The 288,358-nt window shown below is 38.1% G+C and overlaps 1 protein-coding gene and 1 pseudogene across 4 annotated transcripts; one reads left to right on the top strand and one right to left on the bottom strand.

Moving 5' to 3' along the window:
- The first annotated feature begins 59,970 nt into the window (after positions 1 to 59,970).
- Positions 59,971 to 183,214, top strand: LOC149815377 (uncharacterized). Of its 4 annotated transcripts, XM_089990611.1 has the most exons (15): positions 59,971 to 60,219; positions 62,730 to 62,857; positions 104,813 to 104,884; positions 104,972 to 105,085; positions 119,556 to 119,624; positions 119,702 to 119,758; positions 121,314 to 121,367; positions 121,446 to 121,508; positions 121,668 to 121,730; positions 143,509 to 143,673; positions 143,772 to 143,927; positions 180,738 to 180,818; positions 180,915 to 180,976; positions 181,096 to 181,182; positions 182,925 to 183,214. In XM_089990611.1, exons 1-14 carry the CDS (start codon positions 60,015 to 60,017, stop codon positions 181,169 to 181,171), a joined length of 1,365 nt encoding a protein of 454 aa, XP_089846737.1. In that variant the 5' UTR covers positions 59,971 to 60,014; the 3' UTR covers positions 181,172 to 181,182; positions 182,925 to 183,214. The 4 variants fall into 4 exon arrangements, 2 of the variants coding, with proteins under 2 accessions (XP_089846737.1, XP_089846738.1); XR_016428131.1 differs by lacking the exon at positions 180,915 to 180,976 and having other exon boundaries at positions 59,973 to 60,219; positions 182,925 to 182,975; XR_016428130.1 differs by lacking the exon at positions 182,925 to 183,214 and having other exon boundaries at positions 59,973 to 60,219; positions 143,772 to 144,000.
- Positions 183,215 to 254,758: 71,544 nt separating this feature from the next.
- Positions 254,759 to 258,434, bottom strand: LOC149815376 (NAC domain-containing protein 100 pseudogene; annotated as a pseudogene).
- Positions 258,435 to 288,358: the final 29,924 nt, after the last annotated feature.

The raw sequence follows: 288,358 nt of genomic DNA, 5'->3' as shown, positions 1-288,358 counted from the left end.
CCCAGAGAGCCAAAAGAGTGCAGAAAGATTATCAAGAGAGAAGCTCTCAGGATATCAAACTGTCAGATCTATCAAGAATCCTCTTTAATCTTGTGAAATTCTACTATCAATACTCTTTCATCAATTGCTTTCATAATATCAAATTCTCTTTTTTGCTCATATCAAGGAAATTGATAGCTTCCTTGAAGAAGGTCAATCACAAGCAATTTGGATTTCCAATCTCGATTCCACGAAGTAAACCCTGTTTGGAGGTAATGCTTTGGGTAGAAAAGAAAAAATATCTTTGCAAAAATGTGCAACATTTTCAAATATTTTGAATCAACAGCAAAATTTCCAACATTTTGACAATATTTTCTAGCTATCCTGACATGAAGTGAGAGCCTGATGTCCGTCCTCAATACATCCAGACACCAATTTTAAATCCCTCTTAAGGACTTGATTCCTTCCCTTCTTTGAGAGCATGAACTCTCAAATTTGCACACTTCCCTGTGTCCCCACTGTCCCACCATAGACAGTCCCATTTCGGTTCGAGGTCGAACCACCAATCATTTCCGGCAAAAGGCAATTTCAAAAGCTGATTTTAGTCTCAGCGATGAGACGCCCAAAACCAATCCCTTTTCAAGCTTTAGGGACCCCATTTTCCTTCCTTTTGCAAAAACCCTGTCGGATTTATTGTGCAAAATCCGAAAGTTCCATCATGGTCTCTTCCTTCGAGGATTCCATTCCATTTTCCGCCCAATCAGGATAAGGGTACAAACCTGAGCCTCATTCAAAGAGGTATTCCATTTTCCACCCGATCAGGATAAGGGTACAAACCTGAGCCTCAATCAAAGAGGTATTCCATTTTCCACCCGATCAGGATAAGGGTACAAACCTGAGCCTCAATCAAAGAGGTATTCCATTCTCCGCCCAATCAGGTTAAGGGTATAAACCTGAGCCTCATCCGAAGAGGTATTTCATTTTCCGCCCGATCAGGATAAGGGTATAAACCTGAGCCTCATCCAATGAGGTATTTCATTTTCCACCCGATCAGGATAAGGGTACAAACTTGAGCCTCACTCAAAGAGGTATTTCATTTTCCGCCCGATCAGGATAAGGGCACAAACCTGAGCCTCATTCAAAGAGGTATTTCATTTTCCGCCCGATCAGGATAAGGGTACAAACCTGAGCCTCGATCAAAGAGGTATTTCGTCTTCCGCCCGATCAGGATAAGGGTACAAACCTGAGCCTCAATCAAAGAGGTATTCCATTTTCCGCCCGATCAGGTTAAGGGTACAAACCTGAGTCTCATTTCGATGAGATATTCCATTCCCCAATCAGGTCAAGGGTCAAAACCTGAGCTTTGTTCCATGCGAGGTATTTCTGTCCCATCAGGTTAAGGGTCAAACCTGAGCTTCGTTCCATGCGAGGTATTTATGTCCCATCCAGGTTAAGGGCATAAACCTGAACTTCACTCTCATAGAGTGAATCTTTTCTCTCCATTCTTCGCTTCATATCTACCATCTTCCTCGGGCTAATTTCTTCACACCCAGTCAGATCCTTCTAACTGGGGCATTATTTTTATGTATAGCCCAAATTTGGTGTGTTTTTCTTTGCCACTAAGCTCGGCCATGAGCCGGCTTAGTAGCAAAGAGGGGCATCTGTAAACACCCCAAATTTTCACTCACCTCCCCGACAGTCCACCAAGCATCATCATCCAGCCTCTGAAATCGCTGGAGGGCAAAATGGTCATTTTCTGAGCCCGGACCTTGCAAAAGTCTAAATTTCATCTGTAACTCTCAAAATTTCTCTATTTTGTCTCAGATAGTCAAAATCTTACTCCTGACAGAAGACAGGAATCCTCAAGTCTTGGTTCAAGATTCTATTGCATAAGAAATGACATTACATATCATTGCATGAGCATTTCAAATCACTGCACTGCACAGCATGCCATTTCGAGGTCCAGAACTCTTGATTTCAAAATTTTCAATCCAGATTAGAATTTCAACTCTTTTCAAAATCGATTTCAAAACCCTGGGTCTTCAAAATTATCAATTTTTCCCATTTTACCCCCAGGACTCTGAATTTCAAAATATTTCCTCAGGAAAACCATCTGGATAGTTTTCAATATGGATTTGAGTCACTTCACCTCAGATTTTGCCCTTTTTGACAATTTCAAATATCTTTCTTTTACAAAATCGCCCTACAAGGGCCAACTCTTTCCAAAATTCCTGTTTTGCCCATTAGTCCAGATTTTATGAAAATTCCAAAAAGAAGTTGTGGTTTTATCCTTATTTCAATAAAGAAGCAATGTGGGACCCACACTGAGGTGGTGTCACACAAGCTTTCCTTTTGAAAATTTGAATTTTGAAAAACCCAAAAATATAGGAGCCTTATCCCCTGGATTGGTGCCACTTGTCTTTTCTCTCTCCTCCCATTTCCATGCCAAGTGTCAGTGTGGGGCTACCTTCAGAAGCCGCCACATGTCATCCTAATTATCTGCCATATGTCACCCTATCCATCCTGCGCCATGTGTCATTTCAAAGACTACCAGAAGATGCCAAGTGTCATAGGTTGTCCTGTCTAGAAAAAGTGGAGTTTGTCTCCTCTGAGGTGGCGCCACTTGAAGTGTGTCTCCTGCAAGGGACACGTGTCAACCCCTCCTTCCTTCTAGAAAAGCAGCCTGACACATGTCTCTCCCTACTTTTCTCAGAAAAGTAGGAGACATGTGTCACCCCTAAATTCCTACAGAAAAGGTAGGCTTGTCTCCTCTGAGGTGGCGCCATCTGGAGTGTCTCCTGCAGAGGACACATGGCAAGCTCTCATTTCCTCAGAAAAAGCAAGTGCCATGTGTCATTTCCTGCTTTCTTCAGAAAAACTAGAATTCAAAAGTTCAAAACTCCTCATAGGTGGCGAAAATCCTGAACTTCTACCTTTTCATCCTGCCTGAGATGGCGCCACATGTCCCTTTCCCTCTTTTCCTCCCTCTTGCCACATGGCAGTGTAGGAGCCACCCTGAGGTGGCGCCACATGTCCATCCTCCATTCCTCCAGGGCCAACCTCCATTTGAATTTCAAACTTCCCCCTGAGGTGGCGCCATTTGAGAAAGCCTCTCCAGACATCTGACACTTGTCCGCCACATGTCCAGATCTCCTTTCTCCAGAAAAGGTAGAATTCAAATTCCTCTGAGGTGGCGCCTTCTGAGCCCACTGCTCTGACCTTCTAACATGTGTCAAACACCTTTTGAGGTGGCACCATTCCAGGACTCCACTTGGCTCCATTTTTATTTTTTATTTTATTTTTAATAAAGGTAGCCCACCATGAGGTGGCGCCACCTGAGGACTCCCTACAAAAGGTGAGTTTGAATTTCAAATTCCAAGAGAGCACCCTCTGAGGTGGCGCCTTCTGGGAGCTCTCTGCAGAGAGAATCAAGCTAACTTTTGAAAAATTCCAAATTCCCCTGCTGAGGTGTCTCACCCACAAAATTTCTATTTTTTTATTTTTCTCAAAAAATCAAAAGAGCCTCTTGAGGTGGCGCCACCTGAGGGCTCCCTGCAGAAGACAAATTCGAATTTTAAACCCCTCAGATGACACCCCCTGAGATGGCACCACATGGAGGGCTCAGATCCAGCCTGTTTGAATTTCAAATTTCTTCAGAAAATTTATAAAAACAAGGCTCCACGCCCAAGAGAAGGATCCTTTTTTTTGGAGATCATTTTTTTTAGCTCTTGTGAACTTGGAAAATCTGACCTAGCCTTCCTAACATCTGATTTTGAGCCTTGGAAATCGTGCCCCTTTGGCGCATTGAAGAAGGTGGAGTAAAGTTCGTGCCGGAGCCAATCCGATTCCAACAGAGCTCGATTTTAGTGAACCATCCGAAGCTCGGAGCGAAGGACGAAGGAAGCTCGTGATAGCTGCCACTTTCAAGAGCTCCTACGCTGCGTAACGAAGCAAGGTGCACTTCTTTTCCCCTTGATGTGATTCTATAATCCGAATCGGGAGTCGTTTGAAGAAAGAGCTCATCCGAGGGATGGATTGAGCTATTCTCATAAAACGACATATATAAAAATGTTTTGTTATGCTTCTTTGATGATTTTTAACAATCATATAGTTAGCTAGGTTTAATTTGCATTTTATTTCATTCATTTAGCATATTTCATGAATTAATTAGGATTAATTTAGCCTTTATTTCAATTCTGCTTATTTTCAGTAGGTCTCTGTTTTTGTCAGTCAGTACACACGTCATTTCATGCATTTGTTTTTTATTAAAAATCGTAAAAAAATCACGGAATCCGCCCTTAGGTGTCCCTAAAATTTTGCCAAAAATTCGGATCCATTTGGATTTGTTTACTGCGGTAAACATTCAAAATGGCAAGTCGGGTTTTGTTACCCGGGATACATTTTGAAAATCATTTGCCGACTTGTAAAATCTAGATATCCCTCATGGGAGATCCGATTTTAAATACGAAAGCTGTTCTGAACTTGTGAGAATGTCTAGTTTTAAATATGATTTTCTCAGATTTTTATGATTTTTTTTTATGTCTGACAAAAATCCGAGATGTCGGTACACGTGTCAGAGCCTAATTTGGGCCTCTGAGATCTTGGATCTACTTAGGGCTATGGTTTCTCTTTGTGTGTTGCTCCAAATCCGAAACGGTAAAAAGTGAAAGTGGTGTCCCAGATGTTCTCTGTTTGCATCTGAAATCCTGTAATTTTTAGAATAGTGTTGACCCCTGCGTCGGATTTTTCTTGTCAGCCCCCTGTGTTGCTACATTTGTCTGTTCTGTTAGTTTAGGCAGGAATAGTTATATTTTTATCTGTGTTTCCGTTGATCAAATGCCAAAGTCATAAACATGAACGTTGTTCATGTCGATGTCGTGCATAACTCTGATTAATTTCATAAATTTACATGGCCGTTTTGTATTTATTTAGCATTTTTTATCAGATTAGTGTGATTTTTACCTCTGTCCGAACTAAATCTCTGTTATTGAACTCACCATGGCTCAAATCCCGAGGCTATAAAAACCAAAAATGTTTAATTTCGGGTCTTTTAGCAGTCTGAAAAATATCAGAAGTTTTCATGGTGTAAATCTTGCATTATCATATTAGGCATTGCATTTGGTTCGGATCCATAGGCAAAATCCAGCATTTTTAGGACTTTCCTTGAATTTTAGCATTTAAATCATATTATTTCGTGATTTTTAGCATTCTAGGTTGTTTATCAAAGTGTTTAGATGCTTCATACCGAATTTGGTGCAATTTGGAATCCATTTGAGCTTCGGATCATCCATAATACCAAAACAGGGTCCCGCAGGACCCCGATCCAAGCGAAATTCGTTATTTTTGATAAATTGCAAAATACCAAATTCTGATTTTACAGTCTTAATGTGTCTAGCAGCATGTCATCATATCTCTTACTGCATTTCATCATCATTTGATTCAATTTGAACTTCAAAATCTCAATTTTACCAAGTTTTCCTTCAAAAAACCCTGATTTTAAAGGTATAACTTTATAATTAGGGGTATTTTGGTCATTTTGACCACCAATTCCGATATTCAAACTGTTTTCCACTGAATTCCCTGCATTTACATCATTTCAAAACATCAAGAAAGCATGATCATAGGGTTTATATCCAATTAAATCCAATAATTTCATAATATTATTGGAAAATCTTGGAAAAACCCACATATTTGAGCTAACTTTATTTCAAGCTTGGCAGGGACATTCCAAAGAAGGAGCTGAAGTCTGCCAATTTCTTTTATTTCCTTTATTTAGTGATGTAATAATGTAAACTTTGGAATAAGAGATTTAATTTCCTGCTTAGACTAGGATGCATATCATATAGTTTGAATTTATGCAATATCCTGTTTCTATGATTCATGCATTTTATTTCAAAAGCACTATGGATGTTCACGAATGGCACGTGCACCAACTCTTAGGGAGTTGATGGACTCGGTGGGATCCATATTTACGGCCCTAGTCAGAATATGGACGAGACCCAGATCCATCATCTTTCTACTAGTCACATTGAGCCTACACTCTTAGGCTATCTTAAAATGCACATCATATTTCCAAAGTTTTCAAAATCATGTGCATCAAATCAACTAAATTCTGAACATAATCATGGCCACAGTCAGGATATGTGAAGGATTTATCTTGACTTAATGCATATTTTTTCAACAAATCTCTTAGAAAATCTTTTCAAAGTGCATTCATTCACTTATGTCATTTGCATCATAAAATCATTGATTTTCTCAAGAAAACTTCATTCTCAAGAAATCGATTTCTCAAGAAATTCTAAGGATTTTTCAAAATCGGTTTTCCAAAGACAAGTTTTTCCACAGTTTTCCCAGGAAAATGATACTTTCTTAAGATATTCAAAAGAGTTTTCCAATCTTTCTTCAAGATCCAAAATCGATTTCCAAGTATTTCAAAAGGTAAAATTCCCAGGATTTCGATTCCCCAAGTTTTGAATTTCCTTCTCCAATGAGTTTTCCTATAAATTTTCCATCATTTTCCTAAGAAAACTCTCAAAGTCCAAGTTTTCCTAAGAAGTGTTTCCCTTTTCAAATGTTCACCCTTTTCTCAAGAATCACTTCCTTTTTCCCAGGATTTTCAACCATTCATAATTTTCCCAAGTCTTTATGAACTTTCCTGAGATTTCAAATCTTTTCCATCTGAGTTTCCTGAGAGAATCTTTTTAACTCCAAATATTTTCCAAGCATACATCATGTTTTCCCAAGCTGCATTTTCCAAAATCTCATAGCACATGCCTGAATTCTCTGTGCATCTAGGATAGAACATAACTTTGATAATTTCGCTAAGTCAAGCACAATTTTGGTCCTTGGTTCGATTACCCCTGTTAAAGGCGGCAGGAACGGTCGAACCTCGTACCGACAGGTCGAGCCCCATCCCATGGATTTTCCCGCAATTTTTAAAACGGAGGCGAGTAATTTCAAAACAATTTCCAAAATCCGGTCAAAGTTTGAAGCGCGAAAGCGTTTCCTCTTTTTCTCTTCCGCAAGGAAGGGAAGACGAGGGAAAAATTTCACGACGATAACAGCGCCATTTGAGAAAACTTCTCCAGACAGCTGACACTTGTCTGCCACATGTCCAGACCTCCCTGCATCAGAAAAAGTAGAAAAGCTCCCGACTGAGGTGGCGCATTTTGCTTCTTCCATTCATGTTCTCCTACCACATGGCATTGTAGGAGCCACCCTGAGGTGGCGCCACATGTCAGCCTCTCCTTTTCTGCAGAAAAGTAGAATTTGAATTCCTCTGAGGTGGCACAATCTGCTTCTTCCAGTCCTGTTCTTCTGACACATGGCAAGAGCCTCCAGAGATGGCGCCACATGGCATGCTCCTATTGTTTCCAGCTTTACACCTCAAATCTCCTTTTGAGGTGGCGCCAATCCAGAGCCCCACTTGGCTTTAATTTTTATTTTTATTTTATTTAAAATAAAAGTAGCCCACCATGAGGTGGCGCCACCTGAGGGCTCCCTACAAAAGGCAAATTTGAATTTCAAACTCCAAGAGAGCACCCTCTGAGGTGGCGCAATCAAGAAGCTTCCTGTAGAGAAAATCAAGCAGACCCAAATTTTGAAAAATTGCAAATCCTTCTGAGGTGTCTCACCCACAAATTTCCTATTTTATTTTCTCAAAAAAATCAAAATAGCACCCCCAAGATGGCGCCACATGGAGGGCTCAGATTGAGCCTGTTTGAAATTCAAATTTTTTAGAAAAATTCTATAAAAACAAGGGCTCACGCCCAACCTAGGGGAGACCATTTTTTGAGAGCTTCTTTTGGACTTTGAAATTCGACCTAGCCTTTCTTCAGAACCCGATTTTTGAACTTTGGAATTCACGCCCCCCCTTGAGCTCAGTGGAGAAGGTGCAGTGGGTCGATCTTGGTGAATCATCCGAAGCCCAGAGCGAAGGATGAACCAAGCCCTTGGTAGCAGTCCCTTTCAAGAGTTTCAAAGCTGTGTAACGAGCAAGGTGCACCTCTTTTCCTCTTGATTTCATATCACGATTTGATTCGGGAGTCGTTTGAAGAAAGAGCTTATTCGAGGGATGGATTGAGCTATTCTCATAAAACGACAAATATAAAAATACATGATTATGCTTCCTTGATGACTTTTAACATTCATGCATTTAGCTAGATTTTATTTGCATTTTATTTAGTTAATTTAGCATGTTTCATGAGTTAATTAGGATTAATTTAGCATTTTTTTCAATTCTGCTCAGTTTCAGTAGTTCTCTGTTTTTGTCAGTCAGTCCACACATCATTTCATGTGTGTAATTTTTGTTAAAAAATCCAAAAAAATCATGGAATGCGCCCTTAGGTGTCCCTAAAAATGTGCCAAAAATTCGGAAGCATTTGGATTCGTTTACTGTGGTAAACGTTCAAAAAAGGTGAGTCGGGTTTTACTACCCGGGATGCATTTTAAATTTTTATTTTCGACTTGTAAAATCACGATCTCTCTCATGGAAGATCCGATTTTCGATCCGAAAGATGTTCTGAACTTGGAAGGCTGTCTCGTTTTTAACCTGCGTTTTTCGTATTTTTCTGATTTTTTTTTAAAGTCTGACAAAAATTCGAGAGTGCGGGACATGTGTTAGAGCCTGATTTGGGCCTCTGAGACTTTGGATCGACTTAGGTCGATGGGTTCTCTTTGGGTGTTGCTCCAAATCCAAATCTGTAAAAAGTGAATGTCATTCTCGGGATGTCCTCTGTTTGAATCTGAAATTTTGTGATTTTTAGAGCAGTTGTGATATCTGCTTCGGATTTTTCTTGCCAGTCACCTGTTTGGTCACATTTGTCTATTCTGTCGATTTAGGAAAGAAGAGTTATATTTTTATCTATGTTTATGTTGATCAAATGCTAAAGTCATGAACATGGAAGTTGTCCCCGTGGGTAACGTGAGTATCTCTGTTAAATATCAGAAATTTTCATGGCTGTTTTTTATTTTGTTAGTATTTTATATTAGATTAGGTTAATTTTACCTCTGTCAGAACCAAATCCCTGTTACCGAATTCACCATGGCTCAAATCCCAAAGCTGTAAAAACCAAAAATGTTCCATTTTGGGTCCCTTAGCAGTCTGAAAAATATCAGAAGTTTTCATGGTGTAAATTTTGCATTATCATGTTAATCATTGCATTTGGTTTGGGTCCGTGGGCGAAATCCACCATTTTTAGGACTTTCTTAAAATTTTAGTATTCAAATCATATCATTTCGTAAATTTTAGCATTTTAGGCTATTTATCAGAGTATGTAGATGCTTCATACCGAATTTGGTGTAATTTGTAATCCATTTGAGGTTCGGTTTAGCCATATCATCAAAACAGGGCCCCGCGGGACCCAGATCCAAGCGAAAAACAAGCGAAATTCGTTATTTTGGATAAATTGTAAAATATCAAATTCTGATTGTACAGTCCTAATGTGTTTAGAAGCATGTCATCATATCTCATTATGCATTTCATCATCATTTGATTCAATTTGAATTTCGAAATCTCAATTTTACCAAGTTTTCCTTCAAAAAACCTTGATTTTAAAGGTATACCTTTATAATTAGGGGTATTTTGGTCATTTTGACCACCATTTCGAATTTCAAACTATTTTCTACTGTATTTCTTGCATTTTCATTATTTCAAATATCAAGGAAGTATGAGAATAGGGTTTATATCCAAATAAATCCAATCATTTCATAATATTATTGGAAAATCTTGGAAAAACCCACATATTTGAACTAACCCTATTTCAAGTTTGACAGGGACATTCAAAAAAATGAGTTGAAGTCTGAAATTCTCTTTATTTCATTTATTTAGTGATGTAATAATATAAACTTTGGAATAAGAGATTTAATTTCCTGCTTAGATTAGGATGCATATCATATAGTTTAAATTTATGCAATATCCTGTTTATGTGATGCATGCATTTTATTTCAAAAGCACTATGGATGTACACGAATGGCACGTGCATCAAGTCTTAGGGAGTTGATGAACTCGGTGGAATCCATATTTACGGCCCTAGTCGGAATATGGACGAGACCCAGATCCATCATCTTTCTACTAGTCATATTGAGCCTACACTCTTAGGCTATCTTAAAATGCACATCATATTTCTAATATTTTCAAAGTATTGTGCATTAAATCAATTAAACTCTGAACATATTCATGGCCACAGTCAGGATATGCGAAGGATTTATTTTGACTTAATGCACATTTTTCCAACAAATTTCTTACAAAATCTTTCAAAGTGCATTCATTCACTCATATCATTTGCATCATGAAATCCTTGGTTTTTCCATGATTTTCTTAAGAAAACTTCATTCTCAAAGAAATCGATTTCTCAAGAAACTCTAAGTGTTTTCCAAAATCGGTTTTTCCAAGTCAAGTTTTCACAGTTTTCCATGGAAACCAGTCTCTCAAGAAACTTCTAAGTTGGATTTCCAAGATCAAAGTTTCCCACAGTTTTCCTTGGAAATGTTATTTTCTTAAGATTTTCAAAAAAGGGTTTTCCAATCTTCCTCAAAGATCAAAATCAATTTCCAAGTATTTCAAGGGTAAGATTCCCAGGATTTCAATTTCCCAAGTTCATTTTTTCTTCTCCAATGAGTTTTCCTATAAATTTTCCATCATTTTCTTTAAAAAAAAAAGTTCTCAAAGTCTGAGTTTTCCTGACAAGCAATTTTCCTTCAAATGTTCACATTTTCTCAAGAATCACTTCTATTTTCCTAGGATTTTCAACCATTCATGATTTTCCCACATCCTTATGAACTTTCTCGGGATTTCAAAACCTCTTTCACATGAGTTTTCCTGAGAAATGGATTTCCATCATTTACCTTAGAACTATTTCCAACTCCAAAACCTTTTTCTGAGCATACATCATATTTTTCCAACTTCCATTTTCCAAAATCTCATAGCACATGCCTGAATTCTCTGTGCATTTAGGATAGAACACGATTTTGATGATTTAACTAAGTCAAGCACAATTTTGGTCCTTGGTTCGATTACCCCTGTTAAAGGCGGCAGGAACGGTCGAACCTCGTACCGATAGGTCGAGCCCCATCCCATGGATTTTCCCGCAAATTTTCAAAACGGAGGCGAGTATTTCAAAAACAGTTTCCAAAATCTGGTCAAGTTTGAAGCACGAAAGCGTTTCCCTTTCTCTCTTCCACAAGGAAGAGAAGACGGGAAGAATTTCGCGACGAGAACACGTTTGGCGACCGTGATGGGACCTGTCCTTGTCTGGTCAAAATTGTGCTTGACTTAGTTCAATTATCAAAACTATGTTCACAAAATGTCAGCTCTTTTACTTTCAATATCATGTGAACCTAGGAGCCTAGATTCCGACCTAGCTGACATTGACTGCATATAGCTCAGGCATGGTTTGGTAGGACCAGATTGAGGAGATATTTTCATGCTCACATAGACTTAGGTCTAAACACAACTCTCCTCAATTTAGGATCTGAATACAAACAATGTATGCTTCTTCAAAAGATTTTCAAAAGTCTATCTCTCTAGGATTTAGAGCCCTCTATTTCTTGCATGTGATCATTTTTTAAAATCTCCCTTACCTATCATTACCCGGTCTTCACGTTGCTGGGCTCTCTTCCAGAACCCTAGTTCGGGACAGAGCCTCACAACTGGTCCAACTATTTGGGTTAACACCCCCCTACCATGTACCGCGGGCCACAGTCTGAAGTATATCGGTAGGCGCTCAAGGATGTTGGGAAACCTTACCTTAGAACCAGAGTTAAAATTATATGCCACGTACCTCGAATTTCGATTCGGGTATATCGGCATAACTGGATTGGACAAAGATGATCTGAACCTAGAGTTAGGATTAGGGTCCTACAACTGTTTTCAAAATGATGCATCTAAAGTCAGCCTTTTAGGGAGTGTTGAATGTGCATAAATGTTTATGCAGGATGTGATTGTATATTATTTCCTCAATTCTTTATATTTCCCAATGATTTCCAACTCATTAGGCCTTTTTTCAAAATATCCTTATTTTCCACAAGGTCTTTTTCTCAAACCCTTGATGATTTTCTCAAATATCAAATTTCTTTCAAAACTCCAGGTGATTTTTCATTCCCTCGTTCTACTGGATCTCGGATTTCCAGCTTTATTCTGATCCTTCCTGCAAATTTTTGAAATTTCAAATTTTGCTCATGTCTTCAAAAACTTTTTTTTCGGTATATCTTCCAAATTTTATCCAAAATTTTGTTTGTCATTTCCTTTCAAGATTGCCGGATCCCATCATTTGTTTTTCTCTCAAGATTGTTGCTTTCAAAATTCTTTTTTTTCCATCATGCTAAACATCCCATGTGGTTCTGCAGAGGGCATTGGCATAGTTGTGTGATCCTGACAAGATCAAAGACCGCGTTACTTCAGCACATTAGTTACAGACAGTGAGGGAGAAATGGATTCCATAAAGTCTGTCAAAGAGGGAGCTCAGACCATCAAGGAGAAGATTGATCCCGCTATATATCGGTTGTTTAAAAGAATGATGATTGAGATATTATCCGAGCAAGCTGAAGCCAATTTCGGAAAAGTTCCTGTTAGAGAAGAGGCATCCATCACCATCCCTATGAGCATCATTGGAGACCACAACAGTGCAGCCAATGCTAAACCCAGCAACAACAAAAACAAAGGCAGTCAAAGCAGTAAGTTAGAAGAGTCTAAAGATCTGAAAGAAAGGTATTCTAGAATCCAGAATAGACCTTTTCAATCCAGCCCTCAGCAAAAGGAAAAAAAATCAAGGAAAACCAAAGCGCGGAAACTGGAGCGGCGATTGAGATTTCACTCCTATAGACGAGCCACTCGACAAAGTCCTTGAATACATGTTGGTTAAGGGATTAGTCAGGCTGCCAAAAGTCACGGATTCTCCCCCCATCATGGGAAGATTCTTGAACCAGTTTTGCAAATTCCATCGGGCAGTAGGGCATGACACTGATCGATGTTTTGTCTTCAAAAACATTGTGCAAGACTATATTGATAAAAACCTTTTTAAAAGCAGAGAAGAAGAACATCCAGTAGCCCTAACCAAGCAAGTTCAGTCCAATTCCCAGAAAGAAGTCAAAAAAGTCAACATTCAACAGAAATCCAGCAATCCGAAGAAGATAAAGCATGATGGTTGGAGTTATGATCACGAGTTTACTCCTTTAGGTCAGCCAATCGAAGAAATTCTTGGATATCTGCTCGCGAAGAATATGATCAAACTTCCAAGGATTGTGGATCCTCCCGTCACCATGGGGAAATGGAAAGATTGTTTCTGCAAGTTCCATCGGGCAATGGGGCACGATACTGAACGTTGCTTCATTCTCAAAAATATCGTACAAGACTACATTGATAAAAAGCTTTTGGTGCTGGAAGACAGAGAGGGACGAGTTGCAGTCCCGACCAAGCCTTTCCCAGATCACTCGGAAGAATGACAATGACAATGACAATGCCAATGCCTTCTCATTTTGTCATATTTATTTTTGATAGGACGATATAAGTCCTAGTTGTTTTCCTTTTTCAAGTTGTCATCCCTTTTAAGGCATCAATAAAATCATCAACTTTTCTCATTTAATTATGACATTCTTCTTTTGGTTGTTCTGTTTTTTTTTATATTATTCTCTCTTCCCCATTACACTGCGGCATCTTTTTGAAAATTTATTTTCAAACATTCTGTATGCAGGCAGGGTCAAATAAAATCTCTGGCCATTCATTTGCACTTTATTTGCATTTCAGGTGCATGTGCATTGCATTTGCATTAACTATGCACCCAATTCCAGTTCTCATTCAGGATAAGGGATAAATCCTGAGACTATGAAGGATTTCTCATCCTAATCATCAATCTCTTGTTACGACAATGAAGCCATACATGGTACTTCAAGTACAAGGTTTTGATGATGAGCAAGTGAAATCAACTGTATTTCAGCTAAGGCTATGAAGAAATTGAAGAATTCGGTGAAGAATCCTTGAAGACTAGTGTGCAAATGTTTAATTCATTAAAAGTCTTAGATTCTTGTAAGAGCCTTACTTAGAGTGCATATTTAGGTTGCATTTCACCTTAAACGTCTTTAGAAAAACTTTTCTAAAAGAAACTCTTTTGAAAATCTTTTTAGAAAACTCTTTTCTTAAATTTTCATGTTTATTAGTCGACCAATAGACTTATCAGTCGACTAATCCTTTCGCGCCATATTTTCTAAAAAGTCATTTTTGTCAAATTAGTCGACCGAAGGTTTTATCAGTCGACTGGACAGAATGTATGTTTTCTGGAATATTAGTAATAGTCGACTAATGGTTTTTCAGTCGACTGAACAGAACATGTGTTTTCTGAAAAAATTTAGCAGCAGTCGACTAATGCTTTTTATCAGTCGACTGAACAGAATGTTTGTTTTTCAGAAGTTTTTAGCAGCAGTCGACTAAAAGGTTTTTCAGTCTACTGATGATATTATCAGTCGACTAACTTTTCTCAAGTCGACTAAGTTTCAAAAGTTCAGATTTTCAAACGGCTCGATTAACAGATCAGTCGACCGACGATAACTGTCAGTCTACTAATAACTAACTATTAGTCGACTAACTGATGTTTCAGTCGACTAATTTTGCTGTTTTCTTGAAACTTCAAAAAGGTGTGTCTTTTCATTTTTCAAACATTTTGATCGTTCAAAATGGACAGTTTTGACACCCTTTCATACTCTCAACGTATGAAATATTTTAACTATAAATATGAGTGCATTCTACACTCAAAAACATCAAATTCAATAGAATTACCTTGAATTACTTCTTGCTTTTCACTCCTATTCATTCAAGTATTTGTTTTCTCACTCACGTGATATTTTCACTTCAGTTTTTCACTCAAATCACTTTGAGAGATAGTGAATTCGTGAGTAGAGTATTTCAACAACCTCAATAGCCAATTGCATTTCATTTGCATTCAAAAGGAAGGCTCATAGGTTGTATTGTAAGTTGTTATTTCTTTTGTGTAAAAAGGACTCCTTGGTGTAAAGGAGTTGTTTGCTTTCAGTAGGGTTGTTACTTAAAGTGGGACCGGTTATGGTCTGTGTGATCTTGTAGTTTACAAGGTTGATAGTGGAAAATCTCAAGCTGGTTTTTGCTTGGGGACTGGATGTAGGTCGGGTTTGACCAAACCAGGATAAAATCTTGTGTTCTTTATGTGTTTGCTTTGAGATTTGCAAAATCATTCAATATTCCGCAGAAATTTTTAAAAGCACTATTCACCCCCCTCTAGTGCTCGTTGCCTCGATCCTAGTGCACTTTCATTTGGTATCAGAGCACAGGTTTGCTATTACTTTGATTTGACCATCATCTAGCATGGCAACTACAACATCTCAGCACAAAGAAGGAAGCTCCTCTGTTCGTCCTCCTCTCTTCGACGGAACAAACTATGGATACTGGAAAGTAAGAATGACAATATTCCTGCAATCCATGGATCTCGATATCTGGAGAGTTGTTTCAGAAAAGTACCAAACTCCATCAACTGATTTCAGTCGATGGACCGATGATGAAAAGAAGACTGCTTCACTGAATGCCAAAGCTATGAATGCGCTGTATTGTGGCGTTGACAAGGTAGAGTTCAATCGCATCTCTCAATGCTCTACAGCTAATGAAATCTGGCATACTCTTCTCGTGACACACGAAGGTACGTCAAAGGTAAAGGAATCTAAAATTGCTTCTTTAGTTCATAAATTTGAATTGTTCAAAATGAAGCAAAATGAATCTATATCGGACATGGTAACTAGAATGACCGATATAACTAACACTTTGAAATCCCTTGGAAAAGAATATTCACAAGTGGATTTAGTCAGAAAGATTCTAAGGTGTTTAACTCCTGAATGGGAAAGAAAAACCACTGCTATTGAAGAAGCAAATGATCTCAATACTGTCACTCTTGAAGACTTAGTTGGTAACCTAATGGCATATGAGGTCCAACTTCAAGACAGACAAGAAGAAGAGCCTAAAAAGAAGTCTCTTGCTTTTAAGGCTACTTCTGACTCAGAAAATTCAGAAGAAGATGAAGATGAAGATATTGCCCTCATCACAAGGCAATTCAGAAGATTCATCAAAAAGGGAAGATTTCAAAGAAAGGCAAAGAAAGTAGATTCTTCCATTCTCAATGAAGTAAAGTGCTTTAACTGCAAAAAGGCAGGACATATCAAGAAAGATTGTCCTATTCTCAAAATCAAGCCCAAGGACCAATTCAAGAAGAAAAAGGCATTTCAAGCCTGTTGGGATGATAGTGACTCCTCTTTCGATGAAGAATCAAATGAAGAAGTCGTCAACATGTGTTTTGTAGCACAAGAAGATTCGGTAAGTCAATTTGACTATGATGAGTTATTTAAAGCATTTAATGTTTTATATGCTAAATTTAAGAGTCTTAGTTCTAAAAATAAAGAGTTAAAAACTGAAAATTTAACTCTTGACTCTCAAAATAAAGTATTACTTCAAGAAATAGAAGATCTCAAGAAGGAAAATTCTTGCCAAGCACTTGAGATAAAAGAAATTGGAGTTAGAACGAATCTCTTACAAAATGAAATATTTAGTCTTAAAGAAAAGTCAAAAGATCTTCTTTCTGTAGTGACCAAATTCACAAATGGTCAAGAGAATCTAGAAAAACTTCTTGGTTCTCAAAGATGCTTGGTTAATAAAACCGGATTGGGATATAGCTTCTTTGATACTCAAAATAGACCAAACCTTGTGGTGAAAAATCAAAGACATTATTCTCAACCATTTGTTCATAGAACTAAACTTTCTAGTTCTAATAGAAATACATCTAGATATGATTGTTCTAGACATGTTTATTCTAAATACTTTTATTGAAAGAATACTTATTATCAAAGGAAACCAAAATCCAAATGGATATGGGTTCCTAAGACTAACTCTCATGGACCCGAAAATAGAAAGGGGTCAAATGCTCTGTTGTCTGATTTTGTTGTAGGTACACAACATAAGGAGCAAATGGATATTGGACAGCGGTTGTTCCAAACATATGACGGGAAGGCCGGAGTTATTTTCCACCCTCCAAAATAAGGATGGAGGAACCGTCACCTTTGGTGACAATAACAAGGGAAAAGTGATAGGTATTGGTAATCCAAAATTTCCCTTGATAGAAAATGTTCTTTTAGTGGATGGTTTAATGCATAATTTAATATCTATTAGTCAATTATGTGATAAAGGTTTTCATGTTTCTTTTGAAAATGATTTATGCTTAATTTCTGATTTTCAATCTAAAAAGATCATTTTTAAAGGTAAAAGAAGAAACAATATGTATAAACTATATCTAGATGAATTACCCTCTTTTAATGAAAAATGTCTTATTGTTTCAAATGAGATTCAATGGTTATGGCACAAGAGACTTGGACATGTTAATTTTAAAATTATTTCAAAATTATCCAAGAATGATCTTGTAAGAGGCCTACCTAGAATACCATATAAAAAGGATCACTTATGTGATGCTTGTCAAAGGGGTAAACAAATAAAGAGTTTTTTTAAAGCTAAAGATATAGTTTCAACAAAACGTACTCTTGAACTTTTACATTTAGATCTATTTGGACCATCTAGAATTCAAAGTTTGAATGGTAGCAAGTATGCTTTTGTTATAGTAGATGATTATTCTCGGTTTACATGGGTGATTTTTCTAAAAAGCAAAAATGATGCTTTTTCAGAATTTTCTAAACTTTGTAGAAGAATTACAAATGAAAAATCTACATCTATTATTAAAATTCGTAGTGATCATGGTGGTGAATTTGAAAATGAATTTTTTCTAAAGTTTTGTGATTTACATGGTATATCTCACAACTTTGCTTTTCCTAGAGCGGCTCCACAAAATGGAGTTGTTGAAAGAAAGAATAGAACTTTGCAAGAATGTGCTAGAACCATGCTTCAAGATAAAAATTTACCACAATATTTTTGGGCTGAAGCAATTAATACAGCATGTTATGTCTTAAATCATGTTCTTATTCGACCAATTTTACATAAAACATGTTTTGAATTGTATTATGATCGTATACCAAAGATCTCATATTTCAAAATTTTTGGTAGTAAATGTTTCTTGTTAAATACCAAAGATAATCTTGATAAGTTTGATTCAAAATCAGATGAATCAATATTTCTTGGATATTCTTCTAGAAGTAAAGCATATCGTATTTTCAATAAAAGAACATCTTGTATTGAAGAATCTCTACATATTGCATTTGATGAGAATTGTGAGCAGGTTATACCTCTAAGCGAAGAAGAAGAAGCAATACTTCAAGAAGAACCCTTGATAGAGAGTACTTCTCAAGAAAATATTCCTCTTCAACCGATTTGGAAAGAAGTTCTTAATCATCCACATGAACAAGTTATTGGTGAAATAAAGAGTGGTGTGCTAACTAGAAGGCAGTTAGAAAAATATATTGCAAATGTTGCTTTCATATCTAAATTAGAACCAAAGAATATCAATGAGGCATGTGATGATGAATTTTGGCTTTTAGCCATGTCTGAAGAACTTAACCAATTTACTAGGAATGATGTTTGGGATCTAGTTGATAGACCAAAGGATCATCCAGTAATTGGAACAAGATGGGTCTTCCGAAATAAGCTGGATGAAAATGGTGAAGTCGTTCGTAACAAAGCAAGGCTAGTGGCACAAGGCTATAATCAAGAAGAAGGCATAGATTTTGATGAAACCTATGCACCAGTGGCTCGATTAGAGTCAATTCGTATGATGCTTGCTTTTGCTAGTTACATGAACTTCAAGTTATATCAAATTGAGGTTAAGAGTGAATTCTTAAATGGACACATCAATAAAGAAGTTTATGTAGAGCAACCTCCAGGCTTTGAAAATGAGAAATATCCAGAAAAAGTCTACAAATTGAAAAGAGCTTTGTATGGACTCAAACAAGCACCAAGAGCGTGGTATGAAAGACTACAAAATTTTCTAGAACAATCTGGTTTTTCCAATGGTCGGGTAGACTCCACTTTATTTATTAAACATTTTAATTCAGATATTCTTATTGTGCAAATTTATGTTGATGACATAATATTTGGTTCTACTAATGATTCTCTTTGTAAAGAATTTGCTAAGGCTATGCAGGAAGAGTTTGAAATGAGTTTGATGGGTGAATTAAACTACTTCCTTGGACTTCAAATAAAGCAAACTGGAGAAGGAATCTTCATCAATCAGGCTAAGTATACAAAAGAACTTCTCAAGAGATTTGGGATGGACTCATCGAAATCAAGAAGGAATCCTATGAGTACAACTACTTCTCTTGATAAAGATGAAAATGGTAAAAGTGTAGATACTAAGCTCTACAGAGGTATGATCGGATCTCTATTATAATTAACTGTTAGTCAACCTGATATTATGTTTAGTGTTTGTATGTGTGCAAGATTTTAAGCTAATCCAAAGGAATCTCATTTAACTGCAGTAAAACAAATTCTTCGTTATTTCAAAGATACTTCAGATTTCGGTTTGTTTTACCCAAAATCATCTTCCTTTGATTTAGTTTCATATAGTGAGGCAGATTTTGCAGGAAGTAAATCCGATCGCAAGAGTACTAGTGGAACTTGTCATTTCTTGGAAAATTCCTTAGTCTCTTGGTTTAGTAAAAAGCAAACTTCAGTATCACTCTCAACAACTGAAGCTTAATATATAGCGGCTAGTTTAGCATGTTCACAAGTACTTTGGATGAAATAGACCTTAAAAGATTTTGGTTTAAACTACTCCACAACAACTATTTATTGTGATAACACTAGTGCTATAAATCTTTCGAAAAATCCTATTCAGCACTCAAGAACTAAGCATATTGAAGTTAGACATCATTTTTTAAGAGATCATGTGTTAAAAAGAGATATTTCGTTAAATTTTATTTCCACTAAAGAACAACATGCTGATATCTTCACTAAACCTCTTAAAAATGAAGATTTTATGAAAATTAGGAGAGAACTAGGTATTTGCTCGTTTTTGGATTTATAAAAATGCTGATTTTTGAACAAAATCTCAAAATCGCACTATTTTAGTCGACCGATATAGTTATAGTCGACTGATGATATTTTTAGAATAAGTCGCACTTTTTTAGTCGACCGATAAAATTTTAGTCGACTAAATTTTTTTTTAAAAAAAATTAAGTGAAGGGACCCGACACCCCTTGGATTTGTTTTTTAAAACCCGTTTTAAAAAAAAAAAAAGGCATCGTTTCACTTCGTACCTTTTCGTTTTTTTTTTAAACAAAACCCTTAGACCGAAAACCCCTCTTTCTTTTTTGCCTCGTACGAAGTCTGCATCTGCAAAAGGTTCAGGTTCTCCTCCTCCTACACCTACTTCAAGACATGGTTTTTCACTAAGATTACTTCGCAATCCTCTTCTCTATGACACTTTTGGATCAATTTCTGCACTACCTATTTTACCAGGCCGAAATGTTCTATTTCACTTGTTTTCTCGTTACAAAATAAGAGAATTATTTCCTGATATTTCACATCTTTTTGATGCTTGTGCAGATACCCTTCACTATCCTTTTCTTATTCACTTGTTTTACACGAATTTACAAATGAATCATGAAACTGGAGTTTTGTCTTCTCTTGTTCGTGATGTTGAAATCGAGTTTGATTCGAAATTACTTGGAGAAATTCTTGAAATTCCACCTTCAGACACTCTTTTCAACACTATTGAATTGAATGATGAAAGAGTTTTTGAACAAATTCTTCTTCCAGAAGCACCTCACTGCCCTCCTTTCCAAAATACTAATCTTCAAACTCGTGCACGCATTGCTGGACGAATCCTTGCCCACAATGTTCTACCCAAAACTGGTTCTTTTGATTATTATTCCACAGATCTATCTACGGCTCTTTATGTTTTATTTGGAAATATTTCTGTCAACTGGGCCAATGTATATTTTACAAACTTGTGGAAACAAAAACCATTTCTTCCTTATGGTTGTCTTTTAACCCGTATTTTTAGACATTTCAAAGTTCCTTTAACAAATGAAAAATACATTGAGCAAAAAGAGTTCTTTGATCAAACAATTTTTAAAAGAATGAAAATTAAATATCTGCCTCCCTTAAATGTTGACCAAACTGAACCATCTGATCCTAATGAACCATCTATTTTTGAACCTTCACCTTCTGCGACACCTTCATCTCATGCAAAAAGAAAGAAATTTTCGACAAATCAAGACCATGATGAAGTTATGGAGAGACTGGAAGCTTTGGAGCTGCATCAACACACCTTTCGTAAAGATGTGACTCAACAACTTGCTTCAATTCAGAAGGATGTAACTGCCATTAAGGATTTGCTAAACTCTCTTTTGTGATCTTTGATCTTTGAAAAACTTACTTTATGGGTTGTAATATTTTTAAACTTGTATCTCTATTTTGCTTATGCTATTTTTGCCCTTACTCTTTTTTATTCTGACAAAGGGGGAGAAAAAGATAAAGATAAATAAAGATAGCATTACATTGAGATCTTGAGAAAAAGATGATAGCAATTACATTACAGGAGATCTTGCATGAGAAATGCAAAATTAAGAGAAAAAGAAAGCTTTAAATGAATATATTTCTAAATGCATGAAGAAAAGATGGATGGAAATGCAAATCAATCAATATGTGATATATGTGCTTTAAATATGCTAACTTTTAATGTTTTGCAGCATATTGATAGGGGGAGTAAAATCTCCATCTATGCATCTAAATGCTTCATCTTTGATTAAGTTTGTCATCATGAACAAGGGGGAGATTGTTACGACAATGAAGCCATACATGGTACTTCAAGTACAAGGTTTTGATGATGAGCAAGTGGAATCAACTGTATTTCAGCTAAGGCTATGAAGAAATTGAAGAATTCGGTGAAGAATCCTTGAAGACTAGTGTGCAAATGTTTAATTCATTAAAAGTCTTAGATTCTTGTAAGAGCCTTACTTAGAGTGCATATTTAGGTTGCATTTCACCTTAAAAGTCTTTAGAAAAACTTTTCTAAAAGAAACTCTTTTGAAAATCTTTTTAGAAAACTCTTTTCTTAAATTTTCATGTTTATTAGTCGACCAATAGACTTATCAGTCGACTAATCCTTTCGCGCCATATTTTCTAAAAAGTCATTTTTGTCAAATTAGTCGACCGAAGGTTTTATCAGTCGACTGGACAGAATGTATGTTTTCTGGAATATTAGCAGCAGTCGACTAATGGTTTTTCAGTCGACTGAACAGAACATGTGTTTTCTGAAAAAATTTAGCAGCAGTCGACTAATGCCTTTTATCAGTCGACTGAACAGAATGTTTGTTTTTCAGAAGTTTTTAGCAGCAGTCGACTAAAAGGTTTTTCAGTCTACTGATGATATTATCAGTCGACTAACTTTTCTCAAGTCGACTAAGTTTCAAAAGTTCAGATTTTTAAGCCGCTCGATTAACAGATCAGTCGACCGACGATAACTGTCAGTCTACTAATAACTAACTATTAGTCGACTAACTGATGTTTCAGTCGACTAATTTTGTCGTTTTCCTGAAACTTCAAAAAGGCGTGTTTTTTCATTTTTCAAACATTTTGATTGTTCAAAATGGACAGTTTTGACACCCTTTCATACTCTCAACGTATGGAATATTTTAACTATAAAGGCGTGTTCTTTGTATGTTTGCTTTGAGATTTGCAAAATCATTCAATATTCCGCAGAAATTTTTAAAAGCACTATTCAGCCCCCCTCTAGTGCTCGTTGCCTCGATCCTAGTGCACTTTCATCTCTGACTCCAGTTTACAATCTCTGTTGATTTCTCCTCAAAATTTTGCGGATAGAATCCTCTTTTCAAAATCCAGTTCCTGCACTAACAATTTGCAAAATTTTGATCTCGTAACCGGGTTCTCCTCTGAAGATCTGAATTCTGATCCAACTTTCAAGTTGGTCCATATTTTTTCTTTAAAAAACCGAGTTCCGACTCGGGTTTTCTTTCAAATTATTTTTGAAAAACCGAGTTCCGACTCAGATTTTCCTTCAAATTATATTTTCTTTGAAAAACCGAGTTTCGACTCGGATTTTCCTTCAAATTATATTTTCTTCGAAAAAACGAGTTCCGACTCGGATTTTCCTTCAAATTATATTTTTTTTTTTTGAAAAACCGAGTTCCGACTCGGATTTTCCTTCAATTATATTTTTTTTGAAAAACCGAGTTCCGACTCGGATTTTCCTTCAATTATATTTTCTTTGAAAAACCGAGTTCCGACTCGGATTTTCCTTCAATTATATTTTCTTTGAAAAACCGAGTTCCGACTCGGATTTTTCTTCAAATTATATTTTCTTTGAAAAACCGAGTTCCGACTCGGATTTTCCTTCAAATTATATTTTCTTTGAAAAAACGAGTTCAGACTTGGATTTTCCTTCAAATTATATTTTCTTTGAAAAACCGAGTTCCGACTCGGATTTTCCTTCAAATTATATTTTCTTTGAAAAACCGAGTTCCGACTCGGATTTTCCTTCAATTATATTTTCTTTGAAAAACCTAGTTCTGACTCGGATTTTGCTTTAAATTATATTTTCTTTGAAAAATCGAGTTCCGACTCGGATTTTCCTTCAAATTATATTTTCTTTGAAAAATCGAGTTCTGACTCGGATTTTCCTTCAAATTATATTTTCTTTGAAAAACCGAGTTCCGACTCGGATTTTCCTTCAAATTATTTTTTCTTTGAAAAACCGAGTTCCGACTCGGATTTTCCTTCAAATTATATTTTCTTTAAAAAACCGAATTCCGACTCGGATTTTCCTTCAAATTATATTTTATTTGAAAAACCGAGTTCCGACTCAGGTTTTCTTGTAAATCATTTTTCTTTTGTTGACTCGGGTTCCGACTCGAGATCTCTTTATTCATTCGAGCTCAGATTCGAGCTCTTTATTTTCTTTTGTTGATCTGGGTTCCGATTCGAGATCTCTTTATTCATTCGAGCTCGGATTCGAGCTCTTTATTTTCTTTTGTTGATCCGGGTTCTGACTCGAGATCTCTCTATTCATTCGAGCTCAGATTCGAGCTCTTTATTTTCTTTTGTTGATCCGGGTTCCGACTCGAGATCTCACTATTCATTTGAGCTCAGATGCGAGCTCTTCATTTTCTTTTATTGATCCGGGTTCCGACTCGAGATCTCTTTATTCATTCGAGCTCAGATTCGAGCTCTTCATTTTCTTTTGTTGATCTGGGTTCCGACTCGAGATCTCTTTATTCGAGCTCAGATTCGAGCTCTTTATTTTCTTTTGTTGATCCGGGTTCCGACTCGAGATCTCTTTATTCATTCGAGCTCAGATTCGAGCTCTTCATTTTCTTTTGTTGATCCGGGTTTCGACTCGAGATCTCTTTATTCGAGCTCAGATTCAAGCTCTTCACTTTTCTCTGTTGATCCGGGTTCCGACTCGAGATCTCTTTATCTTAACCAAGCACTAATTCAAGCACTTCATTTTCTTTTGTTGATCCGGGTTCTGACTCGTAATCTCATTACCTCATTCGAGCTCTGATTCAAGCTCTTCATTTTCTTTTGTTGATCCGAGTTCTGACTCGTGATCTCATTATCTTATTCAAGCTCACATTCGAGCTCTTCATTTTCTCTATTGATCCGAGTTCTGACTCATGATCTCAATTACCTTACTCGAGCCTTGACTCGAGCTCTTTATTTTCTTCTGTTGATCCAGGTTCTGACTCGTGATCTCTGTATTTTATTCGAGCTCTGACTCGAACTCATCATTCTCCTTTGATTGATCCAAGTCATTTCAATCATCAGGGTCGGTCAATTGCTCAAATTTGATATTTTGCCCTCCAAATTCCAATTTAAATCTTCGAATAAGGCAATTCTTCAACTTTGACCTTCGGGTCACCCAAACTCCAATTCTCAATTTCAATTACCAATTTCCAATTTTCGACCTTCGGGTCAATCAATTTCCAATTTTTGACCTTCGGGTCAATCAATTTCCAATTTTCGACCTTCGGGTCACCCAATTTCCAAATTTCGACCTTCAGGTCACTCAATTCTCAATTTCGACTTTCGAGTCACACAATTTTGACCTTTTAGTCAACCAATTCTCAATTTCGACCGTCAAGTCATCCAATTTTGACCTTCAGGTCATTCAATTTCCAACACCCAATTTTCCAATTTCCAATTTGGACCTCTGGGTCAATCAATCTCAAATATCCAATTTCAATCATTTTCTCTTGCGAGAGACCCTTTTTAGGGAGAGTTCGAGGGAGCTCGTTCTTTTCGCATGCTATCCAATTCGTTCACTTAGCCCCTTTTCAGGGAGAGTTTGAAGGGACTCGCGTCTTTGTGAACCGTTTGCAAAATAATTTCCAATTTCACACAAGAAACCCTTTGATAGGGAGAGGTTCGACGGAGACTCGTTTTTCTTGTGACCCCCCAATTTCATACTAGGCCATTTTCGTCATGAAGGACCCTCTTTTTAGAGAGAATGTGATGGACTCGTTCCTTTCATGACCCAATTTTCAGACCTCACTATTATCGGCCCCCTTTCCATAAGAGAAGCCTAATATTAGGGAGCTTTGACGAAAGCTCGATTTCTCTTTGAAAGTTCGTTTTGCAAACACCTCCTCTTAAAGGAAGAGAGGAGTATTTCCCATTTCCCATTCAGGTAAGGGCTAAGCCTGAGTCTCTCTTTTTGGGGAAAAAGAGAGGAGAATTTTTGTCACGGATGTGTTGAGCCGGATTTCAAATACTCACTTTCACCAAGGATTTCAAGAAAATTTTATCAATCTGTCAATCAATTAATTGTTGACTTCAGAATCTTTATCGCACAAATCTTTATTTCAGTTTACCTTCAGCATTACTTTCAAAAGAGTGAAGCTTGTGCGAAAAGAGATTCGAAATTCAAATTCTTTCCATTGGCCAACCAAAAGGATGAAGGATAAATCCTCAATATGGCTAGAAATAAAGATTCAATGTTATTGCAAAGCCACAACTGATTGATATTGATCGCAGTCAATGACGCATCTTTAAAGACTATTCTTGTAAGGACGAGGCAGTGGAAATATCCTGTGTGCTAGAACAGAGAGCATTTACCCAAGCCCTGTCTCCTCAAAACCACCTAAGCTGCAATTAAATATCTGCAAAAGGGATCTCTCACTTGTCGTCAAGATGAAGGCGAATTAGGCGAGTAGACCCCCGGGGCCAAAGAAGATTCGAAACATCTCCAAGATGACGGAGTTTGTGACGGATCCTTCCAGGGAAAGTCCAAAGCACTGTCGAGATGAAGGCAGATGCGATGAACCTCTCGACAATCCCTAAAAAGATATTTAATTTCAGCTATCATCCAAAAAATCTCTAACCCATGAGCCAATATCGTCAAAGAAGGATCGAAACATCTCCAAGATGAAGGAGCTTGTGACGTACCCTACCAAAAGAGAGAAAGAGAGAAAAAAGAAAGAGAGAAAAAGTCGGAACATCTCCAAAATGAAGGAGAATGTAGCCAAAACCCCAGAGAGCCAAAAGAGTGCAGAAAGATTATCATGAGAGAAGCTCTCAGGATATCAAACTACCAGATCTATCAAGAATCCTCTTTAATCTTGTGAAATTCTATTATCAATACTCTTTCATCAATTGCTTTCATAATATCAAATTCTCTTTCCTGTTCATATCAAGGAAACTGATAGCTTCCTTGAAGAAGGGCAATGGCAAGTAATTTGGATCTCAATCTCGATTCTACGAAGTGAATCTTGTTTTGAGGTAATGCTTTAGGTAGAAAAGAAAGAATATCTTTGCAAAGATGTGCAACATTTTCAAAAGTTTTGAATTAACAGTAAAATTTCCAACATTTTGACAATATTTTCTAGCTATCCTGACGTGAAGTGAGAGCTTGATGTTCGTTTTCGATGCATCCTGACACCAATTTTAAATCCCTCCTAAGGACTTGATTCCTTCCCTTCTTTGAGAGCATGAACTCTCAGATTTGCACACTTCCCTGTGTCCCCACTGTCCCACCATAGACAGTTCCATTTCGGTTCGAGGTCGAACCACCAATCATTTTCTCGCGAAAGGCAATTTCAAAAGCTGATTTTAGTCTCAGCAATGAGGCGCCCAAAACCAATCCCTTTTCGAGCTTTAGGGACCCCATTTTCCTTCCTTTTGCAAAACCCCTGTCGGATTTATTGTGCAAAATCCGAAGGTTCCATCATGGTCTCTTCCTTCGAGGATTCCATTCCATTTTCCACCCGATCAGGATAAGGGTATAAACCTGAGCCTCATTCAAAGAGGTATTTCATTTTCCGCCCGATCAGGATAAGGGTACAAACCTGAGCCTCCGTCAAAGAGGTATTTCATCTTCTGCCCAATCAGGTTAAGGGTACAAACCTGAGCCTCATTCAAAGAGGTATTCCATCTTCCGCCCGATCAGGTTAAGGGTACAAACCTGAGTCTCATTTCAATGAGATATTCCACTCCCCAATCAGGTTAAGGGCCAAACCTGAGCTTTGTTCCATGCGAAGTATTTCTGTCCCATCCAGGTTAAGGGCAAAAACCAGAACTTCGCTCTCATAGAGCAAATCTTTCCTCTTCATTCTTCATTTCATATCTACCATGATAATCGGGCTAATTTCTTCACACCCAGTCAGATCCTTCTAACTGGGGCATTTTTTTTTATATATAGCCCAAATTTGGTGTGTTTTTCTTTGCCACTAAGCTCGGCCACAATCCGGCTTAGTAGCAAAGAGGGGCATCTGTAAACACCCCAAATTTTCACTCACCTCCCCAACATCTTCACCAAACATCATCATCCAGCCTCTGAAATCGCTGGAGGGCAAAATGGTCATTTTTTGAGCCCAGACCTTGAAAAACTCTAAATTTCATCTGCAACTCTCAAAATTTCTCTATTATCAGCTCAGATGTTCAAAATTTTACTCCTGACAGGAGACAGACATCTCTAAGTCTTGGTTCAAGATTCTATTGCATAAGACATGACATTGCTTATCATTGCATGAGCATCCCATATCACTGCACTGCATAGCATGTCATTTCGAGGTTCAGAACTCTTGATTTCAAAATTTTCAATCCAAATTCGAATTTCAACTATTTTCAAAATTGATTTCAAAACCCTGGGTCTTTAAAATTATCAATTCTTCCCATTTTACCCCCAGGACTCTGAATTTCAAAATATTTTCTCAGGAAAACGATCTGGATAGTTTTCAATATGGATTTCATCCACCTTATCTCAGATTTTTCCCTTTTGACAATTTCAAATATCTTCCTTTTACAAAATTGCCCTACAGGGGCCAACTCTTTTCAAAAATTTCTGTTTTATCAATTAGTCCAGATTTTATGAAAATTCCAAAAAGAAGTTTTACTGTCTTGTCCTTATGTCAATAAAGAAGCAATGTGGGACCCACACTGAGGTGGTGTCACATAGGCTTTTCTTTTGAAAAACCTGAATTTTGAAAAAAACCCAAAAATATAGGAGCCTTGTCCCCTGGATTGGCGCCACTTGTCTTTTCTCTCTCGTCCCATTTGTCTGCCAAGTGTCAGTGTGGGGCTACCTTAAGAAGCCGCCACATGTCATTAAACCCCCTCTTCATTCCATGCCATGTGTCAGCATCCACCCTGCGCCATGTGTCATTCCAAAGATCACCCTGAGATGCCAAGTGTCATGTGTTGTCCTGTCCAGAAAAAGCAAAACTTGTCTCCTCTGAGGTGGCGCCATTTGAAGTGTGTCTCCTGCAGAGGACACGTGTCAACCTCTCCCTCCTTCAGAAAAGTAGCCTGACACATGTCTCTCCCTACTTTTCTCAGAAAAGTAGGAGACATGTGTTACTCCTAGCTTCCTCTAGAAAAAGTAGGCTTGTCTCCTCTAAGGTGGCGCCATTTGAAGTTTGTCTCCTGCAGAGGACACATGGCATCCTCTACTCTTTTAAGAAAAAGCAGGTGACATGTGTCATTCTCTGCTCTTCTCAGAAAAAGTAGATGCCACGTGTCATTTCCTGCTCTCTTCAGAAAAACTGGAATTCAAATATTCAAATCTCTCCAGAGGTGGGGCAAATCATGAACTTCACCTTTTCCATTTTGTCTGAGATGGCGCCACATGGCTTGGACCTCCTTCTCTCCCCTCTGCCACGTGTCATTCTCTGCTTCTTTCAGAAAAGGCAGATGACACATGTCTCCTTCTGCTTTTCTCAGAAAAGTAGAGGACACATGTCATCTCCAGCCTCCTTTAGAAAAAGTAGAGGACACATGTCATCTCCAGCCTCCTTCAGAAAAAGTAGAGGACACATGTCATCTCCAGCCTCCTTCAGAAAAAGTAGAGGACACATGTCACTCTTGGCTTTCTTCAGAAAAAGCTATCATTCAAAAATTTTCAGACAAGAACTAGGTGGCGCAAATCCTGGATTCTGCCTGTTCTACTTTGAATAGAAGGGTGTCACATGTTCCTTGCTTTTCCCTCCTGCCACATGGCATTGTAGGAGCCACTCTGAGAAACTGCCACATGTCCATCCTCCATTCCTCTAGGGCCAACCCCCCATTTGAAATTCGAATTTCCTTCTGAGGTGGCGCCATTTGAGATAACTTCTCCAGACAACTGACACTTGTCTACCACATGTCCAGACCTCCCTGCATCAGAAAAAGTAGAAAAGCTCCCCACTGAGGTGGCGCATTCTGCTTCTTCCATTCATGTTCTCCTGCCACATGGCATTGTAGGAGCCACCCTGAGGTGGCGCCACATGTCAGCCTCTCCTTTTCTGCAGAAAAGCAGAATTTGAATTCCTCTGAGGTGGCACAATCTGCTTCTTCCACTCCTGTCCTTCTGACACATGGCAAGAGCCTCCAGAGATGGCGCCACATGGCATGCTCCTATTGTTTCCAGCTTTACACATCAAATCTCCTTTTGAGGTGGCGTCAATCCAGAGCCCCACTTGGCTTCAATTTTTATTTTTATTTTATTTAAAATAAAAGTAGCCCACCATGAGGTGGCGCCACCTGAGGGCTCCCTACAAAAGGCAAATTTGAATTTCAAACTCCAAGAGAGCACCCTCTGAGGTGGCGCAATCTGGAAGCTTCTTGCAGAGAAAATCAAGCAGACCCAAATTTTGAAAATTTTCAAATCCTTTTGAGGTGTCTCACCCACAAATTTCCTATTTTATTTTCTCAAAAAAATCAAAATAGCACCCCCGAGATGGCGCCACATGGAGGGCTCAGATTGAGCCTGTTTGAAATTCAAATTTTTTAGAAAAATTCTATAAAAACAAGGGCTCACGCCCAGCCTAGGGGAGACCATTTTTTGAGAGCTTTTTTTGGACTTTGAAATTCGACCTAGCCTTTCTTCAGAACCCGATTTTTGAACTTTGGAATTCACGCCCCCCTTGAGCTCAATGAAGAAGGTGCAGTGGGTCGATCTTGGTGAATCATCTGAAGCCCAGAGCAAAGGACGAACCAAGCCCTTGGTAGCAGTCCCTTTCAAGAGTTTCAAAGCTGCGTAACGAAGCAAGGTGCACCTCTTTTCCTCTTGATTTCATATCACGATTTGATTCGGGAGTCGTTTGAAGAAAGAGCTCATCCGAGGGATGGATTGAGCTATTCTCATAAAACGACAAATATAAAAATACATGATTGTGCTTCCTTGATGACTTTTAGCATTCATACATTTAGCTAGATTTTATTTGCATTTTATTTCATTAATTTAGCATGTTTCATGAGTTAATTCGGATTAATTTAGCATTTTTTTCAATTCTGCTCAGTTTCAGTAGTTCTCTGTTTTTGTCAGTCAGTCCACACGTCATTTCATGTGTGTAATTTTTGTTAAAAATCCAAAAAAAACATGGAATGCGCCCTTAGGTGTCCCTAAAAATGTGCCAAAAATTCGGAAGCATTTGGATTCGTTTACTATGGTAAACGTTCAAAAAGTTGAGTCGGGTTTTACTACCCGGGATGCATTTTAAATTTTTATTTCCGACTTGTAAAATCACGATCTCTCTCATGGAAGATTCGATTTTCGATCCGAAAGATGTTCTGAACTCGGGAGACTGTCTCATTTTTAACCTGCATTTTTCCTATTTTTCTGATTTTTTTTTAAAGTCTGACAAAAATTCGAGAGTGCAGGACATGTGTCAGAGCCTGATTTGGGCCTCTGAGACTTTGGATCGACTTAGGTCAATGGGTTCTCTTTGGGTGTTGCTCCAAATCCAAATCTGTAAAAAATGAATGTCATTCTAGGGATGTCCTCTGTTTGAATCTGAAAGCTTGTGATTTTTAGAACTGTTTTGATATCTGCTTTGGATTTTTCTTGTCAGTCATCTGTTTGGTCACATTTGTCTGTTCTATCGATTTAGGAACGAAGAGTTATATTTTTATCTGTGTTTATGTTGATCAAATGCTAAAGTCATGAACATGGAAGTTGTCCCCGTGGGTAACGTGAGTATCTCTGTTAAATATCAGAAATTTTCATGGCTGTTTTTTATTTTGTTAGTATTTTATATTAGATTAGGTTGATTTTACCTCTGTCAGAACCAAATCCCTGTTACCGAATTCACCATGGCTCAAATCCCAAAGCTGTAAAAACCAAAAATGTTCCATTTTGGGTCCTTTAGCAGTCTGCAAAATATCAGAAGTTTTCATGGTGTAAATTTTGCATTATCATGTTAATCATTGCATTTGGTTTGGGTCCGTGGGCGAAATCCACCATTTTTAGGACTTTCTTAAAATTTTAGTATTCAAATCATATCATTTCGTAAATTTTAGCATTTTAGGCTATTTATCAGAGTATGTAGATGCTTCATACCGAATTTGGTGTAATTTGTAATCCATTTGAGGTTCGGTTTAGCCATATCATCAAAACAGGGCCCCGCGGGACCCAGATCCAAGCGAAAAACAAGCGAAATTCGTTATTTTGGATAAATTGTAAAATGTCAAATTCTGATTGTACAGTCCTAATGTGTTTAGAAGCATGTCATCATATCTCATTATGCACTTCATCATCATTTGATTCAATTTGAATTTCGAAATCTCAATTTTACCAAGTTTTCCTTCAAAAAATCCTGATTTTAAAGGTATACCTTTCTAATTAGGGGTATTTTGGTCATTTTGACCACTATTTCGAATTTCAAACTATTTTCTACTGTATTTCTTGCATTTTCATCATTTCAAATATCAAGTAAGTATGAGAATAGGGTTTATATATAAAAAAATCCAATCATTTCATAATATTATTGGAAAATCTTGGAAAAACCCACATATTTGAACTAACCCTATTTCAAGTTTGGCAGGGACATTCAAAAGAAGGAGTTGAAGTCTAAAATTCCCTTTATTTCATTTATTTAGTGATGTAATAATATAAACTTTGGAATAAGAGATTTAATTTCCTGCTTAGATTAGGATGCATATCATATAGTTTAAATTTATGTAATATCTTGTTTATGTGATGCATGCATTTTATTTCAAAAGCACTATGGATGTACACGAATGGCACGTGCATCAACTCTTAGGGAGTTGATGAACTTGGTGGAATCCATATTTACGGCCCTAGTCGGAATATGGACGAGACCCAGATCCATCATCTTTCTACTAGTCATATTGAGCCTACACTCTTAGGCTATCTTAAAATGCACATCATATTTCTAATATTTTCAAAGTATTGTGCATTAAATCAATTAAACTCTGAACATATTCATGGCCACAGTCAGGATATGCGAAGGATTTATTTTGACTTAATGCACATTTTTCCAACAAATTTCTTACAAAATCTTTCAAAGTGCATTCATTCACTCATATCATTTGCATCATGAAATCCTTGGTTTTTCCATGATTTTCTTAAGAAAACTTCATTCTCAAAGAAATCGATTTCTCAAGAAACTCTAAGTGTTTTCCAAAATCGGTTTTTCCAAGTCAAGTTTTCACAGTTTTCCATGGAAACCAGTCTCTCAAGAAACTTCTAAGTTGGATTTCCAAGATCAAAGTTTCCCACAGTTTTCCTTGGAAATGTTATTTTCTTAAGATTTTCAAAAAGGGTTTTCCAATCTTCCTCAAAGATCAAAATCAATTTTCAAGTATTTCAAGGGTAAGATTCCCAGGATTTCAATTTCCCAAGTTCATTTTTTCTTCTCCAATGAGTTTTCCTATAAATTTTCCATCATTTTCTTTAAAAAAAAAAGTTCTCAAAGTCTGAGTTTTCCTGACAAGCAATTTTCCTTCAAATGTTCACATTTTCTCAAGAATCACTTCTATTTTCCTAGGATTTTCAACCATTCATGATTTTCCCACATCCTTATGAACTTTCTCGGGATTTCAAAACCTCTTTCACATGAGTTTTCCTGAGAAATGGATTTCCATCATTTACCTTAGAACTATTTCCAACTCCAAAACCTTTTTCTGAGCATACATCATATTTTTCCAACTTCCATTTTCCAAAATCTCATAGCACATGCCTGAATTCTCTGTGCATTTAGGATAGAACACGATTTTGATGATTTAACTAAGTCAAGCACAATTTTGGTCCTTGGTTCGATTACCCCTGTTAAAGGCGGCAGGAACGGTCGAACCTCGTACCGACAGGTCGAGCCCCATCCCATGGATTTTCCCGCAAATTTTCAAAACGGAGGCGAGTATTTCAAAAACAATTTCCAAAATCCGGTCAAGTTTGAAGCGCGAAAGCGTTTCCCTTTCTCTTTTCCGCAAGGAAGAGAAGACGGGTAGAATTTCGCGACGAGAACAATGGCAACGGTGGATTTGCAAAGAAGCTCTGATGATAATGGGTTTTAAAAAAATGGATATTGATAATCCTTGATAAGAAGTAGTAGAAGAAGCTTGAAGGAGGAATCGTTGTGTGAAGATGGATGGCCTTGAGAAGCGGTGGAGGCCTTCTCTTAAAGGAGCAATGGATTATTCCAAAGAAACCTGTTGAAGATGGAAGGTGAAGAATAGAGGGGTCGGTTTGAGATCGACGATGGTGAGGGGAGAGGGCAATGCGCGGAAGGAGTCCGTTGGAATTTTTTCTCTTTTCCAAAAAGAGGATTCCCCTTTTAAGAAAATATCTGTAAAATGGTTAAAAAGTGAGGTTTTTAGAAAAATCAACTTAAAAAGTTTCAAAACCATTTGTTTTCCTCGTAATTTTTCCAATTTTTTTGTTTTTGTGTTATTTTTCATTTTTTGTATTTTTAGAATAAAATCCCAAGATTTGCGAGGAAATAAAGATTTAAAACTGATTTTTTTTGTATTTTTGCAAAATATTTACAAAAGAGTGTTTTTCTGAGAATTCAAAGTTATTTCTCTGAAAAATTCTTCAAAAAGCGAATTTGGACCCAGAATTTGAGGTGATATCCGTGGTTTGGACTTCAAATTTGAGAGAATATAAAATAGTGGATCCAAATGGGTGCCAGATGAGCTTTTTGAGCCATTCAGAAAATATTTTTGACATTTTATAATTTTGTTTTGTAAATTGAATAATGAGGTTAAGATTTGGACCTAAAACACTAGGTTTGGCTCCGAAATCGATTTTGAATGGAATTCAAATCCAAAAAAAATGAAGAATAACCAAAATTTAGCTTTGATTTTTTCAAAAAACAGAATCAGGGGCAAAAAGGTTATTTTTGCAATTTTTTGAAAAATTTGGGGTGTTCACAAATGCCCCTCTTTGCTACTAGGCCGGTTGAAAGCCAAGCTTAGTGGCAAAGATAACACTCCAAATTTTGAAAAATGCCTCAGTCAGCAGATCTGAACTGGGTATGGAAGCATTTATTTGAAAGATGGCTTCTCTGGCTTAAAACCTTATCCTGAATGGTTTTTGGAGAGAAGAAATCCTCGAAGATGATATGATTGAGTAGAAAATGAGGAAATCATGATGGGACTTTGGGTGAAAATCCCGAAATGGTGGAAAATCAAAATTTTGATCAGGTCTCATGGGTGAGACAAGATACTCTTTTTGGAATGATTTAGGTTTAGCCCTTAACCTGGATGGGACGAAGATATAACAAAATGAATTGAATGAGGAAAGGAATACATGAGAACCTTGATGGGACATTTTTGAAAAAATACCTCGTGAGATGAAGCTCAAGTAAAATCCTTTCTTGGATCGATATATGAAGCATGAATTCCTCAATGGGAAGAGCCATGATGGGACTGAAAGAAAACATCTCGTCAAAAATGAGGAATCTCGTTGAAACGAGACTCAAGTTTAACCCAAACCTAAGAAAGGAAGATACCTCGTGACACGAGGTTCAGGCTTAACCCTTAATCTGAAAGGGAAATCTACCATACGGCTTTCTCAAATGGAGAAGCCATACTGGGACCTTCGGAGTTTAGACAAACAAATCCGAAAGGGGTTTTGCGAAAAGAAGGAAAATAGGGTTCCCTAAAGCTTTGAAAAGGGGACAAAATGGGGTGTCTCATTGCTGAGACTGAAATAGCTTTTGAAATCAATAACCTCTCGCAGAAAATACAGGTTTGACCCTTAACCTGAGTGGGTACAACCATACGAAATTCTTAAATAAAAAACCATGATGGGACAGGAAGAGGTACTTCTCCTGGAGGAGGCAACTCTTTTGGAAAATATAAACAACGCTAGGTTTCATCAAAATGGATATTGAATATTTATTTCACTCTTGGAATAGCTAGAAAATTTTGCCAATAAGATAAAATTGCAGTTGATTCAAATGCTTGAGAATGTGCACGTATGTGCAAAAGATATTCCCTCTTTTACCTAGAGTATTTCCTCCATCGAGGTTAACTCCTCAGTTTTAAGAGTCAAATTCAAAATTTTAGCGCTGATGATTTTCTTCAAGGAAGCTATCCATTTTCATGATATGAGAAGAGAAGAAATATTCTTAATTTCATAAAAACAAGTAGTGAAGAGATATTGATAAAAAGAATTTTGCCTGAGAAGAGATGACTACTAGCAATTTTGGCAGTTTGATATCTGGGTGTTCTCCCATGATGATCTTTTTGCACTCTTTTTTAGTCATTGAACTTTCTCAGGTTTTTAACATCATCCTTCATCTGGATGTGTCCTGACTTTTCTCTCTTTTTCGGGGAAGGGTACGTCACAAACTCCTTCATCTTAAAGATGCTTCGATCCTTCTTTTTCTCAGGCATTCAATTGATGATATTGGCTCAAAAGGGTCTTTAAAGGATAACAGAAATCAAATATCTTTTAGGGTTTGTTGGTAGGTTCACCGCACTCGCCTTCATCTCGACGGTGATCTGAACTTTCTTTGGAAGGATCCTTCACAAACTCCTTCATCTCGGAGATCATCCAAACCTTCTTTGGCCCCGGGGGTCTAACTCGTCTATTCATCTTCATCTTGACGACAGTTGAGAGATCTTTTTTGCAGATATTTGATTGTTGCTTAAACGGTTGAGAAGACAAGGATTGAGTGGATTCTTTTATGGCTCAAGATATTTCCACTGCCTGATTGCCAGATATTCGTCTTTAAACATGCGCCATAGCCATGATCAATATCAATTCACTTCTGGCTTTTCAATATCATTGAAGATTTCTTTCACTGATCATATCGAGGACATTTCTTACATCCTTTTGGTTGATCAACAGAAAAAGATTTGAATTTTACCTCTTTTTCGTAAAAAGTTTCACCTTTTTTGAGAGAATACTAGAGGTAATATGAGGAAATTCCTTTGTGTAGTAAGAATATTGGAATCAACAAGTGTTTTTAGCAAATTGGCATAATGTTCCAACATTCTTTTGTGAAATAATCACTCAATATGAATTTTGATGAGACCTTCAGCTGTAATTAAAAGAAAGGGTGTAAAAATCAGACTTTAGAAATCTTAACTGATGAAATACATTAGGTTTTGGAAATCCCGACCAATTATGAGAAACTTGATTTTGATAATCCCGACCAGTGAAAACACTGGATTTCAAATCCTGACCAGTTATGAAAACTGAATTTCAAATCCCGACCAGTTATAAGAAACTGGATTTCAAATCCCGACCAGTGAAAAATACTGGATTTCAAATCCCGACCAGTGAAGAACACTGGATTTCAAATCCCGACTAGTTATGAAAACTAGATTTCAAATCCCGACCAGTTATGAAAACTGGATTTCAAATCCCGACCAGTGAAAATACTAGATTTCAAATCCCGACCAGTGAAAAATACTGGATTTCAAATCCCGACCAGTGAAAAATATTGGATTTCAAATCCCGACCAGTGAAAAATACTGGATTTCAAATCCCGACCAGTTATGAAAACTGGATTTCAAATCCCGACCAGTGAAAAATACTAGATTTCAAATCCTGACCAGTGAAAAATACTGGATTTCAAATCCCGACCAGTTATGAAAATTGGATTTCAAATCCCGACCAGTGAAAATACTGGATTTTGAAAATGAAGGATTTAATCTGATGGTTTGAAAGTGATTGAATTTGGGAGATTATAACCCAAGGGTTGAGAAAATGATGAGATTTTGACGATATTGCAACCAGAGGTTGGGAAACTGATAGAATTTGAGAGATTAAATATCTTGAAGGTTTGAAAATGATAGATTTGAGAAGTCGCACTTTAAGGGTTTGATCTTTTAGAATACACGACCAGCGAGAGATGGATCCTTTGAAATACATGACCAACGAGTGTTGGATCTTTTTGGAAATACATGACCAACTGGTGTTGGATCTTTTGGAAATACATGACCAGCGAGATGCTGAATCCTTTGGAAATACATGACCAATGAGTGTTGGGTCTTTTGGAAATACATGACCAACGAGTGTTGGATCCTTTGGAAATACATGACCAACTGGTGTTGGATCTTTTGGAAATACATGACCAACGAGATGGTGGATCCTTTGGAAATACATGGCCAACGAGTGTTGGATTCTTTGGAAATACATGTCCAACGAGTGTTGGATCTTTTGGGAATATATGAAATTTTGGGAAGTTCAAGTCAGAACTTGCATTTTGTAGAAGGAAAGACTTTGATCAGAATACTGAGTTTAGAGAGTTATCAGTGCAAGGACTGGATTTTTCATATGAGCTCAATACATGATTGAAGAGTTTGAGAAATAACCAGTGCGAGAACCGGGTTTTGAAGATGAGCTAGATTTTCAATTTGAATTTAGAAGGTAAAGATTCTTGGTGAGAATTAATGGACCATCATAGCTTAATTGCATGTGGTTGGCTTTCAGGATTTATCCCCTTATCCTGAATGGGGGAAATAACAAAAAGAATACCTCATTGACAGAAGGCATCAGGTTTATCCCTTATCCTGAAAGGGTATTTTTAAAGATAAAGGTAGATAGAAAATAAGATTGATGAAAAATTGTTCACACTTTGACAAATATTGAAAATAATTTGATAAAAACTTGATTTAAGCGTGAAAATAAACCATATGAATGAAATTTATTAAAGATTACAAGATCACTTGAAAATTAGTAGAATTTGATGAAAGAATTTTGTCTAATCCTGCCTGCATATGATTAGAGGAAGATGATTATAGATCAAAAAAATAAAAATGCCTCAGTATCATGGAGAAGAATGTAAGAATTGATAGAAGATCATTGTTTTATTGAAATGGCTCTTTGAAAAGTACAGAAGACTTTAGAATGAAAATTCTAAGTATAAAATTTCTTCAGATGCAGAGCGTTGATAGGGTCTGGCATTTCTACCCCGTCTGCATTGATTAGACGATACGAATTGTGAGGCAATGCTTCCTTAACCACATAAGGGCCTTCCCAATTGGGTGACCACTTGCCCCGTGATCGATGCTTGAGATGGGTTGTCGATCTGAGCACCAAAACGTTAACCCGAAATCTTCTCTCAATGACGAACTTGGCATAGTGTCGAGTTATCCTTTATTGATAAGCTTGAGCATGCTTTGCTGCCTTGAGCCTTTTTTCATCCAATAAATCTAGCAGCACCAATCTCTGCTGTTGATACTGATCAAGTGACAATTCTATAAGGAAAGCAAATTTGAGAGCAGGTTTCTGGATATGGAGAGGTAACACCACTTCAATTCCGTAAACAAATTCTGAAGGAGTGGCATTGGTCGGAGTTTGAATGGTGGTTCGGTACGCCCAAAGTGCATCATGAATTTTCTCATGCCAATCTCGACCTGTCTTCACAGTCCTTTCCAAAATACGGATCAAGATTTTATTGGTGGCTTCTGCTTGGTCAGTCCCTTGAGGATAGTAGGGAGCTGAGAAATGATGGCAAATTCTGAATTTAGAACAAAATATTTTCATCCTCTCATTTTTTAAATGACTTCCATTGTCTGAAACAATATCATGTGGTATGCCGAAGCGGCAAAGAATGTTCTTGTTAATGAAAGAAACCACATGGCGGCCTTCTACCGTGCGTAGAGTAACAACTTCAACCCATTTGGTGAAATACTCGGTCGCAGCCAGAAAGTACTTGTGACCGTTAGAAGCAGAAGGGGTAATTGGACCTAACATAGAAAATGGCCAAGGAGAAACAACTGATTGTAAATATGTGGTCGGTGCATGAATGGAAGGTGCATGCATTTGACACTTGATGCACTTCTTCACAAATCTATGACAGTCCTGCTGCATGGTATTCCAATAGTAACATGCTCGGACGATCTGCTTGACGAGAGTTTGATAGCCGACATGGCCACCACAAATCCCTTCATGTGCCTCTTGAATAATTTCCATAGCTTCTTCTTTGTTTAAGCATCTTGAATACTCAAAACTGAACCCACGACGGTAAAGGATATTGGCAAGAATAAAATATCGGATAGACATACGCTGAATTGCACGTTGCTCCCTTTTTGGCATTTCTGGTGGAAATTCACCAGTCTCAATGAAATTTTTAATATTTTGGTACCAAGGTTTCGCCTTCTGATCGACCTGGTTTACTTGCATGGCTGAAATGAAGGCAGGTTGCTCAAGTCTGCCAACTTCGAAAGAACGACATGATTCATTGCCTTTGAAGGATAAAATGGAGCCCAGACTGGCTAAACCATCAGCTATCTGATTATGCTCTCTTCTGATGTGATCGAGTTGAAATTCTTCGAAGTTGTCCATAAGAGCTAGAACGATCTTCTGATATAGAATCAATTTGGAATCTTTCACTTGCCATTCAGTGTTAACTTGACTGACAACAAGTAGTGAATCGCCAAAGGCATGCACTCTCTTGACATCGAAACTTTGCAGAATTTTGAGGCCTTGTATTAGAGCTTCATACTCAGCCATGTTATGAGTGCATTAGAAACCAAGCATGAGAGAATAAGGGATCATTTCTTTTTCTGAAGTGATTAACAAGACTCCAATCCCTATGCCAGACATATTTTTAGAGTCATCGAAGAAAAGGTTCCAAACTGGGGGCTGTTGGATATTGCAGATGTGCTCATCAGGAAAATCATCCTCTGCTTTAATTTCTTCTATCAGGGGGAAATCTGCCAACTGATTTGTGATTGCTTGGCCTTTAATCGACTTTTGAGAAACATACTCTAAGTCATATTGCATTAGAAGGATTTTCCACTTCGCAATCCATCCAGTGAGGAATGGTTGCTCAAGAATATATCTGAGAAGATTAAGCTTCGACAGAAACTTGATTTCAGAAGCCAATAAGTAATACCTTAATTTTTGACACATCCAAACCAGAGCTAGACAAGTTTTATCCATCTGAGAATACTTCTTCTCATAAACAATGAAAGTTTTGCTCACATAGTAGATGACGTGCTCTATCAGGCTGCCTTCTTCATACTGTGCGAGGAATCCACCACAAGCATTCTGATTTACGAAAATATATAGTAAGAGAGGCTTCTCCAATTTTGGCGGCTTCAAAACTGGTAGATTAAGGAGATACTGCTTGATGCGCTTAAACGAGAGTTGTCATTCTGATTCTCATTCAAATTTAACTCCTTTTCTTAGCAAATGATTAAAAGGTTCACATCTCATAGCCAAATTGGAAATGAATCTGCGAATAGACTGAATACGCCCTTGAAGGCTTCGCAATTCTCTGAGATTAGTTGGAGGTGGCATATCAATAATGGCTTTTGCCTTGGTCGAATCCACCTCTATTCCTTTCTTACTAATAATAAAGTCGAGCAATTTGCCGGACTCCACTCCAAAAACATATTTCTGAGGATTAAGTCTTAACTTGTAGAGAATAAGTCTTTCAAAAACTTGACTAAGAGCATCGAGGTGATCATCTTCTTCTTTAAACTTAACCAGAATGTCATCCACGTATGCATTCATATTTTTGTGCATTTGATCGTGGAAAATAATGACCATTGCCCTCTGATAAGTTGCCCCGACATTTTTTAGCCCAAATGGCATGACTGTATAGCAGAAGGTTCCCCAGGGTGTAGTAAATGAAGTCTTTAACTGATCACGAACGGCCAGCTTGATCTGATTATAGCCTGAATATTTGTCCATGAAAGAAAACATGACATGACCTGCTGTGCTATCGATCAACAGGTCAATATTGGGAAGTGGATAATCATCTTTCGGGGTAGCCTTATTGAGATTCCTAAAATCAATACAAATTTGAACTTTGCCATTCTTTTTAGGGACTGCCATGATATTTGCCAACCAATCTGGATAATCAATGGCTCGGATGAAGCCTGCTTTTAACAAATCTTCAAGTCCTTCCTTGACTTGCAGCTCAATTCGAGGGTCTAACTTCCTTAGTTTCTGCTTGATTGGCCTGAAATCTGATTTCAATTTGAGGTGATGCTCAACCAGCTTGGGATCTAATCCTGGCATATCTTCATAAGTCCAGGCAAATACTTCTTGATGCTTTATAAGGAATTGGACGAGTCTTGCTTTCTCTTCTGCTTTTAGACCCGAACCAATTTTAAGAATTTTTGGATCATCTTCCGACCCAATGTTGATATCTTCAGTTGGATCTTGAACCAAAGACGAGGGTTCATCCTGCTTCTGAATGTGAGCAAATTCTGGCAATTCTTGAATAGTGGAATCAAATTCGGCTAGCTCTTTGGTCTGTTCTGCTGCCTGGCTGACCTCTGCTCTGTCTTTCATCTCAGAAAACCTTGCCAATTTTAGATACTTGGGATTGATAATGAATTTCTTCATTGATTCAGGAGTTAATGGTCCTGAAAATGTAAGAAAGGTTTTTAAGAGAAAGTACGAGCCAAAACAAATTTTTATACAAAATAAAGAAAATGGCACATACAAAGTATAAGAAAGAATGGTAGATACTCAAGTATAGAGAGAAAATTGATCTTTCATTGATTGGAAGTATGATATTTACAAGAAAAAGAAATGGGACTGTGTCGTCCCTACAAGATTAACAAAAGATAAGAAAAGAAAGCAGGAAAACTAAGGCATCATCTCTTCATTTGCTTCCTCTGACAAAAATGGTCTTTTTGCTGGAATTCTGGTCGGTGATCCCCAACCCTGAGCTGTCTGCATGCTAAACTGGAATGATAGGCTCTATTATGCCGTCCTCATTTTTTCCCATGACTTGGAATGGTTGATATCCATGTTTTATCAACAGATCGAATCCCTTTCTAGCTTTAAAAAATTATGGAAATAAAGGATGATCTTTGAAGGAGGTGTAATTGATGCGTCCTCCTAACTTGAAAAAACAAGGTCCCTGCCATTGGACCGTGGCTGCCATGTTTTCTTCTTCTATGACATCTTTCAACTTCAACATCTTTAGGCTTTCACTGAGATTGATTTTGTCCACCTCCCGGATACTTGGAATATCTGTAGTAAATGTCGGACGGGGAATCATAGGTTGTGGTAGCTTTTCTTCAGGATCTTCGCCCAAGATAGTGATAATCATTCCTCCCTTGGACCATTTTATGCACTGATGGAGGGTTGATGGAATAACATTAGCATTATGGATCCATGTTTGTCCCAACAGAAGATTGTAAGTCGGCGGCACATTGACAACATGGAATAATATTGTGTGCACTGAATAATTGATAAAGATTTCCAAAAAGATTTTGCCCTTTGCAGTCTGCCCGTGATTGTCAAAGTCGTAGATGGTAATGGGGTCAGGTACGTATTCCTCTTCTTTCAATCCCAGGGCCTTTGCTGTCATTTCTGGGCAAATGTTGAGGCTGCTGCCTCCGTCAACCAGCACGTGCGAGACAGTCATGCCCCTAGTCCTTACCACAATATATAATGCATTGTTATGGAATGAATGAGGCCTTCGCAGGTCCTTATCTGAAAAGGTGATAGGCACGTTAGTCATCGCTTGATTCACTATCTGCGCCATATCTTCTAGCGTAGTGCCCGGCTTCACTTTGATCTTTCTTAGTAAATCGTCTATTTTCTCTCGATGCTTGGAAGAATCATGAGTTAACTCGAAAATAGAAATGTTGGAGAGTGATGTAATAGGCTTCTGGAAGCTTTTGGCTCGCTCTTCTGCTGCCTCAAAGGTTTATGCTTCCTCTGTGCAGGCTTCTTTCTTAAGAAATCTTTTCGGAAAAACTTGAGTTTTTCCGCTCTCAACTGACATATTCCTTAGGTTAAAAAATGAGAGGATGTCCATCCTCTGAGATGCAGGCTGATCCTTATGTAGAACCATCATCTGATGCTGAAGACCTATGTCTTCACTGGAGCATGGACGTATATGACTCTGCGGAAGAAAAGAATGTTATGAAATGGTTGATGCTGAATGTTTTGGGAATGGGTCAACCAGCATCAACCATTTCTGGTTGAGAGAAGTTGTTGAGAATGACTTGGAAAGCATGCTCTTCAGAAATGGGATTTTTCATTTTGTTACAAACACTCCTCCATTTATGGATGAAATCCCTGGCTTTCTCATTTAGCTCTTGTTTGAGGTTGCACAAATGGTTCAGGGTGGGCAGAGCTTCTGTATTGAACAGGAAGCGTTCAACGAACATATTGAAAACTTTGTCAAAATCCCTTAGCTCAATGGGATTGACGTGCTCGACGTACCATTTAGCAGCTATTCCCTCCAAACTGTGGGGGAAACAGAGAAAGAGGGCACGGTTATCCTCACTAAACCGGGCACATTCGGCAAAAAACATTGCCAAATGGGCCTTGGGATCTTCGGATCCGTCAAACTTAATGAATTTCCGAGGGAGGTTCTCCAGATTGTTGTCCCCTTCCAAGCCGAGGTAGAAATCCTGCCTGGTGTATGACATTTTCCCTTTGTCCCGAATCTGTAAGTCCTTGACTATTTTGGTCAATGCTTGGATTGAATCCTCTGCGGAGGGGCGTACTTGGGTTTGTTTATTGACAATGGCTCTTCCATTGGCCTCTTGGATAATCGCAGATGCTTTGGAATGTAAATCAGCTGCTCTTCTTTTTCTTCAGAGACTTCTTCTGCTGACTCAGAATCCTCAGAAGTACTGTCACGCTGTACTTTCTGCTTGCTGATCTTGACAGGCTTTTTCATGGGCTTCTTCTTACCCTTGCTTTTAGAAGCTGCTTTCTTCGAACCAGACTTAGCCTGTTCGGCCATCATTTTGGACATCATCTTTTGAAAGACCCGGTACATGGCAGGATCACCATCGCTCTCATCCCCTGAGTCATGCTTCTTGGATAATTTAGGAGAATTCATCTCTTCTTGTTCGTTGTCACTGTGTCGTTGAACAGTCTGCTTACCGACCCTTGTCTGAACCATCTTCAGATGCCAAAGTTTTTTTGTAGAATATGGGAATGGTTAGAGTATGGAGAAGCTTTTTAAAAATTATAACTGTTGAGGAAAAAGAATGAAGGATTTCGGTAGACAATTTCAAGAGATTATCTCATTACCCGAGATTGGGTCATCACAAGATTTGTGATAATTGTGTTACCATTTTGATGATAACAGAGAAATGTGCCTTGTTACCTAGGCGAGGTCATCAACCATGATAAAATATAGTGAAGAAAAAGTGGAAGGAATGTCCCCTTTACCCGGGAATGGGTCGTCACAAAAATTGTGACCATTTGTGCTATAAACAAAATACAAGAAATACAATTTTGTGCCAAAAGTAATTTTTATTGATAGTTAACTTTCAAAGACAAAGAGAGGGTGGGCAGACAGTTTGCCACCACTCTTGATATTCAAACGATACATTTGGTCCAGGAAATACAGATAGAGAAACAAAGGAGTCCCAAGTATATTTGGTGACATGGTATGCCCCAGACCACTGATCCGACTGTAGGTTGAATTCTGGCATGTTGCTCGTCGAAAAGCGGGTGTTGGCACAAACCTGCCGCTGAGAAAACTGTCTAAGACATCTTTTCGGCTGATAATCAACACAAAAGAAGGGGCCAAACAATCTATAGCGCTTGCTGCGAGCATAGGTGTAACGAGGAACTGTCGCTTTTCTATCGAAGAAATCCCAAACAATCTCCTCCTGATGCAGTTTCTCGATCAAGGTTCGGCACTGAATGATTGTCTTCGGCTGCTTACTGTTGAATCTGAAAGAACTGGCCTTCGATGGAACATGTCGTAGGAACCACGATTGCAGAGCATAAGTGCATCCTTCCACCAGAATAGTCTCTCCAAGAGCGAAATGAGTCAAGCCTCTGTAAAGAAAAGCGAAGGCTGCCATAGAAACTGATAGCTGACGGGTCTGCTTGCTTCCCCATCTTCGAAAGAGTTGGGCGACTCTGATATCTATAAAATTCTGGCCATCTTGGAAGAAAGTTAATCCTACTCTACATAAGATCATGGCATGCTGAATTCTGTCTTTTGCTACTCGAGACAAAGTGTCAACCTCCTCGTAGGCCCCATACTTGCGATAGAGTCCAAACAGGTCGATGAATTAATTTCCACCAATCTTAGTGAAAGGCCAAGATCTTCTCCCGGTTGCTTTGGCCAAAGCTTCTCGAACATCTACCCCTTTTACGTTGATCAGAAACTGTTGCTCGACAGGATCATCTGGCTGACCAGCTCGTTCAGGCAATCCCATAATATCATTGAATTTGTTCATCAATATAGTCATCTCTCCCCATGGAAACCAAAATGTGCAGGTACGTGGATTCCACCGTTCTGCCATAGCCTGAATCAGAGCTCCATTGATGGTTCGCCTGCCTACTGACGACGCCATCTCCAACCCACGGTCATCCAAGTGGTCTGGGAACATACGTGAGAAGGTGGTGAACCAAGAATAATACCACCAAGGGAAGAAAGGACGAGACTGGATGACCCATTGATCTGGGGATCCATCCTGAATCTAATAGAAGACATGATCTCGGAGAAAGACAACATCGAGGGATTTGGACGCCATCAAAATGATACTGGGGCAAAGAAGAAATGAGGAGAATCAGATAGAATGCAGGACTTATGGATAGACTCTTTAAAGATACAAACCTGAAAATTTTGAAAGATCGAGGAAATTTTAATGGAATTTTCCAGGGTTTCGAAGAAAATTTGATCTAAAAAGAGAAAAGAAATGTATTTAGAGAAAAATATACACCTGGGGTTTTTGAAAGTAAGGAGAAGTTTTGAATAATACACCCAAGGTTTTTGAAAAGGGTTTGATACATATATATGAGAGAATAAGAGAAACATCACAAAAAAGCTGCACAAACAAGGATGCGCACACAACACTCCCTAAAAGCTGACTCTAAATGCAATATTTTGAAATGGCTTGTAGGACCTTAATCCTAACTCTAAGGTTCAGATCATCTTATTCCAATCAAGATATGCCGATATACCCAAGCCGAAGCTCGAAGTACGTGGCATAGAAATATTTTTTTGATTCTAAGGTAATGGCTTCCCAACATCCTTGAGCACCTACCGATATACCTCGGACTATGGCCCTTAGGTACGTGGTAGAGGGGCGCAAACCCAAATAAGTGGTTCAGTTGTGAGGCTCTCTCCCGAACTATGGTTCAGTGAGATAGCCCAGTAACGTGAAGACCGAGACAATATAAGTAGGGATGTTTTCAAAAATATGTTCAACATGCAATAAAATAAGATGTCTCTAATACAAGTCCTAAAAGAGATAGAATTAAAATGAAGAAAAGCATACACTTGCATACATTCTTTACATTCAATCCCTAGAATTGAGGAGAGTTGTATTTCAGACCTAAGTCTAATGTGAACATGGAATAATCTCCCCAATATGGTCCTATCAAACCATACTTAGATCATATATGCAATTGATGTCAGCTTAAAACAGAGTCTGGGCTTCTAAGGTTTGCATGAAAATGTAGCTGACATTTATAGAATAAAGACTTAGATAAGATTAAAGGAAAAGAAAAAGGCATTCAAATTCGATCGGACGAAGACGAGTCCCATCACGGTCGCCAAAAGTGTGATCATCGCAAAATTTTTCCTCTCATAATATTCCCTCTCTTCCTTCTCTTTTTCCTTTCTAACCTCTATTTCCTCCTTTTGGAGGGAGAAAATAAAAGACAGAAAGAAAGAGAAAAGAAAAAAGAAAAGAAAGAAGAGAAAGATGAATTCTTTTGTGGAGTCTCACTTGACCTTAATTTTGAAAATATTTAGAAAATAACTCACCTTCGTTTTGAAATATTTGCGGGAAAACTGAGAGACGAGGTTCGCTTGTCGGTACGAGATTCGACCGTTCCTGACGCCTTTACCAAGGGTAATCGAACCAAGGGTCGAATTCATGCCTTTTTGCTTTTCTAAGAAATTATCTAAGAATTTATCCTAAGTCTAAATGCACAAAGAATCATGCTTGTGCAATGCAAGGATGTATGCTTCTTTCGAAAAAAAATGATTTGAAAATCGCCAAGTATTTCTGAGATGAATAGAGTGAAGAAATGGTTTCTAACTCATAATTTTAAGATTTAAAATTCTGAGTTTTTGGAATAATCAAAGCTTGGGAAAATAATCTGGACTTTTTGAAAGGAAGGATCTTGAAATTGAGATAAAAGGAGAAGAAAGGAAACTTCAAAGTCATAAATAGACTTTGAATTAGAGTTTAGAACTTGTACAAATGTTTGGAATGTAATTGAATTCTAACTTTAAAGTTTGAAATCAGAATGAGTTCTAAGAGATCCAAATAAGATTGAGAAATGGAATTGGCTTTTGGAATTTTTAGGAATCAAGATAAACTTGGTTTTTGAAATCTAGAATGAAATGGAGTTGGATTTGAAAAATTGGAATTGTGAATGGATTTTGAATCCAAGGTCTGGATTTAAAATAGATTTGAAATCCAAGATGAAATTGAATTCTGGATTTAGAATGGAATTGGATCCAAGATCCGGAATCCAAGATAGAATTTGGATCTCAAGTCTGAGATCCAAGGTAAAATTGAATTCTGGATCCTAAAGGGATTTTGGATCTGAAGTCTAAGATCCGAGATGGAATTGGATTCTAGATCCTAAAATGGATTTTGGACTTGAGATCCAATATGGAACTGGATTCTGGATCCTAAAATGAATTTTGGATCAGAAGTCTGAGATCCAAGGTGAAATTGGGTCCTGGATCCTAAGATGGGTTTTGGATCTGAAATCTGAGATCCAAAAAGTGGAGATTGTACTTGGAAATATGGATCCAAGTTGGGATTAGGATCTAACTTTGGATTCTGAAAGTCCAAATGGGACTTTTAAAGATAGATCTGGGTTTTGAAAACCTAGATTTGAATTTTAAAATTTAAGAAGAGTCAAGTTTTGAGATTTAGAATCAATCTCAAACTTTGATTTTGAATTTTGAAGGTAAGAAGATAGAACTTGATTTTGAAATAGAAGGTGACTTCAAAGTTTAAATTAGACTTTTGAAGTTTGGATTTTGATCTGGAGATTGAAATTTGAATACAAAATGATTTTGAAATTTCAAAGTCAAATTGGACTTTGAAATTGAAATTTTGAATCTTGAAATGAGATAGAATTGAATTTGAATCTATAAATGAGATTTGACATGAGAAATGAAAAAAAAAATCACTTGGAATTTTGAAAAGAAAATTTTGAAAATATGATGCAATTCTATTTTAAATGATGAATGAATTTAAATAATTTTGAAATTGGATTTGAAAATCATATTTCATTCTTAAAATGAATGTAAATAAGATTAATGATATAATACACTCCTGACTATGGTCATTGAATGTATTATATAATAATCATATCTAAATTCAAATGAAGAATCAAACATATTTTGGTGCTTTTATAGAGTTTAGGAAGAAATTAACTCTCAGTATACCCTGACTATGGCCATTGGTATACGTATTGAATCAATTTTAAACTAAACTCTGATAAAAGAGAAAAATATTTTAAAGAAAACATGATGAATTTTGAAAAGGATCCAGTGTTGATCCAGTGTTATTTTATAAAAGATAAAAATGCTAAGTTTTGTTTACATCCTGACTATGGCCATTGATGTAAATCATCAACTTAGGATTAATTACCTCTTGCGAAAATGTGCACGTGCCATTCGTGTTTCACCATTATGAGAGTTTGAGAAATAGAGGAAAAAAGCATGAAAATAAGCAATTTATGATATTTAAATGCTTATTCATTCTATCTAAAACAGGAAATGTAAATTCTCATTAAGATCTAACTATTACAATACTTTGAATGAAAATTGAATTTACAAAAAATTTCTTAATCTCAGAGGAAAACCACACCCTTTGCCTATTTCATGCAAAATTCAAGTGTTAATATGTAGTAGAAAACACACATGGAAAAGAAAGATAATCACCTTTATATATAAAGTGTAATGAGATATATAAGACTGTATATATATACCTGAGGGAATGGACGATGGGAGTGTAAAAAGCAGTTGTAAAGGTAACGGATATGATAGTACATGCAATATAAAGAAGTGAACATAATGCGGGTAAAAATAAAGTGACAGATACAGGTGTTTGTGCACGCATTAATGAGGGGGTGAAGGTGAACTTGTAACAAGTGTGGTAGCAAGGAATGAAGGATGTACAAGTACAACAGGGGTTATGGCTGGTGACACAGTAGGATTTGGTACATGGTGGAATTTGCTGGTGATATAAAAATACATAGATACACAGGAAAAAATACACTATATATATAAAGTATATGCTAAATGGGTAGTTGGCATGTGTTGGGTAGTATTAGATGGGAATATATAACAGGCGGTTAATAGCACATAGTACACAACACAATGAAAGGATGGGATGCAGTAAGTAACTTACTGCTGTAGATTTAGGGTATTGAGGGGTTGTAGAATGAAATGCCATATAGTATGTAGGGGATGACCATGGTAGGCATATGCATCAATGACTAAAATTTTTATCATGCACCAAAATAAATTAAGCCAGCTTAGTTGGTTATCCAAGTAATCTTAACTTTTCACTCTGCCTAATAAGGAAAAGAAAGGAAATCTTAGGTAACATATTCAACAACTACTACCCATATCAATATCAGAGAATGTATGCCGTGATAGGTTATGGTGTAGCATGAGTATAGTGCAGGAAATACATATAATCATGAAATAAACATATGAGAGAGGAATGCAAGAGAGGTGGCTGAAGCGTTGGAATACATAGGTGGTTAAATGTAAAGATGAACAATGCATTCTGCAGAAAACCTGCACAGTGTAAGGTGGATATTAAGTGGGGTTAGGCAGATAAAGTACAAATGCTGGGAAGAGTGAATTGGCAGGAAGGAGCTGAGACAAGGTTACTGCCGCAACTCGAGGAGTTACTGACGATGATGTTGGAGGATTAGAGGGCACGAGACTTGGTGGAGCTGGAGTTGCTGAAGCAACTGGAGTGTACTTCCAGCAATAAGATTTGACGCAGCTCGTCCATGAGCATTGACATCTACAGATGATATAGGTGCTAGAGCTATAATGCACAACCCATAGATGGGTACTGCTCTGCTACAGTGAGTGCCAAATCGCTGTAAATGGAGCATAACATGGGTGGGGTATAGAGGCTAGCGCAGCAAGGTGTTGTTGTGGCTTGTGCTATTGAATAGTGCAGAGTTGTGAAAGGGTTGAAGCTGAAGCAGGTGTGACAGAAGGGAAATATGGAATGGATTCGACAAGGCCTCTTGTTACTACTGAAGGAGCAAAAAACGACTTTTTACACTTTGGACTACCTATGAATAAAAAATTTAGACCTCCAACATAGTTCCTCTGATTCCTAATAAATGTTTCTAAGATCCCTCAGAAACAGGTAATATTGGAGGCATTCCAGCATGTGACTGACCCAACAACTAATTTTGTTCATGCTTTTGACACATTCATCCCTGTCAGCTGAGGGTGTCCAGATCATCACCGAACACATTCCATCTGAAGCTTTGTTAGACCATCAAATTTACTCCAGGGAGCTTGCATTGTGATGTATGACCAGATCATCAATCCTTCTAATAGTTCTAAATCTTTTTTTTTATGATCATCTCGAGAGTACATTCAGAACATTTCCAAGTATATGAGACACATCATCTGGGGCATATGTAGCTTTTATGACAAGGTGTTTCAAGGAAAGAGAACCCTGATGGATAGATTCAACTAACCACACCGTTGATACAACCCTCATGTTCGTTGTAGGAATACCAATTTTATCAGTTTTTGTGCTAAGAGCTAAACACGTTACAGTCAGAAACCTTTTAGGGATTGTTGTAACAGCAGGAGCGACTGCAACCTTAAAATAATGCACTTATACTACGAATGCTTCCCATTACAATGTTAGACTCAATGAAACATAGTGATCCTAACCACAACTAACATGAATTAAAACAAAAGACTGCCATAAGATAGATAAAATTGGGTGCCTCCTCATGATCTAGATGATGCAGGATATTGATATAGACTTATTTTAAAAGTAAAAGAAATGTTGGATCTTACACAATGGGTTGAAGATTCAAAGCAAACCACAGAGGAAAAAAGAAGAAGCATTAACAGGAAGAGAAACTGGAATCACCTATGAACAATTATTGGGAATAAAAAAAATCACAAGAAGAAAACAATAAGAAGCATCATTACCATCAATCCTGAATCCTGTGGATTTATTTTCAATGTCAGTGATATTCAGTAATCGTTGATTTTGGCCACAACTCTTAATGACTTCACAGGATTTCCATTGAATGATCATGAACCAACATTTTATTAACGTCTTGTATGTCAAACTTCCCTGTATCAGAATTTTCCAACATTCGAAAATTAAGAGAAAACAGGCTTGTAGACATTCCGAAATTTGGATTTCATTGTTAAGATTTTGGTCACTCCATTAGCTTGACAGATAAACCTTCAAACATTTAGTAAGAATCCGACGCAATTCATGAATTTGAATCCGATGTTGGGATCTGATTCAAATTTTTGATCAAATCTGAATCACGGATTCTTTCCAAAATATTGCCTGATCTAAATTGATCTTTCATTCAATGGTGGACCAATATACGACTGATCATTGATGGATCAGGAACAGAAAAGCAATGCATCTTAGAGTTAAAACAACAATATCAACCCAAAGCATAAAAAAATGCAGAAATGTAAACTGATATTGGGCTAATCCTATCCCTTCTCTGTTGCACGAGTATATGTCAAGGTTGCTAAAGGCAACTCAGACACTACCCATGGTGCGTCAATCGGGGCAAGTGAACAGAAAGTAAAGATAATAGAGAGGGGATTTGAAGGGACTTCCTTTTTCTTTTTTTAGCAGGGATTTGCGAAAGAGGGAAACAAGGCTCTTGTTTTATCTTGGAAGCCTCTTGCTGCAGATACAGATAGATCTCTGATTTTGTAAGAATCCTGATGAAGTCCAAAATCAATCCCTTCCAGCAAGTTGATGAAAAGAAACAGGGAAGAAGGAACTGGGTGGAAGAGGTCGAGTGCTTCACAATGATCGATGGAGAGAATGGTTGTCAAGTGGAATGAAAATGGATGGCGACAGTGGATTTGCAGAGAAGCTCCGATGATGATGGTGTTTAAAAAAAATGGATATTGATAATCCTTGATAAGAAGAAGTAATAGAAGAAGCTTGAAGGAGGAATCACTGCGTGAAGATGGATGGCCTTGAGAAGCGGTGGAGGCCTTCTCTTAAAGGAGCAATGGATGATTCGAGAGAAACCTGTTAAAGATGGAAGGTGAAGAATAGAGGGGTCGGTTTGAGATCGACGATGGTGAGGGGAGAGGGAAATGCACAAGAGGAGTCCGTTGGAATTTTTTCTCTTTTCCAAAAAGAGGATTCCCCTTTTAAGAAAAATTCTGTATAATGGTTAAAAAGTGAGCTTTTTAGAAAAATCAACTTAAAAAGTTTCAAAACCATTTGTTTTCCTCGTAATTTTTCCATTTTTTTTGTTTTTGTGTTATTTTTCATTTTTTGTATTTTTAGAATAAAATCCCAAGATTTGCGAGGAAATAAAGATTTAAAATTGATTTTTTTATATTTTTGCAAAATATTTACAACAGAAGTTTTTTCTGAGAATTCAAAGCTATTTCTCTGAAAAATTCTTCAGAAAGCGAATTTGGACCTGAAATTTGAGGTGATATCCACGGTTTGGACTTCGAATTTGAAAGAATATAAAATAGTGGATCCAAATGGGTGCCAGATGAGCTTTTTGAGCCATTCAGAAAATATTTTTGACATTTTATAATTTTGTTTTGTAAATTGAATAACGAGGTTCAGATTTGGACCTAAAACATTGGGTTTGGCTCTGAAATCGATTTTGAATGGAATTCAAATCCAGAAAATTTGAAGAATAACCGAAATTTAGCTTTGATTTTCTCAGAAAACAGAATCAGGGGCAAAAAGGTCATTTTTGAAATTTTTTAAAAAATTTAGGGTGTTCACACCGGCCCATAGTGTATCATGGCACTCCTTAAGTAGCTCTCGGCGAAGGCTTTCTCACCGTGGCACAAAGATGTGTCCTCCTTTTATTACGAGGAGGCCATTCTGTAGCCAAAATCGCAGAGTCTTCCCTGCCTGCGCCAGATAAATAAGGTGTTGTGCGGTCAGATCCTACTGCGTACCTTCACGGATGTGGCTCAGCAATGCACCCTCCAAATGCACTTTAGAAGGCTCTGCGCGCGCAACTGCCAGTTCATCCCTACAGCTCAGAGCATCTACCACAATATTGGTCTTTCCAACCTTGTACTCCAAGGCAAAGTCGAACTCAGCCAAAAACATCTGCCATCAAGCTTGTTTAGGCGTCAGCTTCTTCTGCATCTGAAAATAGCTCGTGGCCACATTGTCCGTCTTGACGATGAACTCGGCACCCAAAAGGTACTATCGTCAGGTCCTGAGACAATACACAATGGCGATCATCTCACGTTCATGCATTGTGTAACGCCTTTCTGCATCTTTCAGCTTGGGACTCTCATATGCGATCAGATGACCATCTTGCATAATAACTCCGCCAATGGCAAAGTCTGAGGCATCCGTGTGGACTTCAAAGGGTCTCGAATGATCAGGCAGTCACAATACTGACTCCCTCACTAAGGCTTTCTTCAAGCCATCGAAGGCATCTTGGCACGCTCAAGTCCAGAGTCATACCCGATTTTTCTTTAACAAATCTATGAGGGGTGCAACAATGAGGGAATAACCTTCGATGAAACACCGATAATAGTTTGCCAAACCGAGGAATGACCACAATTCTGCCACTTTGCTTGGCGGAACCCATTCTTGGATGACCCTTATCTTCTGTCCATCCATACACAGCACACCACGCCCCACAACGTGGCCAAGGAAGCTGATCTCCTCCTGCCCGAAGAGACACTTCTATCGTTTGACACAGAAGTCATTCTTCTTCAGCACCTGAAACATTGTTCGCAAGTGCCCGACACGATCCTCCATGTTGCTGCTGTAAATCACGATATCATCCAGGTAGACTACCACGAACTTATCTAAGTAAGGGTAAAAGATCTGGTTCATTAAAGTCATGAACGCAGCTGGAGCATTTTTTAGCCTGAATGGCATTAGTAGAAATTCGTAAGCACCATAGCGGGTGACACAAGTTGTCTTCGGCTCATCACCTTCAGCAATTCTCACCTGCCACTAACCCGATCACAGATCTAACTTGAAAAAGATACAGGCACTGCCTAGCTGATCAAACAAGTCTGCTATCAATGACAATGGGTACTTGTTCTTCATTGTGACCTTGTTCAAAGCACGATAATCCACACATAACCGTTTGGAGCCATCATGATTCATCTGAAAGAGGATTGGGGCACCAAATGAGGCTTTTGATGTACGAACAATGTCTGCGTCCAACATCTCATCTAGCTGCCTGCGCAACTCCTTTAGCTCAGCTAGCCCTATACGATATGAAACCATTGCGGGAGGCTTCGCTCCCGAGATCAACTCAATCTTGTAGTCGACCTCACATCTTGGTGGAAGACGCTTTGGCAATTCCGGAGGCATCACCCCCAAAACTTCTCAAATAGTGGGGCTAGGGTCGGCGGCATTGTTGTTTCTACCTTTCCTTCTTCTGCACGCACTGCAACTAAGAATGTCTGCTCCCCATGCTTGACACCTTGCCGATAACACTGAAGACTTGCCTTTCTGCGTAAGGCACTGCACTGTGTGGGACAGGTCCCACCCCATGATCGTCAATGTGTTAAACTTTGACAGCATCATAACATTTTGGCTTCGCAGAAACTCCATACCCAGAATCACCTTGAAATCATACAGGGGCACCATAGAGAAGTTGGCTTTGCCGACCCAACTCCCCACTTGAGTAGCCACATCTCTTGCTTCACGAAGGATGGACTTGGCCTCAGAGTTTACTGTTTTGATGGTCATCTGCTTTGGCCCAGTTTTCAAGCCTAACCGCTCTGCCTCTTCCCGCGAGATAAAGTTGTGTGTGGCCCCGGAGTCTATTATTGCTGAAGTAGACTTTCCATTCATAATGACTTCTATGTACATAAGTTCCTTACTGATCTCCATGTTCTTAGCCGCGCAACTTCTAACTGCGTTAATCGATCGCATGTCCCCCATCCTTGGTTGCATGGTCTCAGTGTCACTGCATTCAGTATCGCTGCATTCTTCCTATGCAGCATTGGCTTGCCCGTCGTCCTCTACAAGGCGCTTTGGGCACTGCCTGACGATATGTCTATCGCCACAGAACCAACATGTCACAACCGCACCCTTGTTGCTGTTGTTATGCTTTGTGAAGTTCTGTTTCTTTTCGAATTGATGGAGTATCGACGCCTCACCTTTATCATTGCGCTGCTCATCCTTTTTGCCTCCGTGGTCAGGCTTCTTCCCAACTTTGGTTGATGGGGTGAAAGGCTTGCGCTGAGTGTCAACTAAGCGCTCGGCCGCCACATATGCATCTTCCAAAATACGGAGGTTGCTCCTTTTCACTTCAGACTGTGCCCATGACTGAAGTTCTATAATGAACCAATAGAACATGTCGTCTTCTGGCATGTTAGGTATCTCCAGCATAAGCTTCTGGAACGTTCTAACATAGTCTTGCAACGAACCAGTGTATTTTAGCTCACGAATCATTCAGTATGTTTGTCTATGCGCATTTCTTGGCATGAAGTAGTTGCACAACTCCATTTTGAAGTCATCAAATGTGTCTATCACACATTGACCTCTCTCCATGTCATTGTGCTTCCGCCTCCACCAAGCGATAGCATCTCCATCAAGTAAGGTAGCTACAGCCTTAATCCTCATATCTTCAAGGATCACATTTTGGATATCCAAGTAGTCTTCTACTTGGAACAAGAAGTTCTCAATGGCCTTGCTGTCACTAGAATCATTGAATTTTACGAGTCTTGGCACATCAATCCTTGATGACCTCTCACAATTTCCGTCATTTAGAGTCACCGTTCGCTGCAACGTATAATTCTTCAACTGAAGCTCCTCTACTTCAGTTTGCAAGTCGGTCATTGTAGTCGTCAATGAAGTGACCTGCCCCATTAGTAAGTTTACCTGCTCTTGCAGACTCGCCACCACATCATTCAATTCATTGAATGATTCACATGCGCGTGAAATCGCTTTCTCATGCGAAGTCACCTCTTCCACTAGCTTGTTAACAGTTGCAGCCAACTCTTCTTGGCCCTGAGGTGGACCCATCTCCTCAGCTTCGGCAACTGCCTTGCCTTTGGTGTTGCGCAAGTTTTGATAAGGCGCCACGATGTCTTGTTCACAAATCGCAACCTGTCAGCGTGTCTGTCGACACTGACTCCGGAGTCCCTTCCTCAGCACGAGAACGAGCTCTGATACCACTTGTCATAGGCATATTTCCTTCAATGGGCCAACGCGGCGCTACGGTCCTTCCTCACTGCCGCAAGCCTACTAGTTAGCTCGCTTGCTGATCGCGAAAGCTTGTAATCAAAGTGCAAGAGAGCAAGAGAGAATAAAGGGAGAGAAATTGCAATGACAAGAAGCAATCACAACGAGGGCGAACAAAAGAAAGCTCAATGCATTTACTTCATTCACAATTTTGCCCACAGACTATTACTGTTCAAGTATACAGACTGCCCCTTCAGGGTATTGATTCACCTGAACCGGGCAGCTTACATCAGACTCAACAAAAGCAAAATAGACTCTAAGCGCAACTATACACTGTAAGTCGCAAGAGAACAGAGAGAGTGCTTCACTTAAAGCTATAACCAAGCATGCACATGGCCAAATCAGGCCAATTGCTGCCTACCCAACAACCAGAATTTCCCAAGAGACCCTCCCCACTACCGCTAGGAAACTCCACTTCGGCTTTCTCCACCACCCCCAATGAGTATTCTGGCAACTCCGACCAGTTCTCCAGCCACTTTACGCCCCCTGCATCCTCCTTGCTCTGGTCGAGCTCAACGCCAACAAAAAGCTAAACATTGCATAGGTCGGAGGGTTGAGGGAAGAGAGATGGTTGGGTAGGAGATGCATTTGTTTTGCTTGGGAGGAGACCTCAGAGGGAAGCGTTTTTTGGGGATTTTGGTGGGTTTGCGCAGGGTGATGGTCGGTTTCATGATGGTGGGTTGTTGTCGTCGCCATCATCATCATCATTGGTGCTGGATAGTGAGAGAGGCGAGCTGGTGAGGGCGAACAAGCTGTTGAGGAAGGAGACGGTGAAGGAGCCGAGGAAGGAGATAGGCCTCATTACACCATCACACAGAGAGAGAGAGCTTATTGACAGGAAAGATTTCTTAACCCACAAGAAAAACTTTTTTTTTGAAATATTTTCTCTCGTTTGGAAGGTTAGAAAATTTTACTTTTTTCGTACTTCCACTTTTCCTAGTATTTTCTCACTTACAAACCTGCCCTCAAGGACGAACTTGGATGGGTATTGCTAAATTCAGCCTAATTGGATATTGGATTTATACTTGGAGTCAGATGAGAAGAGGTAACACCAAATACAGATTCGATTAGCTGATGGGATATAATTTACATGTAATCTGATATTGGATTCAACTCACATTCTGATTCCGGATCTGGATGTAACATCTGCATACCAAATCCAAATCTGATTATTAATCAGATGTCATGTACCTTACCAAATCCAACTAAATGGGTACGGATTCAGTTGAAAATCAGATTCTAATCCAATCCATTGACATGCATGCGTACGACCCTACTAGTTCCACTAGCTTCTCACCAGTCCAGACTGAGGACCCCATTGTGATTTCCTTGACGTGGGGAGCCATCTCCAATGTTGCTTAAAGCTGATGGCAGTGTACACATGAAAACTGCCAATTGTGAAATAATTCCACTTTCTGTCGTTTTATGTCAAAATATATCCTTTTAGGTACAATGCAAAAAGAGAATGTATGCTTTTCATTGATGCAACAACCAACCAAAGTAGTTGACAATAATTTGATTGTTTAAAGCAAAATATTCAAAAAGTCGCAAGGTAGGCTGAGAACTTGCCAATATAAAGGTGGAGGACCGTAGATATCACAAGTGCACTTTAATTAAAACAAGTCTACACGGGTCCCTTTGTGTGAATTGTAATTTTTAAGTACTAAAATCTAGCTAGAAGACAGCTTGGAAAGCACAAGAAGGGATCATACTTTTTTTTTTAGAAAGAGAAAGCTGGGGTTAGGCAGACCCTTACCAATTATACAACTATACCATTGAGATTAGAACTTGCAACGTCCCAACCTACCTCTCTAACAAATATAGCGAGATTTATAAAAATCTCGCCCATATATCGTGAGAAATTGCCTGAAAGTTCAAAACGGCAATTTCTCCCAAGATTTTTAAATCGTGACAAATATTGTGATATTTATATTTTTAAAAGATATTTATTGTGTAAACCTCTGAGATTTTTTTTAAATGTGTTTATTTATATTTTTTAATTTATTTTTATTTTCAAGATTTTACCAAAAAATGCAAGATTTATGAAAAATTTCAAAATCTCTTGGGTTTTTGTACTGCCGAGATTTTGCCATTTTTTTTTTTTACTTTTTGTCCCAACTAAGGGTGTCAGGTTTACCCAGACCAAACCCTATAGGGTCTGGGTACGGTGATAAATAAGAAGACCTGATTAAGACATGGGTTCAGACCCAAAAATACAATTAATATATAGATTTGGATATAGTTTGTAAAATTTTATACTAAAGCTGGCTCAACCCGAGTTTCAATTTAGACCCGCAATTTTTCAATGTAAAAATGATAATAATTATTATTTTATCAGGTATGATTCATGTAGTTTTTATCCGGTTCAAGTATGTTTTCTCTTATAATGGACCTGATTATACCTGGGTCTATACCCGATAATACCATACCAAAAAATCGAGTGGAAGTCTGATTTTATGTGATGAGTAGCACATAGGCAAACGGCAACTCCGATACTGTAATCGAGCTCTTTCACAAAAACACGTAGACACGAGAATGTGTGACGCGTGTTCGACATACAGGTTTGAATTCTTTGTTGGAAAATAGGACACGAGGACATGATTTTTTCTAAAAAAATTAATTAACAAAAACTAATTAATTTTCGACTACGGCCCACTGATTGTGGAGTTTGCTACAACGAACAGGATTAAAGCCACCGGCCAAACGGGAATTTCTACCTAAGATCCCCTCTCTCATTTCCCACGCATGATCCTTACCGCTTTCCCACGGAGAAATAATTCTGTTACGAAACCGAGATTTTTAAACACAAACTCGCTTTAATATTCCGTTACGAACACGAGATTTTTGAAAAAATATAGAGGATGTTGCTTGGTTAAAGAGGAAGGAAAAAATGGTGAACTGAAAATATCGGAGATATCCGTAGGGGTTCCGTGTTTGTCCTGGAAATAGCCACGTGTCCCGGAGATTTTACAAAAGCTCCACCTCTCCCTCCGATTTATTAAAAAAAAGCGTGGGCTTAGGAACGCAATTGAGGAGAAGCCCATCCGAAGTGGAAGCCATGGCGTCACGGAGACTCTGCTTCGTCGCCTTCTTCTTCCTCTTCTTCGCTCTCTTCGGAGTCCGAACGCTAGCGGACGCCGACGACGGCGCCCATGAGGAGGTGGTGGAGGAGATTGACGCCGCTCCGGCGGACCCTAATCCCTCGCTGGAGGAGGAGTTGGAGTTGGAGTTGGGGTTGCTGAGGTCGAAGATCGCCGTCCTAGGTTGGTCGCCCACACGATTTCTCTCACTGATCGTTCTTTTCCGTCGTCGAAGCCGCAGCGTCTCGGGCATTCTCTGATTCGCGGCATTGGATCCTGTTTTTAAGTTTGGGTTTTGTTTTGCTTTTGCAATCTGTTGGAATTGTGGGAGGTTCATAATACTGATTTCATTGAAAAGTTCTGTGTTGATCCTGGAAGGGTAATGGGTGGATTTCTTGCGGTCTTCCACGATTAGCTTATTTGATCGGTCGTTTCGATTGCTCATCGTCGTGTTTTTTGGCGTGAGGATATGTTTAGCTTGGATTGTTGGATTTGATTATGTTTTAGTTGATGATTTTACTGAATTATTAGTTTATAGGGCAATTAGTTAAGACTTAATTATCGTTTGCAGCAACTCGGATTTTAAGATTACGAATCTCTCTCTCTGTGTTTGTCCGTCTGTGCAAATTTCAAAGAAAAAACATACTAAGAGTTAGTAAATTTGCTTTAGATACCACGATGTTACATTATTTTGTTCATTGTTTGTAATCGTTATTTATTATTTAACAACGATCTAATTTTGGGGCAAGCACTTTTCCATCTAAGGAGTTAGAAAACTAAATCCAAGAAAATATTTGTACCTGTTAAAACCATAGATGGCAACAATGTGCAAGTGGATCAGTAATTATGAGATCTGCACTAGATAGACTGCAAAGTTAGAGGTGTGGGGTTCATATGGTTGCAATAAAGCATCTTCTTCTGATTGTGACAGTACAGTGTGTTCAGCTTGTATGACATGATAAATATAACAAGATTGGTGCAGAGTGATGATGCGAAGCAAACTAGTAATATATAATGCAATGAATGTCCACTACTCAGATTGTAGGGGTGCTCGTATTGCATTATGCGGTAGATCTGATACTATTGGGTGAAAAAAGAAACATCTCTTAGGCAACTGCATGTAGATGATATGCATGTCCCAAGTACCGACTTGATGGATGAAAAAGAAAGTTACTGAAAATGCATATTTGTGAGGAAGTTTAATAGCATTTCCCTTAGATAAGAAGAGTGAGAAAGGTTGTTTGAGGTGGTTTTGTATTCCGTCAAGTGACGTGGTGCCACTCTAGTGTGAACAGGTTGGATGTGCTGAAGGAGCCATAAGAAGAAATGGGTGGCATGAGCTAATCTACAACCAATTCTATCATGGATAGCTCTGCCAAGGCACAACACCTTTAAAAGACCTATCGGTGCCTCTGTAGGACTAGTCAGTCGACTAGAGACTCCAATATTTTTTTAAGAAATATGGAAAAATCATATTGGAATACTAAAACTAATGGAATACATGCATTTATGTGTCCTTGTATATAACATTTCATTTTTCCATAAAAAGTACTCAGATGAACATGATTGTGTCTAAATCCCTTAAATCCAAATCTTTCAAGGGATCAAATGTTGTTTGGGTCTGACACCAAATCCAAGCTATTCAAAAATTAAATTTCACATCTCCATTTTTTCAAACATCAGTGGTTTATTTGTTGGCCAACATATTTGCCAAACCGGATCCCTTAAGTCTGAGATACAAGGCACTAAGTGGCACCGTTGATTTTGGTTGAAATTTGTAAAGAATCATATTTTGAGCATTATACTGGTCCAAATAATTGGCCTAGCTAGATTTAAAGTAAGAATGTTCCAGTTAGTTAGTTTAGCTACATTTAAAGCATTTTCCCCTTACCCAATCTCAACAAAATGTGGTGGAAAGCCTGGGTATAGACATTTGGAGTGGCCCATCTAATAGATATTTAGGTTGTAGGTAGGTTTTCTACTGATGTAAAATATTAAAACAAATTTTTCATTAGTGATCTGGATGAAATATGTGCACATGGTAGTTTTTTTAACCCTCTCTCTCTCAACTAGTTTTTCAAATATTCTATGTGCACATTTTCACATACTCTCTTGTGTGTATCAGGCAAGGAATACACTTGTATTTCTTGGCATCACTTGACAGTGGCTTAGGTGGAAATTTAGTCAGAGTTACCATCTACGGTTGGTTCCCATAACCTGTCTGTTTGGTTTTTACTTTTCAGCCCAGCTGATAACAGGCTGATGCCAGTTGAAGGCTTGGAGTGGGACAATCTGAGCTTAAGAGTGGCGAACCACATAAATTGTGGAACATCCATCTAAAGGGCATGCTTGTACTGTTTTTTATTCAACAAAAAAAATGTTGGTAGAAGAAGTGGATCCATCCTTTATTAATGATACCAACAACACTTGCTTCTATCTGCTCGACTTCTGGAAACCAGTATCAGTGCATACATTATCAGATACACTCGGGTGTATAGTATATCATGCTCATGTTATTCACTTATCCTTCTACCTTTGTTACTTTCATCACTATCTTAACTAACATCTTCATTATTCTTTTAGAATTATCATTCAAATAGGCATTTGCCTTGTTTTTTTTGTTTTTTACTATTATTATTTTGTTATTAAACCAACATGTAGCTTACAATTGCAATTGTTTATTTATTTTTAAGAGTATAATATTGAAGAGAAAACTCAAGAGCTGAAAAATAAAGATGATAGGATCATGCAGCTTGAAAAGATCATTCAGGAGAAGTTGGAGAATCTTGCATCATTGCAGAATGAAATTGATTCCCTTCAGGTTGGTGTTGGTCTTAAATTTTAAATATAATTGAGCTGATGTTTTCATTTGCAGAACCTGGTGTTGATTACAGTTACCTTATCTAATGTAAAGAATAACTTGTCTTTTTTGTTTCTTCATCTCGATCTAGAGCTATTTTACTACCGTTTATATTTAAGTTTCTGTGGTATATTTTTATTCTTGTAGGGTGTATATATTGCTAAACTCAGCTGATAGGCTTATCAAGGTTCAACCTTGAATACTCTTAATGCCAGCCTATTGTCATCAGCGTTATTCTTAATAAATATAAAAAGGGGGACTCAACTGGTTGTTGGAATAGACAGAGTTCTAATTTAAAGAACAATTTCAAATGTTTTAAACAATGTTGTGAAAAGCGTTGAGGCGGAGCGAGGCGCTTCACCAAAAACTGAGGCGAGGCGTAAAGCGTAAGCCTCAATTTTTTTTTGAAAACTTAAAAAAAATATGAAAAACATCTAAAATTACAAATAAATAAACAAATGCTTCTTCTTCTTCTTTTTATTATTATTACTATATGATTATTATTATTACTATCACGCCTTAGGCTGGCGCCTTGAGGCGCAGAGGGCCTCGCCTCAAGGCGTGCTTTTAATAACACTGGTTTTAAAGAAACATAGTATTCATGTGACATGGATTTCTTGGACTCAGATGTTATTGCTGTCATGAAATATGCAGAAAAACAAAACAAGAGCCTCCAAGGGCTTACAAGAACATGAACACAAGGTGCACATGCACAAGTCCACTAAGGGACAATACAAAGTGCCAACATAGGCAATAGGAACATCGACTATGGGAAATACATTGCATTAAGGCATAAGAACACGAACAATCATAAAAATAATAATATTTCATTCATAATAAAACTCACAAAGGTGTTAGAATGCTTAGAAAAACAACTTTACAAGAAGGGGAATACCCCTATTTATACGCAACAAAGGCCACATAGTCCCATTGGGACTGTTCCAGACCCCCATGTTTACACCTTTTTGTTTCTGATGTATATACCTCTTTGGCACTCTCTAGTGCTGCATATGGCCTTTTGGCTTAACCCTGTGTATCGGGCCCCTCTCTTCCCCTCTTTATGTACTCTAGGTACAAGTTGTTATAAAAGAAGTTTTATGCATCCTTGCATTCTTTGCGTTTGTGCATGCGTGTACTCTTGCTTTTGCTCCTGCTCGTGTATTGTGAGTTGCTTGTATGCTTAAAAGGCTTTCTTTTGGTGTTTGTGATTACCTGAAGCTACGTCGCGGGGGCCTTCACTTATAAGCCCGTGACAAGTTGGTACCAAAGCCTTGTCGACATTGGGATTGACAATGGCGCTGAAGAGAAATGTCATAGCTCCTTCTGGTAGTATGGTTTATCTTGAAGAAGAGTTAATGACTAATGATCGTGTGTCAGCTATTGCGCGTGATGTCCGTCGAGCTGACGGGGACAGTGACCAACGTAGAGAAGTTGATTAATGGGACTTGTCCTGCTTTTACAGATCTCAACATGGAGTTCAAGACAACAAGAGAGGGGGGTGAAAGACTTTGTGAAAAGTCTTGCCACTAGATTTGGGGATTCGGTTGATGACCTTGCCACCAAATTAGATGATCTGCTCGGTCAGTTCAATATTATGGTTGTAAAAATGGATGTTGTCCGACGGAAGAATGATCAGTTGGAGCGACAATTGAGGATTGTCCCAGCTGGTGGAGCTACGACACACGTGGATAGGCCGTGTATCAAGCTACATGAGTCTGTTACGACAATGAAGCCATACATGATACTTCAAGTACAAGGTTTTGATGATGAGCAAGTAGAATCAACTGCATTTCAGCTAAGGCTATGAAGAAATTGAAGAATTCAGTGAAGAATCCTTAAAGACTAGTGTGCAAATGTTTAATTCATTAAAAGTCTTAGATTCTTGTAAGAGCCTTACTTAGAGTGCATATTTAGGTTGCATTTCACCTTAAAAATCTTTAGAAAAACTTTTCTAAAAGAAACTCTTTTGAAAATCTTTTTAGAAAACTCTTTTCTTAAATTTTCATGTTTATTAGTCGACCAATAGACTTATCAGTCGACTAATCCTTTCGCGCCATATTTTCTAAAAAATCATTCGTGTCAAATTAGTCGACCGAAGATTTTATCAGTCGACTGGACAAAATGTCTGTTTTCTGGAAAATTAGCAGCAGTCGACTAATGGTTTTTCAGTCGACTGAACAGAACATGTGTTTTCTGAAAATTTAGCAGCAGTCGACTAATGCTTTTTATCAGTCGACCGAACAGAATGTTTGTTTTTCAGAAGTTTTTAGCAGCAGTCGACTAAAAGGTTTTTCAGTCTACTGATGATATTATCAGTCGACTAACTTTTCTTAAGTCGACTAAGTTTCAAAAGTTCAGATTTTCAAACGGCTCGATTAACAGATCAGTCGACCGACGATAACTGTCAGTCTACTAATAACTAACTATTAGTCGACTAACTGATGTTTCAGTCGACTAATTTTGTCGTTTTCCTGAAACTTCAAAAAGGCGTGTCTTTTCATTTTTCAAACATTTTGATCGTTTGAAATGGACCGTTTTGACACCCTTTTATACTCTCAACGTATGAAATCTTTTAACTATAAATATAAGTGCATTTTACACTAAAAAACAACAATTCAATCGATTTGAATCTTGCTTTTCACTCTTATTCATTCAAGTATTGATTTTCTCACTCACGTGATATTTTCACTTCAGTTTTTCACTCAAATCACTTTGAGAGATAGTGAATTCGTGAGTAGAGTATTTCAACAACCTCAAAAGCCAATTGCATCTCATTTGCATTCAAAAGGAATGCTCATAGGTTGTATTGTAAGTTCTTATTTCTTTTGTGTAAAAAGAAGGACTCCTTGGTGTGAAGGAGTTGTTTGCTTTCAGTGGGATTGTTACTGAAAGTGGGACCGGTTATGGTCTGTGTGATCTTGTAGTTTACAAGGTTGATAGTGGAAAATCTCAAGCGGGTTTTGCTTGGGGACTGGATGTAGGTCGGGTTTGACCGAACCAGGATAAAATCTTGTGTTCTTTGTGTGTTTGCTTTGAGATTTGCAAAATCATTCAATATTCCGCAGAAAAGTTTTAAAAGCACTATTCACCCCCCCTCTAGTGCTCGTTGCCTCGATCCTAGTGCACTTTCATTTGGTATCAGAGCACAGGTTTGCTATTACTTTGATTTGACCATCATCTAGCATGGCAACTACAACATCTCAGCACAAAGAAGGAAGCTCCTCTGTTCGTCCTCCTCTCTTCGACGGAACAAACTATGGATACTGGAAAGTAAGAATGACAATATTCCTGCAATCCATGGATCTCGATATCTGGAGAGTTGTTTCAGAAAAGTACCAAACTCCATCAACTGATTTCAGACGATGGACCGATGATGAAAAGAAGACTGCTTCACTGAATGCCAAAGCTATGAATGCGCTGTATTGTGGCGTTGACAAGGTAGAGTTCAATCGCATCTCTCAATGCTCTACAGCTAATGAAATCTGGCATACTCTTCTCGTAACACACGAAGGTACATCAAAGGTAAAGGAATCTAAAATTGCTTCTTTAGTTCATAAATTTGAATTGTTCAAAATGAAGCAAAATGAATCTATATCGGACATGGTAACTAGAATGACCGATATAACTAACACTTTGAAATCCCTTGGAAAATAATACTCACAAGTGGATTTAGTCAGAAAAATTCTAAGATGTTTAACTCCTGAATGGGAGAGAAAAACCACTGCTATTGAAGAAGCAAATGATCTCAATACTCTCACTCTTGAAGACTTAGTTGGTAACCTAATGGCATATGAGGTCCAACTTCAAGACAGACAAGAAGAAGAGCCTAAAAAGAAATCTCTTGCTTTTAAGGCTACTTCTGACTCAGAAGATTTAGAAGAAGATGAAGATGAAGATATTGCCCTCATCAAAAGGCAATTCAGAAGATTCATCAAAAAGGGAAGATTTCAAAGAAAGGCAAAGAAAGTAGATTCTTCCATTCCCAATGAAGTAAAGTGCTTTAACTGCAAAAAGGCAGGACATATCAAGAAAGATTGTCCTTTTCTCAAATTCAAGCCCAAGGACCAATTCAAGAAGAAAAAGGCATTTCAAGCCTGTTGGGATGATAGTGACTCCTCCTCCGATGAAGAATCAAATGAAGAAGTCACCAACATGTGTTTTGTAGCACAAGAGAATTCGGTAAGTCAATTTGACTATGATGAGTTATTTGAAGCATTTAATGATTTATATGCTAAATTTAAGAATCTTAGTTCTAAAAATAAAGAGTTAAAAACTGAAAATTTAACTCTTGACTCTCAAAATAAAGTGTTACTTCAAAAAATAGAAGATCTCAAGAAGGAAAATTCTTGCCAAGCACTTAAGATAAAAGAAATTGGAGTTAGAACCAATCTCTTACAAAAAGAAATATTTAGTCTTAAAGAAAAGTCAAATGATCTTCTTTCTATAGTGACCAAATTTACAAATGGTCAAGAGAATCTAGAAAAACTTTTTGGTTCTCAAAGATGCTCGGTTAATAAAACCGGATTGGGATATAGCTTCTTTGATACTCAAAATAGACCAAACTATGTGGTGAAAAATCAAAGACATTATTCTCAACCTTTTGTTCATAAAACTAAATTTTCTAGTTCTAATAGAAATGCATCTAGAAAATGATTATTCTAGAAATGATTATAGAAAGAATATTTATTATCAAAGGAAACCAAAATCCAAATGGATATGGGTTCCTAAGACTAACTCTCATGGACCCGAAAATAGAAAGGGGTCAAATGCTCTGTTTTCTGATTTTGTTGTAGGTACACAACATAAGGAGCAAATGGATATTGGACAGCGGCTGTTCCAAACATATGACTGGAAGGCCGGAGTTATTTTCCACCCTCCAAAATAAGGATGGAGGAACCGTCACCTTTGGTGACAATAACAAGGGAAAAGTGATAGGTATTGGTAATATTGGTAATCCAAAATTTCCCTTGATAGAAAATGTTCTTTTAGTAGATGGTTTAATGCATAATTTAATATCTATTAGTCAATTATGTGATAAAGGTTTTCATGTTTCTTTTGAAAATGATTTATGCTTAGTTTCTGATTTTCAATCTAAAAAGATCATTTTTAAAGGTAAAAGAAGAAACAATGTGTATGAACTATATCTAGATGAATTACCCTCTTTTAATGAAAAATGTCTTATTGTTTCAAATGAAATTCAATGGTTATGACACAAGAGACTTGGACATGTTAATTTTAAAATTATTTCAAAATTATCCAAGAATGATCTTGTAAGAGGCCTACCTAGAATACCATATAAAAAGGATCACTTATGTGATGCTTGTCAAAGGGGTAAACAAATTAAGAGTTCTTTTAAAGCAAAAGATATAGTTTCAACAAAACGTCCTCTTGAACTTTTACATTTAGATCTATTTGGACCATCTAGAATTCAAAGTTTGAATGGTAGCAAGTATGCTTTTGTTATATTAGATGATTATTCTCGATTTACATGGGTGATTTTTCTAAAAAGCAAAAATGATGCTTTTTCATAATTTTCTAAACTTTATATAAGAATTACAAATGAAAAATCTACATCTATTATTAAAATTCGTAGTGATCATGGTGGTGAATTTGAAAATGAATCTTTTCTAAAGTTTTGTGATTTACATGGTATATCTCACAACTTTGCTTTTCCTAGAGCGGCTCCACAAAATGGAGTTGTTGAAAGAAAGAATAGAACTTTGCAAGAATGTGCTAGAACCATGCTTCAAGATAAAAATTTACCAAAATATTTTTGGGCTGAAGCAATTAATACAACATGTTATGTCTTAAATCGTGTTCTTATTCGACCAATTTTACATAAAACATGTTTTGAATTGTATTATGATCGTATACCAAAGATCTCATATTTCAAAATTTTTGGTAGTAAATGTTTCTTGTTAAATACCAAAGATAATCTTGATAAGTTTGATTCAAAATCAGATGAATCAATATTTCTTGGATATTCTTCTAGAAGTAAAGCATATCGTATTTTCAATAAAAGAACATCTTGTATTGAAGAATCTTTACATGTTGCATTTAATGAGAATTGTGAGCAGGTTATTCCTCTAAGCGAAGAAGAAGAAGCAACACTTCAAGAAGAACCCTTGACAGAGAGTACTTCTCAAGAAAATATTCCTCTTCAACCGGTTTGGAAAGAAGTTCCTAATCATCCACATGAACAAGTTATTGGTGAAATAAAGAGTGGTGTCCAAACTAGAAGGCAGTTAGAAAAATATATTGCAAATGTTGCTTTCATATCTAAATTAGAACCAAAGAATATCAATGAGGCATGTGATGATGAATTTTGGCTTTTAGCCATGTCTGAAGAACTTAACCAATTTACTAGGAATGATGTTTGGGATCTAGTTGATAGACCAAAGGATCATCCAGTAATTGGAACAAGATGGGTCTTCCGAAATAAGCTGGATGAAAATGGTGAAGTCATTCGTAACAAAGAAAGGCTAGTGGCACAAGGCTATAATCAAGAAGAAGGCATAGATTTTGATGAAACCTATGCACCAGTGGCTCGATTAGAGTCAATTCGTATGATGCTTGCTTTTGCTAGTTACATGAACTTCAAGTTATATCAAATTGATGTTAAGAGTGCATTCTTAAATGGACACATCAATGAAGAAGTTTATGTAGAGCGACCCCCAGGCTTTGAAAATGAGAAATATCCAGAAAAGGTCTATAAATTGAAAAGAGCTTTGTATGGACTCAAACAAGCACCAAGAGCGTGGTATGAAAGACTACGAAATTTTCTAGAACAATCTGGTTTTAACATTGGTCGGGTAGACTCCACTTTATTTATTAAAAATCTTAATTCAGATATTCTTCTTGTGCAAATTTATGTTGATGACATAATATTTGGTTCTACTAATGATTCTCTTTGTAAAGAATTTGCTAAAGCTATGCAGGAAGAGTTTGAAATGAGCTTGATGGGCGAATTAAACTACTTCCTTGGACTTCAAATAAAGCAAACTGAAGAAGGAATCTTCATCAATCAGGGTAAGTATACAAAAGAACTTCTCAAGAGATTTGGGATGGACTCATCGAAATCAAGAAGGAATCCTATGAGTACAACTACTTCTCTTGATAAAGATGAAAATGGTAAAAGTGTAGATACTAAGCTCTACAGAGGTATGATCAGATCTCTATTATACTTAACTGCTAGTCGACCTGATATTATGTTTAGTGTTTGTATGTGTGCAAGATTTCAAGCTAATCCAAAGGAATCTCATTTAACTGCAGTAAAACAAATTCTTCGATATTTGAAAGATACTTCAGATTTCGGTTTGTTTTACCCAAAATCATCTTCCTTTGATTTAGTTTCATATAGTGATGCAGATTTTGCAGGAAGTAAATCTGATCGCAAGAGTACTAGTGGAACTTGTCATTTCTTGGGAAATTCCTTAGTCTCTTGGTTTAGTAAAAAACAAAATTCAGTATCACTCTCAACAACTGAAGCTGAATATATAGCGGCTAGTTTAGCATGTTCACAATTACTTTGGATGAAACAGACCTTAAAAGATTTTGGTTTAAACTACTCCACAACAACTATTTATTGTGACAACACTAGTCTATAAATCTTTCGAAAAATCCTATTCAGCACTCAAGAACTAAGCATATTGAAGTTAGACATCATTTTTTAAGAGATCATGTGTTAAAAGGAGATATTTCGTTAAATTTTATTTCCACTAAAGAACAACATGCCGATATCTTCATTAAACCTCTTAAAAATGAAGATTTTATGAGAATTAGGAGAGAACTAGGTATTTGCTCGTTTTTGGATTTATAAAAATGCTGATTTTTTGAACAAAATCTCAAAATCACACTATATTAGTCGACCGATAAAATTCTAGTCGACTGATGTTTTATATTTTGGAATGTATCGCATCATATTAGTCGACCGATATATTTCTAGTCGACTGATGATATTTTTAGAATTAGTCGCATTATTAGTCGATCGATAAAGTTTTAGTCGACTAAAGTTTTTAAATCTTAAATGAAGGGACCCGACACCCCTTGGATTTGTTTTTTTTAAAACCCGTTTTTTTTTAAAAGGAAGGCATCGTTTCATTCTCGCACCTTTTCGTTTTTTTTAACGAAACCCTTAAACCAAAAACCCCTCTTTCTCTTTTGCCTCTCTCTCTCTCTATTCCGAAAAACCCTCGGAGTGCCGTTCTACTCCATCACTTCCGGAATTTTCTTACCGTAACAGGGAGACGCCGGAATCTTCTGGCCGTGATCTTTAAACGCCGGAATCCTCTTGCAGCGACTGGCGCATCTTCAAAACACTCCGGAACTCTCTTGCCGTGACAGTGCATTACCGGAATCCCCTTTTGGCCGACCTCTCCTCACCGTCAGCCACCGCATCGTCCTTTGTTTTTGAACGCCGGAAAGCTTTTTCCCTTTGCCGGACGTTGTTTGGAAGCCGACATTTTGGTAACCATGCCTCACACGAAGTCTGCATCTGCAAAAGGTTTAGGTTCTCCTCCTCCTACACCTACTTCAAGACATGGTTTTTCACTAAGATTACTTCGCAACCCTCTTCTCTATGACACTTTTGGATCAATTTCTGCACTACCTATTTTACCAGGCCGAAATGTTCTATTTCACTTGTTTTCTCGTTACAAAATAAGAGAATTATTTCCTGCTATTTCACATCTTTTTTATGCTTGTGCAGATACCCTTCACTATCCTTTTCTTATTCACTTGTTTTACACGAATTTACAAATGAATCATGAAACTGGAGTTTTGTCTTCTCTTGTTCGTGATGTTGAAATCGAGTTTGATTCAAAATTGCTTGGAGAAATTCTTGAAATTCCATCTTCAGACACTCTTTTCAACACTATTGAAATGAATGATGAAAGAGTTTTTGAACAAATTCTTCTTCCAGAAGCACCTCACTGCCCTCCTTTAAAAAATACTAATCTTCAAACTCGTGCACGCATTGCTGGACGAATCCTTACCCACAATGTTCTACCCAAAACTGGTTCTTTTGATTATTATTCCACAGATCTATCTACGACTCTTTATGTTTTATTTGGAAATATTTCTGTCAACTGGGCCAATGTGTATTTTACAAACTTGTGGAAACAAAAACCATTTCTTCCTTATGGTTGTCTTTTAACCCGTATTTTTAGACATTTTAAAGTTCCTTTAACAAATGAAAAGTACATTGAGCAAAAAGAGTTCTTTGATCAAACAATTTTTAAAAGAATGAAAATTAAATATCTGCCTCCCTTAAATGTTGATCAAACTGAACCATCTGATCCTAATGAACCATCTATTTCTGAACCTTCACCTTCTGCGACACCTTCATCTCATGCAAAAAGAAAGAGATTTTCGACAAATCAAGACCATGATGAAGTTATGCAGAGACTGGAAGCTTTGGAGCTACATCAACACACCTTTCGTGAAGATGTGACTCAACAACTTGCTTCAATTCAGAAGGATGTAACTGCCATTAAGGATTTGCTAAACTCTCTTTTTTGATCTTTGATCTTTGAAAAACATACTTTATGGGTTGTAATATTTTAAACTTATCTCTATTTTTGCTTATGCTATTTTTGTCCTTACTCTTTTTGATTCTGACAAAGGGGGAGAAAAAGATAAAGATAACATTACTTTGAAATTGCAGGGAGATCTTGAGAAAAAGATGATAGCAATTACATTACAGGAGATCTTGCATGAGAAATGCAAAATTAAGAGAAAAAGAAAGCTTTGAATGAATGTATTTCTAAATACATGAAGAAATGATGAATGAAAATGCAAACCAATCAATATGTGATATATGTGCTTTAAATGTGCTAACTTTTAATGTTTTGCAGCATATTGATAGGGGGAGTAAAATCTCCATCTATGCATCTAAATGCTTCATCTTTGATTAAGTTTGTCATCATCAAAAAGGGGGAGATTGTTACGACAATGAAGCCATACATGATACTTCAAGTACAAGGTTTTGATGATGAGCAAGTAGAATCAACTGCATTTCAGCTAAGGCTATGAAGAAATTGAAGAATTCAGTGAAGAATCCTTAAAGACTAGTGTGCAAATGTTTAATTCATTAAAAGTCTTAGATTCTTGTAAGAGCCTTACTTAGAGTGCATATTTAGGTTGCATTTCACCTTAAAAATCTTTAGAAAAACTTTTCTAAAAGAAACTCTTTTGAAAATCTTTTTAGAAAACTCTTTTCTTAAATTTTCATGTTTATTAGTCGACCAATAGACTTATCAGTCGACTAATCCTTTCGCGCCATATTTTCTAAAAAATCATTCGTGTCAAATTAGTCGACCGAAGATTTTATCAGTCGACTGGACAGAATGTCTGTTTTCTGGAAAATTAGCAGCAGTCGACTAATGGTTTTTCAGTCGACTGAACAGAACATGTGTTTTCTGAAAATTTAGCAGCAGTCGACTAATGCTTTTTATCAGTCGACCGAACAGAATGTTTGTTTTTCAGAAGTTTTTAGCAGCAGTCGACTAAAAGGTTTTTCAGTCTACTGATGATATTATCAGTCGACTAACTTTTCTTAAGTCGACTAAGTTTCAAAAGTTCAGATTTTCAAACGGCTCGATTAACAGATCAGTCGACCGACGATAACTGTCAGTCTACTAATAACTAACTATTAGTCGACTAACTGATGTTTCAGTCGACTAATTTTGCCGTTTTCCTGAAACTTCAAAAAGGCGTGTCTTTTCATTTTTCAAACATTTTGATCGTTCGAAATGGACCGTTTTGACACCCTTTTATACTCTCAACGTATGGAATCTTTTAACTATAAATATGAGTGCATTTTACACTAAAAAACAACAATTCAATCGATTTGAATCTTGCTTTTCACTCTTATTCATTCAAGTATTGATTTTCTCACTCACGTGATATTTTCACTTCAGTTTTTCACTCAAATCACTTTGAGAGATAGTGAATTCGTGAGTAGAGTATTTCAACAACCTCAAAAGCCAATTGCATCTCATTTGCATTCAAAAGGAAGGCTCATAGGTTGTATTGTAAGTTCTTATTTCTTTTGTGTAAAAAGAAGGACTCCTTGGTGTAAAGGAGTTGTTTGCTTTCAGTGGGATTGTTACTGAAAGTGGGACCGGTTATGGTCTGTGTGATCTTGTAGTTTACAAGGTTGATAGTGGAAAATCTCAAGCGGGTTTTGCTTGGGGACTGGATGTAGGTCGGGTTTGACCGAACCAGGATAAAATCTTGTGTTCTTTGTGTGTTTGCTTTGAGATTTGCAAAATCATTCAATATTCCGCAGAAAAGTTTTAAAAGCACTATTCACCCCCCCTCTAGTGCTCGTTGCCTCGATCCTAGTGCACTTTCAGAGTCCACAAAGTACAGGGGCACTCGAAACTCGAGAGACCTTGAGAACTTTATTTACCAGATGGAGTAGTATCTTGATGTTGCTAGGATAGAGAAAGACACAGATAGGCTGCGCACTGTAACAATGTACTTTGCAGATCAAACGACTCTTTGGTGGAGACGTTGCTTAGGCGATGTTCGACGTGGGCTGGTCGCAATAGTCTCATGGGAGGACCTTAAGAAAGAGCTAAGAGACTTCTTTTTGCCCAAGAATGAAGAAAAATTAGCCCACAATAGGTTATTGACATTGAAGCAGCCATGGTCAGTTCATGATTATGTCAAGGCATTCTCCTCGATAATGTTGGACATCGAGGATATGGGTGATGAAAATCGGTTGTTTTACTTCAGCCATGGCTTGCAGGGGTGGGCAACTATAAAACTCATTCGGCATGATCCTCTAACTCTCACTGCAGTGCTTGCAGTTGCAGAGAAGCTTGTCGAGCTTGATAGGAACAACACAATATTTCAAGTTAGACAATATGGAAATGACCGTAACAACAATAATCGAAGGGACAATCGACGGAACGTTAATGCGCATGGCCATGGGAACCAACAGAATCATGGCCGACAGGATGGTCAAAATAACAATCAGAACATGAATAACTTTCAGGGTTACAACTATCGTCGTCGTGATTGTCGTATCTGTCATGAGAATCATTGGGCCGATACGTGTTCCAACAAGAATTGCGATCAAGGGAATGGAGATAACCGCGCACCCTGAGCTACAAATGTTGTTCAGGGTGAGGAAATTCATCAACCTGCAGGGGCGTCAACTGTTGAGGCAATGCAGATAATGAATGCATTGAAGGTAACAACTACCGCAGAACCATTTGTATACAAAGAACTGATGTACTTGAAACTTCTACTCAACGGAAGACTCACCACACAGATGCTACACACAACTTCATCTCGCGTGAAGAAGCAGAACAATTGGGATTGCGGTGGGAAAAGGAGAGCCACATAAAAGCGTTTAACTTTGAAGCAAGAGCCATCTACGATGCTATTCGTGATGCATCAATGCAGATTCATAATTGGTCAGGAAGAACCACATTATCAGTTGCACCTATGGATGATTTCAAAGCCATCCTTGAGATCATTTTTTAGAATTAACAAGTGTTGATGCCTCACCTTAATGATGTTAGCTTTGAGGGTGAGAATCAACTCGGCATGGTTACCACGATACCAGTAGTGAAGCTTCGCGAGCGCTTGGTGTCTGCGCTCCAGTTGAAGAGAGGCATGAAAAGTGGTGATGAGACTTTTCTCGTCACAATCTGTACAATAGATAAAGCGGGAGAAGCCGCTGATGTCTCAGGGTCCCTAATACTCATATTGAAGGAGTTTGGTGATGTTATGTCTACCGAACTGTCAAAGAAGCTACCTCCAAGGCATGAGGTCGACCACCAGATTGAGTTAGTGCTGGGTGCACGACCACCCACGATGACTTCATATCGTATGGCAATTCCTGAACTGCAGGAATTATGCAAGCAATTGGATGACATGCTCGAAGCAGGGATCATCCAACCATTTAAAACTCTTTTTGGAGCGCCCGTGCTATTTCAGGCAAAGCATGATGGGTCGAAGCGTCTGTGCGTCGACTACAGGGCACTAAATAAAATGACTACGAAGAACAAGTATTCGCTTCCTTTGATTGTGAACTTGTTTGATCAGCTTGGAAAGGCAAAAGTCTTCTCTCGATTGGACCTGAGATTAGGCTATTGACAAGTAAGAGTTGCTAAAGGGGGTGAATAAAAAACCACTTGTGTAACGTTTTATGGTGTGTTCGAATTTCTTGTTATGCCATTTGGCCTGACGAACGCGTCCACAACCTTCTCAACCCTGTTGAATAAGATTTTCTACCCGTATCTTGATACGTTTAATGCATGTCAGATAATTTTTGAGGAAATAGCTTTTGAGGAGTTAAAGCGCGCCCTGACAAAACTTGTATTAAGGTTGCTAGATTGTCAACAATCGTTTGAAGTGCAGACTAACGCGTCTGACTACTCAATTGGAGGAGTGTTGCTCCAGGAAGGACATCCCATTGCGTTTGAGAACCGAAAGCTAAATGACGCCGAGCGTCGATACATTGTGCACGAGCACAAAATGTTGGTGGTCGTGCATTGTCTTCGCTCATGGAGACACTATTTTTTGGGATCGCAATTCGTTGTGTGCACTGACAACGTTGCAACGAGCTACTTTCAGACTTAGAAGAAACTGAGTTCAAGACAAGCCCGCTGGCAAGATTTTCTGGTAGAGTTTGATATGGTCCATGAGTACAAGCCTGGTAGGACCAATGTTGTTGCTGACGCTTTGAATCGGAAGGCAAAACTTGCAGCATTGCTCGCTTGGGACGACAATGTTAGCCCATCAACGAGCAATCTTCTCGAGAAGGTTCAGGATGCTTGAAAGAATGATCCAACGACTCAACAACCGTTTGCGTTGGTAAAAGAGGGAAGAACACAAATATTTTGGTTGGAGGACGATTTGCTCCGCTCCATGAGAGATCGTCTGTATACTCTGCAGTAGAATACTCTACGAAGGCGCTTAATGCACGAGTTTCATGATACCACCTGGGTAGGTCACCCAGGACAACAGAGGACTCTGGCGTTGTTAGAATGTGTATTCTATTGACCGTAGATGCATGGCGATATGAACACTTATGTGCGAACTTGCTTGATCTGCCAACAAGATAAACCCATAAATCAAATAACTTGTGGATTATTTGAGCCCCTACCATTGCCAAGCCGTTCGTGGGAGTGCATAACCATAGATTTCATCGTGAGCTTCCCAAAAGCTCACAGTTTATCTACGTGGTTGTGGACAGGTTTTCGAAGTATGCTATCTTTGTGCCTGCCTCTGCCACCTGCTCAGCTGCTGATACCACAAAATTGTTCGTGCGGAATGTGATCAAGAATTGGAGAATCTCCGAGAGCATCGTCAGTGATCGTGATGCCTGCTTCATTGGCAAATTTTGGCGAGAAGTATTTCGCTTGATAGGGACAAACTTGCATTTCAGCACAAGTTTTCACCCTAAACCGAGGGGCAAATAGAGAGAATCAATGGCATGCTGGAGGAATATCTGCGACACTTTGTCAGTGCCAATCAAAGAAATTGGGTTGATCTACTTGATGCTGCTCAATTCTGCTACAACCTCCAAAAGAGTGAGTCATTCGGGCATAGTCCATTCGAAGTTGCAACCAGACAATAGCTGTAGACTCCACACTTTCTTGCTATGCGAGGACGTGGCAAAGCACCTTATGCATACCAGTTCGTTAGGAACAGGCAGGTTTAGACAGAGTTAGCAAAGGCGTATTTGAATAAGGCGACCAAGCACATGAAGAAATTTGCGAATGAGAAGCGTCAACCAACAAAATTTCGTGTTCGAGATAAGGTGTTGGCGAAGCTCTTTTCCGATCGCATAACTATCTTTCAAGGCCGCCACCAAGGTCTCATTCGCAAGTATGACAGCCCCTTTACCATCACCAAGAGCGTTGGAAACTTGGCATACCGGTTGGATTTGTCATCAAATTTTCAAGTGCATCCGGTCTTTCATATATGCAACCTGAAGCCGTTCCATGAAGACGAAGGAGACCCTCAACGGAGCATGCCTCAACGGAGCATGCCTCAACGTGCTCCTATTTCGCAGCGCATACCATCAATGGTCAACATCTTAGACAGAGAACTAGAAGTCATCATCAACTACTCCAACCACTATCTCAGCAAAGTCAAAAAGTACCTGGTGCAGTGAACATGTCTACTAGAATGTGAAGCCACCTGAGAGAAAGCTACCCACATGTTTTAGCATCGTCAACTTGTGGAGGACTACCATGAATAATTGGCGTTGAGGATGGCGCCAACTTAGGCAGGGGAGCGTGTTCTGAACCGCCATGTTTTCACCTTTTTGTTTCTGATGTATATACCTCTTTGGCACTCTTTAGTGCTGCATATGGCCTTTTGGCTTAAGAACCCTTGTATCGGGCCCCTCTCTTCCCCTCTTTATGTACTCTACTTACAAGTTGTTATAAAACATGTTTTATGCATCCTTGCTTTCTTTGTGTTTGTGCATGCGAGTACTCTTGCTTCTGCTCCTGCCCGTGTGTTGTGTCTTGTGAGTTGTTTGTGCACTTAAAAGGCTTGATATCTGTGTTTATGATTACCTAAAGCTATGTCGCGGGGGCTTCGCTTCTAAGCCTGTGACAGGAACACACCCAAACGGCTAGAAATATAGCCGTTGGGGAGGTCCCGACGACTCTATGTATGCTTTACATAAATGCCCTCAACTACAAACTAAAATACTAGTTTATATCTGATGCACAACAGGACCGAATTAGGCCTGTACCGCATGACCCAGGCATGGCCAAGGAACTCGACCCAAAGGGGATGGACGATCGGACCCAGGAGTTGGATCCAATCGCGGGCAAGGTGCCTCGACGTAGGGACATGACCCTGCGTACCTACTCCAGATGAAGGCCTAGGGCATCCCAGATCCATCAGCAGAGTGAAGATGTCTCGGGTCCAGGACCGGACTCGAGACCCGGGTCCACTTGCATTCTTTAAATACCCTATTCTAAGGTTGCATGGGTAGACATGATTGAAGTTTCAACAACCACCTCTGATATTTTTTTTCTATAGTTTTTCCTTTGGACTCTAGTTTCCTTCATTGTTATTTCCCTTTCATTAGTGTCATTCTATTGTTGCTTAAAGTGTTACGGAAATAAAGCAAACACCGTCATTTTACGGTGATTATTCTTTTGGTTTTCTGCACTTCACACGACCGTGGGAGTTGTGCCATCATCTTCTGAAATCGAGTACGTTTGAAGCCGATCTTTGCACTTCATCAAGTGGTATCAAAGCACCAACCCTTCTCCTTGGTCAACGACATGACGCAAGAAGCAAGGAATGATCCTACGAGCGGGAAAGAGCGGGAGGAAACCGACAAGGAGGATCTGATGATGCGGATGATAGACATGATGGCCAAGATCCAAGAAAATCTGCTATGCGTAAGCAAAGACGTAGCTGGCATGTCAAAACGTATGGACGGGATCGAAGGCCGGATTGTCGCCCTTGAGTTGCAGGTGGAGCAACGCACGACGTCAATGCAAAGAACGGGAGCGAAGCTAGATGACAGCGCAACCGATCGTGTGAATGTAATACTCACAGAATCAATCCAGCCAACGCACCCTCATTCTAGCCGACACACCCTCATTCTGTTCGCACCACCATTTTGCATCCGGTACCCTCTCTCCATCCAGAATCGGTAGCGGCTGTGAATCACACAGCCGGTACCTTCCAACCGAATCAGGGGATCATGACAGGACCCCCCCACGTCTCGGGTGCGCTACAGCCCTGGCCTCGAGCCACGGTGGCTGTGTCGCAGGCCGGGCCTGGTCTGCAGGACCCCAGCGTCACGCTGGACCCTGTTGCAGGCTCGGGCGTCAGCCCGACCCTGGAAGGAACTCCCCTTCCCTTCTGAGCCCGTGCGTGGAGGCCCTGTGGCAGCACACCCGCGAGCGGGAGCAGGGGATCCCTATGGATGGGTTGGAACCCGAGAGGGTCCGGACCGAAGTTTGTGATAGCGGGACCCAGACCCGGATCTCGAGGACCATCATTTGGGTCCCAAGGAGTGGGTTCGAGTCTTGAACCCCCATACCCGACCTACTCAGTTGGGTTCGATTCGTTGTTCGCCCCGAATCAGACCCTTAAGCCCCAAAATAGATCCAATACCGATCCAAACCTATATCGAACCCGGACGGAGCTCCAGTTTGAATTTGAGCCGGGTCAAAACCAGACCCATTCTGTTATGGATCAAGGATCGAGTTCTAACCAGGCCTTTTCGCACCACAACTTGATCCCTGATCCTACCTACCCTATTCTGGGTCTGACGAATAATTTAGGACTTGACCCGATCAAGATCCAATCAGGTGAATCATCCCAGTATTACGCCAACCAAACCCAATACCCATACCAGACCCAATCCGTTAACCCGTCCTCGATCCAAAACCCAGTACCCTACCCGACACACTACCTCTACCCTGACCTAACCCATAACCCGAACCCATATTATCCCTTTCCCACCAACCTAGAACCGATGAACCGACCAACCCTTCCACCTTTAGTAGTACCTCCTGTTATACCGGTGCCTCAACGCTGACCGCAGATGGCTCCCACCCACAAGCGGGCTAGACCGAGGTAGATTCAGCAGGGACCGGTGCGGCCTCAGCGCCGACTACATGTCATGGGAGTTCGCCAACACCAGCCTACAGTCGAGCAGTACCGTGACGAAAATGACGCTACCATGGTGGACAATGAAGCCTTCTGGAACGAGCACCCTGTAGGAATGGTAGAACCTCATCAACAAAGAGCGCCAGAGCACCCCTCCACCTACGGGGTGAAGCTGGACCTTCCAGAGTTTGCAGGACGATTCGACGTCGAGCAGTTCTTCAACTGAGCTTACGCCATGCTGTTTTTCTTCGACTATCACACTGTGGCTGAGCACCGCCGTGTCTCTCTAGCGTCCACTCGATTGAGGGGCCTAACACATACATGGTGGATTGAGTTGTAAAGGTCGAGGGAACGACAGGGGCAAGTGCGTGTGCAGACATGGGAAGAGATGCAGAGGTTGATGCAGTCCAAGTTCGTGCCTTTAGACCATGTCGAGAGAGCCTACAAGGAGTACCTGACCCTGCGTCAAAGTACTAGTACCGTGGCGGAATACACTGCTAAGTTCCATCGTCTATCCCTGCGAGTGCAGATCGAGGGGACCGCTCGCCCGCAGGTCACGAGGTATATTTTTGGTCTTCGTCCTGCTATTTCTGATGATTTCAATTGTGTCACAGTCGAGTCATTGGATCAGGCCAGCAGTTATGCAATAAATGTGAAGGAAAAATTGAAAAGGAGGCAGGAGTATAGTCTATCGGAGTGACCAGTCCAGTCGACCCAAGTCGAGTTTTCCAACCAGGGGAGCGAGCTCCCCAAGGAAGGAAGACTCAAAGTTTACCCCAAGAGCAGACTCTAGCAAGCCTGACTAGTTCAGACCAACCTACCATACCAGGTCCAAGTCCAAACCTAGTGAGTCAACCATTCGTTGTTTTAGGTGTCAGGAGTTAGGACACGTAGCGTTCAAGTGCCCCATCGTGAACAAGAACGCCCATTTCATCGAGGGTATTGTTGAGTCTGCATCCGACAGTGAGGGTGAGAGTGAGTCGTCGGTTGAGGGAGAAAATGAGAAGGAAGTTGTAGAGTTCGACTGTAACGTTGAAAATTTGTTGTCCAATCCGTCATGTTTTGACCACACCCCGAGAGTCTACCCCTGCAAGATGATTGCGAAATAACATTTTTAGGACCCGGTGCAATTGTGAGGGGCATGCATGCGATGTTATCATTGATACTGGGGTTTGTGAGAATATGGTTTCTGAGAGTGTTGTGTCCACCCTAAAATTGAAAATGGAGAAATTGTTCCAACCATACAAGATGGCATGGTTCAAGAGGGGAAACAAGGTGTCCATCACCCAACGTTGTCTCGTTCGGTTCTCTGTGGAGGAGCATTACCACGATGAGGTGTGGTATGATATAACCCCTACGAGTGCGTGTCATATTCTTTTGGACGTCCCTGGCAGTTTGATCGCAAGACCATTCACGATGGCCGCAGGAACACGTACTCATTTAATTTTAATGGTCATAAAATAATCCTTCTCCCTATCAAGGAAATGGGTTTTCTCACCGTGGATAAGCCTGAGCGAGTTCCCCGGCTCGCGGGCCTATCATACCAGACTTTCTTGAGCCGTTGTAGGGAGGATGATTATATTTATGCCCTGGTGGCTAAGTCGTCTATGAGTATGTCGTTGCCCGTTCCCGCAGACATCGCGCCGCTTGTTGAGGAGTTTCGCGACATTATGCCAGACGACCTTCCTGATGGCCTACCTTTGATGAGGGGCCATTGATTTTGTCCCGGGATCGAGTTTGCCTAACCTCCCCGCCTATCACATGAACCCATTAGAGCACGCCGAGTTGTTGAGGCAGGTGCAAGAGTTACTACAAAAGGGTTTTATTCATGAGAGTGTGAGCCCTTGCGCAGTGCCCGCCGTGCTCACTCTTAAGAAAGATGGGTCCATGCGAATGTGTGTCGACAGTAGAGCGATCAATCGTATCACTGTTAAGTACTGTTTTTCCATTCTTCTGTTGGATGACATGTTTGATATGTTGGTCGGTGCCTCTATTTTTTTCAAAATTGATTTAAAGAGTGGGTACCACCAAATCCATATCCGAGAGAGGGATGAGTGGAAGACGACATTCAAGACACATGATGGATTGTATGAGTGGTTAGTCATGCCATTCGAGTTATCAAATGCTCCGAGTACTTTCATGAACATGATGACCCAAGTGTTGCGTCCTTGTATAGGGAAGTTTGTCGTATATTTTGATGACATTTTGATTTATAGTTCTTCTTTGTCTGATCATTTGAGTCATTTGCGTAAGGTCCTAGAGATTTTAAGGAAGAAGAAGTATGTCAATTCAAAAAAGTGTGAGTTTATGATGTCAAGTATTGTATTTTTGGGTTTTATCATGTCGTCTGATGGAGTTAAGGCGAATCCCCCCAAAGTCCGTGCGATTGTAGAATGACCTACCCCAAAGACTATGGGAGAGATCTGTAGTTTCCACCGGTTAGCCACTTTCTATCGTCGTTTTGTAAGAAACTTCAGCACCCTCATGGCCCCTATCACGAAGTGCTTAAAGGGTACTAGTTTCCATTGGACGTCTGCCGCGGGAAAGGCTTTCATGCTCATCAAAGAGAAAATGACTAGTGCCCCCATCCTAGCCCTTCTTGATTTTAGCGCAGTCTTTGAGGTTGAGTGCGATGCCTCTAAAGTGGGAATTGGTGCCGTCTTAAGTCAAAACCGCAGGCCCATTGCTTTCTTTAGTGAAAAACAGACTCAGACAAGGTGCCTGTACTCTACTTATGATGTCGAGTTCTACGCCGTTGTACAAACCCTTCGTTATTGGAGACATTATCTCATTTATAAGGAGTTTGTCTTATACACGGATCATGAGGCATTGAAGTACTTGAATAGTCAAAAGAAGTTGAGTGCTAGACATGCCAAGTGAGTCAGCTTCTTGCAAGAGTACACCTTCACTGTTCGCCATCAATCAGGTACTCTGAACAAGGTAGCTGACGCACTTAGCAGGAAGAATAGTCTTTTGATGACTATGTCTGTGCAGGTCATTGGGTTTGAGCAGTGCAAGGAATTGTACCCGACAGATCCTGATTTCCAGCAGGTCTGGGAAGAGTGCCTTTCCTCTACTAGCATGATCGACCCACGATTTGTCATACATAACAGTTACCTCTTTCGTGGCAATAAGTTATGTGTGCCTGCATTCTCTCTTAGACTTCAATTGATTTCCGAGTTACATGAAGGGAGACTAGCTGGACATTTTGGACATGATACGACGTTCGCATTGCTAGATGAACGGTACTTTTGGCCCAAAATGCGCAAAGATGTTGTCAAGTTTATTCAAAGTTGTCGAGTGTGTCGAGTGTGTAAAGTGTCCAAGGGTCAACGTCAGAATAGTGGTTTGTGTACTTCGTTGCCCATCCTTGAGCGACCTTGGGAACATGTTTCCATAGATTTTATTGTGGGTCTTCCCAGAATTTCGCATCGTTTTGATTCCATCTTAGTTGTGGTTGACCGGTTTTCCAAAATGGCTATTTTTGTCCCGTGTAAGCGGACCACTGACGCCTCGTTAGTAGCTTCATACTACTTCAAGGATGCGACCCGCTTTCATGGATTGCCTTACACGATCATCTCATATCGTGACACTCGCTTCATGAGCCATTTTTGGAAATCATTGTGGGCCTTATTTCAAACCAAACTCCAGTTTAGCAGTTCATACCACCCACAAACCGATGGGCAAATCGAAGTTGTGAACCGTACCTTAGGGAACCTACTCAAGAGTCTAGTTGGTGAAAATGTAAAAACTTGGGATCTAGTCTTGCCGCAAGCCGAGTTCGCCTACAATAGTTCCATCAACCGGTCCACGGGCAAGTCTTCTTTTCAAGTGGTTTATGGGCGACCATCAACCCATGTAGTAGATCTAGCACCTGTGTCGAGTCTTTCATACCCATCCCCAGACGCGTTTGATGTTGTTGAGTACATGTGTGATATACATAGGCAGGTTCAAGCCAAACTTGTTGAGAGTTATGAAGCTTACAAAGCTTTCGTGGATCAGGGTCGTTGAGATGTCCGGTTTCAAGTTAGTTAGTTAGTTTGGGCTTACCTGCATCCAGAGCGTTTCTCAGTCGGTATTTATGGTAAATTGAGTCATACAAAATATGGCCCTTTCAAGATTCTCCCACGATTGGGTCCAAATGCCTGCCTCCTTGAACTGCCCGAAGATTGACACATTTCTCCTATCTTCAATGTGTCTGATCTATATGCTTATTGTGGAGACAACAAGTCGTCAGAGTCGACTTCTTCCTAACCAGGGGAGAATGATGCAGAGCAGGACCGGATCGGGCCTATACCGCGTGACCTAGGCACGGCCAAGTAACCCGACCCAAAGGGGATGGACGATCAGAATCAGGAGTTGGATCCGATCGCGAGCAAGGTGCCTCAACGCAGGGACGTGACCTGCGTACCTACTCAAGACGAGGGAAGGCCCAGGGCATCCCAGATCCATCAGCAGAGTGAAGACGGTCTCGGGTCCAGGACCGGACTCGAGACCTGAGTCCACTTGCATTCTTTGAATACCCTATTCTAGGGTTGCGTGGGTAGACGTGATTGAAGTTTCAACAACCACCTTTGATATTTTTTTTTCTGCAGTTTTTCCTTTGGACTCTAGTTTCCTTCATTATTATTTCCCTTTCATTAGTGTCATTCTATTGTTGCTTAAATTGTTACAGAAATAAAGCAAGCATCGTCATTTTACGGTGATTATTCTTTTGGTTTTCTGCAATTCGCACGACCGTGGGAGCTGTGCCATCATCTTCTGAAATCGAGTACATTTGAAGCCGATCCCCGCGTTGCATCAATACCAGAGTTACCGAAAATGCTACTTTTTTTGGGAAGTGTGATCCCCCCTCGCTTCCTCCTTTTTTTCTCTCTTTTTTCGCTTCCCCCTCGCTTCCTAGGTCGCTTTCGGTTCGCTTCTTAGGTCGCTTTTGAGACGATTCCTAATTCGCTTTTAAGTTGTCCCACGCTTTCTGGTTCCTAAAATTTTGAAAGTGCCTTTCTTCCCACTTCCGCTTCTCGTATCGCTTTTCGCTCCTGCTTCCGCTTTCGCTTCCTCGATTGACAACCATGGTTTATACAAAAAGAAATAAAAGACTATTGTGCCCCTAATGGCTACAACCTATTACAAAACTATGAAAATACTGAAATACCCCTAAGTATTATTAGAATATAAATGAATATGGATCCCTTATTGGATCCATATCCATTCACGTGTTTTATAATGTTGTAGTGTTTTTCCTATACAGGGCATTTTTGTCCTTGTAAAAAATGTTGTAACCCTATTTAATATAATCAAGGTTCACCGCAACCCACAGACAAGAATAGTGAAGGCTGTCGATTCCCAGATAATTCCTCTCTTCTTCCTTCTCATATTTTCTTATTTTCTATAGATTATTTCCGCTTACCAACAACTTTATTATGGTATCAGAGAAGCCAAATCTCTGGGCGTGAAAAGTCGTCTCCTCCTTCTCGCCAACGGGTGCCAATCTGCCTCTTGCCTCATCCTCTCCTACTATCCTCAAAGTTGTGCTTTTCTTCTCGTCAACAGGCTCCGATCTGCCTCTGGTCGTCCTCTTCTCCTATTTTGTTTACCAAAGGTTTGTCGTTCCTTCTTTCTCTGCCTCACATTTCCTAAATATCCAACACAGTCTTTTCGCAGACCTAAATCACATTCAGATCTGCTGTGTATTCCAACAGATCTGTCATATCCTTCTCTTCCTCTTAAACCCTAAAGCACTTCTGTTTCCTTGTATCTGTCTTCATCTTCATATCTATTTCCTATATTAGCGTTTGGCTATCCTGTCTTCTTCCAATTTACATCTTCATATCTATTTTCCTGTTTGCATCTCATTTTTTTTTTAAATCTGCTGTTCTTCTTCACCTTCGTGTGGGCTATTTCATGCTTTCTTCTTCATTCTGGTCCTATATTCAATCTGAAATCAGTCCCATCATTTTTACTTCGCTGTTTTCATTTCAGACCTCTCCTTAAAGCTATTGCTGTTATTTTTTATTCCTTTTAATTCCCCAATATGAGTCTCCAAGGTTTGTCAATAGATAGTTATGCCAACTCTGGACTTTCTTCCATCTTTTTGGGGCAGCTTGTCTCCGAAAAATTAAATTCAAATAACTACCTGACTTGGAAAAGGCAAATCACTACCTTCATTCGAAGTCAAGATCTTACAGGTCACTTGGATGGTTCAGTTTCGGCACCTTCAGAGTTTATTACACAAGAAACCAAAGAGGGAGAAGGAATGACAAACGTTGTTCGTGAATCGTAACCCTATATTTGTTGCTTGGATGAAGCACGATCAGGCTCTTGTGGCGTATATCACTTTCACATTGTCTTAAGAGGTATTAGTTTCTATTCCTGATGATTGCACAACTAAAACACTGTGGGAGACTCTAGCTCAGACCTACTCTCAAATCTCAAAAGATAAGGTGTTATTCTTGAAGCGTGAATTTCAGCTTTTGAAAAAGGGATTAATGACTATTATTGAATTTTTAAATCAAGTTAAAAGTATCACAGCTCAATTAGCCATTGTCTGATATCCAGTATCAGATAAAGAAAAAGTACAACAGTCGCTGAGTGCCTTGGGGTCAGAGCATCATGTTCTTGTCACTTCTTTGTTGTGTTTACCTACATTGCCCAGTTTTGAGGATTTACGTGCTAAACTACTTTAGTATGAAATGTCTTTGAAAAACATGTCTGATACTTCAACAGGGCAATCATCTACGCATGATATTTTTGCCACATGCATGACAGCTGATTGCACACGAGGAAATCTTTCCTATAGAAGGGGGCATGACAGAGGTAGAGGAGCACAAAAACGTGGGTTGCTACCTACGCCAAATTTCACTGCCGGTTCTTCAAAGAGTGTTCCCACATGCTATATGTGTAACAAACATGGTCATATCAAGGCTAACTGCTGGTTTAACCCACAAAATCGTAATAAAATTCAAAACCATAAAAATGTTGCCACACCAGGAACCACAGGTACTTTCCGGGTCAGTAATGATGCTAAGGATCTTCTCTTGTATGCAATGGCTAACTTGAATTTGAAGCAGAATGATGATGGAGTTTGGTATGTGGATTCTGGGGCAGCGGCTCATGTCACTGGAAATGCATGTAAGTTCTCTACTTTGACCCCATATTTTGGTAAATCTAATATTGTAATCGGAGATGGGGCTCACCACCCTATTTCAAGCGTAGACAATGTCCTCATTCCTTTGTCGCAGTCAGTGTTATTAAAAATGCGCCTCAAGGCGCAAAAAGCGCGCCTCGCCTCAAGGCGAGGGGCTTTGTGCCTTGAGGCGCAGGCATAAGGCACAATACCCTTGAGGCGTGCGCCTCATAGGCTTTGAGGCGCACGCCTTGAGGCGAGGCGCGCCTCGGACTGAAGCGCACACGCTCCATTTATTTGGTCAAATGAGGGTCAAAACCCTCATTCGACCTAAAAAACAGGGCTTAAACAAAGCCCTACCGACCTGTTTTTATTTTTTTCCCACCTATCTCCCTCCCTCTCGTTTTCGTGCACGACAGCAAGACCACCGTCGCCGGCGATCTGATGGCGAGCCTCGACGGCAGCATCCTCTGGAACGGGATCGAGACAAGCCTCCGGCACCGGGATCCGGTGAGGTTCGAATGGTGGTACGATGAGCTCACCTTTATGGGGCTACCCTTCTACAAGAGGGTCATCTCCGCCATGAAAGCTCGCGACTTGTTTGCTGGAGCAACGTGATCAATTGGTCAGAGCATAGCATGACCTCCACTTTCATCGAGGTAGCGTGAAACCTTGAAACTCCCTCTCCAAGGCTGGAGCTTTGTCAATGGTAAGTTTAGTTTCAAGAAGAAATGCCATGTCCACCCACTGGGTCTTCAGAACCTCGTGGATTTGTTAGTGGGCCCACCGACGGCCAAGCCCCCTGATTTTCCAGGTGAGTATCTTCATTAGAAGGCTTGGGGGGAAGGTGAACACAACGCCATTCTTGGGTTGTGCTGCTACCCAGTGTGACAAATATCGCGAGATTTATGAAAATCTCGCGATAATATCGCAAAAAATTGCCTGAAAGTTTAAAACGGCAATTTCTCAAGAGATTTATGAAAAAAACATAAATACCGCGATTTAAACGCGATATTTATGAAATTTATTGCGATTTAAACGCTGGTTGCACCTGGTGGTGCCCAGATGTTCTCTACGAGACGAGTAATAGATACAACAGCCTTTGCAGAGCCATTTCTCATGCATCAGATCGATGTTGGTTGCACTTGGTGGTGACGGAAGAAAACCCCAAATGCGATGGTGATAAGGTCACGGTGACCCACAAACCCCCAAAACAGCGACAAGACCAGCAGAGGAAGAAACTGGCGAACCGCTTCCAGGCGCTTTCGAAGTTCGACCAACCTTTAGTCACGAGGAAGGATGAAGAGCATTCCAGCCATGGGAGGTCATCTGTGCATGGGAGCTCACCTTTCTGGGGCTGCCGAGAATATCTATAAGATGTTGGTGTTCTATGTGAATGGGTATCTGTTGGACGAATGTTTGCTTATTTGTTTCTTCTACCATTTTCTAATTAGCTTTTGAACTGAAAGCAAAAACCAATGAACCCATTTGTGCATTGGGATCCTTCTTCCTTTTTCCTTCTTTTGGGAATTAGTCCGTGCCTTATTTGCTAAGTATCTTCTCCCGTGAATCTTTTGGATGTAGGTCACTAACTCTGTTTCTGACTACATATAGCTTCCTTCTTAATTGCTTTCAAATGTTCCGTGATTATTGGAACCTACTCATGGCACTCCTTTTTATGGTATTCACCTTGAACGCATGTGTGTGGCCCAGCCCATAAGGGCCACACCGACTTGACATCATCCTCACCTTCCTCCAGTAGTTCACTGGCAGTCCCTTGGTTTAAGTGAGAATCGTAATGCCAGGTATCTGATGTTTGTTTGAATATGTTAAGCAAGTTTCCTTCATGGTGCTCGATGGACCCATATGTTCCAATATATTCTCTCTCTTCTTCGGGTTATATTCAGTTCTATTGCATGCATTTATTTGATTTTGTTTGTGGAGAAACTGAATACTGTTCATTAGCCATGTTTACAAGTCATTTGATAATAACCCATGTTTAATGCTTCATTTGTGGCCTTAAACTGGACATGTGGCACATATGTTTGGGTCATTTATATCATTCTTAAAATACTTCTTTTCTTTTTGAAAATTCTCCGGAGCTATCACTTTTAAACTTTTGTTTAAAAAAAGTGTTCTGTATGTTTTTACTATGCAGTTTAGTAATTTTATTATCTCATCATCTCATGGTTAATCTGTGTTAGTCTTCCTTCTTGTGCCTGATATCTGTATGGTGTCGTAATTATATTAACATTTGGTTGTTAATGCTAACATGCATTTTCTAATTATGACATTGTATTGTTAATGCTAAGATGCATTTCGTTGTTAATGCTATTTTTTAATTTAATGAATGCCCATGTTTTATTTTTTAGATACTTATATAGATCAAGTTGTTGCATTAATGTTACTTTTACAAGTTAATCTCATATTTTTTCAGTATTTATTTGAGATTTTTTATTTCATGTTGGTTGTTGCTTCATCAATAAAGATTTTTTTATTTTTTTATACTTTTAGATATTTTTATACTTTTTTTTAAGTTTTTTTTAAAAAAAAACTTTGAGGCTTACGCTTTACGCCTCGAGGCTTACGCCTCGCCTCAGATTTTGGTGGAGCGCCTCGCTACGCCTCAACGCTTTTCACAACACTGGTCGCAGTATTCATCCATTCCTTTATCCAATGTTGTCCATGCACCAAATATGAAGAAAAATATTGTCTCTGTTTCTAAACTTGTTGATTCTACCAATTCATCTGTGAAATTCACTCATACTTCTGTTTTTGTCAAGAATCTTCAAACGAAGCAGTCGTTCGCTAAAGGAGAGCGGCGTGAAAACATGTACATTTTCAATGAAGATCCAGCTTCCAGTGTCCTAAAGTCTAAGTCCGATCGTGTTTCTAAAGATGTTCTAAGTATATCCAAATGCAATAAGCAAGATCTTTGGCATTCTCGTCTTGGTCATTGTAGTAGAGTCTTTATTGAAAAACTAGTGTCATGGTTTTATTTCAGAGTCTGTTTCACCTTCATTGTTGAGGGACAAAATATGTCCCAGTTGTCAGGTCTGTAAGAGTGCTTCCATGCCTTTTGAAATAATATGTTTTGATGTTTGGGGTCCCGCTCCCAATCCTTCCTCTTTTGGAAGCAAATACTATGTGTCCTTTATTGATAGATTCTCTCGCTTTACCTGGATATTCTTTATGAAACATAAATCAGAAGTCTTATTTTTCGTCGCTTTCATGCCTACGTTAAAGCTCAATTCTCCCAAAATATTCAAATCCTCCAATGTGATGAGGGACAGTGAGTATTCTTCCAAAGAATTTTTAGATTTTCTCCAAGATAATGAGATGCATCGTAGAGTTTCTTGCCCGTACACCCTACAACAAAATGGAATTGCCGAACGTAAGCATAAACATATTGTGAAGAGTGCAATGAGTATGATGCATGGTTGTAACTTACCTATTGATCTTCGGACAGAAGCCTTTCATACTGCTACTCATGTGATAAATCGTCTTCCTATGCCTATTCTTGAAAATCAGTCTCCCTATTATGTTCTATATGGTGTACATCCTATTTATGATGAGCTACGAGTTTTTGGATGCACATGTTATGTACACATTGATAAATTTATGAGAACTAAATTTCAGGACAAAGCTTCTATATGTCAATTTGTAAGTTGTGCAGACGAGCACAAGGGGTACAAGTGCTATGATCTTGTCTATAAGAAGATTAGAATTTCCACCAATGTTATTTTTGATGAAAATAGTTTTCTGGGAAATGAATCAGGTCATGATCGTGAACATGTGGGCGCAGTTGCTAACTGGTATGACCCATGGCTCAATGCTGAACTCATTTCACATGCTGCAAAACAATCTACTATGCCTCCTGAAAGCATACCTGGTGAGACGGTTTTAGATGATGCATTAGACATAGAATGTCTGAGATACAAAGGTAATGTCTATATCAGAAGATCCAGAGAGCAAACAAATATACCTGCTGGAGAACACGTAACATTGTCTAATAACAGAGAGGCACCAAGAAGATCAAGTAGGATAAGGCATCCTATTGAGAAGTGGGTTAGTTATGATAACTTTTTTATGGATTTTCATATTTTTCTATCCAAGATTGAAAAGCAGGATGAACCACTTGGTTTTCGTCAAGCTATCCAATCCAACAAATGGATTGAAGTGATGAATGAAGAGATCAAGACCCTTCATGAGTGTCAAACATGGGAGATAGTTGGTTGCCCTCCAGATAAAAATGTTGTTGGTTCAAAACGGGTATATAAAATTAAATATAAACCGGATGGTAGCATTGAACGGTACAAGGCGCGCCTTGTTGCCAAGGGTTTCACTCAAGAATATGATCAAGATTATGGTGAGATATTCAACCCAGTAGTGAAGATGGGAACTATTCGCATCATACTGGGATTGGCAATTGAACATGGGGTGGACCCTTAGTCTGCTTGATGTTAAAAATGCATTTCTTTATGGAGATTTAAAAGAAGAAGTCTACATGGAACAACCCTAAGGTTATGCAGAGAGAAATCCAAAAGAATATGTGTGCAAATTAAGCAGAGCCTTATATGGCTTGAAGCAAGCCTCCAGGTCATGGTTTGAAAGCTTCTCCTCAGAGATTCAGAACCATGGTTTCTTTTGTTCTCAACTGGATCATTCTCTGGTTATATTCAAGGACGGTACTACTATTGTTTTCTTGCTTATATATGTTGATGATATAGTGATTACTGACAGTCCTCCATACCATATTCAGCGAATTAAAGATTTATTATGGATCCAATAAGAGATCCATATTCATTCATATTGTAATAAGTATTTCCTATTACAACATCATAAATACTATATATATACATGTACAATGTAAATTAAATAAATATATATGTTTGTAAATACATATATATGTTACAACTTAACACTTCTCCTCAAACTTACGGTGTGATATACCAAGAGTTTGAAAATACAAAAAGAAACTAAGGGAGATCCAAGATTTCAATGATAATCTCTACCAAATGCCTGTATGGCTATCTTCATCTTCATGATGCATCAAAAATGAAATTTCTTTCTTAACCCATAGCATCTTAAGAACATGCAAAAAGAGAACAAAACAAAGGTTCCAACTAAAACAAATATCCTAACCAAAGAGTTATAAAATTTTAAAAACAAATATATATATATATATATATATATATATATATATATATATTAAAGTAGATTTTTTAAAGTAGCAATAATTTTAAGATTTTAGAAACATTAGACAATCATTAAGAAAGATAAGAGGAGCATACCTCAAAGATAATTTTTTATGAAAACAAATTTAGACAAGCATAAACCCAAAATCAACATTTTTCAGGAAAACATAAATATTGATCATAAGGGAATTTAATCACTAAAGGACATATAAATTATCAAGAAGAGATAAACAAGCATGCATAAATAATATCCCAAAGTTTTAGAAAGTACTTCAAATAAAATAACAAATCATCATTTATGCTAAGCGAACATGAAAACATGCGTATAAGATATAACAATTCAAAAAAAGCCCTCAAGAAAAGAAGAGTTAATTAAATTCAAGCATACAACAATATGAACAAGATAATCAATGTGAAACATATGTATATATATATATATATATTCAACATGTAATTAAAGCATATTTAATGCACATAATAATGAATGAGAGCAATCTCATAAATCACACAAAGCACATCTCAATACGGTTCACTCATAAAAAAACAAGAAGATTACTCACATAACCCAAAATCGGTTCAAGCACAAAGGGCCACTAATGACCCAAACAACGGTCTTAAAAATAAATATTTTTATCAATAAAATGCATGAAATTTTATCAATAAAGTTTTTTCCATACAAGGGCAAACGAGTAGTAAAAATTTAAAAATTTCATGGAGAGATTTTAAAAATCCCACGTAACAAACTGAATGATATTTGCAAATCTCAACACCAATGTGTTCACCACAAGCTACCACCTATTTAACGTCCAACTCAAAATCCTCAAAATTCAAGTGTATCAACTTATAGGACAAGAGATCAATTACAATGCCACTTATGGGCTTTACAAACACAAAAAAGTGTAAATAAACAAAGACCACTTATCGGTCAAATACCAGCTATGACCACAAGAGGTGCACATCCCTCACCTCACAAATGACTGTAAAAATGTACACAACATCAACTACAACGGATGCACATAACTCACCACAACCATGGTTGTAAAATTGATAAACAAAAATCTCTTATCCAATAAAAATGTCACTTAAATAAGAGGGAAGAGTGAAGGAAGCAAGATAGGCAAATATACTATACAACAACAACAACAACAACTACGCCTTCATCCCAAAACAATTGGGGTCGGCGATATGAACCAAAAAAGAAAATCATTCTGGGTCTTCCACATGAATCCTTCTCCTCCAATCATTTCTATCCAATGCCATGTCCTCGGTGAGGTTCAAAGCATTCATATCCTTTCCTATCACCTCCATCCATGTCTTCCTAGGCCTACCCCGACCTCTTTTAACTAATATATTTTTCCCATTTCTCCATCCTTCTAACTGGAGCATCATTAGGCCTTCGCCGAATATGTCCAAACCACCGTAAACGATTCTCTCTCATCTTATTTTCAATGGGTGCAACGCCTACCTTCTTACGTATCTCCTTGTTTCGAATCTTATCTTTTATTATATTTCCACACATTCATCTCAACATACGCATCTCAGCTACACTCATTTTTTGAATATGATGTCTCTTGACAGCCCAACATTCCGTACCATATAGTAAAGCGGGCTTAATCGTCGTCCTATAAAACTTTCCCTTCAACCACCCAACATTTATCCTATGATTTACATCTCTATCAATTTCTCCATACTTTTGAATGATGGATCCCAAATATTTGAAACAATCATCCACCGGTATTTCTTGCTCACCAAGCTTCACTACACTCCCATCACTACTTCGTTGCTTACTAAACCAATATTCCATGTATTCTGTCTTACTCTTACTCAACTTAAAACCTCTTGCTTCTAATGTCTGTATCCATAATTCTAACTTAGCATTAACCCCAGCTGTAGACTCATCAATCAAAACAATATCATCAGCAAACAACATACACCACGACATATTTTCTTGAATTGATCTCGTAAGCTCATCCATCACTATAGCAAATAGGAAAGGGCTTAAAGCAGATCCTTGATATAACTCAACCGTTATAGGAAAATTGGTTATCACCCCTCCACAAGTGCAGACATTGTTACTACTCTTTCATACATATCTTTAATTATACTAATGTACTTGAGAGAAACACCTTTCTTCATCATTGTCCACCAGAGAACGTCCCTAGGTACTCTATCGTATGCCTTCTCCAAATCAATGAAAACCATATGCAAATCTTTGTTCCTCTCTCTATTTCTCTCAATAAGTTATCTAAGAAGATCTATAGCTTCCATAGTTGATCTTCCAGGCATAAAACCAAATTGATTCTCCGATATCATGACAACCTTCCTCAACCTAGACTCAATCACCCTGTCCCAAAGTTTCATAGTATGACTCATGAGTTTTATACCACGATAGTTTGTGAAATCTTGTATATCACCCTTATTCTTATATAGAGGCACCAAAGTACTCTTCTTCCACTCATTAGGCATCTTATTTGTTCGCCAAATCAAGTTAAAAAGATTTGTCAATCATTCTAAACCTTTCTCTCCCAAGCATTTCCAAGCCTCGATAGGTATACCATCTGGGCCAACTGTCCTTCTTGATTTCATTTTCTTCAAAGCCTCTGCAATTTCTTTCTTTTGAAATGAAGACAAATTGATGTCAATATGCAAGAAGATTTGAAAACAATATTCAAATCAAAGCAAGAAATTTTACAATAATATTTGATTTAATACTTAAAGGACAAAAAATGGTCACAATCAAATAACAATAGAGTCATCACTAACAAAAATTGATACTTGCATCCAATAAATAATAAAGGCCAAAAAACAATTAAGTGATACAACTCACTCATAGAACCAAAGGTTAATCAACTGTCATTTAGAGCCAAGACAAGTGCCAACGTCCATAAACTTGGCAACATATACGGACAAGAAGATAAAGGTGCACACATATCTCACCTTAACATCTAACTTTGGCTCCATAACATCGAGGTGCACAAAAAAAAAGAGAGTGATATAAAACTCATAGAACTACAGGTCAATCATCTGTCATTCAAAGCAATCTTTACTGACAAGAAGATGGAGGTGCACAAATAACTCACCTCAACAATTAACTCTGGCTCCGTAACAGAGAAGGGCAAACAACTCACCTCGATAAGGCCAAACAAATAACAATGGATGTATCAAAAGAAGAGTGATGAATTAATAAAGCCATGTAAAGAGGCAAAAAGGACATCTTTGAAAGACACATTCCAAGGAACAAGAATCGATTGGACAAAATTTTTAAGTGAAATCCTCAAATAAGTTTAATAAAAACATGCAATAAACACAATCATATGACATGATAAAGAGTCCACCAATAAGAGTCTTTAACAAGAATGTCCTTTGTTAGATACAAAAGGGACAAAGACAAAAGTAAACCACAAAGGGCATACACAAAGAAGGCTCTTATAATCCACAAATTAATATCTTATCAATATTAGTTATGCAAAAAGCATAATACTTAAATCCCATTTAAATACATGGAAGATAATGCTCATTAAAGAGTTATAACACAATCACAAGGGCCACTAAAGGACCAACAAGATAGCATATAACATAAATATGTTTTTATTTTTATTTTTACAATGCATATGAATTCATAAACCTCACAGAGGAGTTCAACATAAATTTCTCAAGGATGAGAACATAATACCCATAAAAGAACAAGTTATACACAAAGAAATCATGCTCAAAACCTTGTGCACAAATAAACAAACTCATTCATCAATGGGTATGGAAAGACTATCATAAGTGCACAAAGATCAAGTATTCAAATTTATAACAAGATATCCATGATCACTAAGACCCAACCACATTTGATACCATGTAACAATACATAAGTTAAACAAAATCTCATAAGATCATACTTGTAAAAATCACACAAAACCATTATTAAAATAAATATTTCAAATCATTTTAAGATATCTAGTAATGAAGAAACAACACTAATATGAGTTCATCAATGTCCAATATAAGGATAAAAAAACACAATAAATTTGAAATCATACATAACGACATGTTTTGATACTTATAACCACAAAATGTTCAAATAAAGTATCTAAGTGTCAAGAACACATAAACGTTATAAAAACACATTAGATCAGATACTTATGCATTAAAAGGATTTATAAAAGCATTTTCATGCTTAAATATTATTTTACAAAATCCTTATGAAAGCACTTTAATAAATTAGCACAAATATAAATGTGATCTCAATCTAACAAGTTTGAAAGAGATATTTAAATTTTTTAACAAATAATCCCATTTACTTAAGGGATTTCAAGAAAAACCAATCATTTACTAATTAACAAAAACAACAAAAAATACAAAAAAGGTTTTAAGAAATAACAAACAAATTTCACATATATGAAAAATGAGCATTTTTCTCATGCATAAAGCATGAGATAGACAACTTCAAAAGATATATATATATATATATATATATATATATATATATATATATATATATATATATATATAAAAAGATTTAAGATACATACCGGGTCAAGATCTCCCTTGAATCCAATCCATACATCGATCACTATTCCTTCACGAAGCACGAACTCGAACCAAAGAATTTCAATACTCAAAAAGGCAAAATACCAAGAAAATTTTCTTGCCTATGATACCATGTCATGAAATATGCAGAAAAACAAAACAATAGCCTTTAAGGGCTTATTAGAACATAAACACAAAGTGCACATTACCAAGTCTACTAAGGAACAATACAAAGTGCCAACATAGGCAATACATACTGCCATTATGGGCAATATAATGCATTAAGGCATAAGAACAAGAACAACAATTATAAAAATAATAATATTTCAATTATAATAAAACTCATAAAGGAGTTAGAATGCTTGGAAAAGTATCAACTTTACAAGAAGGGGAATACCTGTAATGAAATATGCAGAAATACAAAACAGGGGCCTCTAAGGGCTTACAAGATCGTAGACACAAAGTACACATGCACATACACAAGTCCAACTAAGGGACAATACAAGAGCACAAAGGCACTACACAAGCACTAAGTGCATTCAAGACAACAAAAAATTTAAAAGAGGAACACAAGAACATAAAAAATATATATTTTATTGAGCATGAATGCTTAAGAGAAGCATTAAAGAATAAGAAGGGGTTTCACCCCTATTTATACACAAGCGGTAGTCTCAAATAGAGCTGTTGAACTGTTCCAACAACTAGCTCTATTGACTAGTCAACTCTATATTGAATATTTCAAAAGGAATCAAACAATTCTATTTATTTAGTCTTTGACCAAATAGTCCCTATAAAACTGAAAAGGACAAAAAGAACAAAATAAAGTAAAAAAACTAATGTGCCCCTAATGGACACAACCTATTACAAGGATTGAAATGACCAAAATTCCCCTAATGGGTATTTATTTATTACATCATTATATATATATATATATATATATATATATATATATATATATATATATATATATATATATATATACAAACAACTTAATACTCTCCCTCAAACTTATAACTCTCAAACTTACGGTGTGATCTACCGAAAGTTTGGAAATACAAAAAAGAATCAATGGGAAGGATCCAAGTCTTCAAGTGTCTTTGATGAAAATCTCCATTTTTATGACATCAGAGAATTTTGCAAATACAAGTCTTCAAATGTCTTCATTGGTGGTCATCCCCAAATGCCTTCATCAACTATCTCTATCTTCATGATGCATTGAAGAGATTCCTTTGTCAATCCATCTCATCTTTAAGAACTTGTAGAGAGAACAAAACAAAGGTCTCAACTATACAAAAAAAGGTATTTTGACCAAATAGTTATGAAGTGTCAAAATAAATAAATATATTTTGACCAAGAATAATACTCAAGTAGAATTTTTCAAAATATTCATAATTTTTAGACAATCATTAAGAAAGATAAGGGAAGCATACCTTAAAGATTTTTTTTTATGAAATCAATTTTAGGCAATCATAAACCCAAAATCAACATAGTTTTCAATAAAACATAAATATTAATCATAAGGGAATTTAATCACTAAATAACATATAAATTATCAATAAGAGATAAACAATCATGTATTAATAATATCTTAATTTTTTAGAAAAACACTTCAAATATAGCAAATCATCAATTTATACTAAAAACATGCATATAAAGTATAACACTTCAAAAAAAGAACCTTTGAGAAAATAGGAGTTAATTAAATTTATGCATACAACAATGTGAACCAGATAATCAATACAAAACATATATATATATATATATATGCAATATTTTTAATGCACATATTAATGAATGAGAACCATCTCATAAATCACAACCCATTAGAATTCACTCAAACAACCTAGAATGGGTTTAAGTACAAAGAACCAAATAACAATATTTAAAACATATATATATATATATATATATATATATATATATATATATATATATATATGTTATCAATGAAATGCGTGAAATTTTATCAATAAACATTTTTCCATCCAAGGAAAAAATAAGTAGTAAAAGTTTAGAAATTTCTTGGAGAGATTTTAAAAATCCCATAAATATCAAGAAATGATATTTTGCAAATCTCAACAATAATTCGACCTCCACAAACAATCACCTCACTAGACCTCCAAACTTCAAAATTCAAGTGTATCAACTATTAGAACAAGAGCACAATCACAATGTCACTTATGGGCTTAACAAACACTAAAAAAGTGTGAATAACCAATGGGTGTACATAACTCACCACATTGAAAAACATCTCTTGTCTACATAAAATGCCACTCAAAATTCAAGTGTATCAACTACTAGAACAAGAGCACAATCACAATGCTACTTGAAAAACATCTCTTGTCTATATAAAATAACACCTAAATAAGAGGCATAATAAGAGAAAACACATGAGGTAAGAGAGCTTGTAATGAAAACAAACTAATGTTACCGAGAAGAATAAGGATATCAATTTTAACAATCTTTCGAAACACCATGGTTTCAAAAATAAATAGCCATCACAGATAAACATAATTATGTTGCGCCTCAAGGCTCCAACGTGAGTCATGCAAAAAAAAGGAAGAAGAAGAAGGCCAAAAAGAAATGAAATTTGTGATGGACAAAAAAAATGTCATAGGAAGACAATACATACTCACGAAAATCAAGTGAGTTCATATATAGGAACCAATTTGAAAAAATAAAATTTTAAATTAAATCCAATAAAGGTAGATGAAACCTTAGAATGAATATAGTGTAATCATATGCAAAACAAGATGTCAATTGATGCAATCATATAAAATCATATGCATGGTCAATAGAAGCAAGTCTACTATAAGACAACAAAGACATATAACATTAAAGAGGGCCAAAACATATATAGAGATTCTCAAAGAACTATATAGGATACCAAGAGCATACACAAGTACAACTAATCATGGATACTCATAAAGAGATCAAAATTCATGTATATGCAATAATCTTAATAACTTAAAGCAACATATCCTATACAAAAGCTATGAAGAATCACATAAGATATTTATAAGAACACATTTAAGCATATATGCAAGTAATATATTACTCTAATGCAAGATATATATGAAAAGTAACATATGATACATGGCATAATTATCCACAAGTGATGATCACAAGGGCCACAAAAGAATAACCAACAATAATATAACTATTTTTAATACTTTTAAAAACATTCATAAAGGTGAATAACTCCCATAAAAAGAATTCATGCTCAATACCTTATCAATATAAAAAAAAACATTTATTCAAATTTTAAAAATAACAGAGTATCCATGATCACTAAGATCCTAACCACATAATATTTTTTAATATTTCATAAAAAAATTTATGTTTCACATAATAATACATCAAAGCAAAATCTCATAAAATGTACTTGTGAATGACACACCAAACTATTTCAAAATAAATATTTTAAAGTATTTGACATTTTTTCAAAAAAAAAAAAAACAAATTTCAATATAACAATAAATACAAACATGATTTGACATTTATAACCATGAAGTGTTCGAATAAAGCATGTAAATGCCAACAACATACTTAAGAATACTAGATCATATACATATAAAACAAGTTAAAAAATCTAAGATTCAAACTAGATCTCATAAAAGCATCCACATATATCATTTCACAAGATCAAACAAATTTTATAAACCTTATAAAACATTTAATAAGAACAAATCCAATAATAATTTTAAAAAATATTTAAAGATTTTAGTTTTTAACAAAAATAAAAATTAATTTTTCAAAGATAAGAAAAATGAGTGCTTTCTCATTCATAATGCATGAGATAACTCAAGTAACACTAAAGATTTAAGATGCATATCAGGTCAAGATTTTCGTTGAATCCAAGCCACACAAGGATCACGAACCTTCGCGAAGCACGAACTTGAAGCAAAGAATCCAAAAACCCAAAAGGCAAAATACCAAGAAAGATTTCTTGGCTATGATACCATGTAATAAAATATGCATAAATACAAAAACAAGGGCCTCTAAGGGCTTACAAAATCATAAACACAAAGTGCACATGCACATACACAAGTCCAACTAAGGGACAATACAAGAGCACAATGACACTACACAAGCACTAAGTGCATTGAAGACAACAAAGAATTTAAAAGAGGAACACAAGAACATAAAAAATATATATTTTATTGAGCATGAATGCTTAAGAGAAGCATTAAAGAACAAGAAGGGGGTTCACCCCTATTTATACACAAGTGGTAGTCTCAATAGAGTTGTTGGATTGTTCCAACAGCAAAAAATATAGTTGTTGGAATGTTCTAACAACTCTATTGACTAGTCAACTCTATGTTGACTAGTCAACTCTATGTTGACTGGTCTAAAAAGAACCCAACAACTCTATTTGGTCTTTGACCATATAGTTAAGATAAAAAGAACAAAATAAAGTAAAAGTATTAATGTGCCACTAATGAGCATAACTTATTACAAGGATTTAAATGACCAAAATAACAAAATAAAGTAAAAGTACTAATGTGCCCCTAATGAGCACAACTTATTACAAGGACTGAAATGACCAAAATACTCCTAATGGGCATTTACCTATTATATATGTGTGTGTGTGAGAGTACATGCAAAGCATATATATATATATATATATATATATATATATATATATATATAGAGAGAGAGAGAGAGAGAGAGAGAGAGAGAGAGATACATACAACTTAAACAATACCCCTATTTATACACAACCAAGGCCACATAGAGCCATTGGGACACACCCCAACGTCTAGAAATGGAGCCGTTGGGGAGGTTCCAACGTCTCTATGTATGATTTACATAAATGCCCTCAACTACAAACTAAAATATTAGTTTATACAAAAAGAAAATAAAAGACTATTGTACCCCTAATGGGCACAACCTATTACAAAACTGTGAAAATACTGAAATACCTTTAATAGGTATTTCCTATTACATCACATATATATATATATATATATATATATATATATATATATATATATATATATCTGTGTGTGTGTGTGTGAATACATATATATTTTACAACTTAACAACTACTAGGTCCCTGCGTTTATTAACATTTGGATTAGAGTTGGAGAATGTGACATCCTAATCAAAACTCCAGATGAAACTGTTCCAACCCATTTTTTAGTATGTTATCTCTTGCCATTCATTGGGACTTGAATTGGGTTGGTCGGATCAATGTGAGGTTGTTTTGGACAAAGTTGGGCGTGTGTTGGTTTTGCTTAGACTAGTGCATGTTTTGAATCAAGTCAAAGCCACACAAAAGATAAGTTGGGTGTGAGTTGGATTGGGGTTAAAGGGTGGGTCTGTCGGTGCTAGCCTCTCTATTTTGATTATTGTGGCTGGTTATTAGGATTCTCATAAAGGTCCTACCTAGTTCGTGGAGTTCCTATGAACCTAGTGACCTGCGGTCTACAACCCATGACCCTAGTAGATAATAATGGGGCTTTGGTTAGATTGGGTGTTGGGTTGAGTTGACCATTCCTTGAGTTCTGTGGAAGGGGTAAGCATGTCCATGTTCGGCTGTGGTTGGGATGGGACAAAGTTGAGTTGACCATTCCCTAAGTTTGGATAAAGGTAAGGAAGTTGGTCTTGGTTGTGTTAGGGACATAGTCATAAATATCAGTATCAGGCTATCAGCTATATCTTGGTGAGCTATTTCTCGCGATAATATAGGTTTGGTGATAAATCTCGAGAAAAAATATAAAAAATAACAAAAAAGTAAGAAAATATCATGTTTAAAAAAATACATAAATAATAAAAGAAACAAGTAAAAAATATAAAATAAAAAAGAAAAACATATTTAAAATGTAAAAAAAAAAAATATTTGATATTGTCCTGATATTATTGCGATATTATCACGATATATATATATAAATTCCTGATATTTAAAAAATATCACGATATTTTACCTTTAATAGCGTTTTTACATTGTATCGCGTTAATATCGCGATATTTTCAAAATATCGACGATATTTGTGACAATGGTTAGGAATTGGTGGCTCAGAGTTGGTTGCACCTTGATTGTTTTTTTAGGGACTACATTGGGTTCAGTTTGTTTAATCATGTGGATTTTAGATGGGTCTGGAAACAATCAGATAATCTATTACGGTTTAGGGCACATAATCTACCTCGCAATGTAATCAGGTTTGGGTCGTTCAAGTCAACCATATGAGAGTAAAGTATGTATTTTAGCTAAGGCACATGCAAAGTATTCGGGTCCTGCCAAAAATAAAATTCAAATCCAAGCCAAGCGTTAATTGGTTGACTTTTCTTTCTTTTGCTAGTATCTGTTTATCGAGATCTAGGTTCGCCTGTAAACCAACTTCGATCTAACTCAGAGTTGCCAGTCAAGGAAGCAGGAGCAGGAAGTGAGGCACTTCTAAAATTTTAGGAAGCATGAAGTGCGGGACGACTTAGAAGCGAATTGGGAATCGTTTTGGAAGGGAGAAGGGAAGTGAACCCGAAGCGAATAGGAAACAAAGAGGAAAGCGACCTAGGATTCGAGTGGGAAGCGAATATGAATCAAGTTTTCTGATATTGGGCAAAAAAATTTGTTCGAGGCTCCAGAGCACCCCCCCCCCCCCCCAAGAAAAAAAGAAAATTCACTTCCTGATATTGGGAAGCACACTTCCCATTTAAAAGGGTCGCTTCCCCGAGCGCTATAGCATTTTTGGTAACCCTGATCTGACGATATGGAACAGAGACACAAAATCAAACTTCAAATTTCTAGAACTCATAGACTCATAGGTGACATTTTTTTTTAGGATTTAGATATTGTGAGAATTGGGTGGAAAGAAATGTTTAATGGACAGGGATATCTACTATTCCAGAAAATTAGAACTTTTTATATGCCACACATTTGGATAATCTAGGATGAATCCGTACACATTTTCTTGCTAGTCTCGGAAAATGGGTCATATTTTATGTCATGAGACAAATTTAAAGCTGTTATTTGAAATTGTGAAGATTTGATGAAGTATGCACTCGCAAACCTATTTGTGTTGAAATCCCTAGAATTTTCAAGTATGTTTGTCATCCAATAGTTTACTCATGCTTTTTGAAAATGTGTGCAATCATTGATTTAGCTTCAAATCTTATTTGTGCAATTGGACAAAGGTTCTCTCCGGTTTCATGTAAGATAAACAACTTAGATATGGTCAGGTCGCCTCATTTTTTGTTTTATTGGTTGATTGTAAGCAGTGGATATGACCAAATGTATAGTTGGTGTTTTAGTGCTTTGCATGGTGCATGAGGCATCACTTATTGTTGGCCATAATTTCTGTTCTCATTGTGGATATTTTTGCCCTTTGTAAAATGTATTATCATAAATCATTGGTTCCAAACATCGATCATTTTTCTCATTGTATAAAAGGTAGGGTTAAGTAACCTTTCCATTTTTTCTATTCTAATGAATTTTCATATTCCTATCTTGCTTTGTAGAGAAAGGGGGCAACAGATGCAGAAGAACAGGTTGGAAAGGCTCGTGCACGAGCGACTGAACTTGAAAACCAGGTGATAGGAAGCAGTTTCCTCATGTGTTTGGCTTTGTAAACTTGGTCTCTCATTGGTTTTAATTGATGTTACCTATCTGGTTGACAGGTTGCAATTTTGAAGAGTAAAATTGATCTACAAAATAGGCAGCAACAGGCTGTGGAACTTCGGGCAAGTGACGCTGAGAAGAAAACAAAAGAATTGACTACTAAAATGGGAAATGTAAGACAGTCTATGGGAGCTGCTATTCTGGATAGGAAACACTAGTATCTGTATTGTTGATGGAGTGCTTAACCAATAAATGACTTTCAATTGTCATTATCATTTATTTGTGCTCTTTCCTTTTTTTTCACGTTGAACCATTTTCTGCCTTCTTTTGTTATGCATGTTTGTTATGTTAAGGTGCTTATTTCATTTGCATATCATGCCAAATTGTCCATGCAATAGACGGATTTCTTATCACTCACATACACTAATCATGTTATGCTGTCTTTCAGACTTTGTTATGGAGGTGCACTTGCCTTGTATATTAGGGTACCATTACAATTTGACCAGTCCATGGGTATTTGATATTTCCTTTTATAGCAATAAGCAATTTGATAACAATCAGAGTAAAAATGGAGAAAGGAGGAGAGAGGAGGATGACTTGCAGAAAAAGTCTAAAACCCTATATTTTGTTTTAGGGTTGGACATCCCATTAAGATGTATAAATAGAGAAAAATTGCAAAAATATCCCAAGCAGTTAAATAGCCATATAGGATACAAAATAACATTATAAAAGTGCCACACCATCAAGGCACGTCCCTACTGCAAGCAATCTCTGTGTTCTACCAAGTAATCATCATTGATTTGGGTCTGGATTTTGGATCTGGATCTAGATTTGACCTAGATCCACTTCGTGGTCTAATAACCCCTCTCAGGCTATACATGGTTTATAACCATGAAGGGTTTGTTCTTCAAATCCCAATGACTTAGCTTCATCACTCCTTTTACATAGATGAAATGTGTCTTTAGCTCCTGAGATTCAATTTTCTCTTGTACAAAATTATTTTCTAGCTCATCGTGCTTGATTTTGTTGTGCTGCACTCGATTCAAAGATTTGCTACTGCACTTTTATTGTTTGAATATAACAGACTTTGTTATTGGTAATCCAAGTGTGGGTAGTAAATTTCTCACCCACATTACTCTGATGTCATGGCTGCCATGACTATATTTTGCCCCTGTACTCGATCGAGCCACCTTCCATTGCTTCCTGCTGCTCCAAGAAATTAGATGGTCTTCCTAGTATACACAATACCCCGATATGGATCTTCTAGTGTTGGGCTCTTGCCCAACCTGCGTTTGAATAAGCAATGGTTTTCAATGGAATTGATGAGAGAGTCCCTGTTAAAGAATCTTATATATAATACCATCCGTTATGGTTGTTTTAGTGTACTGTAAAATCCTCTTTGCCGATTCCATGTGGGAAGTCCTTGGGGCATGCATGTATTGAGAAGCTTAGTTCATGACAAAAACAATATTAGGTTTGGTAAAAGAGAGGTACTGCAAGGTATTGACAAGACTTCTATAAAACTCTTTACAATCAATAAGATCTTATTCTTTTGGAATCGCTTCCTTAGTGCAGCAGGTGTCCAAGTGGGTTTACAGTAATTCATACTTGACCTTGAAGAGATCTTGAGCATACTTCTGTTGTGAGAGCACAAACAATCTTTCCTTCGATATGCTTCCTCCCCAAGAAAATGTCTTGGTGGATCAAGTTTCTTTATGTGAAATTTCTCATGTAACAATTGTTTAACCTCTGATGTATGTGCCTGGGGCTTCTCTGTTATCACCATATCTTCCACATATAGTAAGATAATTGTTATACAGTTATCCTTCTTGAATACATATAAAGAATAATCCACCATCCATGAAATCCATATTCACAAACTACATTGCAAAAGCTCTCAAATCACGATATGGTCCTTTTCAATTCGCATACCATCAATCTTGGATCACCTTCACTATAACTAACCAACTGCTGTGTATGGACATCTTCATTCAAACTTCCATGTAGGAGGAAAACATTCTTAATGTCTAATTGTTCCATATACTAGCTATAAATTGTAGTTAGTAATAATATAGTGTTGGTTCTCATCTTCATGACTGAGATGAACGTCTGTTTGTAAATTTGTAATTAAGCCATACTCTTGCATGCAATGTTTTACAACTAACCAGGCTTTATACCTTTCAACAGTACCATTTGCTTTGTATTTGATTTTATAGACATATTTGGATCCTACCATATTCTTGGTAAAGGATCTATCAACAATTTCTCATGTACCACACTGATGCAATGCAACCATTTCTTTGTTCATGGCTTCAATCTATTGAGGGTGATCTTTGGCATCATTGTAAAATCGAGTCTCTCATATGTTCTAATGAATTATCTGGATTCAACTAAGAGTATATCCTAAGTAACAAAATGTTCAATATGACATTGTTCTTGTTGAACGATGTACCAGTAAGGAGGAATCCTGTGATGCAATGATGGCTGCATTTTCATTATTATTTGCTGCTGTATTTTCTGGAATATCTGCTGCCAGTTCTTCAGGCATTGGTCTTGAATTAGTTGCATGCTATCTTGTCGTGTGGTGAATTAATTGTGTCATGGTTTGGACAGTTTTAAGACCTCTGATGATTTTGGGTGATTAGTTTACTATTAAATGATCAATATACTAGTCCACCTGGAAATGTAAGGGGATGCTGATTGCCTGGTATCAAACTCATTTCTTAAAAAAATGGCAGCATGCCATTTTCATTTAAACCTATATAATATTATGAACTATTAAAATAATCAACAATGCGAGAATCATTTGAAATATGAAACTTAGGTGTTAGCTGCTCCTATTCTTAGGTGTCTGTGTGTAAAAATCAGAGTTACCGGAAGCTCATAGTCTAGTGGGGAAGCGCGCTTCCCCCACGATTCCCCCATGCTCCTCCCCCGCTTCTCCCTTTTTTTCATTTTTTTGTATTTTTATTTTTATTTATTTTTTCTCTTTTTTTGCTTCCCTCTCGCTTCCTAGGTCGCTTCCGGTTCACTTCCGAGATGATTCCTGATTCGCTTTTAAGTCGTCCCACGCTTTCCGCTTCCGCTTCTTGTATCGCTTCCCGCTCCCGCTCCCACTTCCTCGACTGGCAACCATGGTAAAAATATATAGTGGAATATTATTCCTATAATTTATCAGGTTTTAGAAAATATGTATTAATTCTTTTAAAAACCATATCAAAGATGTTGAGAAATTCGGTTTTGATGTCACATAATATGATACACTGTCTCATTTGATTTTATATGATATGATAATATGTCATCTTGAAAAATGTTATATTATGACTAAATATGTTTTGCCATGAATCTAACGAGTATTTGATGCAAGGATATCTCACCTAATAAGGATGGAGACTTCCTGTTCAAGTACAACTATGGTGCAATCATACTCCTTGAAGAAAAAGCTTGATGAGCCATGTATTCCTAAAAGTTCAAATGAAGAGATCGACTACCTCAAGATGAAGACTTTTTTTCTTCTGTAGAGTCATATGTAACAGAACCTTCAGGAACTTGCATATTGCATATTACATACTCATTCATAAACACTATATCATCAAAGTATACGATAGTTTCAAAAAGCTCCTTTTTGAAAACTAATAATTGTACTTTCTTACAACCTTTTATGAAAAAGATATTTTGTCATATAATAATTTTACCTTCTTACAACCTTTTATGAAAAAGACATTTTGTCATGTAATAATTGTACCTTATACTATATACAAGACAACATGAAAAAAGGAATGTAGGAAAAAAACAAAAACATAAAATCGGCTACATGGAGAAAACAAATATAATATGTTTTTGAAAAAGACTTTAGTTACCTTCTTTAAAGAAATGTTTTTTAATATAAGAAGAAGACAAAAACATAAATCGGCTACACAAAAGAAAAACAAATAAAATATGTTTTTGAAAGGACTCTAGTTACTTTTTTTCATAACCATAGAATGTCGACTTACTTGAAGTCATCATTCTCTTTACAAAGCATTAAATGCCTCCTGTAACAAATCCTTGTTAATATCCTTCTCAAAGAATGTCGACCTTCTTTTGATCCTTATTCTCTCTGGAGACTTTGAAAAACACAACATAAAGAAAACACTTGACATGACTATGTACAAATAAATATCTCAAAGCACTCATAGTACTTACACTCATTTAAAGCAAAGAAGTACCAATGTACCTCAAATCATTAATTAGAATAAAGACAAAACTACAACCCAACGTTCAATGTACTATTGTAAGAAATAGACTTTTTACATAAAATATGTATTACCTAAAATATTACGACTAGTGTACCCTATATTTTACTTTTATGGAAAAAGGCATTCTCGAACTTCTCTAAAAGATGTTTTTGAAATGACATAACATTTCACATTTCAAAAAGTTACAATTCCAAAATGTAACGACTACTTTTTATAAGCTATATAAACACACTCAAATAAACTATTCAAACAAGGGTATGGAATAGACGCGTGAGCCTACAACGAGAAAAATTTCTATTCGTGATCTGAAAAGAGAGCCTTGAAAAAGAAAGAGAAAAAGAAAAAGAAAGAAAAGAGAAAAAGTCAAGTCCAGCTCTTTGACAAAGAGTATCCTCTGAGTGACAAACAAAACATTCTGAGAATCCTTCATTCGTGCATTCATATCATTCTGAAGGTTCTATAAGAAGTATTGTAACTCTGTTATTCACTGTTTTCCTTCTTTGTTTAAAGAAGTAGACCTCTGAGAAAGAGGGTGTTGCCCTTCTCTGTTGAGAGAAGAAGACCTCTTGGGAAGAGGGTGTGCCCCTTCTCTGTTGAGAGAAGAAGACCTCTTGAGAAGAGGGTGTTGTACTATTTATCCGGTGACTCGGATGTTATAGTGGAAAGCTCAAGTGGTTTGCTTGGGGACTGGATGTAGGTCTGGATACTGACCGAACCAGTATAAATTCTGTGTTTTATGTGTTGTGCCTTATTGCTTAATTATTTTATTTTATCGATCATTATCATATTTCACTATTCACCCCCCCTCTAGTGGAATTTCATTTGGTATCAGAGCAGGTTTCCTGGTTTCGACGTAACAAGACTTCCAGCACAAATGGCATCTACCTCTTATGCTCGTGATATTGAAGGTCAACACGCATCTCGTCCTCCTTTCTTCAATGGCTCCAACTATGGATATTGGAAGTGCAGAATGACTATCTTTCTCAAATCCATAGACTTTGCTGTATGGAAAATTGTTGAGCATCCATACGCATCTCCATCCGCAGACTATAACTTATGGTCTGATGAAGAAAAGAAAATGGCAAACCTAAATGCAAAGGCTATGAATGCCTTATATTGTGCCATTGATCAGAATGAATTCAACAGAATATATGTGAATCTGCATATGACATTTGACATTCTTTGGAGGTTATTCATGAAGGAACCAACAAAGTAAAAGAAGCCAAAATCTCATATCTTGTTAGAAAATATGAGTTGTTCAAAATGAACAAAGATGAACCCATCATAGAGATGTTTACCAGATTCACCAACATCACCAATGATCTGAAATCTCTGGGTGTAACATATTCCCAGACTGAAAAGGTGAAGAAAATCTTGAGATCTCTCACAACTAATTGGGAGAAAAAGACTACTGCTATTGAAGAAGATCAAGATTTATCTACGCTTACATTGGACGACTTAATAGGCAATCTTATGGCCTATGAAGTCCACATGAAAGAAAGAAGGGAAGAAGAGCAACCAGTAAAGAAAACTCTAGCTTTCCCAGCCCTATCTGAGAATGAAGACTCAGATAAAGAATAAGAAATTGCGCTACTTACAAGAAAATTCCAGCGCTTCATGAAAAGGAACCGGCTTCCAAACAGGCACAAGGAAAGAAAAGATCTTAAAGAAGATCCCATGTGCTTTCAGTGTAATAAGCCAGGTCACTTAAAACGTGACTGTCCCCTTCTCAAAAGAAAGTCCAAAGCTGAGGAACCAAAGAAGAGGTTCTTCAAGAAAAAGGCTCTGCATGCTCAATGGGATGATTTAGAACCATCCACTAGTGAAGAGTCAAGTGATGATGAAGCCGAAACTGCAAATATGTGCTTCATGGCAAACGAAAGTTCGGTAAGTGAAATATCTGATTTTTCCTTTGAAGAACTTCTAGATGCATTTCAAGAACTATTTGAAGAATCTTGAAAATTGAGTTTCAAAAATAAAGTTTTAAAATCTGAAAATTTAAAGCTTTCTCAAGAGAATGAAAAACTCAGCAGTGAAAATTCTGAGTTGAAAAAGAAAAATCTTATGCTTATGTCTGAAATTTCTTCTACTAGCTCCAAAACTAAAAATATGCAAGTAGAAATTTCAGAGCTAAAAAGTAAAACTGAGAACCTCATGAAAACAGTTTTCAAGTTTACTAAAGGTAAAGAGAACTTGGATAAACTCTTATCCTCTCAGAAGGTCTCTTTTTACAAGAATGATATTGGCTATTCTCATTTCAAAAAACCTTCTTGTATGAATCAAAAGACCACGTTTGTGAAAAGTTCATCTGAACCAAATAAGGAGTATTATAATGATAATATTTTTAACTCCTCTAAAGAGATAGACAAACCCAAATCCAAATGGATATGGGTTCCAAAGTCTAACAAAAAAGGACCCGATTGGGTACCAAAAAGGAGATTTACGTAATATTTTGCAGGCTCCAAAGAAGAAGAACAGATGGATACTAGATAGTGGATGTTCAAAGCACATGACAGGACATCCAGACCTTTTTACTGTTCTTCATCATAAAGAAGGAGGAACCGTCACCTTTGGAGACAACAACAAAGGTTTGATAATTGGTATTGAAAATATTGGTAACATAGATAAATCTCTTATCAAAGACGTTCTCCTTGTTAAAGGCTTAAAACATAACCTACTAAGTATCAGTCAAATGTGTGACACAGGTTATAATGTTAGCTTTAATCATGATGCATGCCTCATAGCTGACACCAATGAAAACATCATCTTAAAAGGTATAAGAAAGAATAATATATATGAACTATACCTAGAAAACATCTCAGAACATTGCCTCATAGCTAATAATGACACTCAACATCTATGGCACATGAGAATGGGCCATGTCAATTCTAAATAATGTCTAAACTAGCTAAAGATAAGTTAATACGTGGGTTACCCAACATATCTTTTAAAAAGGATTATTTTTGTGATGCATGTCAATTAGGAAAATTGTCAAAATTTTCTTTCAAATCAAAAAATGTCATTTCAAGTAAAAGACCTTTAGAGCTTCTCCACCTGGAACTTTTTGGTCCTTCTAGGGTAGCTAGCCTTAATCATAATAGATATGCTTTTGTCATTATAGATGATTACTCAAGATTTACTTGGGTAGTATTTTTGAAAAACAAAAGTGAGACGTTTTGTCAGTTTGAAATCTTATGTAAAAAAATTACAAAACGAAAAATCTTGTTCTATTGTTAAAATCCGTAGTGACCATGGAGGAGAATTTGAAAATGGACTCTTTGAAAATTTTTGTAACTTGCATGGTATTTCTCATAACTTTGCCTTTCTTAGAGCTGCACCTTAAAATGGTGTAGTAGAAAGAAAGAATAGAACCCTTCAGGAATCTGTCAAGACTATGCTCCAACACAATAATCTTGCAAAATCTTTTTGGGCAGAAGCTGTTAATACTGCATGCTACATAACAAATAGAGTTCTCATTAGACCCTTATTAAATAAAACTCCCTATGAACTATTCTATGACAGAACTCCAAGAATAGACTATTTCAAAGTTTTTGGATGTAAATGCTTTATCCTAAACACAAAAGATAGCCTGGATAAGTTTGATGCTAAATCTGTTGAAGGCATATTCTTAGGATATTCAAGTCATAGTAAAGCATACAGAGTTTTCAATAAGAGTCATAATACTATTGAAGAATCTATGCATGTTAGTTTTTGTGAATCTATTGATCAATCTGTTCATATACAAACTAATGATGATGATGTTGAAAGTACAGATTTACTTTTAGATAACACAGCTAAGTCTAATGAAGATGATCAGCAAAGAACCTTTGTCGATATCAAAGATCATCCTCAAAAGCAGATTTTGGGAGATCTAACAAAGGGGGTTCAAACTAGAGCTCAGCTAGAACGAATTGCAAACATGACATTCATTTCTCAACTTGAACCAAAGAAGATTGATGAAGCCATCATTGATGAGTTCTGGATGCTAGCCATGACTGAAGAACTGAATCAATTCCAAAGAAATGACGTTTGGGATCTTGTACCTAGACCAAAGGATCATCAAATCATTGGGACAAGATGGATCTTCAGAAACAAGCTAGACGAAACAGGTAATGTTATAAGAAACAAGGCCAGACTAGTAGCTCAAGGATACAACTAGGAGGAAGGTATTGATTTTGATGAAACATTTGCTCCTGTTGCTAGACTTGAATCTATTAGAATGCTCTTAGCATATGCAAGCTATATGGATTTCAAATTATATCAAATGGATGTTAAAAGTGCTTTCTTAAATGGTTTTATAAATGAAGAAGTTTATGTAAAACAACCTCCATGATTTGAAAATGAAAAATACCCAGATCATGTTTTTAAACTCAAACGTGCTTTATATGGTTTAAAACAAGCACCTCGTGCTTGGTATGATAGGCTTAAAACTTTTTTATTAAAAACTGGTTTTTCTGTTGGCAAAGCAGATTCTACATTATTTGTTAAAATAGTGAATAATCATACCCTAATTGTTCAAATATATGTCGACGACATCATCTTTGGATCTTCTAACAACACTCTTTGTGAAGATTTTTCTAAGTCCATGCAGAAGGAATTCGAAATGAGTATGATGGGAGAACTCACCTACTTTCTTGGACTGCATATCAAGCAAACCAAGGATGGAGTTTTCATCAATCAATCTAAGTATGCTCGTGAACTTCTGAAGAGGTTCAACATGAACTCAACTGCTTCAAAATCTACTCCTATGAGCACTACTACTGTATTGGACAAAGATGAAGATGGTAAGTCTGTTGATACAAAGGTATACCGAGGTATGATAGGATCACTTCTTTATTTAACTGCTAGCCGTCCAGATATAATGTTTAGTGTTTGCTTGTGTGCTAGATTTCAGTCAAATCCAAAAGAATCACATCTTAAAGCTGTAAAAAGAATAATGAGATATTTAAAAGACAGTTGATTTTGGATTATTCTATTCAAAATCCTCTACATTTGATCTAATCTCATACAACGATGCTGACTTTGCTGGAAGTAAATCTGACAGAAAAAGCACAAGTGGAACATGTCACATGCTAGGGCACTCACTACTATCATGGTTCAGTAAGAAACAAAACTGTGTATCCTTATCAACTACTGAAGCCGAATACATTGCTGCTAGCCTAGCCTGTACACAAGTCATCTGGATGAAACAAACTTTGAAAGATTTTGGTTTAAAATTCGAAAATACAACTATTTTATGTGATAACACAAGTGCTATAAACCTTTCCAAAAATCCTGTTTTACATTCTCGAACTAAACACATTCAAATTAGACATCACTTCCTAAGAGAACAAGTCTTAAATAATATAATTAAACTAGAATTTATACCCACCAATAAACAACTAGCGGACATCTTTACTAAACCTTTAAAAAATGAAGATTTTATAAGAATAAGAAGAGAACTAGGAATATGTAAATTGAATGATATATAAAACTTAAGTTCACTCGAGTTCATAATATTTACAAATTCATCTTAATAAGGATACTAAAAGAACCTTAAAAATTTAATAATCGTGTCTTCCTTTTACATTTTTTAAATAGAATCACTTCTAAGGGTCTCGAATACCACATACTGCCTTAAAAGTTGAAACTTTATGTCAAAGTACATTTTTGTCATATCATCTTTTACATGACTTTCACAATTATTGTCTCTCATAACTTGACTTTCTCTTTACTATATAGTTACTTTAGTTACCTTTCTCTCACACATACGATTTGAATCTCCATTCATTACTTTGACTTCTTTACTATTCTCCTAAAGAAACTATGAACTCCTTCAATCGAATTCCTCCAAAAACCTTGTTCCTCAAACTAAAACTTCTATCAATAACAACACATTCTTTATGTCACCTTTCAAGTACACATTAATAATCACACTTTGTCCTATCCTCCTCCACGCATACCCATGAGTACTACCTTCTTTAATTACAAGTAATTATGACACTCTTTCATATCACTCATCTCATAACATCCTTTCATCACCTTTTGTCCTCTTGTGAAAACCCCTCATACGAATAATACTCTTCTACAGTTCAACTCATGTACTATATTTTAATAACTCCCACTTGTTTCTTGTTTTAGTAGGCCATCATTTCTCACTTTCTCTCTCTCTCTTCACGAGTTTCTCTTTGTTTCTCTCAAAACAACTTTATGTCTAATCAAAATATCTTCTTCTTTCCTTCTCTCTCTCACAATAGGCTAGCCGATCTTCAATAGAATAGTTGCTACATTTCACGTAATTTTTTTTACTATATCATCTATTATCGTCTTTAGCAATCATGACCTTTTTCATATTGTACATCTTTCTCTCCAATCAAGATTCATCAAAAACTTCATCTTATGTCACTCACACATCTCTATTTGTCCTATTCCAAACACACTCTTCACGAATACTCTCCATAAAGTAAAAATATCTTATAAAAGGATATTTGTTTTTATTAGGCCATTATTTCACCTCTCTTTAAAAACCATAGAACAATTCACTCTTTTGGCTTTATCACACATCAAGCCACTCCATACATGACACAAACTCACAACTCGATAAAACTCTCACATAACAATTCTTTCTTACATAAAAGAATAATTCAAAACCATGTTCTCCTTGACTTCTTCTCAAATATAATACACTTTCCTCCAAACTTGATTTGATTTGTCATTCACAAGCCTCTTAACTTACTTCTCACGGATTTCCTTATTTGACTAAAATCTAAAAATCACCCACTTCCAATGTCATTCATTTCATATCAACAATTATTTTCTTCTTTCTATTTAATCAATTGGTTCATCTCTCACCATTCCATTCGAAATTCTCTATTCTCATACAAACTCTCTCTCGTTTCAAGCTCCATTCTCTCCCAGTGCTTTATTTTCAAGACATTCGATAATGGCTTCCTCCTCCACCAATGTGATCACCTCCGCAGATCTACGTTACCCAGACCTTATTCACCACTTTCAGTACATTAGCACCTTGCCAATTCAAACTGGCAAACTAGTAAACTTCGACGCTTTCACATCCCTTGACCTCCATACCTCTCTTCAAGATTTTGTTCCCATCTTAGGAACAACTAACTCCATGACCTACTATCCTCATCTCATCAAAATTTTCTATACCAACCTCTCTGTAGACCGTGACCACACCACCATTACATCCATGGTACATGGAAAACTCTTCTCCTTCAATATCTCTCAACTAGGCTGCATTCTAAACCTTTCTTCCTATGGCATTGAGCTTCCTAACATAGTTCCGATAGATCGAACTGTGTTTAAGAAAGTCCTTCTCTCCACTCGCTGCACCCATTTCCCATGGCATACGAGCAATCTGAAACCTCATGCTCCAATACTCTCACACATCCTCTCATCCAACGTCTTTCCAAAGTTTCCTTCCAATGGTTTCGTGGCAAACGAAATCTCCCTTCTCCTATATGCAATCTTCTGCAACTTCCCCATCAACTGGTCCAATATCATTTTCAATAACATGATCAATTTTCGGAACTTCCACTCTCTTCCTTTCGGGTACTTCATCACCCATATCCTTCAGCACTTCCAGGTGCCTCTCCACCAAGACATCATTCACCGGTCTGATCATGCATTCGATGACTCATACCTCCCTGAGGAAGGGTCCCCTCGAGATCACTCTGACGATGAAAGCACCAATAAAGCTGATCCCCCAGTAAGCTCTGACCACGACATCTTCTCTACCCTCGTCGACATCCAAAATACACAGGCTCTACTTTTCAGGAATCAAGCCTCTCTTCAACAGACCTTTGACTCCTTGACAATGGGCCAAGATTCAAGTCGCCGCCGCCGCAAGCTCAATACCACTGACTCTGACTAAAACTCATTTTTGTCTGTAATAACTTTTAAATTACTTTTATATTTGGTCTGTAATAACTTTCTTACTCTGATCCCTCCTTTTTGTCCATGACAAAGGGGGAGAAATCCTGTCTCCATTATTGGAGAAATACTCTTCTTTAAAACATTTTTCAAATTTTTTATCATATTATTATTTCTATGCATAATGTCTTTTTGACAGGGGGAGCATATTTTGTCATCATAAAAAAGGGGGAGAATGTTGAGAAATTCGGTTTTGATGTCACATAATATGATACACTGTCTCATTTGATTTTATATGATATGATAATATGTCATCTTGAAAAATGTTATATTATGACTAAATATGTTTTGCCATGAATCTAACGAGTATTTGATGCAAGGATATCTCACCTAATAAGGATGGAGACTTCCTGTTCAAGTACAACTATGGTGCAATCATACTCCTTGAAGAAAAAGCTTGATGAGCCATGTATTCCTAAAAGTTCAAATGAAGAGATCGACTACCTCAAGATGAAGACTTTTTTTCTTCTGTAGAGTCATATGTAACAGAACCTTCAGGAACTTGCATATTGCATATTACATACTCATTCATAAACACTATATCATCAAAGTATACGATAGTTTCAAAAAGCTCCTTTTTGAAAACTAATAATTGTACTTTCTTACAACCTTTTATGAAAAAGATATTTTGTCATATAATAATTTTACCTTCTTACAACCTTTTATGAAAAAGACATTTTGTCATGTAATAATTGTACCTTATACTATATACAAGACAACATGAAAAAAGGAATGTAGGAAAAAAACAAAAACATAAAATCGGCTACATGGAGAAAACAAATATAATATGTTTTTGAAAAGACTTTAGTTACCTTCTTTAAAGAAATGTTTTTTAATATAAGAAGAAGACAAAAACATAAATCGGCTACACAAAAGAAAAACAAATAAAATATGTTTTTGAAAGGACTCTAGTTACTTTTTTTCATAACCATAGAATGTCGACTTACTTGAAGTCATCATTCTCTTTACAAAGCATTAAATGCCTCCTGTAACAAATCCTTGTTAATATCCTTCTCAAAGAATGTCGATCTTCTTTTGGTCCTTATTCTCTCTGGAGACTTTGAAAAACACAACATAAAGAAAACACTTGACATGACTATGTACAAATAAATATCTCAAAGCACTCATAGTACTTACACTCATTTAAAGCAAAGAAGTACCAATGTACCTCAAATCATTAATTAGAATAAAGACAAAACTACAACCCAACGTTCAATGTACTATTGTAAGAAATAGACTTTTTACATAAAATATGTATTACCTAAAATATTACGACTAGTGTACCCTATATTTTACTTTTATGGAAAAGGCATTCTCGAACTTCTCTAAAAGATGTTTTTGAAATGACATAACATTTCACATTTCAAAAAGTTACAATTCCAAAATGTAACGACTACTTTTTATAAGCTATATAAACACACTCAAATAAACTATTCAAACAAGGGTATGGAATAGACGTGTGAGCCTACAACGAGAAAAATTTCTATTCGTGATCTGAAAAGAGAGCCTTGAAAAAGAAAGAGAAAAAGAAAAAGAAAGAAAAGAGAAAAAGTCAAGTCCAGCTCTTTGACAAAGAGTATCCTCTGAGTGACAAACAAAACATTCTGAGAATCCTTCATTCGTGCATTCATATCATTCTGAAGGTTCTATAAGAAGTATTGTAACTCTGTTATTCACTGTTTTCCTTCTTTGTTTAAAGAAGTAGACCTCTGAGAAAGAGGGTGTTGCCCTTCTCTGTTGAGAGAAGAAGACCTCTTGGGAAGAGGGTGTGCCCCTTCTCTGTTGAGAGAAGAAGACCTCTTGGGAAGAGGGTGTTGTACTATTTATCCGGTGACTCGGATGTTATAGTGGAAAGCTCAAGTGGTTTGCTTGGGGACTGGATGTAGGTCTGGATACTGACCGAACCAGTATAAATTCTGTGTTTTATGTGTTGTGCCTTATTGCTTAATTATTTTATTTTATCGATCATTATCATATTTCACTATTCACCCCCCCTCTAGTGGAATTTCAAAAGATTCATTTCAAAATTCAAACCTTGCAAATACGCAACTCAAGTAGAAAGTGTGCTTGATACTTCTACACCTTTGCATACAGGTACTGGTACCCAGTTCTGGCAACTATGGTTTAAGTGTATTTCTGATCAGTACTTACTGATTTGCATACTCACTCAATGCTTCTTGCATTGAGTGAAATCAAAATAACTTAACAACCTTCAAATAAACAGACATAGAATATCAGATTTGGGAGGGTAAGAAAAGATTCCAACATACTTTTGGTTGCCTGTAGCTCAGTGCTTATACTATAATGTTCTGTTACCAAGACGTTATAGAAGTTTTCCTCTTGAAAATTTTGGTGAACCTGCTCAGTAGTCGGTACCTGTTTTGAGTGTGATTTGATAGGTTATTTTGAAAAATTCTTTAGATAGAGACAAGCCACTGGGTCACCTGTGCTTATATTCTTTATCATTATGTAGTTGCAAAAAACAAGTGAAGAGCAGAAGAACCAGATCCGTAAATTGGAAAAGTCACTTCATTTGACTGAGGTAGGTTTTCATGCATATCTTTTCTCGTTGTTCATTCCATTTTCTTGACTCACTGTGTGCTTGCTCCTATTTTTCAGGAGAAAATGTTGAAAGCGCAGCAACATGCTGAATCAAAGGCCAAAGAGCTGTCTGAGGTAGGCAGGCTGTAAAGCAGTTCTTGTCCTCTATATGAAGTGTATATGGATCTGGGTCTTAGTAACTCATAAAAATTGGAGTAAAATTAAGATCCAAATTTTATCAGTTACAGAGTTGCTAATTATGCTGATTTTGTGCGTAGAATACTAAATGTAGGTTCACCTTATTAATCTGTACATGGCTTGCACGGCTGCACACATATCTGGGTTAGTGATCTCTTGGATGTCTGGTCTATGTTTTGATTCATCGCCTTCCCTAGTTCGAAATAGGAGATTTCGTTGTAATTCTATTTTATCAATGCATTTGGCTTCAATCGAAAGTCATTTGAGTATGGAGTGTAATTGAATAACTTTCACTGAGTTGGAAATGTATTCTTTGAATTTGCTTTCATGGTTTCCTAATATATCACATCCTTAAGAAAACCTATAATGTTGGCTTGAGTAGTATTTTCTGGGAAATTGCAAAATAGCGCTGTGATTGTAATGAAATATGCGGAAAACAAATACAAAGTGCACACTCACTATTACAAGCCCAATAAAGAACAAAACAAAAGTACTAAGGCACTACACATGCACAAAGTGCATATACAAGACTTCAAAGAGTCAAAACGATAACACAATAACATAAAAAAATATCATCTTTACTTAGTAGAATGCTTAGGAAAAGCATTAGAAACAAATGGGGGTTTTTATCCCTATTTATACATACGAGATAGTCCCAATAGAGCTCTTGGAACATCCCAACAACTATAAATAGAGCTGTTGGACTGTTCCAACAGCTCTATTGACTAGTAAATTCTATGTTGACTAGTCCAAAAAGAACCACATACTCAAGTATGTATGCATATAGATACACTGTGTGTATATATATATATTGTATATATACATATTATATGTATATACATTTTAACAATTACATGTGTAAAATAACCAAAATGCCCATACATGGGTAAAACTTAATAAAATACTAAAACAGATAAAAAATTATATAATATATACATATACACTCATATATATATATATATATATATATATATATATATATATATATATATATATATATATATGAATCTATGTAACACCTACTCTTCTAACATGGCAAGTCTTCCTTTGTGTTAGGTGAAGTCAACCACACTTAGGTTCATTTCTATCCAAAAATAGATTCAGTTAACCCTAACCAAGTTCAGTTTTATCTATATGATATATATAAATGCACACACATACACATAGTGTTAACTTAAAACTGTTAAAAATTATATATATATATATATATATATATATATATATATATATATATATATATATATATATATATATATATATATAAACTCCCCGCACCCAATATTTTTTAAAGTGCCTCACCCTCACCCTCACCCGCACCTTTGTGACATAGATATGAAGCAATATATTTTAACAGGGATATGGTAGGTTCCTGAGACTTTGTTTCCAAGCTACAATAAATATCTTAATTTATACCATGTCATAAGTTGCCTGCACTACGTTTTTGTTGTTTGCTGCTAACTAATCAAATTAGGATTTATGAACTTGTGAATAGGTCAAAAGGTCATGGTTGCCACACTGGCTTGCACTACACTCTGCTCAACTTCAGGTGAGTTTGACAAGATCCTCATTGTCTTGAGGTGGTGATTGGCTATTTTTACAAAATGTTGCTAACTTTGTGGGGCAGTCTTCTGCAGCAAAACATTGGAATGACTATGGAAAGCCTACCTGGGATATTGCTACTCAAAAGGTACTAACTTTTTTTGTTTGATTTGCTATAGATGAAAATTCATTTGATAGCTGGCTGTCTTGCATTGGTAGCTGTTCCAGTGGAACAGCTTCAGTTGTTACATTCTTGACTCTTTTCTTAAATCACCTGTAATAGTCCATATGTTTATAAATGTTTTAGGCACTGGAAAACACTGCAAAGGTTCAAGAATGGGCTAAGCCTTATGTTGAAGAAGTTAATTCCGTAAGTTCTACAAAGCCTTCCATCTTTCAAGGCAATTCAACTTTACAGTTTTAATTATGGATTTTTCATTTGGTGAGCTTTTTAATGGGCTCAACCATTTTCCATCTCCTAAACCTGATAACATTTCGAACCCCGTCTTTAAGATTCACATAGAGAATCATGCAATTTCATATTTTTCCAATAGTAATGTCATTGTCTATAATTAAAACGCTTTGAGGCAGATACTGTGTTTAAAGCCAGTGTTGTCCTTGCTGGTTTTGTCAGGGAATGTAACTGAAATGCTCTTTTGTTGTGTCTATTGTTATAGCGGCAAGTTCCAATTTGATTTTAATTGTGTAGTATGGGTATTTCAAAATGGCCAATGTCTGAGCATAGGGTGCCTGGATGCTTCAATACACCTACAAAAATGGTTTTGCCATTAACAATTTTTTGAAAACTATATTGGCACGCCTGCAGTATTTTGACTGGACAAGGTGGTTTGGTAAGTTTATAAAAAGCATATTTATATTATTTAGAAAGAATTTTCCATATATACAGAGTAAAACTAATTAATTCCACTCTTGCTTTTCATGTAATTATTAAATTAGCTTTGATGTTGATCTGAAACATCTCATAGAATTTCAATTAGGCTTGGCATCTATTCTTATTTTTGAATTCGCATTGGTAGAGAAAGGTAAGCACACCTCTTTGGGGTTATCCTGCACTTGAAAGGAGTAGGAAAATGTATAAATATGGTGACATTTCTATTCTTTGTTGCTGTAAATAGAAAGAGAGAAAACATAATGAACTTTGGGTAATTAAATGAGTTTCTTCGTGTTTACAAAATGAAAATAAGGAGAACAATCTCCTTTGGCCCATTCATTTTAAAAAAATCCATTTCTAGTTACTCGTTAGTAAAATTTAGAAACTCAATGTGGGGGAGGAAAAAAGACAATAGTAAATTGAGAAACTCAATGTGAAGTTGGAGAAAAGGATGATGGCAACCTGGTTATGGGCATCCACCATTATACTTACAATGATCAATCATGCAATTGCTATTCATGATGGAAATGAGCATTTGCCTATTTTTTACAATAGATCGAATAGTTGATCACAAATTGAGAGAATTTGCACCTAGAAAGGATAATGGGAAGGAGGGAGTGACTGCATGCTGCAAACATCCCAGACTAACATTTATTTGATCATTATCGTCTAGTTCCTTTTCATTTGAATTCTAGATTCGGTAGCCTTACACTTTTAGGGCATGTTTGGTTGGATCACATGAGATTCACTTTCTCATACAAATGAGTGTGATTCTCACAAGGGCCCAAATCTCATGCTCAACCGAACATGGGATTTGGGCTCACGTGTGATTCAAAATCACGTCTGCCTGTGAGATCTCAAATCTCATGGGTAGGGGTGTGACTTCAAAACACATAATTCAAAATTATACCTGTACACGGGTGAACGTTGGGGTTCCCTCAATGTTCATCTCCCTGTCTCCCTCTACTTCTCTTCTACATGAAGAAGAAGAGCATGAAAGAGGGGGGGGGGGGGGGAAAGACAGAAGCCAGAAATCCAAGCCTCACCAGTAAAAGCAAGATCGTCAGAGGAAGGGAAAGCTTCAACGAAAGCTTGCCGAAAAAATCAGGTAATTTTTTTTTTCTTTTCCTGGCTGCTGAATGGGTGTGGGGGGCTCTCTGGAGGGGGAAGAGCTCGTTGGATTGGATTCCAACGAGCTCCGTTAGCCCTCCCTACCACTGAACATGGCCTCTCACTCGCGAGGCCCTGTTTCAGTCTTTTTTTTTTCTGCTTTGGTTCCTTGCAAAGCACAATGAAGGGGGTAGCTTGCCGAAATTGATTTTGGTGAGCTCCATCACCTTCCCTACGATTGAACATGGGCTCTCGCTCGCGAGACCCTGTTTCAGTCTATTTTTTTTTGGGAGGAGCTTGCCGGAATCCAGCGAGCCCCATTATTCCTCCCTATGACTGAACATGGACTCTCGATTGCGAGACCTTGTTTCAGTCTTTTTTTTTTTTTGCTTTGGTTCCTTGCAAAGCACAATGAAGGGTTGAGCTCACCGAAATCAATTCTGGTGAGCTCCATCGTCTTCCCTGCGACTGAACATGGGTTCTCGCTTGGGAGACCCTGTTTCAGTCTTTTTTTTTTTGCTTTGTTTTTTTGCAAATACAGTGAAGGGGGAGATTGCCGGAATTGATTCCAATGAGCTCCATCACCTTCCCTACGACTGAACGTGGGCTCTCGCTTGCGAGGCCTTGTTTTAGCCTTTTTTTTTCTTTCAGTCCAAAGGAAGCACAATGGAGGAGGGAGGTTACCAAACCAAAAAAAATAATCTCATACAAATGAGATTCCTTTCCTTAAACCAACAAAACATGAGAAGTGAAATCTCATGAGATTTACTTTCACGTGATTTTAAATTTCATGAGATTTGAGATTTACTTTCACTTTGTAAAGAGCAGAGTTGTCTGTTGAGGAAGCGGGAGGGGGAAGCGATTCGGGAAGCGAGTCACTTCCAAAATTTTTGGGAGCGGGAAACATGGGACTACTTAGAAGCGAACCAAGAATAGTTTCAGAAGCAAGAAGGAAAGCGACCTAGGAAGTGAACCGGAAGCAAAGAAGAAATGAAGAGGGAAGTGACCTACGATTTGAGTGGGAAGCGAATAGGAATTGAGTTTTCCCGATATTGAAATAAAAATTGTTAAAGGATCCAAGCCTAAAAAGAAAAAAAAACTCTCTTCTTGATATTATGAAGCGAGTGGAAGCGATCTTCCCAATAATGGGAAGTGTGCTTCCCATTTAAAAGGGTTGCTTGCCTGCGTGTTTCAGAAACGATGCGTTTTGCACTTTCAAAACTAATTTCGGGGAACCCGCTTCCCTGAGTCCTATAGTGTTTCTGGTAACCCTGGTAAAGAACAACCAAACTTACCCTTAATGATATTTTGGTCATCCATGTTAAAATAAATAATTAAAAAAAAATATATATATATATATATATATATATATACATCTATATATATATATATATATATATATATATATATATATATATATATACCTTTGTAATTAGTCTAACCCATAAGGGTATTTTAGTTTTTTTTATTAAATCTGTAAATAGAGTAGTCCACTAGGGACTATATTGTAATTGTCTTTTTAATTTTTTATTTTCTTTTCTTTTTGGTTTGACCAAGGCTTTTTTGGGCAACTCATAGAGCCCTTGGGAGCCACCCCAACGGTCACAAATATGACAGTTGGGGGGCTCCCAACAGTTCTATGGGAGCCCCTCTTGGTCTCTCTTTTGTGTATAAATAGAGGGATTGGACCCTCTTTATATTATTGCTTTTTCTCAAGCTATCTCAATAAAGGCTATTGTTTTTTATGTTTGTCTTCTTGTGTTTGGCTTAGCCTTATTAGCACTTTTGTGCTTATCTTCTTATGTATAAATGCTATTGTCTTTATGTGTTTGTCTTCTTGTGTTTGGCTTAGCCTTATTAGCACTTTTGTGCTTATCTTCTTGTATTTGGTTCTTTGTAAGCCTTTTGTGCTTGTCTTCTTGTGCATTGGCTCTTGTATAGTCCCTTAGTGGACTGTTTTGTGCCTGTGCACTTATGTTTCATTACAATCCAAACCAATTGAATGCTGCTAACTTTAATATAGCTAGTTTAAAGTTCAATAAAATGGTAGCTACTGGGTTATTTCTGCTTGGAAACCTGGCTACAGAAATGCTGCTCTTGGCCACTTCATCACTAACCCGTGGAAAGAGGCCCTCTGATATGATCAAAATGCCAATTCTATTGTGAATGGGAAATTCATTGTATGACTAATATTTGATCAAAGGCCTTGTATACTGAGGAATGCTTTCAACGATGGGATCATTACCACTATTACTGTCAATTACACCCTTCCTTTGAAAAGTGTGTGTATTGTAGATGCTTAAATACAATTTTTGTTTAAGTTTTGAATTTTCAGACTGGACTGGAAAAATGCAAAATTTTCAACTAAAATTTACCCTCAGTAAGTCTGGCTCAGTGGCATGACACTGTTGTTAGAATCCCCTCTGGTACCTGTATTGAGAAAAGAGAGAGAGAACAGAAGAAGAAGAAAAGTGGGCTGCGGCTGTCGTGACCTAAACTTTGTATTAATACATTTAAAAGAACAATGGATCCGGGTCTGGTGCAATGTCCAGACCCGAAAGAGATAAGTTTATCTGTACATGAACCTCCTTAAACTTGTATATGGCCCGGGTCCTAGTATCCAGACTATACATATAATGGACCCAGGTCGGCTCCTACCAGAATACACTTTTTCACCCCCCCTCAAGTTGATCATGGTTTTGGACCATGAACAACTTGCCTTTAAGCATCCAAAAAACGATCATTTGTCAAGCCCTTTGTAAATATGTCTGCAACTTGTCTTTCAGTATTGACAAACTTAGGCTCGATCTCTTTTTCTTCAACTTTTTGTCTTACAAAGTGTTGGTCGATCTCAATATGCTTAGAACGGCTGTGATATACTGGATTGAATGACATGTTGAGAGCACTTTGATTGTCACATAGCAAGATAGAGTGTGAGATCTTTTCTCCCAGTTCGGTTAGTAGATGCCTGATCCATGTGGCTTCGGCAGTAGCGGCAACCATGGATCTATACTCAGCCTCAGTGCTTAACCTAGCGACAACCTTTTGTTTTCTACTACTCCAGGAGACTAAATTTCTTCCAATAAAGACACAATATCCTGATGTAGATCTTCGTTCATCAGGATCCCCTGCTCAATCTGCATCACAATATATAGTAAGTTCATGTTCTCCCTTGCCATACGACTGTGGTGAATATATCAATCCATCCCCAATGGTCCCTTTCAGATATCTAAGAATCCTTTTAACTGCTTCCATATGTCCAGTACGTGGTGCATGCATAAACTGAGACACTGGATTGACCGAATAAACAATATTAGGACGAGTGAATGTCAAATACTGTAACATCCCTATTAGATTGCGATACCTGGTGGGATCCTCACACAGATCTCCATCATGAGTGCTAAGTTTTTGGTGAAGCACACTTGGAGTTCCTAGAGACTTGCAATCTTTCATACTTGCCTTGCTGAGAACATCTACTGTATACTTGTGCTGAGTGAGCGTCAAGCCATGAGTCTGGTTGTCAACTTCTACACCAAGAAAATAGCGATGGACACCAAGGTCTTTTATTTTGAACCTCTGACCTAGTAAGTCTTTTACTTCTTTGATGTGAGCTTCAGAGTTTCCTGTGATGACAATATCGTCAACATAGATTAATAGCAGAGTGGTCACGTTCTGACTTCTAAAAATAAATAATGAGTGTGTTAAAATGTATCTCCAAAAACATGTTGTAAGTATAAATATATATACTTATATACTTATAGATACATATACATATAATATATTATATGTATATGTATCTCTACATATATAAATATATATATTTATTCATATTTTTATTTTCTTACCCTAAAAGGGTATTCTTGTAATCTTGCGCATATTCCATTTTGGAATATGTTGTAATTTATTTTTGTATTTTACATTTCTTTATTTTTTGTTTTTTTGTTTTTAATATTTTTTCATAAAGTGCATTGGGGGTCCCCCAATAGAGTCGTTGGGGCCCCCCAACGGTCACAAATGTGACCGTTGGGGGCTCCCCAATGACTCCTTTGGGAGCCCCCCTTTGCACTCCTTTCATTTTGTATAAATATGGGTGTTTCCCCTTGTAAATTCTCAAGCTTGAGAGTCTCAAGCATTTGCTCCTTCTATAAAATACATGCATTATTGCATGTTCATTATTTTTACGCTTTTTGCGTATTTTGTTCAAGTGTTGTGAGAGTGCTTTCGTGCACTTCTTTTATAAAGTATTTATGCTTGTATGCGTATTGTCTCTTCATAGATAATTTCACATGGTATCAGAGCTCGGTTGGTGATTGAGGATCGTGGGATTCTCCTTTTTTTCGAGTGCCTCGAAAACCGTGCCTTCGGATTCTTAGAAGTTGAAGTGGTGGATCTTGCTTATCAAATATTTTAGAAGGATCTTATGCAAGCTAGAAGTTGAAGCATTGTGTTGGTACACCCTTCTTTCCTTTTCTTAACTCCTTAATGGGTGAAAAAGAGTCTCACTTCGCTCTTGGCTTCAAGTTGAATGGGTCCAACTATCATATTTGGGCCAGGAACATGGAGGCTCACATAAAAGGTAAAGGATTATGGGGTTATGTGCAAGGCACAATTCCGGAACCGGAACCGGAACCCAAAATAACCATAATGGACAGAAGTGAAATCAAGATTCTTGAGGGAGAAGAAAGGATGAAAGCTCTTGAAGAATACTCTAAAAAGCACGACGAATGGGAAATGAAGAACTTCAAGATTCTTTCATGGTTCTTCGCATCCGTTGAAGCAAAGATTAATGCCAATATTGTCAAATTCAAAAGAGCATCGGAAGCTTGGCGTTATCTCGAGAAAATGTATACATCAAGAGCTCTATCCCATAAGTATTACCTTCAAAAGAAGGCCCTCTCTCTTACTCAAGGTGAAATGTCTATTAGGGAATATTTTGCCGACCTCTCCTCCATTTGGGATGAGCTTTCCATGCTTGAACCAAAATGGAGTTGCGAGGCGATTGAACTCTGCCACAAGCAACTTGAAGAAGATCGGTCTTCAATTTTTTGAATGGGTTAAGGCCGGAATTTGAGCAAATAAGGTCATCACTTCTATCCTCGTTTACTCCTCCTTCTCTTGAAGATGTTCTCACCAAATTAAGTGGTGAGGAGACTCGTATGAGTCTATGTAAATAAGGATCAAATGTTCTTGCGATTCCTTGTAATTATGAAGAAAATAATGAGGTCAATGCCGTATCAAGACCCGAAAATAATGTAAAGACCTATCGTCCTCCTCATTTCAAATCACAAAATCAAGGAAATGATGGTGGACAAAGAGGAAAGAGAGACTATAGCAAGATCATTTGTCATTTTTGTAAAGAACTGGGGCATATCAAACCCATCTGCCCCAAATGGAAGAAACTTCTCGCCATGGCTACCACCGGTGTACCACAAAAGGAAGAGGCATCATCAAGTGGGTCACTCTCTTTAAATCAAATAGTGAAAGCCCTTCAACCTCTCCTTAAGGGAGATACCTCCGGTGCCGCCGTGTCCACTTCTTCCTTTCCAGGTAAAGTCTCTTGGCTTTTGGACTCAGGTGCATCTTTTCATATGTCCCCAAACATGTTTTCGCTTTCCGACTATTCAAAAAATGTTTCTCCATCCTTTGTTTCCACTGCGGATGAAACCTCTCTTGAAATTAAAGGAATAGGTAATTTTGAAACTCAAGATTTTTTCATTTCAAAAATTAGATTCATACCTAAACTAAACTTAAACCTTCTCTCTGTTTCTCAACTCTCGGACCATGGTTGCGATATTAAATTTTCGTGTGATAAATGTTTAATACAGGATCGTTGGTCCGGGAAATTGATTAGGGAAGACTTTAGAAAATGAGACTTATACTATATGAAATCTCTTCAAGTTCCAAAATCTTTTTGTAATGTGCCCGAAACAAAGATATAAATATGTGGCACAAAAGACTTGGTCATCCTAATATCACCAAGTTATCTTATTTACATTTTGCGAATGACCTATGTAAAAGTTCATTTTCTTGTAATGATTGTATTCTCGGAAAAATGCAAAGTTTACCTTTTGAGCAAAAAACTATGTTCTCATCTAAAACCTTTGAAATTGTTCATTCTGATGTTTGAAGACCCGCACCTGTTGTCTCAAAAGGAGGCTTTTCTTATTATGTCATTTTTGTGGATGATTTCTCTAGATATTCATGGATCTTTTTTCTTAAGTTCAAACATGAAGTTTTTTCATGCTTTAAAACCTTCCATTCAATGATCAAGAATCAATTCAACAATAATATAAAGATTTTTAGAAGTGATTATGGAGGAGAATATCTCTCTAACCAATTTAAAATATATCTTGAAGATCACTGAATCATTCACCAAAGATCTTGTCCTAAAACCCCTCAAGAGAATGGGTTGGCCGAAAGAAAACATAGGCATATCATTGAGACCACTAGAACCCTTCTTATTTCCCAAAACATTCCTAAATTTTTTTGGGCTGAAGCAACTCTTGCTTCTGTTTATCTGATAAATCACTTACCTTCTAGGATATTAGGGAAAATATCCCCTTTTGAGATTTTATATAAGCTCGAACCTGATTATAATAGGTTACGAGTCTTCGGGTGTAAGTGTTTCATACTTACAGATAAAAATGACAAGATCTCTCCCAAAGCTATCCCCTGTGCTTTTCTTGGATATTCTGAAACTCAAAAAGGATTTCGTTGTTGTTATCTTCGAGATTATAAGTTATATGTCTCTAGAAATGTAACTTTTGTTGGAAAATGAAAGTGGATTTGAAAAAAATGTTTCTCAACAAGAAAATTTTGATTACTCCTTCCTTTTTGACTTATTGTCTAGTAATGATGATATATCTAGTGATGATGATGTATCATCAAACCATGATGAGGAAATTGATGGTGATATTGAAGAACATAACCCACTCAATGAACAAGAAAACCAAATTTCAAGTGATCCAATAACCTACTCACGCAGAAACCAAGACACCTTTAGAAGTGCTATTGATCAATATAGTGAACTTGTTCCTGCTCTCGATCACCGAAGATCTGAGAGGAATAGGAGACCTCCAACTCGTTTTGTCTCTTTTGACTCATTTTCACCCCGATATAGGGCTTGTCTTAGTGTCATTCATTCTTATTTTGAACCAAGAAATTTTGAAGAAGCTAAAAAATGTATAGAATGGCAAGAAGCTATGCAAAATGAACTTAATGCTCTTAAAAGGGCTGAAACTTGGGATTTTCAAACTCTACCCATAGGAAAGAAAATTATAGGTTGTCGATGGGTTTTTAAGGTTAAAACTAAGAGCGACGGATCCCTTGAAAGGTATAAAGCTCGCTTAGTTGCAAAAGGGTATGGGCAAGAGTATGTAATTGATTATGAAGAAACTTTTGCTCCTGTAGCTCGAATGCTTACAGTTAGATGTCTTATCACTATTACATCTATTAAAAATTGGAATATTTTTCAAATGGATGTGAAAAATGTTTTTTTAAATGGTAATCTTAATGAAGAAATGTATATGGATGCTCCACCAGGCATGAAGATTCTTAAAGATAAAGTTCTTCGTCTTCGAAAGACCCTCTATGGTTTGAAACAGACCCCCAAAGCCTGGTATGACAGATTTATCAGTGTAATGCTGAAAAATGGTTTCTCCTCATGTTATACTGACACTGCTCTATTTACTAGAAAATCTAAGGCAGGGATTGTGATATTATTACTATATGTTGATGACATGTTAATTACAGGTGATGATGTTCAAGGAGTCAAGGGTATTAAGTCCGTCTTGACTTCAAAATTTGAGATGTCAGACTTGGGTTTTCTGACATATTTTCTTGGAATTGAGGTTGCCTATTCGCAACGTGGTTATTTTCTATCTCAGTCTAAACTTGCTTGCGAGATTATTGACAGGTCAGAAATTTCTGATGACAAAGTATGCGAAACTCCTGAAGTTGTGAGAGCAAAAATGAAGATTGACGACGGTGTTCCTCTAACCGATCCTACTCCTTACAGGCAGTTGGTAGGTTCTTTAATGTATCTTAGCATTACCCGACCTGATTTGTCACATGCTATACACATCGCCAGTCAGTTTCAGCACGCTCCTACAACCGTTCATATGAGTGTTGTGCTTCGCATCATCAGATATTTGAAGGGAACTGTGAATAAGGGAGTATTTTTATCTTCTTCTTCTGATTGAAATTACTTGCTTATACTGACTCATATTGGGGATGTGACTCTAGTAACCGTCACTCCACCACTGGCTTTTGTGTTTTCTTAAGTGAGTCCTTGATCTCATGGCGATGTAAAAAGCAACAGAAGGTCTCTCTGTCATCCACCAAAGCCGAATATAGAGCCATGGCATCCACTACCATGGAAATTATATGGATTTGACGCATTTTGGAAGATATGGGAGTACTGATCAGAGAACCAACAAAACTGTGCTGTGACAATAAAAGCGCAATTTATATTGCCAAGAATCACACATTTCACGAGCGAACAAAGCATATAGAAATGGACTGCCACTATGTCAGAGAAGAATATTTGAAGAAGATCATTGATCTACCATACGTGACGTCTGAATATCAACTTGCAGACTTCTTCACAAAAGCACTATGTTCGCCCAGATTTCATTTCCTTCTTGACAAACTTGCGGTTATCGCACCGTAAGTTTGAGGGGGGGTGTTAAAATGTATCTCCAAAAACATGTAAGTATAAATATATATACTTATATACTTATAGATACATATACATATAATATATTATATGTATATGTATCTCTACATATATAAATATATATATTTATTCATATTTTTATTTTCTTACCCTAAAAGGGTATTCTTGTAATCTTGCGCATATTCCATTTTGGAATATGTTGTAATTTGTTTTTGTATTTTACATTTCTTTATTTTTTGTTTTTTTGTTTTTAATATTTTTTCATAAAGTGCATTGGGGGTCCCCCAATAGAGTCGTTGGGGGTTCCCCAACGACTCCTTTGGGAGCCCCCCTTTGCACTCCTTTCATTTTGTATAAATAGGGGTGTTCCCCCTTGTAAATTCTCAAGCATTTGCTCCTTCTATAAAATACATGTATTATTGCATGTTCATTATTTTTACGCTTTTTGCGTATTTTGTTAAAGTGTTGTGAGAGTGCTTTCGTGCACTTCTTTTATAAAGTATTTATGCTTGTATGCGTATTGTCTCTTCATAGACAATTTCACAGAGTGATCCAGAAGAGAACGCGAAAATCCATGTTTTTGAATCTCAAGCGAGAAGTTGTCAAACCAAGAACGAGATGCTTGTTTTAGACCATAGTTAGCTCTCTTTAGCCTGCACACATGGGTTTTACAATTTTGTTCTTGATATCCAGGGGGTTGTTCCATATAAACTTCCTTCTTCAAATCTCCATGCAGGAATGCATTTTTCACATCGAGCTGACTCAACTTCTATCCATGTTCAACAACAAAGGAAAAAATAATTTGAATTGTTCCCATTCTCACCACCGGACTGAAGGTCTCATCATAGTCTTGTCCAGCTTCTTGGGTGAACCCTTTTGCCACCAGTCTTGCCTTGTATCGTTCAATGGTTCCACCTGGTATATACTTTATTTTGTAGACCCATTTGCATTCGACAATATTTTTGTCAGGTGGTTTGGGAACAACTTTCCAGGTTCTACATTCATGTAAGGCTTGCATTTCATCATTCATGGCTTCTACCCATTTGGTAGAAGTGGTTGCCTGATAGTACATAATGGGTCCATCTTCCTTATTGAGGGCAGTTAAAAAGAGCTGAAAATCCAAGGAGAAGTTATTGTAGCTGACCCACCTATTAATAGGATGTCATATGCGATTTGATTTTCTGACCTCAAAAGCATGGGAGGGAGTAGGATCGGCTGCTAAGGCATGATTTAGAGGGTTTGATGTTGTCGTTCTCTATCTAGAATAGAAAATGCCCTTGTATCTGCCCGGTACTGACGATGGTACTTCTTCCTCATTCTGTGATCCCGATGTCCCAGTGTTCTCAAACATTTCTTCTTGCTGCATACAATCTGGAGGACAGACTGCATTTGAACTAGCAAAAAGTTCTGAATTCAGCCAAGGATAATAAACTTCAGTTGTGTTAGAGGACATATCCGTTGTGCCGACTTTGTGATCAAAATTTTGCTCATCGAAGGCAACATTCCTTGAGATTCTGATGCGCATGTTGGTTGGATCATAACACCTATATCCTTTGTAGTTGTCTGCGTATCCCACAAATCTACACTTTTGAGCCTTGTCCTGAAACTTGTTTCTCAGGAACTAGTCAATGTGCACATAACAATAACTTCTGAAGACACGCAAATCATGATAACTGGGGTGAGCTCCAAAAAGACAATAATAAGGAGACTTATTTTCCAGAACAACCATAGGTAGTCTATTTATCACATGTACGGCAGAATGAAAGGCTTCTGTCCATAGATTGATGGGAAGGTTACTGTCATGAAGTATACTCATGGCACTTTCAACGATATGCCTATGTTTTCGCTCAGCAATCCCATTTTGTTGAGGGGTGTGTGGTCAGGACACCCTTCTTCCTATTCCGTTATTTTGAAGAAAAGAAATGAAGTCACTAGATGAGAACTCTCCACCTCCGTCTCATTGAAAAAATTGAATGGACTCAGAGAATTGATTTCTTACTAAGGAAAGAAAGTTCTGAAACAAAGAGAAAACTTTCGACTTATTTTTTATGAAATATATCCAGGTGTATCGAGAATAGCTATCAACAAAGATTAGATAGTATCCGCTCCCAGATCCAGAGATAACTGGGGCTGGCCTCCATATATCAAAATAAATTATTTCAAAAGGTTTTGAAGCTCTCTTATTAATGAAATGAAAAGGCAATACATGACTTTTGCATAAAAGACAACTGGAACACTTCTGACTTTTCTCATCTCTATTGAGACTTTCTTTTGGAATGAGATTATTAGAGACAAGTTTCTTAATAAAATGACTCCCACAATGACCTAATCGACAATGCTATAAGAAAGGCTTATTACATTCAGAAATACTAAAAACATTTGCAGAAGATAGGGAACACGACTCTAATGAAGGCTTTGAATCCAGATGAGCAGGGCGGATGGACTGACGTGGAGCTTTTTCAAAGACATACATATTGTCTCGTCTCTTTCCTTCAGCGAATGTTTCTCTCGTGCGTAGGTCCTTGACCTGCACAAAGAAGGGAGTGAATTCAACTGAGGCATGATTATCATAAATAAGTTTGGAAACCGAGACAATATTTTTCTTGATGTTGAGAGCATGAAGGACATCAGAAAGTTCAAGAGTAAAATGTGACATGGGAATGACAATTTTTTCAACATGAGAAACAGGATGGTGGGATCCATCGCCAGTGACAATCTTGCTTTTGCCAAAATAAGGATTAGGATTAGAAAGTTTACCTGCATCACCTGTCACGTGAGTTGCTGCCCCTGAGTCGACAAACCAGGTGCCTTGATCATTCTGCTTCAACTTCAATTCTGACAAGGCGGATATTAGCAGATCTTTAATCTCTCCACTATCTTTGATACTGGTGGACTTTCTTTTGGTTTCTGTCTGTGGAGCCTTTCCTTTATTTTCTAGATTGTGCCAACAATTCACCTTGATATGCCCCCTTTTGTTACAGAGGAAACAAGTGGGGATGGGTCTTTGTCCATGGGCATGAGTCAACATATTTGGAGTGGGAAGCAAACCACGTCTTCCGTGTCCACTTCGCCATTGCCTCCCTCGTCCTCGTCATCGACCTCGACCATAGGTCATTCTTGTGGCAAAAACTTATTGGGAATTTGTATGAACATGAGTTTCTTCAGAAAAACCTTTCAGAGTCATTTTATACTGAATTAATTTAGCTCGTAACTCATCAAAGGTAGGAAGGGCAGGCAGACACAATAGTGAAGTGACGATCATATTGTAGTCAGATCCCAATCCACTCAGAGCTTGTTGTACCATATCACTGTCATTTACCGCACATCCTATAACTGCAAGCTGGTCTGTGATGATCTTCATCTTGTTTAGATATTCCATGATGGTCATGGAATCTTTTCTCAACAACTGAAATTCTCTCTTGAGAAAAACCATCCTCGCCTGTGAAACCTGTGAGTATGTCTGAACCAATCTCTTTCAGAGCTGTAGAGTTGTACAATTAGCATGGATAACAACAAGGACCTCTTGAGACAAGGTAGAAGTGATGTATGCAACTACTGATTGATCTTTTCTTTCCCAGTTAAGGTATTCTGCATTCTTGACATACACAATTGAACTCGCCCCTTTATGATCTTTGTCTTCTCTCGTAACAAATTCTGGCGGGACTAGAGTGGTTCCATCCAGGTGACCTAAGAGACCTTGGCTCCTTATAAAAGAGATGATTTGTCTTTTCCAAATCAAGAAGTTTGAGGTATTCAAATTTTCAGAAACGAGTTGATTGAGAAAGCTTGAAGAAAGACTCGATTGAGAATAATAATAATCCATGGAGAGAGAAAATTTAACAAGAGTGTTCACAGAGTTTTCAGTCTTCCCCACCCCCTTTTTTTTTGCCTTAAAGCTAGAGGTCACAGACTGTCAGATTTAGAAGAGAATCAGAACTGAGCTTTCCCTTACACTCTTGCAAGGTTTGGGATTAACGTGCTGAAAATCCTTTTTACACGTTGAACTAAGTATTGATAGGCAAAAAAAGAAGTTCCAACTATGATAGCAACTTGGAAGAAAAGTGAGAATCAGAGATAAAAAACAATCACAGACTTAGTATTTCAGATTTGATGCAATCTCATGCACATATGTGAATATTTCGGTTCAAGTGAGAAAATAAGAATATGCAGAGGTGGAGTATTTCAGACGAAGAAGGTGGGTCGGTTTTGGGGATTCACGTGAATGCAGAAGGAGAAGTGATTCAGATCTGGACAGTATATAAAGGAAAACCAACACAGTAGAGATAAACACTGAGGAGAACTTGATATCCAGATATGATGGTAGAGTTGCGTCAGATCTGGATACACAGAGTAGATGCGAAGAGAAAATTGGGCAAAAGGTGAAATGAAATGGGGATCTTCGAAACACGAGCTTAGATTAACAAGAGCAAGTGTCAAGAATGACACTAAAGCATAACCCTTAAAAAGGGTATAACTGGAAACAAAATAAAAAAATGTATTCTTTATTGATATGAAAAACCAATTGCTTAAGAAGCATTGGAGTAAAATACAAGAGGGGCTGCACCCCTTTATATACACAGCTGAAAGAGGACTCAATAGAGCTGTTGGGCACAGTCCAACAGCTCTATTTAGAGCTGTTGGAATGTGTCAGTCCAACAGCTCTATTGCTAGTCAAGTCTGGACAGGACTTGACTAGCAACAGTCATTCTAGTTCAAACTGAACTAGATGACATAAAGACAAAAAATAAAAATAAAGGAAAAAAATTACAGAAAAGAAAGAAATGAAAAATGTATTTATATATATATATAATAATATAATATTATTATATATACATATATGTACAGTTTTACATTTTAACACTCCCCCTCAAACTTACGGTATAATGAGCGAAAGTTTGTCTAAGAGAAAGTGAAATCGGGGAGCAACGAGAGACTTTGTAAAGAAGTCTGCTAACTGATATTCAGAAGTGACATATGGCAGATCAATTATCCCGTGTAGATATTCCTCTCTGACGTAGTGACAATCCATTTCGATGTGTTTGGTGCGTTCGTGAAATGTTCTGTTACTGGCAATATAGATCACACTTTTGTTGTCACAACACATTTGTGAAGCCTTTGTTGCTTCAACTCCCATGTCAGCAAGCAGTCGTCGGAGCCAAACTACTTCCATGGTCGTGGTTGCCATGGCTCTATATTCAGCTTCGGTGGATGAGAGAGATACCTTCTGCTGCTTTTTACACCTCCACGAGATTAATGATTCCCCTAAAAAGACACAAAAGTCAGTGGTTGAGTGTTTGTTATTGGGATCACCTCCCCAATCAGCATCAGTATATGCAATTAAATCAAGAGAAGAGGAGGAAGATAAGAAAAGTCCTCGTGAAAGAGAGGACTTGATGTATCTGATAATACGCATGACTGCTCCCATATGAACAGAAGTAGGAGCATGTTGAAATTGACTTGCTGTATGAACAACATGTGCTATATCTGGTCTGGTAATGGATAGATAGGAAAGTGCCCCGACAAGCTGTCTGTAAGGAGTATGGTCTGCAAGAAGTTCTCCATCATCAATCTTCATTTTAACATTAACAACTTCTGGAGTGTCGACTTTCTTATCATCAGTAATACCAGACCTGAAAACAATATCAAAAGCAAATTTAGTCTGAGATAATAAATATCCTCTAGGAGAATAAGCAACTTTAATGCCTAAAAAATATCTCAACAAACCCAAATCAGTCATTTCAAAATGAGATTTAAGAAGTGTTTTGATTGTTTCAACTCCCTGTTTATCGCTTCCGGTGATGATCATATCATCCACATAGAGAAGAAGCACAATGATCCCTGCATCAGAATTCTTAATAAACAAAGCAGTGTCAGTTAAACAGAATTGAAAACCAATATCAATCATAACACGACTAAACCTATCATACCAAACTTTTGGTGCTTGTTTAAGTCCATAAAGAGTTTTTTCTAAGCGAAGGACTTCACCCTTAGGAATACTTAGACCAGGAGGGGGTTTCATATCTACTTCTTCAACTAGCTTTCCATTTAAAAAAGCATTTTTGACATCCATTTGAAAAATAGACCATTTTTTGATAGAAGCTAAGGCAATTAAGGTTCGGACAGTAGTCATACGAGCCACCGAAGCAAAGGTTTCTTCATAATCAATCCCATATTCTTGGGCATAACCTTTGGCTACTAAACGGGCTTTATATCTTTCAAGAGTACCATCACTCTTGGTTTTAATTTTATAAACCCATCGACATCCTATAGTTTTCTTCCCTGAGGAAGATCTTGAATATTCCATGTAGAAGCCTTTTCAAGTGCATCTAATTCAGCTTTCATGGCTTCTATCCATTTGATATCATTTTTTGCTTGAAAATATGTGGATGGTTCTTCATATGAGTGAATTAATGCAATAACTGCCCTATATGTGGGTAAGAAAGACTCATATGATACAAACTTTCCTGGAGGCCTCGAGATTCGGGTTGATTGTCTAGTTGGAATGTTAGAATATTTCTCAAGTGCACATGGAGGATTAGACTCTTGTCGCCTGGAATATTGAATACTAGTATCTCTATGAACTTCTTCATTTTCAACACTAAGATCAATAATTCTTTGATCATCATCAAAGTTACAGTCAAGGTCATATTCATCAGATGTTGATGTTAGATCTAGCAAAAAGGAGTACTCAGTGACGTCTTTTAATTTTCTAAAATCAAAGAAGCTCTCCTTTTCAAGAAAGGAAACATTTCTAGACACATATAGTTTATTATTTTTGAAGTCAAAACATCTATAACCTTTCTGGTTTTCAGCATATCCTAAAAAGGCACAGGGAATCACACGAGGGGAAAGTTTATCATTTTTGTCAGTAAATATGAAACATTTGCACCCAAATATTCTTAGTCTAGAGTAGTCTGGAGAAATGTTCATAAGTTTTTCAATGAGAGTGATATTTTGTAACGAAGAAGATGGCATCCTATTAATGAGATAGGTGGCAGTTAAGGCAGCTTCTGCCCAAAAGTCTTTCGGGACTTGATTTGCTATTAATAAAGTCCTAGTGGTTTCTATAATATGGCGATGTTTTCGTTCTGCCAGTCCATTTTGTTGAGGTGTATAAGGACAAGATCTTTGATGTGTGATGCCATGCAATTTAAGATAATTTTGAAAATCTGTGGATAAAAACTCTCCCCCTGAATCTGTGCGAAAAATAGTAATATCATTTTGAAACTTGTTTTTAACCATATTATGAAAAGTTTGAAAGTATGAAAATACTTCAGACTTATGTTTGAGAAAGTACATCCACGTATGTCAGGAGAAATCATCGACCAAAATAACATAGTAAACAAATCCTCCTTTAGAAATTACTGGTGCAGGACCCCAAACATCCGAGTGTATTAATTCAAGTGGTCTTGAAGAGAAAAAGGTTCTGTTCTGAAATGGTAATCTTTTCATTTTGCCAAGAATACAATCTTTACAATCAAATGATTCAGAGTTACAAAATTTCCCTAGATTTGGAAAATGTTGGTTTTTGGCTATATGTGGGTGACCAAGTCTCTTATGCCACAGTTCCAACTCTATTTTTTGAATATTATAACAAAAAGCTTTCTTCGGCATTTCCAAAAAATCCATGTAATAAAGTCCTCCTTCTCTATGGCCTTCCCCAATCAGCTTGCCTGACTGACGATCCTGTACCCAACAACCATGAGAAGAAAAAGAAATATTACACCCATAATCAGAAATTTGAGATACAGATAAAAGATTTAAATTTAATATGGGAACATGTCTAATTTCTGGAATAAATTTTTTTTTTTGTTTTATAAATTTTTTCAAAATTTCCTATTCCTTCTATTTCAAGAGAAGTCCCATCAGCAGTAAAGACCTTTGACACACTTGTTTTATTTTTAACACATTTGGATAGACTTTGATTATTTGGGGTCATATGAAAAGATGCACCAGAGTCAAGAAGCCAAGAAATTTTACCTAGATCAGAAAAAAATGAGGTTGCTGCGCCGGTTGAAGCTTCAGATGAGGAAGAGACACCTTTGATGAGAGGCTGAAGAATCTCCATTAGTTGGGCCAGGGAAACTGGTGCATCCTGATCTTTAGGCTCCGATCCAGCAATTGCAGCTCTTTTTTCTCTCAGCTCCTTAAGTTTGGGACATTGTGGCCTGTAGTGTCCCGGTTCATGACAGTGATGACAAATAACTTTCTTCTTATCATAGTCACCATTTTGTCGGTTAAAGTGAGGAGGCCTATATGATCGAACATGATTCCCTGGTCTAGACACGGCTAAAATGGAATCATCTTCAATTTTTAAAGAACCTTTCCGGAGACGATTTCCTTCCATTGTTAACTCTTCAATAGTTTCAACAATAGAAGGAATTTTTCCCCGGTGAAGTAGGGCCGATTTAGTGGTTTCAAATTTCGGCCTTAATCCAGTGATAAACTGGTAAAAATGTTCAGCATCGAGTTGTTTCTGACGAAGCTCGATGTCTTCGGCACAATGCCACTTTGGTTCTAAAAGGGAAAGTTCTTCCCAAAGTTCGGACAACCCATTGTAATATTCACGAATAGTTTTGTCTCCTTGTGTCATCATTCGAACTTTTTCTTGGAGGTTGCACACGTGTGCAATATCTTTAAGGGAATACATATTCTTAAGGTATTCCCATGCCTTATCGGCATGATCAAATTTGGCAAGACTTGAGCATTTTTTAATGTCAACGCTATTGATAAGCCATGACATTATCTTCGCATGGGATATTCTCCATTCTTTCCATTTCTTCTCGTATGAGGCAATAGCCTTGATTTTCTCTTTTTCCGATAGAGGGACCTCTTTATCTCCCTCCTTTTTAGTAAGAGATAGCTTAGGTTCCGAATCGGAACCATCCACAATCCCCCATAAGCCTTTTCCCCATATATGGTGCTTCATGATTGAAGCCCATGTTACATAGTTCGTATCGCTTAGTTTCATAGGCATGGTGGCGACTTTATCATTGTCATCCATCGATTACAAGGAGAGAAAGAATAGGGATAGAAGAGAAACAAGAAGGAAAATGAAAAAGAAAGAAAAAAAAAACAATACAACAAGATGTGAAATCTTCTCCAATGAAGTGATAAAACACTTCTCTTCAAGTGGCGAACACTTTTGCAAACGGGTACGGAAACCGAGGCAGCTTTTCCTCAAGATTTAGTACTTCCGCGGCTCTGATACCATGAAATGAAATGGGGATCTTCGAAACACGAGCTTAGATTAACAAGAGCAAGTGTCAAGAATGACACTAAAGCATAACCCTTAAAAAGGGTATAACTGGAAACAAAATAAAAATAAAAATGTATTCTTTATTGATATGAAAAACCAATTGCTTAAGAAGCATTGGAGTAAAATACAAGAGGGGCTGCACCCCTTTATATACACAGCTGAAAGAGGACTCAATAGAGCTGTTGGGCACAGTCCAACAGCTCTATTTAGCTCTGTTGGAATGTGTCAGTCCAACAGCTCTATTGCTAGTCAAGTCTGGACAGGACTTGACTAGCAACAGTCATTCTAGTTCAAACTGAACTAGATGACATAAAGACAAAAAATAAAAATAAAGGGAAAAAATTACAGAAAAGAAAGAAATGAAAAATGTATTTATATATATATATATATATAATAATATAATATTATTATATATACATATATGTACAGTTTTACATTTTAACAAAAGGGACAGATCTGATGCACCAGATCAGACAATGTCTGAAAAAAAATCGCAGTTCACGTGGGTCGTTACTGTGTTTCACGTGAAACAGAGTTACCCCTTTTGCACATTGCTTACGTGAACATGATTCACGTAAAACCCAGACTCACGTGAATGCAGGCCCACGTGGGACGGGAATACACCATAAATTTAGAAAAGAAATGGAGGAATGAGAGATAGACGGAAGAAGAAAAAAATAAAGAAGATGAAGACCTCAAACCTCTGGCTGTTGCACCTTTCGGAAGTCTCTTCAGCCCTTAGATGGATCTTGGCTCTGATACCATGTTAGAATCCCCTTTGGTACCTGTATTGAGAAAAGAGAGAGAGAGAACAGAAGAAGAAGAAAAGTGGGCTGTGGCTGTCACGATTTCAACTAATGAAATCGTGACCTAAACTTTGTATTAATACATTTAAAAGAACAATAAATCCGGGTCTGGTGCAATGTCCAGACCCGAAAGAGATAAGTTTATCTGTACATGAACCTCCTTAAACCTGTACATTTCCCGGGTCCTAGTATCCAGACTGTACATACAATGGACCCGGGTCGGGTCCTACCAGAATACACTTTTTCACCCCCCCTCAAGTTGATCATGGTTTTGGACCATGAACAACTTGCAATCTACAAATGTTCCTGAATTATTAATACTATTGCCCATATATCTGAGAACTTGGTGATACCAGTTAAATGTTATGAAATTTTCATGCGATTTATAAAGTCTTCTGTTTTTTTTTTCCCATAAAAACATGGATGCTATCCTGTTTCAATGATGTTTGCTCATAAAATTTTAAAGAAGGCAAACTGTAATCTTTCATTGGAAAAGCCTGGCCTTGTTTATAGTAAGATTGTATGTATCTTTCCTAATATATGGTGGGAAGAAGTTCAACTATCATTTGATGGTCATACTAGTTTGTATCATTCTTACAAAAAAATACTAGTTTGTCTCATATACGCTTGGTTGCTCTTATTGGGAAGACCATTATCCATTTAGTCTTAGGTAACCATTTGATTGTTTCGCTGCCAGAAGATGGCCTAGGTGTTGCTTGGGGGGGGGGGGGGGGAGGAAAAGAAGACTGGTGGAATGAAAAGGATGCTTGTATCACCTAGCAGCTGGATTTCATGTAGGCAAATGGTTCTTTGCATGCATAGATTAGGTCTTTTATTGAATTCTGCAACTGACTTGCTGTTTTCAATTGAGATGTGATCTTAGCATCTTTCTTTAAGTTTTAGAAATGTTCAACAAGCAGCTGAAATGTAACTTTAATGTTCTTTTTATATAACTGGGAGACCTTCCATCACCTGAAATGAACTTTTTGTTTAACATTCTTTTTATATCTGGGAGACCTTCCATCACCTGTTATTTTTTATTATGTAAAGAGTGCTGTCAGCGTGATTCATGTGGATGTTAGCAAGTTCAATTTTTTTTCTCCCCTGACAAATTTAAAGTACTGTGAAGGTCTTGTGTATTAATCTCACCATCATAGGTATTTTAAAAAGTTGCATTTAGGAAGACTGACATATTATGATACACTCCTTTTAGGTGAACATGTGAACATCCATGCAAGGCCATGGGCATTAATGACGCCTTGATGTAAATTGTCAAGCAAATCATTGATGAATTTAACCTGTTATGCATGATTTTTTTTTTGGCTTTCATGACTGCTTTTTGTTCTGACTACAGATTGTTGTATCTATAATGTTGACATCGTGATTCTTATATTTCCTGTGCAGAAATGGGTTCCTGTTTTGCAGGAAAAATGGGTGATATTATCTACCGCAATTGAGCCACATGTACAAACTGCCACAACTAAAATGGTTAAGGTTTATGAGGAGTCAAAGGCTGCCATTACACCTCATGTTGTCAAAGCGAAAGAAAAGGCAGATCCCTACCTGAAGGTATTAATGGAACATTATTCTCTGATGAAAATCTAACATTTTCCATTTTGATAGATTATGGACTTCATCATCCGTGATCGGCTATCATGTTATAACAGGAAATGAAGAAGCTCTCCAAGCCCTATGTTGATCGGGTCGCTACTATTACGAAACCTCATGTTGACAAAGCTAGGGTTGCTTTGAAGCCCTATACTAAAAGAGCAGTTCATGCTTACAGGAAGTTTCTGAAATCAGCAACTACTTACCATCACCAGGTAACTTTGCTGTCGGTATCAATTTTCTCTCAAGTACTGTATGTGATCAGGACCTATTTAGGAAGTGGATTTGGTAAGAATTGAAATGAACCAGAAAGGTTTTCTGGAAACAAGGATTCCCCTTTCTTTTTATGTTTAGTGTAAGGGAATTGAAGCTGTCTCCACCAATTTTTATTTCCCTTGTTTTGGATTCCTTCACAAGAAGATAGTTGCCAATTCCTTCTCCAGAAATTTTTTTTATTCTCTTCAAACCTCCATCAAATTATCTTAGCCTCACTATTTCCCAACGAGATAGAGAATCCAAAGAATTAGTGACATGAATCCTTGGAGGAATTGCTAGGTGCTCCCAAACAAAACGGGTATCCAATTCCCTCCGACTCATTTCTTCCCATATTTTTTACATCAATTTCTTCCAAGTACCTCTTCCCAAAAGATAGCCTTAGGGTATTTGATTTTCATTCACTTGCCCATTGTTGACTCCCGGGGCCATACTTTAAAAAACTCAAGCAATAGAGTAGAATCACCACACTTGAATGAAAATGACGAGAGAGGAAGAGAGAAAAGAGAACATACAACCTGAAAAGAAATCCTTCTTAATGATCCTCAGGGGGCGGCTCCTTAGATATACATAAATGTATTCTTGTCAGGGTTAATAAATGAAAATACCCTTTTTGTACTAATATTGCAAACATGCCGCTCAAAGGTGGTGCCCATCACTGATTCTAACACATAGGTCATTCCTCTTTACCGCTAATCATTATATGATGGGATTTTGACTTTAAGAGCTGAAGCCTTTTCAAACTGATCTTGGAAATAAGATGTTCTTTTATCTTCTTTTGCTATTAATATGAGATTGCTGATGAAAGTGGGCAGTTGATAATTTTCTTGATTTACTTGTATGTTTTTTCTGGACATACTTGTATATGAACTTCATGTGTTAAGTTCATGCACACAACATAATTGGGGGATTGAATTGATAATGAACAAGTGGAAATTGAGTTGGTAAGTGAACAGGTGAAACAAACTCGTCTACTGGGAGGTAATTAAACAAATTATCTAGGGATTATCTAGTTTGTATCACAGAGTGTCCACTAATTACGGTCTTGAAGGTTTTCTCTGGTTGACTCTGCTTAAATTGTTGTTTGTTTAGTTTTTCTTGTGGTTTAAATGTCATCTTGGCAAAAAACTTTCTGTTGGCCATTTTCTTTGTATCTAAGGTGTGTCTTGGATAATAAGTTAATCATTGGTGCTGGAGCCAATCAAATCCATGATACCAAGCAGTAGCGTATTTGAGTTTTATACTTGTAAGGATGTGATTGCTTGGAGCCAGTGGAGATGCTCATACTCTATGATGCAACATAGTTGTTATGGGGGTTGTACGCATGTCTGTCTGATGTGCATGAAGCTTGACTAAATGAATTTCAAATGTGTTATTAATTGGTGGCTCACCATAAGAAAATAAATTTTTTTACCTATGTTTGCCGTAAAAAATGGTCCTCATCTATGATGATTATGATTCTGTGTTTGTTCAGATTTCTATCTGCTGTGAAAGAACAGGTCCTCATCTATGAAAATTTCATTTGCAATTATATGGATTGGAGCTTTATTTGGGCAAAGATGCCAATCTTGATTGAAACTCAGCCAGATAAGGTTCCATTAGTTGTAGGAAAAAATGAGGGGCTTTCTATTTCCCATCCCAAACCTGGACATCTCTGTGCATTCACGAGAGTGAGAGACCAGGCTGATCACTACAGTAGCATCATTTGCTATCCGTATTTTTTGCACAATGGTGAACGAGCAACATCCAACTTAAGTAACAGGTCCTCATCATTTTCCAGCCATCTCATGACCCAAAACCAGGCTGCGGATGAAAGCATTATTGGATATTATTCCCCTTGTTCATTTCCTTTTTCAAACAATGTGAACTCAGTCTAAATGATGTAATAGGTTAAGAACCCTCCTGCTACATATTTGGGCTTCTGAGTGTTAGTTTGTTGTGCATGGACTGCAGTACTTTGTATATTGTGCATTATACAGATAAACTTGTTAAAATATATCTCCAAAACCAATGTTGTAAGTATATATATATATATATATCTTTATTATTTTACCCAAAAAGGGTATTATTGTAATTTCACATCTTGCGCATATTCCACTTGGAATATGTTGTAATTTTTTTTTCTTTCTTTCTTTTCCCTTTATTTTTATTTTTTATTTTCTTTATTTAATGTGTCACATTGGGGGTCCCCCCCAATTGTTTTGGGATGAAGGCGTAGTTGTTGTGTTGTTGTATTGGGGGTCCCCCCAATAGAGTCGTTGGGGACCCCAACGGTCACCCCCCAACCACTCCTTTGGAAGCCCCCCCATGTGGCCTTTTGCATTTGTATAAATAGGGGTGTTCCCCCCTTTGTTTTGTAAGCTTGAGAGCCTCAAGCATTTCTCTTTTATTGAAGTGCATGTCTTAAGTGCATGTTTACTCACTGCATTCTATATGAGCTTTTCCAAATGACTCGAGCTCAGCAAAATCAACCCCAAATGATTATTTCTGGCATCACCTCGTGGGTAAAAAGATTCAAGAACATGCAACCTCTACTTTTCGATGGCACTTCTGATGGTGTTGTAGCAGAGAATTGGCTTATGCAGGTGGAAAAGGCCTTGGATGTCATTCAGTGTTCAGAGGATCAGAGGGTATGGATAGCTGTGTCGAATTTGACCAGCGATGTATAGCACCGGTAGAGGTCAATCAGGGATACCTTGGAGAAAGACATGTATTTGCCTTGGTCTACCTTTGTGAGGAGATTTTACAGGCAATTCTTTTCGAAGTGCTAGAGGGTATAAAATGAAGAAAAATTCAGAAAGTTGAAGCAAGGTGATATGACTGTAGCACAATATACAACTCACTTTAACTTACTTTCTCATTTTGCCAAGTCCTTGGTGGCAAATGAGAAAGAGAAGTGCAAGCGTGCTTGAGACCCAAAATTCTGAGATTGGTAGGGCCACAATAGATAAAGAATTACACTCGACTCATGGACTACTCCTCAAGGTACAAATTTTGGGAATTGAGGACAAAAGAGAAGCCCCGAGAGCAAGAGAAACCTAAGAATAAAGATAAGGCCAAGCATAATGGTAGCGATGTGGCAGAGTCCTCTTGAAGAAATTTTAGTATAAAGGAAGATTTCAATGGAAACACAAGAGGCGGTACGAAGGTCAAACCTTTGGTCAGAACCAGCATAAGCAAGTCAAGAATGTGGGAGTTCAGCAAGCTAAAAGGAAAAAGATTCAGAAGTCGGCTCAGTCAGACAGCGCATGCAGGACTTTTGGTCTCTAGAGGTAAGAGGGCAAATGTGACCTAAGGAATGTCAGGTGCTTCAACTGCCAGCAGATGAGTCACTATGCCAACGACTGCCCACAACCTGATCAGAGAAGCAGTGCACCATCGAAGCAGAAGTCTGTGGTATCAGGTCGCGCTTATGCAACTGCTCTTCAAGAAGCTCTTGCTAGCCCTGGAGTCGTTGAAGGTACACTCTATATTTCTGACATTCTAGCACTTGTATTGTTTGACTCTAGTGCTACACATAGTTTCACTACCTCAACTTTTGAGAAACTGTTGCACGTTACACCTACTCGATTGAGTGTTTCTTACTTGATAGAAACACCTATAGGTGAGTCCACCGTTGTGGACACAGTATATAACAATTATATAATGAAAATAAAAAACAGTGAGTTGTCTGTGAACTTATTGCAACTCGATTTCAAAGATATAGACGTTCTTGGTATGAAAATTTTATTCTAAACTTCAAAATTCCAATTCTCCCTTTCAAGACTTCATCCAAGATTTATTTTTTCAAACTCTGATTATTTCAAGACTTAGAAATTCAAATCTCTTCTTCCAGATCCATTTTAAAGTTCTAAGTTAGATTCAAAATCTAACTTTTTTAAATCAATTTCAACCCTTTGAATCATTTCTTTACTACATTATCAAATTTATTTCATAATCACTTGGAAAATCTCAAAATTTCTAAATTATTTTCTTAAAAGCATACATCTTTGCATTTGCATTGCACAAAACATGATTCTTTGTGCATTTTAGACTTAGAATAAATTCTTAGATAATATTTAGGCAAAGCAAAAGACATAAGTTCAATCCTTGGTTCGATTACCCCTGGTAAAGGCGCCAGGCACGGTCGAACCTCGCACTGACGAGCGAATCCCGTCTTTTCATTTTCCCGCAAAATTTTCAAAATACAGTGTCGAGTAATTTCAAAATATTTTTCAAAATTAAGGTCAAGTGAGACCTTTGCAAAAGAGTTCCTCCCTCTTCTTTCTTTTCTCTTCTCTTTTCTTTTCTATCTTTTATTTCCTCTCAAAAAGGGAATAGAGGCTAGAAAGGCAAAGAGAAGGAAAAGATGAAATAAGAGGAAAAACTTTGCAATGATCACAGAAAACTAGACCTATTCGGATTTAAAGGAAAGGAAATTCGAGTCGAAACTCGAACCCTAAAGGAAAAACTTATCCAATTTGGATTTAAAGGAAAGAAAATTCGATTCGGAACTCGAATCCTAAAGGAAAAACCGGAAAATTCAGAAGGAAAGAAAATTTGAGTTGGAACTCGAACCCTAAAAGAAAAACTTATCCAATTTGGAGTGTGGTGTAAGTGCATTTGTGTACTTTTTCAAGGATTTGTGCTTGTAGCCTCTTAGTAGGCAATTTTACATGGTATCAAAGCAAGGTTGGTGATAGAGGATCGTGGGATTCTTTGTTTTTTGAGTGCCTCGAAAAGCGTGCCATTGGTGTTTTGAAGATTGAAGTGGTGGATTTTGCTTCTCCAATATTTTAGAGGAATCTTGTGCAAGTAAAACCTACATATTTTCTCTTGGTACATATTTCTTCCTCTATCTTTACTCTCTAATGGGCGAAAAAGAATCCTCCTTTGCTCTCGGCTTTAAAATAAATGGCTCCAACTATCATGTTTGGGCCGGAAACATGGAGAACCACATAAAAGAGAAGGGTTTGTGGGGTTAAATGCAAGGCACAATCCCGGAACCCGAACCAAAGATTACTATTGTTAAAGATGGAGAAATCAAGATTCTTGAGGGAGATGAAAGAACCAAAGCGCTTGAGGATTACTCTAAGAAACATGACGAATGAGAAATGAAGAATTTTAAGATTCTTTCTTGGATTTTCTCGTCGGTTGAAACCATGATTAATGCTAATATTATCAAGTTCAAGAAAGCTTTGGAAGCTTGGCATTATCTTGAAAAAATATATACCTCAAGAGACCTATCACATAAATACTACCTCCAAAAGAAAACTCTTACTCTTCAACAAGGCAACATGTCTATTAGAGAATATTTTGCCGACCTTTCTTCTATTTGGGACGAGCTTGCTATGCTCGAGCCTAAATGAAGTAGAGAAGCAATAGAACTCCGTCACAAGCAACTTGAAGAAGATCGGATCTTCAACTTCTTGAATGGGCTAAGGCCCGAATTTGAGCAAATAGGTCATCTCTTTCATCATCTTTTACTCCTTCCTTTCTTGAAGATGTTCTCACCAAATTAAGTGGTGAAGAGACCTGTATGGGTTTAAGTAAACAAGGATCAAATGTTCTTGCCGTTCCTTGTAATTATAAAGAAAAGGATGAGGTCAATGCCGTATCAAGACCCGAAAACAATGTCAAAGCCTATCGTCCTCCTCATTTTAAACCACAAAATCAAGGTGAAAATGAAAGAAAACGCACCTTTTTGGTATCCGGCTCTTCTGCTGGTTGCTGGAAGGGAGAGGAGGGAGAACCACAACAGCAGATCAATAAGCCTCCAATACACTTGCCCTATTTATTTACGTGAACTTATAACCACCAGATCGGGTCGGGTCTGAGACTCTTCAGTCCAGACCCGATATTATAAAGATAGAGATACGGGTCCAGATCTGGACCCGTATATGCATGCGGTCCAATCTTAAGTCTCCCTCAAGTTGTGCATGGTTTTATATCATGGACAACTTGCCTTTTAAAAACCAAAAATGGACGCTAGTAAGTCCCTTAGTAAACAAATTTGTCACTTGATCAGCCGTGGGAACATAGGCTGGTTCAACTTCTCTATCTTCCACCTTTTGTCGAACAAAGTGTTGATCAATTTCTATATGTTTGGTACGACTGTGATGAATGGGGTTGAGGGCAATTTGTATGGCACTTTGATTATCATAAAAGAGATTAGTAGGCATAATAAATTCTCCGATCTTAGTCAAAAGATGTCTCAGCCATGTAACTTCTGCAGTTTCAGCCGCCATAGACCGATACTCAGCTTCTGTACTGGATTGTGCACGTTGTTTCCTGCTACTCCATGCTATCAAGTTTCCGTCAAGAAAAACACAATACCCAGAAACTGATCGTCTGTCATCTGGATCTCCAGCCCAATCGGCATCTGTGTAAACATCCACTCGATGTCGCTCTCCTTTGAACTTGGACTGATTATAGACTAGGCCATCTCCAAGAGTTCCTTTTAAATATCGAAGAATTCTCTTAACAACATTCATATGCTCTGTTCGTGGGTCATGCATGAATTGTGACACTTGGTTCACGACATACACAATGTCTGGTTTGGTGAAGGTGAGGTATTGAAGCATACCAACGAGACTATGATATTGCCTGAAGTCTTTATATGGTTCCCCATCTTGAGAACTCAGCTTGTGATTTAATACACTAGGAGTGGATAGTGGCTTACAATCTGTCATGCCTGCTCTTTCCAATAGATCCAAGGTGTATTTGTGTTGAGTTAATGAAAGAGATTCATTCTGTCTATCCCCTTCAACTCCCAAGAAATAACGCAAGACTCCCAAATTTTTCATTTTAAACTACCGACTCAGTAAGTCCTTGGTGGCTTCTATGTGTTCATTTGAATTTCCAGTAATAATAATGTCATCCACATATATAAGAATCAAGGTACGTACCTTATAGTCACAAACGATAAACAATGAATGATCGAGATGGGAACAAATGAAACCATATCGCTGAACTTCGAGGGAAAAACTGTCAAACCAATAACGAGAAGCCTGCTTTAACCCATAAATGGCTCTTCGTAGTTTGCAAACATGTGTGCTGGGGTTGTGTTCTGCATAGCCAGAGGGTTGTTCCATGTACACCTCTTCTTTCAGGCTACCATATAAGAATGCATTTTTGACATCAAGCTGACTGAGAGTCCATCCATACTGAACCGACAAAGACAAAATTAGTCGAATAGTTTCCATCTTGACCACAGGACTAAAAGTCTCATCGTAATCTTGCCCATATTCTTGGGTGAAACCTTTTGCCACCAACCTTGCCTTGTAGTGCTTGATGGATCCATCAGGTTTGTACTTTATTTTATAGACCCATTTAGACCCTATAATGTTTTTGTCTGATGGTCTAGGAACAATCTCCCAAGTTCCACACTCATGTAAGGTTCTCATTTCCTCATTCATGGCTTCAACCCATTTAAGTGACATAGACGCTTGTGGAAAGCTAATAGGTTCATCCTGTTTTTCAATCTAAGAGAGGAACAATTGTAACTCCGTAGAGAAGTTGTTATAACTAACCCATCTTTCAATAGGATGATGAATCCTTTCAGGTCTTCTAGGCTTCACATCAGTTCATTGAGCATTATCTTTATTTCGTCGTACATAGAAAACTCCTTGGAACTTTGGCAACATCTGAAACGGCAGACATAGTGTCCTGGGTATTTGGTGATTCTTCCCTTTGTAAACACACATCGGTTTTACTTTGTTCAGACGATATAGAATGGCATGAGGAAGTATCGAGGGTAGCCATTTGATCGAATACCTTAGCAGCAAGCCACAGTTGATAACCGTCACCAACTACGTTATGTTATTCTATCCTTCCTAAGCTCTCGGTATGGGTCTCATCAAACACAACATTCCGTGAGACTCTGATTCGATGGGCAGTAGGATCGTAACAACGATAACCTCTGTACTGATCAGCATAACCAACGAACTTACATTTGTTTGCCTTGTTCTGAAACTTGTTACGTTGGGAACTATCAATATGAACGTAACATACACAGCCAAACACTCGTAATTCATTATAATCAGGGTAAGTCCCAAAGAGTGTAAAATAAGGAGATTGGTTTGCAAGCAATTTCATGGGTAGTCGATTTATGACGTACACAGCAAAATGAAAAGCTTCAGTCCGCAAGCTTAAAGGGACATTAGTACCATGTATCATGCTCAAGGCACTTTCTACAATATGTCGGTGTTTTCTTTCCGGTGTTAAAATATGTAATCTCATATAATATCTCATATGTAATCTCATAGACATGTAATGTTTTATCTCCTTTCTAGTTAGGATTTTTCTTTTAATTAATTCTAGTTAAAATACAACTAGAATTAGCCAAACCAGTCCATCATTGGACTGATTTGGCCTTTACCTTTTTGACCAAGTCAAAAAGGTAAATCCAAAAAGAGTTGTTGGACTCCCCAACAGCTCTATTAGAGCCGTTGGAGAGTCCAACAACTCTCTTAAGGCTTCTCTCTGTAATGAAAAGAGGCGGAAGCACAAATAGAGCAAAAGTCACTCCTTAAGAGTGACTACAAGAGCCAAGAACACAAACACCAAATGTGCACACACAAAACTCACAAATATAGGAAATGACTTAAAGTCATAAGTTGGATTTATTGAAGAAAGGAAGAGAAGGGTGTAAAAACCCATACATTTACAAGGGGGAACCTCCTCTTTAAATAGAGGAGGGAAGCACTAAAGAGGACCCATAAAGGGGGCTCCCTTCTAGTCGTTGGGAGCCCCAACGGTCATAAATATGACTGTTGGGGCCCCAACGACTAGATGGGTGGGGCCCCTTTATGATTCCAAAAAGCAAAAAGAAGAAATAAAAAAGGAAAAAGAAAAAAGGGAAAAAGAGAAAAAAGGAAAAAGTAAAAAGGTACATTTGGGAATTACCAAAATACCCCTATCGGGTTTTTGGTTTATACAAAACAGAAAAAGAAAATATAATTATGTATATATACATATATACGTATATATACTTATATATATATACTAATGTATATATATATATATAAGTATATGTATATATATATTTATATATACATAATTTAACACGCCCCCTCAAACTTTACGGGGAGAAGACCGAAAGTTTGCCAAGAAGAAACATGAATCGTGGAGTTGGGAGCGCCTTGGTGAAGAAGTCAGCTGGTTGATACTCTGAAGTGACATATGGCAATGTGATGGTTTCTTTGAGATATTCGTCTCGAACATAATGACAATCCATTTCGATATGCTTGGTCCACTCATGAAAAGTGTGATTGCTGGCAATGTATATCGCACTCTTGTTATCACAACAGAGCTTGGTGGGAGTGGAAATGTTAACGCCCATGTCACTAAGAAGACTTCTGAGCCACACAATCTCCATAGTTGTCATTGCCATAGCTCGATATTCAGTTTCAGTAGATGATAAGGAGACCTTCTGCTGCTTCTTGCATCTCCACGAGATGAGAGATTCACCTAAAAAAATGCAAAGACCCGTAATTGAGATCCGATCATTGGGATTTCCTCCCCAGTCAGCATCAGTAAAAGCAGTTAATTCAAGAGATGAGGAAGAGGATAAGAAGAGTCCCTTGGAGATGGTATTTTTGATATATCGCACAATTCTCATTACGGCCGCCATATGAACCGTAGTAGGAGCGTGCTGAAATTGGCTCGCTGCATGAACCGCATGAGCTATATCTGGACGTGTGATGGATAGATAGGTGAGGGATCCAATTAATTGGCGGTAAGGGGTTGGATCTTCAAGAGGAACACCATCTTCAAGTCTTAGTTTCGCATTGATAACTTCAGGGGTCTCCACTTTCTTTTCATAAGATATTCCTGACTTGGTACAAATTTCGGCAGCTAACTTCATTTGAGATAAGATGTACCCTCGTGCTGAATAGGCCACTTCAATTCCTAAAAAATATCTCAAATAACCAAGGTCAGACATATCAAAAGTATCTTTTAATATAGACTTAACATCATTTACTCCCTTTTTGTCATTCCCAGTGATGATCATATCATCAACATACAGTAGAAGCATAATAATGGAGTCACCTGTTCTTTTGACAAAAAGAGCAGTGTCAGTATAACAAGAAGAAAAACCTAAATTGATTAATACAGTACTAAACCTGTCATACCAAGCTTTAGGAGCTTGCTTAAGTCCATATAAAGCCTTTTTTAATTTTAAAATTTTTCCATTTAAATTCATACATGGAGGTGGTTCCATATAAACTTCTTCATTTAAATTACCATTCAAGAAAGCATTTTTAACATCAAGTTGAAAGATGGGCCATTTTTTGACAGAAGCTATAGCAATAAGGGCTCGAACACTAGTCATTCGAGCAACCGGGGCAAAAGTTTCATCATAGTCTACCCCATACTCTTGAGCATAACCTTTGGCTACCAACCTAGCCTTATATCTTTCCAATGAACCATCACTCTTAGTTTTTACTTTAAACACCCATCTACATCCAATGGGTTTCTTGCCATTGGGAGGATCAATGACTTCCCAAGTTTGTGCCTTTTTAAGGGCATTAAGTTCAAGCGCCATAGCTTCATTCCAATGATCATATTGTTTAGCATCATTGTAATGTGATGGTTCATGAAATGGGTGAAGAGCAAGAAGACATGCTCGATAATTAGGAGAAAAAGAGTCATAAGAAACAAATCTATTTGGAATCTTAGGAATGCGATTTGATCTTCTTTGAGAGGTTTCTTCTATCGACTCATTTTGAGAAAATCTTTCAAGGGCACATGGAGGATTTCTTTCATTCCTTCTAGAGTAGACTTGTATTTGTTTTGAAGCATTCTCTTCTAATTTTGATCATTATTTGGATGTTCAACAAGATCTTCAAGAGGTTCATTAAGATCAATATGATCATCTATGATGTTTTCTAGAGGTAACAAGTCAAATAAAAAGGAATAGTCAATATTTTCATTTGGTTGATGCGAAAAACCATTTTCTTCTTCGAGGAATGTGACATCTTTTGAGATATAAAGTTTATTATTAAGGATGTCAAAACATCGATATCCTTTTTGTTTTTCGCCATATCCCAAAAAAATACATTCAATAGCTCTAGGAGAAAGTTTATCATTCTTTCGAGTTAAAACAAAGCATTTACATCCAAAAATTCTTAATCTTTTATAATCGGGAGACATATTGTAAAGTTTTTCAAATGGAGAAAGATTTTTCAAAGAGGATGAAGGGATTCTATTGATGAGATATGTTGAAGTTAGAACCGCTTCGGCCCAAAAGGATTTTGGGATATTTTTTGAAATCAATAATGTTCTTGTAGTTTCTATTATGTGCCTATGCTTTCTTTCCGCAAGACCATTTTGTTGCGGAGTGTTGGGACAAGAACGTTGATGACAAATTTCATTTTCTTTTAAGTAAGTTTGAAAATCATTAGACATATATTCACCTCCTGAATCGGACCTAAGAATAGATAGATTTCCCAAAAATTGATTTTTAACCATAGCATGAAATTCTTTAAAGAACGAGAAGACTTCAGATTTGCGACTTAAGAAGTATATCCATGTAAATCTAGTGAAGTCATCAATAAATACCACATAATACGAAAAACCTCCTTTAGATAAAATAGGGGAAGGTCCCCACACATCGGAATGAACAAGTTCAAATGGCCGAGTGGCAAAATAACTTCTTTGAGGAAACAGAATAGCTTTAGATTTCCCAAAAATGCAATCTTTACAAGTCATGTGATTGTCTTTACAAGTATTGTTCAAAAAAGGGAAAAGAGACATTTTTACAAAATTTGGATGACCAAGTCTCTCATGCCAAATGCCAATACTTTTATCTTTAACAAGATTGCAAGATGACTTAGATGAAAGCGTCAAAAAGTCCATAAAATAGAGATCACCCCTTCTATAGCCTTGCCCAATCAGCTTCCCTGACTGGAGATCCTGCACGATGCAATCTTTAGGTGAGAAAGAGACTTGGCATCCATGGTCGGTGATTTGGGAAACGGAAAAAAGATTTAAATTAATTTTTGGAACAACTCTTACTTTAGGAACAAAGAAATTTTGAGAATTTTTGAAGTCAAGTGTTCCAATACTTTCAATTTTTAAAGACGTTCCATCGGCCGTTGAGACATAGGAGGACATAGGTTCGGAAAAAACATTAGAAAGGGAGTTTTTATGAGATGTCATATGGAAAGAAGCACCAGAGTCTAGTATCCACATACCTGGAGGTGATGAAGAGTAGGCGATGGCGGCTCCGGATGTTGAAGGAGAAGACTTGAGAAGGTGTTGGAGAACTTCGGAGATATGATTAAGAGTTTCTTTGATATCTCCTTCTTTGGTACTTTCTTCCTTCTTTGGAGAATTTTCTCCAACCGCGGCAACCTTTCCTTTAAGCTTAGGACAAACCGGTCTAATATGCCCCAGTTCATTACAATAGTGGCATATGATTCTCTTTCTAGGCCCATTGATATTTTTGTTAAAGTGGGGAGGTCTATATGCTTTAACATTAGAACCGGGCCTATTAACGGCCAAAACCTCATCATTCCTAATGCTCAAGCCAAGTCGAGTTTCTTCTTGACATACCTCGGCAAGAGCATCTTCAATAGGTAGGGCTTTGCTTCTATGGAGAAGAGATGCCCTCACTTGTTCAAATTCCGGGCGAAGTCCATGAAGGAATTGAAAAAAGTGCTCCTTTTCAATTTGTTCCCTTCTTAGTTCAATGTCTTGTGGAGCAACCCATTTGGGCTCAAGAAGGGCAAGCTCATCCCAAAGAGGAGTTAGAGAGCTAAAATAGTCCCGGACACTCATATCCATTTGTTTGGTGGAACGAATTTTTTCTTGGCAAAAGAATTGCCGAGCAAGATCCTTTTGGGTATACATACCCTTAAGAAAAAACCAAGCCTCATTGGCTCTTCTAAACTTGGCAATATTGGCACAATTTTTAAGATCTACGTTGTTCATAAACCATGCCAAGATTTTGGCATGGTTACTTTCCCAATCCTCGATTTTGGATTGATGTTCATTAATGGCTTTGATGCGCTCATCGCCATCTAAAGCCTTTTCAACTTCATTTTCAATTTTGGTAAGAACAAGAGAGGGTTCGGGAGTAGTCCCCATAACAAAACCCCAAAGTTTCTTACCTCTTAGATGATTTTCCATAGCGGAGGCCCACATGATGGACCCATTTAGCTTGAAAGAGAGCTCCACTTTAGAGTCACGTTCCATTAGCACCAAATATACTTCTTTTCTTCAAAACTTTGAGAGGCACACTTTCCAAGATGTCAAAAGAGAAGCCCAATCACCAACCGAGCTCTGATACCATGTAATGAAAAGAGGCGGAAGCACAAATAGAGCAAAAGTCACTCCTTAAGAGTGACTACAAGAGCCAAGAACACAAACACCAAATGTGCACACACAAAACTCACAAATATAGGAAATGACTTAAAGTCATAAGTTGGATTTATTGAAGAAAGGAAGAGAAGGGTGTAAAAACCCATACATTTACAAGGGGGAACCTCCTCTTTAAATAGAGGAGGGAAGCACTAAAGAGGACCCATAAAGGGGGCTCCCTTCTAGTCGTTGGGAGCCCCAACGGTCATAAATATGACTGTTGGGGCCCCAACGACTAGATGGGTGGGGCCCCTTTATGATTCCAAAAAGCAAAAAGAAGAAATAAAAAAGGAAAAAGAAAAAAGGGAAAAAGAGAAAAAAGGAAAAAGTAAAAAGGTACATTTGGGAATTACCAAAATACCCCTATCGGGTTTTTGGTTTATACAAAACAGAAAAAGAAAATATAATTATGTATATATACATATATACGTATATTTACATATATACGTATATATACTTATATATATATATACTAATGTATATATATATATATAAGTATATGTATATATATATTTATATATACATAATTTAACACTCTCTACCTCTCTATAAATATGGGGCTATTCCCCTTGTAAATACTTACTCTTGTTTTGGGTTTTTATCTCTAATCAATAAAATTGTTTATTTTTCATTTTTATACCCTTTTCGGGTTGTGTGTATTCTTAAGTTCTCTTTGTTAACCTTTGTGGTTCTTATGATGTATTTGTGAGAACTTGTTGAGAGACATTTGTTGTAGCGTATTTTTCACTTTCTTACATGGTATCAGAGCAAGGTCGGTGGACGTGTATTGAGAAGCATGCCATGCAACTACTCTTCAAGAAAGTGAAGTCTCTTTGAAGGAGTGCTCGTGTGTAGCCTTGAAGGGCGTGGAAGGCTACTTATTTTTTATCTTTGTGGTTAAAATATTCCTCTTCCCACTTGCTTTTCTTCTTCCCCTCTCATTCCCAAGCTTGTAAAATGGATGACAATGATAATGTCACCATTAAGTCCATAAAACTCAACGATTCAAACTATGTAACATGGGCTTCAATCATGAAGCATCTTATTTGGGGAAAGGGTCTATGGGGCTTAGTTGATGGAACCGATAAGTTACCTAAACTAACGCTCACTAAAGAAGAAGGTGGAAGAGAAGTACCTCTTTCGGAGGTGGAAAAAACTAAGGCCATCTCCACATATGAAAAGGAATGGAAAGAATGGAGAATGGGTCATGCCAAGATCATGTCTTGGCTAATTTCTAGTGTAGACATAAAGAAGTGTTTAAGTCTCGCAAAATTTGAACATGCTAATGATGCGTGGGAATATCTTAAGAGAATGTATTCTCTTAAAGATATTGCTCATATATGTAACTTACAAGAAAAGGTTCAGAATATGGTTCAAGGAGAGAGAAGTATTAGAGAATACTACAATAGCTTATCCGAACTATGGGATGAGTTGGCTCTTCTTGAACCAAAGTAGCATTGTCCACAAGACATTGAGCTTCGCCAAAATCAAGTAAATGCGGAACATTTTTTTCAATTTATAAATGGGTTGAGACCCGAATTTGAATCAACCAAGTCCGCTCTTCTACATCGGGAAAATGTTCCCTCTATTGAAGATACCATTGAAGAGCTAAGTATGGAAGAAAATAGACTCAAGAAACGAGTCGACAAAAGCGATGATGATACAGTTTTAGCTGTATCTAGACCAGGTAATCACATTCGCACATACAAACCTCCACATATTGGGAGAATAAACAATGAAAGGCAAGAAGGCGATTTTGAAAGGAGAAAAGTTATTTGTTATTACTGTCATGAACTCGGACATGTTAAAACTTATTGTCCAAAGTTGAAAAAATCTTATGAGAAGAAGGTAGCTGTTGTTGAATCAAAAGAATCAAATGAGACATCCATTGGAAACATGTCCCTGTCTCAGCTGGTGGAGGCTCTACAACCTCTTCTTAAAGGAACTTCTCCCTCAGTTGGAGTTGCGATCTCTTTTGTTGGCAGCTCCGATCCAGGTAAACCCCTATGGCTTCTTGACTCTGGTGCTTCTTTTCACATGACACCAAATTTAAAATTACTGTCGCATTGTTATGACTCAAGTGAATCGAGTGTTTTTACTGCGGATGGAACATCCCTTGAGATAAAAGGAATAGAAAATTTCGAAAATAACTCTCAAAACTCAAAAGGATTTTGTGTTCCAAAGATTAGATATATCCCCAAACTTAATCTAAATCTCTTATCTGTTTCTCAATTAACTGATCATGGGTGTAATGTTTCCTTCTCTTCTCATGATTGTCATCACCAAAGATTTGGTCACCCTTGTATATCCAAGCTTCAGTACTTTCCAAACATGGAAAAAATTTGTAATTTTGAAACTTTCACTTGTGAAAAATGTATTCTTGGAAAAATGAAACGACTAGCATTTAAAGAAAGAACTTTTGTCTCCACTCAACCACTTGAATTAATTCACTCTGATGTTTGGGGTCCTGCACCAGTTACGTCAAAAGGTGGGTTTTTATACTATGTAATTTTCGTGGATGACTTTACACGATATACCTGGATTTACTTTCTCAAACACAAATTTGAAGTGTTCTCTTTTTTTCAAATATTTCATAATATTTCATAATATGGTCAAAAAGTAATTTAAGAATGATATTTCAATATTTCGCACTGATTCATGGGGAGAATTTTTATCAACTGAATTTAAAGAATATTTGAACTCACATGAAATTTCACACCAAAAATCTTGTCCCTATACCCCTCAACAAAATGGGTTAGCTGAGAGAAAACACAGACACATTATAGAAACAACTAGAACACTACTTATCACACATGAAGTTCCTAAAGTTTTTTGGGCTGAAGCTATTTTAACTGTTGTGTATCTTATTAATAGGATGCCCTTATCCTCAATAAAGAATATTTCTCCTACTGAAAAGCTTTATAAACAAAAACCTGATTATTCTAGACTGAGGGTGTTTGGGTGCAAGTGCTTTGTATTTACATATAAGAATGATAAATTCTCTCCCTGTGCTATACCCTGTACTTTTTTAAGATATGCAAATAATAAAAAAGGATACAGATGTTTTGACCCTAAAAACAACAAGTTATACGTTTCAAGGAATGTATCCTTTCTAGAAAATGAAAGTTTTTTTGAAAACAAAAATCCTACTGAAATAGATCAATATTCCTTCTTGTTGGATCTAGTTCCAAAGGATAGTGAAAGAGAAATTGATCTAGATGATCAGATGGATGTGATTGATTCTGATCCTCATAGAAATAGTCAAGATTGTATTCAATACTCTAGACGAGGAAATTTAGAAAGACAGTGTGCCCTGGATAAATACACAAGGGAACATGAATCTGCCTCTTCATCTAGAAAATCCACTAGGATCTCGAGGGTTCCTGCAAAGTTTGTGTCATATCAGTCTTTTTCACCAAAACATCAAGCCTTTATTGCTCTAATTCATTCCTATGAAGAACCTCCCAGTTATGATATAGCCAAGGATCAACCAGAATGAGTTAAGGCTATGAAAGTCGAATTAGAAGCTTTAAAAAAAGCAAATACTTGGACCATTCAAGACCATCCTCCAAACAACAAGAAACCTATTGGTTGTCGCTGGGTGTACAAGGTGAAAACCAAGAGTGATGGCACTCTTGAAAGATTTAAGGCCCGGTTGGCGGCAAAAGGCTATTCTCAAGAATATGAAATAGACTATGAAGAGACCTTTGCCCCAGTAGCTAGAATGACCACTGTTAGAATCCTAATAGCTCTTGCATCAATAAAGGGATGACATATCTTTCAAATGGATGTTAAAAATGCTTTTCTAAATGGAACTTTAGCTGAAGAAGTATACATGGACCCACCACCAGGAATGAATATACCTAAAGGGAAAACACTTCGCCTAAACAAGGCTTTATATGGTCTCAAGCAAGCTCCAAAAGCTTGGTATGATAAGTTTAGTAAGGTTATGCTTGATTTTGGTTTTCGATTTTGTCTTACTGACACAACTTTGTTTGTTAAGAATTATGATGCAGGTATTATCATCCTTCTACTCTGTTGACGACATGATCATCACTGGAAGTGATAAACATGGAGTTTATGATATTAAAAAATTTCTCAAAACACATTTTGAAATGAGTGATTTGAGTTTTTTGAAATATTTTCTTGGTATAGAATTTGCCTACTCACCTAGAGGTTACTTGCTAACTCAATCTAAGTTTGCATTAGATATTGTTGCCAGGTCAGGTATTTCAGATGAAAGAATGTTGATACTCCTGAGATTGTGAATGTCAAAATGAAGATTGATGATGGAGAGCCACTCGAGAATCCGACTCCGTATAGGCAACTTGTTGGGGCTCTATCGTATCTATCACAAGACCTGACATTACACATGCGGTCTATACAACCAATCAATTTCAACATGCTCCAACTTCTGTTCATATAGGAGCAGTTTTGCGTATTATTAGATATATAAAAAATTCTATTTCTCGAGGATTATTTTTATTCGCTTCCTCTAACTTAGAATTGCTTGCTTATACTGATGCAGATTGGGGTGGTGATCCAAATGACCGCCACTCAACTACAGGTTTTTGTGTCTTTTTAGGAGAATCCTTGGTGTCTTGGCGATGTAAGAAGCAACAAAATGTCTCTCTCTCATCAACTGAAGCTGAATATAGGGCAATGACTACAACTACTATGAAATTAGTCTGGCTTCGACGTCTACTTTCCGATATGGGAGTTGAAAGTCCAAAAGCATCAAATCTGTGTTGTGACAACAAGAGCTCTATCTATATTGCAAGCAATCGGACATTTCATGAACGCACCAAGCATATAGAAATTGATTGTCATTATCTTCGAGAGGAATTTTTGCGTGGCACCATCAATCTTCCCTATGTTGCTTCAGAATATCAGCTGGCCGATTTCTTCACCAAGCCTCTCGCTACTCCTAGGTTTCACTTTCTCTTAGGCAAACTTTCGGTTATCCAACCGTAAGTTTGAGGAGGAGTGTTAAAATATGTAATCTCATATAATATCTCATATGTAATCTCATAGACATGTAATGTTTTATCTCCTTTCTAGTTAGGATTTTTCGTTTAATTAATTCTAGTTAAAATACAACTAGAATTAGCCAAACCAGTCCATCATTGGACTGATTTGGCCTTTACCTTTTTGACTAGTTAAAAAGGTACCTTTTTGACCAAGTCAAAAAGGTAAATCCAAAAAGAGCTGTTGGACTCCCCAACAGCTCTATTAGAGCCGTTGGAGAGTCCAACAACTCTGTTAAGGCTTCTCTCTACCTCTCTATAAATATGGGGCTATTCCCCTTGTAAATACTTACTCTTGTTTTGGGTTTTTATCTCAAATCAATAAAATTGTTTATTTTTCATTTTTATACCCGTTTCGGGTTGTGTGTATTCTTAAGTTCTCTTTGTGAACCTTTGTGGTTCTTATGATGTATTTGTGAGAACTTGTTGAGAGACATTTGTTGTAGCGTATTTTTCACTTTCTTACATCCGCCACACCATTTTGTTGGGGTGTGTGTGGACAAGATATTCAGCGGCTTATTCCATTATCCTGGAGAAATTCAGTAAATTCCTTTGATAGATACTCTCCCCCACCATCACATTGAAAATGTTGGATTTGAGATGCGAATTGATTACTAAGGCACGAAATGCACGAAAAAACATGAACACTTCAGATTTGTGTTTCATAAAATAGATCCAAGTATACCTGGAATAACTATCAATAAAGGTGACATAATAGCGGCTACCCGACAAAGAAGTTTGTGGGGCAGATGTAAAATGCTGAAAAAAAATTGTTTTGATTCGGGCCGGATCTGGACCCGACCCGGACCCGAGCCGAACCACCGCCTCTTGCTGTCATTAAAGACAGCGAGGCAGGCGGTAGGGGGTTTACGAAACCCCCCTCACCGCCTCTCGCCCTCTCGTCTCTTTCCGACTCTCTCTCTCTCTCTCGCTCGTCCACTATCGCCGACGCAGCTGACCCGCGACCATCGACGACACGCGTACTTCGGCGGGCTTCTCTCCGGCAACCTCCCCCAGGTATGTTCTTCTTCTTCTCCTCTTTCCGTCTCTCTCTCTCTCATTCCTTCCCCCTTCGTTTCTCCGTTACGCAGGGAGGGGAGGGCTGAGCCACCTCCCTGCGACCCCCCTTTTTTGCGAGGGAGGGGGCTGAGCCTCCTCCCTTCTTCCGTACGACAGGGGAGGGGCGGAGCCCCCTCCCTGCTTCCGTATGGCAGGGGAGGGGCCGAGCCCCTCCTCCCTGTTCTCTCATTACGGCAGGGGAGGGGACTGAGCCTCCTCCCTTCTTTCGTTACGGTAGGGGAGGGGATGAGCCCCCTCCCTGCTTCCGTTATGGTAGGGGAGGGGCCGAGCCCCTCCTCCCTGTTCTCTGCTACGGCAGGGGAGGGGGCGAGCCCCTCCTCCCTGTTCTCTGCTACGGCAGGGGAGGGGTTGAGCCCCTCCTCCCTGTCCCTTTTTGCCTGCTAGCAGGGGCCATCGGCCCCTGCCTTGTTTATTTCAGCAGGGGCCTTTGGGCTGTTCCAGCAGGGGCCATCGGCCCTTGCCTTTTTGTTTGCCAGCAGGGGGCCATCGACCCCCTGCCCTTTGTGCATGAGCCTAAACCCTTGGCCGACAGGCCCAGGAAATCCTTGGAAGCTACATCGTGATGGGGACGGATCATTACATTTGTTGGTCTCCAGCGAGGAATTCCTAGTAAACATGAGTCATCTGCTCGCATTGACTACATCTTTCTTTTGGCTGCAAGGGTCATTTGACCCTGCCCTATCCCTTTTTCAAGTCAATTGGGACGGTTGACCCCATCCCTATGTATCGGAGAAGTCGAGTCTTTGCCTTGCTTTTGCTTTTGTCTGGGTTTGCATGTTAATATCACATATTTGCAGCTACGACGGATCCCACTCGCGCTCCGCGACCCGAGCCGTCAATCGTGTACGTCCGCAGACGCCAGCAAGCTCGTAAGTCTCCAAGGTAGGGGAAGATTGCACAGAAGACTTGGATAATTGAATTAAGTTTAAATAAACTAAAAACGACCATTAAATGAATATATATATATACAAATATATATATTTATACAAGTATGCACTTCACTCAAGGATGCGGTTTCACAATCCTTGCCCTTTACCTTCTATCAGTTTTTACTTGCCGTTACGCATCGCGTCGAGGTTTAGCGTTGCACTTCTGCTTTCCGCCTTTACCTTACGTCGTGCTCTGCGCCTAGGCTCTTGCTTTTGGATATGTGTTGGTATTGCCTTGCTATTGCAGATGACGTGCAGGTTCTTGCTCTTTGTATATGCCTTAAGGGCATCCTCGTTGAGGATGCAAGGGGCATTTACCACTTTCTCTCTTGCGATGAGAGTTGAGTTGGGAGCTAGCGTTACATCCTCGTCTAAGGAGAGGATACCTTGCAAGGATCCTGACTCTTCGAGTATGCAGTCCTACAGACGAGTTGGGGTTCGAGCGAGCTACTTAGCAGGGGTCCTGTTGAGAAACCTGTATCCCGTCTATCGAGGCTGGTATCGAGTCATGCGAGGCATGTACATACCCCGATAGCGGATGAGGTTCTAGAAAATCGCATGCATAATGTTGGCACAAGGTACTGCTGTTTCAAAGGATAAAGTAAAGTTGATAAACTTTACATCTTTGTGAGACACTCCTGTTGAGGCTTCTATTGAGGAGCTATACCCCCCCTTTATCCTAGAGTACTTGTAGTCGTGCACGACATGTCTATTACTGTGATGATTGGATGAGACGGTCGTGCGACCTCGAATAGTGCTAAATGCATAATGCTGTAATCACTTAAATTGTGACTGATTCGCCTTCACAGGCAAGATACTCGAGTGATTTAAAAACCACATCATAGAATGAGTGGTTAGTTAAGCAACCCCTAACGCACCCATTCGCTTCTTGTTGTCTGTCAAGGGAGAGGACAAAGCGGTACAAAACTCCAATAGACAGGTTGTTAACAACCACCTCACGGGCAATGATCCGGCCTCCCCAGTCATTGGAGTTAGGGGAATGAGGCTACATTAGTTAGCTCAACACTTCTGCAGAAGTTGGATGTATCCGTGGCACTGCTCTTCAGCCTTTGGGGAATCCTCTCTCGGCTATAGTCGTCCCTTTAGGAGCGGACTCAACTAGCTATTAGGGTTATTCAAGTACATAGAATAACAGACGCCCGAACTAGTCTCAGTTGTTTCTACGTTTTGCCTGCTTGTACCCGCAGGCCAGTAATATCGAAACATAAAGTTTGTTCACACTGGTTGTTGAGTAGTGAGATTCGCTTGCTTGCACTACTGATTCGCTTGCACTACTGACTTGCTTGCACTATTTACTCGCTTGTACTACTTTTGCGCTTGCACTATTTTACCTCGTGCATTGCTTACCTGTTTGACTGCATATTTGCTTTAAACTGCGTAACCTACTGAATTAAATGTACATAATTCAGTTTTCTGTAGTCTTTCTTGTACACCTACTAGTTTTTCGCGTAACTAACCCATTCTATGGGTACAGGTGATGATTAGGTACACCACAGACGATGGCAAGATGGCTCTAAAACGTTCTTTTTTCTGCTCTTAGCTCGCGTCCTGTTGTTTGGGGTTTTGTAACGGATTTTCCTTGGGATATCCGAATTTTGTACTATTTGGAGAACTTCTTAAATGAAAGTAGCTTTTCCAAGTGTTTGCAAGTAGCATGGGTTGTGCGTTTTGGTTCTTTTAGCTAACGCACCCAAAGTTAACTTGCCTTTCTGAAATTAACAAAAGTATAGTCTTCCGCTGATTTCGTAAACCATCTCTGAGATGAAGAGATTTCTTGTTAGTCTCTTGTCTGTTTTTCTGAAAGGTTTGCAAGTTTGAAATTTTGGGGCGTTACAACTTGGTATCAGAGCTAAGGGAAGCAAGAATTCTTGACCATTGAGCATCCGCATCGCGCTGTGAGTATATTTTTTCTCTTGTTTAGTAGGTGTATTTTGCATTGTTAAGCTAAGTGGCTTGACACGTTCTGCTTATGTACCAACATTGCTGGATTTTCATAAACTACTCATGTTAAACGTGAATAATACTTATGTTTTCTGCTTGTTTCGTGCTTCCTAAAATTTTTAATTATTGGTATTCCTTGTTTACTCCTAGGATGGCAAGGAACTCGAACGAAGGGTCTACTGGCGAATGGTCAGATCAGCGGGGATTCGTGATGGATTCCCTAGGTTCTCTGACAGCGGCTATGCGAGACCAGATTCGTTCCCAAAGGGAACCAACGCCCGTTCCTGAGCCGATCTCGCATACCGTAGTGACGTATGAGAAATTTCTGAAGCTTGACCCCCCGACCTTCAACGGCAAGCCCGACCCAGACATGGCCGATAAATGGGTGAAGGAGGTGGAATGAGTGTTCGAGGTCTTGTCAGTGCCTGATGACAAGAAGACGTTATTCGGGACCTTCAGGCTGAAGGGGAATGCCCGCAGTTGGTGGGACATAGCCCGGAGTGTGCAGTTTTCGAGAATTTCGCCCATTGCTTGGGAAGTTTTCAGAAAGGCTTTCTTGGAGAACTACTTTCCGCCTCACGCGAGGGAGAAGAAGAAGGTGGAGTTCTTGGAGCTCTGCCAGGGCAATTCAAGTTTGACGGATTACATCGCCAAATTCCAGAGTTTAGAACCCTATTGTCCCAACCTGTTCGCGGATGATCACGAACGAGCAGGGAAGTTTATTTGGGGGCTGAAGGAGGGGCTCGTGTATCGGGTCCTAACCAGCATGCCCTCGACCTTCTCCGCGGCAGTTGCTGCCGCCACCCTCCTGAGCGAAGCCTGGGAGCGCACTAAGAGTACCCAGGGCAGGAAGTCACCCGCTGCGGGTGGTGAGCCGAAGACACCTTCCGACGGCTCAGGCAAGCGACCATTCTTTCCTATAAAGAGTGAAGGAGGAAGGAAACAGTATCCTCCTTCGAAACGTCAGTGACCTCAGGGCAACCCTCCAGTCAGGCAACAAACTGACTATGTATGCCCCAGATGCCGACGATCTCACTATGGGCAGGCGTGCCCGCTCGAGACAGGCGGATGCCTGTATTGTGGCAAGATGGGCCACCACGTTTGCGATTGCCGCAAAAAGGCGGCTGACGACTCCAGACAAAACAGCGGAGCACCTCTGCTCCCTTGGCCACCCCAGCAGCAACAACAGTATCAGTTGCCACCACTGCAGACGAGCGGTCAGAGGAGGGTGCCAGGACGAGTCTACTTAGCCAAGGCCGAGCAGTTGACCAAGGGCGACCTAGTGCAAGGTACCCTTTTTGTCGCTAACCAAGCGACTTTTGTGCTTTTTGATTGTGGTGCCACACACTCTTTTATTTCGGTAAATTTTGTTGAGTTTTTGCACATACCTGTAAAATCCTTGCATAATACCTTTGAAGTGTATAACCCGATTGAGAAAAACACCATTTGTGCGGCATACGTACCAGAGTTAGACGTAGTCTTGGCAGATCAGCATCTACCGGCTTGTGCTATCCTACTAGTGATGACGGAATTTGACGTCATCCTGGGCATGGATTGGCTGCACAAGTATCATGCCAAGATTTTCTGCCGAGATAGCAGGATTGTCTTATCTCCACCAGGAATGCCCAAGATAGAATTCAAGATCGTGAAACCCGTTCGGGCAAGCAAGTTGATTTTGTCGCTGAAGGCGCAGGGCTACCTGAGGAAGGGGTGCATTGCCTTTTTGGTCAGTGTCATCCAGTCTAAGCTGACGCGAGTCCCGATGGGAGACTTGGAGATTGTTCGAGATTTTTCAGATGTCTTCCCGGAGGAACTGCCAGGCCTTCCTCCACCTCGCGAGGTGCAGTTCAGCATCGAGTTGCTGCTGGGTACTGCGCCAATTTCTAAGGCTCCATATCGGATGACGCCAGCCGAGCTCGAAGAACTCAAGAAGCAGTTGCAGGAGTTGATGGATCAGAGATTCATCCGCCCAAGTGTCTCACCCTGGGGAGCTCCCGTCCTGTTCGTGAAAAAGAAAGACGGATCATTGCGGTTGTGCATCGATTATCGGATGCTTAACTAGGCGACAATAAAGAATAAGTACCCGTTGCCACACATCGATGATCTGTTCGATCAGTTACAAAGGGCCAAGATCTTCTCAAAGATCGACCTTAGATCTGGGTACCATCAACTCAGAATTATGGGCATTACGAATTTACGGTCATGCCTTTCGGACTCACTAATGCTCCTGCAGCATTCATGGATCTCATGAATAGGGTGCTCAAACTCTTCTTGGACACCTTCGTGATCGTGTTCATCGACGACATCTTGGTGTATTCAGATAGCTGGGAGCAACATCGTGAGCACTTGAGAGTTATTCTCGAAACCTTGCGAAAGGAGCGTTTGTTTGCTAAGTACTCTAAGTGTGAGTTTTGGCTCGAGGAGATCATGTTTTTGGGACATGTCATCTCCAAGGAAGGTGTATCCGTGGATCCAACGAAAGTCGAGGCTGTACTCAGTTGGCAGCAGCCGAGGAATGTTCGTGACATTCGGAGTTTTCTTGGATTAGCTGGGTATTACCGAAGATTTATCCAGGACTTTTCTAAGATCTCTCTACCCTTGATGCAACTCCTTAAGAAAGAAGCTAAGTTCGTGTGGGACGACATGTGCGAGAGTAGTTTTCAGATGTTGAAGGAACGTCTTACGACTGCTCCTATTTTGACCTTACCTTCGGGTCAAGGTGGCTTCGTGATTTACACTGACACTTCCGGGACAGGCTTGGGTTGCGTCTTAATGTAGAACGATAGAGTGATCGCCTATGCATCGCGCCAACTTAAAATGCATGAAAAGAATTATTCGACTCATGATTTGGAGTTAGCAGCGGTGGTTTTCACATTGAAGATAGGACAACACTATTTGTATGGGGAGCGGTTCGAGGCTTTTACAGATCATAAGAGCCTAAAATATTTGTTCTCGCAGAAGGAGCTGAATATGAGACAACGACGTTGGCTGGAATTCTTCAAGGATTATGACTTTACCTTGTCCTACCACCCAGGAAAAGAGAACGTCGTGGCCGACGCTCTGAGCCGCAAGTCTCCTAGCATTTCCGTTAATTTGTTATTCGTTGGGTGGAAGCTGATCGGGGATCTGATATCGTGGGAACCGTTTGCGGTCACTCCGGATTCGATCAGTCTTTCCAGCATGGTAGCTCAACCTGGGCTATTGTCAAGGATCTTTGTTAGTCAGAAGATCGATGCGCAGTACGAAAAGCTGAAGGCTCTAGCGCAGCGGGTCGATGCCCCTTTCTGTCTGAGTGAGGAAGGAGGTGTATGGCATAAGGATCGTCTCTAGGTGCCAGAAGATCCTATTTTGAGATATGAGATTCTCGCTGAAGCCCACAAGTCCAAGTACACGATTCACCCGGGCGACACGAAGATGTTCAAAGATTTGCAGCGCAGATACTGGTGGAGTGGAATGAAGCGGGACGTAGCCGAGTACGTTTCAAAGTGCTTGACTTGCCAACAGGTTAAGATCGAGCACCAGCGACCAGGCGGAGTGATGTAGCGGCTGGAGATTCCACAATGGAAGTGGGAAGACATCACGATGGACTTCATCGTCGGTTTGCCGAGGACGCGGAGGAAACACGATGCGATTTGGGTGATCGTGGATCGACTCACTAAATCGGCGCATTTTTTCCCTATACGGCTCAGTCAGTCAGTCACTGGACAGCTTGGCCGACCTTTATGTCAGGGAGATTGTGAGATTGCACGGTGTTCCTGTGTCAATCATCTCCGATCGTGACCCGAGGTTCACCTCCAGGTTTTGGGGGCAGCTGCAGTTGGCCTTGGGCACAAAACTGAAATTCAGCATCGCCTTCCACCCTCAGACCGACGAGCAATCTGAACGCACAATTCAGACTTTGGAAGACATGCTGCGAGCGTGCATGATGGACTGGAAGGGAGAATGAGACTCTCATACTGGGTTGGCGGAATTCACGTACAATAATAGTTATCATGCGAGTATCGGTATGGTCCCGTACGAAGCCTTGTACGGGAAGCCTTGTCGGTCACCTGTTTACTGGGATGAGGTTGATGAACGAATGCTAGATTCACCTATAGTGCTACAACACTATACTCAGTAAGTGCAGATGATCAGGAAATGTCTGCGTACCGCGCAGAGTCGGAAGAAGTGTTACGCCCATCGTCGACGTAGATAGCTCGCGTTCTCAACAGGAGATATGGTTTTTGTTAAGGTATCTCCTACAAAGAGCGTTTTCCGTTTCGGGAAGAAGGAAAAGCTGAGTCCTCGGTTCGTCGGACCTTTTGAGATCCTGGGTCGGATCGGTGAGGCGGTTTACCGTGTTGCGCTGCCTCCTCAGTACGCTCAGATCCACGTCTTCCACGTATCTATGCTGAGAAGATACGTTCACGACCCATCACACATCATTCATTATGATGATGTGGATATCCAAAAAGACTTGACGTTCGAGGAGAGACCTGTGACAATCGTTGATCGTCGAGACCAAGTGCTCAGATCGAAGACAATTTCTCTTATAAAAGTACGTTGGCAACACCATGGGATAAATGAATGTACATGGGAGCCTGAGTTTGATATCAGGGAAAAATACGCGGACTTGTATTTTGACCAATCTATGCAATAGAAATTTCGCGGACGAAATTATTTTTTAGGAGGGTAGGATGTAAAAACGCTGAAAAAAAATTGTTTTGATTCGGGCCGGATCCGGACACGACCTGAACCACCGCCTCTTGCTGTCATTAAAGACAACGAGGTAGGCGGTAGGGGGGTTACGAAACCCCCCTCACCGCCTCTCGCCCTCTCGTCTCTTCCTGAATCTCTCTCTCGCTTGTCCACTGTCACCGACGCAGGTGACCCGCGGCCATCGGCGACATGCGTACTCCGACGGGCTTCTCTCCGGCAGCCTCCCCAGGTACGTTCTTCTTCTTCTCCTCTTTTCGTCTCTCTCTCTCTCTCTCATTCCTTCCCCCTCGTTTCTCCGTTACGCAGGGAGGGGAGGGCTGTGCCACCTCCCTGCGACCCGCCTTTTTTGCGAGGGAGGGGGTTGAGCCTCCTCCCTTCTTCCGTACGACAGGGGAGGGGCGGAGCCCCCTCACTGCTTCCGTACGGCAGGGGAGGGGCCGAGCCCCTCCTCGTTCTCTCGTTACGGCAGGGGAGGGGGCTGAGCCTCCTCCCTTCTTTCGTTACGGTAGGGGAGGGGCTGAGCCCCCTCCCTGCTTCCGTTACGGTAGGGGAGGGGCCGAGCCCCTCTTCCCTGTTCTCTGCTACGGCAGGGGAGGGGCCGAGCCCCTCCTCCCTGTCCCTTTTTGCTTGCCAGCAGGGGCCATCGGCCCCTGCCTTGTTTATTTCAGCTGGGGCTGAAGGCCCCTGCCTCTTTTGGGTTGTTCTGTCGGCCCCTGACCCTTTTAGTTGTGCCACCACGGGCCAACGGCCCCTACCTTTTTTGTTTGCCAGCAGGGGCCATCGGCCCCTGCCTTTTTGTTTGCCAGCAGGGGGCCATCGGCCCCCTGCCCTTTGTGCGCTAGCCTATACCCTTGGCCGACAAGCCCGGGAAATCCTTGGAAGCTACATCGTGATGGGGACGGATTATTACAATTGTTGGTCTCCAACGAGGAATTCCTAGTAAACGTGAGTCATCTGCTCGCATTGACTACATCCCTCTTTTGGCAGCAAGGGTCATTTGGCTCTTCCCCATCCCTTTTTGGTATTGCCTTGCATTGCCTGTGCTGATTCGCCTTCACAAGCAAGATGCTCGAGTGATTTAAAGACCACAACATATAATGAGTGGTTAGTTAAGCAACCCCTAACGCACTGATTCGCTTCTTGTTGTCTGTCAAGGGAGAGGACAGAGCGGTACAAAACTCCAATGGACAGGTTGTTAACAATCACCTCACGGGCAATGATCCGGCCTCCCCAGTCATTGGAGTTAGGGGAATGGGGCTACATTAGTTAGCTCTACACTTCTGCATAATTTGGATGCATCTGTGACACTGCTTTTCAGCCTTTGGGGAATCCTCTCTCGGCTAAAGTCGTCCATTTAGGAGCGGACTCAACTAGTTATTCGGGTTATTCAAAGTACATAGAATAACAGACACCCGAACTAGTCTCAGTTGTTTCTACGTTTTGCCTGCGCGTACCCGCAGGCCAGTAATATCGAAACATAAAGTCTGTTCACACTGGTTGTTGAGTAGTGAGATTTGCTTGCTTGCACTACTGATTGACTTGCACTACTGACTTGCTTGCACTATTTTGCCTCATGTATTGCTTACCTGTTTGACTGCATATTTGCTTTAAACTGCGTACCCTACTGAATTAAATCTACATAATTCAGTTTCCTGTAGTCTTTCTTGTGCACCTACTAGTTTTTCGTGAAACTAACCCATTCTATGGGTACAAGTGATGATTAGGTACACCACAGGCGATGGAGCGATGGCAAGATGGCTCTATGACGTTCTTCTTCCTGCTCTTAGCTCGCGTCCTGTTGTTTGGGGTTTTGTAACGGATTTTCCTTGGGATATCCGAATTTTGTATTATTTGAAGAACTTCTTAAATGAAAGTAGCATTTTCAAGTGTTTGCAAGTAGCATGAGTTGTGTGTTTTGGTTCTTTTAGCTAACGCGCCCAAAGTTGTCAGCTTGCCTTTCTGAAATTAACAAAAGTAGTCTTCCGCTGATTTCGTAAACCATCTCTGAGATGAAGAGATTTCTTGTTAGTCTTTTGTCTGTTTTTCTGAAAGGTTTGCAAGTTTGTAAATTTGGGGCGTTACAGCAGGTCCCTAAACATCAAAATAGATAATTTCAAAAGGTACAGAAGCTCTTTGATTTATTGAGTGAAATGGAAGAACATGACTCTTACATAAATGACAGCTGGGACAAAGAGAAATATCAGACTCATTATTTAAACTAGACTGTGGAACAAGTCCACTAGACACAAGTCTTTCAATGAATGAACGATTACAGTGACCCAAACGACGATGCCAAATGTTTGACTTATTATACTGAGACAAACTAAAACAATCTTTGAATGATACTGGCTGAACTTTCTGTGACTTTATTGGAGTGGTGCGAGCAGTATGAGACTCCTTGAGGACATACATATTTTCCCGTCGTTCTCCTTCAACGAGCGTCTTCTTCGTGAGAAGATCCTTGACACAAACAGAAGGACTAAATTCGACAGAAGAATTAGTATCATCAACAAGTTTAGAAATATAAACAATATTTTTAACAATACTGGGTGAGTGATAAACATTTGATAAAAGAAGTGATGAGTTTGGGAGTAGAAGAGAAACGTTTCCAACATGAGAAATAGGATGGAGGGCACCATCTCTAGTTTTAATACTGAATTTACCATGATAAGGAATGAGTTGAGAAATCTTACCGGCATCACCTGTCACATGTGCAGCAGCCCCAGAGTCAATGTACCAAGTTCCCTGCTCAGTCTACTTAAAACTTAACTAAAAAAGGGCAGAAATCAAAAGATTCTTCACATTTTCATTTTCATCCCTTGCTTGTCCTCTAGTGGAAGCCCCAGTACCATTAAATCTGCCTTTGTTTTGCGGATTATGCCAGCAATTTGCCTTAATGTGCCCTCTTTTATTACACCGAAAACACGTTGGTATATGTCTAGAGGACTGGTTCACTGGAAGTGAGTTGAATGACATGTTAGGTGTGGGAAGTAATCCACGACCTCCTTGATTACCTCTTCTCTGTCCCCGTCCATCGCGAAAACCTCCACGTCCTCGTCCTGCCACCATACCTGTGATGAAAACCTCATGATTGCTATTTTGAATAAGCTCCTCACCTCTAATCAAGGTTTTAAAACTCGCCGAGTCAACTCGGTGACTCGGCTCGGCTCGGCCCTCCAGCGAGTCAACCCGGCAAGCTAAACTCGGTCTGCGAAGACTCGGCTGTGACTCGGCCTGACTCGGCCTGACTCAGCTTGACTCGGCCTGACTCGAGCAAGTTCTGGAATGTTTAAAATTTGATTTTTTGAGTATTTCAGAATAAAAAAAATTGTAATATTATTGAGAATATTGTTGTTACTTTCTTAATGTCTTCAATATGTAAAGAAGACAATATGTGACTATGATCTAAGGTAAATGTTATTGGATATGAATCTATTTCTAGAAGCATCAGGCAGGACAATCTTCAGATTCATCAACAGCTAATTAATATTTTATGATCAAGTAGATTGCTGCTTTTATTATGTTCTACACAATTATATTTTTTGCAGTTTCTTTGCATAAATGCATTTAATATTTTGCTTTAAACTTTACTAACATGACTATATAACAAGGAAGAATTTGGTTTTCTCCTCACACCTTTCCTCTTTGCCCCATCTTTATGAAGGCATAATAGACAAGAAACTGAAACAAAGTCATACGTAACTTTGGTCTTAACATCCATAGAGTTCCAACATCTACTTGGTGCTTCTTTCTTGTCCTTTCAGACTTCATATTTTCTTTGTATCTCATATAGGCTATACCCCTTTAATCAGAACCAATTGTCCTCACCTTGCCTTATCACATCCAACAAAAATTTCTCTTTTCTTTATAGGCATGTGCATTTTTAATGCATAAAGGCATCTATGTAACTGGAATAAATTGTGCTCTTTTATTCCACATTTTCAACTTATTGCTTATTAATGAACAATTTATCCACATGCTACGATCTCCTTATTTCAATTCAACCCAAGATTCTGCATGGAGCCAAAAAACATCTCTTGTTTACTGAAAAACATGGTTTGAGACAAATTATATATTGTTTTTCTTTTAAAATCAAAAGTTAACAAAACCCGGTCCGAGTCACCGAGTTGACCCGCCGAGTCACGAGTCAATAAAGAACGAGTCGAGTCCCGAGTCACTGGGTTTTAAAACCTTGCCTCTAATAGTAACTTCGTACTGTAATAGTTTCGCCGCATATCATCAAAGTTAGGCAATGAAGGAAGGCATAGAAGAGAGGTGACCAACATGTGATAGTCAGATCCAAGACCATTCAACGCTTGTTGAACTTTTTTTTTGTCAGAAATTACACAACCCACCATCGCTAATTGATCTGTGATGCTCTTAACTTTGTTTATGTATTCTGTAACTGATAAATTGTCTTTCTTTAGGAGCTGAAATCTAGTTGAACATTCATCTGGAATGGCCACTAATACCTCTTGAGAAAGAGTAGAGGTAATGTAAGCTACGACAACCTGATCTTTTCTTTTCCATGTGGTAAACTCTGGATTGCGAACTAGTTTGTTAGAAACCTCCCCTTTATCATCTCGCTCTTCCTGCAGAATGAACTCAGATAGTGCATGAATTGTTCCATCAAGGTGGCCAGAGAGGTCCAAACTACGAATGAAAGGCAAAATTTGCCTTTTCCAAGTCAAGTACTTGGAATTATTCAATTTCTTAGATATGAGTTGGCCAAGAAAACTGGACAGAAGTGATGGGGAATCCATGAAGACAAGACGAGTTGTCTAAGGAGAACACAAGTTGAATAAAAGAAATGTAAGAAAAATTGCTCAGCAAAGCAATGACCTAGTCTTGTCCGTTCCTTTTTCTTTTTATTTTTTTTGGACAGTCTTGATATATGTCTTAAAAAATGATATGCAGAAATCGAGATCAGGAACAATTACAAATATGGTCCAAAAAACAACTCGTGCTTTGGGATATATGCTTTGACTAAAAAAAAATAGCGTGCGATATATGCACCTCTGATTTGGAACAAAAATCAGATATAGAGCGAGAATAGGGGGAAATATGCAAGAAAGGAACAACCTTCTGATTTTACGCAATCAAAATCAATATGGGGTTCAAACGTTAAGATCTGATCTGAATGATCAGATCAGACGTTAGCGTGGCCTGTTGGAAATTATCAAATTTGAATGATCAGATCTGAACAGATTAGGTAATGAAATTAACGTGGCTGGTAACGATAGAAAGAAACTTGTTTAGGGAAATAAGAAGAAAAGAAGGGAAATAAGGTCAGCCACGTTTAGGGAAAAGAAAAGAAAAGAAAAGAAAAGAAGAGAAATAAGGTCACGTTTAGGGAAAAGGAAGAAAAGAGGGGAAATAAGGTCGGACACGTCCTTTTTCTTTTTTTTGTGTGTTAACTCTCACAGGATCAAGGGAAAGGGGGGCACGATTGGGTACAATCAGAAAAATCAGAGGAGAATCGAATCAGAGAAGAAAATGGGATTTGCTCTGATACCATGAAAGAAAACACACCTTTTTGGTATCCGGCTCTTCTGCTGGTTGCTGGAAGGGAGAGGAGGGAGAACCACAACAGCAGATCAATAAGCCTCCAATACACTTGCCCTATTTCTTTACGTGAACTTATAACCACCAGATCGGGTCGGGTCTGAGACTCTTCAGTCCAGACCCGATATTATAAAGATAGAGATACGGGTCCAGATCTAGACCCGTATATGCATGCAGTCCAATCTTAATAGAAAATAGTGGGCAAAGAGGAAAAAAAGGACTATAGCAAAATTATTTGTCATTTCTGTAAAGAACCTGGGCATATCAAACCTATGTGTCCCAAATGGAAGAGGCTTCTAGCCATGGCCACCACCAGTATACCGCAAAAGGAGGAGACATCTTCAAGTAGACCTCTCTCCCTAAGTCAAATAGTGGAAGCTCTTCAACCTCTCCTCAAGGGAGCTACCTCCGGTGCCACTGTGTCTACCTCTTCTCCTCTGGGTAAAGTCTCTTGGCTTTTGGACTCCGATGCATTCTTTCATATGTCCCCAAATATATATTCTCTTTTCGATTATTCAAAAAATATTTCTCCATCCTTTGTTTCCACTGCGGATGGAACCTCTCTTGAAATTAAAGGCATAGGTAATTTTGAAACTCAAGATTTTTTTATTCTAAAAATTAGATTTATACCCAAGCTAAACTTAAATCTTCTCTCTGTTTCTCAACTCTTGGACCATGGTTGCGATATTAAATTCTCTTTTGATAAATGTTTAATACAGGATCGCTGGTTCAGGAAATTGATTGGGGAAGGATTTAGAAAGGGAGACTTGTACTTTATGGACTCCCTTCAAGTTCCAATTTTTTTTTATAATGTTGCCCGACACAAAGATGTAAATGTATGGCGCAAAAGTCTTGGTCATCCTAATATCACCAAGTTGTCTTACATTTTGTAAAAGATCTCTGTAAAAGTTCATTTTCTTGTAAAGAGTGTATTCTCAGAAAAATACGAAGTTTGCCTTTTGAGCGAAGAACTATGTTTACTTCTAAACCTTTCGAAATTGTTCATTCAGATGTTTGGGGATCCGCATCAGTTGTTTCAAAAGGAGACTTCTCTTATTATGTAATTTTTGTGGATGATTTTTTCAGATATTCATGGATTTATTTTCTTAAGTGTAAGTATGAAGTATTTTCATGTTTTAAAACTTTTCATATAATGATCAAGAATCAATTCAACAGTAACATAAAAATATTTAGAAGTGATTCTGGAGGAGAATATCTCTCCAATCAATTTAAGGAGTATTTTGAAAATAGTGGTATTGTTCACCAAAGATCTTGTCCTAAAACCCCTCAACAAAATGGGTTAGCCGAAAGAAAATATAGGCACATCATTGAGACCACTAGGACCCTTCTTATATCTCAAAATATTCCCAAAAACTTTTGGGCCGAAGCAGCTCTTGCTTCTGTGTATTTTATAAATCGCTTACCATCTAGGAATTTGAGAAAGATATCTCCTTTTGAAGTATTAGTAATGATGATATATCTAGTGATGATGACGTATCATCAAAACCTGATGAGGAAAATGAGGTTGATGATGGTGAATATAACTCACCTAATATCCAAGAAGGTAGAATTTCAAGTGACCCTATAACCTATTCTCGTAGAAATTGAGATACTTTCAGAAGTGCTATTGATCAATATAGTGAGTTTGTTTCCACTATTGACCACAGAAGATCCGAAAGGAATAGGAGACCTCCAACTCCTTTTGTTTCTTTTGATTCGTTTTCACCCAGATATAGGGCTTGTCTTAGCCCTATTCATTCTTACTTTGAACCAAGAAATTTTGAAGAAGCTAAAAAATGTATAGAATGGCAAGAAGCTATGCAATATGAACTCAATGCTCTTAGAAAAGCTAAGACATGGGAATTCCAAAGTCTACTTATAGGAAAGAAAATTATAGGTTGTCGTTGGGTTTTTAAGGTTAAGACTAAGAGCGATGGATCTCTGGAGAGATACAAAGCTTGCTTAGTCGCAAAAGGGTATGGACAAAAATATGATATTGATTATGAAGAAACCTTTGCTCCTGTCTTATCACTATTGCGCCTATTAAAAATTGGAACATTTTTTAAATGGATGTGAAAAATGCTTTTTTAAATGGTGATCTTGACGAAGAAGTTTATATGGATGCCCCACCAGGCATGAAGATTCCTAAAGATAAAGTTCTTCGCCTTCGAAAAGCTCTCTATGGTTTGAAACAAGCTCCCAAAGCCTGATATGATAGATTTACCAGTGTAATGCTGGAAAATGGATTTTCCTCTTGTTATACTGATACTGCTTTGTTTACTAGAAAATCTGATGCAGGGATTGTGATATTATTGCTCTATGTTGATGATATGTTAATTATAGGTGATGATGTTCAAGGAGTCAAGGGTATTAAGTCCGTCTTGACTTCAAAATTTGATATGTCAGATTTAGGTTTTCTGACATACTTTCTTGGAATTGAAGTTGCTTATTCTCGACGTAGTTATTTTTTATCTCAGTCTAAACTTGTTTGTGAGATTATTGACAGTTCAGGAATTTCCGATGACAAAGTCTGCGACACTTCTGAAGTCGTGGGATAAAAAATGAAGATTGATGACGGAATACCTCTGACCGACCCTACTCCTTACAGGCAATTGGTAGGCTCGTTGATGTATCTTAGCATCACTCGGCCTGATTTGTCTCATGCTATTCACATAGCTAGTCAGTTCCAGCATGCTCCCACAATCGTTCATGTTCATATGAGTGATGTTTTTCGCATCATTAGATATCTAAAGGGATCTGTAAATAAGGGAGTATTTTTATCTTCTTCTGAATTAAAGTTAATTGCTCATACTGACTCTGATTGGGAAGGTGACCCTAATAACTGTCACTCCACCACTGATTTTTGTGTTTTCTTAGGTGAGTCTCTAATTTCATGGCGATGTAAAAAGCAACAGAAGGTTTCTCTGTCATCCACTGAAGCAGAATATAGAGCCATGACATCCACTACCATGAAAATTGTATGGATTCAACGTTTTCTGGAAGATATGAGAGTGTTTATTAGAGAACCAACAAAGCTATTCTGCGACAACAAAAGTGCAATTTATATTGCCAAGAATCACACCTTTCATGAGCGAACAAAGCATATAGAGATGGACTGCCATTATGTCAGGGAAAAATACTTGAAGAAAGTCATTGATCTCCCGTACGTGACGTCTGAGTATCAACTAGCGGACTTCTTCACTAAGGTTCTTTGCTCGCCCAGATTTCATTTCCTTCTTAACAAACTTGCGGTTATCGCACCGTAAGTTTGAGGGGGGGTATTAAAATATATCTCCAAAACCAATGTTGTATATATATATATATATATATATATATATATATATATATATGTATACGTCTCTCTCTCTCTCTCTATATATATATATATTTATTATTTTACCCGAAAAGGGTATTATTGTAATTTCACATCTTGCGCATATTCCACTTGGAATATGTTGTAATCTTTTTTTTCTTTTTTTTCTTTTCCCTTTATTTTTATTTTTTATTTTCTTTATTTAATGTGTTACATTGGGGGTCCCCCCAATAGAGTCGTTGGGGACCCCCAACGGTTTTGTGACCGTTGGGGGCCCCCCAACGACTCCTTTGGGAGCCCCCCCATGTGGCCTTTTGCATTTGTATAAATAGTGGTGTTCCCCCCTTTGTTTTGTAAGTTTGAGAGCCTCAAGCATTTCTCTTTTATTGAAGTGCATGCCTTAAGTGCATGTTTGCTCTCTTTTGTGTATTTTAGGTATTTGTGCAAGTGTGGTGTAAGTGCATTTGTGCACTTTTTCAAGGATTTGTGCTTGTAGCCTCTTAGTAGGCATTTTTACAGAACTACCATACTATGTTGATCTGGGTGAGATTTATTTCTGCTATAGATAATCTGTTTCTGTTATGTTATACATCCTGTTGTAGTATATGGATGAATGTAAGTGGTCTTCTTGAGAGGGGCATGTTGAGAGATGATAAGGTGGTTGCTATTTCTGGGGCTTGTCATTACGGTTTGTTTTATAGATGGCTTGTCCGTATCATCACTTGAATCAAGAAATTTAGTTCTGACTGGATCAGTGCATTTGCGTTTAATACTAAGTTTAGTACTGCTTTTTGTCACTTTTTGATGTAACATCTCTTGATTATGTCATAGGTTCAATCTTCCATCAGAAGATCTTTGAAGCAATATGAAATAACAAGGGCTTTAGCAACTAAGGAGCTAGTATGGTTTATGGTATGCTTGATTACTGTATTTCTTCATGTTTTATTTGGTGCATGTTAGTATGGTCAAGGAGAAGGCATTGATGTACTGTTGTCAAAACTTTTGCAGGCGTCTGCTTTATTGGCTCTGCCAATACTTATTATCTATAGGGTCTACTGCTCCTTATTCAGGTTAGTGTTTGATTTGTGTTACAGAATGTAATCTTATAGCAGATTGATATTATCCGTTACTTTTTGTCATCTTGTTTTCTCACTTTGATTGTATTGGGTTCAATTTCATATGTTGGCAGTAAGAGGGGGTGGGTGCCTGTTCAGAATGGTCACCATGTTCACCGCAGGCCTAAACCTAGACATGCAGAGAAGTAGAACCTTACAAGGTATGTATATGCGTCAAGTATTTCTTCTTGTAGAACTTCACTGTATTTGATGTAAAAAATGATGGATATTTTGAAAAGCTAAGCAGATCCAATGAGGTCAAGGTCATCGCTCTGGTTCATGTCTAAAATAGAAGCAGGATCACTCTTAGCTTGTCCATTTGATTTTGGATTGATTTATGCTATTACGCTTCTGTCCTGCATACAGTTAACATTCTGTTTTAATGGTTGTGATCAATTTGGCTCTATGTCACATGGGTGCGGGGGTGCGGCAATATATATATATATATATATATATATATATATATATATATATATAATTTGTGCAGGGGGAGGGGTCGAGCTGAAGCTTGATTTGGAGTTTTTGCCCTTGCAGAAAGGGGGGTCCGGGGGCTCCCCCCCCCCGGCACGGGTCCCACTGTGTGCTCAGCGGGCGATGGTCCAGGGGCGGCCGCCCCTGGGGGGGGGCAGCACCCCTTTTTTTTAATATAAAAATTGGACACAAATGACCCTGGGTGCAATAAACGCACCCATGGTCGGGTTGACCGCACCGGGTGCCGCGTGCGCACCCGCATCGCGTCGTGTCGACGTGGGTGCGGCACCCAGTTTGCTGAGTCCCTGTGACATAGATTTGGCTTAGGTTCCTTGTAGTTCACATGATGTGAACCCATATATGATATATTTGCCTTGTGTGTTCGATCTGTTGTGATGCAGGCTGTGTATTTCAGTCCATTTGAGTTTTCTTGTGTGTGTTGACTTTGCCCTTTACATTTCATGTTTTCACGTGTTTGTATGGTATCATGTGCAACTCTTGTGAAGGATATAAATTGGCTGATATTCTATGGTCGTACTGAGAATTTTGATTTAGATGTATAGCATTCCGGGTCATTGGGTTTGTAGATTTCTATTAAGAAAAAGAGAACTAGCAATGTATGTGGCGAACAAATGTACAAGTTAGAGAACCCCAACATGCAACATTGAAGGTCCCTCTGCAGACTAGGCATATGCAGCAGTGGAGGGAATTTCATTTATTCTTTCTAATTTTAGATCACTACGTTTCTCTACTCTTTTTTGTCTCATTTAGTATTGTAAAAGCGGTATGCCACCATTTAAAGGTTTCTTTGTTCTTAGTTGTTTTTTCTTTTCCAGGAAATGCTGTTATATATATATATATATATATATATATATATATATATATATATATATATATATATATATATATATATATATATAGAGAGAGAGAGAGAGAGAGAGAGAGAGAGAGAGAGAGAGAGAGAGAGAGAGAGAGAGAGAGAGATTTCCAAGATTAGAAAATGTCTCGAGTATTAAAATGGTGTAAGATGCCCTTGGAAAAAGTTTTCTGCTTATCTAGCAGCTAAATTATCTTACTATCTCTTCCTGAAATAGTTGCCAATATGTTCTTAATCACCTTGCATCACACAAGGTTATGAGGTAGTGTCAATGTAGGATAAGATAGGAATCAAGGCCGTGGCCCATGTCATACTCAAATGTGTCTTGAAAACTTGGTGACTGGGTTAAGACCCGTCTTTGCAGTAGGGCTGCCTTCCATTGTTCAGGAATGGAAACTGAGTCTGCCAATCTTGATCAACTCTCATCCAAGTAACTTTTCCTTGTGCGACACTGTTTTAAGTTGCGGATTTGATCTAGTCCTAATGTACCTTGGTTTTGCAGTTTGGAATTCACCCACAAATATTGTGTTGATAAAATTCTCTTGTGATTTGCAGATGGAAGGATGTGACCATAACACACTCGTGTTCTGGACCTCTACCGGTTTGTGATCCTTTCTGTAGACATCGAGATGTGGGCTGTGAATCGTGTGAAAATGACTGAAAAAGGGGGAAAGCGATTATTTATTTCAGGGGTACAGCTTTAAGATTTCAATGGGTAGTCATTTATCTGTAATTTTTGTAGGGCAATAATGTTCTTTGGTCCTATTCTCCCTCCCGGTCTGTTTGTTATAAATGAATTATACTATTTCCTTTTAAATATTCTGAGAATGATTGGTTTTTGCAAATTTTGTGTGTGCGTGTGTACTGGCTTCTGGGTCGTGAGACTCGTTGCACATGATCGGGGCCTGTAAGGCAAGTTTGGTTTATGGAGCATGTTCGTACTGCCAGTTATGTGTAAGAGCTGTGATTATGTTTTTAGTGGGAACTGGCTTTTGAATAGACAGAGTCGGACCTGCTCCGAGGTTATTTTGGTGATGCAAAAATGGATGGTAGTAAATGCACCGATTTTTTCCAACAAAAAAAGGTGTTTTCCACTGAAAAAACATGATCCATGGAAATGGACGTTATACATCTACAAGGTTAGAAACAAATTGCATCGTGAGATTCCAACTAGATTGTACCTACAATCGTTTGTATTAAATATAAATCTGATTTCACTATTGTAAATATATCTGCTGTGATGATCACGTTCTTGGTTATTCCTTTGCAACTTTCTGCTTCTATTTTCCCAATCAGCTGTGATGCATTAACACAACCTAACCTTCATTGAACAATTTCTCACAAGATTCGCTTAGATGACTTGGAGTGCTGAAAACATTTGTACCAACTCTTGGCCTTTGTGATGAAACAGGTTAAGTCGCCGAAGTTACCCCATTCTTATTAAGTAAACCCCACTTGCATATGAAAGGGTTAATATTGACTACTCTACAGGCCTCCCCTTGAGGAGATTTGTTAGACCCCTACCCAAAGGAAGCTACTTTCCCTTGCAAGGAATGCACAAAGGGCATTCCCGTGGGAGGCGAGGCGAACCTATTTTGGTAAGATGTTTTTTTTGTTTGCATATGTTTCGTGGATTTTACCATCTATTTTCCATGGAGATGTTTGTTCCACTTCACTTAGGAAAGAGGAAAGAGGGTTCCTTCATAGAAAAGGGCATGAAACAAATGCCATATAGGGAATTGGTTTTTGCAGGTGGCGTTTTCATGAGAATTGTTTTCTTATCTAATGTGACTATTTAGTAGTAAATATTTTATTTTGTTAGTTACATACTGTTTATATGCATATTTATGTTTAATTGTTGATAATGGTTAAATTTAATTTTTATTGATTCTATGGCATATATATATATATATAACTTCTAAATTTGTAAGTTTTTTTGTACAATATGCTAAAATTTCATAACTCAAAAGATCACATTTTTACATCAAAAAATATGATACAAGGTTTGATTCTTAGCAAACAAACCATGTTACACATGTTAGATTGAGTCTATACAATTTGCACTTATGATTTCTAGCTCATTAGTTCCGTACCTTAATTAGTAGCCAATATTAACTCCATATGAAATTGGGGCTCTTTTTCACATGGGGATGAAACAAATGCCACATGACTTACACGGTGGGCCACCATGTGGGACCTACACTCTGCAGGCCTCCCCTTGAGGAGAGTTTGTTACACGCCTACCCAAAGGAAGCTATTTCCCCTTGCAAGGGATGCACAAGAGGGAAAGGGCATTCCCATGGTAGTAGTAGTGAACCTATTTTGATAAGATGTTTTTTTTGCATATGTTTCTTGGATATTACCATCTATTTTTCATGGAGATGTTTGTTCCACTTCACTTAGTTTAGAGGAAAGAGAGTTCCTTCATAGAAAAGGGCATGAAACAAATTTCCATCTAGGGTATTGGTTTTTGTGAGTGGTCTTTTCATGAGAATTGTTTTCTTATCTAATGTGACTATTTAGTTGTAAATATTTTATTTTGTTAGTTACATATTGTTTCACATGCATATTTATGTTTAATTGTTTATAATGCTTAAATTTATTTTTTATTGATTCTATGATATATATATATATATATATATAAGTTTTTTTTCATATCTTATACAATACAATTCATCATTGGTATCCCCTTTGGATATGGCTTCCAATGTTATTTTTACAACATTATTGCATATCAAGCTCAAGTTTTTGTCATTACATTGTTTATTTGGAAAATGACTATACTGTATGGCAAAAATGATGTGTTTCTTGAAATGCCATACAAATTTTAAAGTTCGCTCGATATTCAAATTCACCTTGTATGTGCTTCTTCTTAAAGTGTTAAGAACCAGGAATGTGCTTGAAACCAATAGAACTGATGCATAAGGGTTTTTTTTATCCTCTGACTGCGTTTACCTCGAGCCCACTCATAACAAACCCTCCAGGGTCATGACTTCCTAATTAATAAGGTCCCAACAAAATCCAAGTCAGACCTGAAGACTTTGATTGATATATGAAACCGAGTACAGTTTGTAAAGTCTTATACGACAGCTGTGTTCGAGCTTCTTATAGGATCTGCACATGAGTTTGATCCAAACTCCACTGGTTGATGCCCCTAAGGATCAAATGTAATACATATGGGGTTTCTCTACAAATATAATGACGACGTTCATTTTTTCCATGCACTCGCAAAGACCAACTTTTCCATTCCTAGGTAAAGAAAGCATGGAATATAATAATTGTAACAATGCCTTTTACTGTGAAAGTAGGAGATCTCTTGGAACACTTGCACACGACTACATATTTCTTAGAAGACGTATCACCAGAATGGTCACATCGCGTGGTGTGTGAGTGCAATTTTTGTTGCACCTGTCTCATCCTCCATGCCTTGTTCTTGTTATCAGGGAGTATAATAGGGGGGGTGGGAGGGTGTTGCGTGTTCTCCCTGAAAGATGAGGGGTTTGCTACAATGCGTGTTAAGGGGTCTGAATGAGCGCCATATATATAAGCACGTGGGGCTCGTATCTTCGTGTGTGTCAGCATCACTTAGCGTCGAAGTTCGGTGCAGTTGCAAATACTTAAGTACCCTTTTCCGCCATTTTAGTCATGAAACAACGGTTTGAGAAAATGACAAAAATGTCTTCCATCCAGAAAAGGGAAGATGATCTTGACTCTTTAAAAAGTCTAAATGTTTCATTTTTGCCCTAAGCAGTAAACTTCTATGCTGCTAGCGGATTACCCTTTGATGACACACCATCTGCTGTAACAGGAGCTCCCTTTGATAACACACCCTTTACCATTGTCTGTTACCGCCAGAGCACCCTTTGTTGTCATCTGCTGTCGTGGGAGCACCCTTTGCTGTTGTTTCTACCTTGATTTTTAGCTTGTGTTACAACATATTGCTGCCTTCTCGTTCCAGCCTTGTGTTGCAAAACATTACCGTGTTTGTTCCTACCTCATGGAGATAACTATAAATCGATCGACTGGTTCGATCATTGGTGAGCATCATAGGGGCATTTGTCGGCCATCTTTTTTTACGGTCTTTTCTTCTTCTTCATTTTTGTTAGGCAGTATGGAAAGAAGCAATGATGTATAAACATTTCAACAAGTGCCATTAAGGCATCAAGCGTTGTAAGACCCGCGAATTTTTCTGAGGAATTCACGGTTTGCGTAAAATTGAGGTGTATACTTTCTTATGTTTATGAGGTTGTAGCGCATAATTAGATATAATTTGATTATGCTTTGTATTTTGGTTCATAATGAGCGAGATCTGAAATCGCATAAGTATAATATATGAGTAAGAAGAGCCCAATTCTAGACGAATTAACTTATGAAAATCTAAGGGTAAGTTCATAATGTATGTATTTAGTTTGTCCCTGAATTTGAGACCTATACGAGGAAAAAACATCGTCAATGCATGTGAATTACTAGTAGATGCATATCGATAGCATTCATTTCGTACCGAGAGCATTTCTCGCATACGATGGAAACATTTCAAAAAAGCTTTGAATGTTTCATGTCTATTAAGAATTTGAAAATAAAATTATAAATAAGTCAATTTTTATTTAAATGATTTAAATAAGCATTTTACGTAATTGTAAATCAACGTTTCAGATCTGGATCGGCTAGAGATGGCCCAAACCCATGTGGCGCCCCTCTAGTGGACATTTTGACCTTGGTGGACCAGCTGGTCAAGGGTTGACCAGCTGGGCGGTGGCATGAGTGTAAAAACCCAACTTCTTATTTGAATCCTAGTCGTGGGTTGGCCAAGTGGGCGGCAGCCCATGGCATTTTTGTAAGAGCTTAAGTGCAGCCTAAATGACACACTTCCATTAGCCGTAGTGGGAAGCAACCCTAGGGCAAAGAGTGTAAATTGTTCTAAGTTTTAATGGCATTTTTGAAAGAATTTTCAAAGATTTCAAATAGTGGGTTTTGTATGATGGAGTGGGCGGCTATTGGGGGGCGTGGATCACCCCAGCCCTCCATCTTCCGTCAATTAATCCTAGCCCTACGTTTTTAAATCCCTACCTACATAAACCTTCAAAAAGAAAGAGAAAGGCATTTTTTTGGACTATTTTTCCTTGGAGTCTCTCTTTCCCATTCCTTTCTTCTCCAAAATCGTGTAAGTGGGTTTGTGTGGGTGCTAAGCACCACTTTGGTTGAAGCTCCTAAGCTTTACTCACATAGCATCCTCTCCATCGTCTTGAAAGCCTCGGAGGTGAGGTTTCGACCATTTTTTTCATTCGCATGTCTTCTTGTTTTCGTTAAAAAGATGTATATGTTGTTCTTTCTTTAGTAATGACATGAAATTGAATTCCTTATTATGCATTATATGATATGCATAGAGATTTTTGGTGAATTAGGTATTGCATGTTTGTTTTTTTTTATTTGGCAATGCTTTCTCATGCTTAGTCGTGCTTTGAATGGGTTTGTAGCTTGAGTTTTTCTTTTTTTGATGATGCATCTTGGGGTTTCTTGTTCTTCCTTTCGGTCCTTTTGCGAGTTGGTGGCGTGGGTGTGGTTTGCTCGATTGCAGCCACCACTCACGGTGGGGGAGGTAGCAGCAATGCTGCCACCTTCACGGTTGGGTTTTGGGTGGCGGTTCGGGTTTGCACCTAGTCAAACTCGCCATCCCCTTCTCTCTCTCGGTTTGTCTCAGTCTGAACCAAGTTGGTTCAGACTCGACATTGGCACCCTGGGTCTGAGCACGGGCTCAAACCGGCCTGGGGTGGCTTTCCGTGTGCCCAGGTCACGTCGAGTGCTGGAAGAGCACTCAAGTGGTCAGGTGGCGTTGGCACCCATGCGCCATGCGCCATGCATTGGCACCCATGCGCCATGTGCTGGCACTGGCACTCTTGTGGCAGGCGCAGGCTGCAACGCCCTTCCCCTTCTCGGTTGGTGCGACCTACACCCATGGATGATCTGGACATCCCGATCCAGACCAGTGCTCATGGCCCGAGCGTAGGTTCAGGTCTGTACCAGACCTGAACCAGTCCCCGTAGCGCCTGAATCAAGCCCGATTCAGATGGTACATTGCGGACGTGGGTTCGGGCAAGTCTGGACTGAATGTCGAGACTTGCTGTTGAGCTTCTGGGGACCCCATGGTCCAGCTGCATGGGTCTGGACCTTTGTCTAGACCACTGGGCCACTAAGATTTGTGTGGCTGCAGCACTTTTACGGAGTTTTTGGGGAGCCTCGCTCCCGAGTTGCGCCTAGAGGTGAGGCTGCGACTCTGTGTCTGCAAATTGGGTTGGTGTGTGTTGCGGTTTTGGGGCCAAAGCATGGCCTTAGTGCAACCGGTATATGAGGTTGCTGCAGCAGTTTGGGGCAGCAGGCGGTCGCCCCCCACCCTTGTTGTTTTGCGGTTTTTTGCGTAGTATGGTCGTTTGGTTAGCAGCACATCTCAAATGCACAATAAAGTTTTGCCACATCACCTTTTTGCAAACGATTCTCCTTGACGCCGCCGTGGTAGCGAAAATATATAGTTATATATATTTTTCCATACGTGTGATGGCATTCCAATTATGTCACTTATGTGCATAATAGTTAACCCCTTTACGCAAATGTGTGGGTTTGCGAAATATGCGAGGCAAATTACTATCATATGCAATGTTATGATTTAGTGAAAACCAAGGAATCCCGTGCTTATTGCTCTAGCACTTAATCGACATTATTTGAATGCATTGGTTCGATATTTTCGAACACTATGTTAAGTGTTCATGACACTTGTCACTTGCATATTTCTCGATGCACATGGCTCTTGTTGCGTAGTCATGGTAATCCTTGATGTGCGAGATAACTTGGGGATATCGACATGTATGGGTATCTTAGTCTTCTGAGACTTATGTGATAGTTGGAACTCTTTGGCGAGTTTTGGTGTGGGTGATGGCCCCACCTCGTGAGACGAGCACACTTACGTTAGAGATACATAGTTTTATATGCTTTTACACATCTCGTGTTTCGTTTCTAGAGACGCCTTACCATGGCTAAATGTTTCTAACCGTCTCATCATAATGCACATTGCTTTTAAATGTTACATTACTTGTTCTCATACTTGTCACAGAATGCACGTGTATGTTCACACACACCTGTGCTTTACTTGTATAATTCGTTTAATTGCATTGAATTATAAAGCATGCTATCACTGGATTGTTATCAATTATTGTTTCATACGCACTCTTTACTGCCTCTTACTTGCATATAATTATGCATGTTCAATTATTGCAAATGAATGATAATGCTATGTTTGGCAAATGGATTGTCGTGGTTGATTTCTCACCACCTCGCAAGATGTCTGACCCCGTTTTATGGGGGTGCAGGTGTTTGCTTATAGGTGTGCAATGGGGCTCGATGTGCGGCGGAAGACATGAACCCACACTTCTAGAACGTCAAAGATCTTGGTAGTGTTTATGAAAAAGGAAATTGTTGTACTATTTGTAAAATATGATAAATAAAAGATGTTTAATATCCTTGTTGTTTCCTCTGTGACCCGCCCAGAGTTTTTCACTTGTTTTTCCCTTTTGGTTTTTCCGCTTTGCACAATATATTTCAAAAAAAAAAAATTTACCCTGAGAATCTAAAGGATTTTCAAAGTTGGAAATTCGGGGCGTCACAAATTTGGTATCAGAACAGTGTTTTAAAAGTGTGGTTCAAGTCTCTGCACGCATCGACCCTTGCATTGTAAGTATGCTTATCTTAGTAGAAATATGTTTTTGTTGCTTAATTGCTCCTCCTACATGTTTAGATAAATTTGTGTGCTTTCGGGTGTTGTCCGATGTGAGACACAATTTCGTGTTTAGGCCTTGTATATCTGGCTTAAGGTATCGGATGTCGGAATCATGGGGTTCATTTATGCTTGTGGATATAGTTTTCCAAGCTAATTCGAGTCGACTCCTGCGAGAGTTGAAGTTCTTGACTGAGACCTAAGGAACTAGTTGCATAGTTCGCTCTTCTCGTTCCACATTGTGTTGGTGGAGACGATTAAAGAATCGTAGCGATGATAAAAACTTTTATACTAATCGTGTTGAAGACGATGTGGTTTGATAAGAATTGTCGTGTAAGGCTCTAAGCGAGTGTTTTCCCTCTTTTCCAGCTTGTTGGAATTGTTGGTGACCCTGTCTTTGATAAAGGGTGTCTTTTCATATATGACCTTTTTGGACAGAAGGCTAAAGCCTTGTATGTATTAGTTGAGCCTCTGTGTATCCCGTTGGAGGATGATGTAGATCCCCGTTGTTCTTAGTGATGAGAACACATACGATGTTTTTCCCTTAGCATGTTGCTTTTGTGTTGCCAATGATGGCATTTGACTCCTGAGAGGGTCGTTGTTGGGGATAGCATAACACTAATCTTCAGGGTGTCGTTGCTCTTGAGAAAGCGCTGCGGGAACTTTTGTTTCCCAACCACTGTCGGGAGGATTATGGTGAGTTGACTCAGGTGGTGATTCCTAGTAGTGCCAATTATGCCGTTGGAGTGGTGACTCTCCAACGATGCCGTTAGAGTGGTGATTCTCTGACAATGCCATCAAGGTGGTGATTCTCTGATGATGCCATTAGGGTGGTGATTCTTTAATGATGCTACTGAAGTGGTGATTCTCCAATAATGCCGTCAGGGTGGTGATTATCTGACGATGCCATTAGGGTGGTGATTCCCTAATGATGTTGTTGAAGTGGTGACTCTTTAACAGTGTCGTAGAGTGGTGATTCTCTTACGATGTCGTCAGGGTGGTGATTCTCTGACGATGCCATCAGGGTGGTGATTCTCTGTGGTGATTCTCTGATGATGCCATTAGGGTGGTGATTCTCTAATGATGCTATTGGAGTGGTGATACTCCAGTAATGCCGTTGAAGTGGTGACTCTCCAGCGATGCCATTAGGGTGGTGATTCCCTAATGATGTTGTTGAAGTGATGACTCTTCAACAATGCCGTCAGGGTGGTGATTCTCTGACGATGCCATTAGAGTGGTGATTCTCTAATGATGCCATTAGAGTGGTGATTCTCTAATGAAGGTCATTAGAGTGGTGATTCTCCAGTGACACCGTTGGAGTGGTGACTCTTCAGCGATGTCGTTAGAGTGGTGATTCTCTAACAATGTCGTCAGGGTGGTGATTCTCTGATGATGCCATTAGGGTGGTGATGCTCTAATGATGCTGCTGGGGTGGTGATTCTCTAGTAATGCCGTCAGGGTGGTGATTCTCTGATGATGCCATTAGGGTGGTGTGAACACCCCAAATTTTTCCAAAAAAATCCAAAAATGACCCTTTTTGCCCCTGATTCCATCTTCTGAGAAAATCAAAGCTAAAATTCAGTCATTCTTCAGATTTTCTGGATTGAATTCCATATTGATATATTCAAAATCAACTTCGGATCCGAATCCAGTACTTTAAATCTATATTTCCTCAAAATCCGGATCAAAAACCCATTTCTGAGGAAATTTTCTCAAAATAGCTTTTAATTTCTCAAAAAAACTCTCTTTTGTAAATATTTTTGCAAAAACACAAAAAATTAGTTTTAATCTTTTATTTTCTCAAATCTTAGGACTTTAACTTAAAAATACAAAAAAAATTGGAAAAATAACACCAAAAACCAAAAATTGGGAAAATTTCGAGAAAAACGAATGAGTTTAAGACTTTTAAAAATCGATATTTTGCTAAAAGCCTCAGGAGCCCCCTCTTTGTAAATTTTCGAAATAACAAGGGGCCCCTTCTGCAAAACAGGTTTTTTTTAGGGTTTTCTTTTTACCCTTCGTAAGGAAGGAGATGGGAGAAGAGCGCAGCCGCCTCTCCCGAAACCCTCTCTGTCGCCCAAACCCTTCATCGCCAGCCTCCATGAGCTCCTTCCATCCTCTCCTTCATCGCCCACCGATGGATTTCCTTCCGTCGATCCCCAACGGCATGGCCCCTTCCCGAATCGTCTTCCCCCTCTTTAAGAGGGGCACGATGGGGAAGCATTCGTTCACCGCTTCTCACCCCCGCACCCTTCTTCATGCATGATCCGTTCTCACCCCTCCACTTCATGCGTTTTCTCGTCTTCTCCCTCTTCTTTTGGACATGACAGAGGGAAGATCGAAAAACTTCATCCGGTTTTGATCAACATTTCTGCGGATCAACATTTTCTTCTGAAGGAGGTACCCATCACCCACCTCCATCCGCCTTTCGGCTGGAGCATCCATCTTCGTTAAGGAGGAGCACCCGAGCCTCTTCTCAGCATCAAGGTTTTCCCCTAAAGGATCCGCCATTCTCTACCTCATTGATCCTCTGTAAGAAGCCGAAGATCGGCTTTGCTTCTGGAGAAATCATCTGCAAAACATTACCCATCATCTCCATTGAAGGCCGACCACCTCCTCCTAGACCCCTGCAGTTCCTCGGTGAGCATCCATTTTTCTTCCCTCTGTTTTACTTCTTTTCTTTTATTTTCTTTTATTTCCATTAAAGCACCAGAGTGATATCGATTGGCCTATGGCAAAATCAATTCACCACTGTGCAATACTAAAGGGAACAACTCTGTTCCGACATTTCTTTTTTTTTTCTTCTCATTCATCTGGCTGGTTCATACCCCTTGGCTTGCATTTTTCTGATCTTGATCTTATAACTTCATTTCCTTTTGTTTTTGTATATCGCTGGTAATTTTTTTTTCTCTTTTTTTGGCTATCCTGCATATATTTTGATTATTTCCTTTATTATTCTGCATTTCGCTTCATATCGATGCTAGCATGATGGTCCTGTTGATCCTGTATAACCCATGGTCATTCAAATTGTCTTCTGCGAATTTTGTAAACACCATTATGTGTTGTCACGCCCATTACACTATCTCCTGCATTCCTCTCAGAGTTTTGTCTGTGGTTTTCATGAATTACCCACGTCTCGTTAGTATAGAATCGGCTCAGGGAGGACAATCGTTGTTAGAAAAAAAAAAAAGGGGGATTACGTGATCCAACAGGAACCACTCTTAGTCGGAATCTTTTGGGAGCAACAGAAATTCTATTAATCATCGATTTCCTAATCGATGATTTCTAAAGGGGAAGTGCCTAAATCACTTCTGGACTGATAAAGCCACTCTAAAGCGTTATCAACAGTTATTGATGTTCTCGTTTTCTTGCGTCTGAAGAAACACAACAATGCTGCCATGGAAATCCTCATGTTTCCTTAATATACTTCATTTGAGATCCAAAAGGTGGGCGAATTCCATCCTGTTGCACTGCGGTATTAACTGTAACAAGGACTGCTTGGGTACCTACGTATGAGATCTCCTTTCACTCCATCAAGTAAGATTTTATATCCGATTATAATTCCCCTGTGGGTGCCAGCCGCATGTAATCTCAGCTTATATATTCTATGAAAACTTTTGTTCGTATGTTATATTAAAATGTTAAGCGCTCTGTTCAGAATTGCAGTATAGGTTTGGTGTCAATTGGCTGAGTAAAACATTTTTTTTGTTAGCTTCATTGTTCAAATACCCATCATATTTATCATTTGGAATGTTTTCGTTAGCCGATATCAGATGCTTTGCCCTTCTGCATCTTACGAATTCCCCTAATTTCCCACTTCCCATCAGCTGTGGATTCAATACTCGGAGGTGTTCATTAGTCCAATCATGGACCCCTAAGAGGGAATGATATTTAAGAAAATCATCCGTAATGAAGAGACCACTCTGTCTCCAGGACTTGGGTTTCAATAATTCCTCTGGGGTAGCATTTACCAAATTCATGTGTTATTCGAATGGCTACAGATCACCCCTTTGAGTGAATCAAACCTGGGGAAGTGGCACCCTTGTAACTGAGAGTTCATTGGGTCTGTTGCTATCTGTATAAAACCTCTTATTACCAAGGTCAAATAGAGGGGAATAACCTGGTTGTGGACCGTCTCATGGCCAAGCAGAGATCAAGATAGGATCTCTATCATCAGCTTTTTGTCAAACAGCAACATCATTACTTGCTTGGGTTTGGATGAACTTACATCTACTGGAAAGAAAGGAGAGCATGATTTTGGTGCCAGACATATCTTTGTTATCAGGTGTATATCGATTGAAAGAAAACTTCAATACATTCGATGAATTGGGGTGTTATTTGGATTGATATTTCCCTTTTGAGTCTAACATACCCCTTCCTGTTTTAGCATTTTCGCACTCACCTGTATGTGTCAATCCAGCAGGGTTTTTTTTTTTTATTCAATCCCTCACGGTCTCTTTTCGGCAATCCGGAATGGCACAAGAAGGCCAATTGCATTGTATAGTGCTTCAGAAATCACTGGTAAGCATTTCGTGATCCATCAATTTCTCTCTCATTGTATAGGCTAATTATTTCAGCATTATTAATTCTGCTATACTGCTGCATTTTACATACATTAGCATGATCACCATTTGCCTTTCCCTGCAGTAAGACTCCCCCCCAAATTATTTGTAATGTCTCTCTGTTAATACTTGCCATCTGTAGCTGCCCCTGTGCATCACATTCCTGACATCCCATTACATCTTATCCACCAGCACTTTATAACACTTCCACATTCGGTTGTATCTGTACACCTGCACATGCTCTATGCACAACATCCTCCATTATACTATACATTAACACCCTGTAAAATCTCTTCATCCATGACCCATCTGCTACTTCCTTGTTGGCTATCCATTGGCATCTCAGCTTGTCATGTAATCACTGTTATGGATGTCAATTTGCAGAAACTTGATCTGTCGCCTGCAATCTGTGGAAATCGTCATTTCACCCATAAGATTGGATTGAAATCTTGTTGCAATAGTTAGCAAAGTTAGTGGAAAAACTCCAATCCATCGGTTCATAAGTTGATTTATGAATATGCTAACCCAATAGTTTGTACCTGATTCTTGACTTAATATTTGGTATATTATATAGGAGTTCATTAGCTTAAACATCCATTTATTTTCAGTCTTTTCATTAGTTTGGCATGTTTTATGGACATTCTCACCCTCGGTTTTTCATCAGTTTAGGATGCTTGCCCATATGCATTTTTCAGGTAAAATGAGAATAGTATTTTGTTCTCTATTAAAAGAGGTATAACCATTTGTATTTACATTCCCAACCTAACTTCTTCCACTTTCTTTTATCTGTGTATTGTGATAACAATTGTTTTGGGGTTGTACATTTAATTTTATCTATTGTAATAGTTAGATTGGAATGAAAATTTACATTTCCTGCTTTAGGTAGAATGAATGAGTATTATAAAATATCATAAATTGTTTATTCTCATGCATTTTGCCTTTATTTCTCAAATTCTCACCATGGTGAAACACGGATGGCACGCGCACCATTTCGTAAGAGGTAATTGATACTAAGTTGACGATCTACATCAATGGTCATAGTCAATGTGTGGACAAAACTTAGCATTTTTATCTTTTACAAAATAACACTGGATCCACACTGGATCCATTTTTCAAAATCCATCATATTTTCCTAAAATATTTTCTTCTTTTATCAAAATTTAACTTAAAATTAACTCAAAATATATACCAATGGCCATAGTCAGGGTATATTGAGGGTTAATTTCATTTTAAATTCTATAAAAGCACCAAAAAGGTATTTTATCCTTTATTTGAATTTAGATATGACTATTATATAATACATTCAATGACCATAGTCAGGAGTGTGTTATATCATTAATCTTATTTAGATTCATTTGAAGAATGAAATATAATTTTCAAATCAATTTCAAAATCTATTCAAATTCATTCATCATTTAAGATAGAGTAACATCATATTTCTCAAATTTCTTTTCCAAAATCCAAGTAATTTCAAATATCTTTCTCCAGTCTACAGTTTAATTCATCCTTCTATCTTATTTCAAATATTTAAATTCCAAGTTCAAAGTCCAATTTGACTTTAAAATTTCAAAACTCAATCTTCATATTCTTGATTCATTCCAAATTCAAAATCCAAATTCAAAATCTAAATTTGACTTTGAAATTCATTTACAGTCCAAATTCTCAAATCAAATTTCAAACTTCAAATTTCCAACTCAAATCAAAATTCAAATTCAAAGTTCAATTTTAACTTTGAAGTTATCTTCTGATTTCAAAATCAAGTTCATCATCCCCTTATCTTCAATCAAGGTTTGGATTTGAATCTCAAGTTTAATTTTGGGTTTCTAAAACCCAGATCCGTCTTTAAAGGTCCTATTTGGACTTCTCAAAACCCAAATCCAAAGACAAATCCTAGTCTCAACTTGGATCCAGATTTCCAAGTATAAACTCCATTCCATTTTGGATCTCCCATCACAGATCCAAATTCTCTTTAGGATCTAAATCCTTATTTCACTTTGGATCTCCCATCATGGATCCAAATTCCATTTAGGATCGAAATCCTTATTTCACTTTGGATCTCCCAATACAGATCCAAATTCCATTTAGGATCCAAATACATATTCCACTCTGGATCTCCAATCACATATCCAAATTTCATTTAGGATCCAGATCATCATTCTACCATTGGATCTCAGATTCTGATCCAAATTCCAATTCTTAGGATCCAGAATCCAACCCTACTTTGGATCTCAGATTCAGATCCAAATTCCAATTCTTAGGATCCAGAACCCAACTCTACTTTGGATCTCAGATTCAGATCCAAATTCCAATTCTTAGGATCCAGAATCCAACTCTACTTTGAATCTCAGATTAAGATCCAAATTCTAAATCCTTAGGATCCAGAATCCAACTCTACTTTAGATTTTAGACTTTAGATCCAAATCCACTCTAGGATCCAGAACCCAGTTCACCTCGAATCTCGGACTTTAGATCCAACTCCATTCTAAGATCCAAAATCCAATTCTACTTTGGATCTCAGACTTCGGATCCAATTCCATCTTGGGATCCAAAGCCCAACCCTATCTTGGATCTCAGATTTCGGATCCAAATATCATCTTGGATTCCAAATCTTGAATCTAATTCCATTCCAAATCTAAAGTTCCATTTTTCCAATCCTTAAAACCAATTCCATTTCATTTCCAGATTTCAAATCAAGTTCTCATTTCATATCCTGAATTCAACTTTGAACTCTATCCAAAATCTAGATATTGGATTCGGATTTCATCTTGAAAATCTAACTTTTAAAATAATTCCATTTTCTCAATTTTGTTCAAATTTCCCAATTTTATCTTTCCTTCTGATTTAATTCCATTTTTCATTTCTATTCTGATTCAAAGTTCATTTATGACTTTGAAAATTCCTTTTATCTCAAAATTTCAAAATCAATTTCCGAATTCCAGATTTATTTTCCCAAGCTCTTGATTATTCTAAAAACTTAGAACTTTAATCTTAAGTTCTAAGTTAGGAACCATTTCTTCACTTTATCAGATTCACTTGGAAATTCTTCAAAACATTTTCAAAAAGAGCATACATCTTTGCATTTGCACAAGCATGATTCACTGTGCATTTAGACTTAGGATAAATACTTAGATAATTTCTTAGCAAAGCAAAAGGCATTAATTCGACCCTTGGTTCGATTACCCCTGGTAAAGGTGCCAAGAACGATCAAACCTCGTACCGACGAGCGGATCCCGTCTCCCAGTTTTCCCGCAAATATTTCAAAAACGAAGGTGAGTTATTTCAAAATATTTTCAAAATTAAGGTCAAGTGAGACCCGCAAATGAGTTCCTCTTCTTCTTTTTTCTCTTCTTTTCTCTTCTTTCTTTCTTTCTGTCTTTTATCTTTCTCCCTTCAAAAAGGAGGAAAATAAGAGGTTGGAAAGGAAAAGAGAAGGAAGAGAGAGAATATTACGAGAGGAAAAATTTTGCGATGATCACAGGTTTGGTGACCGTGATGGGACTCGTCTCCGTCCGGTCGAATTATGCCTTTTCTTTTGCTTTGATATTATCTAAGTCTTTATTCTTCATATGTCAGCTTCATTTTTCATGCAAACCTTAGAAGCCTAGATTCTGTCCTAAAGCTGACATCATTGCATATAGGATCTAAGAATGGTTTGGTAGGACCATATTGAGGAGATTATTCCATGCTCACATTAGACTTAGGTCTTAAATACAACTCTCCTCAATTTTATGGATTAAATGCAAACAATGTATGCAAGTGTATGCTTCCTTTTTATTTGAATCTATCTCTTTAGGACTTGCATTAGAGCCATCTGATTTATTGCATGTTGAGCATATTTTGAAAACCTCCTTACCTAATTTTGTCCCGGTCTTCACGTTGCTGGGTTGTCTCACTGAACCATAGTTCGGGAGAGAGCCTCACAACTGGACCACTTATTCGGGTTCGCGCCCCCCTACCACGTACCTAAGGGCCATAGTCTGAGGTATATCGGTAGGTGCTCAAGGATGTTGGAAAGCCATTACCTTAGAACCGGAGGAATATTTCTATGCCACGTACTTCGAGCGTCAGCTTGAGTATATCGACGTATCTTGATTGGAATCAGATGATCTGAACCCTAGAGTTAGGATTAAGGTCCTACAAGCCATTTCAAAATATTGCATTTAGAGTCAGCTTTAGGGAGTGCTATTTGTGCATTCTTGTTTGTCCATCTGTAATGTTTTATATTTCCCTTATATATTTTCCTAAACAACCCTGGGTATATATTATTCAAAATTTCCTCTTTATTTTAAAGCCCATGTGTATTTTCCTTTTCTTCTCTTAATTTCTTCTAAATCCTTTTTTATCCTGCCTGCAAATTCTTCAAAATTTTAAAATCTTTGAAATTCTTTTCTATATTCTATTCCTTACCCTCATTTTCAATAAAAACATCTTTGTCAGAAGATGTCCTTTTCAAAATTAAATCTTTTGTTCATATTTTACTTGTTTATCCTTTTTCAGAAAAACAATGCGGTTGTCGCAAATTTTGTGACAACCCGATCTCTCGTAATGGGATATTTTCATTGTCAAATTGTGATTTCTCCCTTTATTAAAAATTTCTTCCTAGATCTTTTTTCTAAAAACCCTCCCTTTTTCCAGTGAAAACGTCAACGTTTCATCATGATTCAAACGAGAGCTAGAAGAAGGGCAGCTCAGCAGCATAATGACAGCGAAGTGGAAGAAATAAACTCTTACAGATTGTCTCGAAAACATAATTCAGGGGAAGATGATGTTGACCCGGCGATGTATAAGATCTTTCAAAAAATGATGGTAAAGATGATGTCTGAGCAAGGAGGGGCAAGTTCAAAGAAGACATCTTCTAAGAGCAAGGCCAAGAGAAAGCCAGTGAAGAAGCATGTCAGGATCAACAAGAAGAGGGTCCAGCAGGACAGCACATCTGAGGGCACAGAATCAGCAGAAGAGGATTCCGAGAAAGAACAGTTTGTGTTCATCCCAAAACATCTGCAGCAGCCCAAGAAAGCGACAGAAGAACCTGAATCAGTCAACAAGCCTAAAGATGGGGTCCCGACAGAAGATTCAGTTCAAGTATTGACTAAGATGGTCAAAGATCTGTAGATTCGAGATAAAGGAAAGAGGGTATATACTAGGCAGGACTTCTACCTTGGTTTAGATGGGGACAACAGCTTGGAAGATCTTCTCCGAAAGTTTATCAAATTCGATGGGTCCGGCAACCCAAAGGCCCATCTCGCAATGTTCTTCGCCGAATGTGCCAGGTTCAGTGAGGACAATCGGGCCCTTTTCTTGTGCTTTCCTCGCAGTTTAGAGGGCATAGCGGCTAAGTGGTATGCGGAACACATCAACCCTGTCGAGCTGCGTGATTTTGATAAAGTTGTCAACCTGTTTGTAGAGAGATTCATGTTCAATACTGAGGCACCGCCAACCCTCAATCACTTATGCAATTTGAGGCAGGATGACAAGGAAAAGGCCATAGATTTCATCCGTAGGTGGAGAGATACCTGCAACAAGATGAGGACCCCAATTTCAGAAGAGCATGCCCTTCAACTCATCCTCAATAACTTCTCTCAACCCTTGAAAAGCCTCATTTCCCATACCCTTCCAAGTCATTTATTGAGTTGACTGAGCGAGCTGAATGGCTTGAGATGGGAATAGATAACGGAGTCTATGACGGTACCACCTTGGCAAGGGGCAATCAAGATGCAAAGAAAAAAGCCTATTTCACTCTTTCCGCTGGCCCCTTATCCGACAACAAGGGTAACAAGGATGATCATTCAGAAGGATTCGGGGGTCAAAAAGGAAGGTCTTCCAACAACAATAAGCCTTCCCAGCCTAATTCTCAGCAGCGGGAAAAGAATCAGGAAAAACCAAAGCGCAAGGATTGGGGTGGGGTCTTGACCGCGAATTCACCCCTTTGGAGCAGACACTCGATGAGGTTCTGGAATATATGCTCACAAAGAATATGATTCGTCTGCCAAAATCTGTCGATCCTTCAGTAGTCTTGGGCAGCTTCAAGGAACAGTTCTGCAAGTATCATCAAGCAGTGGGGCACGACATAAAGCATTGCTTCGTTCTGAAAAATATCGTACAAGACTGCATCGATAAACACCTTCTGATAGAGGAGAAAACTGAAGAGCAGCTCGCCATCCTGGCATAACCTCTTTCAGATCATTCAAAAGGTTGATGATACTAGAGTCTTTTCTGTTATCCTCCATTTTTCTTTATCAAACCATCCTGTAAGGGCGAGTCAGCCCGAGTCTTTTGCGACCTTTTGGTCAAAGACATTTGTAAATATTTATGTCTTTGCTGTCAATTTTGCTTATCAATGAAATGTCTATTTTCTTTATATCTTTGATATTCAGTACTTTCTTCCTTTTTCTATATTGGGGCATTAAATTTCTTTTAAAAAAAAAAAATTCGGGACAATCCTGACATCATTCATGAGAGAAATGATATTACCTATGAGGGTCTTTCAAAAACCATGAAAATCTTAGTTCAAATATTTTATTACAACCTTTTTCAAGGATCAATCCCTTGTGTTGATCTCATTTTCCAAAAATTTGATTTCATTTCATTCAAGGATCAATCCCTTGTGTTGATCTCGTTTTCCAAAAATTTGATTTCATTTTATTCAAGGATCAATCCCTAGTGTTGATCTCATTTTTCAAAAATTTGATTTCATTTCATTCAAGGATCAATCCCTAGTGTTGATCTCATTTTTCAAAAAATTGATTTCATTTCATTCAAAGATCAATCCCTTATGTTGATCTCATTTTCCAAAAATTTGATTTCATTTCATTCAAAGATCAATCCCTTGTGTTGATCTCATTTTCCAAAAAATTGATTTCATTTCATTCAAGGATCAATCCCTTGTGTTGATCTCATTTTTCAAAAATTTGATTTCATTTCATTCAAAGATCAATCCCTTGTGTTGATCTCGTTTTTCAAAAATTTGATTTCATTTCATTCAAGGATCAATCCCTTGTGTTGATCTCATTTTCCAAAAATTTGATTTCATTCAAAGATCAATCCCTTGTGTTGATCATATTTTCTAAAAAAATTGATTTCAAATCATTACATTCAAATATCAACCCTCGTGTTGATCATATTTTCTATAAATTGATTTTCAAATCATTGCTTCAAAAATTAACCCTCATGATGATCTCTCATGAATGATCCCCTTTCAAAAGATCAACTCTCGCCGATAATCTTTCTTTCCAAAAATGATTTTCTAATATTCTTCTCTCATTTTGAAGATCCCACATGCAGGCAAGATCAAATCTTTCTCAACTCTTTCAAATCTTCATTTATCAAGTCTTCTTTTCAGTCTTATCAGTTTTATTCATCTTTATCAAATTTTATTTTATTCATTCATTTTTATTAATTCTTTTGTCAAATTCTTATTTCAAAAATTACCCCTTCAGGTTAAGGGATAAACCTGATGCCTCTTTCCCATGAGGTATTTCTTTTTCCTTCTTTTCTTTTCCCCCCTTCAGGTTAAGGGATAAACCTGAAACCTCATCCTACGAGGTCCTTATTTCTTCAAAACAAGGAATAGTCTTGAATGTCTTTCCTCCTCTTTTAAAGCTTCATTAATCTCTGCCAAATCTCTTCTTTATCAAATTTTCAAGCTTTGCTAATTCTTTTGATTCTTTATCAAACCTTCTATCAATTCTTGCCAAAATTTTATCTCTGCCCCATTCAGGATAAGGGTTTAATCCTGAAAACCAGGCCGCATACAACTTAACTATGACGGTCTATTTCAATCCACAAGTTGAATCCTTTCTTTAGGTTGAATTCCTATAGAATCAAAAGCCCATAGGTCGAACCCCTGTCAAATCAATATGACTCATAGGTTAAAACTCTTCTCAACCAAAATTCCTTCTTAACCTGATCGATCTTTAGGCTGAACCCCTACTGATCAGTGAACTTTAGGTTGAAATCCTATTGTTTCGCAGTCCTTAGGTTGAAATCCTCTAGGACCATTTCCCTCGATCTTTAGGCTGAACCCCTACTGATCCGTGGACTTTAGGATGAAATCCTACTGATTCGCAGTCCTTAGGTTGAAATCCTTTAGGACCATTCCTTCCTTCGATCTCTAGGCTGAACCCCTACTGATCAGCGAGCCTTAGGTTGAAATCCTACTGATTCGCAAACTTTAGGCTGAACTCCTACTGATTTTGCAGTCCTTAGGTTGAAATCCTCTAGGACCATTTCCCTCGATCTTTAGGCTGAACCCCTACTGATCCGTGAACTTTAGGTTGAAATCTTACTGTTTCGCAGTCCTTAGGTTGAAATCCTCTAGGACCATTTCCCTCGATCTTTAGGCTGAACCCCTAGTGATCCGCGAACTTTAGGTTGAAATCCTACAGTTTCGCAGTCCTTAGGTTGAAATCATCTAGGACCATTTCCCTCGATCTTTAGGCTGAACCCCTACTGATCAACGAGCTTTAAGTTGAACTCCTACAGTTTCGCAGTCCTTAGGTTGAAATCCTCTAGGAGCATTTCCCTCGATCTTTAGGCTGAACCCCTACTGATCCGCGAACTTTAGGTTGAAATCCTACAGTTTCGCAGTCCTTAGGTTGAAATCCTCTAGGACCATTTCCCTCGATCTTTAGGCTGAACCCCTACTGATCCGCGAACTTTAGGTTGAAATCCTACTGTTTCGCAGTCCTTAGGTTGAAATCCTCTAGGACCATTTCCCTCGATCTTTAGGCTGAACCCCTACTGATCCACGAACTTTAGGTTGAAATCCTACTGATTCGCAGTCCTTAGGTTGAAATCCTTTAGGACCATTTCCTTCGATCTTTAGGTTGAACTCCTACTGATCAGCAATCTTTAGGTTGAAATCCTACTGATTCGCAGTCCTTAGGTTGAAATCCTTTAGGACAATTCCTTCATTCGATCTCTAGGCTGAACCCCTACTGATCAGCGAGCCTTAGGTTGAAATCCTACTGATTCACAAACTTTAGGCTGAACTCCTACTGATTTTGCAGTCCTTAGTTTGAAATCCTTTAGGACCTTCTCTTTCGATCTTTAGGCTGAACCCCTACCGATCAACGAACTTTAGGTTGAAATCCTACTGATTCGCAGTCCTTAGGTTGAAATCCTTTAGGACCATTTCTTCCATCGATCTTCAGGCTGAACTCCTACTGATCCGCGATCTTTAGGTCGAACTCCTACTGATTCGCAGTTCTCATTTTGAATCCCCTTCAGATCATTCATAAGTCAATATGTGGGTCGGATTCCTACTAATCTCTATTCTTCCGCAGTTCTTGGGTCGAATTCCTATTGAGCCAAATTCATCTTTCAAAAAGTAAATCTGTAGGTTGAAATCCTACTGATCCATATTCTTTGGCAGGTTCTTAAGTCAAATTCCTACTGAACCAAAATTCATTTTTCTCCAAAATTTCAGTCTGTAGGTTGAATTCCTACCAATCTATATTCTTTTGCAGTTCTTAGGTTGAACTCCTATTAAACCAGAATTCGTTTTTCCAAATTTTAATCTGTAGGTTGAATTCCTACTAACCCATGTTCTTTTACAATTCTTAGGCTGAATTCCTATCGAACCACATTCATTCTTCAAAAAGTAAATCTGTAGTTTGAATTCCTACTAATGTGTAGTCTTTGACGATTCTTAGGTTGAATTCCTATTGAACCAAATTTCATTCAAAAATCCAATTTGTAGGTTGAATTCCTACTGATCCATATTTCTTTTGTTGTTCTTAGGTTGAAATCCTATTGAACCAAATTCATTCTTCTAAAAATTCAGTCTAGATAAATTCTTATTAGTCAAAATTTCTTTTGCAAATACTTAGGTTGAATTCCTATTAAATTAACTTCATTTTTCAAAAATTCAATCTGTAGGATGAATCCCTACAAATCCAATATTCTTTATGGCTCTTAGGTTGAGTCCCTGTTGAGTCAATGTTGTGTGATAAAACCAATATTTTCATGTTATTTCCTCCAAAATTTCAGCTAAAGGATGTATCAAAATCTGTATTGAGCGATTATTTCACAAAGGAATTCTGGAACATTATGCCAATTTGCTAAAAACAGTTGTTGACTCCAATATTCTTACTACACAAAAGAATTACTTCAGATTACTTTTAGTATTCTTTCCAAAAAGGTAAAGCTTTTTGCGAAAAAAGGGATAAAATTCAGGTATTTTTTCCTGTTGATCAACCAAAAGGATGAAAGAAATATCCTCGGTATGATTTGTGAAAGAAATATTCAATGATGTTGAAAAGCTAGGAGCGAATCGATATTGATCATAGCTATGACGCATGTTTAAAGACGATTTTCTGGCAATTATGCAGTGGAAATATCCTGAGCGATAAAAAGAATCCACTCAACCCATATCTTCTCATCCCTTTAAGCTGCAATCAAATATTCGCAAAAGGGATCTCTCAATTGTCGTCAAGATGAAGACGAATAGGCGAGCTAGACCCCCGGGGCCAAAGAAGATTTGGATCATCTCCAAGATGAAGGAGTTTGTGACGGATCCTTCCAGGGAAAGTTCAGATCACCGTCGAGATGAAGGCGTGTGTGGTGAACCTACCGACAAACCCTAAAAGATATTTGATTTCTGCTATCACCTAAAGACCTTTTGAGCCAATATCATCAATAGAATTCCTGAGATAAAAGAAGGATCGGAACATCTCCAAGATGAAGGAGTTTGTGACGTACCCTTCCCCGAAAAAGAGAGAAAAGTCAGGAACATTCAAATGAAGGATGATGAGAAAAACCGAGAAAGTTCAGTGACTCAAAAAGAGTGTAAAAGGATCATCATGGGAAAACACCCGGATATCAAACTGCCAAAGTTGCCAGAAGTCATATTTTCTCATGCAAAATTCTTTTATCAATATCTTCTCACTACTTGTTTTTATGAAATTAAGAATATTTCTTCTCTTCTCATATCAGGGAAATGGATAGCTTCCTTGAAGAAAATCATCAGTGCTAAAATTTTGAATTTGACTCTTAGAGCTGAGGAGTTAACCTCATTGGAGGAAATACTCTAGGTAAAAGAAGGAATATTTTTGCACACACGTGCACATTTTCAAGCATTTGAGTCAACTACCAATTTTATCTTATTGGCAAAATTTTCTAGCTATTCCAAGAATGAAATAAATATTCAATATTCATTTTGATGCAACCTAGCGTTGTTTATATTTTCCAAAAGAGTTACCCCCACTCAGGATAAGGGTCAAACATGAACCTTCTGCGAAAGATCATTTGATTTCAAAAGCTATTTCAGTCTCAGCAATGAGACGCCCAAATTCTTCCCCTTTTCAAAGCTTTAGGGAACCCTATATTTCTCCTTTCGCAAAAACCCCTTTCGGATTTGTTCGTCCAAGTTCCGAAGGTCCCATCATGCTTTCTCCATTTTTGAGAAACCAGTATGGTAGATTTCCCCCACTCAAGATAAGGGTCAAACCTGAACCATCTGCAAGAGGTCATTTACTTTAAAAGCTATTTTAGTCTCAGCAATGAGACGCCCAATTTCTTCCCCTTTTCAAAGCTTCAGGGAACCCTATATTTTTCTCCTCTTGTAAAACCCCTTTCGGATTTGTTCATCCAAATTTCGAAGGTCCCATTATGGTTTCTCCATTTGAGAAACCCGTATGGTAGATTTCCTATCCAGGTTAAGAGTTAACCCGGAACCTCGCTTCACGAGGTATCTTCCTTGCAGGTTTTGGTTAAACCTGAGTCTTGTTCCTACAAAATTCCTCGTTTAAACGAGATGTTTTCTTCCAATCCCATCATGATTCTTCCCATCAAGGAACCCATGCTTTGTATATCCATCCAGGATAGGATTCCACTTGAGCTTCATTTCACAAGACATTTTCCGAAAATGTCCCATCAAGACCCTCGTATATTCCTTTCCTCATTTCAAATTCATCTTGATATATTTTCGTCCCATCCAGGTTAAGGGTTAAACCTGAAACATTCCAAAAAGAGTATCTTGTCTCACCCATGAGACCTGATCAAAGTTCTGATTTTCCACCATTTCAGGATTTTCACCCAAAGTCCCATCACGATTTCCTCATTCTCTACTCAATCATATCATTTTTTGAGGATTTCATCCCCCCGAAACCATTCAGGATAAGGTTTTAAGCCCGAGAAGCCATGTTTCCAAAATAATTCTTCCACACACAGTTCAGATCTGCTGACTGGGGCATTTTTAAAATTTGGAGTGTTATCTTTGCCACTAAGCTCGGCTTTCAGACCGGCTTAGTAGCAAAGAGGGGCATCTGTGAACACCCCAAATTTTTCCAAAAAAATCCAACAATGACCCTTTTTGCCCCTGACTCCATCTTCTGAGAAAATCAAAGCTAAAATTCAGTCATTCTTCAGATTTTCTGGATTGAATTCCATATTGATATATTCAAAATCAACTCCGGATCCGAATCCAGTACTTTAAATCCATATTTCCTCAAAATCCGGATCAAAAACCCATTTCTGAGGAAATTTTCTCAAAATAGCTTTTAATTTCTCAAAAAAACTCTCTTTTGTAAATATTTTTGCAAAAACACAAAAAATTAGTTTTAATCTTTTATTTTCTCAAATCTTAGGACTTTTACTTAAAAATACAAAAAAAATTGGAAAAATAACACCAAAAACCAAAAATTGGGAAAATTTTGAGAAAAACGAATGAGTTTAAGACTTTTAAAAATCGATATTTTGCTAAAAGCTTCAGGGGCCCCCTCTTTGTAAATTTTTGAAATAACAAGGGGCCCCTTCTGCAAAACAGGTTTTTTTTAGGGTTTTCTTTTTACCCGTCGTAAGGAAGGAGATGGGAGAAGAGCGCAGCCGCCTCTCCCGAAACCCTCTCCGTCGCCCAAGCCCTTCATCGCCAGCCTCCACGAGCTCCTTCCATCCTCTCCTCCATCGCCCACCGATGGATTTCCTTCCGTCGATCCCCAACGGCATGGCCCCTTCCCGAATCGTCTTCCCCCTCTTTAAGAGGGGCACGATGGGGAAGCATTCGTCCACCGCTTCTCACCCCCGCACCCTTCTTCATGCATGATCCGTTCTCACCCCTCCACTTCATGCGTTTTCTCGTCTTCTCCCTCTTCTTTTGGACATGACAGAGGGAAGATCGAAAAACTTCATCCGGTTTTGATCAACATTTCTGCGGATCGACATTTTCTTCTGAAGGAGGTACCCATCACCCACCTCCATCCGCCTTTCGGCTGGAGCATCCATCTTCGTTAAGGAGGAGCACCCGAGCCTCTTCTCAACATCAAGGTTTTCCCCTAAAGGATCCGCCATTCTCTACCTCATTCATCCTCTGTAAGAAGCCGAAGATCGGCTTTGCTTCTGGAGAAATCGTTTGCAAAACATTACCCATCATCTCCATTGAAGGTCGACCGCCTCCTCCTAGTCCCCTGCAGTTCCTCGGTGAGCATCCATTTTTCTTCCCTCTGTTTTACTTCTTTTCTTTTATTTTCTTTTATTTCCATTAAAGCATCAGAGTGATATCGATTCGCCTATGGCAAAATCAATTCACCACTGTGCAATACTAAAGGGAACAACTCTGTTCCGACATTTCTTTTTTTTTTCTTCTCATTCATCTGGCTGGTCCATACCCCTTGGCTTGCATTTTTCTGATCATGATCTTATAACTTCATTTCCTTTTGTTTTTGTATATCGCTGGTAATTTTTTTTTCTCTTTTTTGGCTAACCTGCATATATTTTGATTATTTCCTTTATTATTCTGCATTTCGCTTCATATCGATGCTAGCATGATGGTCCTGTTGATCCTGTATAACCCATGGTCATTCAAATTGTCTTCTACGAATTTTGTAAACACCATTATGTGTTGTCACGCCCATTACACTATCTCCTGCATTCCTCTCAGAGATTTGTCTGTGGTTTTCATGAATTACCCACGTCTCGTTAGTATAGAATTGGCTCAGGGAGGACAATCGTTGTTAGAAAAAAAAAAAGGGGGGGGGGGATTACGTGATCCAACAGGAACCACTCTTAGTCAGAATCTTTTGGGAGCAACAAAAATTCTATTAATCGTCGAAATCATAATCGATGATTTCTAAAGGGAAAGTGCCTAAATCACTTCTGGACTGATAAAGCCACTCTAAAGCGTTATCAACAGTTATTGATGTTCTCGTTTTCTTGCGTCTGAAGAAACACAACAATGCTGCCATGGAAATCCTCATGTTTCCTTAATATACTTCATTTGAGATCCAAAAGGTGGGCGAATTCCATCCTGTTGCACTGCGGTATTAACTGTAACAAGGACTGCTTGGGTACCTGCGTATGAGATCTCCTTTCACTCCATCAGGTAAGATTTTATATCCGATTATAATTCCCCTGTGGGTGCCAGCCGCATGTAATCTCAGCTTATATATTCTATGAAAACTTTTGTTCGTATGTTATATTAAAATGTTAAGCGCTCTGTTCAGAATTGCAGTATAGGTTTGGTGTCAATTGGCTGAGTAAAACATTTTTTTTGTTAGCTTCATTGTTCAAATACCCATCATATTTATCATTTGGAATGTTTTCGTTAGCCGATATCAGATGCTTTGCCCTTCTGCATCTTACGAATTCCCCTAATTTCCCATTTCCCATCAGCTGTGGATTCAATGCTCGGAGGTGTTCATTAGTCCAATCATGGACCCCTAAGAGGGAATGATATTTAAGAAAATCATCCGTAATGAAGAGACCACTCTGTCTCCAGGACTTGGGTTTCAATAATTCCTCTGGGGTAGCATTTACCAAATTCATGTGTTATTCGAATGGCTACAGATCACCCCTTTGAGTGAATCAAACCTGGGGAAGTGGCACCCTTGTAACTGAGAGTTCATTGGGTCTGTTGCTATCTGTATAAAACCTCTTATTACCAAGGTCAAATAGAGGGGAATAACCTGGTTGTGGACCGTCTCATGGCCAAGCAGAGATCAAGATAGGATCTCTATCATCAGCTTTTTGTCAAACAGCAACATCATTACTTGCTTGGGTTTGGATGAACTTACATCTACTGGAAAGAAAGGAGAGCATGATTTTGGTGCCAGACATATCTTTGTTATCAGGTGTATATCGATTGAAAGAAAACTTCAATACATTCGATGAATTGGGGTGTTATTTGGATTGATATTTCCCTTTTGAGTCTAACATACCCCTTCCTGTTTTAGCATTTTCGCAGACTCACCTGTATGTGTCGATCCAGCAGGTTTTTTTTTTTTATTCAATCCCTCACGGTCTCTTTTCGGCAATCCGGAATGGCACAAGAAGGCCAATTGCATTGTATAGTGCTTCAGAAATCACTGGTAAGCATTTCGTGATCCATCAATTTCTCTCTCATTGTATAGGCTAATTATTTCAGCATTATTAATACTGCTATACTGCTGCATTTTACATACATTAGCATGATCACCATTTGCCTTTCCCTGCAGTAAGACTCCCCCCCAAATTATTTGTAATGTCTCTCTGTTAATACTTGCCTTCTGTAGCTGCCCCTGTGCATCACATTCCTGACATCCCATTATATCTTATCCACCAGCACTTTATAACACTTCCACATTCGGTTGTATCTGTACACCTGCACATGCTCTATGCACAACATCCTCCATTATACTATACATTAACACCCTGTAAAATCTCTTCATCCATGACCCATCTGCTACTTCCTTGTTGGCTATCCATTGGCATCTCAGCTTGTCATGTAATCACTGTTATGGATGTCAATTTGCAGAAAGTTGATCCGTCGCCTGCAATCTGTGGAAATCGTCATTTCACCCATAAGATTGGATTGAAATCTTGTTGCAATAGTTAGCAAAGTTAGTGGAAAAACTCCAATCCATCGGTTCATAAGTTGATTTATGAATATGCTAACCCAATAGTTTGTACCTGATTCTTGACTTAATATTTGGTATATTATATAGGAGTTCATTAGCTTAAACATCCATTTATTTTCAGTCTTTTCATTAGTTTGGCATGTTTTATGGACATTCTCACCCTCGGTTTTTCATCAGTTTAGGATGCTTGCCCATATGCATTTTTCAGGTAAAATGAGAATAGTATTTTGTTCTCTATTAAAAGAGGTATAACCATTTGTATTTACATTCCCAACCTAACTTCTTCCACTTTCTTTTATCTGTGTATTGTGATAACAATTGTTTTGCAGGAAATGTGGAAAAGATATCATTATTTGGGGTTGTACATTTAATTTTATCTATTGTAATAGTTAGATTGGAATGAAAATTTACATTTCCTGCTTTAGGTAGAATGAATGAGTATTATAAAATATCATAAATTGTTTATTCTCATGCATTTTGCCTTTATTTCTCAAATTCTCACCATGGTGAAACACGGATGGCACGCGCACCATTTCGTAAGAGGTAATTGATACTAAGTTGACGATCTACATCAATGGCCATAGTCAGGGTGTGGACAAAACTTAGCATTTTTATCTTTTACAAAATAACACTGGATCCACACTGGATCCATTTTTCAAAATCCATCATATTTTCCTAAAATATTTTCTTCTTTTATCAAAATTTAACTTAAAATTAACTCAAAATATATACCAATGGCCATAGTCAGGGTATATTGAGGGTTAATTTCATTTTAAATTCTATAAAAGCACCAAAAAGGTATTTTATCCTTCATTTGAATTTAGATATGACTTATATAATACATTCAATGACCATAGTCAGGAGTGTGTTATATCATTAATCTTATTTAGATTCATTTGAAGAATGAAATATAATTTTCAAATCAATTTCAAAATCTATTCAAATTCATTCATCATTTAAGATAGAGTAACATCATATTTCTCAAATTTCTTTTCCAAAATCCAAGTAATTTCAAATATCTTTCTCCAGTCTACAGTTTAATTCATCCTTCTATCTTATTTCAAATATTTAAATTCCAAGTTCAAAGTCCAATTTGACTTTAAAATTTCAAAACTCAATCTTCATATTCTTGATTCATTCCAAATTCAAAATCCAAATTCAAAATCTAAATTTGACTTTGAAATTCATTTACAGTCCAAATTCTCAAATCAAATTTCAAACTTCAAATTTCCAACTCAAATCAAAATTCAAATTCAAAGTTCAATTTTAACTTTGAAGTTATCTTCTGATTTCAAAATCAAGTTCATCATCCCCTTATCTTCAATCAAGGTTTGGATTTGAATCTCAAGTTTAATTTTGGGTTTCTAAAACCCAGATCCGTCTTTAAAGGTCCTATTTGGACTTCTCAAAACCCAAATCCAAAGACAAATCCTAGTCTCAACTTGGATCCAGATTTCCAAGTATAAACTCCATTCCATTTTGGATCTCCCATCACAGATCCAAATTCCCTTTAGGATCCAAATCCTTATTCCACTTTGGATCTCCCATCATGGATCCAAATTCCATTTAGGATCCAAATCCTTATTTCACTTTGGATCTCCCATCACGGATCCAAATTCCATTTAGGATCCAAATACATATTCCACTCTGGATCTCCAATCACAGATCCAAATTTCATTTAGGATCCAGATCCTCATTCTACCATTGGATCTCAGATTCTGATCCAAATTCCAATTCTTAGGATCCAGAATCCAACCCTACTTTGGATCTCAGATTCAAATCCAAATTCCAATTCTTAGGATCCAGAACCCAACTCTACTTTGGATCTCAGATTCAGATCCAAATTCCAATTCTTAGGATCCAGAATTCAACTCTACTTTGAATCTCAGATTCAGATCCAAATTCCAAATCCTTAGGATCCAGAATCCAACTCTACTTTGGATTTCAAACTTTAGATCCAAATCCACTCTAGGATCCAGAACCCAGTTCACCTCGAATCTCGGACTTTAGATCCAACTCCATTCTAAAATCCAATTCTACTTTGGATCTCAGACTTCGGATCCAATTCCATCTTGGGATCCAAAGCCCAACCCTATCTTGGATCTCAGATTTCGGATCCAAATATCATCTTGGATTCCAAATCTTGAATCTAATTCCATTCCAAATTCCAAATCTAAAGTTTCATTTTTCCAATCCTTAAAACCAATTCCATTTCATTTCCAGATTTCAAATCAAGTTCTCATTTCATATCCTAAATTCAACTTTAAACTCTATCCAAAATCTAGATATTGGATTCGGATTTCATCTTGAAAATCTAACTTTTAAAACAATTCCATTTTCTCAATTTTGTTCAAATTTCCCAATTTTATCTTTCCTTCTGATTTAATTCCATTTTTCATTTCTATTCTGATTCAAAGTTCATTTATGACTTTGAAAATTCCTTTTATCTCAAAATTTCAAAATCAATTTCCGAATTCCAGATTTATTTTTCCAAGCTCTTGATTATTCTAAAAACTTAGAACTTTAATCTTAAGTTCTAAGTTAGGAACCATTTCTTCACTTTATCAGATTCACTTGGAAATTCTTCAAAACATTTTCAAAAAGAGCATACATCTTTGCATTTGCACAAGCATGATTCACTGTGCATTTAGACTTAGGATAATTACTTAGATAATTTATTAGCAAAGCAAAAGGCATTAATTCGACCCTTGGTTCGATTACCCCTGGTAAAGGCGTCAGGAACGATCAAACCTCGTATCGACGAGCGGATCCCATCTCCCAGTTTTCCCGCAAATATTTCAAAAACGGAGGCGAGTTATTTCAAAATATTTTCAAAATTAAGGTCAAGTGAGACCCGCAAAAGAGTTCCTCTTCTTCTTTTCTCTTCTCTCTTTCTTTCTGTCTTTTATCTTTCTCCCTTCAAAAAGGAGGAAAATAAGAGGTTGGAAAGGAAAAGAGAAGGAAGAGAGAGAATATTACGAGAGGAAAAATTTTGCGATGATCACAGGTGGTGATTCCCAAATGATGTTGTTGAAGTGGTGACTCTTCAACAATGTCGTAGAGTGGTGATTCTCTTACGATGTCGTCAGGGTGGTGATTCTCTGACGATGTCATCAGGGTGGTGATTCTTTAATGATGTCGTTAGAGTGGTGATTCTCTGACGATGTCATTACGGTGGTGATTCTCTAATGATGCTACTGGAGTGGTGATTCTTAAGTAATGCCATCAGAGTGGTGATTCTCTGATGATGCCGCTAGGGTGGTGATTCTCTAACGATGTTATGACTAATGATTCTCTTTGTTTTGTTATGTTAGAGTGATGATTCTCTAACGTTAGTCGTCTAGAATGGTGACTTTCTAGCAATAGTGACCTTGTATGGTGTCGCTTGAGGTTGTTCGTGGAACGTGTTTGTATGACGTGTTGCTGCATGATTAAGTTATGGTGTATTTTGCTTGAAATATGTGTAGTGCGCTTGATAATTTTTGAATGATTGTTGCGATTATCATTTAGCGAGCATGGTTGTCAGACCTATCGATTAATTATTATGTCTTTTTGTCATGATAGATGACATGGAAAACCAGATGCAACGATATTATGGGCACTGTGAGCAACCTTGCGGAGGTTGTGCAACAGCAAGTGGTTGCGATACAACAGATGGGTGTGAACCTTCAACGTGTAGCCCAAAGTGGGAAGAACATAAGTACGGTTATCTATAAGCGTTTCATGGAATTGGATCTTTCTGCTTTTGAGGGTAAGATGGACCCTGAAGCTGCTGAGTCATGGATACGTGAGATAGAACGTATTTTTCGTGTTTTGAACGTTTCAGAGGAGCTGAAAGTGAATTTTGGTACTTATGGTTTAAAAGACCATGCTGAGAAGTGGTGGGACACGATCTCATCGGTTAAATTCAAAGACAAGAATGTTACGTTGGATGATTTTGTAGAAGTTTTTAACTCAGCGTATTTTCCTAAGCATGAACGAAGTAAGAAGATGCAAGAATTCCTAGACTTGCAATAGGGAACGATGACCCTGTCTGACTATATTACTAAGTTTCGTTGTTTAGAGCGATATTGTTCAAATGTTTACGTCGCAGATAAGGAACGAGCAATGAAGTTCGCTCGTGGTTTGAGGCCTACTCTGAGAACCAAAGTGTTCACTAGCGAGCTAAAGTCGCTCGAAGAGGCTATTGAGGTAGCTACTCTATTGGAAGATGACCAAGCCGAACAACAGACTCATGTTTTTACGATTGCGAGTGAGAAGATTCTCAGTAGAAAGGAGTCCTCGCTACCTACTAGAAAGCGAAAGCGTCAGGAAGGACATCAGAACCGCCAGCAAAGGCAATCACAACGATCAAATGTCTAGCAAAAGTGTCGACGATGCGATAAAGATCATTCTTTCAGAGCTTGCCCTCACTACGATGGCAAGTGCTTCAAGTGTAGACAACCAAGGCATATTGCTAAGTTTTGTCCAAGGAACTCTATTAAAGACTTAGTTGTTGTTGATTAGACATCGTTAGAGGAAATCTGACCATTTTGTCGTTATTTGATGTTTTGTGATTTCGCGGACGAAATTCTTTATAAGGAGGGTAGGATGTAAGACCCGCGATTTTTTCTGAGGAATTCATGGTTTGCGTAGAATTGAGGTGTATACTTTCATATGTTTATGAGGTTGTAGCGCATAATTAGATATAATTTGATTATGCTTTGTATTTCGGTTCATAATGAGTGAGATCCAAAATCGCGTAAGTATAATATATGAGTCAGAAGAGCCCAATTCTGCATGAATTGACTTATGAAAATCTAAGGGTAAGTTCATAATGTATGTATTTAGTTTGTCTCCAAATTTGGGACCTATACGAGGAAAAAACATCATCAGTGCATGTGAATTACTGGTAGATGCATATCGATAGCATTCGGATCGTAACGAGAGCATTTCTTGCATACGATGGAAACGTTTCAAAGAGGCTTTGAACGTTTCATGTCTATTAAGAATTTGAAAATGAAATTATAAATAAGTCAATTTTTATTTAAATGATTTAAATACGCATTTTACGTAATTATAAATCAACATTTCAGATCTGGATCGGCTAGAGGTGGCCCAAACCCATGTGACGCCCCTATAGTGGATGTTTTGACCTTGGTGGACCAGTTGGTCAAGGGTTGACCAGCTGGGCGGTGACATGAGTGTAAAAACCCAACTTTTTATTTGAATCCTAGTTGTGGGTTGGCCAAGTGGGCGGCAGCCCATGGCATTTTCGTAAGAGCTTAAGTGCAGCCTAAATGGCGCACTTCCATTAGCCGTAGTGAGCAGCAACCCTAGGGCAAAGAGTGTAAATTGTTTTAAGTTTTATGACAGTTTAGTAGCCTTTTTAATGGCATTTTTGAAAGAATTTACTAAGATTTCAAATAGTGGGTTTTATATGGTGGAGTGGGCGGCTATTGGGGGGCGTGGAGCACCCCAACCCTCCATCTTCCCTCAATTAATCCAAGCACTACATTTTTAAAACCCTACCTACATAAACCTTCAAAAAGAAAGAGAAAGGCATTTTTTTTGGACGATTTTTCCTTGGAGTCTCTCTTTCCCATTCCTTTCTTCTCCAAAATCGTGTAAGTGGGTTTGTGTGGGTGCTAAGCACCACTTTAGTTGAAGCTCCTAAGCTTCACTCACATAGCATCCTCTCCATCGTTTTGAAAGCCTTGGAGGTGAGGTTTCGGCCATTTTTTTCATCGCAAGTCTTCTTGTTTTCGTTAAAAAGATGTATATGTTGTTCTTTCCTTCGTAATGGCATGAAACTGAATTCCCTATTATGCATTATATGATATGCATAGAGATTTTCGGTGGATTAGGTATTGCATGTTTGTTTGTTTTTATTTGACAATACTTTCTCATGCTTAGTCGTGCTTTGAATGGGTTTGTAGCTTGAGTTTTCCTTTTCTCGATGATACATCTTGGGGTTTCTTGTTCTTTCTTTCGGTCCTTTTGCGAGTTGGTGGCATGGGTGTGGTCTGCTCGGTTGCAGCCACCACTCACGACGAAGGAGGTAGCAGCAACACTGCCACCTTCACGGTTGGGTTTTGGGTGGTAGTTCGGGCTTGTACCTAGCCGAACTTGTCGTTTCCCTTCTCTCTCTCGGTTTGTCTCAGTCTAAACCAAGTTGGTTTCGACTGGACATTGGCACCCCGGGTCTGAGCACGGGATCAGGCCGACCTGGGGTGGCTTTCGGTGTGCTCAGGTCACGCCGAGTGTTGGAAGAGCACTCGGGTGGTCAGGTGGCGCTGGCGCCCATGCGCTGGCGCTGACACTCTTGTGGCAAGCGCAGGCTGCAGCGCCCTGCCCCTTCTCGGTTGGTGCGACCTGCACCCATGGCTGGTCTGGACATCCCGGTCCAGACCAGTGCTCATGGCTCGAGCATAGGTCTAGGTCTGTACCAGACCTGAACTAGTCTCCGTAGCGCCTGAACCGAGCCTGGTTCTGGTGGTACATTGCGGATGTGGGTTCGGGCACTGCCGAGCTTCTGAGGACCCCATGGTCCAGCTGCATGGATCTGGACCTTTGTCCAGACCAGTGGCCGCTAAGATTTGCGTGGCTGCAACACTTTTACAGAGTTTTTGGGGGGCCTCACTCCCGAGTTGCCTAGAGGTGCGATTGCGGCTCTGTGTCTGCAAATTGGGTTGGTGTGTGTTGCGGTTTGGGGGCCAAAGCGTGGCCTTAATGAAACCGGTATATGAGGTTGCTGCAGCTATTTGGGGCAGCAAGCGGTTGGGCCCCACCCTTGTTGTTTCGTGGTTTTTCGCGTAGTATGGCCGTTTGGTTAGCAGCACATCTCAAATGCATGATAAAGTTTTGCCACATCACCTTTTTGCAAATGATTCTCCTTGACGCCACTGTGGTAGCAAAAATATATAGTTATATATATTTTTCCATACGTGTGATGGCATTCTAATTATGTCACTTATGTGCATAATAGTTAACCCCTTTACGCAAATGTGTGGGTTTGCGAAATATGCGAGACAAATTACTATTGTATGCAATGTTATGATTTTGTGAAAACCAAGGAATCTCATGCTTATTGCTCTAGTAGCACTTAATCGGCATTATTTGAATGCATTGGTTCAATATTTTTGAACACTATGTTAAGTGTTCATGACACTTGTCACTTTCACATTTCTTGATGCACATGGCTCTTGTTGCGTAGTCATGGTAATTCTTGAGGTGCGAGATAACTTGGGGATATCGACATGTATGGGTATCTTAGTCTTCTGAGACTTATGTGATAGTTGGAACTCTTTGGCGAGTTTTGGTGTGGGTGATGGCCCCACCTCGTGAGACGAGCGCACTTATGTTAGAGATACATAGTTTTATATGCTTTTACACATCTTGTGTTTCGTTTCTAGAGAGGCCTTACCATGGCTAAATGTTTCTAACTGTCTCATCATAATGCACATTACTTTGGAATGTTACATTGTTTGTTCTCGTACTTGTCGCAGAATGCACATGTATGTTCACACACACATGTGCTTTACTTGCATAATTCGTTTAATTGCATTGAATTATAAAGCATGCTATCACTGGATTGTTATCAATTATTGTTTCGTACGCACTCTTTACTGTCTCTTACTTGCTTATAATTATGCCTGTTCAATTATTGCAAATGAATGATAATGCTATGTTTGGCAAATGGATTGTCGTGGTTGATTTCTCGCCACCTCGCAAGAGGTCTGACCCCGTTTTATGGGGGTGCAGGTATTTGCTTATAGGTGTGCGATGGGGATCGATGTGCGGCGGAAGACATGAACCCACACTTCTAGAACATGAAAGATCTTGACAGTGTTTTTGAAAAAGGGAATTATTGTACTATTTGTAAAATGTAATAAATAAAAGATGTTTCATATCCTTGTTGTTTCCTCTGTGACCTACCTATAGTTTTTCACTTGTTTTTCCCTTTTGGTTTTTCCGCTTCGCACAATGTATTTCAAAAAAAAAATTACCCTGAGAATCTAAAGGATTTTCAAAGTCAGAAATTCTGGGGCATCACATGAGTACCTTTCCATGTCATCATGCTATTGTTGAAGAACGTATGTTGTCGTGAGTGCCATTAAGACATTGTTTTGTTATTGCAGATAGATGTTGTGTTTTCGATGGTTGAAAATTTAAAGATATTTGTAGGACGCTGGGACCTATTGACAAGAATGCTTGGTTATAGATGCGAGAAAGGGCCTCTACCCCATCTGGCATCGTTCATTCACTCAGTATATGCAATGTATCGCAAATCACGGTTGTAGTAACATACTACTGATTTGTGAGATATTATTTTGTTTGTTAATATCGATTTGTAAACTATTATGCTGATTTTTTGTATCAAATTGTAATATATTATGTGATATGTATAGCGATTTGTAAGATATTATGTGTTTTGCAGTGTCAATTTGTAAGCTATTATGCTGAATTATCGTATCGATTTGTAATATATTATGTGATATGTATATCGATTTGTAAGATATTATATGTTTTCTAGGATCGATTTATAAGATAATTGTAATATGATTTTAAAATGTGTGCATGCAAAAATATGTTGTTGCATGCTTACGATGGCGATTTGCGTATTCAAATCATTGCTCATTTAGCAATTTCTATTGAAATTGCTTTACAGCGTCGTAGATATAATTAAATCGTTGTCACATGAATCACTGCAACAAACATATACGATAAATCATTTCGTTTATTGGCATGGTAAATAACAACTCGATGCGTAGTATAAGCAAATAACAAAATCATTGTTGCTTTTATACTGTGATTCATTCAATCGTTTCTTTGACTTGCTTAACTAATCAGTATTTGTTGTTATATGCATATTGAGTAAATTGTAGTAAACGTATGCGCTGGCTAATGCAAATTGATATCTTGCTTATGATAGTAGTGAGCATATCATTTGGTTGCAGCGAAGATGATGTATCTCAATCATTGGAAAGTTATGGAGAAGTAAACATATGTACTAATGACGTACCTGAAGAAGTGAACATGTGCACTAATGATGCACATGATAAGAAGGGCGCAGGCATTGGATTCACTCTTGACTTGAATGTTCCAGCATAAAAAATGTAATTCGATAATGAGGTAGATGATCATAACAGTACACTTGATAAAGGTGCAGACATTGAGAATGTATATGATAGTACACTTGTCTTTGTTCCTATAGAAGGAATGCAGTTTAGTAATGAGGAAGTTGTATATAAATTTTACAATGATTATGCTTTAAAACTTGGCTTCAGTGTTAGAAGGTATTCTTGGTCAAAAAATGCACAGGGTGTCGTGGTGAGAAAGACATATGTTTATTCTAAGGAAGGTTGGAAGAAGTCAAGTGGAAATCCAACAAGGAGCAAGCCAGATTCAAGATGTAGTTGTCCAACGAGAATGGTGTTAAGAAGACTTTTGAATGAGAAATATATAGTTTATACTTTAATCAGTGATCAAAACCATGAATTAGCTGCTTCATTTATAACTCCTATGTTAAGGTCACATCGTAAAGTAAATAAAGTGCATGTTGCAACTGCTGAAATATCTTATAGCTTTGGTATTGCACCAAGGAAGACATATAATTTGTGCACACACATAGACGGTGGTCGCGAGAATGTGTCATTCACACCTATGGATCTAAGAAACCACTTGAGAAAGAAGAGGACATATAACATGAAGAATGGAGGAATATATTTTTTGGTTGATTACTGATGATGCATGAAATGCACATCATGTTAACAAGTTATTCATGCATTTTGTAGTGAGATTAAGGTTTTAAACCCATGTTTAGATGCATTTTGATAGTAAGGGGTTGTGGTTCGAATTTCAGAGAAATCAGAGTTAAAATAAGAGAGTTATGGCTATTTTAGTGTTCGGGCACGAATTTTGAGGTGGATCGGATCCATATCCGACCCAACTAGGCTGTTTGGACCTTGGATCAACCTTTATAAAGCCCAAAATCCAACCCACACACATATCCATACCCATTTAGAAAACTTTTGCAGAAAACCCCCTAGAAAGTGGCACATAGAAATTTATTTTTTTATAACCTTGTTTCTGAAAACTATCAAAAGTATAAATTATAGTTTCCAGCAAACCCTAGGCGTCTTTGGCATTGGGATTGACGCCTCCTACAGTTAATCTAACTCCAACCCTTTCCAACCCCTCATCTCACCTCATTTCCATTGAAGATTGGGTTTTTGCTTGGAAATCAATCATTAGTCTATCTCCCGTTTCATTTCTAATCATTTCTTTATCTTCCTTATTGTGTTTAATCACCATTTGTTGTGTTTTTGCAGGTGTAGCAGAGGTGGAGACCATTTATCTTGCTTGGAAGTGCGAAACACCCCAACAAGATGAGTCGGCTCTACCTCCCTCCGGTTTTCTAAGCCCTCCGATCGTGAATCGGCACCCGTTCCATCTTCGGTGGATCTCCAACGTGTTGCAGCTGTAGGAACCCTGCTCGTGGTGATATTTCAGCATTCTCGAACAGTTCAGGACGTCAATTCAAGGCCATTTTCCACTCTCTTCTCCCCCACAATCGTCGGATCGCCCTGGAGGTAGGTCTTCTTCTCTCTTTTCTTCTAGTTAAAGCCTAAAACGTGTGTGCTTGTTTCGTTTGTTATTTTCTGTGTTTGCTTTATTTTTATTGTTTCCACCTTAGAATAACATTCATGCATAGACCAGCACGGCAGATCTAGGTTTGATTTCATTTTTACCTTATTTGAGTCTTGTTTTTCCCTTGTTTTCACCCAAAACGTGTAAATCGGCTAGAACCTCTTTTAGCCGATTTTCTCTTTCTGTCCAGCATGTTTTAGTGTGTTGTTCTTACAGAAAAATCAGTTTAAAAACTTTTATTTTGCTTTAGTCTAGTCGTTGGGTTTGATTGTTTGTTATTTCCATTAAAAAGAAAAAAAAAATCGACTAGATTAATTCTAGCCGATCTTTGGGTTTTAGTAAATTTAGTTTCTGTAAAAAAAATTCTGTGGTTCTGCTGCGTGATCTGAGTTGTTGTAGCTGTGTCCAGTGTGCCCCATTTCTGTTTTAGGTGAGGATTAATTCTATACATTTCATATGATTTGTTTTGAAATAGTTGTTGGGATTGGGATTGAAATTGAGTAAGTGCGCGTGCTTCCATTGTGTAAGTCGTATGGTCTGTGGTTGTTTTGTAGAGTAACAGTCTTGTAAAGTTGTGTTAGTCGATTTATTCATTTTGGGTTCTTCCTAAATATTGTTTTGATGTCTTAGTGTTCGTGTGTTATTTATATTAAAGAAAAAATCAAAAGTCGAGTTTTAATCTTTTGTTTTATAGCATTGTTCAGCCGGTTGTAGGTTTGCTATATAGTTTAGTTTTACAATAGTATAACTTGTTGATTCATGTTTAGTTAAGTTATATATTTCATTAGAAATAGATTTAGTATTTGTGATTTTCCTTGCATAGTGTATTAGGCTAGTCGTTTAGATAATTTGTTGTTTTATGTTAGTTTGATTTCCAGCATGATTTAATTTCCAGCATGATTAGTTCATTTAGTTGTGGGTTTTTAGTGTAATTAGTTAAGTAATAATCATGTGTTAGCTTATTTGAATTTAGATTTGCAATTCTTGTTTTTCATTAGTTTAAATTATAGAGTTCATGTTTCATGATAGTGTAGTCGTCTTCCCCAAGGAGGGGTGTCACCCATTAGAGCTCTAGGCTGTTTTTGTTAAGTGTTTTGTGCATTTAGAAAGTTCTTAAGGTGTCTAGATTCATTGTATTAGGAGTTAGTATGTTTAGACGTTTTTTCTTTTAGTATTTAGTAATTTTAAATTAGTAGTTGTTTCCTTTAGTGTAGAGAGTGATACTTTACAATTTCAACCTTACCTTAGTTTAGTAAGATTTTGATTCAATTTCATTTAGAAGTAAGTTAATTTCCTTGTCTAAGCTAAATCAATTTTTAGGAAGAGGGTAGGTGAGTAATTGTTTTGAAAATTATTTTGGGCAACATTGAGGTCTTCTAAATTCGTGTGGAGCATTTAAAGAAAGGTTTTAAGACTAATTGTCCAGCCAAGGTAGGGGAGAGTTACTTGTTTTGTTTTGGAAATTTCTTTTGAACTCCAATTAAGTTTCTAAAAGAGGTGTCAACGGTTTTGAGAAAGAACATTTAATTGGATTCTAATCATTTTGAGAAAGTCAAAACGTGTGGCTTTATTGAGCTGGACGATTTCATTGATTTTCCAAGTTATTTTGCAAAGATTTTAAGGAAAGACAACAACTCTCTTTTAAATTGGACGGTTTCCTATCTTTTATTGTTTTCCAATTTGATTGGTACAACAATTAAGGAAAGGAAATTTTTTTAAATTGGACGGTTTTTGGATAGACCCAATTTCTAAATTCACTTGGAATAATTATTCATCTTTATCTCTCTTGCTTTATTAATTTAGCATAGAATTAGTTTTAATTATTTAGATAATAGTGTTAACCTTACGTTATTAATTAGGGTATTATTTAGCAAGGTCTTAATTTTATGTGTCTAAATTAGGCATGGTCTAAGGTAGTCAATCTAATCTAGTCAACCTAGTTGATCCAATTAGGTGAGTCGTGTCCCTATTGTAAGCCAATTCGAGTCAACCTAGTCAACCTAGTTGAGCCTAGTTATATCTTAAAACCGCCCCATTTTGGTTTCTAGTGGTCTATTTGACTTTAGTTTTAATTCATATTAGTTTTAGTATTAGTTTAGTTCTTCACTTAATCGATTTAGTTAGATTTTAGAAATAGTGTTATTTAAAGTGTATGTGCTCATTGTGTTGAATTTTTGTAATTTATATAGTAAGTTATATTTAGTTGGTATTAACTACAGCTGCTGATTCTTATAGTTAGGTTTGCACTCTTATTTATATGAATTGCATTTGCATTGTTAGTTAACTTAGCCATAGTCATAAATTGCCTATTGTATTTCATTTTTATTTCATCTAGTATAACTGCATTTATTAGCTGCATATAATCCGTCATTCAGCATCATTTAGGTTTGCATTAGGGTTAGATGGCATTATTAGTGTTTAAAATAAAATTCTAAAGTGAATAGTGCATTGAACCCGAAACCTGATTTTTTCCCTGTCGCACTGTCGTCATTTCATGTGCAAAAATTTTGAGTTTTCCAAATATTGTTTTTTTATTCACTTTATTGGTGTGTTAACTGACTGCAGACCAAATTTCAGCTCGATCCGAGTTGGTTTGGTCTGATTTTTAAGTGTTTTGTGAAAACTGTTTTTTCAGATTTTAAAATTTCGGGACCTGCGATATCCAGATTTTTCCCAGTTTTGAAACGCTTATATCTGAAGTTCCAGATATCATTTTTTAATTTTGTAAAAACTGTCAGATTCTTGAATCTGTTAGTTACAGAATAGAATAAATTTCGGGAAAATTAGATCTCGTTTGCTTTGTTAAACAGTCATTTTCCGAAGAGCTGTCAGAAGTCTATTTTGCACTATTTAGGGGCAGATTAGTAATTTCATTCTTTTAGGCATTTTCGGTCTGTTTTCATTGGTTTCTGCATTTTAAGTGCTGCTTATGCATCATCCAGCATTGTTAGACTTAGGTTAGTTGATTTTAGATTTAGTTTGATATTTTCTTTATTATTTTATTAGTAATTAGGTTTTGCTTGTTTAAATTTTTCAGAATTAGGTTTAATTTATATTTTAGTTTGGTTTCATAAAATTAGTTACTAACTTTGTATTTTCCTATGTTTTTAGGTTGAAAAGCATAACCATTTTCCATGGATTCTTGTCCAAGTGTGAGAATTGAAAATTGGCGAAAAGACAGAAATACCCTTGGCATGCAACAGAAGACTGAAGTGCTTTTCTATGTAGTTGTAGTGTTAATTTGTCATTGTATTAATATTGTATTTGTGATTTGTGTTTATTGATTAATAAATTAAATTTCTTAGAAATATTTGAGTAATTTTTGTTCCCTGTGGATTTGACCCGTACTTACCACTTCGTGGAAAGTCGGTTATTTACTTTTGGTTGATGATTTTCCAAAGATTTTATCGAAAAATATTGTTTTAAAAATATCACTTCCAAAATATCAACCAATTACTTACAGAAGAAATCAAGCAATGACTCTGATTTCTTTAGTGCAATGCAACTGAATGAAGATGGATATGCTGTGAATATGTTTTGGGCAGATTCAAAGTTAAGAGTAGATTATGAATGCTTCAACGATGTGTTTGTTTTTTATATGACAATGAAGATTAATACAGAACAATGGTCATTTGTGCAGTTTGTCGGAGTGAACTCACACTCACAAAGTTGCATATTAAGTGACGTTTTTTTGTATTACCAGATCAAGAAAAGCTTTGACTGGTTGTTCAAAGTATTTACATAGGCAATGAATGGGAAACACCCTGAAGTTGTATTTACAGATGGTGATCACGCAATTACGGTTGCAGTGTCTCATGTATGGTCAGATGCACATCATCGCCTATGTTTGTAGCATATCTTTCAAAATGCAGTAAAGAACATGGGACACGTATTTAATTAGAAGACAGAGTTTAATAAAAAGTTTATAAGGTGTGTACTTGAGAGCATATAAGAGGTCACCTTTATGTCTGATTAAGAAAAAATGATTCAGTTGTACGACCTTGAATATTGTGTGTGGTTACAAAATTTATATGCATACAAAGAGAAGTAGGCATTGTCATATAAAAGACAATACTTTTGTGCAGATATGATAAGCACATAAAGAGTTGAATCTATTCATGCCACACTGAAAAAAAAACCTTGTATTCATGTTTAACAATGTTTTGGTTCATGGAATAATATGAATTATTTGTAGACAGTCTTAACAGAATGAGCTTGAACAAGATGTGAAATGCTTCAATACACGCCCTATAACTTTGGGCATGAAAATATTGATGCAACTTGCATATTTGTATACACTAACTGTATTTGAATGGATTAAGAATGAGGTTATACAGGTCATGAATTGCAACATAAAATGATGTATACAAACCGAGAATATGCACAAATACCATATTGTCTGGGAGGGTGAAGAGCATTCGAAAAGGCAAGAAGCACATGTTATGTACAATGTTGACAACAGATTAGTTGAATGTATATGCAAAATGTATGAATTTAAAGGTATTTTATGTCGTCATGCATTAAAGGCACTTAATCAAGAGAAGATATAAGAAATATCTAAATCATATTTAATGCAAAGATGGACGAGACAAGCAAAGATTGAATTGTTGGATACAGATAATGTCAGTCCATCTGGTGTTGATGAGAAGTACCACATAGCCTCCCATTACCAACAACTATGTAGGTCAATTATGCATGTTGCAAATTTGGCATCAAAAAATGAAGAAGCCTATGTATGCATGAGAAAAGTGTCAAAGAAGTTACTTGAAAACGTGCATTTAATTCACCATCAGTCTGTTGCAGCTCATGAAGACCAGTCCAAGAAAATGGGAGCGAACAATGAAGGTGAAAATCATGCTTCCCTTGACCCGCATGAGAAGTTGCACCAAAACGTAAACATTATCTTCAACAAGTCAGAAGTCAACGTTGTAGATTATGATAGTAAAATTTACCTAGCGAAAAGCATCAAAAGAAAACCTGCCTCTGATTGCAGTCGTCGGAGGATAAAGGGTGCACTAGAATTGGTTGACAAGAAAAGGTTTAAGAAACAACCAAGCCCTTCGCATGAACAAGTATGTAATACATTATATTGCTTTCCATATAAATTATAGAATTACAATAAAGAATTATATAATTACAATAAATAATTATCAGGATAAAAAAATCACATAATGTTTATTCAGTGGCACTTGAAGACTCAGATGGACTATGACATACAAATCATCTCTTTCTTTTTTTTGGTGGACTCTCTTTCCTTGGTGGCCTCTTGGTTTCCTAGATTTTATTAAAATCATTGGTAATCATCTCTACCAATGTACTATATTGTGATCGCATTTGTCTCTTCAAATTTCTCACCTGCTTCCATAACTCCTTATTCTCCCTCTCCAACATCTCTAACCTTGTGGTGGAGACTACCTTTTTTATGAGTTGTGTTTGCTCCTCATCGTGTACTGCAATTGAGGGAATCGTTGTTGTAGCCATAGGGACACAATGAACATTTTTTCTATGCTGGAAGACGACATGATAGAGGACAGGAGGGATGCATGGGTTCCCAATATTTAATTTCCACATTGTTTCTTCTCAATCTCTAGATTTTGACGCATGGGTTCTCAATATTTTTTGAAATAGTTGAGATCATATTGTTGTTCTTTATAATCATATGCTATTGCATGAACACCTCCTTTGTACCAGCTATCCAAGTATTCCCTGAAACGTTCGTGCCAAGCCCCACCACTATTCATCTTCATTTTCATTTCCACAGGCTATTTTGGAGTAGACTTTCCTAAGCCAGCTTGTAAGAGAACTCAACTACCATGCTGCAACTCAGCTTCAGATTTGCTAAATAGTCAAATATCACAGCCAGATAGTCTCGTAGCCTCAGAAACAACCTCTTGGTCCTCGTTCTCCCCATCTTCATACAGTCTTCACACAACCTGTACATTGAAGATTATGGTTTAGGTATAGACATAATTATTCATGCTAATGAATGCTAAATATTAAAATAATTTATAATAACGAGTGCTAAATATATTACAATGATTATTACTAACAAGTGATTTGTATTAAAATAATTTATACTAATGAATGTTACATATTACAACGATTTACAATAATGAATGCTAAATGTTAAAATGATAATGCTTTGTACTAACGAAGACAAAATCCTGCAACGATCATTACTTATGAATATTAAAGATTATAATGATTTACACTAATGAAAGTTAAATGCTAAAATGATAATGATTTGTACTAAGGAATACAAAATTCTGTAATGATCATTACTTAAGAATGTTACCATTAGAACGATTTATACTACTGAATGCTAATGCGATAACAATTTGTACTAACGAAAACAAAATCCTGCAACAATGATTACTTAAAAATGCTAAACATTTTAACGATTTATACAAATGAATGATAAATGTTGAAATGATTATAAACGATTTTAAACCATTTACCTCATTTAATTGTAGACCATCTAAAATGAACTTAGCATTATCCTCCTTGACATTTATTCTAGCCTACCAGCTGATCTTGAGAAAACCACAAATCGTAGGGCCACACTAAGGATGCAAGGCGACAATATATTCTCATGCTCAGGACTACAAAATCAATATATTAGTAAGACTATATCCTTCAATGATATTAGTATACAAGTACCAAACATGTAATAAACAATTACCAGGACAAATGACCAAAATCCTCCGACAATTTTTGTACCCTTACTGGCACAGTAAAGATGATTGTATAAATGTGCGAGCATAGCAGCACCCAAAAAATAAAGTAAGTCCAAAAAAATAAAGAAGGAAATCACGCAACTCTTGGTCAGCTCTTTCAGATATACATGTAATGGACCGACCTTCCTATTTATTACAAAAAGAAGAAACTTTTATTGATGTGGAATTGCTTCCACCATAAATACATTGACCTCAGTCCTCCATCGACATTCCTAGAAGAGTCGTGCACTTGTCCCTTGCATTATAGTTTGAATCTCGTGCTAGGACAACACTTTCATGGCACTTAAGACCCGTAATCCGTGTCACATCTTTTAGGGTCATAATGATCTCAAAAGAATCAAACTAGAATGTGTTCGTCTTATGATTTCACTTATTTATCAGGTGGGTCATGGTGTTTCAGCATGTTTCAAAATAATGTTGGTCCAGAAGGTTGCCGAAGTGCATATTTCATAATCAATCATTTTGATATTCACTTAGTTGTTCATACCATGACAGAACTACAGGCCACTGACACCACCATCTGAGCTTTTCACCTGGTGCTCTACTTCTCTTCTGACCTCCTTGTAATACAAAATAACATATTATTTGTATCAAATCAAAATTAGTCCAATTTGTACTCCTACACGTGAATGTACATAGTAATCGTTATATATAATAATCGTTGCACACTCGCTATCATAGTAATCGTTATATATAATAATACCTATCACAGTAAGCTGTTTACAATAATCACTATCATAGTAATTGCTTTAGATAGTAATCGCTATACATAGTAATCACTATACATAATAATACATATCACAGTAAATCATTTACAGTAATCGCTATCACAGTAATCGCCATACATAGTAATTGCTATCACATTAATTGCTATACATAGTAATCGCTACCACAGTAATTGTTATATATAATAACACCTATCACAGTAAATCATGACAGACATGAGCAATTTACGTACCTTGGTCACACTTTTCTCTTCTTTGTTCCCTGCCTCCATCCTCTGTCTTTCTTGTTGCTCCATCATCCACTCCTCATCCTCTCTCCTCTGCCTTTCTTGTTCCCCATTTATTCTCTCCTCCTCCTCTGCCTTTCTTGTTGCTCCTTCGCTCTGTTGCCTCCCTCTGATTTTCTACTTCTTCCTTTATTTCCCTTTCCTTCTCTTCCTCCTCTTGCTTTTTCTTTTTCTTAGGTGACTGATTCCTAATGTTCGATTACCTCACCGAAGACTATTGGAATGGAGTTCGCTTCTGCTACAAACTCACTCTTCCTCTACCGGCTGTTGTATTTTTGTTGAGGGTTCATGGCGAAACCATCAGGATACCCATTTGGTCTGATGTGCCGTGCATCCAAGACAATCAGATCTCTGTGCATGGGGCCCAACAACACAGATTGTTTGGTAGAATTTTTTGGCTGCCCAGAAATATACATGGTTCACACGTTATTTGGCAAACAAGAAGAGAACCATTATGATAGTGATGATGGTCCAATATACTGCCTCTCATGCATATGCAAGCAGGCCTTTACTTGCAAGAAGGTACCAATGGTGATATGAGGTTCTTGATTTGTACCACGCTTTTTTCCTCTTTGGTTTCAATATTTTTTTTGTTCAAACTTCTCATCGAAGTTGGTACGTACACAGCATGTAAGTAGTAACGTTTGTTGGTTTGCAATATGATATTTTACGGATAAGCTTCCCATTTAATTAGTTTCACAATGCTTAGTCCTTCCTATTCGCACGACCTTACACAATCTTGCAAGTTGGAAGTGATATACCTTTTTTATTTGTTTACTCAATAAACAACAATACATGATTTGTTTTTAGTATACAATAACCTTTATGTTCTAGGTAGCCTACTTACTAAAAGCTGTGTTATCTTAGAATTTATAGATCCACATCATCGGGTCAGATACAATATCATAGTCTACCTAAAATAGGTTGCAATGAAGATGAGCAATTCTTCAAACCAACCCTCTTTTTCCTTTTAAATCTGTTTATTCTTTATCCTCAAGCTCTACCATGAATTTAAACTTTAAAAGCTTAGTTCTCATGTTAAATTTGGTGAGTAAAAATCTCTACTTTATGACAAGATAGAGGACTCGCAAAATGCCAAAAAAGTGTCACATGAGGTAAAACTGCCTGCCCATGTATAAATAAGCGAAGCAGGTTATATGTTCACTCCCCCCCCCCGAACAGGGCCGGTACTCCATCTCATGTTCGGGTGTTCCCAAAGAGCGCCACGTATAAGATGCAGACCGACATGTATCCCCATGTGTGTCTGCATCATATTGCATCGTAATTTGGTGTCGTCGCAAAGACTTAAGTACCCTTTACCGCCATTCTCTTCCTCTTCCTCGAACAGACATAAATGCCCTTTATCTAGAAAACTAAATCGGCGGTTCGTGAAAAGGACAAAAATGCCCTCCATCGTTATCGCGCCAAAATGTTCCGCAAAGTTTGTGTATGCAGCAAGTTGTATGTTGTAGGATTTAAATAGTTCAAAACAATCCATTCTCGCCCTAAGCAGAAAACTCTACCGGAGCATACTTTGCTTTCATCTGTGTACAACGGAGCATCATTTCCTTTGTTCTATAGCATCTGTTTTCGTCTTACGCGCAGTCGCAGCATCATTGCCACCTTCTGTTGCATATTAGTTGTTACTATTGCTTACTCTACAGTTGGAATATCCAAAATCCTATCATTTCGGTGATTTTCGTGTAAGGTTTCGTTATTCAATCTGTAGGTTTCTTCTTATACAACGACTTGTAAGTTTGAGAAATCTTACAAAGATGTGTACTTATGAACCCAAATATTGCAACGATTTGTAATCATGATGATCGTTTAATGTGTTGTGCAGGTTAGCAATGTTTGTGCCTTATCAGAGAAGAGATGCCCCGTCGTTCTATGGTTTGTGTATTAGAGAAGTGATCCGCCAGTCTCATCTATCTAAGGTTCTTGAGAGGTACCAAAATATACTTAAGATTGAGAACGATGAAGACAAGGAGAAAGCCTTGGAATTGTATTATGCGGAAGATTATCCCTCAGATATTAGGCTGCGGACCAAAGGAAGAATGCTGAAGAACGAAAGATGCAGAAGAAGGATGACGAAGAGAAGGCAAAGCAAAGAAATAAAGAGGAGAATGAGAAGAGAAGGCGGAGGAAGGAGGCAGAGCTTAGTGAAAGGCAAAAAGAGAATGAGGAGGATTGACAAAGGTATTTTAACAAGGTAATGATGGAGTCAAGGGCGGAAATGGATAAATGGATCTTGGAGAATAAAGCAACGCGAAACAAGGCAAAGCTACTGAAGGCGGCGGAGGAGAGGCAAAGGCAAATGAATAAGGAGAAGGAAGAACGGAATAAGACTCAGGATGAAGAAGAAAAAGAAAGGCGAAGGAGGGAGAAGGAGTTTGAGGAAGGTAAGGAAATGCAAAGGCAGGAGAAGGAGGATGAGGAAATGAAGAAAATGCAACGGTAGGAGGAGGATGAACAAAAGGAAAGAGAAATGAAGAAGCAGGAGGAGGAAGTGCAGGAAAGAAGGAAACAAGACTTGGAAGAGTAAGAAAGGCGACAGAAGAAGAAGGAGGAGGAGGAAGAAAAAGAAAGAGAAATGAAGAAGCAGGAGGAAGAAAGGCGGCGGAAGGAGAAGGAGGAGGAGGAAGAAAAGGAAAGAGAAAGGAAGAAGCAGGAGGATCAAGTGCAGGAAAGAAGGAAACAAGACTTGGAAGAGAAAGAAAGGCGGCAGAAGGAGAAGGAGGAGGAGGAAGAAAAGGAAAGAGAAAGGAAGAAGCAGGAGGAGGAAGTGTTGGAAAGAAGGAAACAATATTTGGAAGAGAAAGAAAGGCGGCGGAAGAAGGAAGATGAGAAAAAGGAGAGAGAAAGGAAGGAGAAAGAGGAGGTGAAAAAGGAGAGAGAAAGGAAGGAGAAGGCGCAGAATGAGAGAGAAAGGAAGGAGAAGGAGGGCGATGAAAGGAAGGAGAGAGAAAGGAAGGAGAAGGAGGAGGAGAGAAGGAAGGAGAAAGAAAGGAAGGAGAAGAAGGAGGAGAGAAGGAAGGAGAGAGAAAAGAAGGAGAAGGAAGACGAGGAAAGGAAGGAGAGAGAAAGGAAGGAGAAGGAGCACGAGAAAAAGAAGTAGAGAATAAGGAAGGAGAAGGAGGACGAGGAAAGGAAGGAGAGAGAAAGGAAGAAGAAGGAGCACGAGAAAATGAAGGAAAAGGAGGATGAGAAAAAGAAGGAGAGAGAAAGAAAGGCGATGATGGAGCCGGTAGAGAAGGAAAGGGAAAGGCAGTTGGAGGCAGTGGACTCACCAGAAAGGCCTAGGTTGGAGGGAGAACAGGAGAAAAGAGCGACCAAGGTAAATAAATTTGTCTTGTCTTTGAAGATTTAATAATATGTTTAGCGATTTTGGTATAGCGATTACTGTATTAGGTATTAATATGTATAGCGATTACTGTGATAGTCTGTGTGCAACCAATATTATTTATAGCGGTTAGTAGAATAGTATTTATAAGTATTAATGGAAATAATTGACAATTGGTAGGAATAATATGTTATTTTGTGTTACAGGGAGGTCACAGGAGAAGTAGAGCACCAGGTGAAAAGCTCGGAGGCCGGTGTCAATGGCCTGTAGTTCTGTCGTGGTATGGTCAGCTGAGTGTATATCAGAAAGACCGATTACGAAATATGCACTTAGGTTCCCTTTTGGACCAACAATATTTTGAAACTTGCTGGAATACCATAACCCACATGGTAAATAAGTGGAATGATAAGACTAACACATTCCAGTTTGATTCTTTTGAGATCACCATGACTCTAAAAGATGTGGCGAGGATCACTGGCCTTAAGTGTGATGGCAGTGATGTCCAATTACAACATTCAAACTATAACGCAAGGGAAGAATGCACGGCCCTTTTAGGAATGTCGATAGACGAATGCAGTCAATGTATTTCTGGTGGAATGAAGTCCACATCAATGAAAGTTTCATTTTTCCGTAATAAATGGGAAGGTCGCTCCACTACTTGTCATCTGAAACAACTGACCAAGAGTTGCGCAGCTTCCTTCTTTATTTTTTTGCTCTTACATTATTTTCCGATTGTTCTGGTTTGAGAATAAGTTCCATGTGGCTGCAGTACCTGACAGACTTAGACGAAGTCGACAACTATGTCTGGGGTACCGCTATGCTCGCACACTTGTACAGTCAACTCTATCGTGCGAGTAATGGTACAAAAACAGTTGGGAGATTTTGGCCATTTGTTCAGGTATTTGTTGATTGCATAGTTAGTAATTGTAGACTAATTTCATTTAAGGTTGTAGTGTTACTAATAATATTATTTTTGTTAGGCTTGGGCGTGGGAACATATTATCCCATTGCGTCTATGTGGTGCCCCTACGAGTTGTGGTTTTCCAAAGATCAATCATTGGGCTAGAATAAACGTCACAGTGCATAATGCTAAGTCTATTTTAGATGGGCTGCAACTGAATGAGGTAAATGTTCTAAAATTGTTTACAATTGTGTCAGCATTTACCATTGAGTATTATAAATCGTTATAATGTTTAGCATTCTTAAGTAATCATCGTTGCAGGATTGTCTTTCGTAGTACATATTGTTGTCGCCATATCATGCTTAAGTAAATTGTAATATATTTGTCACTCGTTATTAAAAATAATTACCAATATACAGGTTTTATGGAGACCTTATGGAGATGGGGAGGTCAATGACCAAGATGTTGTTGCAGAGGCTGCTAGATTGTCTGACCGCGATTTGTGGCTGTTTTATAATTATGAAGCCGAGTTGCAGCATGGTAGTCGAGTTCTCCTACAATCTGGCTTGGGGCAGTCTATCCCAAATATTCCTTTGGAAGTGAGAAGGAAGATGAATAGTGGTGGGTGCAGGAACGTGAATTGGTGCGAACACTACAGGGACGAATTATTCATTTGGAACTCAAGTGGTGTCTCTGTCGTATCGTATGATTCTAATGGACGACAATTTGATCCCTTCTATTTCGAAAGCTATTGGGAACCAATGCGCCGAAATCTGTCGATTGATAAAATTGGGAACCCATACATCCCAACTGCCCCCTCTCATGCTGCAGCCCAGCCTCTACAACCAAAACGTCGTCTCTCTTTTGTTACAATAACGATTCCCTCAGTAACAAAGCGCGATGAATAGCGAACACTTACTACAAAAGAGAACATTGTTTCTGCCGCAAGGTTCGATCTTATGGAGAGGGAGAATAAGAAATTAAGGACAGAAGTTAGCAATATGAGGATATAATTGAACTCAGTGGTAGAGATGATGACCAGCTTTTTTAGTAGGATGGACGCAACCCAGAGGTCACCCAGGATAGAGGGTCCACCAATAAAAACAGAGAGACAAGTGTATGATATTTCATCTGATTCGTCAAGTGCCTAGTAATAAACCCTGAGCATTCTTTTTTATCATGATAGCTATTTGTTGTAATTGTATAATTAATTGTCGTAACTTGACATTCTTTTATTGTTTAATTCTTTATTATTACATGTAACAGACATGTTTTGTCCGTGGATCGCGTAAATAAATAAACTTTAATCGAAAATAGATGTCTGTTGTTTAGAATGTATGGCATTGAATATGGTCGCCATCGTTATGATAGAGCATTTCTGCCCAACAATCGTTGTATTTGTCTCCCCCTCGAAAATATATCGCAAAAAGGACTTGCGATGTAGGCCGTGAACAATAATTTAACGAGTTCTGACATCGTAAATGATATCAGTGAATAGCGATCCGAGAAGTTTGATGCTCAGAAATCGCTACTGATGATCATAAGTAAATTGCAATCGCGCAATAGGATGTCGGCCAGCCAAAATCGGTACGATATTGTTTTCTGTCAGAAATCGCTCATTTGCGGGGACACCTTCAATGCAAACCGTGAAATAGGATTACAATTCATGAGGTCAACAGTACAAATAGCAATGGCTTGTCCCTTTGTAAACGTTGTAAGTCAACAAGGATTTGTATCTCCCACTCAACTATTGTTATAATATGAAGTCGAAATGATGATTTTTTAATTATTTAAAACCCAATCATTTAAGTTGCGGGTTGTCTTCGATAAAGGGCGGTATTCAAAACGACAGGTTTTTAATTATTTAAAAAGAAATCATTTAATTAGCGGGTTGTTTTCGAAAAATGGCGGCATGGGAAAAGACGTATTTTGTATTATTTAAAATGCAATCATTTAATTTGCAGGTGTTTATCAAGCAAGGGCGGCATGTAAAATGACGTATTATTAATTATTTAAAACACAATCATTTAATTTGCGGATGGTTTTCAAAAAAGGGCGGCATGTTAAAGGATGTTTCCTTTATATTTGACTGACGACGTTGATTCCGTATCTGCGTTGCAAAGGTGGCATCGATATCTTCGTCCAGGCATGGTGCCGAAGAAGAGGACTATGGGAGCAATACGACCAGGCATGGCACCGAAGAAGAGGACGATGGGAGCAGTACGACCAGGCATGACACCGAAGGAGAGGACGATTGGAGCAATACGACCAGTCATGGCGCCAAAGGAGAGCACGATGAGAGCAATACGACCAGGCACGACGCCGACGAAGAAGACAACCACTCCCACAGTACCAGCTTTAGCGCTTAAGATGTATATTTTTGCCTTTTCATGTCCTATTTCGACTTTTGTTGTTTACTGTAGAAAATAATTTCAATGTTGAATTTTGAATATTATGCTCATGGTGCACTCAGTGCAACATCCACAGATAAGGGTGGGCGGCAACGCCCTAAGGAGGTCATAGATGACATCGAGCAGATGCAAGTTGAATTTGCAGAAGGGAACACTAGCAGTAATTTTGTACGTACGTAACCACTATCATTTTTTAGGTCTTTGGTTTGTATGTTTTGAAGTTTGTAAATTTTTGCAACCAGACAATGTGTGATTTTGTCAATTATATTCAAAGCAACGCAACGAGCAATACAGTACGCATCATCACCCGTTATTTCATGGTATGTCTGGTCTGCCATTGTTTTATTTGCTTTTATGACTTACTCACTTTTCTTGGTGGTTAAACCTTACTATTTCGTGCAACAAATGTACGTCCAGCGAAAGCCATACATCAGTGGATTCGCAGATGCACTACCTTGTTGGAACAACGGTGAAGAGTTCATAGACTTTGAGAATTTTGATAAGGTAAGTGAACAAACCTCTTCTCCAAGGTTTAGTTGTTACATCCCCATCAGGATCTGTCTATGGAATTATAAATTATTCTATCGATTCGCAGATTTTACTTCCTACGCTATGGCAAAATCCAGAACATTGGGTCTTATACGAGATGAATTTTATGGAAAAACAACTATGGTGCTATAACTCATTGGACTGCCACAGTGGTGTAGAACGTGACGCTATACATTTGGTAAGCTTCTGCCCATAGGTAAAGCGTAGCTATTTGAGGTGGACCAGACTGTACTATATTTTCCCTTTATCACAGGAGGGATTCCTGAAGGACTATGTGGGTGTCGACATTGCCGAGTGGATGTTGCTCTGTGCTGACGATGCTCCTGTATAAAGTAATGAAGCACATTGAAGCAATATACAAAGAAGAAGAACCTTTTTTCGACACTGTATGAGCTTTGTATCTGCTGTTATTGGGGATTCATGTTATATATTGGTTTCACATTACATATTATTGTTGCAGGAAGATATACCATATTTACGCGAGGAAATATGCAGAAATTTGATTGAGTTCAAAAAGAACGGGAGACAAAATATATAATGTGAAACCTATTGATTGCTCTCTCTGTACAACCTAACAAGCTCCGCCATCACCGTTCTCGCCCAACTACGGTGGTGCAGTCGCAACATGGTGAGGAGCGGTTGACGGAGGTGGAGTTGGCTGACGTGGAGCTGCCGGCGGTGCAGTCGCGGGCATTTAATTTATGGTCGTCAGCGGTGGCGAGGGACGCGGTCACCGCGCTGAGGGTGGCCATCAGGATCTCCACCGTGTCCTCTTCCTCTCCCTCGCGAGGAGGAGGTTTCAGAGGAGCGGTCATTCCGGTGACGGGGGTTCATCTAACCCAGTATCTGAATCGTCTTGTTTCTGGTATCAACAAAATCAGTGAGAAAGACACAAAGAGATAGGGACAGACTCAAGATATGTAGGAGGACTTCCGGTAGGCAAATCTTGTAGGACTACAAATATTGTAAATCTGTCTCCGTTGAAATATAATTTGAACATTACAACACACTCTTGTAAATCGTTGTACTGCTTCATCTATGAAAACTAAACCGTATCAAGACATAGTTTTGTGTTGTATGCGCTTAACCAATGCTGATAATGTTGCTCTTCGGTAATTGAAAACATTGTACAACGAAAAATATTTTGTTGTTGTTCTGAAATCATTGTATAGCTCGCATTACGTGAACGAAAAGTGCAGAAATGGATTACCGCAATTTCTAGTAACAAAGGCACGTAATGTTCACTTTGAACAAAGTTGTGGATTTATATAAGACCAAAAAATATTTCTACAATAAAACACACACGCTACGTGCTACCGTGATTTGAACTATCAGGTCTCATCGCATTGATTAGTTTTGAGAATAGGTCTCTGACATGCCATTGTTCAATTTCATTAATGCGGAGGGTATTTTATTTGAGATTTGCTCTTTGTTTATTAAAACTGTCATATTTATTTGTAAACTGACGGAGGGTGATAGGACATTTCATTAATATTTGAATGACATATCGCACAGGTTAAGGATGTGTTCCACTTTGCTTCGCGAATAAGGAATCGACAAACCGACAATTCCTGCAAAAGTGACTTGTTCTTGAATCGAGTGTATAGGCGCTTCGACGTAGTTGTTGTATCCGTGTAGACTCTTTTCATATGTATGCAATATCATAATTAAAGGAAAAGTCGTTTAAAATTCAAAAAAATTACAAATTCTTACACAAGATTTCATGGTAGTAGTAGTGAAGTTGACGTTAGACCACTATTTCTGAACAGCAAACCCGTCTTATCGTTGTATACTATTTGTAATTACGAAAGCGACATTAATGGCTCTTGTTCACCGCATTCATCTCAAGTCACTTCTGCGATTTTCATTCTGTGCGTGTCAGCAATAAGGCAATGTTTAAACATCAAACATTTCATAACGATGTTGACTATTATCATTTCGAACATTACAAGGTTTCGTTCATTGCATACATCGCAATCTAATTATGTGACTGTCAATCATGTGTGTTGGGCACTGTTGGTTGTTGCCTTTTACATTCTCGTGGCGGCTCAGTTAATTTTGCCTCCGCAATTAGGAAGGACGTCAATATTTGGCAGAGTTCTTCGCAGAATCCAGGTATATCAACCTGCAAAAACAAATTATAATGTGGAACCAATAGACATGCATTGAATCACTAATAACAGAGGACAAGAAATTGCATACAGCGTTGAAACAGGGTTCTGCACCATTGTATATCGCTTTAATGTACTTTATTACAAATACGTCGTAATCAACACCATTATTTTGTAAAGGAGCATGGTATGCAGTGCGATAGATCCACTCGCTAACGTCGACTCCCAAAATGGCTTTGACAAAACCGATCTGAGAATAAAGCGGCCGAAAGTAAATTCATGACCCCAGTACACGACACGATACTCATATAGATGGAATCTTACGAGATGAGAAATGTCAAGTTGTAAACCACTGTCGACTTCCAACGAATTGTAACACCATAGTTGTTTTTCGTGTAAATCCATCACGTATAAGACTCAATGCTTTTCAGCATGCCAGAGTGTAGGAATCAATATCTGCAAATGGATCGTAAAAAATGTTGTTAGCACTGTTATGTTGTGACCTTGCACTCTAGGGGTGTTTACTTACTTTTTCATTAGACAAAAGGTCTCTGCAATGATTACTGTTAACCCAATAAGGTAGGCCGTCTTTAAATTCACTGGAGTATGGCAAACGGCGTAAGATAGTCTGCAAATCGAAACCTTATTAACAACAATGTTAACATACGAATCAACTAGACTAAATCAATAACCAAAAGCAACATAAAATACAATTGATATACCATGAAATACGGGTTGGCGATGGTTATAGTCTTGCTTGGCGCATTGCTTTTAAAATAACTGATGAAATCAGATATAGTCTGTTTGCAGCAAATATGTTGTTGTTAACGTACATACACATGGCTTACGTATATAGACAACTCCTACTACTTTCATACGAACAAAATTACTGATCATGTTGCACTGTGCAAATTCATTGTGCATTCTTTTGATGTCCTGCAGGAGTGATTGACTATGTTCTCGCCCAACTTTGTCGGTGGATGTTCTACTGAAATTAACAAGCACGTTGCAATGAACGATATTGAAATTACATTATAGAGTACACAACACAAAGCGCAAATACGGCATGGAGATGGATTTTGATGAAAATGGAGACGATGTGTAGACAATATCCTACCGATTCGCCATTGTTGGTCGTGTAGTTGTCTTCCTTTGCCTCACATGTTCGAGGGAGGAACATCAGGTTTATAAAGATACCGTCGGTTTGACTATTGTTGATTCACGAAGTAGAAGATAATCACACCGTCCAGTGCTTGTGCGACTATATATGAGCCAAATGATCTACTGCTCAACCACCATGATAAATGAATAATGTACGAATAATCAAAAAACTTACAAGACATCCTTTGTTGTCCGTACGCAACGCCTAATGGAAAACAATTATGGTGTTACATTCAAAGTTGTTTGTGACTGGTTTCCCTCATTCAATTCCGCAGCAAAAGTCCAAGCGTGTCGCTTGATCATGTTGAAGTTGTCCTTCCTATTTGCTGGACAATGATTTATAGTAGTGATCATCAGCTGAATGACGATTTGTAGTAGTGGTATGTCTGTGTCTATGAACTCAACTCCATTTTCATCCTTTGTTGTCCTCTCCTCTTTAACAGCCACAACTATCTTTTGATACTTGTCAACAAGCCGCTGGTAGAAGGATGGCACACCCATCGCTGGATAGTTTGTGTTGTGAGCCGGACAACGATTTGTGTCTTTTGCAGGAAGTCGATTCATGGCATCACTGAATGACGATTTGTGGTTATCGTTGAATAGCGATTTGCGACATCTCAACATAGTGATTTGCGGTTGTCCTTCGAATGTCAATCTAAGCGGACTGAGAAGGGTTGTTCAAGTAAGCTTTTTTGGGCATTGATCAAGGTTGCGATTTATTTTATGATCTGAGTAAGCTTTCACTTGCGTTTTTCAGGTAGGTGGTTGCACAATGTTGGACTTGAGTAATGTTAATAAAAGGAAATTATTTTATGATCTGAGTTTTTTTGGTTGATTTAAACAAGTTCTTTATTTATTGAATTGCGATTTACATCCAATAAATAGAATGTGTCCCAACATAGCTGTCAATCTACTTCCAACATTGAAATAGAAATATAAGACACATACTACAAGTTTCACAGGAAATGCAAACCTCCTCCCAACAATGATTATATACCAAAAGACTTCTAAAGTGCAATTTACGATAAATAAAATAATAATCAATTTTACAAGATGTTTATACGCATAAGTAAAAAGAAAAAGAAGGGCACTCGTAGCATGTGGACATGACACTATCTTGGAAGTAGATTGACAGCTATGTTGGGACACATTGTATTTATTGGATGTAAATCGCAATTCAATAAATAAAGGACTTGTTTAAATCAACCACAAAAACTGAGGTCATAAAATGATTTCGTTTTATTATCATTACACAAGTCCAACATTGTGCAACCACTTAGCTAGAAAACACAAGTGAAAGTTTTCTTACATCATAAAATTAAGCGCAACCATGATCAATGCCCCAAAAAAGCTTACTGGAACAACCCTTCTCAACCTGCTTGGATTGACACTCCAACAACACCCGCAAATCACTATGCTGCGATGCCACAAATCGCTATTCAACGATAACCACAAATCGCCATTTAGTGATGTCATGAATCGACTTCCTGCATAAGCCACAAATCGCTATCTATCGGTTTAAGCAAATCCAACCACGGACCACAAATCCTCACTGACAAATCACTATAAACTCTTAACAAATCCGACAATGTGGAAATCGGGTCATGCAAAGAGGCATGACAGCTAAATTAATAGCCCACACGAGATTCTTGTGTCCCATACCTATCTGTCGAATGCATCAGAGCCTGTCATGAAATATAAAATATAAGACACTATATTAAGTTTCACAAGAAATGCAAACCTTCTCCCAACATTGATTACATACCAAAAGACTTGTAAAAATGAAGCTACCGTTGCTGGAAATCTGGTCGGGAGGAATGAAGGTTTCAACGTTTGGTGTTACTTCTATAGGGTATTGCTGCATGTTGGACATTACATGAGTTAGATATTGACAAGCTTCACATAATGGAAAGCAATATAATGTCTTACATACCTGTTTATTCGAAGGGCTTTGTTGTTTTTTATTACAGCTTGGTTGTTTCTTAGTCCTTTTCTTGCCAACCAATTCTAGTGCACCCTTTGCCCTCCGACGACTGCGATCAGAGGTCAGTTTTCTTTTAATACCCTTCGCTTCATAAATATGTCCATCATAACCAACAATGTTCACTACTGACTTGTTGAAGATAATGTTTACGCTTCGACGCAACTTCTCAGGAGTGTCGAGCGAAACATGATTTTCACCTACGTTGTTTGATCCCATTAACTTTGACTAGTATTCATTGGCTGCAACGGACTTAAGGTGAATTAACTCCAAGTTTTCAAGTCACTGCATTGAAGCTTTTCTCACGCATAAATAGCCTTCTTCACTTCTCGATGCCAAATCAGCAACATGCATAAATTACCTACACAGTTGTTGGTAACGGGAGGCTATGTGGCACTTCTCGTCAACACCAGATTTACTCACATTGTCCATAACAATGGTTTCAATCTTTGCACGTCTCTTCCATCTTCGCATTACATAGGACTCAGGTATTTCTTGTATCTTCTCTTGATTGAGTGCCTTTAATGCATGACAGCATAAAATACCTTTGAATTTATACATTTTGCACGAACATTCAACTCTTTCATTGTCAACATTGTACGTGACATGTGCTTCTCGCCTTTCGTGATGCTTTTCGCCCTGCCATAAAATATGGTATTTGTGCATATTCTCGGTTTGCACGAGTCCTTCTATTTTGCAATTCATGACATGTAACACCTCTTTCTTGATCCATTCAAATATAGTTAGTGTATACAGAGCTGCAGGTCACATCAATATTTTTATGCCAAAAGTTAGAGGTTGTGTGTTAAAGCATTTCACGTCTTGTTCAAGCTCATTCTGTCTTAGACCGTCTACAAATAATTCATATTATTTCATGAAACGAAACATTGTCAAACATGAATACAGGGTTTTCTTCAGCGTGGCATGCATAGATTCAGCTCTTTGTGTGCTTATCATACCAGCACAAAAGTATTGTCTTCCATATGCCAATGCCCACTTCTCCTTTTTTGCATATAAATTTTGTAACCACAGACAATCTTGAAGGTCGTATGTCTGAATCATTTCCTCTCAATCAAACATAAAGGTGATCTCGTCTACGCTCTCAAGCACACACCTAGTAAACTTTTTGTCAAACCCTGTCTTCTGATTAAATATGGGTCCTATGTTCTTTGCTGCATTTTGAAAGATATGCCACAAACATAGGCGATGATATGCATTTGGCCACACATGAAGCACTGCAGCCATAATTGTGTGATCACCATCTGTAAGTACAGCTTCAGGTTGCTTCTCGTTCATTGTCTGTGTAAATACTCTGAATAACCACTCAAAATTTTTCTTGGTCTGGTCATACAAAAACGCCTCGCCTAATATACAACTTTGTGCGTGATGGTTCACTCCGACAAACTGCGCAAATGGTCATTGTTCAATATTAATCTTTACTGTAGTATCAAATACAAGCACATCATTGAAGCATTCATAATCTACTCTTGACTTTGAATCTACCCAAAATATATTCACAGCATACTCATCTTTGTCCACTTGCATTGCACTAAAAAAACCATGTTCATTGATTGATTTATTCTGTAAGTAATCAACCAAAGAATATATTTCTCCTTTCTTCATGTTATTTGTTTTCTTCCTTCTCAAGTGGTTTCTTAGATCCAAAGGTGTGAATGGCACATTATCGCGACCACTGTCGATGTGGGCAAACAAATTGTATGTCTTCTTTGGTGCAATGTTGGCGCTATCGGCTATTTCAGTCATTGCAGCATGCGCTACAGTTACTTTACAATGTGACCTTAGCATATGAGTCATAAATGATGTAGATAAATCATGATTATGATCACTAATTAAAGTACGAACTACAAATTTCTCATTCGGATGTCTTCTTAAAACCATTCTCGCTTGACATCCACATCTTGATTCTGGCATGCTCCTTGTTGGATTTTCCATTGATTTCTTCCAACCTTGCTTAGGACAAACATACGTCTTTCTCACCAAGACACTCAGTGCATTTTTTACCAAGAAAACCTTCTCATACTGAAGCCAACTTTTAAGGCATAATCATTGTAAAATTTATATGCAGCTTCCTCATTATTAAACTGCATTCCTTCTACAGGAACAGAGTCAAGTGTAGTTCCATTTACATTCCCAGTTCTTACACTTTTATTATGTGTACTGACATCAAAATCTACCTCATTATTGAATTGCATTTCCACTACTGGAATATTCAAGTCTAGTGTGCTTCCATTTAAATTCTCGGTGCCTACTCTTTTATTATGTGTACTGTCATGGTAATCTACCTCATTATTAAATTGCATTTTTTCTACTGGAACATTCAAGTCAAGAATGAGTCTAATGCCTGCACCTTTCTTTTTATGTGGATCATTAGCGCAGATGTTCAATTCTTCAGTTGCGTCATTAGTACAGATGTTCAATTCTCCAGATCTTTCAATTGATTAAGCTACATCATCTTTATTACAACCTGATGATAAGCTCAACAAAGTTTTAAACAATATATCAATTGGTGTTTGCAACAAAATAGCAAACAAATTGATATTAACTAACAAAAATATATCTCACAAAAAATGGGAGTATGTTACTAATACAGAGGTTTGAGATACAATGCATATAATGAGTGAATGTAGAATGCCTGATGGGGTAGAGGCCCTTCCTAACATTTGTAAACAAGCATTCTTGTCAACAGGTCCCAGCGTCTTACAAATATTGATAAGTTTTCAACCATCGTAAGAACAAGATCTACCTGCAATAACCAAACAATGTCTTAATGGCACACAAGACGACATGCCTTATTTATCGATAGCATGATGAGATGGAAAGCTACTCATGTCGCCTTAATCGCACTGGTTGGAATGTTTGTGTATCATTGCTTTCTTCCATAATGCCTAACAACAACAAAAAAAAAGAGAAGAAAATGGAATGTTTTGTAAGCAATATATCAATTTGCGTTAGCAAGCACATACGTTTACTGCGATTTAATCAGGATGCATATAACAATGGATACCCATAAGGTTAAGCAAGTCAAAGCAACGACTTAATGAATGACAGTATCCAAGCAAGTGCGGTTTGATATTTGCTTATACTGACCATCGAGTTGTCACTTACCATGCCAATAAAAGATACATGTCGTACATGTATGTTGACGATAATGCTCTCATTATATCCACGATGTTGTAAAGCGAGTTCAATATAAATCGCTGACAAAGCAGTGGTATGAATGTGAAAATCGCCCCCGCAATCGTGTAACAATGTGTTTCTGCACGCACACGTTTTCAAAGTCTGTGTACAAATATCTTAGAAATACATCTTACAAAACATATAATATCTTACAAAGCGATATGAATATCGAATAATAGATTGAAAATGGATACGGCAGTTCAGCATAATAACTTACAACTCGACAATACAAAACCATAATATCTAAAAGGTCGATAAATATATCGCACAATAAATTACAAATCGATACGGAAGAAATCGAGCAAAATAACAAACAAATCGATATTAACTAACAAAGATATATCTCACAAAAATGGGAGTATGTTACTATTACAGCTGTTTGAGATACAATGCATATAATAAGTGAGTGTAGGATACCTGATGGGGTAGAGACCCTTCCTAGCATTTGTAAACAAGCATTCTTGTCAACAGGTCCCAGCGTCTTACAAATATCGATAAGTTTTCAACCATCGTAAGAACAAGAGCTACCTGCAATAACCAAACAATGCCTTAATGGCACACAAGACGACATGCCTTCTTTATCGATAGCATGATGAGATGGAAAACTACTCACGCCGCCTTAATGGCACTGGTTGGAATGTTTGTGCATCATTGCTTTCTTCCATAATGCCTAACGACAGCACAAAATGGAGAGAAAACACGAGAATGTTTAGTAACACAAGGCAGGCACGAGAAGGTGACAATGTGTTGTAAAACAGGATAAAAAACAAGGCGAAAACCTCGACTGGAGACGAAGGCAAAGTTTGGGTTGATAATGGGAGCTACTGTTACAGCAGATGGCGCAGGAGTTTCATGAATAGGGAACGTCTCCACTTTAAATAGTTAACATCAAAACTTTCTGGATGGAGGAGTTTTTTGTCCTTTGCTCGAACCGTATTTTCCCAACTTTTGAATGCGGGATATTTCTGTCATTTCCTCGAACTGTCATTTCAGGGCAAGAAAAGCAAGTAAGGGTGATTAAGTCTTTGCAACAGCATCAGAGTCCGATGCAAAGTTATGTCATCATACACAGGAATACGAGCCTTATATGCCTAAATATGTGGCGCTCATTCGACCCCCCGAACACACGTGGGATTCAATGAATCATCGGGGGCGAACATACACCACCCTCCCATAAATAAGGGTAGGAGACCTTGATACATGCATGACAGACTATTGTAACTTTCAAAGAAGTAAACAATCATCTTATAATTCCAAACAGAAAAATACTTAACGAAGATAAATGGCGCTTTCTTTGACTAGCATTGCAGAGAGACATGTGTAGGAATGCATATACGATTTGAATATCTTGGCAGTAAATGGTAGAAAACATTGATGCTTATAAGTAAGCAATTATTACAATAGCTTGAATCACCCTGTAAGACTCTTAGGTCTGCATAAGCTACAAACGCCAAATAGATCTGGCGATATTTTCGTAACATACATTTCAATGTCCCTTCTATCCAACTTTTTCAACATACATTTTGGTGGATATATTCTTCTGTAAAAATCGATTGTTTGGTGTGATGGTTTTCACGTACTTAATTAGCACCTATGACTCGAGCCCACACAAAGACGCTTGGCAACCACAGTAAAAGCAACACGTGTAGGGGTGTCAACTGGTCTGGTTTATCCAGATCCGACTCGGACCAAACCCTATAGGGTTCGGGTATGGTGACAAATAAGAAGACCCGATTAAGATCTGAGTCCGGACTTGAAGGTTCGATTAATACATAGACTCAGGTATAGTTTATGAAATTTTAGACCTGAGCCGGGCCCGACCGGAGTTCAGATTAAAACCCGCAAATTTTTAATGTAAAAATGATAAAAAAATATTATTTTACTGGGTATGATTCGAGTTTGGTTCATGTAGTTCTTAGTGAGAACAGGTATGGTTTCTCTTATAGTAGACCCGGGTCTGAACCTGATACCATACACAAAAATTTGGTTCAAGTCAATTTGTTGTCGGTCTTTTTTTTTTTTCTTAACCTCTGTTGTACATCCAATATTATTGTCCTTGCAAATATTTTGCTTCATCCTGCATTAATGAAGTTCATTGATTTTATTGTTTCTGCACACTCTCCTTCTTGTCATCCTTCTGTCTTGACTTCTCTTGTTTAATGCTTAATGATAGGGTTTGCTGCTCAAGGTTTGGAGGTTAGAGCACTTTCCTTACCTTCCATTTCTTCTTGACCTTGTGGCATCCACCGTGTTACATAGTTGTGTCAATACATTGGGTTTCTTAAGGATGCGACCCGCACCAAACTCTATACACTCAGGGACTTGAAATAAAATCAGTGCGCAGCACGTGAGTTTCCCTAGTGTTTGCTAATATCAAGCATTGAAACATGTTTTTCTTATATAAAAATGTGATCTTTTGAGTTATGAAATTTTTGCACATAATTTTTTGGGCCCCCTTTAAAAACCTAATTAGTTGTCATAATCACACGATTCAAAACAAGTTTCTTACTAAACAAACCATGTAGATCTACAAAAAATTAGAATTTTTTAAAGAAAAGAGTGATTTCTACTCATTAGTTTCTTACCATTATTAGTAGCCAATATATATAACCATGCAGTTATAGACTGGTTTTCATGAGTAATTCGGTTAATTATTCGGAACTCAACTGTTTTTCTGAAGGGAAACACTGGCTCAGTGATCTTAACATTACAACTGACATGCGTAGCTTTTGGTCTCTAACTAACATTAAGCATGTCCTTTGATAATCCTTAAATTAAGCCCGGTGGGTGTATAGATCATAACCGAAAACCAACGTCTGAACAATAACCTCTAATTAAATCAAGGTTAGAAAGTTCAAATTATTTTATGTGAGAACCAGCTTACCCAATAAATGACTAAACAAAATAAAGAAACTGCAAGTTTGATAAAAATAAGTCTTTTTAGACTTAAACGACTTATTAAATAAGCATAATTGGTTAATCATGATGTTAGTGATTGAATAAGCATATATAATTGGTTAATCATGGCATTTTAAAAAACAACTTAAGGATATTCAACAAATAGTGTAATATAATAATTCATTATAGGACAACCACAAAAAGTTGCAACTTATTTATTGGTTTGTGTTAGGGCTCCAAAGGGTCAGATCTGACTGATTTGATACTCACATGTGAGGATATGCATCAGATTTGTTAGCAAGAGTTGGATTTGAGTGGGTGAAAGGTACATTGCCTTGGTCCAACACAAGCAGGTGCAATTAAGATGGATCCAACTTCTGCCTATACCTGGGCCAGGTCAAGTATATTGCTTTCCATATTTAGGATCCATTCATATTTAGGGATTTGGTGAATAATATTAGATATGGGGAATATCGCTATATATCTCAATAGCTGCATTCTATCAGATTTGGATCCAGATCCAGGTCAAACAACAAGCTAGTTGGGCTTGGGAGCAGGGTTACCTGGATCTACCCCACATTCTGGATTGTGCCAACTTACATCAGCAACTACACAAGTCAATCATGTGTGGGCCACAGGATTAGACTAAAATTTTATGAAAGCTGACCACTTTGAAATTGAAAAGTGATAGGTTGCCAACCTTGAGTTTATTTATGACAGCATGTCTCTGAAAATGCTAAACAAATTCATAAAATGAAAGCAATTGTGTAACCGACTTAGGGAAACAAGTCTAAAGATATCCTAATGGATGACAACCCCCTGCTTGTTTTTTTTTTTTTAATTCAATTTCCTTTTCACCAATTATTTCTTGACCAGAAGAGGGTCTTGCAAATCAAAAAATCTGTGGAATTTTGACTTTGCCCTTGCTTTCATCAAGGCCTGGACGTTAATCATAAGTTTGTGTGATAATTAGTACTATATAGGGCTAATCTCATATAGTTTACTATATTTTATAAGACTGGAGACAATCATAGTTGCACTAGTTATTGACAATCACGTACAAAACTTGGAGTTTCATTATCTTCCCCCATCAATGATCTAGAAAAAAACTAGGATATATTTGGCTATTTCTCAGGATAATCATGTATTAGCTTCTACCAGGGAGAGGAAAAGATCGTGGTCAAGATTGTTATTATCATTTTTTTTTTCATTTGGCCAAATTCATGTTCTCTTTATCATCTTCATCTTCATCCCTAACATCATGATTATGGCTGCCTTCTGGTTGGCCTAGTTATATGTTTGAGCTGGATGCCGTCCGAAGTTTGAACAGATATGAACCTGGATACGGTCCTATTCCCACACTATTGTATGCATGTCTAGGGTTGTCAACAGGTCGGATCTGGATCGGACCTGACCCATTGACACCCCTATGCATGTCACACTCTATCCCAAGAAGTAGGTTTCATTAGTTGAGCTGAGTAAGATATGAGACAAGCTTGAGCCACCTAGTATTCTGCTTACCTAACATATACATATGAAACATTCTGTTACACCCAGTTACCAAATTTAGTTGTTTTTCACAAGGTCCATGCATCCTTAACCAGGCAGTACTCCCTCAGAAACGTGCTTCCAAAGTGTGAAGAACATTACTTTGTGAGTAGCTAGGGGAAGTGCCAAAATGCAGTCTCCCCATTGCTTTCCAAATTGATCCCCCCTCGCTTCACAAGTCTCTCTCTCTCTCTCTCTCTCTCTCTCTCTCTCTCTCTCTCTCTCTCTCTCATTGTTTCTTATGTTAAAATAATATTTTTTGTTATAACAAGCTTGCACATAGATACTAATGGGGGTTCTGCTTGTCTTGTTGGAGCAGTTAGTGCACATCAACTTGTGTTGGGACGATTGCAAGTTCAAAACCCAATGGTACGGTTGTATAACTGGTGGGGTCTGTCTAACCCTAGCTTGCCTATCAAAAAATAAAATTAATAAAATAAAATAAAAAGCTTGCACATTAATTCTATATCGTTTCTTATTTTTATGTTGTTTTCTAATCACTTTTACTCCTGCTTTATATCGCTTCTAATGCATTTCCTTTTTTCGTTTCTCATGCAAATCGCTTCACAACTGTATACCTTTTAATACTCGCTTCCCCACTTCTGCTTCACGTGTCACTTTTCATATCCTGGCAACTATGGTGTAAACCATGGTCCAATAGTCTTGGGTGCACTAACAAAATAGTTTAATAATTAAGGTTTCTTAAACTAATTTTATGTGTAGTTAATTATAATAGTTAAATGTTAGAGTTTAGTTTTGTGATTAGGCGTTTCCATGAGTAGAGATGTTTTTCTTAAATTACATTTCAAGTGATTATGTTATTGATAATTTAAGATTTGGTTGTCTTATTTGTTTCCTTATAAATTGTTACTCATAGTTCCCATGATTAAAGTTAGATTTCTCTTTCAAAATCATTGATTATGAAAGAATATGGCTATTATTGATTTTAAGTGCTTTGATTTAAATGAACATTCACATAAGTATAAGTGGATCACCAGCCGGATGGTATATGGATCCCTAACAAGCTTATCTAGATTTTCAGGCCCCTTTTGAAAAAGGTAATCAGCCAATTTGATTTGTCATTGAGATTTATGGGCCTAGTTTGACTTAGTCCTGGGAAATCAAGTGGCCATTTGGCGTAAACAATGGGGAAAGGTGGAGTCTCTCACCAGAGAGGGTGGTATATGTTCCCCCCCGATGATTCACTGAATCCCACGTCTGTGTTCGGGGCTTTGAATTAGCACCACGTATACAAGCACATGGGGCTCGTATTCCCGTGTATGTTGACATAACTTTGCATCGGACTCTGGTGTTGTTGCAAAGACTTAAGTACCCTTTCTTGCTATTCTTCTCATAAAGTGATGGTTTGAGAAAATGACAAAAATACCCTTCATTCAAAAAAAGAAAAAACAAATAGTTCAAAAAAAGACAAACATGTCCTCCATTTAGAAAGTAGAGGATGATGTTGACTCTTCAAAGTCTTCTTCTTCTTTCTCCGTTCAAAAAAAGGACAAACATGTCCTTCATCCAGAAAGTCGAGGATGATGTTGACTCTTCAAAGTCTTCTTCTTCTTTCTTCGTAAAACACTTTAAAACCCCCCCTCTCTCTCTAGAGAAGAAATCAAGGGAGGCAAAGAGTTCTCCCTGGAGAAGGCCATGAACATCAACCCTCACACTCTCTCTCCCTTCCCTCTCTACTTATGTGCACATCCAACAGACGATCCTACATTGCTCCATCAAACATCGACTGACCTGCACACTGACTGTAGCATCATTCAACTTGAAAAGTTGATATGTATAGGAGAATACAAAGATGTTTCTCGGATTTATTGGAACCTGTTATTTCTTTTTTAAAGTGCAGTTGACTCTTATCATTTTCAGTTGTTTTTTAGATTGTACTTTCAATTCTGGTGTATTTTAAATCCATCTATTTGTATGTAATCAGAGCTTATTTTGATCTGATTTTTTTACTAAAAATTCATTCACATGTCTCCATACTCTCCACCAAAAATCAGATCATTCTGAGTTTGTTTGACCCACTTTAAAAATTGAGGTTCAGAACCTGTTACTTTGCACCATTAAGATTTTAGCAGAATCAAGACCAACTTGCGGGAGTGATTTCTCCCTAACCAGAGATGATCTTTTCAATCCGTAAAAAACGTTGTTTTTTAAAATGAATCTAGTTTGTTCATATCAAATTTCAGAGATTTCTATGATGTTTTCATACCAGTTTTGGGTCAAAGACTACAACCCTGTCACCCTGTGTCTTTTTAACGACTCAGATTTTGATCTAATTTGTCAGAATTTTATTTCCCTAATGAGAGATCGTTTTTCCATTTTGTAAAACGAGTTCTCTTTGTTTATGTGTCTAGTTCATCTCTGTAAATTTTCAGATTTTTTCATGATCAATTGCTATTTTATTTTGATTTAATACCAGAACCCTGTATCCAGATTTTGTAAATGTTCTGATTTTTGCCCCCATATCATGACTATTGTAGCCCTCCTTCAACAAATTGTTATTTGATTGACAAAATTTTCAGATATAAACTAGACAAATGAAGCAAAAAAACCCTTTTTACAGATTTAAAAAATGATCTCTTGTTGGGGAGATATGACTCTTGCAAAATGAACTAAAAACATGAGTAACTCAAACGATATAAAGTGTGATAGAGTTTTGGTTTTTGACCAAAAATAGGTATGAAACGACCATAAAAATTGTTAAAAATTGACAGGAATAAACTAGACTCAATAAGAAAGACACTATTTTTTACGGATTTAAAATCCGATCTCCGGTTAGGGAGATACGCCCCCGACAAGTTGGTTTTGATTCAAATAGCGATTTACGCGTGATGACTATAGCGATTTGTAACTAGAGTCTTGGTTTTTGACCAAAAATATGTATGAAATGACCATAAAAATTGCTGAAAATTGATAGAAATAAACTAGACTCAATAATAAATACACCGCTTTTTACGGATTTGAAATCCGATCTTCGGTTAGGGAGATACGCCCCCGACAAGTTGGTCTTGATTCAAATAGCGATTTACGCGTGACGACTATAGCGATTTGTAATTAGAGTCTTGGTTTTTGACCAAAAATAGGTATGAAATGACCATAAAAATTGCTGAAAATTGACAGGAATAAACTAAACTCAATAAGAAAGACACCGCTTTTTACAGATTTGAAATCCGATCTCCGGTTAGGGAGATACGACTAGTTGGTCTTGATTCAAATAGCGATTTACGCGTGACGACTATAGCGATTTGTAACCAGTCTCGGTTTTTAACAGGTTTAAAAATTAAATGAGCATAGAAAGTTATGAAATTTTCTAAATATAAATTAGACACATAGAGGAATAAAACCCTTTTTACGGATTTGGAAAATGAACTACGATTTATAGTATTTTCGGGTCTCCAACGACCCCTACAATGATTTATAGTGTTGTCCGATCTTTTAACTACAATTTATAGTGTTTTCGGGTCTCTAACGAGACTCACAGTGATTTATTGTGTTGTTAGACCTCGCTATAGCGATTTGTAGTATTTTCCGCTAAACACTACAGCGATTTACGATACAAATTGCTGTATATCGCTACCAAAATTAGGACCAACTTGTCAGGGTCATATCTCCCTAACCAGAGATTGGATTTCAAATCCATAAAAAGTGGTGTCTTTGTTATGAAGTATAGTTTATTTCTGTAAATTTTTAGAGATTTATATGGTCATTTGATACTCCATTTAGATCAAAAACCAGACCCCTATCAGTTTGCTTTATTTGAATGACACAGTTTTTAGTTCATTTTGTAAGAGTCATATCTCCCTAACGGAAGATCATTTTCCAAATCCGTAAAAAGGGTTTTATTACTCTATGTGTCTAGCTTATATCTGGAAAATTTCATAACTTTTTATACTCATTTGATATTTCAAACCTGTTAAAAACCGAGACTGGTTACAAATCGCTATAGTCGCCACGCGTAAATCGCTATTTGAATCAAAACCAACTTGTCGGGGGCGTATCTCCCTAACCGGAGATCGGATTTCAAATCCGTAAAAAATGGTGTCTTTCTTATTGAGTCTAATTTATTTCTGTCAATTTTCAATAATTTTTATGGTCATTTCATACCTATTTTTGGTCAAAAACTAAGACTCTATCACACTTTATATCATTTGAGTTACTCATGTTTTTAGTTCATTTTGCAAGAGTCATATCTCCTCAACGAGAGATCATTTTTCAAATCTGTAAAAAGAGTTTTTTTGTTTCATTTGTTTAGTTTATATCTGGAAATTTTTATAACTTAACATATTTATTTGATATTTCAAATATATAAAAAACTGAAACTATTTTGTTTAATCATGGTTAAATAAGATTAATTTGTAACCAGTCTTGAATTTTAACAAATTTAAAATATCAAATATGTATAAATAGTTATAAAAATTTCTAGATATAAACTAGACACCTAAAAAAAGAAAACCCTTTTTACAGATTTGGAAAATGATATTTCATTGGGGAGATATGACTCTCGCAAAATGAACTAAAAATATGTGCAACTTAAATAATGCAGAATAATAAGGGTCTGGTTTTTAATCAAAATGGGAAAACAAATGACCATAAAAATTGCTGAAAATTGATGCTATCCACGTTGAGAGGAGCCCCCAAACCCCTCTTCTGTAAGGGCAAAAACTCTGAATCAGGCTCCACAACGAATCAAGTTGAATGATGCTACACACGCTGGGAGGAGCTCCCAAACCCTCCTCCTGTAAGGGTAAAAACTCTTAATCAAGATTTACAACTCATTTAGTTGAATGATGCTACCCACGCTGGGAGGAGCCCCCAAACCTTCCTCCTATAAGGGTAAAAACTCTGAATCAGGCTCTACAACAGTCAATGTGCAGGTCAGTCGGTGCTTGATGGAGCAATGTAGGATCTTCTGCTAGATGTGCACAGAAGCAGAAAGAGAAAGAAGAGAGAGTGTGAGAGGGTTGATGTTCATGGCCTCCTCCAGGAGAGATTTTTTTTCTCGGATAATCGTGCAGTGCAGAGACTGGGTCTTAAATAATCATCTTCGGGGCACTTAAGTCTTTACAATCACTTATTTTCTACAATCATTATTTTTTTTGGCACCAATGGAGGAGAGGGTAATTAAGTCTTTGCAATAGCATCAAACTCCAATGCTAATTAATGCTGACAAACATGGGGATACGAGATGCACAGGCTTAAATACGTGATGCTTTTTGGGACCCCCGAGCATGAGATGCCCTGTTCGGGAGGGGGAACATATAACCTGCTTTGCTCTCAGAGTGTCTCATTGGAGTTTTAAAAAGGGATATGAGATTTGCCCCCAATCGGGTATCTGGTGGAGCCCACTACGTACTGCTAGTGTTATCGACCCATTTGAAGTATGGAGGGACTTTATCATTCGAAATAAAATTGGGACTTATCGGTCATTCAGATCTGATCAGTGGGAACGTGAATCGAACTTAAAAGAAATTGTTTTATAAAAAGCTATAACCATATGCTATATATTATTACCACCAATAATATTACAAATCTTCCCCACAACTCCATTTAGAGAGGGGGTACGTACGAAATTGAAAATCTGCATAATGTTTATCCCAAACGATAACAGTAGACCAGTCCACAGCTCAAAAAATGACAAAAAAAAAAGAGAAATTCTAAGAGACACTTGCAACATCATGTAATCACCACATTTAAGGTACCATTGATATATCTTCACCAGGCAGTATACCTCCTGTTTAGTATGGAGCTGGCCAGTACCCTCCAAGATCCGCTCCTGGATCCATGGACTGGAACCGCATGTTACCGGCAGGGCTGAACTCTGGACCAAAGCAAGTGTCATTGGGAAGGGCAATGTTTGCCAGCATAGCTGAAGTGGGAACGTCCATCTTCACTGGCTGGTACTGGCCGTTGATCACTGGCACAGCCGGTAGTGCATCTGGTTGCAAGGTAGAGAGGTTGAGGTTCAGACCCGGTTGCTGGAAGCCTATTGGGAATGGTAGCTGTCCTTGGCCCATGATGAGGTTCATGTTGACTGAGCCCTTAAGGACCCTGCTGGTCAGGTCCACTAGGTCAGCATTGTTGACATAGCCTCTCCCCATGTTGACATGGAATGCATCAGCTGGCTGTAGAAGGCTTGAAAGTGCAGCTGCCGGGCCCACATCAAGGTTGAAGGGGTTGACTCGGACAGGGTTTTGGGGTAATTTCTTTCCCCCAGAGCTCTTTTGAAAGACACGGCAAACGACCCACTCGTCCTGTAAAACCATATATATTTTAACTATAATCATGGTGACCAAGTAAAATAACGGCAATACAACTGCATGCCAAAATAACGAAGTGAAATTCACCTGTGATAAGTCCCAATGTTGGCCTCACTAACTAAGGCATCGATCCGATAGCTTGATTAATTAGCTAAAGCCAATACAAGCTTAAGGTTTGCAATTGCAGTAATTAAGTTGAGAGTAAGTCCCATCTTTGTTCATTGTTCTAGCCAATGTTATTAGTATCGGTGTATAGTGTCGGTCGGTATCGGCAGAAAATTGATATGTTGCAAGCCTGAATTAACTATTTTTTTAATAAATATAAAATACACTAAAAATAATTTTTAAACATTATTTTAAACATGTAATATTTTTTTATTATTTTGGGGCTGATACAGAATGATTCACTTGAGTATTGGTGGTATCGGCCGATACAGCTGAATCTGTGGCCAAACGATTCAGGGCTGATACCGATACTGACAACATTGGTTCTAGCCTTACTGATGAGCCGATAGCTATGTCACAAAGACACGGGCAGAAATTAACCATGAGAGTTGAAGATGCAAGTTCGCAAACTTTTTTAGAAATAGAACACAATGACACGAAATCTCTTACTTTTTTAATTGATGAATAAATATATATATATTTTTATATTTCAATATCTAAAAAACATTTTCACTGAAATATAATTGAAAATGATTAGAAAACAATTTTAAAATTAATAAATGAGATCCGTAGATGCCATAGTGTGACTGGTCTTGTCCACTTATACATGGGACTCTAAATGGTGTGTTCCTATATATGAGATAGGCCAATAGCAAGATGTGTATCACCCTTGCCTCATTTGTGTTGTTGAGAGGGTGAGGTGGGTGAGTGGGTTTGACCAATGTCACAAATCTCAGTATTAGTAAAACTATAATATTTTTGCTTTTTTGCTTTTCTTGAGGAAATCTTGCCAAGTCCCAAGGGGTTTGGTGTAGTGAAGGGGGTCTTGGCCACTAGACAGGTGGTCTGGGTTCAATTTCATGAGTGTCAAGCCCCTTGCATTAATGAGGGGAGGGAAAGGGATAAGCCTTGCTCAGGCGAAGCCCGGTGACTGCCTGGGGCGCCACAGGTATATACCGTTGGGACAACAATCGTAGGTATAACAGGTTTAGTCAGTGCAACTAGGTCCTTGTTCCTTATGGTGGTTTCCCCGTTCTTCATGAAAAAAATACAAAAGATATGTCCGTAGAACTCTTAAGAAAACATATAAAAAATATGAAAAAAGTGTTCTTATCATATTAATATCGGTATTATATATTTTCGTTTGAAGAAAAACAAATTGTAAACAGGTTTTACCTTGGCAGACTTGAAGGTGGCCTTAGGATGGATTCTGTACTCATGCATGACCCAGTTGCTCTTCTCTCCCTTGGGAGCTCTGCCCTTGTAGAACACTAGGGTTTTCTTCATGCCTGCCAGTTCTGACGTGGTGGAATTGAAGATCTCTTTATCTTTGCCGGTGGTTTTCCAGTACCCGGCATCCGTCGCCCGGTTTGTCCGGAGTCCGGTCGGGTATTTCCTGTCACGGAGACTAAAGAAGTACCACTCTTTCTCTCCCATTTTTGCTTTTCCTGATAGTAAAGAGAAGAAGAACACGAGCATTAATTGATGAAGGCAATGCCAAAAATCTAGAAAATATGTGGGTAATGCTTCGTATCATAAATTATATCCATCAATATTTGTTTTTCTCAGGTAAACTACATAGAGAAGATTAGAATGGCCAATCTGCAAGGATTGTATCCGCAAAAGAGGTGAGAAGTAATGGGGGTGGTCGGTGTGTTAGTAGCAGTAGTAGTAGGCGCTTTTTTTTAAAGTAGCAGTAGTAACAACAGTAACACCACCACCACAAACCGAAACAACGATACCAACAATTTTTTTTCTCCAACAATAGCAATAGAACCAACACCAACACCAACACTACCAAGAAAGCATTAGATGCAAACAGCAATTTCATCTAGAGGTGGCGAGTTTGGAGATTGATAAAATATCATAAGATCACTGATCTATTGATCATAAATCGACTTTATTGTGCTTTCAAGTTGGGAGTAAAATGTATATATGATCAGTTCAAATGGGGGTAAACCCGATCTTGGTTGCTACAACATCGAACCACAATTTCAAAAGAATTGCTTGACAAGATAACCTAGTGGGTTATCTAGTCCTTTCTAACCTATTCTTGGCTCTTGTTCACAAGATTCATACAAGGCTCGGTTTTTTGTTAAAGTGACAAGTCTAGAGTCTAAAGCAAGTCTTTTCTGGAATTTTAGTTCGCACCCAACTACACAATCAAGTTACTGGAGTTATGAATAGCTAGGCATTTCAGTCGACATGGTTATGGATTTGAGTGCACCCATGACTAATCAAGTTAAGCCCACCGACTTCAAACCCATGACATAGAGCAGGAAGATTTTGTAGGCAATTTGTTCATTTCTTTGTTTTAGTTGTGGTAAAGAAGATGAAGAAGAAGAAGATGATTTTAGTGATGGAGGTGGTGAAGGTGAAGCAGCAGAAGAAGAAAAAGAAGAAGATGATAATGATGGTGATGATGGAGGTGCTGGTGAAGGAGAAGAAGAATGGGATGATGATGATGATGATAGAGATGCTGATGGTGGTGGTGAAAAAGAAGAAGATGATGAAGATGATGATGATGATGATGGTTATGAAGACGAACAAAAACATGATGATGATTTTCTTCATGTTTGTTTTTTTGAAAGAAGGTGATTTTCTTCATGTTGTCATGATCATGACTGTAATAGTTGCATTAATCAGTAAATCTGGTGAAATATGAACTGAGAGAACCATGTGTAACGTCTATATGCATGCAAAACCATGGCCAAGACCAACAAAAGAGGAGAAACTACAACGATTACAACAACTATGAACAAGTGGTGACCACATGGGACCATTATCCATGACTAGGAAAACAGGACTAAGATTTCTCACCTGGAAGATCCCATGGTTCACATTTGTTGAGGTCCACGTCTGAGATCGCGCGGCCAGTGAACGATGAGTCGGAGATCTTGCGGGTCAGGTAGTATGTTATCAGCTCTTCATCAGTTGGATGAAATCTGAACCCAGGAGGAAGGGTTTCCTCTTTAGCAACACCATCCATGTATCCTTATCCCCTTCTTTCTACCCTATGAACTTAGATGGTAGAATCAAATTCCACAGACAAGAGCCTATTAAGATGAACGCTGCCTAAATCTCAGTGTTAAAATGAGCAGTGATAAGATCTACTTAGGGAAAACCAGCCATGCTAGCTGATGAACAACTTTAAGCTGAAACCCTAATTTTGGAACATGATAACACAGCTTGGTTCAATATGAAGAGAAACCAAGAAAAGTAGGAAGAGGTTGATGGTCTGATCCCCCGATATAAAGCCTTATCTATCATCAGAAATTTTCTCACCACATGGGCAAAGAAATTAAGAACCCTAGAACTGATGTAAGAGGCCTGAGAATTGAAATTTAAGCTTTTGGTTTCTAAGAGTGTACGTGAAGCTCCTAACAACTCATCATCGTTATTAACAAAGCGGTCCCTTTGAAAATTGGAAATATGAAAGTATAGAGCTTCAATGATGGACATTATTACAACATCACCATTGTGAATGAATCATTTGAGCAACAAAAGTTGTTCAAGAAAATGACGAAATTGTTCAATCAAGAGTAAGCTCTCACGCCGAGCCATAATCCCCTATAGCCTATTATAATGACTAGAATGTGCTTTTTTAGCTATGCCAAAAGAAATCGGGATAGCATTTACGAGCAGGGATCCAGGGAGCGGCTATGTGCCATACCCCATCACATGACAGCATTTCATGTGGGGCTTGCACTCTGTAACTGTGGCGCTGTGATTGGTTATCTCACTTAGCCATGTCACTTAACCGCTCCTTTGATCTCAACTCAGCATTCACTGCCCTCGAACCCTTAGTTGGAATTCATATAGGAAGGTTGTTTCCACCAAATCTGATATCATGAATATGTTCATCATAGTCAAAATAATAGGAATGGACCCTTGAATCATAGTTTTTCACCGTAAAAATATATGTTCTTGAGGTTTGAAAATTTGGCATATTGTAGGGCGTTGATATTTCAACCCTTATAAAATATGACATATGTCAGAAAAAACATGATCCAAAGGCCAGTTTCTACTAAACTTAATATGTAGATCACATGAAAGGTTAGATGTGCATAAAAATTGAAAAAAAATAAAAATATTATAAATTTTTACTAGGGGTTTTTTGCCTTACGTACTCACTAGGATAGCAAACATTACTTCAGAGAAATACCCCCATCACCAACTACACATTGGAGGCCTTCCCTTGTAAAACTCTTGAAGTCTCCCATGCCCATCGATCGAGGAGTACACCCAACTTTGACATTGCACCAAGTGATGCCTTCTACAAGTTTCAACTAGAATCATGTGCTTTTGATCATATACCTTACAGGCATTTTAATCTTCAAGATTATTGGTGTTGTTGGATATGACATTACATCTAACACTTCAATCTGATCCCTAAACGTCTAATGATCTTTTCTAAGAAGCTAGTATATCCACGTAGACGCTTAAAAAATTACCATAGTTCAAATACATTCAAAAGATATTGTTCTGAAAACCATTAATAATGACATGAATGCATGGTGACTCCTAATTAATTGTAAATATATACATACAAACTTAGTTCGGTTAAAAGGACTAGATTTAATTAGCAGTATTTTTCATTGCCAACACAACCGGTATTAATGTCCAACTGAGTACAGATCAGGTGATTTGTCAAAATCGAAATCTTTTGCATGTGTCCTAAAATCTTTACCGTCCGGGGCCTTCATGGCCACCATTCGTTGCAAAATGAATGGTTGTGATTTTAGAACACAAAAAAATTGTGTTTTGACAAATCACCTGATATGCCCTCTATCGAACATCAAAATGTTTGTGGGAAAGGGGACATTTCAATACGATTATATGTAAATGCTTCAAGGGTAATTCTGTTATTTAGCAAGCTCAAAAACCAGTTTTGTCGTTTATCTTGTGTCTTATTGCTAAGTCTCAACTAAGCACTTTGGCTCAAGAGATCTAATGTGCAAGTAATTTTGGAAAAAAGAGGAGGATGTTATGGTAATTTAAGGGAGAAAGAATACAGAAACGTCATATCTCTTACTCATTCACGTAATCCACCTCCCCTCCAATATTCAGACCAAACCATTGCCAGCCAACACGCCATATGACCCGTTGTGGGGGCACAAACATCCCCCCACCCACACGGTTTACCAGGTGCTGGCCAATAGATGACTGCCACATCAGTCTGTAGCGTGTGGGGGCTCGGATGATGCCATCACCACCTTGGCGGGTAGGGAGCAGGGCGGTCACAAGAGGAGGGATGGGTTTCCCCTAATTGGCCAAACCACACACAATAGACTATTAATGGACCCTTCAAGGTCTTATTGACCATTCTTAGGTTTCTCTTTTGTTTGGTGATGATAAAGAGAGAGAGAGAGAGAGAGAGAGTCTTTCATAGAGATGGCAGTGGACTGGAGGAACACAAAGCTCCGCCCCGTTTGGACCAAGGATGGAGGACATGAAATGAGGATGGAGGCGGGGATGGAAGTTAAAATCAAAACCCGTGTGAGGATGGAGGCAAGGATGGACTTACGCTTTCTCCATCCCCGTCCTGATCCTCACCTTGACCCGCCCCATCCCGTCCCCAATCCTTCTTTAGGTATGACAATGGACCGAGGGAAAACGAGCCCCACCCCTCCCTTGCCCTGTTTGGACTGGGGATGACGATGATGGAGGTTAAAATCAAAACCCGGTGGGGATGGAGGCGGAGATGGAGGGCAGAATTTTGAGACGGGCGGGATGATGAGTTGTGGAGCCTGATTCACTGTTTTTGCCCCTGCAGGAAGGGGGGTCCGGGGGCTCCCCCTCGGCGCGGGTCCCGCTGCGCGGTCAGCGGAAGGGGGTCCAGGGGGGGCGCCCCTGGCGGGGGGTTATAGGGGGGCAGCAGCACCTCCCCAGAAGAAATTTTTCTGGGGCTTATGTTTGGGACCCGGTTTTCAGTGGATCCGACCCGATTTGGTTAGGGTTAGGGTTGTCGCCCTTGCCTTGTTTATATTCTCGCTTTTCTTTCCAAGCTTGTAACTGTCTGTTAAGAGTAATAATATTTCTCTCTGGGCGGCCGTGGTTTTTTACTCTCTCTCGGATTTGAGAAGAGGTTTTTCCACGTAAATCTGTGTTCTTCTTGTGTTTTGTTTTGATCGTTCTTGTTCTTTGTTTCCTTTTGATTGTCTCTTGCTCGTGGTTTTTCCTAACACGGGAGCCCGCCCCCTTTTCGGTCCACTGCCATCCCTAGTCTTCGACACCCCCCCCCCCCCTATTTTGTTTCTTATAGTTAGCTCTTGGATTTCCCTTTAATTTTACATTTAGCATGGTGTGGAATTTTGTAGGGCTATGGTACGACTACACACTTTATTGCTATTATTAGTGCTGTGACTATTATTTCTTAAGAAAGCTTGTGATTCAACCCTAGATTGCTTGGTAGAGACTGACAATATGAGCTGCATAACTCGATATGGATGTACCAACTTGACATTGGTTGAGTTTACATTAATTCATCATCAAATTTATTAGTTCCTTTTTTTTTAATTATTTTAATTTGGAAGCAGGGTGAACTGCATCATTACTCGAAATTGATCTCAATGGAGCATGAACCAGAAAAGAGTTGAGAATAAATTAGAATTATTTGTTGTCATTCAGTCGAGTGTAGACAGTTGGTCATTGGAAATTTAACAAACAACGCATTTCAAGAGAATTTAAGCATGTTCTTGTTGGTTTACTTTAAAAAAATGTGCATGTTATTGTTGGTCATTGTTGAGCAGGTTTCGTAAGCATTGCAGGTCAAGGTAGTTGTTGAAGGAACCATAGGTTTGTTTACTCAAAGTTTATATGTAGGGCTCAGCTCTTGGAGCGTTCAGTTCTGACACATTGGTGAGTTTTTATAAGGTTCAAAAATCATCTGTGAGGCTCTAAATACCGTTTTCTTTTTTGTCGAAAACACGTGATTCGATTGCCAATTCCTAGTAAACTGATCATGCCGAACACATCTATGGGGTCAGAATCCTAAAAAAAGTACCAAAAAAGCCGAACACACCTATTTAGCATATTTCATTTAGCATGTTTCTATCACTTTATATATATATATATATATATATATATATATATATATATATATATAGAGAGAGAGAGAGAGAGAGAGAGAGAGAGAGAGAGTAATGGGTCGGTGCTAAACCCATTTGGTGCTAAACCGTATGCTAAATAAGTTTTTTGGGCTTTTTTATTTTATTTTTAAATTCTGACCGTACAGATGTTATCTATGTCTTTGATATTATAGGATCAGCTCTTGAAGCGTTTGATTCCAATACATCGGTGAGTTTTTATAGAGTTCAAAAAATCAACGGTCCAAAATCTTTGTAAATATTTGAAGCTCCAAACATCATTTTTTTTCTTGGAAAACACATGATCCAGGTGTGGATTCTTAGTAAATCGACCATGCCCAACATATAAAAAGTACCGAAGAAGCTGAAAAAACCATTTAGCATGTGGTTTAACACCAAATGGGTTTAGCAGGGACCCATTACTCTCTCTCTCTCTCTCTCTCTCTCTCTCTCTCTCTCTCTCTCTATATATATATATATATATATATATATATATATATATATATATATATATATATATATATATATATATATATATATATATAATATGCTTAAATGAACGTGCCATAAAGTGAGCGTTCATTAAAGCAAAACATGAAATGTGGATCCTCTAGTGGGAGATGTCACTGAATAACAGGTTAACGATAACGACTGATATATAAAAAGATTGAAAGAGTATTCATGGAAGCAAGAGCAGGAAATGTGATTGTTCCTGCCAATTTGGTCCATGGTAACAAAATAACTAATGACGTATATATAGCTTAGGGTTTACTATGAGTCGGATAAATATATTTAATTTCCTCAGTCTCTTTCATTAACTCGGTCATGTGTGTGCATCAGTATTTTATGGGGTGCAAGCGTGAGATTTAGAAACTAATATGTGGACTCTCGATGACCCATTATGTACAATATTCACAACAAATCTTTATTATTTGTTCGGATATGGTAGAGTTAATTTCACAAGTATAAAATTGACGAGTGATTAAGAAGACTTAATAGTCTAGAACAACTAACCTAATCAAATCACATGATTTAGTTTTTGTTATTTTTCTTGTAATATACTCCTCCATGCATATTGATAATTTTATGGCAACAATCCTAGCATTCCTGTTTCCATAATAAAACAAATGTGTGCTTAAGACTCTAATAGTCCGTGCTATATATTTTGTTAATTTCATTGTAGAGGAAGCTATCGGAACTCGAACATATATGTCAACACACACACACACGTATGCACGGGTGTGTCTAGGGGTGTTAACGGGTCGGGTTTACCCAGACCCGACCCATACCAAACCCTATAGGATCCGGGGATGACGATAAATAAGAAGACCCGATTAAGACCCAGGACCGAACCTGAAGGTCCAATTAATACATGGATTCAGGTATAGTTTGTGAAATTTTATACCAGAACAGGGCCCGACCCAAGTTCCGATTAAGACCTGCAATTTTTCAATGTAAAAATGATAAAACAAATATTATTTTATCGGATATGACCCGGCTCTGGTTCATGTAATTCTTATCGAGCTCAGGTATGGTTTCTCTTTTGGTAGATCCGATTAGACCCGAGTCCAGACTCAATAGCATACCCAAAAATCGAGGCTCCGCTTGGGTCCGAACCAAGGTGAGCCAGGTAAGGCAAGGTGGGGCCCCATCAAGGGTTTTGCAAGGGTTCCTGGTCATCAAAACACACATGCACATGAAAAATTATTGTTGGCAAATATCATAGTTGAGAAGATAAATGATAAACCAGTCGCATGTGATTGCATAAACAAGTTGCAAACATACGTGTGCCGTGGACCTTGTTGCTTGTCGCCCATATGATTTTACAAGATTGTATTCACATGCGTTGTCCGAAATGTCGTTATTACATGATTTGTTTTTTATTGAAAGAAGGATAAAATCAATTAAGAAGAAGATATGCAGAAGAGGAGCAATAGAGAATGAAGAAGACAGAATACATCTCAATATGGAGGGGCGATGAGATATTGATCCCCATAGTGAGGAGAGAAAAAGGACAAACACCATTCAAACCCCTTGAACAACATGAGAGATTATTGAATTGTGCCAATCCTATGTGACTCAACCAAACTCAGTTCTTCATTCTTCCATTTCAGCTGAATGCTCAGCCTAAAAAACCATCTTGTATTTAAACAAACTATGATCGCACATGATTAATTACCCTTTAAAACTGTTCATTATGGCTTGAATGAGTTCCTATTAAATTAGGACTCACATTTAGAGACTGATAATGATCTAATGGATCAGGTCGAATCTAGATTCGGGTTGGGTCCATACCCATTTAGATCGGTACCAGTTTAAGAGATTAATTCTAATCCATTGAATCTAGATCCAGATCCAGTAAGATTCAAGTCTAGATTGGGTCCAGACCCACTTAGATCAGTGTCGGTCTAAGAGACGGGCTCCGATCTACTAGATCTTGATCTAAAATAGGTTGAATCTAGGTCAACATCAAGTCCAGACCCACTTAGATCGGTGCCAGTATAAGAGACTTTCTATGATCCATTGGATTTGGATTTGGGTTAGGTTTAATATGGGTATGGATCGAGTCCTGACCCACTTATATTGGTGGTAATCTTTAAGGCTGGCAAGATCCATTGGATCTGAATCTGAATCAGGTAAGTTCTAGATCCAGATCAGGTTCAGACCCACATAGATCAACGCTAGTCTATGAGACTAGCTTCGATCTATTGGATCTGGATCTAGATCGGTGCTAGTTTAAGAGACTAGTTCCAATCCCTTGGGTCTGAATCCGGTTTAGGTTGAATCTGGATTCGAATAAAGTTTAGATCCACTTAGATAGGCACTAGTCTAAAAGACTAGCTCCAATCCACTGGATATGGATATGGATATGGATCAGATCATAAACCCAAAATAGTTTGGATCTGTTTCAATACATTGAGGGAAAATTGCTTATATCTCAAGATTTACAAGTTCATTTAATATGTGGTTTGGTGCATTGGAAAGAACATCCTTGGCTATAATAGGTCTTTTCGATTTAAAGCCAAATTCAATCATTTGAAAGGTCAAAAATGCCCTCAAAGTAAGTCCTCTTGAATCCAAAACCTTGTTTTGGTTATAACTTTTCATTATGATAAAGTGATTTTTTGCTCGTTGGAAAGCTAGAAACCTCTACTTTTGTTTGAAAGAGGTTGAAGATATTGTTTTTTAGGCCAAAATTTGGTAAAACTGAATTACCCGAAAGCACCAAAAACCTTTTGGAAATATATTTAAAGCGTGCTTTATAAAATAGATCTTTTAAAAATGTATGAGTGTGCTTGGACACGGTTGGGAGAATAGTACACGCTTAAAGAATTCCTTCCTTCTTGAAATAATTGGTACTCTAGGCGAATAGAAATGTATTTCCAAAATTCATACCTCGACTCTCAGTGAAGACGAACAAGCGAATCCTGACTTCTAAGTCATGGCATGGCTATGTGTCGGAGATCAACACGAGAATTTGGTTCAGAAACCCAAGAAAATTGTGGGTGTCAACAGTTGCTTATTAAATCGGTTATTTATCATATCCAAATTATTGAGAGGGTGGTGTATGTTCATTCCTGATGATTCATTGAATTCCACGTCTGTGTTCTGGAGGGCGAATGAGTGCCACGTATTTATGCACATGGGGCTCGTATTCTCATGTATGATGACATAACTTTGCATCAGACTCTGGTGTTGTTGCAAAGACTTAATCACCCTTACTTGTTTTTCTTGCCCTAAAATGACGGTTTGAGGAAATGACAAAAATATCCTCCATTCAAAAGTTGTGAAACTACGGTTTGAGAAAAGGACAAAAAAGTCCTCCATCCAGAAAGTTTGATGTTAACTATTTAAGCTGTAGACATTCTCTATTCATTAAACTCTTGTGCCATCTGCTGTAACAGTAGCTCCCATTGTCAACGCAAGCTTTGCCTTTGTCTCCAGTCAAGGTTTCCTCCTTGTTTTGTATCGTGTTTTACAACACATTGTCGCCTTCTCGTGCCTGCGTTGTGTTACAAAACATTCTTGTGTCTTCTCTTCATTTTCGTTGTCGTTAGGCATTATGGAAGAAATCAATGATGCACAAACATTCCAACCAGTGCCATTAATGTGTCGTGAGTATCTTTCCATCTCGTCATGCTATGATTAAGAACGCATGTCGTCTTGTGTGCCATTAAGGCATTGTTTTGTTAGTGCAGGTAGATCTTGTTCTTACGATGGTTGGAAACCTATCGATATTTGTAAAATGCTGGGACCTGTTGACAAGAATGCTTGTTTGCAAATGCTAGGAAGGGCCTCCAACCCATCAGGTATCCTACATTTACTCATTATATGCTTTGTATCTCAAACCGTTGTATTAGTAACATACTACCGATTTGTAAGATATTGTTTTGTTAGTTAATATCGATTTGTTTGCTATTATGCCCAAATTCTTTCGTATAGATTTGTAATTTATTGTGCGATATATTTATCGAACTTTTAGATATTATGGTTTTGTATTGTCGATTTGTAAGTTATTATGCTTAACTGCCGTATCAATTTTTAATATATTATTCGATATGTATATCGATTTGTAAGATATTATATGTTTTGTAATATGTATTCATAAGATATTTGTACACAGACTTTGAAAACGTGTGTGTGCAGAAACACATCGTTACACGCATTCAAATCGTTGCTCTGTCAGCGAGTTGTATTGAACTCATTTCACAGCCTCCTGGATTTACTCACAGGCTTATCGTCAACACACCAGAAACACATTGTTACATGCATTCAAATCGCTGCTTTGTCAGCGATTTGTATTGAACTCGTTTCATAGCCTCCTGGATCTACTCACAGGCTTATCGTCAACACACATGTACGACATTTTGTGTCTTTTATTGGCATGGTAAGTGACAACTCTATGCTCAGTATAAGCAGATATCAAATCGTAGTTGCTTTTATACTGTCATTCTTTAAATCGATTGTTTGGTTTGCTAACCCTTATTGGTATTCGTTGTTATATGCATCTTGATTAAATCGTAGTAAACGTATGTGATTGCTAACGCAACATGATATATTGCTTACAAAACATTCACGTGTCTTCTCTTCTTTTGCGGTGTCGTTAGGCATTACGGAAAAAAGCAATGACGCACAAACATTAGGACCAGTGCCATTAAAGCATCGTGAGTAACTTTCCATCTCATCATGCTATCGATGAAGGACGCATGTCGTCTTGTGTGCCATTAAGGCATTGTTTTGTTACTACAGGTAGATCTTGTTCTTACGATGGTTGGAAACTTATCGATATGTGTAAGACGTTGGGACCTGTTGATAAGAATGCTTGTTTATAAATGCTAGGAAGGGCCTCCAACCCATCAGGTATTCTGCATTCACTCATTATATGCTTTGTATCTCAAACTGTTGTATTAGTAACATACTACCGATTTGTGAGATATTGTTTTGTTAGTTAATATCGATTTGTTTGCTATTTTGCTGGCAACTCAAACCGATATATTGCTTATAACATTGTTGAGCTTATCATCAAGTTGTAATGAAGATGATGTAGCTCAATCAATTGAAAGTTATGGAGAATTGACATCTATAGTAATGATGCAACTGAAGAATTGAACATTTGCACTAATGATGCACATGATAAGAAGGGTGCAGGCATTAGACCCACTCTTGACTTGAATGTTCCAGTAGAAGAAATGCAATTCAATAATGAGGTAGATTATCATGACAGTACACATAATAAAAGTGTAGGCGCTGCGAATGAACATGGAAGTACACTTGACTATGTTTCGGTAGAAGGAATGCAGTTTAATAATGAGGAAGTTGCATATAAATTTTACAATGATTATGCCCTAAAAGTTAGCTTGAGAAGGTTTTCTTGGTCAAAAAATCCACAGGGTGTCGTGGTGAGAAAGACATATGCTTGTTCCAAGCAAGGTTGGAAGAAATCAATGGGAAATCCAACGAGGAGCATGCCAGAATCAAGATGTAGATGTCAAGCTAGAATGGTTTTGAGAAGACATCTGAATGAGAAATTTCTAGTTCCTACTTTAATCAGTAATCATAATAATGATTTATCTACATTATTTATGACTCCTATGTTAAGGTCACATCGTAAAGTAACTGTAGCGCATGCTGCAATGGCTGAAATAGCCGATAGCGCCGGCATTTCACCAAGGAAGACATACAATTTGTTTGCCCACTGTGAACACCCCAAATTTTTCAAAATCTTTTAAATATTCCCTTTTTGCCCTTGATATCATTTTCTGAGAAATTAAGCCACTTTTGAATATAAATTCTAGTTTATTTCTCAACTTTTACTGAAATTAAATTTATTTTATATGTTTAAATTGATTTCGGATCTGGATCCATTGTCCAGATCCAAATCTGAGTCTCATTGTTCAAATTCTAAATTAAAATTATAGAAAATACCAAAAAAATAGTTTTTAAATAGCTCGAACAGTCCATCCGACATCTGTTTGGATCCATCATATTGTATTTCTCGATTCGAGTGTCAAAACTCAAACATTTCCTCAATACTTGGGTCCAAACCCATTCTTCTGATGAAATTTCTCCAAAATAACCCTGATTTTCAGAAAAACCTTTCTGCTATGAATACTTTGAAATTTTGTAAAATTAGTATTAATTTTCTTAGTTTTTAGAGTTTTGTTTTCAAAAATACAAAAATATGTTTAAAATTTTAAGAAAAAGAACAAAAAAATAAGAAAATCAAAGAAAAATCCAAAAATTTCAGAAAATATGCAGTTAATCTCTTTTGAAAATTATTTAGAAACCTTGTTTTTAAGAACCCTCTCTCTTAAAGCCATCTTTCCAAAAAATTCTTAACAAAGAACCCCTTTTCAAAAATTTTAAAAGATTTTTTGGACCTCCCTTGTAAAAAAATGTAACGGCCTCCTGTTATAAAACAGGAGGCGCAGAGGGTCTTCGGCATCCGTCTCCTACTTCACCCCTCCCCAAGCTCACGCATCGATCCCTCTCCTCCTTCTCTCTTTTCCCCTTTTCTTCCTCTTCTTCTCCTTCTTTTCCTTTCTTCCTCTGATTTTTTTTTCCAATCGGCTGAAGAAGATTAAATCTACAGTAGAGAATTACAGCAAGCACTTCTCCCCTCTTGACTAATATACGGTGAGTATCATCCTCTTCTCCCTTTGTCTTTTCCATTTTTCTGTTCTTCTTTCTTTCCATTTTTTTTTTTATATATAGCATCGACTTCATGTCCTTACTTCATCAATGCATAATATGCAATGTCGATCTGCCTAATGGCAGTATCGATCTGCATTTTTGCAACAAAGTGTTAATCCCATTTTCTCTAGTTATCGTTTTATTACTTTTCTTTTTCTTCTATAATTCGTTGTTTCATTGTCGATTGTTTTTTTTTTTGTAAAGCTTCCTTCCTGGTATCTATAGCTTAGCATTTTTTTCATTATGCCGTATTCTTTTATTATGATTACTTCTTTCTATTTCATTTGTGTTCCTTTTTAAACATGATCGTCTGAATCATGTAGGATCGCTGTGATCAACATTCTTTGTATTAGATTCATACGATTTTGTGTCCCTTCTTTGTTATATATACCCAGTTTGTGATTGTAGTATCATCTTCATCCTTGCAATTACTATTCTGCATCCCTACATTTGATTCCTGTAATCAACTAAAATGGAAAAGTATTAAACCATTCCTGCATATTATACATTTTCTTAGATCTTTGCAATTTATCTCCTGTCTTAATCAGTTTTCCTATTTTGATTTGTTTATTTTGATATACTTCACCCAATAAAAATGACATCAAGTTAGGTCCAGAATCATTAGGAATGAGCACCAATATCTCAATTGTAGTGCTGTGTTTCAGCATCAATCCAGTAGAGTCCCTGCCCTGCATCTGCGTAATGGCATTCGTCTGCATCATCGACCCCTCATCTAGCATCCAATAGGTAGTAGCATGATCCAGCATTTGCTGGGATCTAACTCAGGGTAAAAACCCTCATCTGCTCTGCATGTTGATCTCACCGTGAGTTCATCTACTGAAACTGCCGTGAGAGGATCCTTTTGCTTGCAGTGAAAATGAATTCTGGGATGATTTATTTTCCCTCCAAACCACGGTCCAACAAGTTGGATTTGCCAGGCACCAAGCAGGAATCAATTTACTGTGCACCTGAGCAGCAGAAATCAATTTGTTGCTTTGAATTGCGCAAATCTTTTGTGTAATCATCAATGGGGTTTACATTGATTATATCTCAATCATCACGACTGTCATCATTCATGATTGTAATTTACATCGATACCATATATCATTTGGCACCCCTTTTATTTGCATCTCTGATTTTGTCCCCTGCGCCCCATAACATTGTTTGACTGGATTCCCTGCGTAGCATTCTATCTCACCCATATTAGCATTCAACCATTAAATAGGGTAATTTATGGGTCATGTGAATTTAATCTTCTGAATTCTTGTTTCTCCTTTATGTTTAGTGGGTCCAACAGGAGTTATACTTACAGCCTGTTGTCAGCCTTTCATCGGCTGATAAAGCTAGTAGACTAGGTCCAGTAAGCTTGTTTGAGCCTGAGTTTGGTCTTCCCCATCGCACCCCAGAACTTAATGATGCAGTAGCAACTTATAGTGTTGTAAATGATTCATTTTTTGTTTCCCAAAGCAAGTTCATGGAGCCTTCAAACTCTCTTTTGAATTATGTCAATGAAGATCTACTTTACATGAACGTGGATGGAAAAGACACAGGAAGGGTTTGCTCTGATGTCTTTAGCTCAATACTGCTGAATTCTCATGAAAATGTACATAAGGATGATTCATCTAGATTGGTTGAACCTATAGAATTAACAACGTCAAGAGCCTATCTTCAGGCTGTTGATAATGGGTGTTCTAGAGAAGAAGGTGCCAATCAACCATTTGATTTTGGTGTTGATGGCCAACCTCACGTTTATGCTTCAGAAGTTGGCATCTCATCTATTCCCACCCCCAAATTTTGTTTACCTGAAATTCTGGTGATTATGAATTGTGTATTCAACACAGGGAATCCTGAGATACCATGAATGTGCAACCATCAAATAGTGAGCAAACCAAGCTTAGCTATCATGCAGACAAACACTGAAACTCTGGTTTAAGTCGCATTTGGGTCCTTAGGTTTCTGGAACCCTTACTCTGTTGAAGAGTAGTTCAAAGGATGCAGGCCCTGGTGAAAGGGTGAAAATTGGGAACCCCGGATCTGGTTCGCCATTTGGAAGCCCCATGTACGAAGGTGTTGGAGAAGCGGACTTAAATGTTTGCAAATATAAGTATCTTTTCAAGGGTCTTAGTTTACAGGAATAGGGTGTGATGCCCAACAACACCTCTGCCTTTTTTTTATTTATCACTATACATGGTACATACAACTTGTACAATATATCAATTTTTTTTTTCTCTCTTTGCTGGCCATGAGCCTTGTTTACTGAGCATAGACTGGTTTTAAAAAAAAAAAGGGGTACTATCCTGTAAAACCATTATTGGCTGCAGATGATATATACATTTACATTATGTGGATCTTTTGCAGGTTGTGGATTACTTGTATAACATCTGCAACTTTTTTTGAGATTGATGCAAGGTTATGTTGCAATGGAGAAATTTTGAAATCTTCAGAATACTAGAACCATTTTTTTTTGTAAGATTTACTGTCTTTGCTGAATCAAAATCAAAATTCTGTTTCAGCCCATTATGTTTCCACTAACATTTGACAAAATTGGCTATGTTTGATTCACAACACATCAATATATATATATATATATATATATATATATATATATATATATATATATATATATATATATATATATATCCAGGTTATACAGTCACCTCTTTCAATCTGCCCCAAACACTAACGATACAGGTTGCTATGTATCTATGCCATAGGCCATCCAGCACATATCTGGCCATCATCTAAATTGCCTTCATCTCTATATCACACCTACATTATCTCCATTTCACAGCACTATTACACGCCTCCACATCCAATATTATATTCCACAAACATTTCACAGTTCCATCCACTATATTCATCCTACCCCTATTACATCCATTGTAGCTTCCCATGCTTTGTGGCTTCACTGTTTTCACACAGCCACATTCCTCTACCGCTATCAGCACTGTTTCTTCATTTCACATCTACATTCAGCCCACCTCTACTGTGAGCACACCATTACATTCATCAAAGTGTTTTCATTAAACACTCAATCCATGGTTATACTTACATCACATCATTAGTTCCATTCTCATATCTTGTGTCACAACATTTTTTTTTTCATTCATATGTCAGCAGTTGGCACATTTTCTGCACACACCATCCACTAGATTACAGCATATCATCCCACTACCCATACACAGCTGCAACACCATTTGGCGAAATCTGTAATTTCTTTTGTTTCAGTCTTTGTTGTATCCTAAACCTTAGCACCTGTATTTAGCATCTTCTTATTCCCTTCTTCAGTGTCAACTCCTACTCTATTACCCACTCAGTGAATTCAAATGGCTGAACTTCATAAAATTTCTGTTAGTAGCCGTAATGTTATTAGATCTAGTATCATTTGTAACACCTCCATTCACACCCAATTACATATGTCATCTATCTCAGCCACCTACAATATCCCTCACATTCACCATTTCACTATATATATATATATATATATATATATATATATATATATATATATATATATATATATATATATATATATATATATATATATATATATATATATGTATGTATGTATGTATATATGTAAATACATAGGCATGTTCATATGTATATGAATACATATCAACTTCATCTTTTCCACAAATTTGAACCTTAAATATCTTGATATGTGAGCATTTTTGCCATTGACATCTATATAATATGTGCACTTTTTTTTTTATATTAACCCAGTTGTTTTGCAGGGAATAGGTGGAAAAGGACATTATTTGGATTTGTAAATTCCATTTTCATGTATTGTAATAGTTAGATCTTAAATGAGAATTTACATTTCCTGTTTTAGATAGAATGAATGGGCATTATGAATATCATAAATTGCTTATTTTTCATGCTTTTTGCCTTCATTTTCCAAAAATCTCACAAATGGAAACACGAATGGCACGTGCACCATTTCGTAAGAGGTAAATTAATCCTAAGTTGATGATCCACATCAATGGCCATAGTCAGGGTGTGGACAAAACTTAGTATTTTTATCTTTTACGAGATAACACTGGATCCACACTGGATCTATTTTTCAAATTCATCATATTTCCTTAAATATTTTCTCCTTTTATTAGAATTTAACTTGAAATTGACTCAAAATATATACCAATGGCCATAGTCAGGGTATATTGAGAGTTAATTTCATTTTAAATTCTATAAAAGCAGCAAATGTATTTTATTCTTCTCTTGAATTTAAATATAGATTATTATATAATACATTCAATGACCATAGTCAAGGATGTATTATATCTTCAATCTTATTTTAATTCAGTTAAAGAATGGAATAGCTTTTCAAAATCCAATTTCAAAAATTTAAACTCATTCATCATTTAGGATAGAACTGCATCATGTCTTCAAAAATTTCTTTTTCAAAACTCCAAGTAATGTAAATATCTTCTTCAATTTATCTTCAATTCTTATAAAATCCAATTCATCCTTTCATTTTTAAATTCAATTTCATTTTCAATCTCAAAGTTCAACTTCGAGATTTCAAAGTCATTTTTATATTCAAGTCCAAATCAGATTTCAAAGTTCAATTTGACTTTGAAATTCCAAATTCATTTTATATTCAAAAATCAAACTCAAAGTTCAATTTAACTTTGGAAGTTCGTGATTTATCTTCTGAATTTAACTCCATATCCATTCTAGGATCTAGGATTCAACACTCATATTGGATCTCAGACTTCAGATCCAATTCCTCCTTAAGATCCAGACTCCAATTTCACCTTGGATCTCAGACTTCAGATCTAATTGCCTTATAGGATCCAGAATCCAATTTCACTTTTGGATCTCAGACTTCAGATCCAAATCCATCTTAGATCCAGAGTCCAACTCCACATTGGATCTCAAAATCCAAATCTATTTTAGGATCCAGAATTCAACTTCCACTTTGGATCTCAGATTTCAGATCCAATTCTATTTTAGGATCCAGAATCCAATTTCACATTGGATCTCAGACTTCAGATCCACTCCATTTCAGGATCCCGAATCCAATTCCAATTCTAGATTTCAATACCATTGTCAGATCTAATCTAGATCCATTTCTATTCTTAAATACCATCCGGATTTCTCAGATCCATTCTGAATTTCAAAACTTCAAAAACCCAAATTCAATTCCATTTCAAGTATTCATTTCCTTTTCTAAAATCAAAGTTCAAATTCAAAGTCTATCTCCAACTTTGAAACTTCATTTTCAAAACTTCAAGTCATTCTTTCTCATTTATTCTCCCAACTCTGATTTACTTCAAAAACTTAGAACTTCTCTGATCTATCTCAAAGCTCTAAGTTAAATTCAATCATTTCTTCATTTCTTTACCAAGTTCATCTCAGAATACTTGGAAATTTCCAAAAACATTTTTTTCCAAAAGAGCATACATTCCTGCATTGCACAAGTATGATTCTTTGTGCATTTAGACTTAGGATAAATTCTTAGATTGTATTTTAGCAAAGCAAAATGCATAGATTCGATCCTTGGTTCGATTACCCCTGGTAAAGGCGCCAGGAACGGTCGAACCTCGTACCGACGAGCGAATCCTGTCTCTCCATTTTCCCGCAACATTTTCAAAACGGAGGCGAGTTAAATTTCTAAATATTTTTCAAATAAAGGTCAAGTGAGACCGCGCAAAATAGATCTTCTCTCTCTTTCTTTCTTTCTTTTCTCTTCTCTCTTTCTTGTCTCTCCTTTATTTTTCTCCCTTCAAAAAGGAGGAAAATAGAGGTTAGAAAAGGAAAAGAGAAGGAAGAGAGAGAAACCACGAGAGAGGAAAAATTTTGCGATGATCACACCCACATAGACGGTGGTCGTGATAATGTGTCATTCACACCTTTGGATCTAAAAAATCACTTGAGAAGGAAGAGGAATGATAACATGAAGAATGAAGAAATCTGTTCTTTGGTTGATTACTTACAGAAGAAATCAAGCAATGACCCTGGTTTCTTTAGTGCAATTCAACTGGATGAAGATGGATATGTTGTGAATATGTTTTGGGCCGATTCAAAGTCAAGAGTAGATTATGAATGCTTCAATGATGTGCTTGTATTTGATACTACAGTAAAAATTAATATTGAACAGTGGTCATTTGCGCAGTTTGTCGGAGTGAACCATCACTCACAGAGTTATATATTAGGCGACGCATTTTTGTATGACCAGACCAAGGAAAGCTTTGAGTGGTTGTTCAGAGTATTTACACAGGCAATGAACGAGAAGCAACTTGGAGCTATACTTACATATGGTGATCACGCAATTGCGGCTGCAGTGCTTCATGTGTGGCCAGATGCACATCATCGGCTATGTTTGTGGCATATCTTTCAAAATGCAACAAAGAACATAGGACACATATTTAATCAGAAGACAGGGTTTGATAAAAAGTTTACTAGGTGTGTGCTTGAGAGCGTAGACGAGATCACCTTTATGTCTCATTGGGAGGAAATGATTCAGACATACGACCTTGAAGATTGTTTGTGGTTACAAAATTTATATGCAGAAAAAGAGAAGTGAGCATTGGCATATGGAAGACAATACTTATGTGTTGGTATGATAAGCACACAAAGAGCTGAATCTATGCATGCCACTTTGAAGAAAACCTTGTATTCATGTTTAACAATGTTTCGCTTCATGGAACAATATGAATTATTTATAGAGGGTCTAAGACAGAATGAGCTTGAACAAGACGTGAAATGCTTAAATACACGACCTCCAACTTTTGGCATGAAAATATTGATGTGACCTGCATATCTGTATACACTAACTGTATTTGAATGGATCAATAAAAAGGTGTTTCATGTCATGAATTGCAATATTGAAGGACCCATGCAAACCAAGAATATGCGCAAATACTGTATTTTATGGGAGGGCGAAAAGCACCACAAAAGGCAAGAAGCACATGTCAAGTACAATGTGGACAATGGACGAGTTGAATGTTTGTGCAAAATGTATGAATTCAAAGGTATTTTATGATGTCATGCATTAAAGGCACTTAATCAAGAGAAGATACAAGAAATACCAGAGTCTTATGTAATGCGAAGATGGAGAAGACAAGCAAAGATTGAAATGCTTGATATGGACAATGTGAGTAAACCTGGTGTCGACGAGAAGTGTCACATAGCCATCCGTTACCAACAACTGTGTAGGTCATTTATGCATGTTGCTGATTTGGCATCGAGAAGTGAAGAAGGTTATGTATGCATGAGAAAAGTGTCAAGGGAGTTACTTGAAAACGTGCAGTTAATTAACCTTCAGTCTGTTGCAGCGAATGAATATCAGTCGAAGATAATGGGATCGAACAGCGTAGGTGAAAATCATGCTTCGCTCGACACTCCTGAGAAGTTGCGGCATAGCCTAAACATCATCTTCAACAAGTCGGTAGTGAACGTTGTTGATTATGATGGACATATTCACGAAGCGAAGGGTATCAAAAGAAAACCTGCCTCTGATCGCAGTCGTCGGAGGACAAAGGGTGCACTAGAATTGGTTGGCAAGAAAAGGTCTAAGAAACAGCCAACCTCTAATCAAAAGCAACAAAACTCTTCTCATGAACAGGTATGTAAGACATTATATTGCTTTCCATTATCTGAAGCTTGTCAATATCTAACTCGTGTAATGTTCAACATGCAGCAATACCCTAAAGGCATAATACCCAACGTGCTAACCTTCATTCCTCCCGACTAGATTTCCGACAACGATAGCTTTAGTTTTACAAGTTTTTTGGTATATAATCAATGTTGGGATGAGGTTTGCATTTCTTGTGAAACTTAAGGCAGTGTTTTATATTTTGTGTTTCATGACAGGCTCTGATGAATTCGCAAGAAAAAACTGGTACACAGGAATCTCGTTTGGGCTATTAATTAAGTGGTCATGCCTCTTTGCATGACTCAATTACCACATTATCGGATTTGTTAAGAGTTTAGGGTTTTTAGCAGAGGTCATTTATTGAGAAATTGTTGGGTTTCCCTTCTTATTCGGACCGCAGCAGAACTCCTAGGACGTCCACTGATCTTGCCAAGGAAGTCTTTCGTAATCGATGGATTTTGATTTGTCGATGAAGATTTGTGGTCCGTGGTTGGTGGTGTGTGAATCGATTTTGTATTCGCTATATAGCGATTTGTGTAGTCATCCAGCTGTGATTTGTATGAGTAATCTATAACAATCATTCATATACGCTTAATACATATTTACAACGATTCGTAGTTCAAATCATGTGCATCAATTTTATGAGAAATTTATAACAAAGTAACGATTTCAACACATAAATCGATGTACGTACAACATAATACAATACAAATGGAGACGAAAATTGAACATGAAGCCTATAACATAAACCCTATACCCTAAACTGAGTGAACAACGGAGAACACATTTTCGATTTATGCGATCAACACAGGCATGTAATCGACGTTCGGAAATGATAAAAGTAAAGATCTATACGAAATGATTGACGTTCACAAATCGTTGTAATTCTCTACCTCTTATACTGAAAATCGCAAAATTAATTTGGGTTGTATGCTGTCAAAAAAACATGGTAATGTTCCCCATTGAATGATAATAGTCAACACTGATAAGGTAACTAAATCGTTCATAAATCGCAATTTTCCTCGTCGTCATTGAATATAAATCGCAGGACACATATGTGATTCGTACGGATAGCAAAGGATGTATTGAAAAAAAATTGATTGATCGTACATTATTCATTGATCACGGTGGTTGAGCAGTAGATCTTTTGGCTCATAAATAGTCGCACAAGTACTGGACGGTGTGATTATCTTCTACTTCGTGAACCAGCAACAGTCAAACCGACGATTCCTTTATAAACCTGGAGTTCCTCCCTCGAACATGTAACCAGCTACATAGCAAATTGTGGTCGATGAGGCAGACGAAGACAGCTACACGACCAACAATGGCGAATCATGCGTACACTACAAGAAAATTGTTAATTAGCAACGGAAAGTTGCGACGGATTTTTTCCGTCGCGAATTAGCGACAGATTAGCTAGAGAAACAATCTGTCGCTAATTCGCGACGGATTAGCGAGGAAACAACGTTTATCGCTAATCCGTCGCTAAGTAGCGACGGATTAGCGACTGCAATTTTTGGTCGCTAATTCGTATTACAAGAACACCATTTTAGCGATGGATTTAGAGAGGGAACTCTGTCGTCGCTAATCCGTCGCTAATTAGCGATGGCGTAGCGACAGACTATATTCCGTCGCTTGTTGGTATTTTGATTTACGACGGCTTAGCAACGAAATCATTCCGTCGCTAAGCCATCGCTAAATGTCGCGTAAATCCCTAATCCCATCCCTCTTTCTCTTTTTCCTGTTTCGCTGTCTTGCTCCCGCCCGCCGCCCTCTCCCTCCCGTCGCCCGTCGGCTCTCGCCACCGCCCGGCCGCCGCCTCTCGCCAGCCGTCGCTCCCCATCCACCGCTCGCCAGTCGTCCATCGTTGTGAGTCGTTTGGATAAAATCTGTTTGCTCGCCACCGCCCGGCCGCCGCCGCCCGTCGGCTCTCGCCATCGCCCCGGCCGCCGCCTCTCGCCAGCCGCCGCTCCCCATCCACCGCTCGCCAGCCACCGCTCGCCAGCCGTCCACCGCTGTGAGTCGTTTGGATAAAATCTGTTTGAGTCGTTGGATACAGAATGTTCTGAGTTGTGATAGTGCTGTGAGTGTCTTTTGAAAATCCGTGGGACAGCAGAGAAAACGCTGTTAGCGTTTTCCCCTGTTGGTCGTTCGCTTGTGTTCGCAGTCCAACGTCGGTTGTGTTTGCCTCCGATCTACTGAGTTTGTTAGCAGCACAACCCATCCTGTCTTTGGCATGCTGCCGCTCATCGCAGCTTAAACCAACCTGGTGGGCTTGTGTGGATGCCCAGCTGAGCTGCATCAGCTAGCAGCACTTCATCTCTGTTTGCCTTGCTGTGAACATTTCCTGGGTCAGTTGCTCAGCGCATAACCTAGCTGAATCTTCATCATTATCCAACTGTGTGCTTCTCATCTTCTGATTGTATATTGAACCGCGTCTTGTTGATTGTTTGTGCGAACTGGAATCTGAATATTTGAAGTATATCTTCTTGGTGATTGTGGTGTTTGGTGGAAGTTGGGGAAATTGTCGGAGTGTGTTTGCTGCAGGTCATTTCTATTGATATGTATATATATACATATAATTGTCAGGCCCAATCTGATTTGCAAACACCCTTCTATTCTGAACGTATTTTCAAAACACCCTTCTATTCTTTTCTTTCATTCAAAATTCTGTTTGTCCAGTTTTATGTTTCATGCTTTTATCTAATTTTTTTATGTCTATTTCATTCAAAATTTATTTTCCTGAATTTTTTTACAAGTTCATTTTTCTGTTTTCCTGTATTTCAATTTCCAATTGTGTTTTTCTCGTTATTTTCTTGTTTCCAATTTTTGTTAATCTTTTAGTTTTTCATTCTTGTAAAAGTTCTGTTTAGTCTTTTTGCTTCCTTTGTATAAGTGTTTGTGTTTCCCTAATTAGCTTCAATATTCATTGCAGTACATTACTTGCACACTTTATTTCATCGCATTTCATCATTAGATATATCATCATCAGTTTAGTTGTTTTTTGCATTGCATAAGTGTTTGTGTTTCCCTAATTAGCTTCAATATTCATTTTAACACAGTGTTTTTGCAGATTTCTCAACGGAACTCACTTGTGCCCCACCACCCGTGGTAAGTAAGTGACAAAAACAATGCAAATCGGGTAAATACCCGTGGTGAGTAAGTGATGCAAGCGCATCACATGTTATTTAATTTATTGAGTGTAACACTTTATTGTTCACACACTCACTTAGTTGTTGATATCTAGGACTGCTTTGTTGGAGTTCGGAGATCATGCTGAACATGATTTTAATGTATGAATATGGAAGTGTTCTTATTTTTGGAGTACGGAGTCCATGCTAGGCATGGTAGTAGTTAGTGGGATATTGAAGTGTGTTTGCTGCAGGTACATGTTTGAGATTTGTTTGATATGAATTATTTTGATGTATTGCAATGTTTGATGTTATTGTATCCATGCTTACATGTAGTTACTTTCAATTTGATTATGTCTACCATGTGAAATTGTATACTGAAAGCATGCTTCAAATGAATGTATCGTATCATGAATAGTTTGCACATGAAAATATTAAGTTATCAATGCATGCATCATAATTCTTGTGATTGTATGACATCATATATTGCATGATAAATTTGATATTTTCTTCATCATAGCATTCTGATGGTTCTCTTTTAACTGGTTAGGATACTATTCGCAATATCATACGACAAAATGACTGCAAACCGTGAATGGATGTACCGTAGGATAGTGGACAATGAGTTATCGCATGAATATATGGATGGTGTTGACAGTTTTATTGAATTTGCAACGGCAAGTGTCAGTACAATAGATCCCACAGGTCGGATTAGGTGTCCCTGCAAGATTTGTAAGAATAATCGATTTGTAGAACCTCATGGCGTTAGACATCACCTATACAGGAAGGGTTTTGTGAGTGATTATCAGAACTGGACGTTTCATGGAGAAGAATTTAGAAACGATTTTGATGCACGGGTGAATGTGGTGCACGATAATCCATATACGAATTTGATATTTGATGCCGCAGGAACAGAACTGGGTTCTGCTATGAGTTCTAGTTATGTAAGAACTGCCATCGATGAAGAATCACCAAACGATGCAGCTAGTAGATTTTATGATTTACTTAGAGATGCTGATGAGCCACTTTTGAACGGTTGTGAGAGTCACACTATCTTGTCTGCAGTTCTTCAACTAATGAATTTGAAGTCTGAGTATAATTTGAGTCAATCATGTTTTGACCGTTTGTGCATGATTGTGAAGAGTATGTTGCCCAAAGATGAGAAATTGCCACAAAATTTCTATCGTGCGAAAGTTATGGTCAACGCTCTAGGTATGGGTTACAAAAAGATTGATGTTTGTCCAAATCACTGCATGTTGTATTTCAAGGAGCAGGAAAACGACATATCATGTCCGTCATGTGGGCATCCTCGGTTCAAGCCAAAGACAAGAGGCAATGGTAGCACGAGATCAAAGGAAGTTTCATACAAGTCGCTCCGCTACTTTCCTATCACTCCTAGATTGCAGCGATTGTATATGTCTTCAAGGACAGCTAAACACATGAGATGGCATGCAAATAAAGTTCGACACGATGAAAACAATATCACGCATCCTGTTGACGCTGAAGCTTGGAAGCACTTTGATCGTACTCATCAGAACTTCGCAATGGAAGTGCGAAATGTTAGACTCGGTCTATGTACAGATGGATTTAATCCATTTGGGGGTAGATCAACTCCATACTCATACTGGCCAGTATTTGTAACTTCATACAACCTTTCACCAAGCTTGTGTATGAAACGTCCAAATCTTTTCTTGTCTCTGTTGATCCCTGGTCCGATCTCACCTGGCCAAAATCTTGATGTATATCTAAGGCCATTGATTGATGAATTAAAAGTACTGTGGGATGACGGTGTTACCACGTATGATGCCCACAAAAAACAAAATTTCAACATAAAGGTCGTTGTTCTATGGACAATCAGTGACTTCCCTGCATATGGTATGTTATCTGGTTGGAGCACACATGGGAGGTTGGCTTGTCCGTACTGCATGGAGGATTCCAAAGCTTTTAGATTGAGGCATGGAAGGAAGCCTTGCTGGTTTGAGTGACATCGTCGATTCCTACCCAGCGATCATCCGTTCCGACGTCAAAAGAATGCATTTAAAGCAGGCACAACTGAAACGGAAGGTCCATCCTCAAGATTGTCCGGCATAGAGATTCTAAGAAGATTGCGATACTTTCCAGATGTATTAACAGATGCCCGTAGTCCTACACCCTTCCGTGGATTTGGGAAGGATCACAATTGGACGAAAAAATCTATTTTTTGGGAACTACCGTATTGGCCGACCCTATTGATACGACATAATTTGGATGTGATGCATGTAGAGAAAAATGTGTTTGATAATGTGTTCAATACAGTAATGAATATTAAAGGAAAAACGAAGGATAATCCGAAGGCCCGTATGGATTTAAAATTAATATGTAAAAGACCAGAATTAGAACTCAAAGAGTATAATGGCAAAATACTGAAACCAAAGGCAAAGTGTAACACCCCATTTAATTTTTAATGAAAATTCTAAAATTTTTTTTTTTTTTAAAACCTTTAACTAGATAAATGAGGAGCTACTAAGAACTTCAATCTTATTCCATCATAACAAAGTTTATTACATCAAGTTCAAATATCCAGAAACATTAAACAGAAAAGTAGTAGTGCCATGATCGCCTGACAATGCCACCGCCCTCACTCTGATTGTGCATTTATGTCTTCACCTGAAAATAGTAAACCACGAAGGAATCAGACTACCACTGTCTGAGTAAGTGATACAGACTAAATTACATATGTGCAGTGTCATGTGAACAAGTATGTATGAACTTTGATTTAACCGAAATTTAGTACTTATGTCAACATGCTTTTCTTTTTAAGACCATCTTGTCTGAAGTGATTTCTGAGTAAGAGAATTCTATGATTTTAGTTTTCCATGTTTTATTTCACAAGAACTCCTATCGGTCCCATTAGTTAATACCACATTTTTTTTTTGTTTAAATTTTCAGTTCATTCTTACCCTGTGGGTACGCACAGGCATTCGACATCGTAGCGGACCGAGATTATACGGAGGTTCATACGATCCGTATAACTAGTCGTACGGATACCCAAAAGGGGCGCAGTGCTCGACCGAGAGAGATCCCCAATTGGCAAGACTAACATTGGATGCACCCATAACTCTTCTGCAGAATACTTGGACTCACCACCTAGGACTCACTGGTGGTCCTGGTCCTCTAACTTCGAGGACTGGAGACCGGGTGAGACACCTCGCTCTCACAATACAGGTATGTCCTCCGGAGTGTGTACCATCCACTCTCTCCAAAGTGGACCATGGGTCTGGTAACATACACTGTGATCCAGTGTACCCAGAACCCGGGAATCCAGTAACATACACCGTCGTGGTGTACCCAGAAACCCATTGAGAAACTGGTAACATATACCCTTTTTGGTATACCCAGTTCTCACACTTATTATCTTTCTTTATTTTCTCACCTTTATTCTATGCTCAGCTGACCCGACCAAGATTTCTTGTGTCAGTTGGTTCTCAAAATTCTTATCTTTCCCATGGCATATAATTCAAAATTCTAACTCGAGATATACACACTGTAGTCATGATTCTTATGTCTTTTCTCGACATATAATTCAAGCTCCAACCTGAGCCCAAAATTCGGAAAGAGCTGGTAACATATATCTTTTCATGGAATCCCTAGATCTCACCCCAATATATATATATATATATATATATATATATATATATATGTGTGTGTGTGTGTGTGTGTTTCTTCATTAATTTCATTAATGACAGGTCATACTAATCTACTGTAGTGGGCTTGAGTGCTAAAATTACAACTGTTGCCATGAATATTCTTTTCATATGTGAGTGATGACGCGTAACTAGAAAATTTATTGGTGATTATGCAACGAATCCCCATAATGGCACTCACATGAAATTTTTCTTATTAAAAGGTGCTATCTACTAACTATTGTCAGGACCAATCACAACAAGGTAGTAGCAACTACTACCCTATCCAACGCCCTAGTCCAATCCGGCTAGATTCTGCCCCTATGTTTTTGTTTTGGTTGTGCAGTACCCCATCGACAGTTGCAATATGCCATGGCTGAAGTCAATATGACCCCCAACCGATTAGGCTCAACAGAGCGCAAGGTGCCCTGCCACACACCATGGCCATTTGCCCTGCACTAGTGGCATCAACAGGCAAGAGGCTAACAGACACTAGTCTCCTGTACTACCCAACGAACCATAACTGAAGCATCGATAAGATGTAGCATCCCCTGCTATAACCACTAACGTTAGTTCAGCGTTTGCTGATCTCAAGCTGGATTAGATCGACCCTCATAATCAGATATGATCACCAAATCTCCCAGCAAAAAGGGAAACATGAATTGAAGTCGAGTCGACACCCCAATCCATTTTTTATCCAACATTTTTTTTTCATAGAATTGAACGTGTATAATCATATGCTTGAACAATAATACACACATTGCTTACGTAATTACCTATTTGTGAGTCCTATGCAATAATCCTACCAATATATATATATATATATATATATATATATATATATATATATATATATATATATATATATATATATATAATTGCTGGATTAATTAGGTGACTTGACATGTGGTATGAAGCATCCCACCATGGTACAGATCCATATGTATGAACTCATTTATTTGCTAAATGGTGTTATCACAATGAAATCTATGAACATTATGTAATTGGACTAAGTTTACGTAGTCCAAGCATGTGATATTTCAATTACAATCCTCTTCCATACGTTGAAATAAGAGGTCTCATGATGGTGGGTGCAAATCTATAGTTGAAAGTGTGTAGATTGATTGGTCTGATTTGTGCCTTCACCTAATTAGAGAGCAGCCATCATGCACGTCTATAACCATAGTTTCAAAGATGTGTAAATTAAAAAGGAAATTCTTAGGGATAGGCAGACTTGATTATACAGACCCATTACATCATTGGTTTGCTGGCAGCCCTCAATGAACGTGAGAGGCATATGGAACAACAACTAGAAGAAACAAAAGATTAGGTACGGCTAATAAATCTACCCAGAAAATTTTTTTTTTTCTTTTTAGGTCTAATGGTTACTCGGTTTAATGGGAGTGTTTGAACTACCGAATAACAAATCCATTATATGGTTTAGGAACACATTACATTGCAAATAATGTACTTAGTTGTGTATCCCTTACCTCGTGTGAGCGTGAATCCATCGGAAAAAAAATGTTCGCCCTACTCGCGGACGTCGGATACCCACGTGCGAGCTCCTCGCCGGAATCAATGGTGGGGTACTCAATATGGGAAATTGTTCAGCTGGTTGGACTGAAGGGGAGAGGGAAGGAGGGTCACACGTTTGGGCTGAAGGGGGCGTGAGAGCAAGAGGCCTTGGGTTCCAAGATACCTCGTTAGTTGTTGTAGGGTTTTCCTAAAAAAAAACGTAAAATCAATATGGTTTTTATTGCAGCCTTCCCAATTGCTGGACTGTTGGGCTTCCAAGGTGGCCCAACGTTCAGCCTTTCCTAAAAAAATCGCCCCTTCTTCAGAATTAAATTCCTCATTTATTTACACCTTGATTTATTATTTATTTATTATTTATTATTATTATTATTTTTTTTGTTACTTGGTTGGGTTTCCCAGTTGGGAAAAATGCCCAGCCGTTCTTTCCTGTGGGCATCACCCTTTCCCCATTTAAGTCACCTTAAATGGGAAGTTGAAACGCCCAACTTGAGAGAGGAGAGAAAAAAAAATCATTAATCCTTTCAAAAAAAAATGCTTTGTATTATTGGTGCCCTGGGGATTTGAACTGAGGTCTCCATCCTAAGGGGTAACGAGCCCCACCATTGCACCAGGTTGTGTTTCGTTGCAATACCTTGCAACGATAACCCTTTTGTCCTCTTTTGACGCATTTTACAAAAATAACGTTTTCTAAAAATTATCGGGTGTCCACGGAGTTTCGAACCACACTCTCTTTCTGTTGAGGCAACCCACCATGCCAGTGTGCAAACTCTTACTTGGTTGTACTTCTTTTCAACTAAAAACTACTTCAGTGATGGGCGATGTTCTAAATCGCGTAAGCATGACATACCAATTGGCGAGCGCACTGTTCATGAAGAATCAAGTCCCAAGAATTATAAATCAAAATTCAAAATACATATGACTAGTAACTCCCCAAATTTGAGACCCGACGAGGAAAAAAAATCTCGTTATTTCATGTGAATTACTAGAAAGCATGTTTAAGTCGGGTATGGTCCTGACGATGGCGATATTCGCAAGAGGTGATACTTTCGAGACGTATTTTGCGAATGTAGTTGAAATTGAAAATTTGAAGCTGGATTTTTTAAAGTGGGTTTCGACTCCATCCAAGATCCAAATCCCTATATACTATTTGAATCTGATTATTGAATCCGCTTGATCCATTTGGATCGACTCTTCATCCTTTTATCGTATTCATTTCCAATAATTATAACCTTTCTTAAATTTGATCATTGTCGGAATTTTTGTGGGTTTTACATCCTTTCCCCCTAAAAAGAATTTCGTCCGCGAAATTCGTTACAAGTTAGATACAAACAGGTCAGGGTATCTCTCTTTCATTGCTTCTTCGGGCTCCCAGGTACATTCTTCGAGCCCATGGTGTTGCCAGCGAACTTTAACTAATGTGATGGTCTTATTTCTCAACACTCTTTCACGACGATCTACGATTTCCACGGGTCGCTCCTCTACCGTCAAGTCCTCTTGTACCTGTAGATCCTCGAATTGTATCACATGGGAGGGATCTGGCACATACTTTCGCAACATTGATATGTGAAATACATTGTGAATGTTTGCGAATTGCGGAGGTAATTCCACTCGATATGCCGTTTCGCCGATCCTCTCTAATATGCTGAATGGTCCTACATATCGAGGACTAAGCTTTCCCTTCTTACCAAACCGAAAAACACTCTTGGTTGGTGATACTTTCACAAATATCCTTTCTCCAACTTCAAATGCTAGCTCTCTGCGTCGCTGATCCGCGTAACTCTTTTGTCGACTTTGAGCGGCACGCAGTCTATGCTGGATCTTTTGGATTTGTTCTGTATAATGTTGGAGTATTATAGGGGATTCAATTGTTCTCTCTCCCACCTCATTCCAATGTACTGACGATCTACAAGGTCGCCCATACAGAGCTTCAAACGGTGCCATTCTGATGCTTGCATGGTAACTATTGTTGTACGCGAACTCTGCTAGCACCACGTGAGTATCCCACTCACCTTTCCAATCCAACATGCAAGCCTTCAACATATCTTCCAATGTTTGTATGGTCCTTTCTGATTATCCGTCCGTCTGGGGGTGAAAAGCTGTACTAAACTTTAATTTGGTACCCAGCGCAGACTGAAGTTGTCGCCACAATCGAGAAGTGAATCGAGGATCTCGATCGGAAATAATGGAGATTGGTACTCCATGCAATCTGACTATCTCTTGAATGTACAACTCCGTCAAGCTTTCCAATGATTGACCCTTCCTCATCGGCAGAAAATGCGCCGATTTGGTTAGTCTATCGACGATGACCCAAATGGCATCATGTTTTCTCCGTGTACGGGGTAATCCCATTATGAAGTCCATGGTTATGTTCTCCCACTTCCATTGAGGAATTTCCATCAATTGCATGATACCTCCGGGTCTCTGATGTTCAATCTTGACTTGTTGGCAAGTCAAACATTTCGTGACGTATCTAGCGATATCGCGTTTCATTCCGTTCCACCAATATCCGCGTTGTAGATCCTTGAACATTTTTGTACTTCCCGGGTGAATGGTGTATTTGCTTTTGTGGGCTTCACCTAGTAATTCTTCTCTCAACTCTGGGTCGCTGGGGACCCATAGTCTTTCCCGCATCCATATGCTTCCATCCTCTCTTCGCCTGAATTCATTATCTTCTTGTTGAACCAGTGTCTTCATCTTCT

This window comes from Nuphar pumila, chromosome 15 (genome assembly GCF_984573655.1).
Source record: "Nuphar pumila chromosome 15, dmNupPumi1.hap1.1, whole genome shotgun sequence".
NCBI lineage: Eukaryota > Viridiplantae > Streptophyta > Magnoliopsida > Nymphaeales > Nymphaeaceae > Nuphar > Nuphar pumila.
Note: the sequence above shows the minus strand (reverse complement) of the source record. Positions and strands in the feature narration are given on the sequence as shown.

Coding starts and splice junctions, on each gene's coding strand:
- LOC149815377 (XM_089990611.1), top strand. CDS start 60,015: ATGGCGTCACGGAGACTCTGCTTCGTCGCCTTCTTCTTCCTCTTCTTC. Junction 143,674..143,771: donor AGGCAGATCCCTACCTGAAG/GTATTAATGGAA, acceptor ATGTTATAACAG/GAAATGAAGAAGCTCTCCAA. Junction 180,819..180,914: donor AGGAGCTAGTATGGTTTATG/GTATGCTTGATT, acceptor AAACTTTTGCAG/GCGTCTGCTTTATTGGCTCT.